The 288,358-nt window shown below is 35.5% G+C and overlaps 2 protein-coding genes and 1 long non-coding RNA gene across 42 annotated transcripts in view; 2 read left to right on the top strand and 1 right to left on the bottom strand.

Moving 5' to 3' along the window:
- The first annotated feature begins 22,861 nt into the window (after positions 1 to 22,861).
- Positions 22,862 to 225,990, top strand: LOC120417323 (voltage-dependent calcium channel type A subunit alpha-1). 28 transcript variants are annotated; one of them, XM_052710701.1, is made up of 35 exons: positions 22,867 to 23,078; positions 86,143 to 86,316; positions 96,249 to 96,521; positions 97,319 to 97,419; positions 106,457 to 106,612; positions 106,693 to 106,913; positions 112,620 to 112,723; positions 113,322 to 113,437; positions 113,849 to 113,908; positions 120,654 to 120,758; positions 125,731 to 126,143; positions 126,210 to 126,865; positions 126,929 to 127,231; positions 127,301 to 127,561; positions 127,621 to 127,764; positions 136,085 to 136,286; positions 136,352 to 136,516; positions 141,976 to 142,086; positions 151,275 to 151,358; positions 155,331 to 155,513; positions 158,562 to 158,653; positions 164,989 to 165,139; positions 166,912 to 167,039; positions 167,099 to 167,301; positions 167,365 to 167,573; positions 168,466 to 168,507; positions 176,302 to 176,397; positions 176,473 to 176,537; positions 186,793 to 186,811; positions 190,509 to 190,621; positions 197,604 to 197,767; positions 213,800 to 214,030; positions 214,565 to 214,719; positions 214,781 to 215,154; positions 218,785 to 225,990. In XM_052710701.1, exons 1-35 carry the CDS (start codon positions 22,867 to 22,869, stop codon positions 218,969 to 218,971), a joined length of 6,273 nt encoding a protein of 2,090 aa, XP_052566661.1. In that variant the 3' UTR covers positions 218,972 to 225,990. The 28 variants fall into 28 exon arrangements, 24 of the variants coding, with proteins under 24 accessions (XP_052566657.1, XP_052566658.1, XP_052566659.1 ...); XM_052710684.1 differs by lacking the exons at positions 97,319 to 97,419; positions 113,322 to 113,437; positions 176,302 to 176,397; positions 176,473 to 176,537; positions 186,793 to 186,811 and adding exons at positions 106,045 to 106,145; positions 112,829 to 112,944; positions 120,980 to 121,003; positions 150,302 to 150,412 and having other exon boundaries at positions 22,866 to 23,078; XM_052710683.1 differs by lacking the exons at positions 176,302 to 176,397; positions 176,473 to 176,537; positions 186,793 to 186,811 and adding exons at positions 120,980 to 121,003; positions 150,302 to 150,412.
- Positions 42,651 to 44,060, bottom strand: LOC120417326 (uncharacterized). The gene is made up of 4 exons (XR_005605448.2): positions 43,808 to 44,060; positions 43,597 to 43,738; positions 42,965 to 43,519; positions 42,651 to 42,855 (listed from the first exon to the last, which is right to left on the bottom strand). It is a non-coding gene; the product is annotated as an uncharacterized LOC120417326 (long non-coding RNA).
- Positions 225,991 to 234,382: 8,392 nt separating the features above from the next.
- Positions 234,383 to 288,358, top strand: part of LOC120417333 (voltage-dependent calcium channel type A subunit alpha-1-like) — a 114,575-nt gene continuing 60,599 nt past the window's right edge. For 7 of the 13 annotated variants that reach the window (XM_039579331.2, XM_039579332.2, XM_039579320.2 and 4 more), the window contains exon 1: positions 257,772 to 257,984. In XM_039579331.2, the coding sequence (XP_039435265.1) occupies positions 257,908 to 257,984 (77 nt within the window). In that variant the 5' untranslated portion in view covers positions 257,772 to 257,907. Of the gene's footprint in view, positions 235,630 to 257,768; positions 257,985 to 288,358 lie in introns of those variants that run through there. The other 6 variants (XM_039579322.2, XM_039579327.2, XM_039579329.2 and 3 more) reach the window with 4 other exon arrangements.

Here is a 288,358-nt window from a genome sequence, read left to right on the forward strand (position 1 = left end):
TTGCATAAACTTCCACACCAGTTATCACAGGATGAATTTCCCGCATGACAAATTCCGTATGCAATCAACTCTTTAAAGTGCTTCAGGCGGTGCTGCAGCAGCTGCAATCTTGTGTTGTTCAACAATCTCAGGTAGAAAAGAGTGATGAATGCCAGGACTCACGGCAACTCCGACGGGATGATGGAGGAGCATTCAGCATAATCCGATAGTCTGCTTGGCAGTTTGTGGCATTTTCAAAGCAAAAAAATGCTCTGCCTAGTGGCAGATTGTGACACTTTTTTGGGGGTGGAAAAGTTTGCGCCGTGACAACGTGAGAATCTTCTTTTTTTACGTTTGCAGTTTTGCAGTTTTTTATGATTGCGATCTGTTCAGCGTGAACAAGTTTCAGCTAGTTGAGGAACAGGTGGTCTTCATAAAGTTTACAAGTTTTACGAAGTACTCGAAAGATAGTTTACTCTTTTATACTGAATTGTGAACTTATTTTATGGTTGAAATTTATTAGGTCCATGCACTATAAGTTTTTCAAAATTTTCACTATTGCGATGACAAAGCCCTTATGAAACAGATTGTCATTAATGGGAAAATAAAACCAGAAGATTATACGATGAAAACGTTGATATAACAAACTAAATATCAATCTCTTCTGCCTGCACACTTAAGTGGCTTCGACACTTATCAAATTACAGTTGGATTACATTTTCTCTGAGTTATTGCCCCTACAAGGTATGAGATGAAGAGCTTCATTAAGGTTAATTTAAAATGCAATTTTCTTCCCTTAACCACAGCCATCAGATCCACAGCAATCAAAAGCCAAATGGCTATGGGTTGGCAAAGAGGATAGCGAACATTATTAAATCCCACACCGACTATCTTGTTACCGTTTTGATGGAGTGTTCATGTTTTTTTCCGTATTTGTAATTGCTAGCAGTCAAAACCGTTCTTCCATTAGATGTTAAATTTTTGTGATCGTGCTATGCTGAGTGCTACAGTGAGTTAAAACGGAATGTTGTGCAGCTTTCAATACTTCACGTTTCGACCTTCAATGATCACACAAACATGGAGCAGTTCTCTCAGATTTCGGTCATTCGATTTTTTTTGTATTTTTTAATCCGACTTAAACTTTTTTGGTGCCTTCGGTATGCCTAAAGAAGCCATTTTGCATAATTAGATTCTCCATATAATTTTGCATACAAATTTGGCAGCTGTCCATACAAAAATGATGTATGAAAATTTAAAAATCTGTATCTTTTGAAGGAATTTTTTGATCGATTTGGTGTATTCGGCAAAGTTGTAGGTATGGATATGGACTACATTGAAAAAATATGATACACGGTAAAAAAAAAATTGGTGATTTTTCATTTAACTTTTTGTCACTAAAAACTTGATTTGCAAAAAAAAACACTATTTTTAATTTTTTTTTGATATTTTTTAGAGGACATCAAATGCCAACTTTTCAAAAATTTCCGGGTTGTGCAAAAAATCTTTGACCGAGTTATGATTTTTTTAATCAATACTGATTTTTTCAATAAATCGAAATATTGGTCGCAAAAATTTTTCAAATTCATTTTTCGGTGTAAAATCGAATTTGCAATCAAAAAGTACTTTAGTGAAATTTTGATAATGTGCACCGTTTTCAAGTTAAATCCATTTTTAGGTGACTTTTTTGAAAATAGTCGCAGTTTTTCAATTTTTAAAATTAGTGCACATGATTGCCCACCTTAAAAAAAAAAATATTTTTGAAAAGCTGAGAAAATTCTCTATATTTTGCTCTTTTGAACTTTGTTGATACTATCCTTAGTTGCTGAGATATTGCCATGCAAGTGTTTAAAAACAGGAAAATTGATGTTTTCTTAGTCTCACCCAAACAACCCACCATTTTCTATTGTCGATATCTCAGCAACTGATGGTCCGATTTACAATGTTAAAATATGAAACATTCGTAAAATTTTTCGATCCTCTCGAAAAAAATATTTTCAAAAATTTTAAATGCAGGCAAACATTTCAAAAGGGCCAAACATTGAATATTACGCCATTTTGAAATGTTTTTCTTGGTTTTAAAAATTTTGAAAATATATTTTTCGAAAAGATCGGAAAATTTCACGAATGTTTCACATTTTAACATTGTAAATCGGACCATTAGTTGCTGAGATATCGACATTAGAAAATGGTGGGTTGTTTGGGTGATACTTAGAAAACATCAATTTTCCTGTTTTCTTCTTTGGGCATACCATCCTGTTTTCCTTCTTTGGGCATACCGAAGGCACCAAAAAAGTTTCAGTCGGATTAAAAAATACAAAAATTAAAATTCTATAAAAAAGACCGATTTCGTAGAGAATTGCTCCTTAACATCTATCCTGAGATATTCAACAAATTCCGTAAAAACTCCAGGTAACGCTTTCACTACAATAACTTTTTAATCAGATCGTGCTTATGTACAGCACCGCAAACACTTTCTTTTCTCGACAAAAACTTCAAAAAATATGTGCAACGGCCTAACATAAATGTTGCATTTTGAGATTTGGTCACATTTTTTCAGATTTTCCTAAACGTACTTTTTCATTATTTTTAAAACATTCTTTGTCATTGGTTATGTCTGTAACATAACATCCTTCTCATTTTTTGAATAAATTTAAGCATAAATTGTTCACAAAATATGTTTCAAAAGGATTTCATGCACAATTGCAAAATAAAGATATTTTCCTAATAGTTTTGGCTGAAAGAGGTGCATGTAATTATGTTACAGACATGACCACTCTGACAAAGCAAATGCATTTTTCTCCGTTCTTGAAAGGAGTATCGAACCACATTACAATGAAGATTGAGGAAACCGAATCTAAAAGGAAATTTATCAGATCAGCAGATATCTAGAATATTTTTTTGAATACGTCCTATAAACATAAGAAAGACAATAGCTTATTGGACCTTTTCAAACAAACAACCCCTAGATATGATGGTCCGAGCTAGGGGCTCATTCATAAACCACGTGGTCTTATTAAGGTCTGTCGAAAAAGCACGCTCCATACAAAAAGCAGAGATATTGTATGGAGAAAAAGGCACGGAGGGGGGTCGGGAGGGCTGGGGGTGGAAAATTTCTAATGTGAAGGCCACGTGATTTATGCATGAGCCCTACAGATTGAATTCCCAATCGTATGCATGCTACCGAAGTAACATTTTAGGCTTTATCTAAGCTGTCACAACAGCTATAAAACCTATCTGCCAAAACCAACATTAAAACCACTAAGTTGAAACAGCCTCCCCAGAACCCCGATAAACCTCTGTTAAAACCCAAAAGGACCTCCGCAAAAGGTTGTCACGGCCTATTTATAAAACCTACATAGGAGTTCAAGGCTTTACAACTGAATCCTAACAACATCCTCAAAGCCTTGATAAAACCTTTGTTAAAACCTAGTCAGGAGTTAAGGAAAAATGACATTTCATACGTCTTCAAACGTCTTATGCCAAATAGGTTTTATTTTGAGAAAAAATAAGTCTTTGTCTTGCCTAATGATAAAATCGAGATGGTTTGCAAAAATGGCGATGATAAATTATAAATATTGGAGGTAATCAAAGAAATATGAAAGCTTATTTCTCGCAATTGGTGGCCCAAATTCAGCTGCGGTTGAAATTTTATTGATAAATGTAGGGGAGATAGAGCCAAAAAAATCAACTCGCTTCATAAAAAATCATTATTTGTAATCAATGTTTTAAAATGTTAAAAAGTTTTTTATTGCAATTCATTGAAAAAAAATTCAAATTATTTATAAACATCTATCGCTATATTAATTATATCAGAAATTCAGCATAAATGAATGTTTTCGTCAAATTTAAACAAAATGTCTCAGTTCTCTATTATTCCAACCAAGAGGGCGGTCAACCGTTCAATCAGAACACGCGTTTAGCGCCATATTTATGCACTGCTAATTGGCCGCGTTAAAAGCTTTTTCAGGAGCTTGCATGCCTAATGAAACTTGACAGCTAAAACACCCTCGGTTTTAAAGAAGCATGCGATAAAACCGTTTGGCATGACATTGCCATTGGGTTTTCAAGACTCTCTTAAAACTTTCATAAAACCTTATCGAAAGCCATTTAGCTTTTATTGTCACAAGGTTTTATGTCCGAGGCATAAAACCCTGTTAGAACCTTAATTAACTCTTGCTTATTGGTTGCGGTGAATGCCCAAATAAAACTATTAAGCAATCAAGATGCTACCATAAAACCTTAATAAAACTTGGTGGTGGCTAGTTGGTTTAAAAATTTCACTTGGGTAATCGGAACATGGTCCTTAAAAAAAAAAAAAAATATGGCAAAGATTTTTGTATAATCGAATAGATTGCTTTTACTTCAGATTTGGATCGAATAGTTTAGCAAATTCCATAGAAGATTGACTCCTTGAGCTATGTTTTGACTTCCTTACTGAGGAAAGGCTGTAAAATCATAAATTTAGCTAAAGTCATATGAAAGACTTGAAAAAGTGTAAGCGAATTATAAAAATATATTATAAAATCAGATTTTGGCTGAAATCCTAACCTGTTCGTCCATACAAGTTTCCATACAAATTTGAGCTTTAATCTGTATCGAGAGAACGAAATTTATTATCTATGTCTGATTTGATCTGATGTCGATACGGGTTAGGACGAATTGGGAAAATTTGAACTTTTTTCATATAAAAATATAAAACAAATAATCGATTTGCACAAATTTACTATTTTTGAAAATTACAAATTTGGACATAGCATAGAGCATAATTGTTTTTAGTTACAACTGATCCAACAAGGAAATCAAATATTTGGCAGATATTTTGCTTAAGTGTACCGTTTCCATAATAAATCCTCTTTTTGTTTAATTTTTGTAAAAATGTTGCTATTTTAGCTATTTTTTTCAATAAGGCCTTTTAAAAATATGCTTTTAAAATTGGTCCAAGAAATCAAATTTTATTTTTTTTAAATACTTTAAAAATTTAATGCAAATAGAAGTCTAATCAAGTCATAACATTATTTGGAATTTTTAATAAACAACTGCACAGCATTTAAAAATACTTTTTTAATCAAATAAATGTTGAAACCATGGTTCGTTAATTAATTTTTTTATGCCTTTTTGCCTTCCTCACCTTACTGAGGAAAGGCTATAAAATCACTCGAAAAATGAACTTCTTAATTCGACCTCGTAGACCCACCTTCACGTATACCTATCGACTCAGAATCAAATTCTGAACAAATGTTTGTGCGTGTGTCTGGATGTGAGTCCGTGAACCGAAAATTATGCACTCGATTATCTCTGGACTGGCTGAACCGATTTAGACCGTTTTGGCCTCTTTCGATCCGTCTTGGGGTCCCATAAGACCCTAGTTAATGTTTTGAAGTTTAGAAAAGTACTTCAAAAGTTGCTTAAAAAAAATGATTTCAGCAAAAGTCCGGAAGATTTTAAAAAGGGTGGATTTTGTAAAAAAATCGTCATATTGGGTCATTCCATCTGAAGCGGAACAGCATTTGAAAATTACCCACTCCGATCCTGCTCAAATTTGGCAGGGCTGTTGATACTATCAAAACATGCAAGAATCCCGAATTTCATCCAAATCGGACTACCCCCTCCATTTTTGTACCTCCCCAAAAATTCGACTTTTTGGCGATTTTTGACCAAACCTCCTAGTTTCAAACGGCGATAGCTCAGTAACCACAAATCTTAGAAGGTCGGTCGTAGACTCAATTTTGAAGGAAATTGGACGTAGAATCCATTTCCGTGATCAAAATGTTGATTAATTTATTTTTTCTACCTGTATTGCGCAATTGAAAACTTTAAACGGTCGTATCTCAAAACACCCCAACTTATTTTTTTTATTTGACCTCACCATTGTGTTCCCTGGCCAATTTTACATAAGAATCACCTATCGACAGAAATGAATATGTTTCGTTCTGAGATATCGAATTTTAAAGTTTTGTGTTTTCGAGATTACCTACATCAGCTTCATTCGCCGCATCTGCTAGAAGCACACAGACAGGCTTATCAATAATTGCTACCTGGCATTTTATTGAAATAATATTTCATCATAAATAATCTTTATCAAATTGGGCAAAAATTAACTGTATAACACTGTAGGAAATTGGAGTTTAACTGCGAATATTTATCTGCTCAAAAAAATGAATGAAGTGAATTTCTGTGTTAACCCACAGGACAGAGCAATTACGACACACAGTAAAGGGCAGAATTGGATTCCGACGGAGCGAGAGGAAAATGCAATTAATCTTGTTAGTAACACTGAACAATAAGTGCACGATACATTATTGAGTAAAATATGAATTAAAATTAATAAAATTTGTTGATACTGCAGCGACCTCAAATTTAAATCATTAAATTTGTCCATTTATCGATCCTCACCACAGTTCTGACCATGCGCGCTTACGCAAGCATAAATAATTTTACCCGTCGACTCGCGTTGCGCGACAAATAATTAAGCTTATGTACAGGTATGGATCATGAGTCATCCTCACCTGAAAAGCCCTTTATTAAATTTCGCCAATTGTTAGGCAATCAAAAAAATGGTTAAGCTTTCAATTATGAATGTGCGATGTTATTACACAGGGGAAATTGAGGGTGTGGCTTAACCAAATTCATTGGCATGTTTGTTCAATGGAGAATTCGACCTTCTCATTATTGACCAACATTTTTGAGAATGTTTTAGGAACATAATTTTGATATTCCAATAACATAATTTAAAGTTTCACGACAATGGTTCGAACCCATGATTCCGATTTTGAGGTGTACTCACTACACCATACGGAAAGTCATGAAGAATTGCAGAGGTCTGCATAATTTAATTCATGAGGTTCATCGATGCTTCTCATCGAAACGGACCACTTTTAGTAGAACAAAATTTAGTAGAGTTTTCGGGGACTGACTATAAAAACCCCAAAATTCTTGAGGAGGGCAGTTAGTTCCAGTTAGTTCCAGTTAGTTCCAGTCAGTTCCAGCCAGCTCAACTCCGTTCCAGTTCCAGAAGACGCCCCTGACCAGCCAGACCCGCCAGCAGCCACCAGTAGCAGAGGCCCCAGTCCAGCCGGACTTAGCGGTGGAAGCCGCAGTCCGCCGGGACTTAGCCGCTGTGAAGAGTCCGCCGGGACTTAGCCGCTGTGAAGAGTCCGCCGGGACTTAGCCGCTGTGAAGAGTCCGCCGGGACTTAGCCGCTGTGAAAAGTCCGCCGGGACTTAGCCGCTGTGAAGAGTCCGCCGGGACTTAGCCGCTGTGAAAAGTCCGCCGGGACTTAGCTGCCGGTTCGGGGTCTGGCATGGCTCGGCGTAGAGGTCTGGAGGACAAGTCTGGCTTCAACGTAGAAAACTGGCTCGACGAAGATCTTAATGCAAAGTGATGTGATCGTGCGCGTAAAAGTTAAGAGCGTTATCGCAAAAATGTAATCTTTAAAAAGTGTAATAGACAAATAAGTGATGTTTACTGATCTGTTTTGACTCTACAAGCAAATATCACAAAAATCCTGAAAGCCTAAACCGCTCGGGCCGTTCAGGTGGTGACTAGCGGAAAGCAACGCTGTGTGTGTTTGGACACGCCATTTTGATTGGACAAAACCGAGAGTTGAAAATGTGACTATGTGTGAAAATTAATGAACAAAATGATTTCGCGAAGTAACAAACAGTTAAAATAGTGTAAAAAAAAAAACGTTAAATTGAAGAAAATGTTATATGAGGAGTTCTAAGATGGAAGCAAATATGCAGCAGTACGAGATGGAACCAAAACGGGCTCGACCAATGGCAGAAGCATCGAAAATTTCAAAACCGGCCAACGATGGACAACACTAGGGATTCAACAATGACGAGATCATCTGGACCAACTGGAGACGAAAATCAGCCACATCGGACACCCAAGAAGACGACCATGGAAATCTGGCAGTTTAGGGTGAGTAAACAAAAGTTATACCGAAATTTGATGTAAATAGTTAAAAACACGCTTAAAAGGGTGCACAGCAACCAAGGAAGTTGTTGTCTTCTTATGCCAAAATTGACAAACTTACGGACCCAATCCTGCACAAATCTGATTGTAAAAACAGGCAAATTTTGTTGTAAATCACTTAGTAGACAGTACTTTAGGGGATGAATAAAACATTATATCGATAGTTACCGTAGTTTCGAAAATACTAAAATATCTGTAACAAAAATCTTGGTGCAAAAGCTCTTGTTGATGTGCACCGTTAATGATGGCGAATTTGGAGATGACGGATTTAATCCAGCTTATTCCAGAATTTGATGGGTCATTAGACTCACTGGAGCAATTTTTAATATTAATAGATTATTATGCTGATCAAATTCCTGAAGGCGAAGATCAGAGTAAATTTTTAAATATTGTTTTTATGAAACTAAAATTTAAAGCAGCAGCACGTATTAACCGAATTTATGCAAGCACTTGGGAAGAAACCAAGGCAAATTTAATTAGAGAGTTTGGTATCAAAACTACTTTTGGTAGCATAATTGAACAAATTGAAACTCTGAAACAAGGACGGGATGAATCATTTAAATCATATGCAGGAAGAGTTCTTGACATAAAATACGAAATCATAAAAATTGATCAAAGTTACAACGAAAATTCATTTACAGCTTATAGCTTAAAAAGCCACTTTATAGTTGGAATTATAAATAATGATATCAAAGAAATTGCCACGAATAACCGTCATAGGAAGTTAGAAAATTTGCTAGAATTTTTAGAAAATGAACGAATTGACAGAGAGTCTTTAAGAACTCTCGAACAAAGGTTACTTGCTAGTACTGAAAATTCAAACCTTAATTTTGACAGAAAATTCAGAAATTTCAGGAACAATAAAAATAAAAAATTTTATCAAAGAAATAATTATCAAGCTAACAAATTTTATGAATGTTATAAAACGAATACTGCAAAGAGCACTTTAAAACGAACTTATACAAATAGTCAACGCAATAAAAATCAAATTCCAAATAATTTTAAACTGCAATTTAACGAATATATTCCACCACATGAAACATTAAAAATCAATTTCAATAATGATTCAATATTTTATGCAAATATTGCTACCTTGGCAAATCCAACAAAATTTCACAAATTTATAATTGACTCCGCATCATGTAACAATTTTGTAAGATGGGATGTGGTTAGTAATATGCGTTTAACTAACATTGATTTCAACGATAGAATTTCCATTAGAGGGGTTCATGGAATAGCAGAAGATACAGTAGGATCTGTAAATATGATTTTATTGATAGGAAATTCAAAATACGAGGAAAAGTTTTACATTTTGAAGCATTTTGCTGATGTTGCAATTCTTGGAGCACATTTTCTAAAGAAATACACCTTATATATTAGTCAAAGTTTCGACAACATAGTTTTACGAACGCCTGACACAAATAATATGCAATATAATAATCATGAAATGACCAATTTATTTAGAATCAATGACATTGAAAATATAAACAAAGTAAATATGGCAGGTATTGAAGCAAATAGTTATGACAATTTTAATACAAATTATGATGAAAATAATGGAAATAATTATGATAATGACAATGGCTGCAATGGCAGAATCCAACCGTGCATTGAAGAGTATTATGGTGATCAAATTGAAATTGATGATGATAACCAAGATTACCCAAAAGAGATGAATTTAGAAAATGATCGGGATTATGATGTGATTGAAAACATGAAGCATGAGAAACTTACAGGCAATGAAAGAATGAGAAAAATTTATGAATTGGTTAAAACAGACCACTTGAAAGGCGATATCAATCAAGAAATTAATAATATTTTGAATGATTTTAATGAAATATTTTATTTAGAGGGTGACGAGTTGACTTATACCAATTTAACCATGCACGATATAGAGACAACAACTGAAATTCCAATTAATAAAAGACAATATAGATTTCCTGAAGCTACCAAGAAACACGTAGAAGAACAATTGGAAGAAATGCTAAAATTAGGGATAATACGCCCAAGTAAAAGTCCGTGGAATGCACCGGTATTATGCATCCCAAAGAAAGACTTAGACGCCGAAGGCAATAAACGCTACAGAATTGTAGTGGATTTTCGAGACCTAAATACAATTACTAAACCATTTGTGTACCCTATACCGCTTATTAGCGAAATTTTGGACAGTATTGGAGAAGCTCGATATTTCTCAACCATTGACTTGAAATCAGGATTTTATCAAATCCCAATTAACCCAAAGGATGCTGCGAAAACCGCTTTTTCAACGTTTTTAGGACATTATGAATTTTTAAGAATGCCAATGGGACTGAAAAATAGTCCATCAACATTTCAAAAATTTACATTCACACTTATTTATGAAATACAACCAGTTAATGCGTTTGTATACTTGGATGATATTATTGTTTTCGGTAGAACTATCGAAGAACACAATGAAAATTTGTATAAAGTTTTGAATGCATTACATGAACATAATTTAAAAGTTGAACCATCAAAATGTAAAATTTTACACAAAGAAGTCAGATATTTAGGTCATATTATTAGTGAAGAAGGGATTCGACCAACAAGTGAAAATATTGATACAATCAAAAACATGAAAAGGCCGCAGACGATAAAACATGTGAGATCATTTTTGGGAACTGTTAATTTTTATGGAAAATTTATTCCAAACATTGCAGATAAACGTAAGCCACTTAATGCATTATTAAAGAAAAATGTGAAATTTATTTGGACAGAAGAGTGTGAAAATGCTTTTGAAGAATTAAAAAACTATTTAATTTCAGAACCAGTTTTAGTTAGACCAAACTACAATGACAAATTTGTTTTGACAACTGATGCTAGCGATTATGCTATCGGAGCAGTTCTTACTAATGAGAAATCAAATGATCACCCCATCGCTTACGCAAGTCGTGCGCTTATCGGGGCTGAAAGAAATTATTTCACCATTGAGAAGGAACTACTAGCTATTGTTTGGGCAGTAGACCACTTCAAACATTTTATTTATAACCAAGATTTTATCGTTTACACAGATCATAGACCGTTGGTAGCTCTATGGCATTTGAAGGAAACTTCACCAACGTTGACAAAGCTTCGTTTGAAAATCCAAGGCATTGGATGTGAAATTCGCTACAAGCAAGGAAAGGAAAATGTGGTTGCAGATTTTCTCTCACGTTTAAATAATGATGAAGATCAGGCAGATGATAAACAAGCATCAAAATTAGTAGCAATTACAACTCGTCAACAAGCAAAACAAAATAGACAAAATATTTCAGATAATCAAAACACAACAAATACTTCAAACAGAAAGAATTTATCTAGAAACAACACTAATTGGAATAATAATATGAATGGACTTCAACATATTGACATAAATTTAGATAATGACGATGATAGCAACGATAAAACATTTACCTACAAGGATTTCCAAGATACAGATATCGATTTTAACGTTTTAAAATTCTCTAAAAATATTATACCATTTGAACAAGCCGAAGCAACATTTATGATATTAAACAGTGTTACGGTACACAAAGAATTGAGTAAATACATTGACCTTCCACATGGTTTTAAGGATTACACCAATGAAAATATATTTGTATTCCCGCAAAAGAAAATTTGGGGTTTAATTTTGAATGGAACATATCGTTCAGCAGTTAAAAAAAATGAAGAATTTTTCGATGGTTTATTTAAAAGCTTTGAAGATTATCCTGATTTTGCTAAAGATGCATCAGTTATACAAATTATTTCTCATAGAATATTTAAAACAGAGTTGGAACTAAACTTATTACGATTTTTTGCAATGAAACTTTCAAAGTCATTTACACTATATGCAACAGAAAATGAACGAATTTATGTAAAGCCAGAAGACAGAGATCAAGTGCTTAAAGATTTTCACGACGCACCGTTGGGTGGTCATGTCGGAGGTAAACGAATGATTAAAAGAATGAGTCCTTTATTTACATGGGAAAATATGCGAAGAGATGTTTTGAATTATGTAAAGCAATGTGATTCTTGTCAAAAGAATAAAATATGGCCAGCAAATAAGATGCCAATGAAAATTACGACAAAATCGTATGAACCCTTTGATATAATTTATATGGATGTGGTTATGTTACCAATTTCTAATAATGGAAACAATTGTGGTCTTGTGATACAAGATGATTTGACAAGATTTTTGATTGTAGCTCCCATGGAAAACCAAGAAAGTACTACTGTTGCTAGAACTTTTGTTGAAAACTTTGTTTGTAAATTTGGTGCTCCTAAAGAAGTTGTAACCGATCGAGGTACAAACTTTGTAAGCAAATTATTGCAACATACATGCAAAATATTACACATTAAAAAGATCGTTACAAGTGCATATCATCCTCAAGCTAATTTAGTAGAGAGATCAAATAGAGAGTTGAAAGTTTATTTACGAAATTTTATTGGCAAAGATCCACAATGTTGGGATGAATTAATACCATATTTTATGTTTGAATACAACACTACAGAAAATTCATCAACTGGATATTCTCCCTATGAACTTTTGTATGGAAGAAAAGCTACAATACCAAGCACAATTTATAAAATCAATGATTCAGATTTAAATTATGACGACTATATTTGTTCAATGAAAGATATATTCAAGGATGCTCATGAAACGGCTAGAAACAACTTAATATTGTCAAAAGAAAAGAGAAAGGAAATTTATGACAAAAAGACAAATGATTGGGTGCCAATGTGGGGAGATAGAGTTTTGGTACAAATGGTACAGACAGGAATTGGTCAAAAGTTACAAAATAAGTGGCGAGGCCCTTACGATATCGTTAAATTTAACAGCGATCAAACGACCACTATTAAAAATGGCAACAAATTTGAAGATGTACATAATAATAGACTAAGAAAATATAATGATTAAAATAACACTAAATGATAGTTCACAATGTACCCGTATTAAAATACATTTAATTTTTTTTTAACAATATACATTTAACATAATTTAAATTTAAAATTAAATGCTCCAATACAAGAAAAATATTTTGAAATGACAATTACAGTACAATTAAAATAAAGAAAAAAATAAGCGATTTATGCAATGAATGACTTAGTATCATAAACGATTAATATCAAAAGACTACAATGAATGAAAATATTTATTTTAAACACGGGATTATTCATGTATATTGAACAAAAAAAAAATTATAATAGAAAACTTATTGAATTGATATAATTGATGAATGAGTTAAAAAAAAACGATTTGTATCAAGGGAATTAAATGAATCAAAAAAATGTGTTATTTTGTGATTTTTTATATAGAAAAATAAACATGAAAAAAGAATATATGATTGATTTGATATGATTAAAAGATTGATGAATTAATATTGAGTTAACAAAATATGAATGATTATTATAAAAAAAAAATGCGCAAACAAGAATTTTATGGATTTGGATGAAAGATGTTTTACAAATGATTGAGTTGATGGGGTTTAAACAAGAAACAGATTAAGAAGATACCAGTACTGAGCTTATATTTTTTATCAAATCAAGCGATCATGATCAAATATAAACATAACAATGAAGCAGTGATAAAACACGTTAAAACAATTAAGAAGCTGTTGGGTTGCAATATTTGGGAATATACTAAATTGAGCTGAAATGGGATAACAGGGTTGAAGAAGAACAATGACGCATTTTTTACTAAAAAAAAATATACCATGACTAAGCAATAATTAAATTTCATCGACAAGCAAATGAAGATAGTATGATTATTAAATGTTCCAAAACAACATGTATGCAAGTAAGAATGTGTGTGAGAATAATTGGACAAGGGAAGGCCACCCAGAATGATTGTTGAATGTAAACATGTGTTTTATAATTTACTTAACAAAGTATTAAGAATTTATTTTCAGACTTTTTATACGCTAATACGAAGGATTTACAGGAAACCATTGGAAGACGATCAAGAAGAACAAATTGTAAACCGCACGATCACTACACCCGAAAATATTCTTTCCATAGATGATCAATTCTTTCAGACGATCATCTAGCTGATAAGTGTGGGGGAGATTAACCGAACCAATTTTTTAAATAAATTTTTATAGCCAGCCATTTAAATATTTTTATGATTTTTTGCAAAGTAATTTTCACAATTTAAATTATTAACTTTGGGAATATTCTTCCAACCTACAAATAACTTTCGATAGATGTTCTTAATGCTTTTCAAGAATACAAACATCTAGCTGGTAAGTGTGGGGGAATGCAGCGACCTCAAATTTAAATCATTAAATTTGTCCATTTATCGATCCTCACCACAGTTCTGACCATGCGCGCTTACGCAAGCATAAATAATTTTACCCGTCGACTCGCGTTGCGCGACAAATAATTAAGCTTATGTACAGGTATGGATCATGAGTCATCCTCACCTGAAAAGCCCTTTATTAAATTTCGCCAATTGTTAGGCAATCAAAAAAATGGTTAAGCTTTCAATTATGAATGTGCGATGTTATTACACAGGGGAAATTGAGGGTGTGGCTTAACCAAATTCATTGGCATGTTTGTTCAATGGAGAATTCGACCTTCTCATTATTGACCAACATTTTTGAGAATGTTTTAGGAACATAATTTTGATATTCCAATAACATAATTTAAAGTTTCACGACAATGGTTCGAACCCATGATTCCGATTTTGAGGTGTACTCACTACACCATACGGAAAGTCATGAAGAATTGCAGAGGTCTGCATAATTTAATTCATGAGGTTCATCGATGCTTCTCATCGAAACGGACCACTTTTAGTAGAACAAAATTTAGTAGAGTTTTCGGGGACTGACTATAAAAACCCCAAAATTCTTGAGGAGGGCAGTTAGTTCCAGTTAGTTCCAGTTAGTTCCAGTCAGTTCCAGCCAGCTCAACTCCGTTCCAGTTCCAGAAGACGCCCCTGACCAGCCAGACCCGCCAGCAGCCACCAGTAGCAGAGGCCCCAGTCCAGCCGGACTTAGCGGTGGAAGCCGCAGTCCGCCGGGACTTAGCCGCTGTGAAGAGTCCGCCGGGACTTAGCCGCTGTGAAGAGTCCGCCGGGACTTAGCCGCTGTGAAGAGTCCGCCGGGACTTAGCCGCTGTGAAAAGTCCGCCGGGACTTAGCCGCTGTGAAGAGTCCGCCGGGACTTAGCCGCTGTGAAAAGTCCGCCGGGACTTAGCTGCCGGTTCGGGGTCTGGCATGGCTCGGCGTAGAGGTCTGGAGGACAAGTCTGGCTTCAACGTAGAAAACTGGCTCGACGAAGATCTTAATGCAAAGTGATGTGATCGTGCGCGTAAAAGTTAAGAGCGTTATCGCAAAAATGTAATCTTTAAAAAGTGTAATAGACAAATAAGTGATGTTTACTGATCTGTTTTGACTCTACAAGCAAATATCACAAAAATCCTGAAAGCCTAAACCGCTCGGGCCGTTCAATACGTTGTACTCAAGTGAAGGACGATCACAAGGAGTAGGAAAAGGATTTCTGGAAAGTATAAAACTGAAAAATGTAAGAAAATCACGGCTAATTCCCCAAATTTAGTTGCGATAATTTCGACACCGTCCGAACAACAGTGTTTTTTTTTCCTTCTATCATTCTTGGATTCTTGGAACACAATACGGCTGCTGTCCTCACGTATAAGGATTTTTTTAATTAAATGTACCTTGACCAAAATCATCTTTTAATCAAATGGAGCTGGCTCACAATATAAAAATTGATTTAATATGATCAATCTTTTAAACCATAAATCAGATTTGCCAAATTATGGTAAAGTGTCAATAATAAACTATAATAAAAATAATAATAGAGCAGGTTTTGGGGTTTTTGCTGAATGGCACTATTTTGCTACCGCCCATGATAAAGGCCCTAGTCATGGCCTCGGAGGTACTCTAAAACGGTTAGCAACACGTAAAAAAATGGTGCATAAAAAATATCCCAATAAATATTTCTTGCACAAAAATAGATTGATCTAGGTAGGGGAACAGCATCTAATTCCAGCGTTCCTCTAATGTTGCCATATCAGTGCTTTGGCATTCAATTACAGCTGATTAAAAGCGTTTTCAACTGAAATCGAGTGATAAATAACTCAATAAGAAGTGAACAAGCAAGTTTCTATCAAAAGTTTTGCAAAATGTGTTGTTTAAATAGTGAATATGAGCAAATTGGACGAAACTAGGAGCGAGGACTTAACCTGCCAAACATACGAGAATTTTCCCTATTAGCCATTTGAACAAATGTTTGCGTAAAATTATAAAAATAAAAATTATAAAAAAGCCACTTGAATAAAAATTTGCAAAAAAAAGTAAAAATATAAATTAAATTAATCATCTCCCAGAACACCAGGTAGCAGTTATTGATAAGCCCGCCTGTGTGCTTCTAGCAGATGCGGCGAATGAAGCTGATGTAGGTAATCTCGAAAACACAAAACTTTAAAATTCGATATCACTGGAACGAAACATATTCATTTCTGTCGATAGGCGATTCTTATGTAAAATTGGCCAGGGAACACAATGGTGAGGTCAAATAAAAAAAATAAGTTGGGGTGTTTTGAGATACGGCCGTTTAAAGTTTTCAATTGCGCAATACAGGTAGAAAAAATAAATTAATCAACATTTTGATCACGGAAATGGATTCTACGTCCAATTTCCTTCAAAATTGAGTCTACGACCGACCTTCTAAGATTTGTGGTTCCTGAACTATCGCCGTTTGAAACTAGGAGGTTTGGTCAAAAATCGCCAAAAAGTCGAATTTTTGGGGAGGTACAAAAATGGAGGGGGTGGTCCGATTTGGACGAAATTCGGGATTCTTGCATGTTTTGATAGTATCAACAGCCCTGCCAAATTTGAGCAGGATCGGAGAAGGTAATTTTCAAATTTGCACTTGAGCAATTCTCTACAAAATCGGCCGATTTCGACCATTTTTATTTTTTGTATTTTTTTATTTGGCTCAAACTTTGTGGGGGCCTTCCCCATGACCAAAGAAGCCATTTTGCATCATTAGTTTGTCCATATAAATTTCAATACAAATTTGGCAGCTGTTCATACAAAAATGGTACGTAAATATTCGAAAATCCTTAACTTTTGAAGGAATTTTTTGATCAATTTGGTGTCTTCGGCAAAGTTGTAGGTATTGTTAAGGACTATTTAGAAAAAAATAGGTACACGGAAAAAAAAATTTCCCGATTTTTTTATTAACTTTTTTTTCACAAAAACTCAAATTCCCAAAATACGTATTTTTTGATTTTCGAGATTTTTTGATATGTTTTAGGGGACAAAAATCCGCAACTTTTGAGCTATAGAGAAACATGGTCAAAAAATCTGCCGCCTAGTTATGATTTTTTGAAAAACTGGTGATTTTTGGAAAAATATAAATTTCATACATAAAATTTTTTTGACCTCATTTTTTAATGCAAAATTGAATTTGCAATCGAAAATTACTTTACAGATTTTTTGATAAAGGGCCCCGTTTTCAAGTTATAGCCACCGAAAGTTTGATTTCAGCGAAATATTTGCAGTTTTTCGATTTTTAAAAATAGTGACCATGAGTGACCATTTCTGAAAATATTTTTTTTGAAAAGTTCAGAAAATTTGCTATAAAATTGTCTAAGAGACATTGAAGATTGGACCTCTGGTTGTTGAGATACAGCGGCTTAAAGAAAAAGAAACACGAAAATTGAAGTTTTCTAAGTCTCACCCAAACAGCCCACCATTTTCTAATGACGATATCTCAGCAATTAATGGTTCAATTTTCAATGTTAATACATGAAACATTCGTGAAATTTTCCGATCTTTTCGAAAAAAATATTTTGAAAAAAATTAAATCAAGACTAACATTTTAAAAGGGCCAAACATTGAATATTATGCCCATTTAAAATGCTAGACTTGATTTATTTTTTTTCAAAATATTTTTTTCGAAAAGATCGGAAAATTTCACGAATGTTTCATGTATTAACATTGAAAATTGAACCATTAATTGCTGAGATATCGTCATTAGAAAATGGTGGGCTGTTTGGGTGAGACTTAGAAAACTTCAATTTTCGTGTTTCTTTTTCTTTAAGCCGCTGTATATCAACAACCAGAGGTCCAATCTTCAATGTCTCTTAGACAATTTTATAGCAAATTTTCTGAACTTTTCAAAAAAAATATTTTTAGAAATGGTCACTCATGGTCACTATTTTTAAAAATCGCAAAACTGCAAATATTTCGCTGAAATCAAACTTTCGGTGGCTATATCTTGAAAACGGGGCCCTTTATCAAAAAATCTGTAAAGTAATTTTCGATTGCAAATTCAATTTTGCATAAAAAAATGAGGTCAAAAAAATTGTATGTATGAAATTTCGATTTTTTCCAAAAATCACCAGTTTTTCAAAAAATCATAACTCGGCGGCAGATTTTTTGACCATGTTTCTCTATAGCTCAAAAGTTGCGGATTTTTGTCCCCTAAAACATATCAAAAAATCTCGAAAATCAAAAAATACGTATTTTGGGAATTTGAGTTTTTGTGAAAAAAAAGTTAATAAAAAAATCGGGAAATTTTTTTTTCCGTGTACCTATTTTTTTCTAAATAGTCCTTAACAATACCTACAACTTTGCCGAAGACACCAAATTGATCAAAAAATTCCTTCAAAAGTTACAGATTTTCGAATATTTACGTACCATTTTTGTATGAACAACTGCCAAATTTGTATGGAAATTTATATGGACAAACTAATGATGCAAAATGGCTTCTTTGGTCATGGGGAAGGCCCCCACAAAGTTTGAGCCAAATCAAAAAATACAAATAAAATCCATTTCCGGTTTTGGTAGAGAATTGCTCACTTTTTCGTGCACAGTTGAGATGGAATGACCCTTATACATTTTTATCAAAAGTTATTAGCACTTAAGTGTTATTTAAACACTTTCGATATTTCGACTAAAATGATGTCCTCTTCAGACGAACGTACCATAAGAAACATTGAAGATTTGGCCTCTGACTGCTGAAATTAAGCAACAAAAAGAAACAGATAGTTTAAAAAAAAGATGATCCGATTTTCGAAGTCAAGGAATGAAAATTTCGTGGAATTTTGTGATCTTTCTGATGATCAAAATTTAAGACACAAACCATCAAACTAATTTCCTTTCTTTGCCAACAAAACAAACTTTTTAACTCCGACCCTCTTGAAACCGACACTCTAACAAGAACTTTCCCCTCTTAAAACCACCATCCGGAAGAAGGTTTCGTTACGCGGGAAATGCCTTCTGACAGCTATCGGTGCTAGTTTTCGCACTCATTTGCGCGCTTACCCTTAATAGGGTCCTTCCGGCTGACACTTTGGCCGTGGTGGCTCATTGGTGGCTCTGTGCAGAGCAACAAGTGTACGAAAATGCCACAGAAACTCCATTAGCCCGAGAGGGAGAGAGTGCGGAGCTCTTCCTGAAGGTTTGGCAAAGCCAGCTTTCCAGGGAACCCTTCGGGTTGTTTCGTCCCCAAACTGTGTGGCGAGGGGTCACGGACGGTACGTCACACTTTACTCGGAAGTTGGATGGGCAATTTCTGGCCTCATAGTTGAGCCAACATTTGTGTGTCAGCTCAACCTCTGACAGCCATCAGTCTGGGTTGATTGTCATGTTTGATGATCAAACAAGCATTTTTTTTTAATTTTCTTGCTAAATTTGCAATACGGCTAAAATAACTTCATTAAAAAAAAAAACAAAAAAAAAAACACTTTTTCGAACCACCCTACCCTATTTATGGTGTTTGCAGTCTCCGCCACCACCAACACAACGCGTTTGCAGTGCGGTTTGGTCTCGTGTTTGGGCGTCCCCTCTCTGTTTGGCTGTGGTTTGTGCTGGCAGGTCGCAAACTTTGTGCTAAGTAGATTTGTAAACTTTTGGCTGCAAAATTAATTTTGCGGATGTGCGCTTAGTTATTCAGACGGGAAGGGACCTGTATTTTTTTTTCTCAGCAAACAGCTTGAGGACGGGGACCGGCAGCGATTGGAAAAATTTGTTATTGAATTATGGATTAATTAGGATTTTCCTTTTGTGAAATGAATCTTCGGAGAGGGGAACGACCCCTCGTTGGACGGATGTTTGCCAGAAATGGTGGCCACGAGATTTGGCAAAAATCAAATTATTTTTATTTTTTTTTATCTTTTGATATGTTTAAGAGGACATAAAATGCCAACTTTTCAGAAATTTCCAGGTTGTGCAAAAAATCATTGACCGAGTTATGAATTTATGAATCAATACTGATTTTTTCAAAATATCGAAATATTGGTCGCAAAAAATTTTCAACTTCATTTTTCGATGTAAAGTCAAATTTGAAATCAAAAAGTACTTTAGTGAAATTTTGTTAAATTGTACCGTTTTCAAGTTAAATGCATATTTGGGTGACTTTTTTGAAAAAAGTCGCAGTTTTTATTTTTTTAAATTAGTGCACATGTTTGCACACTTTTAGAAAAAATATTTTTGAAGAGCTGAGAAAATTCTCTATATTTTGCTTCTTCGGACTTTGTTGAAACGACCTTCAGTTGCTAAGTCGACCTTCAGTTGCAATGTCGATATCTCAGCAACTAATGGTCCGATTTTAAATGTTAAAATATGAAACATTTGTGAAATTTTCCGATCTTTTCGAAAACAATATTTTCAAAATTCAGACTAACATTTTAAAAGAGCGTAATATTGAATGTTTGGCGTAATATTGAATGTTTGGCCCTTTTGAAATGTTAGTCTTGATTTGAAAATTTTGAAAATATTGTTTTCGAAAAGATCGGAAAATTTCACAAATATTTCAAATTTTAACATTTAAAATCAGACCATTAGTTGCTGAGATATCGACATTGAAAAATGGTAGGTTGTTTGGGTGAGACTTAGAAAACATCAATTTTCCTGTTTTTAAACCTTTGCATTGCAATATCTCAGCAACTAAAGGTTGTATCAATAAAGTCCGAAGAAGCGAAATATAGAGAATTTTCTCAGCTTTTCAAAAATATTTTTTCTTAAAGTGTGCAAACATGTGCACTAATTTTAAAAAATGAAAAACTGCGGCTATTTTCAAAAAAGTCTTCTAAATATGGATTTAATTTGAAACGGTGCACTTTATCAAAATTTCACTAAAGTACTTTTTGATTGCAAATTTGATTTTACATCGAAAAATGAAGTTGAAAATTTTTTGCGATCAATATTTCGATTTTTTGAAAAAATCAGTATTGATTAAAAAATTTATAACTCGGTCACTGATTTTTTGCACAACCTGGAAATTTCTGAAAAGTTGGCATTTGATGTCCTCTAAAACATATCAAAAAATTAAAAAAATTTAAAATAATGTTGTTTTGCAAATCAAGTTTTAGTGATAAAAAGTTAAATAAAAAATCACCAAATTTTTTTTTACCGTGTATCATTTTTTTCCAGTGTAGTCCGTATACATACCTACAACTTTGCCGAAGACACCAAATCGATCAAAAAAATCCTTCAAAAGATACAGATTTTTGAATTTTAATACATCATTTTTGTATGGCCAGCTGCCAAATTTGTATGGAAAATTATATGGATAAACGAATGATGAAAAATGGCTTTTTTGGGCAAACGGAAGGCACCAAAAAAGTTTCAGTTAAAATTGAAGAAAAAAGATCGATTTCGTAGAGAATTACTCTTATATACTAAGAAATTTGAAAATTCGTCACTTTTTGTTCACAAAAATGCAAATATCTCAACTTTGCGTGGACATAAATTGAATGTTAAAAAAAGCAAAACGATCGCCGTGAAATTTCCTATAAGCTGAAAGCATAAGTTTTGACTGCACAATTTATTGGTTCGTTTTGGAAAGAACCCTTTGAAAATTTTTAGCTAAAAAAAAACAAATTTTCTCCCTAAAACGCCCTGCCATGCCAAAACACAAGCTTTTATGGACTATGTCTGTACAAGAACTAGTTCAGGGGACATTAAACAATAACTTGAAGCCTAAGGCGACCAAATTTGAATGACTTTAGTATGATTGTTACGTGCATTTCTGAAAAATACTAGAAAAATGCACTTTTTTCATTCAAGCTCCGCGCGCGAGTTGTTAACCATTTTTGGGATATTTTTGTTGTATGGAAACATTGTTCCTGACATCCTAATCTATCATTCTAGGGGTGAGCACCAAAGATTTGACAACTTTTCATTTTTTTGGGACGCCCTACTGTATACTGTTTGAATTCTTTTTCGGTAACACTGAGCTAATTTTATCAGTTCATAGTGAAAAATTGCCCACAGATTCCGATGGTGCGGGTTGTTTTTTTTAAGAATGTCAGGAAATAAAAAAAATCAAGAATGATAGAAAATAAATCAAAATTTCGTTTAAAAACAATTTAGATTGGATTTCTGTTTGCTGAAATAGAGAGAATAAAGAAAAAAAAAAAGATTTAAAAGTCTTCAAAGTTCAAGTTTCTTAATTCAATATAACAGCTAGTAACGGTCCAATTTTCAATGTTAAAAAATGAAACATTTTCGACATTTTATCTATAAGAAAAAATATTTTCAATGTTTTAAAACCAAGAGTAACATTTCAAAATTAAATTATTTTGAATATTTGACCCTTAACATATAAGAAAATTTCAAAAAAATAAAAATTCTGAATCTGGGACATCGTTTTTTACATTTAAAACAAACAATGTAATTTTGATTTTCAAATTTTTACGTTCTATTTTTGTATGGACAGCTGTCAAAATTGTTTGGAGACTCATATGGGCAAAACCAACTGCACAAAATGGCTTTTCAGTCGATTTTGTAGAGAATTAATAAGTTGAAGAAACCAAAGCTGAAATATATATTATAGGCTGAGAAAAGCCAGAATGAAAAGAATATTTATTTTAAATAACAAAAATCTTACTATTTTTATGCATAGTTTAACCATTGCTTTAAACTAAATCGCAACATTTTTCCGCATTTTATTCCAGATGATCGGTAGCGTTGGTGGCCGGCACATGTCGACCCGGCGGCGTGGTTCCTCGCCGATGGTCCGCTACGGGAACACGCTGACCATGCAGCTGGAACCTCCGGAAGGCCTAATCACCCCGCGCGTCTCGCCCCGCAGACGGCGGGCTGTGACTACGAGTGACCATAAAAGCTGTGCTTTAATACAAACAAGACTGAAACTCGGAGACATCATGTGAGTACCACCAGCGTTGAGCTTTCCTTGGGAGAGTGGAGAGAGCGAATGAAAGCTCGGGTCGCTTTTCCCGTTTTATCCGCGATGGGGTTTATGGCAAGGGAAAATGTTATAGCAGAAAAGAAAGTTGAGCTTTGGAGAGTAAAATTTTATGCTGAGAGGGAAAGCTCTTCTCATTTTTACTGAGCATTTATCCGGGAAACTTTGCTACAATTTTGGTAAGAGCTTTCAGAAAAATTTCCCAATAGATATTTGTTAGGATAACTTTTTTAGTGCTTTTTTTAACTGCATACATGACAAATTATTTAAAAATTCGTTACTAAATCAAATGGTGCGCTTCTATAAACAAAATTATAGACATACATTTTGGCATGTCTTAATCGGAACTACGAAAAAATCTGTACTATAGAAATAATCCATAGTATGTAAGAAAAATTGTTAGCAGTCTACATAAGCTTGACGAATAAACAATAAACATTTTTCATTCATATTCATGAGCTTCCTCGATTCGAAAGTAGAGAAATCTACTAGAGAAAAACTAAAATTTTATGATTTTGTAGTATGGGTATGACATGATCGGGAATTTCTGGTGGTTGAAGCTTTCCTCACATTGATAAAGTTATATTTGATAAGGTTGTTAGATCGTCAATCTTTCGGGCGTGTTGGAAAGGACTTCTGATCACCCACCAACGATGGGCCTCACGATAGAACCGGACAACATTTTGATCAAAATATCTGAGATCTAGCCTCTGACATATGTTAAATTAACACTTAAGTGCTCGTAACTTTTGATAGGGTTGTCAGATTTTGACTGCGTTGGATTTTTGATTGCGTTGGAAGGGTCTTTTGATTACCTATCTAACAATCGGTTGCATGATAGATCCGGACAACGTTTTCATCAAAATGTTTGAGATCCGGCCTGTAAAAAGTTTATAAAAAAACACTTAAGTGCTTATAACTTTTGATAGGAATGTCAGATCTACAATGTTTTGGACTCGTTAGAAAGGTCTTTTAAATAGCCCTCTAAAAATGTATAACATGACGGGTTTTCTTACAAAAACCACTTATTTTACAATCTTCCAGACTTTTATAAAAATCATATGTTTAGCAGAACTTTTGAAGTACTTTACAACACTTTATAATATTACCTAGGGTCTTGAGAGACCCCAAGACGGATCGAATGAGACCAGAACGGTCCAAATCGGTTCAGCCAGTCCGGAGATAATCGTTTGCAGATTTTTCGGTGCACGGACTTACAGACAACCACACGCTCAGACATTTGTTCAGAATTTGATTCTGAGTCGATAGGTATACGAGAAGGTGGGTCTACGAGGTCGAATTAAGAAGTTCATTTTTCGAGTGATTTTATAGCCTTTCCTCAGTGAGGTGAGGAAAGCAAAAACTAATATTCTTCGAAAAAATAATCAAGTTTTATGTTTTTGTAATATGGAAATCATGTGATCAGGAATTTCTCGTTGATTTCAAAATCCTCAAACGTTCATAAAACTACATTTTCCTAGCCAAATGGTGTGTTCGGAAGAGTTGTTGTACTTTATAGAGCTATCTTTTGAAGTTGTTGCAGACAGGGTGACGACCTTCCAGGGTGTCAACCTAAAACTAACTTTGTTGGATGACGTTGTAGGGCTTTGGTGTCTTCGGCAAAGTTGTAGTGGAGAAAATTTCATGAAAGATTGACCAAGGCGCCAAATTTGTAGCTCTTAATTTACTCAAGATATTCGCCATTTTTGCACAAATGGTCCAAATAAACATTTGTTTGGTGATAACTCAAAATGTTAGCATTTAAGCGGCCTACTATGTTCTGCAGAGTTGTTTACATTTCCTGAAAATATCTCCGTGTCTATCGGTGTCTATTTTCAGAAGCGGAATCTTATTGAAAACGTGGAAATAATCGGTAAATTGAAGGGTAAATGATCGATTTTTATGGAAAATTCATTGTTTATGCTTAAAATTATGACACACATTCTTAAATTATGAATAAAAACATGGACAGCCTAAAAATAATGTAAGTTAAAATTTTAAATAATTATTCATATTTAAAATTAAGTATTTCCTTTTATAATTGGTAACTTTAGAAAGGTTGTCGTAGTTTTTCCTGTACAAAGTTTTTTCCATAAAAATCGATCAATTTACCTTTTAATTTACCGATTTTCACCTCGTTTTCATTATAATTTCGAATAACATTTATAAATAAATTGATTAAAAACCGTCAAATTCAAATTGAGATATCTAAAAATAGACACCGATAGACACGGAGTTATTATCAGGAAATGTAGAGGAAAGTGTGTACTTTCAGGTGCATTGTTCGGTTTTGCGCCAAAATGCGCCATTTTGAAAACATAAAAACTTGAAAATAGGCTCAAAAACACTTAAAATTGGTTTAAACTCCTCAATAAAGGCTCAAAACATTTTGCTGTCTTTGGCAAAAATGCTAACATTTTGAGTGTTTTTTTGGATCATTTTTGCAAAAATGGCGTATATCTTGAGTAGATTAAGAGCTACAAATTTGGCGCCTTCGACAAACATTCATCAAATTTTCTCCTCTACAACTTTGCCGAAGACACCAAAGCCCTACAACAGGGGTTGACACCCTGGAAGGTCGTCACACTGTATGTCAATAACTTCAAAAGGTAGCCCTTATCATGTACAAAAACTCTTCCAAAGACACCATTTGGCTAGGACGTCAAATAAAGGAGTTATCAATTTGTTCCACTTACTTTTGCCATTCCGAACACTGTGCAGTGATAGCATAGTTTTGTTGCTGCGACATGGGTTTCGATCATTTGATACTGATTTTGCAAAACCCCAAAACTTAGTGCTTAAAGGTAAAATATTCAAATTTAATGTCTGTTTGAGAATTTTATATAGAGTTCAACAGATTTTATTCTTCCTTTTTCACTCTTTTTGAAAATTGCTCGCTATATTCAAGGGGAAAAAGGGCTTCAACAAAAGATGTCAAAACAATTCATGAAACATTTTAATTTTGTATGGGTAACCAATATTATTTTTAAAATAAATTATACTTACTTCAATTGTATTTGTTTTGAAACTTTCTAAAATATTTGTATAATGGTTTAAAATATTTATTTTAAACAAGCCTTACCCGACAAACTTCGTCTTGACGTATAGCTTGTTTGTTTATGCTTCTCAAATGTTTTATTTTTCAGCTTTATTTTTCAGTTTTATTTGAAAAGTGGACCATTAGTTGAGATATTGGCTATAGAAAATGTGGGAATGTTTGGATGAGACTTAAAAATACTTGAATTTTCTTGGTATTTTCTTTAACTCGCTGTTTTCTTTTTGTAGCTAGAGGTCCAATGTTCAATGTCTTTTGAGCTTTTTTTTGTGAATTTTCTGAACTTTTCGAAACAAATATTTTCGGGATTGGACAATCATGGACACTATTTCAAAAAATCGAAAAACGGGAACTTTTCAGTTTAAATTAAACTTTAAGTGGCTATATCTTGAAAACAATGCACTTTATCAGAAAATCTGTGAAGTATTTTTCGATTGCAAAATTGATTTTCAATTAAAAACCAAAAATAAAATTACTAAAAAAAAAACTGGTTGCGAGCTGCAATCGGCAAAGATTCGTTCGGCGAAGAGTGAGTGATTTCTGATCATTGAACCAAATCAAAAAATATAAATTAAATCCATTTTGGAGGAGAATTGCCATATGGAACATTTATGCATACAGGGGCAGTATACTGGTGTATAAAGCATTCTAAAACAGTAGTTTGATTCAAATGTTGAAACCATGGCTTGTAGGGAAACAGCATCTAACTCAAGTACAAAATATGTTGATTAAAAAGCAAAAATCAGCAAATTAGATGGAATTAGGTGCGAGGTGGTGGTGGTCACCTCGAATTTGGTCAGAGTCAATGGACATAAATATCAAAATATATCTGCAAAGGCCTTAATTAAACAATCAATCAATTCTTTTTCTATCTATTTTTCTACACGTTTTCCATTCAAGATTAAATTGAAATCGAGAGCACCGGTTTTTAAGAATCTGAAAAAATATTTAAAATAATGGTTCCAAAACAATGATTAAGTGAACCTATCAAAACACGTTTTTGGTGCTTTGTAAAGCTAGAAATTTAAGTTCAGCGTACAGTCAAACCTCGCATAAGAGCGCCTCGCATATGCAACTTTTCATATACGAGTCATTCCACCTGATTCGGTTTTGTCGCAAGAGTTGCATATGCGAGGTACAGGGCTTATGGGATTTTGGCTATATGGGAGACATGGCCAATATTGTTATAACAAATCATCTTAACTATGCAAATTTATAGTGTTTTGGAATCCTTTTGAAGTCAGCTATACAGCTACACCAAATTCACAAGGTTTACGATGTTCTAGGTCATCCAAAACTTCCTCAAGTTAAGGCCTATGTGTTCACCGCCGTACAAGTATGAGGTAGGCAATTGTGACTGTGGTTTTTGACCTCAGATCATATCCATGTAGCCTCAGGGAGGTTCAGGGACTAGTCTACCGATATGTGGTGATGTTTTAGGTCTTCTGTAGAGTCCCGGGAGTTACGACCGATGGGTCTACCGCCGTAACAAGATAGAGGTCGGAGGTTTTTGACCTCAGATCATATCCGGATAGCCTCAGGGAGGTTCAGGGACTAGTCTACCGATATGTGGTGATGTTCTAGGTCTTCTGTAGAGTCCCGGGAGTTATGACCGATGGGTCTACCGCCGTAACAAGATAGAGGTCGGAGGTTTTTGACCTCAGATTCTATTCGGATAGCTTCAAAGAGGTTCGGAGACTAGTAAACGTATATCTGAAGATATTCTAGGTCATCTGTAGAGTTCCTGGAGTTATGGACACTAAGGCCGTAACTCCAGAGAGTCTCCAAAATTCCCTGAAGGTTTCCGGATGAGCCTGTTATAAAACTAACGCCCTTTGTCTTGTTACGGCGGTAAACTAATGGACCGTAACTCCTGGAATTCTTTAGAAGACCCCGATCATCACCACATTCTGGAAGACTAGTCCCTGAACTACCCTGAGGCCATCCGGATATGTTGTGAAGTCAAAAATTACCGACCTCTGCCTTTTAACGACGGTAGATCATCCGGCCGTAACTTGCAGAACTCTACAGATGACTTAGAACCTCCAACCTCTATCTTGTTACGGCGGTAGACCCATCGGCCGTAACTCCCGGGACTCTACAGAATACGCAGAACATCACCACATCGGTAGACTAGTCCCCGGACCTCCCTGAGGCTATCCGGATATGATCTGAGGTCAAAAATCACCGACCTCTATCTTGTTACGGCGGTAGACCCATCGGCCGTAACTCCCGGGATCTTAAAGAAGACCCAGAACATCACCACATATCGGTAGACTAGACCCTGAACCTCCCTGAGGCTATCTATATATGATCTGAGGTCAAAAACCTCCGACCTCTATCTTGTTACGGCGGTAGACCCATCGGTCGTAACTTTCGGGACTCTACAGAAGACCCAGAACATCACCACATATCGGTAGACTAGTTCCTGAACCTCCCTGAGGTTATCTGGATATGATCTGAGGTCGAAAACCATTGACCTCTATCTTGTTACGGCGGTAGACCCATCGGTCGTAACTCCCGGGACTCTACAGAAGACCCAGAACATCACCACATATCGGTAGACTAGTCCCTGAACCTCCCTGAGGCTATCTGGATATGATCTGAGGTCAAAAACCATTGACCTCTATCTTGTTACGGCGGTAGACCCATCGGTCGTAACTCCCGGGACTCTACAGAAGACCCAGAACATCACCACACATCGGTATACTAGTCCCTGGACCTCCCTGAGGCTACATGGATATGATCTGAGGTCAAAAACCACAGTCACAATTGCCTACCTCATACTTGTACGGCGGTGAACACATAGGCCTTAACTTGAGGAAGTTTTGGATGACCTAGAACATCGTAAACCTTGTAAATTTGGTGTAGCTGTATAGCTGACTTCATAACGATTCTAAAACACTAACTATGCAATTAAGATGATTTTTTATAATAATATAGGCCATGTCTCCCATATAGCCAAAATCCCATAAGCCCTGTACCTCGCATATGCGTGCTTCGCATAAGAAACCCCCTTATGAGTTGCATATGCGAGGTTTAACTGTAATTCAATACCATATTTTCCACCATTCATTTTATGTATGTAGTGTTTGTTGCGTTCCATCAATTGACCACTTTGAACTTAATATGCTAAATTACTCAACATGAGCAAACAAACAAACTTCCGCGAAGTAACCCCCCTTCTAGACTTTCGCGTGCACGTCCTCAAGAGTTTATCAAGCATCCGCTGGCGCGAGCACCGTAATGATTTACGTGACACACTACAATCCCAAACCCAATCCCGTGCTTTCTCTCTTTTCCAAAAACATTTACCAATTGACACCTGTTTGCCGCCGCCGCCAGTCAGTGTGGACTGCAAGCTGTGTGTTACTATATAGCTCTTTCAAACCATATTGACACATTTACCTTCAACCAAGTAGGCAGGGTTTTGTAAAAGTATCTCCCACGTGAGCGCACTTTTCCCGAGGGGAGGAAGAAAAATAATGAAGGAGGGAAACATAACTCAACTACTTTGCATTTTAGGGTTAGGGGAGCGACATTTGGTCTTTTTGAAAATTTATTTTTAGATTTGAAGTTTCCAAATATATTTTCATCAATTTTCAATTTTGAAATACACCTAAAAAAGGTACACCATAGGTCCAAAATAGGTCCAACCACGTGCTCCCGCTCGTTTGCGCTGGGGGAAAAGCGCGTCATTTTCCTCCCGCGCCAAAGTTGTTTACATTCTGTCGCTTGCCGCGCGCGCGCTCACCAATACAGTCGCACCCCCTGATAACTGATAACGGCCGCACCAGCACAAGCACAGCGCCAAGCAAAACACTTCACCCACACAGCGCCGAGCGCTTCCCACGTGTTCATTTTCCCCACGTGCGTTCATTTTGGGGGAGGCGATGTTGAAAATGTTCGTCCTCGCGTCGACCGACCATTCACTGTCGAACTTTGGACTGGTCCGGACGTGTTTCGGGGCGCGCTCGCGGTCGTCACAGTTTTCAAGAAGGGTGTGAGAGAGTGAAAAGTGTGCGGAGCAAGAAGAAGAAAAAGTGTGAAAAATTGTGTCAGCAGGGAAGGAAAATTTTTTGGCCGTTTTCCAGGGTGTGCGGATCACGGAATTTCGGAAGTCGAAGACCGCGGAATCGAGGGAAATTGCGGTGAACAACGGTCCGGGAGTTCTGGGAGTTGGAATAGCTGGATCGGGTGTCGCGAGCCGTTTTTTTTTCTAATTTAATTAATCTGAGTTTGTCGTTTTCCACGGCTTTTCCGGGGGTGGAAAAGCTTCCAAATCGAGTTGGGCTGCCGCAAAAGGGTGGAAAAGTGTGAAAATTCGTGCTGAAAAGCCTTCCTCAGAAGCTGCGACGGAAAAGGAAGATCCAATTTTCAAGAAGGCGGAGAAAATCTTAAGTTTTCACAATTAATGGGAAAATAAGTGCAGGGAAAAAAGCTCTCCGCTTGTGTTGGTGTGGAAAAGCAGTCGCGCGCTCGTTAGTGTTGGTGTGTGCAGCGTGACGAGTTGTGTCTACTCCCCCCGAAAGCAGCAGCAGCAGCAGCAGTCTTCAACGGAGGACATCCGAAAAAAGGAAAAGCTCGTGGCACAGTGTTGGTGCGATAACAGCGTGGGGGTTTGTTTGTGGTCGTGAAAGGCGATCGGAGCGCCTCTGGTGGCCAAAAAGGGGGGTGACTCTTTTTTGAGTCTTTTGTGAAGGAAAATTACGCACAGTTGCAGCGAAGGAAAGCTTTAGGAATTGCAACAGCGCCATCGGAGAAAGGAGGAAGGAGTTGGTGGTGGTGGTGGTATTTTTCTACTTCAGGACCTTCAGCCAGTGTAAGAGCCTGTGAGGAGCAGCAGCCGCACAGATGAGTGCTTTCCTGCGTTGGGCGGTCTAACCAATATGGCCGAGTGGTCGCCGAGCAATAGGACACATCTGGATCAACTGACGGTGGGTGGAACCGGTGGAAGCTTGCTTCTTTGTTTTGGGGCACTGGACACTTATGATATCGACTGCATCTCTTGATTCTGTAGATTTTTTGCATCTGGAGTTTTAAAGTCTCCAACAATAACTCTCATGCATAGTTTTGCCTTTCTCACTGAGGTAAGGCTATAATCCTGCTCGAAAAATGAACTTTTGAAAAACAGCTCGTAGACCTATATTCATGTAAACCTATCGGATCAGAATCAAAAACTGAACAAATGTCTGTGTGTGTATGTGTGTGTGTATGTATGTATGTTCCCAAATTTCTTGCCAGGTTTTCTCAGCACTGGCTGGACCGATTTTGATCAAACCGGTTGCATTCAACTTGGATTAGGGTCCCATACATCGCTATTGAATTGTTTGAAGTTTCGATAAGTAGTTCAAAAATTATATATAAAAATGTGTTTTCACATATATTTTGATCTAACTTATATGCATGAAAACTATGTCCGGATCCATCATCCAACCCATCGTTGGTTAGGTATTCGAGAGACCTTTCCAATGAGACCAAAACATTGAAGATCTGGCAACCCTGTCTCGAGATATGGTCACTTAAGTGATATTTATGTACATTTTTATTCCAGATCTAAAACAAATATGAAATTTGTGTCCAACGGCTGGACTCCAACCTCATCATATCACCCATTGTTGGTAATGAGTGAGGAAGGCTCCAACCACATAGGTGGATTAAGTTTTAAAAAATAAGTCTTATAAGTATACTCCGACTCCGACTCCCGAGGGTTGAATAATTTGGCTCCAGAAGATCTCCAAACTCTGACGCCTTAGTTGCGTACTTATTTAAGTAACTTATCTATTTTACTTTACTTATCTATTCGAAGCTTAGTGATTGTAGATAGGCCATAAGCTCTGAAAATTATATGTATCACACACAAACATACGTGAATCTTTTTCAAAATCCTTCAATTAAAATTTGAAAGCTGCAACAATCAAAGCAAACTGCAAAGTTAAAAACGTTAGGAATTCGCATAGGTCCTATTTTTCAAACCTCGATTTACGTGAACATTGTTCTACGGAGTAATGTTGATCCCTTATCAAGTCGTTACCTGTATTTTTGGGTTGTCAACCTCGTTTTTGAGTTATTTCACCAAAACTAATGTGGTAAATTCAAACTGATAAAAATTTCACCAGTTGTTGATGTAAAACTAAACTTTCCTGTACAAAATCTGTCCCATTTTTCAGATAAAATACAGTCATGCCTCGCTTTTAGCATCGCATATGGGAGATACAAAACCGTGGCGTGCATAACTGAAGCACAGAGCTTATGGGATTTTGGCTATATGGGAGACAGGCTATAATCGATTGAAAATCAAGCAAACATCAGCAAATTATAGTGTTTTGGAATCTAGATGATGGCAGCTCAAAAATCAAAAAAAAAATCAAACCATCCACATTAACGACCCCCGGGTCTTTTGTGGTCTCTATTGCAAGTTTCTGCTCGAACCTAGGAGTCCAAAGGCTTGAATGGGGAGAGCACCCAAAACTCTTTCTACTCCAAGGAACCTTCCACCCCAGTGTTTGAACTGACGACCTTTGGATTGTGAGTCCAACCGCCGCCAGCGATTCCACCGGAGTAGGCTTGGTTTGGTGTGTTGTTTGTACTTATGGCATGGAGACGACTCCTACAACTGGAATGACTTAACGGCCTGGACCGACATTTTACTTCCTCATCCGATGGAAGGTAGATGATGGCAGCTATCCATTGTAAATATAGTTACATGAAATTTTTTACAAAGATACGTATTTTTCCTGATTTTTTAAAATGCATTTTTTTTACTCAAAAAAATCTCAAAATATTTGTTGTGTAATATGGGTATCAAATGATCGTGTTTTTTCATTGAAAGTATTAGAAATTTTCACAAAACTACGTATTTTCGTAAAAATACTCAATATTTCAGTTTTTTGCAATATTGGTATCAAATGATTGAATTTTTGTCAAACATTTTAAATGTAATAACAACACTTTTTGAAAATACTCAACATTTGCACAAAACTACGTATTTTCGAAAAAACTCTCAAAATTTCAGTTTTTCACAATATGGGTAATTTTGTCATACATTTCGTATGTAATAACAACATTTTTTCAAAATACTTAAAATTTTTAGAAAACTAAAAATTTCATTTTTTTTGCAATGTGGGCATCAAATGATACATTTGGAATGTAATAAATTTTTTTTAAAAACCTAAAATGTTAAATACCTGGAATGAAATAACATTTTTTAAATACCTAAAATTTTTACAGAGCTACCTTTTTTCGAAAAAAATCAAAATTACAGCTGGGTTGTTATCGATTTTTTTCGAAACATTTCGTTTATTATTTTTTTTTTAAACTTTGCAATTTGAGTATTTTTTTGGAAAATGTTATAGCTTTCAGAATTTATTAAAATATCTCGATCATTTTATACCCATATTATAAAAAACTGAATTTTAGAGTGTTTTTCGAAAAAATGTTGTTTTGTGAAAAATTTGAGTTTTTATTTTCTTTAAAAAAAATTACAATATATTAGAAATGTATGAAAAAAGTCCCAAGCATTTGATACCCACATTGAAAAAAAAACTGAACTTAGAGTATTTTTTCGAAAATAAGTAGTTTTGCAAATTGTTATACTATTTAAAAAAATGTTATTACATTCGAAATGTATATTCAAATTAAAATCATTTGATTTTTGATTGAAAAAAAAATTCAGTATTTTTTTCAAAAATCCGTAGTTTTGTGAAAACCGTTATGGCCTATCTACAATCACTTAGCTTAGAACATCTAAGTAAAGTAGTTACTTAGGAAAGTCTGCAACTTACGTTCGTCATCCACAATCAACTTAGAAAATTTGCTGGGCTGATATACGTTGCTATGCAGTTGTTTGTTTACCTTTGATATGGAAACGTCAACTTACCGTAGATTTTGAAATTTTCCAAACCATACGTCAAGTTTCTAATTTTATTCCTTTTCATTGTAGAAGATCAGATTCATTTCCATTGATTCAAACTCCTAAGCTAAGTGAAATTTTCTAAGTTAAGTGATTGTAGATAGGCCATTATGGTCACACGCGACGGACACGGACGACGAAACAAAGAGAAACGCAAAAAGTAACTTTTTCAAAACTTGTTTTTCGTCAAATCGCGATAACTCGTGATGTTCATAAGCAAACCCCATATGTTTATATATCAACTTTTTTGTAATTGTCTGTTCTACAACTTTGTAGATTATTGTTAAACTCTTAAAAAAAAGCCTGCATAGTTAGAAAAAACACGATATTTGAAAATGAAAAAAAAATGTTCTAAATGAAAAAAAAAAAAGTCTTCGGGGTCAATGTAGATTCGAAAAGAACATTAAATTTCCCATAAAATCACATGTTCCAATTTTTTTTACAATCAAGTAACGGGAAATGGTAGAGTTTTTGGAACTTTTTTTTTGTGTTTTCGATGAAAAATACGTTTTTTCGGAATTCGGAGTACGCCATTCAATCGAGCGTCTGATTTTACATAAAAGTCTCTTTGACACCAAATTTTTGGCTCATCACCGTTTCAGGCTCCAAATTATTGAAAAACACCTCTTTTTCGAAAAACGAACCTCGGATAAGTGATCAGGGACAAAAATTACCCCTTAGGAGAAAGTTTTACGCAAATCGAAGAGGGGTCGGGGCTTTTCCCCATTATTTATTTGAATATTTTGTTGAAAAATCTCTTATTTTTTGGAAAAGCAACAAAATTCAAAGTTTTTGCAAAATTGTTTGTTGTAGAGAATTGTCTGTTCTAGGGATAAGACAGAAAGAAAATCATATTCTTGCTGAAGATTTGAAATTTTACGCGGAAAATGTACAAATTCCTTCGTTATTCGTTGTTCACATTAAGGTGAATTTCTTTGTATCTTTATGTATTTTAACATTGTTGAAAACTCAATTTGAAGTTCAGACTTTTCATCAGATTGTAGGATTTGATTGACTGAGTATTTGCTTTTACTAAAATTTCCTATAATTTAAGCAAAATTAAGTTTTTAGTAATTTTTGTAATGTCCAAGACAATGAAAAACTAAAACTTGAATTATAGAGAATCACGAAAATACGGCAAAAATTTGTCAAAATCATAACTTTTTCGTAGAACTCTGATAAGCTTAAAATGATTTTTTTTTAATTTTCTGTGTTATTGCAGATTTGAAAAGAACATTGAATTTCAATCTAAGTGACATGTCTCTCGATTTTTTACAGTTGAATAACGGGTAATGGCAGCGATTTTAAATTTGCTTTTAAACGTTTTTGATGATAATTCTTATTTTCGGAATTTTGAGTATGCCATAAAATCGGGCATCCAATTTTATACAAAAGTGGCTTTGACATCAAATTTCTATCTCATTCCGGTTTCGAGCTACAAGGTAATTGAAAAGGGGTCGGGCTAACTCTTTCAGATTATGTTTGAGTTGACGAAGAGTGTAAATTATATTATTTTGAAAGTAATGATGATTTTTATATAAAAAAAATCAAAATAAATTGAATGAACCTTTTGGCCAAGAAATGCTTTCCAAAAATCAGTTCCAGTCCCAGTAAATTTTTCCTTTTCCATCAAATCAAGAGTCCAATCCCACACTTGAAAGGATCTCGCTTTTTTTTTCTCTCTCTCTACAATTTCCTCCACCTTGAAACGTGCCAGCTTTCCAAAGGCCACCAACACTCTCTGTGTGTGTGTGTGTTTTTCCGTCATCCGTCAGAGCCCGTGTGCTGAATCATGAAAAATTATCGGTCAAACTAGAGGAGACATTGAGCCATATTTCTGCGAGTGTGCTTTAAGGATGAAGGATGGAGGAGTTGGAGAGGAACACAGGATGTCCTCCTCTGCAGATTGGCCACAAACGCGGTTGGGTGGCGAACGCTGAGCCTTTCCTTTCTTTTTCCAATCTGGTGGCATTCATCTTGCCTCACCGGCGCTGCACTTAATTGACATTGGAGATTTTTGCTTTCTACTTTTCTTCACTATTGTGCCAATACCGAGCATCGCAATTTTTTAAACATATATTTTTGATTTGATATTGAAAGAATCGCTGATTGAATGCCGTTTTGGTTGAAAATAAGTTTAAAAATGTTTAAAAAAATTTTGACTTCAAAAATGTTCCAATTTTTGCTCCACTACATATTCCAGTTAGTAACTGCTACTCCAAAGTGGCACTTTTGAAACCGGTCTTGTATTTAGTCCCATGTCAGCAGTTCGGGATGCTTGACCTTCGCGGCGATCCCAGGTTGCAAAACTGTTGGTAAGAGAAGGACCAAAAGCAGCACCTGATCCACGTGCGCCGATAGTCGTTTCTAGTACATACTCTAAAACAACTAACCCACCGAGCCCATACACGCCACATGGTCGACGTCAAACCCAATCTATTGATTTTTAATTACCATATACCGATTCTGGCTTTTCCGCCCACAACTGTCAGCTGGCTGGTGGGTGTGAGTGAAGAAAACCAGCCGATATTGTATAACTTAGTTTGGCGGAGCCCCCGCCGTTTTGTAACGAAAAACACGTGCAAACTTGTCACTCGTGGGGGAAATTATGTAGTTTTTGCACGGTCACGTTTCGTTTTTCATTCACAACCATTTTTGTGTCCTTTAGTAGGATTAAGGCCGGGAGACAAAAAAAAAATCACATTACAAGTTTATTATGATTTCATTCACGAGGAAAATGAACCATGTGCAGCAATTGATTTCAATTCGACGTGATACAGTCTTGTCGCTTTTTGATGTTTCAAGAAAAAGAGCTTTAAGTGCTAATAAACTTTTCGGAGGCCGGATTTCGAATATTTTGATGAAAATTATGTCCGGTTCCATCATGTGACCCGTTGTGAGTTGGATAATTTATAGACCTTTCAATTTAGCCTAAAACATCGAAGATCTGACTACCCTATAAACAGTTATGAGCACTTAAGTGTTATTTTTACACCGCCCCCCCCCCCCCCTTAAAGTGTCCACGTGGTTTATGGATGGTTCCAATTTTGTTTCTTATAATTTTACTTTAGTACACAAAAAAAATCAAAATTGTCAATTAGTCAATCAATCATTTAACAGCATATTTTTAACCCTTCTGTCTAAAGGGCTTCAATCTTGAAATTCGCTTAAAATCAAGGGTCCTGATTGCTCCAAAAAGACCAGGGCTGCGGAGTCGGGTCATATTTCAAACGACTCCGACTCCGACCCCGACTCCGGGTTATCAGAAATCTTCGGCTCCGACTCTGACTCCGACTCCAGCTCATAAAATTTAGCCAACTCCGGCTCCGACTCCGACTCCAGCTGTTCGAGTTTTGATGACTCCGACTTCAGGTCCCCAAAAAGACCCGACTCCACCGACTCCGGCTCCGACTCCGACTCCGACTCCACAGCCCTGAAAAAGACTCAGTCACTCTCGAGCACAAATCTAGAGCAACGAAAAACTGCTCTCTCTCCTACCGTTTGTCACTTCTAAACCAATCGCTACCGATCACTCTCTCTTTGCTCTCCCTCTCATTCAAATCGGGTAGTACAGCGAATAGTTCGGAGGGACCGATTTCGTTAAGTCGCTCAAAGCTGACTGAGAATACTTTGCGATCGGCTTAGCTTTGATCATATAAGAAATTGTTTAAAATCAATGATATCAATAATATTTTGCATGTTTGTAGTTTACACAACATCAAAGACACATTTGGCAACAATTTCCACCATACCAAATTCTAATTGACGCAAACTGTGGTAGTGCAGGCCAAATGAGCACCGCGCTAGTATTTTCTGGGCTCTCTCCTCTTTGAGCACATTCGTGGATGACTCGGGTTGACGGACGGAGTAGAAAAAGAAAATTCACGAAGTAGGGGAAATATACCCATTTTAATCACTCTAAGCCGTTCGACCAATTCTCATCACTTTTGTCGTTTACCGCTGTTAAATCAACATTTTCAGATGTATCAACAATGGGAAGTTGCTTGCTCACTTTTATTTGAGCTGTTTATTACAATGGAACAGTCAACAACACTTTTTGAAAGCTGTAATTCATGGTCAAAGTGCTGATAGGCCGATAATAGAAATAGGCTGAGTAAAGTAATTCCATAGTAGACAACGTGATAACATTAGCATTAGCATTAGCAATAAAGGTCGCACAATTACGGATGGCTGCAAACGCTTGTCTTGTTTTTAACTGTAATTAAACGTATGATAGCACTAGACTTTCATCCGGTTACTATATTCCAACACGGGAGATAACATGTTTTCATCTTTAGATAAGGGGCTTACTGGCCTGATTGTTTTGCAATCATTGGTTTTCAAAAAATGTAAGATATGACGAAATTTTTTAGCGAAAACAAAATTTTGCGCTGTTAAACATCGAACATTTAAAAAAAATCAAGAGGTTCTCAAATCAACCCAAACATGCTAAAAATGATTTTAAACGCAGGGGAATGCTTTTTAAATTGATTTCAGCTGATTGCATTTTTGCCCCCTAATTTTTCGGGTCAACTTTGAAGGGGGTGGAGACAAAAACTTTGGAGAAAAATTTTACCAGCCTAAACAACTAAAAACTAAAAAAAAGGACTGTTAAAATAGAAGAATTCAAAAAGGGCAAAGGTCTGTGATAGGAGTTGGTAGAATAAGCCAATAACTATTTATCAGAAATAAATATAAACTAAACAAGAAAAATGCAAAAAATAACCAAAAAAACTAGCAAAGAAAAGTTTTTCGTATAACAAAAAATGCTCAAAATGACTACTAAAACATGAAAAAAAATAAACGAAAAAATTGGGCGTAAGAAGGTAAAAGGACTAAATTTTAGCAATCATTAAAATTTTTGTTAGGCTGGTACAAATATTTTTAAAAGTTTTTGTCACCCCCCCCCCCCCCCCTCTTTAAAATTGACCCGAAAAATCAGGGGGCAAAAAAAATATTTTTACAATAAACTTCAAAATTTCAATGAAAATTCAAGTGCAACCAGCTGAAATCAAATTAAAATACATTCTTCTGCGTTTTAAATCATTTTTAGCATGTTTGGGTTTATTAAAAAATCTTAAGATTTTTTGAAAATTTTCGATGCAAAATCTTTTTTTTTCGATACAATTTTTGTTTTTGTCAGATCTTAGATTTTTTGAAAACTAATGATTGCAAAACAACTGAACAAGTGTAAAATGCATTTTAAAACACATTTTTCATTTAAATGTGTAGACTATGGCTTGTTATTTATACTTTTATATTTTTTTTTGCCCCCCCCCCCCCCTTGACCTCGGCCAGGGCCGAGGGACAAAAACTTTTTTAAATATTTGCATCGGCCTTATTGATCAGCATAAAACCCATACATTGTTTTCTTTTTATTTTGATCTTCAGCAAAGGTTTATTTCTACGTTCGTTTAATATTTTCTTAGACCTTTATTTTCTTAGGCTCAAAATTTTAGAATCATTGGATAAATATTTGATATTTAAAACATTTAATTGTTATCTATTTTATATTTCATGATATTTAATTAACATTGTCTTTTAATTAAAAAATTACTTTATAAAAAATGATTGCATCATGCGAGCGCAAAATTTTGCAGTTATCGGCAAATTAAAAGTGCAAAATGAAGTTAAAATTTACTGTGAAGTTTTCCATGATTGCTGAGAAATTTTCACTCGAGTAGATGTTTGAATTTAATTAAATGTGGACACATTCATTTTTTTGAGATTTTATTGACAATTCATAAATTAAATTTAATAAACAACCTAAGAACTTAGGCCATTGCAAATATTTTTCAAAGTTTAGGTGACGATTCTCGAGATTTTCAATTTCCCGGGAATCGAGAGTTGAATTTGGCCATTTCCCGGGAATTCCCGGGACCCGGGAGTTTTTTATGCCAACAGTGGCAATAATTTAAAAGACAATGTAATAATATTATTATTTTTTCCAATCAACTAAGTTACATTAAATTCATACTTAATCTAAGAAACGTTAACTTCAGTATCGTCTTTATCAGAGGAACTATATCTACCTTTTGATTTTTTCTGAATCTGCAAATACTAGATCGTTCTTGAGCTTTTTCTGACTCAAAATTTTAGTTTAAAATGTTAACGAATCTTTATTCGCACTGAGTGATTTTTTTAAAGTTTCACAAACTTGTTGCATGATTTTTGTGAAGTAAAAACAAATAGCTAACATATAATTTCCCACTATCGTGATATTTGCAATATGAAAAACTACGAATTAAAAACAACAATTTAAGCTTTTTTTTCCTCTTTAAGGCTAACTGTAAATATTAATTGAAGAAATATTTACAATGAAACGTGAAACGTTGTTCTCGACTGTAATCCCCTGAAGAAGACCGCATATTGCGTCGAAACGCCGGAATAAAAAAGAAAAAACTACAAGTTTTTGAATTGGTCTCTGACTGCTGAGCCGAAAAACAACCTAATATTTACAGTTATCAGGAAAACCCGAATGTTCACAATTGTTTTTTTCTAAAATATAATTGAATATTGAGGTTGACATGAAACACAAAATGACTTATTGACACCAAGAAAGGAAAATACCTTGATACAGCGAAATTACCCTAGAGAGGATTGCTTTGCTCGAGAGAGGATATGGAAATTGAACTCATTTTAAAACAGCCTTTCCCTCTAAGAATAAATTAATAAAAATAATTTAAAAAAACATTAGATTTTATTTCTGGGGTGTAACTGCTAAGTATGCCTTAAGATAAATTTTGGGGTCCATTTTTTTGGTTTCTTTCAATTATAGTTATTGGTATTTTTTACAAGTTAATATTTAAACTTTTGGAATAAGAAGATCAGAGAAGCATTGGTTTATTCGAACTTGGACGTCGAACATTGAACTTCCAATGTTCTATACAATTTAGAATTGTATAATTTTGCTTCGATATTTATAAGTATGAAATTTCCCCTGAGTCTCGACCGAATTTCCCGGAAATAGAGAGGTCCAAAAATGGTCGATTTCCTGGGAATTCCCGCTCGTCACCTCCTTTTCAAAATTGGTACGAAAAATCAGGGGGCTAAACATATTTTTTCAAAAAGCTTGAAAATTTCAATGAAAAAAGTAGTCTAATCAACTGCAACCAATCTAAAAGGCCCTATTCTGCATTGATAGTCATATTTAGCATGTTTGAGCTCGTTCAAAGATATTTCTAACTTCTATAGAAATCTGGAATATTGATAAAATTTAAAACAAAATCTGATATAAAGAGTATTAGCATGATTTTTTTTTAAAATTTAAAGTTTTGGCAGTTTCCAATCTGCTTTAATTTTAGCATTCAAACAACATGAGATATACTCGACCGTGGTGGAGGGGTAAGTGTGGTTGCCTCTCATCCAGTCGGCCTGGGTTCGATCCCAGACGATCCCGGTGGCATTTTTCGAGACGAGATTTGTCTGACCACGCCTTCCGTCGGATGGCGGAGTAAATGTTGGCCCCGGTCTAACCTAGAGGGTTAGGTCGTTAGCTCAATCCAGGTGTAGAAGTCGTCTCCCTGGGTCCTGCTTCGGTGGAGTCGTTGGTAGGCAGTTGGACTCACAATCCAAAGGTCGTCAGTTCGAATCCCGGGGTAGATGGGACCTAAGGTGTAAGAAGAGGTTTGCAATTGCCTCAACAATCAAGCCTTCGGACACTTAGTTTCGAGTAGGAATCTCGCAATCGAGAACGCCAAGGCAATGCTGTAGAGCGAATAATTTAGATTTTTTTTTGCATTTAATTTTGTTTTTGTATTTTTGTATTGCAAAGATTTTTAATTTAGAGCGAGTTCCAGTTATGAGGAAATCAATTTAGAGTTATTTTTGCACACTGGAAAAAAGGAAACACTTTCTGCTCCACTGAAAAAAAAAGTGCAAAACTTCTCCAGGAAGTAGAAAAAAATAACTTTCCCATCACAATCACCGTCTGCTCCAATACACACAGTCATATCACCACCACACAGTTCTTTATGCTGTGCTGTACCGCCTGTTTGACCTAGTTTCTACGGCTGTGTGAGTGCACTTCCGCCTCGCAAACACACCTGCCGGCTGCAGTCGCCGAGGTTGGTTGGCCCGATTGGAAGTGGTGGTGGTGGTGGTGGAGCAGCGGAAGAAAGAGGGGTACTATTGTTTCGTTGCGACTTTGGAGGCTTCCACCACTGACTTATGAGCTTACCGTTGTGTGCCACTGTGAAATATTAATTATGCTCCCGGGCAAACACACACAGCAAAAAATCCGATGGTAAAATCGCATGCAAAAGCATGCACATCACCTTGGTCAAAATAAACACTTAAAAGTACACACATGCATGTACAAAAAAAAACGTGTAATATTACACAAATCCCTATTTTGAAACCAGGGATAGGTATCGAATTGGTTATCATGTCAAAGACGTCAATGTAAATAAAAACAAGCAAAATAAAATGCTAAAAAACAGTTTTATTAACACAACAATAGAATGCATTTTGAAGAAATCTATTCCCACCGACATTAATCCGACTGAATGAACATTTTTCTTCTTAAGAGGTCGTTAAAAAGTTTCACTTTTTCAATCCTCCTGGATACCGATGTTGATCGAGCAGTCTCCGACGGGGAGGCGCGAAGTCCACATCCCGACGACGTTGCAGCTTGGCCGGAAGCCCACCGGGAGCTAACCTTCATTCGACACCATGCGGCGCCGATGAACTGCTTTGGGAAGATGTCCAGTTTCCGACTATTTCGCGCCTTGAAGTCCACGTGGCCAACTTGTTTCGATAGTGGTGCAATTCTGAGAAATAAAATGCAAATAAATAAGAAAGAATGATTAGAGATTGATGTAGAAGAATGAGAAGAGGCAAGGAAAAAGTCAATCTTCACTTTTTTGCTTGTGCACATACATGATTTGTTACGTTTCAACGCCGAGCGTGCAGCTTCCGGGGAAGTCCACGTCCCGACGACGTTGCAGCTTGCCCGGAAGCCCACCGGGAGCTAACCTTCATTCGACACCATGCGGCGCCGATGAACTGCTTCGGGGAGATGAGCGTGCGGCTTCCGGGGGAATTCCACATCCCGACGACGTTGCAGCTTGGCCGGAAGCCCACCGGGAACTCATCTTCGTTCGACACCATGCGGCGCCGATGGACTGCTTCGGGGAGATGAGCGTGCAGCTTCCGGGGGAAGTCCACATCCCGACGACGTTGCAGCTTAGCCGGAAGCCCACCGGGAGCTCATCTTCCTGGTCAAGTTTTGTCTAGCAGATTTGAACCGGGTATGATGCACAACCTGGAGGTTGGGGGAATTTACTTCTGCGGGTGTTTCGCTGTCACGCACCGAGTCCGCCGGTCTCAGGAGGACGCTCCGAAGCCCGGTCGTGTTTTGTCCGGCAGATTGGAATCGGGTATGATGCACAGCCTGGAGGTTAGGGGAACTTACTCCGTCTCGCGGTCGAATCTCTAAGAAAAAAAAAACAAAGAAAAAGGTCGTTTTGAAGTTTCCGCGAGGTGTTTTTGTTTTTATTGATCATATTCACCTTTGGCGTCCGTCTGCAGGTGTTTAGCTGTCACGTACCGAGTTCGCCGGTTTCAGGAGGACGCTCCTAAGCCCGTTCGTGTTGTGTCCGGAAGATTTGAACCGGGTATGATGCACGGCCTGGAGGTTGGGAGAATTCACTCCTGCGGGTGTTTAGTTGTCAGTTCTGAGCAAGGCCTCGCGAGGGTTTTGGTGTTGGTGATCATATTTACCTCTGGAAGAGTCGATGAATGGCTTCCGCGAGTTGACAATCTGGGCATTTCCACCGGCAACGACCGTCTGCGGGTGTTTAGATGTCACGTACCGAGTCCGCCAGTTCAGGTCGACGCTCCGAAGACCAGTCGTGTTTTGTCCGACAGATTAGAAACGGGTATCAGGCACACTCCTGCGGGTGTTTAGCTCTCACCGCTCTCACGCACCATTTCGGGCAACTCGAAATACGATCGCGATGCACCTGACAGAAGGGAACTGATGGCACTGGGATTTTATGAGATCTGTCAAAGTCGGCTAAATGAATTCGTCGATAATTTTACACGAAAATTGACAGTAAAAAATGTGTACAAGGTTGCGTTGAATATTGTATCGAATGTACAGCAAATATTACACGTTTAAGTAGTAATGGGTGTTAGTTTTTATTTTAAGGATTGGGGATCAAATAAGCATGTAATATTACACAAAATAAAATACATGCAGGTGTATTACATGCAGGTACATTACTAGTTTTTTTGCTGTGCAGTCCGTCCGACTGACGGCCAACGGTGATGGGTTTTAATACATCTTGCTGTGGAGTGTGTGTGTGTGTGTGTTTGTTGGTTTAAACTTTTTCTCTTTGAATTTGGGCGAAGGGACCTATTGTTGATTCAAACTGAAGTAAAAGGAATAAAAATAATTCACATCATGGGGTTTATAAAACTAAAATGTTGTGATGCCGCTAAGAAAAATAGATTCTTGAAGCATCGTTAATTAAAAATCTTTTTTACCTTTAACAAAGTGTCAACCCTCTCCGAGCCAAAATGGAACCAGCTGGAAGAACAAAACGAAAAAGTTTCTCTGGAAAATCCCTCGGGAACAGCAGTGTAACGATCCTCGAGCGAGTTGAGTTGTGAACTCTAATGTAATTAACATCGGCAGCTGGGCCGAGCATCCGCTTGTGCGTGTGCGATGAGGTGGTTTTTTTTGCTTGTTTCGTAGAACGGAACCAGATAAATGTGTGTTCGTGACTCGATGAAGCTCACATGAAAGGCTTATTCCCACGAGGAAGCTCGTTGGAGGCAACGATGAAAGGTGTGAGACCTTTCCAACTTATTCAGTATGAATGTTGGGCTTCAATTCTACGAAATTTAAGACACTGCTTGTTGAGAAGATAGTAAAATAGCTCTGCACGCCAGGGGTTTCAGATAATAAAAGTTTACTATTGGGTAATTCTCTACCAACTCACACGAAATCGGGAAAAGAACATACAGTATGTAAAAAAAGTATTTACACCCCTTGGGCACTATGCACATTTTGTGATGAAACATGTAAACAATTTAATGTTGACATAAACCTAGTACTACGTTTTGTTCAGAAACTCATGCCGAACATTTTGCTGCAAAAAGCTCATGAAAATATGTTTTCTATAAAAAGTTATATAACAAATACTATTACAAAAATAAAAAAGGTGCAAAAAAAGTTTGTACACCTTTCGAAAAATTAACATAAATAAAGTTATTTGTTGACAAATCACCATAAATCCAGTCTCCCAACTCCAAATAGGCATCCTTGACTGATTAAAAAAATAATTTGGATTGAATATAAAGTTTACTAATTACTTAGTATAAAAGTTTATATAACTCTGGAAATTCTATATAAAACTTATCTAAACTTAATTTTGCAAACTTTCAATTTAACTAAATGTCAATATATTACCATAGAATTGCTAAATAAACATTTTGGAGTGGGTATAACACCGTTTTGGGGGTATTTGTATCGCTAGAATAGATTTTTCGTTGGAATTTCGTACCAACCCTGAATTACGTCGTCGAAAAATCCGCCGGCATCCGAACCGGTCCACAATTCACAAGTTAACCTATGTGGCATCGGAAAGGGCATAAAATTTCCGATCTTTTGATACCCATACATCTAGGTTTTCTATAAAACCCACGTTTTTAAATACCTGGGCAAAAAGTAAGTTTGATCCACGAGAACAAAAATTACGAAATTCCATACATTTTTGGCAGATTGCTCTAACGAAACCATAACAACGTTTTTGCCTAGGTATTTAAAAACTTGGGTTTTATAGAAAACCTAGATGTCTGGGTATCAAAAGATCGGAAATTTTATGCCCTTTCCGATGCCACATAGGTTGACTTGTTAATTGTGGACCGGTTCGAATGCCGGCAGATTTTCCGACGACGTAATTCCGGGTTGGTACGAAATTCCAACGAAAAATCTATTCTAGCGATACAAAGACCCCCAAAACGGTGTTATACCCACTCCAGAATGTTTATTTAGCAATTCTATGGTAATATATTGACATTTAGTTAAATTGAAAGTTTGCAAAATTAAGTTTAGATAAGTTTTATTTAAAATTTCCAGAGTTATATAAACTTTTATACTAAGTAATTAGTAAACTTTATATTCAATCCAAATTATTTTTTTAATCAGTCAAGGATGCCTATTTGGAGTTGGGAGACTGGATTTATGGTGATTTGTCAACAAATAACTTTATTTATTTTAATTTTTCGAAAGGTGTACAAACTTTTTTTGCACCTTTTTTATTTTTGTAATAGTATTTGTTATATAACTTTTTATAGAAAACATATTTTCATGAGCTTTTTGCAGCAAAATGTTCGGCATGAGTTTCTGAACAAAACGTAGTACTAGGTTTATGTCAACATTAAATTGTTTACATGTTTCATCACAAAATGTGCATAGTGCCCAAGGGGTGTAAATACTTTTTTTACATACTGTATTTTTTTTTTAGATCCGGAATCACAAAGTACATATATATAAATATGTATCACTTTAGTGGTCAAAACTCGAGACAGGGATGCCAGATCTTCAATATTTTGGACTCGTTGGAAAGGTCTTTCGATTACCTAACCAACGATAGGTCGGATAATGTATTCGGACTTTGTTTACATACATTTTGAGTGAGTACCGGCTACAAAAAAGTACATAAATATCACTTAAGCGGTCATAACTCGAAGCAGGGTTGCCAGATCGTCAATGTTTTGGACTCGTTGGAAAGGTCTTTTGATTACTTAACCAACGATATGTAACATGATGATATTTGGTGCGATTTCCTGCCATTTATTCAACTTCCAAAAATATGCGAAAACATATTTTTATACATAACTTTTGAACTACTTATCGAAACTTCAAACCATTCAATAGCACCGTATGGGACCCTAAACCAAGTCAAATGCGACTGGTTTGGTCAAAATCGATTCAGCCAGAGCTGAGAAAACTGAGTGAGATTATTGGTCACATACCCACACACATACACACAGACATTTGTTCAGTTTTCGATTCTGAGTCGATATGTTTAAATGAAGGTGGGTTTTCGAGCTTTAAATAGAAAGTTCATTTTTAGAGCAGGATTATAGCCTAACCTCAGTGAGGAAGGCAAAAGTTATGAAAAAAATACTTTTTGCGTTTCTCTTTGTTTCGTCGTTCTTGTCTGTCGCGGGTGACCATGATCAAAAGCTTTGAAAAGTAATTTTACCAGCCTTATATCAATAAAAAAATTGCAATTTGTATGTTTGACAATGAAAAGTCTACATATTTTTTTATAATTCTTGAAAAACATCAAAATTTTAATGCAGATTTTTTTTGTAAAAATGGTTTATTTAGCACTTTATTATACATTTTCATATAGATTATTTAGCACGATAGGTAAGCATCTAATGTTAGTCACAATTTGAGTCTAGAATACAATTTACATAATTTATAAACAATATTAGCTCCAAATCATCGATCTCAGATTTTTAACTGAGTTGTTTTTAAAAGAGAAAGTTTATGCTTAAGTCTTTGATTTATTTGGGCGACCACGTGGCTTCTTCGGTTTTACTCCCTGAAACCCTGAACCATCAGAGGACGATTCGTCAGTCTCGGAGATACCACATTGCACATCGTTGGTGGGGAGGGGAAGAGCGGGTACTTTGAACATAATTTCGGGCTGTCCATCTTTCGGGGTCTGCTCGGTACATTGGTCCGTCACGATCGGGTCATCTTCGGCTTCCATCTGAACGTCTTCTTCCAGTATTGTTGAGGAGGATGCGATTTCTGCGTGTGTGTCAGGCTGCTCGACTCCAACTGTCGCGCTGCTCGAAACTGAGCAGAGCGGCGGCGTAGCAACAGGCGCACTTGGGTTTGGTACTGAAGCAGCATCGTTTGGCTTGTCGATTCCTTTGTCTGCCACAATTGCGTAGCTGGACGAGGTAGACTGTGCAGATTTGAGTCGATCGTCTAGAGCAACGATTCTCAACGGGGGTACCGGGCCTACTTGATTTACATGGCAGGGGGTACCAGCCTAGAAGAAGGTTGAGAATCGCTGGTCTAGAGCGTTCTTTTGTCCCTCGAGCTTCTTATTTTCTGTGCACGTCATTCCAGGGTGAGAAAGGCGGCCGCAATGGCGGCAAGTTTGGGGTTGACCTCGATATGTAATGAGAGTTTGCTCTTGTTGGACAGTCACGAAAGATTTGATGTCTTTCTTGAGAGTCATCTTTGCCACACGTATTCCAGAGGAGACACCCTTGAAGGCAAAGCTGTCCCCCCACACTAGTTCCTTGATGCAGTGTACCTCTCCGTACTGCCTCAGAAATGCAGTGATCTCCTCGTTGCGCACATTTTCCGACAGGACATGGACTTTCACCTCCACGGATGCATCATCCATCTGAAGTCGTACCTTGTACTTCACCTTGTTCATCTCGATCGTCATGTTCGTTGTGCTAGTCAACAGCATCCTGGGCAGTCTTGAGAGTGTCACATTTCACGTGGGCTGCGTTTTGCACGTGGTTCATCTGAAGGCGTTTCACTTGATCGATTTGTAGTCCCATGGTGTCGTGGACAAAAGAATGGATTTCCTCGAAACTTGGACGCTTAGGAAACACACTAAGATCCACCTTGAAGGTGTTTTCACGTGGTCGCAGAGTGGTCATTGTCGCAAGCAAATACTTTGCTGGCTGCGAGAATGAAAGAGAGAACAATTTTTAGTGTGCACAAGGGCACAAAAGCAAGGAAGAAAACACTTTTCACAGAGCTCGAATTGACTACGACTGGTCTGGGCAAGAGCTTGGGCTCAACTATCTAGATAAAAAAGCCATAAAAAAGAAGTCACTTTTCTTGACAAAATTCGAAATATTACGGTTTGATTTTTTAAATAATAATAAAGGGGTACATTGAAATAATTTGCATTTAAAAAAGTCAAACTAATTTTCCTTCTACCGCCCAAATTTATTTTCTCGAAAATTTACATTTTTGAGCAGAAATTATTTTATGAAAAACTTTACTTCTCTTGTTTTTGTTAGAATTTTAATTTCTTTCGTTAAGTTTATCTTTGTTTTTGATAGTATTTTGCCTATTCTACCTCCTCTTGTCATTATATTTTGCCTTGTAGAGGGTTAAATAAGATACAATTAATATAATCTCAGGATTTGTTTTATGAAGACAAAAAGTAACAAAAATCAGTGAATTCAGGGAAAATTCCTCAATTTTTCAGTTTATAAAATTGCTCGAGATATGAGTAGAGTTCATCTGCTATTAATCATTTGCAAAATATCTTTAAAATAATAAAAAATATATTTTTTTTAAAGCTTCAATTTCCAATAAGTGGATATTTTTTTAACAAAAAAGGATGAGCATGAGCATGAGGAGCATTAGGGTGGAATCGAAAACTGATTTTTTAAGCGACACATTTTTTGGGTCCCTTTTAGGGTCCCATACAACCTTCCAAAATTTGGGAGCGATTGGTCAAGCCCACGATTGGCGCAAAGCGAATGAAATTTGTATGGGAATTACCATGGGAAATTTTTTTCACATTTTTGAATTTACCAAATTAAAATTTTATTATTTTATGTAACTATGAAACAACTCTCCCAAAAACAGTATAGTGCTAAAATGCTTGTAACGAAAGTTACAGATCATTCAAGAGAGACATTTCGAAATACTCGGGTAAAATCATACTCTTTGCCAACACTGCCATGTCAAGCGGAAACTTTCGAATACTATAACATATAATAGGAATTGGGGTGCAACTTAACTAAATAATGTCTTCTGGACATTTCTTCATAACGATTTTACATAAGGTTCGTCAAAATAGAAGAAGAATCATGTTTGTTTAGTATTTCTTGGTTTCTTTGGCAATGTTGGCAGAAAGTATGAAGTGAAACTCATACACTACTTTTGCAATCTTTGTATCTTTTTTATGACGCATTTTTGCACCATACTTTCTTCGGGAGAGTTGTTCAGGACATACAGGGCTATACTTCTACGGTGTTAGTGTCATAAAATAATAGAACAAGAATTTTGTAAACTTAAAAATGTGAAAATGCAAGTTTTCCCATAGTAATTCTCATTCAAATTTTATCGTGGGCTTAGCCAATCGTTACCAAATTTTGGGAGATTGTTTAGGACCTTAAAAGAGACCCAAAAAATGTGTTGCTGTTTGGATTTTTATCTTTTTCATTTTTCCCACATAACTCAATTCCACCCTAATGAGCATGAAAGACCACCCACGGTTGTCCTTCTCCGTTGCTGAACTGGACCGCAATACCCTATCAACTCAACTGATCAGACGCATCAACAAACTAGAGCTGGAGAAAATAAGTAACAGTCGTTGGCCACCAACGGCGCTCGCCATGTCACTTTGTAGATCCCGAGGGGATGGGGCGGGAACGATCGTTAGCACAGTTCTCCGATCGGGCTCAATTTTTTTCTGGGGTTTCCTTGGCCGAAATAATTAAAACTGTATTTTTTTGTTTGGCCATTAGGGTGACCTACGCCGTGTTAGGGTGGTCCAAAAATTGTTAGTTTTCGTCGATTTTCGCAAAAACCACTTTTTTAAATCATATCTCCGCGTCATTTCATCAGATTTTAGCTGTGCTAGACGCAAAAGAAAGGTGATTAGTTTGGCTATTTGGGAAAAATAAAAAGAAGTTTCAAAAATCTAGCTTAACATTTCCCTTAGCTTAGTCATTTTCCACTTGTTGCGTGTGGCACGTCGAAAAACTCAGTTTTTATTTTCAAAAAATCGAACATAACTTCACCATTTTTTGATATATTATGTAAAATTTTCCCTCAAACTTTCAAAACAGCATTTTAAGTTTTCATACGACCTTTTCAAATGTTTAGCTAGATTTTTGAAACTTATTTTTATGTTTCCCAAATAGCCACTCTAATCATCTTTCTTTTGCGTCTAACACAGCTAAAGTTGGAGATATGATTATTTTTGAAAAAAGTGGTTTTTACGAAAATTTCGAAAATGGCAATTTGTCGGACCACCCTTACTCGGCATTGGTCACTCTAATAGCCAAACAATAAATATACGGGTCTAATTATTTTAGCCAAGAAACCCCCAGAAAAATTTGAAGCCCGATCGAGGAACTTTTTTTTCGAATCATGCTGTTTTCGTGGGGAATTGCTGATGTATCATATTGTATCGTCTTGATTTGGTAGCCGATACTGTAAAGGCGTTGCATATCTAGGTAAAGCTCTTGGGGTCGATTTTTGTTTGTCTTCACTTTTTTAATTCACAAAAAACCATTTAGTTATCCCGGTTAGGTTGTCACTTTTTCTTCATAAGACATTAAACTATTCACTGTCGTGCCACGAGCCAGCTGTCTAGCCCCGTGACAATCGCCGTCAGTGCGCAGCAGTGCAGTCAGACAGTGTATGTGTTGCATCCAACAATCTCGTCTTCCGCTGAGTGGAATAAGAGCGAAGACGCCAAGTCGGGGTTAAAAGGGCAACTTTGCAAGCAGCCCTGCCAGCATGCAAATGGGAGCTTTCGGGAGCTTCTAATGGGATGCTGCTGCCTCTTGTCAGCTGCGACGAGTGGCATCTCTCGAGAACACGCGACACACTTCAGCCTGGTGGCTGGATCTCCGAGCTTAATGGCAAGAGACCACATCGCTCGATGCCAGGCTCTGGCTTTCAAGAGAAGGAAATAATGCACTTTTTCCGTCTTTAAATAAGGGGGCTCTCTGTTATGTGTCACGAGAAGAAAAATCGATTTTCAGCTAATTAGTGCAATAGTAGTTTATGCAACAAGTTGCAAAAAGAGGATTTTTTCAGCACGAGTCGTACATTTATCCAACGAGGTTCACCGAGTTGGATAAATACGAAGAGTGCTGAAAAATCAAGTTTTGCAACGAGTTCCATATAACATTTTTTGCAATTCCAAAAAACACACACTGAGTGAAATTATAAGTCAAATTTTATGTATTTTGTCAATAAATCGTTTAAATCAAAAAAATGTTGAAAAGTGTTACTTTTCGAAACAAGTGCTAAAAAGTTCAACTTTTCAGCACCCATTTGAGTGCTGAAAAGTAGAACTTTTCAGCATTTATATTGAAAAGTGTTGCTATTCGATTCTGTTATTTTTGGTACAGAAAAGTAGGCTATTTCGTCGTTCAAGAATGACAGGAAAAGTGAGTAGTTTCATGACGGAATTGCAAAAAGTGCTTTTCGATGATACTGCTAATGAGACGCATTTCGGTTTTGGTTGTACTGGAAAGACTTCAATTAGGTTTTGCTAACTTTTTAAATAATGTTGGCAAAATGTTGGTTAAACATGGTGATATGCTGGATGATGCAAATTAGGAAAAATTCAAAATGTTTCATCCGACTAATCCAATCAAAACTCCTCCTCGCTGAATCTGTGTCAACCTAAAACAGAATAATGTCCACGCTGGCAGGAAGTTATAGCCAAAGGGACCATTATCGGGCAACTCTGTCGAGGAACCGAGATCTGCCAACCCGTATTGCCCCACATACACACACACACACTTCCTGCAAATGCAATCGCGCCAAAGTTGGCCGTTTGATGTCCCGGCTCATCGGTGTCATCGGTGTCATCCGTTCCGTCACGCGGCCAGGAAGTTAAATTACCACCACAGCAGCAGAAGGAAGTCGGTCGTACCGACCACACGAAGCTGGCTGGGTGAAGTCCACAAATCACGTCACGGTTGGTTTTGTTTGTTGCAAAATTTTAATTTGTAACTGCAAAAATCACTTGAAAAAAAAGATGAAGTAATGTTTCGCATTCTTTGGATGGCCCCTCCAGACTATATTTGTAGATGTGTGTGTGTGTGTACGACTAAGCAATTGCCGCTGGAAGTTTGCATCGATTTCCGCTTCACACTGATAAACCAACAAACACACGCGTACGCGTAACGGTGCCGAGGATCCTTCTTTTGCAGTGAGTACCGAAGGCAGACGAGAAACGCGTCACGGCCAGCATGGGGAAAGCTCTAGCAACTGCTTTCTCATCACATTTCCCTGCGCTTCTTCATCTATACATTTTCCGGCTCGCAGGCGGTTCGGATCAGCAGGGTGGAAATTTTCGTTGGCCTACAAGAGAGTGTATTACGCACGATGAAGGCAACCATTGACTTACTTCTTTGATATGAAGTTGAGAAAAACACAGATTGTTAAAGTGGTTGTGTATTAGTAAGAGTTTAAAGAAAATATCCTATTAATTTAACAGTCAACGATTGATTCCAAATAGCACAAGAGCAATTCTCTACGAAATCTGCCGATTTTGACCATTTATATTTTTGTATTTTTTGATTTGGTTTAAACTTTGAGAGGGCCTTCCCTATTACCAAAAAAGTAATTTTGCAAAAATGGTACGTAAATATTCGAAGATCTATAGCTTTTCAAGGATTTTTTTTTATTGATTTGGTGTCTTAAGTAAAATTGTAGGTATTGATGAGGATTATCAAAAATAGGCACTCGGAAAAATATTGGCGATTTGAGCATGAGCATGAGCATTGTTGACTGCCAATGAGCTGCTACTCCGTTATTGACGGATCAGCTGAAGTTAAACAATGAATCAAAAATGATCAGTGGGAGCCAACCATCCGTTCACTGTTTAACCTCTGAAGATCCCTACTTTATTAGTCAATACCGGCGCCCTCCCAAGAAGCCTGCAGTTCAACGAAAGGGAGGAATGTTAATCCGATAGTTGAAGTTGCAGACTCATCAAGCACAGAGTTTTTGCTATATACTTGTTGATACCGCTTGAGACCGTTGAAGCCACAGCATCTCCTTCAAGCATCACGTGATTAATATTTTTTTGGGTTAGTAGGATATGGTATTGGCTTTTCGATGCCTCCCGAGCTACGGCGCTATGGGGAGGACTTTCATAACAGACCCGTTGGCGAGCCTTCCGAGCAACGGTGCTATGGGAAGGTCTTTCTGGTTAACACACAAAATCATTCACACACAGTTATTTTGCTCCACTATTAACTCGACGATCCAAAATGACAGTGCATCTTTCGATCATTATATAGTAATGGCTTTTTCACCGTAAATAAATAAAACCTCGAAAAATATAAACACAATCCACCCGATGCCGTGCCTTCCGACCAACGATGATATAGGAAGGGCTTTGAAAATCACAAAACAATAAATTAAGACACACACAATTCACGACCAAAGGCACACACAAAAAAAATTACTTTTCACTCCGAATATTTTTTACACCACCTTTACAAATTACGCACTCACCCCATACGAATAGCGATAAAAAAGCACACCAAAAATTAACCTGAATAATCACGACTTCGCGTCGCCACTTCCAGCACACCAATGATGCTATTATTCGATTACCACAATCACTCCTCCGATACGAACAGCGACACAAAATCACAGAAAAAAAATTAACTTGAATAATCACGTCTTCGCGTCCCCACTTCCAGCGTACCAATGCACTCGGAAAAATATTGGCGATTTTTTAATTAACTTTTTTTTACAGAAATTCATCTGCCAAAAATCCGTATTTTTATATTTTTTGATATTTTTTTTATATGTTTTAGGGGACAAAATCCCGCACCTTTTAAACGATTCAGAAATATGGACCAAAATTTACCGACGAGTTAAGATTTTTTTTGTGATTTCTGTAAAAAACTTAAATTTTGTACTTAAAAATTGTTTACCTTTTTTTTTATTTTAAATCTAATTTGCAGTCGAGAAAAACTTTAATGTTTTGTATTTTGTGAACTGTTTTCCAAATTTAGCCATTCAATGATATTTTTTTCCGATAAATATCGGTTCATGACTTTTTTAAATAGTGTACATGATTGTCCACTCCCGAAAATATTGTTTTCAGAAAGTTCAGGAAATTTTCTACAATTTCGTCCAAGAAATATTGAAGATTGAACCATCGCACAGTGGGAAAAAAGGACCCACAAAATTACCGCAACATGATTTTGCGCAAACCATCGATTGCTATACACCAAAAGCTTTGTTTTTGCACCAGGAACAATAATCCGATGAAAAATCACACTGCACGGACCGGTGGCCGGAGTACAGCCCACCGGAAGAACCGGATTTTTGGAAAAAGTGTCAGATTATTCCAATTGTGAACTGAAAAGCTTTCTTCTACCATGAATAGTCACACAAAACAATCCTAGAATAATATTAAATACCATTGGACCCATCGGAACCGGTTCCACCGATCTCCCGTGGCCACATCCGGAATCGCATTAGGAAACAGTGTTTACCAGTCATGCGACGTATCAAACTTCTTGATTTTGGATGGTGACATGAGTTATACACTCCTCTCTTAAAACATGAAGTTTGATATGTCGCAAGAGTGGTTTTAGGAATTTTCCAATTATGATCTTCGGATGTGGCCACCGGAGAACCTGGGAAGCGGTCACCGGAGGTAAAAATACATTTTAAGGATACCCTCCATCCAAAATCAAGAAGTTTGATACGTCGCATGACTAGTTTACGCTGTTTACTAATGCGGTTCCGGATGTGGCCATCGGAGATCGGTGGAACCGGTTCCGATGGGTCCTATGGTATTTAATATTATTCTAGGATTGTTTTGCGTGACTATTCATGGTAGAAGAAAGCTTATCAGTTCACAATTGGAATAATCTGACACTTTTTCCAAAAATCCGGATGTTCCGGTGGGCTGTACTCCGGCCACCGGTCCGTGCAGTGCGATTTTTCATCGGATTATTGTTCCTGGTGCAAAAACGAAGCTTTTGGTGTATAGCAATCGATGGTTTGCGCAAAATCTTGTTGCGGTAATTTTGTGGGTCCTTTTTTCCCACTGTGCATCGATTGCTATACACCAAAAGCTTTGTTTTTGCACCAGGAACAATAATCCAACAATCGCACTGCAAGAAGTTTGATACGCCGAATGACTGGTAAACACTGTTTCCTAATGCGGTTCCGGATGTGGCCACCGGAGATTGGTGTAACCGGTTCCGATGGGTCCTATGGAATTTAATTTAATTCTAGGATTGTTTTGCATGACTATTCATGGTTGTTCCGGATCGAGCCCTTCAAAAATAGTGGACTGTATGGGGGTGTCTTCTGCTCGTCCAGAGCACACTTTCGGGAGGTCAATGACCTCAACTTCAAAACACGGTCGAAGTAAAAACACGGCTTGTAGCGCGCACAGAACTTTATTCGCGACGATCGGGCGGTACAAATACGCGGGGTTTCACGAACCGAGCCGGTTGGGTGTTGGCTGAATACTTAAAGTTTATTGCTAAACGTAAACAAATCAGACCCGTCGGGCACTCCCGTACTGTCTCTCTCACTCTCTCATCACTCATTCTCTCTCTCACAATTCATCCTGAAACTAATCTAATATATAGGGTAAAGGGCGCAATCTAAAACCTAACTCCATTTCCAAACAATGGTAGAAGAAAGCTGATCAGTTCACAATTGGATTAATCTGACACCCACAACTGGACATCCGCATACGAGAGGATAAAGAGCACTATTTGGTAGTAAAATGGTACTGTGTGCGGACTGAGAGGATAAATCCCAAAATTACCGAGAGTACTTTACTCATGTGTTCATCTTAAAAAAATGTTCATCTATCAAAAAAAAAAAGTTCCGGTACCGAGACTCGAACTCAAGACCTTCGGCATATTGAACCGTGCCTTTGCCGTATGGGCCACCATGGTTCGGTGACTAAGTGGCGGTCATTTGTCCATATAAGCCACTCAATAAGATGAACTGTTCCAATGAACAAATGAACACGGGAGAGGACTGTACCACAGAGTACTCTGTGACTGTACTCTCGCAAAATAGCACTTTCCTCACGTTTCTTTCCGTGAGGACTATCCCCTCGTTCTTCAACTTTGGGTGGACACTTTTTCCAAAAACCCGGATCTTCCGATGGTCTGCACTCCGGCCGCCGGTCCGTGCAGTGCGATTTTTTATCGGATTATTGTTCCTGGTGCAAAAACAAAGCTTTTTGTGTATAGCAAACGATAGCTTGCGCGAAATCATGTTGCAGTAATTTTTAGGCCCTTTTTTCCCACTGTGCACTGGTTGCTGTGATACAGCGAATGAACGAAAACGAAACAGGTTTTTTTTATGCCTCACCCAATTTTGACAACATCACAGGTCTGATTTTCAATGTTAAAGTAGGACTGACATTTCAAAAAGGCGTAATATTTAATGTTTGACCCTTTTGAAATGTTGAAATGGAAAAATCAAAATATTGTTTTCGAGAAGATCGCAAAATTTCACGTATGATCAAAAACCGGAATTTTTCGGACAAAATTTAACATTGAATGGCTGTATTTTGAAAACGTAAAAAACTATTGGCACTACGCCCCCCCGGGGCATGGCCTTCCTCTAACGTGGGATTTCTGCTCCAGCGCCTCTGACGAGACAGGAGAAACCGGGACCGACGTTTTACTTCACCATCCGATAGAAGCTCAGTGGATAAGGCGGGAATCGAACCCGCGTCTCATAGCATCATCGGGATCGGCAGCCGAAGCCGCTACCCCTGCGCCACGAGACCCGACATTTTGAAAACGTGCACCTAATAAAAAAAAAATTGAAGTATTTTTCGATTGCAAATTCGATTCTACATAAAAAATAAGAATAACTCATTTTAAATACTAGATTTCAATTTTTTTACAGCAATCACCATTTAAGAAAAAAATCATAATTCGTCGGCAAAATGTTGGTAAAGAATTGCTTTACAAGGACTATAGTTGCTCTACTAAAAAGTGGAGTTGGGTTGCTTTTTCAGCAACTTTGTCACTGACTCAAGCTGTAAAAAATTAGCGATTCCAACTCCAGCAAACATCGACTCCGACATCAGCTCTAAAAACACCCGAATTGGTTTTGGTTTTGGTTTTGGTGTTGGTGTTGGTTTTGGTTATGGTTTTGGTTTTGGTTTTGGTTTTGGTTTTGTTAGAAATTTACCATTCTTTTGAAAAATCAGGAATGGGCCATCTCAGCGAATATATTTTTGAGAAATGGAATTCAGGTAGATAGTCTATTCCATGTAATGGCATTTATGGAATGGAATTCTGGGGAATGGGATGAATGAAAATTACTGAGGTTAAAAGCCGTTTGAAAGCCGAAAAATCAGGTTAGACCAACTTTCTAGAAGATACCATATTTTAGGACTTTTCCTGGGAAGTTATTAGCCTCCGAAAGTGACCAATTTTTCGCAGACAGCATTAAGGGTTGACGTAGCATTAATTTTCTGCACGTAAACCAACTCAATTTACAACAAAATACTTGATTTTCATTTCACTGTGCCAAAAACCGAACTTTGCGTTCATTTTTGGACCCACCAACCAAAATGGAACTTTTATCAACCCGAAAGCGTGTGTCATGTTCACCAGATGATGTGCCAAACAGCTGCCATCGGTGGGGGTGTCCAAGGAGGGAAGGAAGAGTGGTACGACCACTTCCCGGATGTTTCACCATGACGACCGAACAGAACCTGCTGCCAAAAGCTGTTTCATCCCCCAATCTCCCTTTCATCCTTCGTCTCTCGTTTCGCCTGACTGACCAACTTCACGGTGTGTGAATATTATATTCATGTGTAGACAGATCAAAAGAAAAGTGGTCCCCCATCACTTTAGACAACTTGATTCTGGCATCAATCTTGATGGGATTCATCGACACAGCTTCACGAGGGGTGGCTTGCTTTCAAAAACATGGACGAGCTTTGATGGTAATAAAATTGAGACTTGGGAACAAATCACTCCAATGAAGTCTGAATTTCACAACGAGTAAGGCCAGCCAAAACTTAATATTCAACAAGTTTTCGACCTTCAACCATTTCTCGTCTCAGAGTGGTAGTAAACATTAACATTGACTTTGCTGACTGTATAAATTTACGTTGGCTCATTAAACTCCGTCGTCTGGTCTGACCTTTTCCCTGCAACCTGTCCTCCAGAGGGTGCCTAGCCCAGCACCACCCACCCGTTTTTACAATAAACACTTTATCGCGTGTCAACTTCGAGTTGGCGCGCTCGGCCATGCTAAAGTTGAACGTTCGCGCATATTAATTATAGCACCTCTCTACCTCCTCTAACGCCAAGTTCAAACAACTCACGCCTGTTGACAAATTTCTATTTTCGATTGCTGAACCATTTTTTGTGGTTGTTGTTGTTATTTAGTAACGGGTGGTGTTAACCTTAACCTAAATTGGCACTTGTTTATCGGTGAAGGTTGGGTACATAACTCTGAGCAAGAGGATTACCTTCTCAGGTTGTATGGTGTCATAAATATAACTCTATGCGGAAAGCTTCGAAACTTATCACCAAGTTTCAAGCCGTGCAAAACGGTATCAAGTGTTCCCGACCCAATTCCGACGAACCGTAGCCGCAGCTACACCCCGGAAATGGTGTCTCTCAAACAAAACCACGTGTGACAAACAAAAACAAAGAAAAAAATCAATGCAAGGCAACCATCAATCTAGTACCTTTCCTTGACATTTTACTGATTTTTTTTTTGTTTTGAAAGAGCTGTTGTTCGACCAGAGTCGTAGTCTCGTGACAGCAGTCCATCAAAGCTCTGGACAAAAGTTCTTTCAACTTGTTTTGTGGCAAGTGATTCTGATAGCAACTTCATAGACTCAAACATAAGACTAAACACAACTTTTTCATGTTTCACATTAAAATACATATTCCAATTAATCTAAACCAAATAAAACCACTAGAATCCTTCATCACTTAATCAATCATGTCTTTGTGAGAATGACCCACAAAAATATATAACTCACAAAAAAAAAACGCAAACTGCACGCCCTCGTGGGCAACACTTGCCGCAATTTGTCACCAAGAGAGTCACGCAAAGGGTCGTTCGTTCGAAGTCGTTCGAGTCGTGTCGTGTCGAAATCGTTTCAATTGAGTGGTGAGACCCACCGGGTGATGGTTTTCACTCGCTGCCAGTGACAGTTGGTGGTTAGCGCGCATTTTACTACTGTCATAAAGTATCACCTCTTTCTTGCGTGGTTAACGTTGATATTGGGAGTTATGATTCTTACGACAGTTATGATTCGTACGATTTGCATAATTGTTTCGATATTTTTGCTCTTCAAAAAATCATTATTTGCCTAGGAGTGATGTGCTTATCACTAAAGGTAGCATTTCTAGCAAACTGATCCTAACGAGCTTGTAAAACTGACAAAATGTTGAGATTTCCAAAAAAGTGTCCACGTGGTTTGTGGATGATCCCATAAGGACTTTTCAGAAACAAATAGGTACAGTCCAAACTCAGTTGTCCGAAGCTTTGTATAGGACTTTAACGTTTTTTTTCTGCTTTTTACATCAAATTCGAGTTCTGTAACCTTATTCCAAACAAAATGTAATAGAAAATTACAAAGTGTATTTTTGAATATTTCACCGCCATCTCGGATTTAAAAATTCTAAATCACTTTACAGCTCCTGATCGCACAAATGTTTCATATGCATTTTCCTCGCTTTTGAGGTAATGATACAGTTTGGTTTAAAATCGTGTGCCCTTTCAGAAAAGCCTCCAACATCTAGTACTTTAGCCTTATGTGTGGGACAAACTTTAAATGCGTTTTTCTCAACTTGCTGTTTTTGCGTATGGGACATTTATGGGAACATGAGCAGTTTAGGAAAGTAAAAAAAAAACATTTTTATTTATGATTCTATTATCCAAAGTGAAAGTTTTCCAATGCAATCGAGTTTGGACTGTACACTAGAGTGCCCAGAATATGGGACTTTTTCTCAAAACTTCGCTCCACAAGCTGAATATTGTGCCTCGGGCTATTTTAGGACTCTGTGCCAAATAGGAGCAAAATCGGCCAACATTAACCCATTGATACTCGAAGGTGAAGTTTGTACGGAAAAAATCGAAAAAATGTATGGAAAACCCAATTTTCTTACCGTTTTGTCTGCACGGTCACTTCCATCCAAATATTTCCAAAAGTGAGATTATTATTGGAAATTTAATGCTCTACAACTTTGCAGAACATACCAAAGCGGTAAAACTCGATCCTAAATAGTTATTAGTAATTTAAAAAAGTAATTATTGTATGGAAAACATTTTTTTCATAAACTTTAGGCTCGGATATAAATGGGTTAATCTCAACCAATTTCGCTCAAAATTTGCACAGATGCTTAAAATAATCTCAAAAACCGTTTCCCGCTTGTGGAGCAGGGGTTCATTTATTCTGGGCACTCTACTGTACACATAAAAGACAAAACCTCAACTTTTTATTGGAAATGTAGTTCACAAAGTTCGTATAATTTTTAATTTTCGATTTTTTTAAGGTTCAAAATTGAGGCCAATTTTTTTATTGAAAAAAAATGGTTTTGCAAAAAAAAACTCAGAAAAAGGAAAGTTTATTTAAGTATTGGTTCAAATTTTATTATGACAAAATGAAACTATTGTGAAAATTTGTTCTCATTTAATAAATATGATTAATAAATTTATAAATCACGAGTAACCTTACGAAAGAGTTCAAACACTTACTTTGGGCATTTTAAAGATTTATTTGAACTTTTCTTGTCAATGCTTGCAGTACATCCGAGAACACCAGAAAATGTATTGCAAAACATAAAACGGCCAGCCCTTCTACGTTGTGATTGTTGCATAGAGGATTCTGAGAATGGATCACATTTCACAGAATCTACAGGGAAGGAAGGATTCGTGGACATACTGTACCAAACTAGGGACCTACATAGGGAAATGAAATGTTCTGGGAGAAATTATAAACACCCAAAGTCATTCAAATTTAAGGTTGAAAAACTTGTAGTATTTTTTTGGTGCTGGCACGTTTCTTGTACCGAACTAGCACAAACTTAACAAAAACTATCATTTTAATAAAAACAACAGTTTTACAATGTTTGTAAATGTTATTAATCTCATTTTTCTGCCCAAAATTATTTTAAATTGATTCTGACCTTGTTCTTGCATGGTCTTGTTGCTCGATTGGAACCCCGATTTGACAGTTCGATTGGAACCCTGAGAGTAACATTTCGCCTCTCCATATAGGCTCTCTATACCAAACGCTCCAATCCGATAAAAAAAATTTCCTACATATGCTCCAGCTCACAGTCAAAACGCCATTTCAAGATTTCATAGGACTTTTTCAAATGTTAGGCTTGATTTTGCGGTAATTTACGAAAATGCCCATTTTTGAAACCACCGCACTATGGGGTTTCAGGCGGCCATAAATCGAAAAACCGACATACTCTGATTATTTTTTTGGTATTTTTTTCGAAAATAAACATTCTAACTAAGAAAAATCCGGAGTTTGAAAGTTGTAGGTTCAAAACTCACTGAATTGCAGACCTTCAAAGGCGAAAATGGTAAGAAAAAACATGTTTTTTACAAAAAAAAATGATTATTTTTCATAGTTGTACTGTGTAGCTGTTTATATATTTTTTCCTGCATCATTATATATATTCAGAAAGGTAATTGATTCAACTTTTCAATAACATTTTACAAAACACACTTTTACAGGCTAAAAAAAATAAAAATAAAAAATGATGGATTTTTATTCAAAATTTAATTTTTTTCAACTTAGTTAATGGAGTACTTTTTTGTGTGCATTTGTGCGATCTGAATTTTGCAGCTTAAAATTTGAACCATGTCCTAACTTGTCTCCAAATTTCAAAGTACACTTATGTGCACTTTCTGAGTTATGCCATTTTGAACATTTTGATTCATGCAAGAAAATTAATGATTTCGCGTTTACGCTTGGTTAAAATCACATTATTTACCTGCGGAGGCAGAAATGACGTACCTGCTATGTATGTTTTGAAATTGATTTGATATTCATGACTTTGTTGGTACTAAGATACGTTTAATAAAATTAGAAATTCCTATTCTAAGTATTTTACAGAAACGATTCGTCGAATATTCATATCAGTTAGTTGTTGTGTTCTTTTGAAAGTATTGATAATAATACCGTAGTGTCCCTGTACGATATAACGAAGCACTATTCTGAAAACGTGAGAACTGCTTTCGAGTATATTTGTAAGAATTACAACATTGCAGAACCATCACATGATCAACTCAGGGAAAAACCACAGAGGAAAAACTACGCACGTTGTTCTGTAGCTTCAAAACGAGGTATACAAAAGCCCATAGAAGAAGTTCATATTTTAAGTAATCTAACGACAATCGGTTACATAGTGATTTTGATTTAGAAGAATTTATCGTGGAAAACGTGAATTTTGCAAGTGGATCAATCAAAAACGTGGACGAGAATTAATGCAATGTTCCATAAAATAAACCGTCTAACATTCTAAAACACCGCAAAACACCAATTTTAATTGGTGGGGGAGCGTAAGGGGGGGGGGGGAGGCTTCAAAAAGAGGTGGATTTTAACTCAAGAAAAAGGGGAGGGAGATTGAGCGTAAATCAGAAACTTTAACATAGCATAAACCGCCATTCCGTGCATCAAATAGACAGAGCAAGAATATTAAAATTCACCACTTTAATGCATGTGGCCTCAAATATGAGCATGAGCATGAGCATGAGCATGAGAGATCACCCATGGTTGCCCCTCCGTTGCTGAACAGAACCGTAATATCCTTTCAGCACTAATGACCATAGGCTTCAACAATCTAATGGTGTTTCCCTTATCAACAGCATGTATGAATGCGCTGAAAAGATAAAACACCATGATTGCCAAAACTAGATCAGTTGCGAATAGGTAACAGTCATTGGCCACCAACGGCGCCCGCCATGTCAGTTTGTAGACCTCGAGTTTAAGGGACGGGAATGTTAGTTAGCGCAGGTTGCTACTAGGGCAGCTGATTTACTCTGTGCTTACACCCCACAAGCGCCAGAAACCTGAAAATTTGTTAGTAGGGTAGGGTATTTGGTCAGGATTCATCATAGAAGATGATGATGCGACCCAAAATCATAGTGTTTGTTGAAAGGTATTATATCTTATTCTCAAGGCAAACAATCGGATGCTGCGGATGAGACATTTCCCGTTTATTGGTTGTTAAATTTTAAATTAAATGGTTTAATCTTAGACAGCCGACTGTGGAAAGATAGAACCAAAATCATTTATAATTATAGAATTAAGGATTAAACAGTGTAACTTTTTAAATTGAGATTTTTTTACGAGTTTTAAATGATTGATGGTTAGCGAGGTACTGATTGACGAAGCGAACGACGAGTTACGATGTTTATCGAGCTGAAAAGGCATGATAAGTTTTTTTGTTGTTGCACACCGACGACGAACGCGAAAAATCCTGCGACCCGACGGAACGACATCGCAAATCGGATTCTGCTTCACTTTTCTAAGGGGATAAGGGAAAATCTCCACGGTGTCCTCAAGTTAGTTTCGCTTGGAGTTGGATGGTTTTTGGGAAGGTAAAAGGTTCTAGAATACACTCCAAGCAAGAAAAGCAACTAGCGACGCGACGCGTTGTTACTCCAATTCGATTTACCTAATAACATTAAAAAAATAACTATTTGCTTCCCTTATTAACTCCTCTTGGCCGTGCATGTTTGTAATGTAATTACTATATTATTAAAACACAAAAACCTCGACGAACTCAACCGGCGACGTGCTTTCCGATTCACGGTGATAAAGGAAAGACTGATTTCATCACTACTAGCAAAAAAAATGCTAAAATCGCCATTATTCCGTCAGAGCAATCGCGTGGCCCCGCTGACCACATTCGACTCGATTGTTATGTTTTACGCCATAATTTTTTTTTACACACACACATACACACACACACACACACACACACACACACACATTTTCATACATAAAACAACATAGAACGTGCTCACCGGAGTCCACCAAAAAATGCTCATTGTTGTCCGGTGTCGCCAAGCCCAGCATCACTCTCAGCATGCTACGCAGTTGCCCGCCTTGCTAGGTTAATGTTGTATCCTACTCTCCGGGCAACAGACGAGCGTTGAACGTTGTCCTCCTCTTATCACTTAACACTTTTAGCAATCACAGGGCTGCCACCGCTCCCGGTCTCGTTTCCGCACAAACAGATGCAGCCGCTAACATAAGAACCTAGAAGGAAGCTGCCTCTCTTCATGCGGCAGTTGGCCGCATCCCTCCACAGTACTTAAAACCAGCACAATCCCCCCTCACTGCACACCTATTTTAGCACTCACAACCAACACGATTGAGTTGACGTTTTGTGTCATCGTCAAACCACTTCAATCGAACGCAAAGCCACATAAAGCAAATCAATTTGAAACGTAAACCTAAAATTCTTAAAACACCACTCAATTGGCAGAGTTCGTCGTGCACCAATGAGTATTTTAATTGAAATTTTCGAAACTCGTTTTGTTTATGTTTACATCGCATCACCTCGGAAGACGTCAAAACAACGGCGTGTTTCGCTTCCCCCCTTTGCCGAGCGCGAAGTCAGCCTCCTTTTCACGATGACAGCCGTCACACGCAAACCAAACCGATTCTGAAACGAACAATACAAAGAAGAAGCAGGCACTCAAACCACATTTTTCCTTGAAAAAACCCGAAAATTTCGAAGAAAATCCGTAAATCTTCTTTTTCCTCGGCACACCAACAACCAACACTTTCAAAAAAACACCACCTAGACACACGAAATGCGCAACTACACTTAATAAACCTGAATTATCCACCAGCAAAACAGCATCCAAACCGTACTGTAACGGGCTAACGTTGCCTCTTTAATGCATGTGGCCTCAAATATATGAAAAAATCGAAAATAAAACATTTTTTTTTGAAAAATATCAAAAATCATTTGTTTTCATTATACTAAGTACAAACAACACAAAAAAGTCACAAAAAAGCAAAAAAAAATTTTTGGCCGCTCGCTTATATGGAAATACCCCATAGTGCACCGTAAGTCACTCTTGAGCAGTTCTCTCAGATTTCTGTCATTCGATTTGTTTTGTATTTTTTATACGACTGAAACTTATTTGGTGCCTTCGGTATGCCCAAAGAAGCCATTTTGCATCATTAGTTTGTCCATATAATTTTCCATACAAATTAGGCAGCTGTCCATACAAAAACGATGTATGAAAATTCAAAAATCTGTATCTTTTGAAGGAATTTTTTAATCGATTTGGTGTCTTCGGCAAAATTGTAGGTATGGATATGGACCATACTGAAAAAAAAGATACACAGAAAAAAAATGATTCTTGATTTAACTTTTTGTCACTAAAACTTGATTTGCAAAAAAACACTATTTTTATTTATTTTTTATTTTTTGATATGTTTTAGAGGACATCAAATGCCAACTTTTCAGACATTTTCAGGTTGAGCAAAAAATCTTTGACTGAGTTATGCATTTTTTAATCAATACCGACTGTTTTCAAAAAAGTTCAAAATAATGGCTTCAACTTGAAAACGGTTTTTGATTGCAAATTTGTTTTACATCGAAAAATTAAGTTGAAAAATTTTTGCGACCGATATTTCGATTTTTTGAAAAAATCATTATTGATTAAAATAATCATAACTCGATCAAAGATGTTTTGCACAACCTGGAAATTTCTGAAAAGTTGGCATTTTATGTCCACTAAAACAAATAAAAAAAAAATAGTGTTTTTTTGCAAATCAAGTTTTAGTGACAAAAAGTTGATGAAAAATCACCAAATTTGTTTTACCATGCATCATTTTTTTTTCACTGTAGTCCATATCCATACCTACAACTTTGGGAGCGTTCTTTTATTACGTAACGCAGTAGGGGGGGGGGGGGTCGGAGGCCGTGTTACGCTCCATACAAAATTTTTAAAATGTGTATGGAAATTTTGTTACGAGGGGGGGAGGGGGTCTAAAAGTCCGATTTTTCACGTTACGTAATAAAAGAACGCTCCCTTTGCCGAAGACACCAAATCGATAAAAAAATTCCTTCAAAAGATACATATTTTTGAATTTTCAAATATCGTTTTTGTTTGGACAGCTGCCTAATTTGTATGGAAAATTATATGCAAAATGGCTTCTTTGGGCATACCGAAGGCACCAAAAAAGTTTCAGCCGGATTAAAAAACAAAAAAAAATAAAATTCTAAAAAAGACCGATTTTGAAGAGAATTGCTCTCTTACGGCAAAACAAAAAATCAAGTTTTAGTATTTTTGCCAAAGAAACCCCTAGAATACAAAATTTGACCGATGCGAATTTTTTTTCTGTTAATGCTCTTCTCAAAAGGAATTGCTGTATTATGAAAACAATTGTTGGTTTGTTATGAAAAGGTATCAATCAACATTCCTTCATAAATAATCCACTATTCCAATCTGTTAGATACTTTTCCAGTGTTTTTTTTTTAATTCGTGATAAATATTATTTAACAATCAGAACCTTTTATTTCAGAAAAAAATGTAATTTTACCCCTGGAAATGTGTAATTTTAGTACTTTTCTGGAATAATGTCACTTTTTCAGAATAAATTGAGGAAAAATTACATTGTAAAAGAGGTGGGTAATTCTCTACCAACTCACACGAAATCGGGAAAAGTTGCCCCGACCCCTCTTCGATTTGCGTGAAACTTTGCCCTAAGGGGTAACTTTTGTCCCTGATCACGAAACCGAGGTCCGTTTTTTGATATCTCGTGACGGAGGGGCGGTACGACCCCTTCCATTTTTGAACATGCGAAAAAAGAGGTGTTTTTCAACAATTTGCAGCCTGAAACGGTGATGAGATAGAAGTTTGGTGTCAAAGGGACTTTTATGTAAAATTAGATGCCCGATTTGATGGCGTACTCAGAATTCCGAAAAAACGTATTTTTCATCGAAAAAAACACTTAAAAAGTTTTAAAAATTCTCCCATTTTCCGTTACTCGACTGTAAAAAATTTTGGAACATGTCATTTTATGGGAAATTTAATGTACTATTCGATTCTACATTGACCCAGGAGGGTCATTTTTTCATTTAGAACAAAATTTTTCATTTTAAAATTTCGTGTTTTTTCTAACTTTGCAGGGTTATTTTTTAGAGTGTAACAATGTTCTACAAAGTTGTAGAGCAGACAATTACAAAAATTTTGATGTATAGACATAAGGGGTTTGCTTATAAACATCACGAGTTATCGCGATTTTACGAAAAAAAGTTTTGAAAAAGTTGGTCGTCATCGATCATGGCCGTTCATGGTCACCCGCGACAGACACGGACGACGAAACAAAGAGAAACGCCAAAAGTAACTTTTTCAAAACTTTTTTTCGTAAAATCGCGATAACTCGTGATGTTTATAAGCAAACCCCTTATGTCTATACATCAAAATTTTTGTAATTGTCTGCTCTACAACTTTGTAGAACATTGTTACACTCTAAAAAATAACCCTGCAAAGTTAGAAAAAACACGAAATTTTAAAATGAAAAATTTTGTTCTAAATGAAAAAATGACCCTCCTGGGTCAATGTAGAATCGAATAGTACATTAAATTTCCCATAAAATGACATGTTCCAAAATTTTTTACAGTCGAGTAACGGAAAATGGGAGAATTTTTAAAACTTTTTTAGTGTTTTTTTCGATGAAAAATACGTTTTTTCGGAATTCTGAGTACGCCATCAAATCGGGCGTCTAATTTTACATAAAAGTCCCTTTGACACCAAATTTCTATCTCATCACCGTTTCAGGCTGCAAATTATTGAAAAACACCTCTTTTTTCGCATGTTCAAAAATGGAAGGGGTCGTACCGCCCCTCCGTCACGAGATATCAAAAAACAGACCTCGGATTCGTGATCAGGGACAAAAGTTACCCCTTAGGACAAAGTTTCACGCAAATCGAAGAGGGGTCGGGGCAACTGCTGTGTGAGTTGGCGGAGAATTACCCAGGTAATATTCAACCTTCCAAAATTACACAATTTTAATTTTTTTACCGTGTATATCTAATCTAATCTAATCAGACCCTAGCGCAGCCAATCTTTCGAAGGGATCCTGGAGAGTGCCTTAGGTTAGATGACGCCTAGCTCTCTTCTTGTCATTTATTAACATTTGTAATGCGCCATTGCATTAAAATGCATTGAAACATCACAAGCGTTAAAGCGGCCAGGCCTACTGCGCAAAGCCGTATCGCAGAGATGACTCGTAATAGGGTTGAGTTTGAGCACTGAGTGTTCGAACAACAACACAATTCTGAATCGACAGGGGAGGAAGAAGCGTGGGGACACACCACCATACGCTCCGAGATTTGGTTGTATTCGTTGGGAGCACCATTCTAAGAAGGTTTGGTACTCCGGGACCCTCTGGGATGGGACATTGTATTTCCACGAATGCCCTGGACACTATTTGCCGTGGTTATAGCGCCACAACTCGCTCTTTTTTTACCGTGTATATATGTAAGAAATAAAATAAGTTTTAGCAAAATGTTCCATTTAAAAAAATCCAAAATATTTTTTTTTTCAAAGATGACTCCTGCAAAAAAATGGTTGCCATCGCAGAAAAATAAACTTCAAAAATTTGTTCATGATTGCCTGCCTTATTACATTTTATTATACGTCATTCTTATTTGAGAAAAAGTTATATTATTCACCTTTATGAAAAAAAAAACAGTATTCATTAAAATATTATTTGTTTAAAATTAGTTTGAATTTGGCACTTGAGATTTCGATAGCAAATGATAGAAACCTTTTTTGTAGGCTTTAGATTGGCCTAACAAGTGTTCAAGTTCTTCTTGCAATGTTAAAATACGAAAAAAGAACGTAGACGATGCTTGGGTCCTCAACCCTTAAATGTCCTGATAAAAACTCCAATATCAAACTCTTTTAGCAATTTTTAAATAAAAATGTATCTTAAATAGACTAGCAGCATGATTTTCTTATCTGAGCCATTTAATAACCATTCCCGGCATAAAGCGTCCCAAAAATGAAGTCCGCTTCCGGAATAGATTTGCGCTCCGTTTTTTCTCGACCACCATCATCCCATTCCGGGGAGACCGTTTTCCAACCGTGCCATCGCGGGCCGTCGTAAATTTGGACGTAAAATCCTCGTGAAAGTCTTGCGTTATCAAATTTCAATTAGGCTGGTACAAATATTTTTAAAAGTTTTTGTCACCCCCCCCTTCAAAATTGGCCCGAAAAATCAGGGGGCAAAAAAAATATTTTTACAATAAACTTCAAAATTTTAATGAAAATTCAAATGCAACCAGCTGAAATCAAATTAAAATACATTCTCCTGCGTTTAAAATAATTTTTAGCATGTTTGGGTTTGTTAAAAAATCTTAAGATTTTTTGAAAATTTTCGATGCAAAATCTTTTTTTTCGATACAATTTTTGTTTTTGTCAGATCTTAGATTTTTTGAAAACTAATGATTGCAAAACAACTGAACTAGTGTAAAATGCATTTTAAAACACTTTTTTCATTTAAATGTGAAGACTATGGCTTGTTATTTAAATTTTTATATTTTTTTATTTTTTTGCCCCCCCCTTGACCTCGGCCAGGGCCGAGGGACAAAAACTTTTTTAAATATTTGCATCGGCCTTAGAGACTAGCAAATTTCAATCCCACCCCCTCTCCATTTTTGCTAGTCATCAAATACACACACACACACACACACACACTCCGAAATAGAAACCGCACATGAATAAAATCGATTATTTTTTGCTGCTTTAAAGACCCCCCTACCGCCCCTTGGATCCTTGGATCCCTTGGGCCTCGCGTGGAGCTTAGTCTCGTCGTCCTGCGGCCCGTCGATGGCCCACTGCAATCGACTCGCCAACTCTGGACGGAGACACAAATAATGGGATAATAATAGGACTCTCATGTGGCGGGCCGGCTGGGTGTGAGTGTGGCAAATTTGCACCAGAAGAAAAAAAAAAGTTTGTTTCAAAAAGGACAAAAATAATGAAAAATACATGAAAAATTAAGAAAAAACAAAATTTGAGTAGTTTTTTAACTGTGCACCATTTACATTTCTAATGATACCGAACTCTTGTCTCGTGACAGGCGATGACGATGACGTTGAAAGGAACTTTGGAAAGGAGCCAAGTTTTTTTTTGCTGCTGTAATACCCTAGCACGAGGATATTTGAGTGCCGTTGCGAATGGTCCGTGTGAAGAAATTATGCACGGTGAATTATGTTTGGTGAACTCGAAACGACTGAGTTAATCCAGGAAAGCAATTCATTGTATGCTTAATGTGATTAAATGAGAACCACTCATTTGGTTGCTCCTTGTGTACTTAAGTAGAAAACTGGCCTGTCATACTTTGTATTGTTATAACCCTTAAAAAGAGTCTAAATTATTCTACCTTTCACTTATATTTTTTATCAGAAATGAATTGAGTGGCGAAGTTTGTATCGACTTGTAATTTTTTTATTGAACTATGAATACAAAGAGACGAGTTGTTCCTTTTAATTCCGCTATATATTTTTAATATCTTGACAGATACGTATTTCGTCTACTACTTGCAGACTTCATCAGTGTTCTGTTCTCGACGTACGTATCTGTCAAGATATTAAAAATATATAGCGGAATTAAAAGGAACAACTCGTCTCTTTGTATTCATAGTAATGCATTCTGCTAAAACGCTCAACCAAACCAAAATTTTTATTGAAATTAACGCACATGTCTAATGTGAGCCTTTTTACATTGCTAATCGCTTTTTTAATTCCATGGTCACACTCAACTATATAAATGCATGACATTTTCAAGTATGGTCGCGCCCCTGATTGTACGCTATTTGTGTAGTTAAGCTGTATTTGCTTCTAGTGGATTAGGATAATTATAATTAACGGAGGGACTGTGTTGTACTACCCAACGACACGATATCATCAGTCATGCACAAGCAGGGCCATGTGTTTGATTTTTTCACGATCAATTTTTTTTTTCTCAGTTTTTAACGTTTTCTAAATAAAAAAAAGCAATATGAAAACTAGAATTTCGCAAAAAACAACCAGATTTTAAATTTTGTACTTTGATTATTCTCCGCCAGCTCACACAGCTGTTGCTCCGACCGCTCTTTGATTGGCTTGAAACTTAAATTTTTGAACATGCGATAAAATACAAGTTTTTTCAATAATTTGCACCCTGAAATGGGATGAGATGGAAATTTGGTGTCAAATGAACTTTTATTTGAAATAGGACCCCAAATTTGTTTACGTTCTCAAACATCCAGAAAACGTATTCTTCATCGAAACAAAAACACGAAAAAAGTTTTAAAAGTGCTGTAATTTTCCGTTAATCAACTGTAAAAAAATTGGAACATGTCTTTTTAAGGGAATTTTAATTAACTTAACATTAATCGAAAAGGATCTTTTTTTTTCTTTCTAAAATTTCGTGTTTTTTTCTAATTTTGCAGAGTTATTTTTTAGAGTGTAAAAATGTTCTTTATAGTTCTAGAACAGACAATTACAAAAAAAATTGATATAGAAACATAAGGGATATTTTTTCAAACCTTTTATTCCGTAAAATCGCGATTACTCGTGACGGTTACAAGCAAACCCCTTACATTGTTTTGTCTACAATATTGTTGAAAATTGTTACACTCTAAAAACTAACCATACTATGTTAGGAAAAAAACACGAAAAATGAGCATGTGGATATTGAATTATCTGTACTTTGTGAAGGGATTGCCTGATCGAATTGGTGTCTTAGACAAAGTTTTTAGATGTGATGAGGATTTTTTAGAAAAGTCCTAGGTACATAGAGGAAAAATATCAGATTTTTTTTAATTTTACATTTTATCACTTAGAGTTGAATTTCAATATTCAAAATTACACTAAATTTGCACAATATGTGTGCCATAAACCCGGATGTCATTGGCAGAATTTCAATGATTTTTGGAATATTGTTCAACTATTAAGGTTTGTCTCAAGATTATCAAATCATGTACTGGGGTTACCCATATTTTTTTATGGAAAAAATTGATAGAGATTTAATTTTTTTTTATGGAAAAAATTGATAGAGATTAAAAAAAAACTACCTAGTTGCGTTTGAATGTTTTTTTATTAAAAAAAAAAAATGATATTATTTGGTTAACTTTTAAGGCCTTCCATAGGCTTCATCCATATACTGCCCCTGATCGCATAAATGTCCCATATGCATTTTCATCGCTTTTGAGTTATTGGTGCAGTTTGGTTCAAAATCTGTGATCTTTCAGAAAAGCATCCAACATCCAGTACTTTGTTCTAGAAATCAGGAGGAAATCCAGTTTTTTTTCATGAAAACTACAAATGCGTTTTTTTCAGCTTGCTGTTTTTGCATACATTTATGCGAACAGCCAACAGCCACGCTAAAATCAGCCAAAATTGCAAAATGAGATTTTTTCAATGTACTTTGATCGAGTTTCAGTGTTGCGATGATTCTGAAAATCTTCATACCTACGACCTAAAATGGCTTTCATGGCCTACTTAAAACCTAAAAAAAATGGAACAATCATTCTGAAATCTTTAACCATTTCTAATTTTATTTCGCTTTGTAAAATTGATTGTAAAATATTTAAAATAAATTGTGTATCGTATATTTTTATCAAAACGAAACTTTTAGACTTTTTGCAAATATAGAATTTTTAGACCATAGATCGGAAAAATAAATGTAGTTTAAGGAATAAAAATATTTTCATAAATTTATTGATGTTTAGAAAATTTTTGGTTACAGGCATTTTTTTTGGCAAAAGTAATATGTAAAACACACTACCGCCTCGTATCACTTCCTTTTGCTGGGTATGGGACATTTCACCGAAGGTCATTTCGCCGAATGTCGTTTCGCCGAATTGACAAAAAAAATCGTAAAAAAAACTGTATAAAAAGAACACAAATTATATTAAGAGTATTTTGAAAAAATTATAATATTTATACCTTGTAGGGAGTTTTTGAATTCTTTTTTAAAAAATTTTAGCTTTTTGTATGTTATTATGTTATTTTTACATTACTACGTGTACAAACAATTGCGTACAAAATAATCGAGTTAAAAACAATTTTGTGAGTTTTGGCATTTTTTCAAACATAAGCAGTTATTTAATTTCAGCATACAATTTTATATCATTTCTGTGATTGATAATTTTGATTAATTTCTGATAGTTTTTCAGTTTTTTATTTTCTAAGCATTTAATTTGTATAATTTTTGGGAGTTTTTGCATTCTTTCTAACATGAGCAGTTCTTTTAATTTTCTGCTTATAATTTTGATTATTTCTGTTTGTTTTTGCATTCTTTGTTCTTAAAGCATATTATGTGCATAATTGTTGTGAGTTTTTGCATTCTTTCAATCATGAGCAGTTCTTTTGATTTTTAGCATAACATTTTGAAATAATTCTCTTAGTTTTTGCATTCTTTATTTTTTAATGAATATTTTTTGAATTACCGTAAACTGGGGTCAATCGGGACACATGGGACGAATTGGGACAGCAGTTTTAACCATGTTGGAGCACAATATTTTGATTTTCTGGTTGGGTTCGGTTAGAACAGACTCAGACCAACAAAAAGTGTACATCCGTTTTCAAATTTAAAAGCTTTAAGTGCTCTAAAAACTGATGTCCCTATTTAGACTACGGTATTTCTATATGTTTTTGCATTCTTTGAAACATGAGCAGTATTTTGTAGTTTCAGTATGTAGTTTAGAATAGTTTCTGTAAGTTTCTTGCATTCTTTATTAAGTAAATAATTTATTTTCTTTCTTTGAGTTTTAACTTCCAAACCTAAGCAATTCTTTTAATGTTGAACAAATCATTTGGATTAACTTAGTTTTTACATTCTTTATTTTTTAAGCATATTATTTGTATTATTTCTTTGAGTTTTTGCATCCTTTAAAACATGAGACGTTCTTTACCTTTTACAGTATTATACACCCAAAATTCCGAGTCGAGAGAATCGTTCCCTCAAAATTTATTGAGGGCTCAGAGCCAAAATCGAGAGAATGTGGTGGCCGAGGCAGTAAAGTCCTTGGGTTAGTATGTTAAAGGTCTACGATTCGATTCTCGTAGTCGACACTTTTGGTTTTTTGTTTTGACGGATGAACTTTTTTTTGCAAATGAACCTCGAGAGGATAATTCTTTCGCCCATCTCGAGCTGTGTTCTCTGTGTCCGTAAATGGTACCACTATTCTTTCGTCTCGAGGCCATTATTCTCTCGGACAACCGCTGCCCAGTTTTGGGTGTATTATTATCTTGCCACTCAGTCTCGACTTCGCATTAGTGAGTTACAAGATGGCACTGCAACGAAAAAATAGCATACATTATACCAAAAAGTTAATTTTTCAGGCAATTCGGCGAAACGTCCATTCGGCGAAATGACATTCGGCGAAATGTACCAGATCCCCTTTCGCCTTTTTGACTTTCTTGCTAATTCATATTTTTGCTGTCACTTTTTCAAGTTTTGTTTGTTCATCACATTTTATGCAATAATAATACCATAATCATTTAAACTGTAGAAAACTAGCAGTGCATAGTTAGTAAAAACACAGACAAAGTTAGTCCCTGGTAAAAAATACATTTTTAAAATAAAGCAAAGTTTCACAAAGCGACACAGATGTTGGTGATTTTCATTAGGGATTGTTGAAAGATTTTGCGTAAAATAATGTGTATTATTACGTAAGGAACTGGTGAATTATCATCAGTTTATGGTAAATTTGCATCAGGTTAACATTTTTGTATATTTTTTAAGGTAAAATTACTCAAAAAAAGGCAATATTCAACCAACCAAATTTTCAACCTTTCAAAATTAAAAATATTTTTGCTCTGAAGTTCCAATCCTAACATTTTGAGAAATTCTATAATTTCCTCTTTCCAGTGCTTATGAATGATCAAAAATGGATTGAAAAATGAAACATTAGCGAATTTAATTTATGCTGTTCCTTTCAGTCTTGACAGATTGATGATCCCTTAAACCTAAACTCTGCGCTTCGAAAAAACGCATTGCAGGCATCTCTCTTGGCGCATGGTAAAATTTATAATTTCTACCAATTCTAAGTTACATACAAACAAATTTCGCTCAAAACTGGCACAGATGCTTAACATAACACAAAAATTGTTTTTTGCTTGTGGAGTAGGGGGCCGTTTTATTTGGACACCCAACTGAACAGTCATTACTGATATATGACATTTTCGATCTGAGGGAATGAAATATGCAAATTTAGACTCAAGTTTTTTTTTGTGTACTTGTACGTTTCCCCATAGCAAATACCGCCCACGACTAACTAAATAGTTAACGCAATGAAAAGATGTGCGTGCTCATAATCTTAAACCCAGTCAACACTTACACCGTCACGTCTGTTTGTCTTTGTCTAATCCAGGACCTTCCAGGATATGGTCTCGTTTGCAGCCCGCCTCGGGCCGTGGCCGTGGAAGCAAACAGGAAATGCGCCATCATTGATGCATCTTGCATTTCATCCCTCGCCACAATATAGGGTACTCCGCACCATTCCGGGGGACCCCTTTTGGCTGCTGGGTTGAGAAACTCCCACAGGATAACAATTAGATGCACCACCCTAGTACCGCCTCCGCCCGGGTACGGGGAGACCATATTTCATTCCGGAAAACGTGTTGTTAGGGGGCGGAAATGGAACCGGAAATGGGCGGCCACTGGAATTGCTGAATTTAGGTCAATTATCTCGAATGGCGCAAGCGATGATGGCGACAACGACGACGACGACATTATCGTCCCGTTGTAGCGAGACCCTTGGAACCGTTTTTGTGGTGGATTTATTACAGAGTGAGGGCAACCCTTTAACACTCCTCCGTCCAAGGCATCCCGTACTTACACGAACGACCAAGGCGGAAAAAAAGTTGGAACGCTAACTTCAACTCGCTGGTTCTCAGCCAAAACTCAACCAATCTGGATGATTCCTTTTTCCAGAGATTTGTACGGATCTCCAGATGAGCCTAGAACTTTGCAGATCTCGATTTGATCAATCCTCTAATTACTACGACTAAATTAGTCGGAGCAACTTTTTTTCCGCGTGTATTTCCGAAAAGCGACTCAAGCGGGAACATTTTTGCTACGCTGAAAAATTCAATAACTTTGCTAAAATGTTAGCAAAACCCATAAAATTATATATCAAAATTTCCGTTATGATCTCAGGATTATGATGAGCTTCTCAAATTTCAATTATTTTCACACAAAAATCACAAAACTACGTAAAACTACAGAAAAAATAAAAATGCCTCATTTTATGACTAGAACTTTATGGTAAAATCATTGATTTCATTGATTTTTTTATGAAAATGTTTCAAATGATCTAAATTATATGTTTCAGAATCATTCTGAGTGTGTTTTTCCTGAATACTACAAAATTTTACCAAAACTACGTAAAATACAGAAAATTTGATACATTCCTTTAGAACTTTATTTGCTTCATGGTAAAATCATTGATTTATTTTATGAAAATGTTTCAAATAATCTAAATTACAAGTTTCCGAATTATTCTGAATATGATTCTTCCTGAGTACTACAAAATTTTACCAAAACCACGTAAATTACAGAAAATTTGATAGTTTCCTTTAGAACTTTATTTGCTTCATGATAAAATCATTGATTTATTTTATGAAAATGTTTCAAATGATCTAAATTACAAGTTTCCGAATTATTCTGAGTGTGATTCTTACTGAGTACTACAAAATTTTACCAAAACTACGTAAAATACAGAAAATTTGATACTTTCCTTTAAAACTTTATTTGCTTCATGATAAAATCATTGATTTATTTTATGAAAATGTTTCAAATGATCTAAATTACAAGATTCCGAATTATTCTGAGTGTGATTCTTACTGAGTACTACAATATTTTACAAAAACTACGTAAAATACAGAAAATTTGATACTTTCCTTTAGAACTTTATTTGCTTCATGATAAAATCATTGATTTATTTTATGAAAATGTTTCAAATGATCTAAATTACAAGTTTCCGAATTATTCTGAGTGTGATTCTTACTGAGTACTACAATATTTTACAAAAACTACGTAAAATACAGAAATTTTGATACTTTCCTTTAGAACTTTATTTGCTTCATGATAAAATCATTGATTTATTTTATGAAAATGTTTCAAATGATCTAAATTACAAGATTCCGAATTATTCTGAGTGTGATTCTTACTGAGTACTACAAAATTTTACCAAAACTACGTAAAATACAGAAAATTTGATACTTTCCTTTAGAACTTTATTTGCTTCATGATAAAATCATTGATTTATTTTATGAAAATGTTTCAAATGATCTAAATTACAAGTTTCCGAATTATTCTGAGTGTGATTCTTACTGAGTACTACAATATTTTACAAAAACTACGTAAAATACAGAAATTTTGATACTTTCCTTTAGAACTTTATTTGCTTCATGATAAAATCATTGATTTATTTTATGAAAATGTTTCAAATGATCTAAATTACAAGATTCCGAATTATTCTGAGTGTGATTCTTACTGAGTACTACAAAATTTTACCAAAACTACGTAAAATACAGAAAATTTGATACTTTCCTTTAGAACTTTATTTGCTTCATGATAAAATCATTGATTTATTTTATGAAAATGTTTCAAATGATCTAAATTACAAGTTTCCGAATTATTCTGAGTGTGATTCTTACTGAGTACTACAAAATTTTACCAAAACTACGTAAAATACAGAAAATTTGATACTTTCCTTTAGAACTTTATTTGCTACATGATAAAATCATTGATTTAGTTTATGAAAATGTTTAAAATGGTCTAAATCATAAGTTTCCGAATCATTCTGAGTGTGTTTTCATCCTGAATACTACAAAATTTTACCAAAACCACGTAAAATACAGAAAATTTGATACTTTCCTTTAAAACTTTATTTGCTTCATGATAAAATCTTTGATTTATTTTATCAAAATGTTTCAAATGATCTAAATTACAAGTTTCCGAATTATTCTGAGTGTGATTCTTACTGAGTACTACAAAATTTTACCAAAACTACGTAAAATACAGAAAATTTGATACTTTCCTTTAGAACTTTATTTGCTTCATGATAAAATCATTGATTTAGTTTATGAAAATGTTTCAAATGATTTAAATTATAAGTTTCCGAATTTTTCTGAGTGTGTTTCTTCCTGAATACTACAAAATTTCACCAAAACTACGTAAAATACAGAAAATTTCACAGTTCTGTAAAAAAATCATCTGTTGTAGGAAAATTTGATATTTTTTTTTATGAAAATCTTTCAAAACACCCATGAGCAAGTCACTGAGATTTCGGTCATTGTATTTTTTGTATTTTTTAATCCGGCTGAAACTATTTTGGTGCCTTCGGTATGCCCAAAGAAGCCATTTTGCATCATTAGTTCGTTCATATAATTTTTCATACAAATTTGTCAGCTGTCCATACAAAAATGATATTCGAAAATTCAAAAATCTGTTTCATTTGATGAAATTTTTTGATTGGTTTGGTGTCTTCGGCAAAGTTGTAGGTATGGAAATAGACTACACTGAAAAAAAGTAATACACGGTAAACAAAAATTTGGTGATTTTCAATTTCACTTTTTGTCACTAAAACTTGATTTGCAAAAGACACTGGGTAATTCTCCGCCAACTCACACAGCAGTTGCCCCGACCCCTCTTCGATTTGCGTGAAACTTTGTCCTAAGGGGTAACGTTTGTCCCTGATCACGAATCCGAGGTCCGTTTTTTGATATCTCGTGACGGAGGGGCGGTACGACCCCTTCCATTTTTGAGCATGTGAAAAAAGAGGTGTTTTTCAATAATTTGCAGCCTGAAACGGTGATGAGATAGAAATTTGGTGTCAAAGGGACTTTTATGTAAAATTAGACGCCCGATTTGATGGCATACTCAGAATTCCGAAAAAACGTATTTTTCATCGAAAAAAACACTAAAAAAGTTAGAAAAATTCTCCCATTTTCCGTTACTCGACTGTAAAAATTTTTGGAACATGTCATTTTATGGGAAATTTAATGTACTTTTTGAATCTACTTTGTCCCAGAAGGGTCATTTTTTCATTTAGAACAAAATTTTTCATTTTAAAATTTCGTGTTTTTTCTAACTTTGCAGGGTTATTTTTTAGAGTGTAACAATGTTCTACAAAGTTGTAAAGCAGACAATTACAAAAATTTTGATATATAGACATAAGGGGTTTGCTTATAAACATCACGAGTTATCGCGATTTTACGAAAAAATGTTTTGAAAAAGTTGGTCGTCATCGATCATGGCCGTTCATGGTCACCCGCGACAGACACGGACGACGAAACAAAGAGAAACGCAAAAAAAAACTTTTTCAAAACTTTTTTTCGTAAAATCGCGATAACTCGTGATGTTTATAAGCAAACCCCTTGTGTCTATATATCAAAATTTTTGTAATTGTCTGCTCTACAACTTTGTAGAACATTGTTACACTCTAAAAAATAACCCTGCAAAGTTAGAAAAAACACGAAATTTTAAAATGAAAAATTTTGTTCTAGATGAAAAAATGACCCTTCTGGGACAACGTAGATTCGAAAAGTACATTAAATTTCCCATAAATTGACATGTTCCAAAAATTTTTACAGTCGAGTAACGGAAAATGGGACAATTTTTAAAACTTTTTTAGTGTTTTTTTCGATGAAAAATACGTTTTTTCGGAATTCTGAGTACGCCATCAAATCGGGTGTCTAATTTTACATAAAAGTCCCTTTGACACCAAATTTCTATCTCATCACCGTTTCAGGCTGCAAATTATTGAAAAACACCTCTTTTTTCGCATGTTCAAAAATGGAAGGGTTCGTACCGCCCCTCCGTCACGAGATATCAAAAAACGGACCTCGGATTCGTGATCAGGGACAAAAGTTACCCCTTAGGACAAAGTTTCAAGCAAATCGAAGAGGGGTCGGGGCAACTTTTCCCGATTTCGTGTGAGTTGGTAGAGAATTACCCCACTATTTTTAATTTTTTTTATTTTCTGATATGTTATTTTCTGATTCTGATATGATATGAAGTCCTCTATCAAATGCCAACTTTTCAGGAATTTACAGAATGGGCAAAAAAATCTTTGACCGAGTTATAAATTTTGAATCAATATAGATTTAAAAAAAATCGAAACATTCGTCGCAAAAATGTTTCAACTTCATTTATCGATGTAAAATCGAATTTTCAATCTAAAAGTATGTTAGTGATTTTTTTATAAAGTGCACCGTTTTCAAGTTATAGTCATTCTTAGGTAAATTTTTTGAAAAGAAGTCGCAGTTGTTCATTTTTAAAATTAGTGCCCTTATTTTTGAAAAGCTAAGAAAATTTTCTATATTTTTGAACTTTGTTGATACGACCCTTAGTTGCTGAGATATTGCCATTCAAAGGTTAAAAAACAGGAAAATTCATGTTTTCTAAGTCTCACCCAAACAACCCACCATTTTCTAATGTCGATATCTCAGCAACTAGTGGTCCGATTTACAATGTTGGAATATGAAACATTTGTGAAATTTTTCGATCTTTTCGAAAAAAATATTTTCAAAAATTTAAAATCAAGACTAACATTTCAAAAGGGCATAATATTGAATGCTAGGCCCTTTTAAAAATATTTTCAGCTTTTCAAAAATATTTTTTTCAAAGGTGGGCAAACATGGGCACTTATTTAAAAAAATGAATAACTGCGACTTTTTTCAAAAAAGTTACCTAAAAATAGCTTGACTTGAAAACTTGCACTTTATAAAAAAAATCACTGAAGCTCTTTTCGATTGCAAATTCGATTTTACATCGAAAAATGAAGATGAAAGTTTTTTGCGAACAATAGTTCGATTTGTTGAAAAAATCTGTATTGATTCAAAAAATCATAGCTCGGTCAAAGATGTTTTGTCCATTCTGGAAATTTCTGAAAAGTTGGCATTTGATATCCTCTAAAACATATCAAAAAATAAAAAAAATAAAAAGAGTATTTTTTTTTGCAAATTAAGTTTTAGTGACAAAAAGTAAAATTAAAAATCACCAAATTTTTTTACCGTGTATCATTTTTTTTCAGTGTAGTCCATATCCATACCTACAACTTTGCCGAAGACACTAAATCGATCAAAAAATTCCTTCCATGGATACAGATTTTTTAATTTTCACATTTCACATATCATTTTTGTATGGACAGCTGCCAAATTTGTATGGAAAATTAAATGAACGAACCAATGATGCAAAATTGCTTATTTGGGCATACCGAAGACACCAAAATAGTTTCAGCCGGATTTAAAATACAAAAAATATAATTAAAGAAAAAAGACTGATTCTGTAGAGAACTGCTCCCATACAATAAGCTTCCAAAACAATGCTCTACATTCTAATCAGGGCTGTGGAGCCGGAGTCGGAGTCGGAGCCGGAGTCGGTGGAGTCGGGTCTTTTTGGGGATCTGGAGTCGGAGTCGGAGTCGGAGTCGTCAAAACTCTAACAGCTGGAGTCGGAGTCGGAGCCGGAGTCGGCTAAATTTTAAGAGCTGGAGTCGGAGTCGGAGTCGGAGCCGAGGATTTCTGATAACCCGGAGTCGGAGTCGGAGCCGGAGTTATCTTAAATTCAACAAAAAATATGTTTTTTTAATTGTTCAGTATTTCCTATAGAACAGCTTAATTTACAAAACATCTTATATTTTTAATTGATTTATCAGATGCCATTGTGTTTTTGAAGCTTTTTATTGTGATTGAAAAGCTCTAATTGTGTTATTACACTATAATCACTAAATGATAACCTCTTACCCAAGTGTGTAGTATCATAATTTAAAAAATAATAAAAAAAATATATATTGGTTATGTAGTCAGACATATCTAATTGATTTTTGAATGCTTCCTTTTGCCTATATTTATGTGCCCTTTCATTTCAAATTTGACCAAATTTCATCCAGTTATTTCTGAAAAAAAGTACACACACAGTCATCTTTTACCCCGATAGCATATGTGTTGGTACGAGATACATAAAAAGATTAAAAAATAGTAATCACTGTTTTTGCAAATCGAAAAAGAGTCACTGACAGTTTAACTTTTGTAACAAATAATCAACGATAATAACAATCTCTTACTTGAAACTCAACATGCGCATTTTGTTTATCACTAAGTACAAGAAAATCAATATGCTGCATTTAAAATAATTGAAACTAACAAAAAATATCAAAAGAAGTTGAAACTAATTTTGAATTAATCATTGATTGTTAATTTTGATGTTTATTTTAGTTAAACTATTTTGATATCGTTGCAAATTATCGTTGAACAAATCTCAAGAATTCAGTACAAAAATGAACTAATAAAAAAATTTATAGAACAAAATGCAGGATTTTAATTAATTTTTCAAATATTATACAAAAAACAAAATCAAAATATTATCAACTGGTACGAATTTTCTCATACTGTATGTCCCACGCCAATATGACGCAAGGTGATAATCATTGCATAACATTGTACCTTAAAAAATTAAATATTTGTCACCTAGAAAATATTTTACTTGTGGATATTTGTTTTTTATTATATTTTAAGTTTTTTCATATATTTTGATGGAGGCGCAAGATCATTCATAAAGCTTCGTTTTAGGTGAAGATTCACGAAGTATCGTGCGCCTCCTTTTTAAAGTACATAAAATTTTAAAATTAAAATAAATTAAAAATTTCCAGAGTAAAATATTTTCCTAGTCACAGATATTTGAAAAGGACATCTTAAGCGTCCTTTCCACGAAGAAATTGTTTAGATACATTGATTTGCAATAATAATCTCCTTCAGCCATGGCGTGATGTCCATGTACGTCTTAAAAAAAACAAAAAAAAAATGTTTCGTTTAAAATTGTCATTTTAAAAACAAGGTGCTTGTCACTGTGCTTCTTACAAATGTCAGCCTGAAAGTGAGCAAATTGAATTTTAATGTTCAATAGATAATTAGGGCCAGGTTTCTTTTAGTTATACTTTCAAAAATAACAATTTAATATTTAAATTTATTAGCTTTGAAAAAAATATTTTCAAATTTGAGGTTAAGCAAATAAATCCAAATTTACTTACAAAACTGTTCTTCTCAAAATGCCTCTAAAACTGAAGATATTTTTTGATTTCTGCTTCCATAACGTATAAAACTTGTAACCTAGAAACTTTTTTTCCGTTTATTTACTTTACTTTACTTTTACATGACTTATTTTTCTTGATAAAAACATGACGCTTAGAGAGTGTTCAACTAATCCTATTTATCAATGTTTTAAAAATAATTAACTAATAATAGTTAACTAACTTTTAAAACATTTAAAAATATGTGGAGTCGGAGTCGGAGCCAACAATTTGTTGAAAGCTGGAGTCGGAGTCGGAGTCGGAGTCGGCTAGAGTTGGTAGGCCGGAGTCGGAGTCGGAGTCGGAGCCAACCATTTGTTGGAAGCCGGAGCCGGAGTCGGAGTCGGAGTCGGCTAATCTGAGAAAGCCGGAGTCGGAGTCGGAGTCGGAGTCGTTTGAAATATGACCCGACTCCGCAGCCCTGATTCTAATACCAACATAAAATTATAAAACTTTCTGTATTTTACGAAGTTTTGGTAATTTATTTTTAGTATTCAGGAAGAAACGCACTGAGAATGATTCAGGAACTTATAATTTAGATCATTTGAAAAAGCATCATGAAATAAATCAATGATTTTACCATGAAGCAAATAAAGTTCTAAAGAAAAGTATAAAATTTTCTGTATTTTACGTAGTTTTGGGAGAATTTTTTAGTATTCAGGAAGAATCACACTCAGAAAAATTCGGAAACTTATAATTTAGATCATTTGAAACATTTTCATAAACTAAATCAATGATTTTATCATGAAGCAAATAAAGTTCTAAAGGAAAGTATCAAATTTTCTGTATTTTACGTAGTTTTGGTAAAATTTTGTAGTACTCAGTAAGAATCACACTCAGAATAATTCGGAAACTTGTAATTTATATCATTTGAAACATTTTCATAAAATAAATCAATGATTTTATCATGAAGCAAATAAAGTTCTAAAGGAAACTATCAAATTTTCTGTAATTTACGTGGTTTTGGTAAAATTTTGTAGTACTCAGTAAGAATCACACTCAGAATAATTCGGAAACTTGTAATTTAGATTATTTGAAACATTTTCATAAAATAAATCAATGATTTTATCATGAAGCAAATACAGTTCTAAAGGAATGTATCAAATTTTCTGTATTTTACGTAGTTTTGGTAAATTTTTTTAGTATTCAGGAAAAAACACACTCAGAATGATTCTGAAACATATAATTTAGATCATTTGAAACATTTTCATAAAAAAATCAATGAAATCAATGATTTTACCATAAAGTTCTAGTCATAAAATGAGGCATTTTTATTTCTTCTGTAGTTTTACGTAGTTTTGTGATTTTTTTGTGAAAATAATTGAAATTTGAGAAGCTCATCATAATCCTGAGATCATAACGGAAATTTTGATATATAATTTTATGGGTTTTGCTAACATTTTAGCAAAGTTATTGTATTTTTCAGCGTAGCAAAAATGTTCCCGCTTGAGTCGCTTTTCGGAAATACACGCGGAAAAAAAGTTGCTCCGACTAATTTAGTCGTAGTAATTAGAGGATTGATCAAATCGAGATCTGCAAAGTTCTAGGCTCATCTGGAGATCCGTACAAATCTCTGGAAGAAGGAATCATCCAGATTGGTTGAGTTTTGGCTGAGAACCAGCGAGTTGAAGTTAGCGTTCCAACTTTTTTTCCGCCTTGGACGGAGGAGTGTTAATCGTAGAGAGCCTATATGGAGAGGCGAAATGTCACTCTCAGGGTTCCAATCGAACTGTCAAATCGGGGTTCCAATCGAGCAACAAGACTATGCAAGAACTAGGTTGGAATCAATTTAAAATAATTTTGGGCAATAAACGAGAATTATAACAATCACAAACATTTTAAAACTGTTGTTTATAATAATCTGGTAGTTTTTGTAATGTTTGTGCTTGTTCGGTGCAAGAAACGCGCCAGAACCAAAGAAAAACCACAAGTTTTTCAACCTTAAATTTGCATGACTTTGGGTGTTTGAAATTTCTCCCAGAACATTTCATTTCCCTATATAGGTCCCTATTTAATCGGCTTGCTTGAAGGTTTGTTTGAAAGGTCTTCTAAAGCCATCAAAAGTTAAAGTTGCAGAGAAATATTTCGGAAGCGATACATCCTGTTCAAAATTAATACTCGGTATTTGCTCGAATTCTGTGGATTCGAAGGTCATTTGCCTACCAGAAAAGTACAACCAATTGTTTGTCCACGTTTAACGACTGTTTATATTTGCTAAACTAACTCCAATTTCTTCTTCTCTTCTTCCAGGTTGGCAGCGGCTCAAGAAGCGGCTCTCCAGGGCAACGGGGGCCAGTTTGGTCGCAAAGGAGGCCACTACTTAGCTGATAAGATGGGCGGCCCCAGTAGTCAGGGGGGCCAGCCTCCCGCGGGAGGTGGGCCCACGTCGCTCTTCATCCTCTCCGAGGATAACATCATTAGGAAGTGAGTATTGCGTTGCAGCGCAGCGCAGCGAGTTGTAACATCTGTCACGTTAATTTGAGACGTAAATTGGGAAAATTCGCTGAAAATCAACAGCCGAAATAGACGTTGGTGTCGAGCTTGGGCTAAAAAATGAAAACATGCCAATTCAAATATGTTGTATTTGCCTTAAAATGTAAAAGTTTGATGCAATAATTTTAAAATGTTTGTACCTGCTTTTAAAAAAGGTCTATGAGAGTATAAAAAAAACTCAGCATGAATTTTCTGATAGATTTGTCGTCTTCAAATTTCCCGGGAAATCTCGAGAAGTTTGATTTTTTTTTAAAGTTGTTCAAATCTTGATTCCAAGGAATACTTTCCCACATAATTGAATTGTATATTAAAAATTCAAAACAATTATTAACATCAATTAATGGCGTAAAAAAACAATTAAAAGTAGTTTATGCAACAAGTTGCAAAAAGAAATTTTTTTCAGCACGAGTAAATACGACGAATGCTGAACAAATCAAGTTTTGCAACGATTTCCATACAACATTTTTTGCAATTCCAAAAAACACCCTTTGAGTTGAATTTTAAATCAAATGCTCATTTATTTTGTCAATAATCGTATAAATAAAAAAAAAAAAGTTGAAAGTTACTCTTCAAAACAAGTGCAGCAAAATATAAATTTTCAGCATTTATTTAGAATTGTAATGCTATTCGATTAAGTAATTTTTGGTACAGAAAAGTAGGCTATTTCGTCGTTCAAATGACAGGAAAAGTAAGTAGTATCCCGAAGGAATTACAAAAAATATGTTCATCTATAAGCACCTTTTATATATATTATGAAGTATTTTTGATTGATTTTTAAATAGTTTCATTTGGAACAATCTTTAAACCACATGTATTAGGGTGGGTACGTTTTTCAAAAAGTTCTCGGATCAAGTTTTAGTATGGTTCCCCTTGTAGGGCATGCCCATAGGGACTTTCATGCCAAATATCAGCTCATTTGGTTGTAAACTGGCTGCGCGCATCGAGGTTAAAATTTACATGGGAATTACTATGGGAAATTGGAACTTTTTGTTCAAACGCTCCTACAGGCCTGGGAAAATTACGCGCCAACTTCTGGTATGGGCAGGCCTATGGGGAATGGTCTGAAGAACACTTTTCCCGAAGAGAGCATATGGATTCGTTGTCCCTAGACCTGGCGCATCGGCAAACAATCCGATGTCTCCGGAATCAACGGTTTTCCCTCAAAAAGCATCAAATTTTCCTTAGCATGCTATGAAAGCTTGATGAACATCACGACGCCATACGTCAGGCAGCTACCACGTGGTTGTAATATTTGCAAAAAAATACAAATTCGCTTTGCAAAGATTCTGAATTTGACTAAATAATATCAGGATTACTCGAAATGATAATTTTCTAGCTAAAAAAAGGTTTGCAATTAAATATTTCAGCCGTTTCTCACCCACGTGGTAGCTGCCTGACTTATGGCGTCGCGGTGTTCATCAAGCTTTCATAGCATGCTAAGGAAAATTTGATGCTTTTTGAGGGAAAACCGTTGATTCCGGAGATATCGGATTGTTTGCCGATGCGCCAGGTCTAGGGACAACGAATCCATATGCTCTCTTCGGGAAAAGTGTTCTCCAGACCATTCCCCATAGGCCTGCCCATACCAGAAGTTGGCGCCTGATTTTCCCAGACCTGTAGGAGCGTTTGAACAAAAAGTTCCAATTTCCCATAGTAATTCCCATGTAAACTTTAACCCTGATGCGCGCAGCCAGTTTACAACCAAATGAGCTGATATTTGGCATGAAAGTCCCTATGGGCATACCCTACAAGGGGAACCATACTAAAACTTGATCCGAGAACTTTTTGAAAAACGTACCCACCCTAACATGTATACTTTTTTGGAAATTTCCTTTTAAATGTCCACGTTATTTATAAATAGTCCCTTTATGGTTTTCTAATGTAACAATATTTTCATAATTTCTTTATTTTCACTCCACAATATTGTTATTAATGTTGCCTGTTGTTTCAGAAATAAAGATTATCTAAAATAAATTAAACCTTGATATAAAATAATCAGAAGTGTTGGTTAGTTAGAACCAGGGCTGTGGAGTCGGAGTCAGAGTCGGAGCCGGAGTCGGTGGAGTCGAGTCTTTTTGAGGACCTGGAGTCGAAGTCGGAGTCGGAGTCATCAAAACTCGAACAGCTGGAGTCGGAGTCGGAACCGGAGTCGGCTAAATTTTATGAGCTGGAGTCGGAGTCGGAGTCGGAGCCGAAAATTTCTGATAACCCGGAGTCGGAGTCGGAGTCGGAGTTATCTAAAATTCAACAATTATTTTTTTACCTGTTTAGTATTTGTTATAATGCAGGTTTCACAGAACTTCTTATATTTTTAAGTTTTTTATTCAGGAGATTTATTAGATGCCATTATGTTTTTTTTTGAGCATTTTTATTGTGGTTGGAATGCTCTTAATGTGTTATTTCACTTTGATCACTATATGATACCCTGTTAATCCTTACTTACTTTACTTTTACTGCTCTTACAACCTCCGGGTCATGAGCTGTCTCCAGATGCGCTGCCACTGGACTCGGTCCTGGGCTGCTACTCTCCAATTCCGCTGCGGAACTCCCACACTTTCCAGATCTTCCTCCACTTGGTTTAACCACCGTGCACGTTGCGCCCCCCTCCGCCGCGTTCCAAACGGCTCCGAATTGAACACCAACTTCACCGGATTGATAGTCTGGTTCGGTTGGCGCGCATCCAGCGCCTGTTAATCCTATCTAACCCAAATTTGCAGTATCATAAAAAAATAAATTAATTAAAAAATAATAGACAGTATTAGTTTTGTACTCAGAAATATTCAATTGAGTCTTGACTTCATCCTTTTGCCTGAACCCTTTCAATTCAAATTTGACCAAAGGTGAAGATTCAAGAAGTATCGCGCGCCTCCTTATACATAGAAAAATTTAAAATTAAAATAAATCAAAAATATCTGGGTTCAATATTTTCTAGGTCACAGATATTTTAAAAAAAGAAGCCCTTAAGCGCCCTTTCCACAAATTTTTTTTTTGCAATTCCGTCGTGAAACTATTTACTTTTCCTGTCATTCTTAAACGACGAAATAGCCTACTTTTCTGTACCAAAAATAACAGAATCGAGTAGCAACACTTTTCAAAATAAATGCTGAAAAGTTATACTTTTCAGCACTCAAAGGGGTGCTGAAAAGTAGAACTTTCCAGCACTTGTTTTGAAAAGTAACACTTTTCAACATTTTTTTGATTCAAACGATTTATTGACAAAATACATGAAAATTTGACAAAAAATTTCACTCAGTGGGTGTTTTTCGGAATTGCAAAAAATGTTGTATGGAACTCGTTGCAAAACATGATTTTATTTAAATTGATTTGCGATAATATTCTTCTCCAGCTATGGCGTGATGTCCATGTACGTCTTAAACAAAAATCAATGGAGCTTTAACAATAGTTTCGTTTTAAATTGTTATTTAAAAAACCAAGGTGACTTTGATTGTCACTGTGCTTCTTATAAATGTCAGCCTAAAAGTGAGCAAATTAAATATATATGATATTTAAATCGATCATTAAGGCTAGGTTACTGATTCATTACAAAAAATGACATATAAATATTTAATTTTTTTAGCTTTTAATAAAATAAGTGTAAATTTGTGGTTATGTTAATGAGTCCAAATTTACTTTCAAAATTGTTCATCTAAAAATGCCTTCAAAACTGGAAATATTTTTGATACTGTCCAGACTCGATTATTATAAGCCTCGATTATCCTAAGTTCGACTTGTATGGGCTTCGGATAATCGAATCACGTTTTTAAAAAATATGTTCGTTCCTCCATTCGAGTTCTGCGACCCCATTTTAGTCAAATTTGAATAGTAAATTGCCTATTAAATATCAAAATGCATTTTTTCAATATGTTATCACCGCCATTTTGGACGCCATCTTGAATTTAAAAATTCTAAATCACTTTAGCGTAGTTAAGTGTTCATACTTGAACCCGACAATTAAAATTAAGACCGAATAAGAATATCAGGAGTGAAATTTTTCTGAGGCCTTCGGATAATCGAGTCTGTATCTGGTTTAATAATGTATACAACTTGTAACCTACAATTTTTTCCGTTTTGTGATTCGAACTTATTTGTTTGGAGAAAAACTTGATACTTAGAGAGTATTCAAATAATTCTATTTATCAATGTTTTCAAAATAATAATTAACGATTTTTTTTTAATATTAAAAAATATGTGGAGTCGGAGTCGGAGTCGGAGCCAACAATTTGTTGAAAGCTGGAGTCGGAGTCGGCTAAAGTTTGTAGGCCGGAGTTGGAGTCGGAGTCGGAGTCGGTTGGAGCTGAAAGCCGGAGCCGGAGTCGGAGTCGGAGTCGGCTAAACTTAGAAAGCTGGAGTCGGAGTCGGAGTCGGAGTCGCTTGAGATATGACCCGACTCCGCAGCCCTGGTTAGAACAATACATTGAATTAATTTCTTTAATTTTTACAGAATATATTTTCAGAACTTTGAAACAAAAAAACAAAAAATTTAACAAATGTATACTACAACTTGAATTTCAAGAATTCCATAAACAATTTTTTTATGGGAAATCCCGGGAATTCCCGGAACGGAAAATCGGACATTGTATAGCAATACATTGTCATCCAGAAATTTGGTCAGAAAAATTTACAACGTTTTAGCTGTTTACATTCGGTTCAGATTTCAAAAATTGAAATTAATATAAAGTGCTTTAATATGCTAGTTCAACCATCATGAGGAATTCTATACGAAATCGGTATTTTTTGAATTTTGAATTTGTTTTTTTTTAATTTGGCTGATACTTTTTTGATGTCTTCGGTTTGCCCAAAGGCGCCATTTTGCATCATTAGTTTGTTCATTTAATTTTCCATACAAATTTGGCAGCTTTTTTTGTCGATTTGGTGTCTTCGTCAAAAAAGTAGGTATGGATAGGGACTACACTGAAACAATGTTACACGGTTTTCACTTTTTGGTACTAAAACTTGGTTTGTAAAAAAAACACTGTTTTTATTTTTATATACATACGTTTTAGGGGACATCATATACCAACTTTTCAGATACTTTCAGAATTTGCAAAAAATCTTTGACTCAGTAATGGACTTTTGAATCAATACTGATATTTTCAAAAAATCTACTCATGTATTTTTTTGTATTTTGTTGATACGACCCTTAGTCAGGGTAGGTAAACCATCACCATCGCACTATCATTGATGCATATTTCGGTGCGTTCCTCGTCTCTTAAAATTTCTCTTCTCTTTCGCAGCCGAGTGATGGTCGGCTTGCTATCGCGAATATCGAAAGCCCATCACATCGACGAGAAATACCCTCTCGCTGGCTCCGATGGAACTATCGTTCCAAGTTCCAACCGGAGAGGCACGCACACGAAATTGTTGTATACATACACAGGAGCTCACTCACACAAATGAACTCATTTCTACAGGGCTTACGGGCGAGAGAATTACACGATTGCTCTTTCTCTTGCTTTTTGAGCGAGGGGACTGGCTGTGTGAGAGATTTTTTTCCGTCTTACGCATCGGTTTGTTCGTTGCTCGCTATTTCATCGGCGTCGTTTTCGCTTCGCTCTCTTGATGCAGTTTTGGGAGAACGCCGAAAATTTGATGATTTGAGCGAGGGACGATATCTAAAAGCCCTCACCATCGGCGACGAAACGAGTAAATACCATCCCTGCCCTTAGTTGCTGAGATATTGCCATGCAAAGCCTTAAAAACAGGAAAATTGACGTTTTCTAAGTTCCACCCAAACAACCCACCATTTTCTTATGTCGATATCTCAGCAACTAATGGTCCGATTAACAATCTTAAAATTTGAATCGTTCTGGAAATTTTGCAATCTTCTAAAAAAATAATATTAAAAAAAAATAATTCAAGACTAACATTTCAAAAAGGCCAATCGGTCAATATTTCACCCTTTTGAAATGTTAGTCTTAATTTATAAAAATATTATCTTCAAAAAGATTGGAAAATTTCAAGAATGTTTCGTATTTCAACATTGAAAATCGGACCATTAGTTACAGAGATATCGACATTAGAAAATGGTAGGTTGTTTGCGTGTGACTTGAAAAAAATGATTTTCCTGTTTTTAAATCTTTTCATGTCAAAAATATTATTTTCAAGTGTGGGCGAACATGGACACTGATTTTAAAAACTGAATATTTGCGACTATTTTCAAAAAAAGTTAACTTTAAAAAGCTATTTACTGGAAACGATGCACTTTATTAAGACATCAAAGTATATTTTGATTGCAAATTAGATTTCGCATCGAAAAAAGAAATTGCGAAAAATATTTAGATTTTTTTTAAATCAGTATTGATTCAAAAATTCATAACTCGGTCAAAGATTTTTTGCACATTCTGAAAATTTCTGAAAAGTTGGCATATGATTTTCCCTAAAACATATCAAAAAATAAAAAAAAATAAAAATAGTGTTTTTTTTGCAAATCAAGTTTTAGTGACAAAAAGTGAAATTAAAAATCACCAAATTTTTTTTTACCGTGTATAATTTTTTTTACAACCTTCATCTAAAACTTTGCCCAAGACACCAAATCGATAAAAAAATTCTTTCAAAAGATACAGATTTTTAAATTTTAATATATCTGTTTTGTGTGGACAGCTGCCAAATTTTTATTTTTTTAAATTATATGAACAAACTAATGATGCAAAATGGCTTCTTTGGGCATACCACAGGCAACAAAAAAGTGTCTGCCAGATTAAAAAATACGAAAAAAATCGAATGATCGAATCTCAGGGAAAATCGGGAAAAGTTGCCCCGAACCCTTGTACTTGATCACAATTCCGAGGTCCGTTTTCTGATATCTCGTGATGGAGGTGCGGTACGACCCCTTCCATTTTTTAACAACCGATTTAATGGTGCACTTAGGATTCCGAAAAAACGAATTTTTCATTGAAAAAAAAAAACATTTAAAAAGTTTTAAAAACTCTGCCATTTTTTTGGTACTCAACTGTAAAAATGGTTGGAACATGTCGTTTTAAGGAAAATTTAATTAACTTTTCCAATCTTTTTTTTATTTAAAACAAAATCTTTCATTTTAAAATTTCGTGGTTTTTCTAATTTTGTAGGGTTATTTTATAGAGTAAAACAATGTTGAACGAAGTTGTTAAGCAAACAATTACAAAAATTTTGATCTATAAATATAAGGGGTTTGCTTGTAAGCATCACGAATTATAGCGATCTTACGAAAAAATTTTTTGGAAAAAATACTTTTTGTCGTGGGTGACCGTAAACGGCCATGATCAACGACGACCAACTTTTGCAAAACTTTTTTCCGAGAAATCGCGCATTGGTACACTCTCAAAAATTAGTTAGAAATAACACGAAATTTTGAAATGTAAAATTTAGTTCGAAATAAAAAAAATCCCTTCTGAGTTAATTTAGATTCGAAAAGTACATTAAATTTCCCTTAAATTTACATTTTCAAAAAAAAAATACAGTTGAGTAACTGTGTTTTTATGGACTCATCCAGATTCTTGCCTGTTTTGATGGTATCATCAGCCCCACTAAATTTGAGCATGATCACAAAATGAAGATTTCAATTTTGCACTTTATTGTGTGCACTATTGAGGTGGTGACCCATATGTTGTATTGAAACGAACCGATGATTAAGCTAGCTGTTTCGGCCATTTGATAGTCCCCCACAAAGTTTGAGCCAATCAATAAATAATATAATTCCGGAACCTGCCGGTTTCAGGAATTACTGCTCCGGGGTCACTTTTTTTTGCAAGGAATAAAATATTCACAATTTAAAAACATAATTTTCAAAATAAACTAAAATATTAGTAGCTAAACTTCATAGATTATAAGAAAGTCAGGGTAAGGATAACACTTCGGAAGTTGTGTACATTCGCGTTTCTTACAAGTGCCATTGTAGTGTACAAAGTACTCGTACTTATCTGCCAAAGTGTTAAGTAGTTGGCGACTTCCTCACATTTTCTAAAAATTTTGCTTCATAAATGAGCAATTCCATGCCAAATAGGGAATCGGTTGTACCCGACCCTCTCCGATTTCAATGAAACTTTGTAGACATGTTATCCTACGCTTATATAAGCCATTTTTATGTATATGGAGCCAGTTCCACACGATAATGACATTTGAGAAGGGCGTAAGTGTTTTAAATATTTTTGTAATTCGGAATATAAATATTTCTGTATCTCGAAGCCGTTGCATCGTATCAGAAAGTGGTCAAAGACAAACTTGTAGGAAATTTGACGGGCTATTCGATAAAAATACACTGAAAGAAAAAAACACTCAACTTTTATGAGATTTTTTTATTTTTAAGTTTAGAAGTCAAATTTGAGGGGGAGCCCACGATTTTTTTTCGTTCAAAATTTTATGTGAAGATAGCCTAAGATGTTACAAAAAGACTCACGAAAAATTCAGGATGGAGCAACTCACCTAAAAAAATACAAAAATCATTTACTGAAACTGTTTTTTTGAAAAGTGCTCTAAACGTCAAAATTTTCAAAATCCGAATACGGGAATCGATTTTCCAGACAATTTTACATAAAAGTCTTCATATTGACTACTGTCCTAAGTCCAATCCTTGTGAAGTTACAGCGGTTTTAAAAATAAAAATGTTGAAAAAAATGGTTTTTTGATGGTTTTTGGCAATTTCTATATGACCGACTTGATTTTTCAGTCTCGAAAATATTTTTACCGGAAAGCTCGTCCAATTTCCCATAAGTTTGTCTTTGACCACATTTCAATTGGATGCATGGGCTAACAGATATAAGCTAATTTACTATCCAGGTTACTATACTACACTGAACAAATATTATGTTTTCAGTTATGAGCAATGTAATTAGCTTATGTCTGTAAGCCCATACATCCAATTGAAATGTGGTCAAAGACAAACTTATGGGAAATTTGACGAGCTTTCCGGTAAAAATATTTTCGAGACTGAAAGATCAATTCGGTCATATAGAAATTGCCAAAAACCATCAATAAACCATTTTTTTAAACATTTTTATTTTTAAAACCGCTGTAACTTCACAAGGATTGGACTTAGGACAGTAGTCAATATGGAGACTATTATGTAAAATTGTCTGGAAAATCGATTCCCGTATTCGGATTTTGAAAATTTTGACGTTTAGAGCACTTTTCAAAAAAAACAGTTTCAGTAAATGATTTTTGTATTTTTTTAGGTGAGATGCTCCATCCTGCATTTTTCGTGAGTCTTTTTGTAACATCTTAGGCAATCTTCATATAAAATTTTGAACGAAAAAAAATCGTGGGCTCCCCCTCAAATTTGACTTTTAAACTTAAAAATCAAAAAATCTCATAAAAAGTTGAGTGTTTTTTTCTTTCAGTGTATTTTTATCGAATAGCCCGTCAAATTTCCTACAAGTTTGTCTTTGACCACTTTTTGATACGATGCAACGGCTTCGAGATACAGAAATATTTATATTCCGAATTACAAAAATATTTAAAACACTTACGCCCTTCTCAAATGTCATTATCGTGTGGAACTGGCTCCATTTACATAAAAATGGCTTATATAAGCGTAGGATAACATGTCTACAAAGTTTCATTGAAATCGGAGAGGGTCAAGAAAAAAGTACCTGAAAAATTCCTGTTTTGGGCTGGAATTGCTCAAATGCTGAATTTTCATGATTATTCATCTATCGACGGGCCACATCAAGGATCTGGAGCGAATTTCATCTAATTTTTCTTCCTCCGGCTTCCAAAAGTATATAAATAACACTACTACTCTTAATTTTTCGGAAGAGTTATTAAATTTTATGGCAAAAGTGACATTGCATTGATTCAAATTTGAAACTGCTAAAACATAATTTAAGTCAACTCTGTTTAGTAACGTTTGATCGCACCCGTTTTTCCCCCCCGCCAACCTCTCCCAGATACACCCGCTTCATCATCGAGTGGCCCCCGTTCGAGTACGCCGTGCTGCTGACAATCATCGCCAACTGTGTGGTGCTGGCCCTCGAGGAGCACCTGCCCCACGGCGACAAGACGCTGCTCGCCCAGAAGCTGGAAAAGACGGAGGCCTACTTCCTGGGCATCTTCTGCGTCGAGGCCTCGCTCAAGATCCTCGCCCTCGGGTTCGTCATGCACAAACACTCCTACCTCAGGAACATCTGGAACATAATGGATTTTTTCGTCGTAGTCACGGGGTAAGTTGGACCCTCGCGGTCGCGGAGCCCGCATTTTACCATTTTTTTTTATTACGGGCCGTGGTAATTACACGAGGCTCTACCCAGCCACTCGGTAACAATTAGCAGGTGAAGGCTGGGGTCTGGGGAGAAAGGGGACGATGGTAATGTGCGGATTATTTACGCGTTGGTCGGGAACCTTATGGTTGTGGTTGTGACAAATTACCGAAGCCTCCTCCCTCTGGCAGAGTGTCGAATCGAATTAGGGCAGCCTACGCACCTTGCTCCTACACACGTGGTCAGGGAAGTTGTGAGAGTTGTGTGTCTACGTGTATTTTTTTATTTAAATAAAAAAGCTCTAACAGTATTTAAATTAGCTTATCCCCTTTCCTGACTGAGTCACATTTAAAATTTTCTCACGACATTCCCATGGCCACGTGTTGAGCTTGCTTCCGGTGCGTGTATCGGCGTGCTTCCTTCAAACCGGGGGTACAACTTTCTCTCGGAAATGGGCAATTTCTTGGATCCGGTGTGGTGGCGGCCAATTCGTACACGACCATGAGTCCTTCCGTACCAGCAAAGGGCAAGGCGGCAGGTGTGCCAAAGCAAATGGAATTTAATCACTGCCTCGTAGGGTGGTTGTTGGGGCACGAGGGAGGAAATGAACCATAACCGCACGCGAACATGCCTCCACGTGGTGGTACTCAGTAATAAATCAGCGCCAACTCACGGCCGTTCTTTCCGTGAGCGTGTTCCACATGTAGGTACAGGGACTAATCGATTTCTTGTCGCCCCCTCATCCGCCCGTTTGCCATCAGCTCCATGACGATATTCGCCGAGGCCAACGTCGATGTCGATTTGCGTATGCTTCGATCGTTTCGCGTTCTGCGACCGCTTAAACTCGTTAGTAGGATTCCAAGTAAGCGCGAGCTCCAGGGTTCTCAGATTTATTCTTACTTTTTTCTCGAAGGGGTCGTTCGTATATTACGCAACTCTGAATTTAAACATTGAATAACTCAAATAAGACAAAACTCCGATTACAAAAAAAACAGTCTAGTCAAAGTTACGTAATTTCTGGACGAACCCCTCAATCTTTTCTTCTTCGAGTTTCCTTTTGTTTAAGTTCGCGTGATCCGGTTAGATCCGATAGGATAGACGATAGAGAGCTAGGCGCTACGCTACGCTAGGCAACGTGTGAAATTCCAGTTCCGTTTCCTGATTTTCCGCTCTGTAATTGTGGTACTGACTGTGTGGCTAGAATAGAAGGGGTTTTAGGCGGGAAGGGGTAGTGGTGGTCGTCGCCGTGTTAACCGGGTACGGTTGTAAGCTACTATTAGAGGTGGTCGGGTTGGAGTTTTTTATGTTTAAATTTCTAGTATGTTTGTATAGTCATTAGAGTAGTTCAAATTTGATTTTTCATAATCTATAACAGGGATAAATTGTATGAATGAACTTGATCCTGAATCTGAGCTTTATTGGACAAAATCTAGACAACCCCCTTGGAAAATGTATCATTTTCAGTCTTTTATCATTTTATAAAAATTTCAATGCAAATAATTGGGCCACAGTGACAAATTAGGTATGTAACGCAAAAGAATGATGGACAAAAATTTACAAAATTCTGCCTTATTCTCCCAGTCCTTCAGTTTTCATCAAATAAATGGTGATGTAGCCATAAATTTTGTTTTCTATGTGTAAATGTACAAGAATTCCAGTGAATGTCCTTTAGTTAACTTCAAATAAGGCCATTGCTGAACTTATGTCAAGTTTATGTCCCTTCTTCACAAAAATATTTTTACTAGAATTTAAATATCATCGAAAAAATCTTTTAATTCGATTTTAAACTATTCAGAATGCCTACAGTATGTAAAAAAGTATTTACACCCCTTGGGCACTATGCACATTAGGGTGGTCCAAATCCGGACTTTTTTGGGGCTACCCCCTGAAATCAAAGATTGACCCATCACTAGGCTAAATTCCAAATTTGAGCTCATTCTGACCACGGGAACCCCTCCCTCCAATCGCTTAAAGTTTGTATGGGAAAAATCGTCAAAATGTATGGAGAAAAGCAACTGTTTTACTTTTTTACCTGTGGAAGGCGCCATAATTATCCGATTCTTACCATTTCTCAAATGTAGAACCATCATTAAATTTAGAACAACTTTCCCAAAGACACCATATTTTTAGGATTTTTTCCCGCGAAGTTATTAGCGCCCAAAACTGACCCTTTTTGCGCGGCCAGCTGTAAGGGGTTACCTAACAACGATGTTTATTTCCAATTCGTACACGCACGTGCTCTCTCTCAGGTTCAAACTCTCTCACGAGCATGCTCGCCTGCCTGCCTGCCTGCTCGCCCTACCAACAAGCGCGCGCTGTTTCTCTGCTTGGACTTTTGTCGTCGTCGTCGTTTTCGTTTGCTATCCGCTCTGCTGCGTTCTTGACATGTTCATTATAATGTTGAACTAAAATACCAGGTTTGTTTTGATATATAAAATTTAATGTAATATGTGATCAACAAAATATATCATATTATAAGAGCGTGTGAGAGAGAATACAAATTTGATGAATTAGTTCATCCATGAATCGTCATCTGTTCTGATCCAAACCTAATTGGGTCCTAAAATGAAGCTTAGATTGCTGATATTATAGTTTACAGCGATTGAGCTTATTATTCTGAGTACAATGACCCTTTGTACGACCACAAAGAGTTTAAAATGGATTTTTAAATCAATTTTTAAAAATTAGCCTCGCGGTCCTTCTTGACAGAAAAGCTCCTACTTGACAGTTCGTTCCAAGGAGACCATAGTTGATCCATCGAAAAAATGTTGTCTTGCCAAAAAAAAATTTTGCATAAAATGAAAAAAAGTGATCAGAAATGGTTTTTAATCGTGTTTTTTACCGTTGTACATAAAAATTGACATAGGGCTTTAGTACCCAATTGCAAACGTTTTGGATTTTAATTTATCTGCTTTTGTTACAAGAAATACCATGCAGTTTTTTGACATAGGACTATGTCTCTACTTACTATATTGGGGGGCCAGTTCAGAAATTCGATCCAAAGCGTAAAAAAGGGGACATTTTGAACGCTTATATCTTTTTTCCCTGTGAATCAATCCAGATGGTTGGACCACCAATCGAAAGAGGAAGACTTCAGCTATTGTTTAACTACATAGATAGTCTGACTAAACATAGTTAAAGCACTTAAAACATGCAATCAAAATGAGTAATTTTTCAGTACAAATCGGACAGATGACCAATCAGAGCGAGCGTAGGCATTCGAGACCGCGCCCCTTATGTGCCGTTCTCCGGCTGTGCCGCTATTTAAGCAGAAAATTTCGCAAAATCAAGTCACATTGGAACGAGCACTCGAACTGTGCACGTCGGGTCGGCGCGGAGCAGCAGCAGCAGAAGGAGGAAATTCGAGCGAAGCGGACAGCGTGGAAGTCGCTATGATGCGGCGGTTCTCATGAAAAATGGCCAATTCGACAGTGGTGAAAAAAAAGCTGGAGTGGCCGGTGCCCTCGAAAAAGGTTCCCCCGGGGCCTGGGGGGACAATTACAGAAACATACGAGTTGGGGCAATATGGGTATCAAAATTCATGGTTTTTTATACTGAACATAATAATGGCAATTTTGGCAGTAGTGGCCACAACCTGGATTGGCCGGTGCCCTCAAAGGGGCCTGAGGGGACATTTTAAGAAACATACGAGTTGTGGCAATATGGGTATCAAAATTCATGGTTTTTGATTCTGAACATAATGGCCATTTCGACAGTAGTGGCCACAACCTGGAGTGGCCGGTGCCCTCAAAGCAGGTTCCCCCGGGGCCCGGAGGACTTTTTACAGAACCATACGAGTTGTGGCAATATTGGTATCAAAATTCATGGTTTTTGATACTGTACATGAAAATTGACATTCCGACAGTAGTGGCCACAACCTTGAGTGGCCGGTGATCTCAAAGCAGGTTCCTCGGGGCCTGGGAGGACATTTACAGAACCATACGAGTTGTTGCAATATGGGTATCAAAATTCATGGTTTTTGATACTGTACATGAAAATTGACATTCCGACAGTAGTGGCCAAAACCTTGAGTGACCGGTGATCTCAAAGCAGGTTTATTGATAAACAGTTGCAATATTTGTTGCAGGTGGTCTAGGAACACAGAAAGAAATTTCCAGAAAAAATAAAAATATAATTTTAGAGAGTATGAATGAAAATTTGCAGCAATAATTGTAAAATTGCCTTGATTTGTACTAAGTATATTTTTGTTAAAGCAAACTACCAAAAGGAACAACATTTATATTACCTAAAGTTTTTTTTTAAATAATTGAATTATTATCATGTTTCTTTAGCATATATGAAAATCTGCGTGTAATGCTTGGAAAAACAAACAAACCCTGTTCTAATGACATTTGCTGTAATTTTTTAATCGAGCCTAAGCTGTCTTTTCTTTAAACTATTTTTTTCAGTGCAGTTTTTTTTAATTTTTGTCATAATTTAAGAATTTATATGCTAAATATATCTCAAAACAATCCTGCTATTTTAGTTGAAAATTATAATAAACATGCCAGAAACGCAGCGCAGCGGATAGCAAACGAAAACGACGACGAGAAAAGTCCAAGCAGAGAAACAGCGCGCGCTTGTTGGTAAGCAGGCAGGCAGGCAAGCAAACTCGTGAGAGAGAGCACGTGCGTGTACGAATTGGAAATAAACATCGTTGTTAGGTAACCCCTTACAGCTGGCCGCGCAAAAAGGGTCAGTTTTGGGCGCTAATAACTTCGCGGGAAAAAATCCTAAAAATATGGTGTCCTCGGGAAAGTTGTTCTAAATTTAATGAAGGTTCTACATTTGAGAAATGGTAAGAATCGGATAATTATGGCGCCTTCCACAGGTAAAAAAGTAAAACAGTTGCTTTTCTCCATACATTTTGACGATTTTTCCCATACAAACTTTAAGCGATTGGAGGGAGGGGTTCCCGTGGTCAGAATGAGCTCAAATTTGGAATTTAGCCTAGTGATGGGTCAATCTTTGATTTCAGAAGGTAGCCCCAAAAAAGTCCGGATTTGGACCACACTAATGCACATATTGTGATGAAACATGTAACAACTTAAAGTTTGACAGAAACCTAGTACTAAGTTTTGTTCAGAAACTCATGCTGAACATTTTGCTATAAAAAAGCTCATGAAAAGATGATTTCCATAAAAATTTATATAACAAATACTATTACAGAAATCAAAAAATGTGAAAAAAAAGTTTGTACACCTTTTGAAAAATTAACACAAATAATGTTATTTGTTGACAAATCACCATAAATCCAGTCTCCCAACTCCAAATAGGCATCCTTTACTGATTAAAAAAATAATTTGGATTGAATATAAAGTTTACTAACTACTTAGTATGATAGTTTATATAACTCTAGAAATTCTATATAAAACTTATCTAAAATTAATTTTGCAAACTTTATATTACCACAGAATTGCTAAATAAACATTTTAGAGTGGGTATAACACCGTTTTGGGGGTCTTTGTATCGAACGAATAGATTTTTCGTTGGAGTTTCGTACCACCCCGGAATTACGTCGTCGGAAAATCCGCCGGCATCCGAACCGGTCCACGATTCACAAGTCAACCTATGTGGCATCAAAAAGTCCATAAAATTTCCGATCTTTTGATACCCATACATCTAGGTTTTCTATAAACCCACGTTTTTAAATACCTAGGCAAAAACGTTGTTATGGTTTCGTTTGAGCAATCTGCCAAAATATATGGACTTTCGTAATTTTTGTTCTCGTGGATCAAAATTACTTTTTGCCGAGGTATTTAAAAACGTGGATTTTATAGAAAACCTAGATGTATGGGTATCAAAAAATCGGAAATCGTAAAGAAATCGGCTTTCTCTACGAAATTGCTGAACAAGTGAATTTTTTATCCGAACAAAAAATATTTTTTAAATGACAAAATTATAATGGTATTTCATTAAAATTCGATTGCTCTCTTATTCTTATGTCTTAAAAAGTTAAATTATTTCCATATTTTTTTTATTTTTGTTATATTAAACGCAAAAGATCATGTCGAATAATTCCCAAAAGCAATCATAACTTTTAACCATTGTTTATGATTTTTTTTATTAGAATCTATGATGTTATAGAACAAATAACTAAAAATGTACTTGGAAAAACCATATTCTGATAATGATCCAATCAAAATTCATTAAAATTAAAATCGTGGAAAAGAGCTTTTCAAGCTTCAAAAAATGTTTTTGTTATTTCATTTATTGCTGGCAGCTTAAACCTTCTTGGTCATTCGCTGGCCTAGCCTATGTTACATTTGAAAATGAAATGATTAAGTTAAGTAATAAGTAATAAGTAATTCTATGAAATTTAACTTTCAAACAATTCAAGTTCTACATGTTTGAGCATTTTATATTTGTGTTTCACATAAAGCCCGTGATAATACGGCATAGGGTACAGGACCCAGTTTTCGCCCTGCTCTAGTTTCGCCCACCTACTGGATTTAATCTGTATTTAGCAAACTTATACCATTTTTTGGTTGAGTTTAATATGCAGGTTTACATATTCATTCATTTCTGGCTCTAATTAAAACATTCTTTACGAATTTCTGTTGTTTATTAAATTTTTATAAGCACTTGCAAAAAAATACCGTTATACATCCGCCATATTTTTCTCCATTTTGACTACAATGAATAATGAAGTAAAACGACTGATTTTGTCCGAAAATAATGTAAATGAATAATTTATTGCTTTACTGCGTGTCGGAATTTCATGTAAATCTAGTGATTTATAATAAATAAAATAAAGTGGGCGATTTTTGGGGTCACGAAAAAACATGAGATCATGAAGAAAATGAGCTTCGGGAACATTTTGTGTATCAATAGGAGACCATATTTGCTTAGATTTGTGCCATAATTTCATTTAATTTCTTGATTTTTGTCGTGGGCGAAAACTGGTTCCAAGGGCGGGCGAAAATTGGATTTAGGGGAGGGGGCGAACACAGGCACTTCAGAGCGCTTTATTAAAACGCAAAATTTCAACAAAAATGAACTTGTAAATGATTAAAACCTTATGGAAACTTAAAATCAAATCGTTTATCAACGTTCTACAACAAACAGAACCGCAAATCATAAATTGCCATTAAATTCTTGTCAATGTTCCTAGATCCACTATGCTGCCGCTCTAATGTAGTCCGTCCCATATTTAAAAACAGCAAGCCGAGAAAAACGCAATACAAATTTGTCCCGCCCATAAGGCTACGTGTTAGAATTTAATTAAAAAAAGTGAAATTTGCTGCGGTTTTCTGGAATAAACTACTAAATTTTATTAGTTTTCCTGACAGTTCACATGATTTTGAGCCAAACTGCATCATTAACTCAATATTGACGAAATTACATATGGGACGGTCTTGATTTGAGCGGCAGTATATGAAGTGGGCGATTTCTGGGTCCTCTACCCTATTGCCAAGATGGCCTGCTAGGTTCAGCTGGGTGAGGACCACTGTTTTAAACTCCGAATTAAAGTGAAAACAAACTTAATATTTACTCATTTCAAGTTTGTCAGACGTTTAAGTTAACTTTTAACATAACAAGTCGTTTACAATACCTTTGTTTTGGATTTTTAATTTAACTCTGGCACGGCATATCAACAAACCCATTTTTGCTGAATTATAAAAAATACCTTGTTGTTGTTACGTTTGTCCTTAGAATAATGAAAATAACTTTATTTTTTTCAGTTGAGACAGAATATTATTTTTAAATTATTGAAATAAATTACAAATTATTCTGAGAAACATTTTCCTACTGAAAAAGATAAACTGAAATATGTTTTCAACCAGTTATGATCTTGCATTTGAAATATTGTTTCAAATAACTTCAAAAAAAAACAGTAAAACTAGTTGCTTTTATCCTTGGACAAATTTTCCCGCTCAACACAAATCAGATTTTCTCGAAATTGTCACAATTATGAGCAACGGGCTATTGAAATTGTGATATTTGCAATGAAAACCACATGTGTTTGTAAGACTATTAACTTGAACATTTTCGAGCAAAACATGCAGGAAATTTTATCACAAAAATTTATCAAATTTAAATTTAAATTATGCAAGTTTAAATCAGAAAATGTTAGTTTTTAGATAATAAGTTTTTTCTCCTCGTGCACTTTATAAAAATGAACAAAATTTGATTAAATTTACAACAAATATTTTGCAGCTTGAAAAAAAAAACATTGATGTAAAAGGAAAATTTGTTACCATTTTGAGTATTTTTTCATTGGAAAATTGAGTTAGTGAAAAATTTCAAATTTAGTGTAAAACTAAATTTGGTGATGATCTAAAATTTGAAACTCGACCTCCTCTATTAGTAAGTTCGTGGGTAACTAACCATAGCAAATGTTTACATTCGTGCGTGTGCGGTTCTCTTCCTTAAGTTTACAGTGAATTCCACAAACCATTAGCATTTAGAAGTTCAGACTAGCTGAACCATAGCCTCGATCCGTTTCCCTGTGTTTTTGTGTTCCGCTAGATATATGAAGCCTTCTTTTGCTGTATGAATTCAACAATATATGGTGGAAGACATCCGGAACAACAAATAAACCAATCGACACGTGGGAAGACATGTTGATCGTTAAGGGACGATGGCGATTAAAAAGTCATTCCAGGAGGCTCTATAACGGAAAATTTTCCTCATAGTGTGGTGTGCGCTCTCTATATCATAACCATATTAGTGGACAGTATAGTTCCTTAGGGGTAGTTAAGAAAAACCATAAAGAAAAGTCTCAATTGGCCATTATTATAGGCTCCATCAGGGCAAAACATGGCCGTAAATGTGGGGTAGGGAACGTGATTTGAAAGACATGATTGGAAGCTGTAAATTTGGAATGGTTTATGGTTGTTCTTTTTTTTTAAAAAAGAAAGATCTGGGGTTGAATCAGTTGATTTTCGCTAGAGATAGTATTAATAGATCAAATTGTTGTTGCAATGCTCTCTCAATGCTTTATCATGATACCAAAAATCACTGATGATCAGTTTGACACAAAAGGGCCATTCTTGGAAGAAGATTTTAAATATCTCATGGAGGAAAGGTTTTCAAAGAAATTTTATTTTCCATGTTGTACAAGAATATTACAGGAAGATTCATTATTCCTTTGAAAAAATTCAGAAATATGTTTTTTAATAATCTTTTTTCGTTCCTGCACGGAGAAAATAAAGTTCCCAAAATCGTGAACAAGCGTTCATAACCACGAGCAAAGTGTTCAAATCTCATGGTACGTTTTTCAAAGGTTGCATTAAGAGAGCATAACATCGACTAAATAGAACTTTATGCTACCATAGTAAGGCTAATTCTTTACAAATCTTGTTTTATCATTAGACTACAAAATAGCAACTTCATACATAATGGCGTGGTTTTCCCACTTTTTTTTCTCTCATTTTTCCTTCTATCGCCTGGTTTCCGGTGTGCGTGTGTGCGTTTGCTAATTCCTGTGTTAAATTGAAAAAACAAATCTATGTAACTTCGAAAAAACAAACCAAACACATAGATTCATCACATTATTCCCGCAGAAGGGGCCCGAAGTAGATCTGCGAACGTTACGGGCTATCCGTGTGTTACGGCCCCTCAAATTAGTGTCTGGAATTCCTAGTGAGTAGCGATGCTAGATCAAACCTCGGTGTGTGTGTGTGTGTGATACTTAGATTTCCACCCTTTTCCACATCTGAAAGGAAAGAAAACACACTCAAGAATACCTTTTCTCTCTGTAGATATGTGTGTATGTAATACAAAAAAAAACCTCTTTCTTAGTGTGTAAACTTGTAGTTGTAGAGAAGCGCCCCTTTAGAGGGGGGGCGTTCGATGTTGTGTGACACCTGTTGTAGATGTTTATCGATTTGTGGTTACCGAGGAAGAACTAACAAACGCCGTTTCTTGTCCTTCCTTCACCTCTCACCCACCAGGTTTACAAGTAGTTTTAAAGTCTATCATCAAAGCCATGGCGCCGTTGCTGCAAATAGGATTGTTGGTCTTGTTTGCAATTGTTATCTTTGCAATCATAGGCTTAGAGTTTTACTCGGGTGCTCTGCATAGAAGTTGTTATAGTTTAGAAGATATCTGTGAGTATCGAAACCCTGAAGACATGGCTTATGAACGACCCCCTAATTGTCTCTTTTAATAATAAAAAAAAACCCCACAGCTCAAATAGTTAAGGAGGGCGAGTTTCCGACGCCCTGCAACGCCGACAATGACACGATCGCACCGACGGGGGCGTACGTGTGCAACAGCAGCGACAGCACCTGCGTCGAGCAGTGGGAGGGCCCCAACTTTGGCATCACCAGCTTCGACAACATCGGGTTCGCGATGCTGACCGTGTTCCAGTGCATCACGATGGAGGGCTGGACGGCGATCCTGTACTGGGTGAGTGAGGTTTTGTATTTCAGGACGCTAGATTTTTTTTTAAATTTAAATCTATTTTGTTTTGAAAAAAAAAACGAAAATAGCCCCCCTAAACTGACTTGTTTGGGCCTTATCAATGACTATCGTAAAAATATATATATTTAAGAAGCCTTTAACAGTTGAGGATAAGTCTTATGTGGTTTAAATTCGTTGTCATGAATAAGAATAAAAGAAAACTTTAAGACCTACACGGAGAAAAATGAGTTCCGAAAATCATGAACAAGCATTCATAAAAATGGGAACCACGAACAAAGTGTTCAAATTCCATGGTACGTTTTTGAAAAACGTACCATGCAATTTGAACACATTGTTCGTGGTTCCCATTTTCATGAACGCTTGTTAGAGATTTTCAGAACTCTTTTTTTTCTCCGTGTATTTCAGATCTTGTGCAACAGCCTGTCAAGGGTTGCCAATAAGTTCATTCTCCTTCAAGTCATAATAAAGTTGTCTCAATCTCTATTCGATTTTTATTTAACTTTGGGTTAAGCCAGATTCTCCACAATCTTCTAGCTCTTCGGCTAATCAAAAGGGGTGGGTAACTCTCTGATCAAAAACCTGGGGTACATTTTTCGATATCTCATGACGGAATACAGATATGACAAATTGAATGCTTTTTTTGGATTGAGTATTTTGATGACTCAAAAGAAAGATAACTATTCAGTTTTATTTCTTGAATGCTTTTTTTGGATTGAGTATTTTTATGACTCAAAAGAAAGATAACTATTCAGTTTTATTTCTGGATTTTCGAAAAATGCGCGCATTCTAGCTTTTCAAAGCAACATTCAACATTCAAACAGTAATCAACATGAGTAATTAAATGAAAATTTTGTGATCAAATTTTTGAAACAAGACCGAAAGACGTAACGTCGAAAGGAAAAAAGATCCCAAAACGTAGAATGTACAAAACCGTTGAATATACAAAAGGTCAAAAGTTTCTTATTTATTTATTTTTTTTAAAACTCAGGACCAAAAATGACCAAAAAGGATATATTTTAAAAAAGGATTGAAAAATATTCCCACCATCATCAATGATTATTGATAAATAGTTTGTTTTGAAAAAATGAAAAGTCTGTCAAAATATTTTTAGAAGTCAGACTTTTTCTTTACTAAAGAACTCTAGAATTTTATTTATAGGTCCTATAAACATATGAAAGACAATATCTTATAGGACCCTTAAAAAAAAAACTTTGGAACTGCACATGTTTGACATAGTGAAAAAACTCCCAAAACATTTTTTGGCCTGCTCATGTTAAAAGTTTGAATAGCTGCTCATGTATGAAAAAATGGAAAAACTTATAAAAATAACTTAACCTGGGGGATGAAAAGAGGGAATGCGTAACGTGATTTTTAATGATCCCACTTTGTTTACATCAAAAAAGTAGAAGGTGATTCAAGCACAAGCGTGACTTTTTCCTTGCACTTGAATAATTTGTTTTGAAATCTGCTGTGCGCATTCCCAACGAAAACAGTATGATTCGAAAAAAAATCTCCAATTTGGTTCATCATTTTTCTGTTTGTTCCTTGGCTGAAATAATTAGACCCGTATTTCGTCGCCATCGTGCTAACTTGTCGTACGTGCATTTTGGGCCAAATTGAGTTAAGAACGCCATTTTGTGCAGCTCACAATGCCTCATCTTTTGACCTTCACAGATCCCCAACATTCGATTTCAATCCTGAGATATTCAATGAAAACCAAAAAAGCTCCGAAAATGTTTGTCACTCTACATATAAAAGAAGTTTCAATCCTGTCGTGCTATCTTGTCACACCCTGAAAATTGATGTAAGTGCGACAAAGGGCAAAGGGATTTCAGGTCAGGATGCGTTTGTCGCACGTACAAGCTAGACTAGCGTAAACATTTGTAATTATAACTCGGGACTCCAGCAACCAACTTCAACCAAACTTCGGGACAATGCACAGAATGGTCAGCCAAACAAAACGTGTTTGTTATTGTTTACATTGCGTGCTTTCCTTTTTGTTTATTCAAGGTCAAACATTAAAACGTGTTTTTCTCGGAACGTCAAAATGGCGGGTGCGACATTATAGCACGACGACGTCGATTTGATGTTTTTCCATAAGGGTGGCCCAAAAAAAACTGCCTTTTTAATCTTTTTTTTTTTGCAAAAACCGAATTAAAAAAATCCTTATCCGCGCAATTTTTAACGATTTTAGCCGTCTTGAACGCAATGAAAGATTTTATTCGATAGGCTTATAAGTAAAAATAATTTAAAGTTTGAAAAATCTAGCCTGACATTTGAAAAGGTCGCATAATAAATTAAAATGCTGTTTTGAAGATCTCGGATCCAATGCTCGAAAAGGGATCTATCACCGATTGCTCAATATTGGACAGAAGTTTTTGTCAGTGATCATTTCCCAAACGAAATTTGATCGCTGAAACACAGCGCCTATCATGACCGTCATTGCTCGGCGATGGACGGTAAACGAAACACGAAAACGAAACGAACGAAAAATGAGCACCACTCAAGCAGTGCTCTTTCTCCCATTTTTGTCCCTCTCTCTTCCATGTGTTTGCTGCGTGGTGACAGAAGTCATGTGATTGCGATCACGGAAGAGATGATCAGAATCTCGGTAGAATATCAAACGACCGTTCTCTGAGCGATTGCATTTCTAGGGGGAAGTCAATGACTGTGTGAGTGACTTTGCGTAGCACTCATTCGTTTGTGTGTGAAACGATCGAAAGTAGAATATCATAATCAGGTTGTCGTGGTGAAGACGATTGGAGTGTTCTGTCTTCTATCACAAACAAAGTCGAAATTTCGTATGAACTGCTCGGGACCAAAAAGTCTATGTCTAAAAATATTTTTATCGGATTGGTCGGGAAATTTTTCTTAAAATATTAAAAAAAGTTAAGTTGTTATTACAACTGCCATAACTTTGAAATTTGAGCGATGACCTTTACTTTTTTGTCTTCTAAAATTTTCGTAATTGAAAGATGCCTCCCTAAGGGACAAAAACATTAAATAAAATTTGTACTAGTTTTACAGCAAATATGCTCTTTCTGTTTTGTTCCGGTTAGGCCCAGTTTTACCTTTTACATCTACAAATTCATGGTTTTGTATTTTATTAATTTAATTGTTTATTTAATTTCTACAAACATACATTCTAAACCTGATTTTCAATTTAACCATCCTTTCCATTGCTTTTGCCTGAGTTATGGGACATGAATACGGGTCATTCTCCGTCAACTCACACAATGTCGAGAAAAAAAAGCCCAGACCCTTTTTAAGATATTTGTGATACTTTGCTCTTAAAAGTTACCCGGTTCCCGAGTAGACGGAAATAACTTGGGAAGGTCAATTTTTGATATTGTGAGAAGATCAAAATATGTTATTGGGATGATCAGATTAGTTGTTAAAATAACAAAAATAAATAACAAAGATTTGTTCGAAGAATAACTTAAACTGTTATTATGTTGTTATTGCAATAACAAACCAATAACACAGAAGGAATCATGAAGGAATCACATGATTTGTTATTTTGTGCGGAGAGGTGGAGCAGCATAATAACAAAAAATGTTATTGAACTGGTATGTCTCCATAACAAAAAAAAGTTATTGCAGTTGCCATAACTCCTCTGTACTAGTCAGGGCTACAGAGTCGGGTACCTCCAAGCGACTTTGAATCCATACTTTGAAGACAACTCCGACTCTGGATGCAGGATATGACGTCAACGACGACTTCAGCTCTCCAAAAATACCCGACTTCACAGATTCCGACTCCAAGTAAAAGTTGCTGAAAATTTGCTGAATCCGATGCAGTCTCCGAGGTCTCACTCCAGCTCGAACTTCAACGTCAGTTCCGACTTCCTGGCTCTGTAAAAATAATAACAGTTTTTGTTATTCACACTTCAAAAATTCGCAATAAATAAATTAATTCCGTTAGGGAATATAACAAAATATAAAAAAAATGAACTGTCAAAAGTTAATTTTATCGGATTAATTTTAGCTTGAAACCCCATTTCATGGTGAAATAAATGACCCCGATGAAATTGGTCAAAATTATGCCATAGTTCTAGCCAATTTTAGTAAAATCCCTTAGGGGGTATATCAAACAATTAAAAAATATCAACTTTCAAAATTTCAACTTTTCAGAATAATTTTAGCTTAAGGACCCCATTTCATGGCCAAAATAATGACCCTGACGAAATTGGTCAAAATTATCCCATAGTTCTAATCATTTTAAACAAAGTCCTTTAGGGGGTATATCAAATAATTTAAAAAAAAAATCAACTTTCAAAATTTCAACTTTTTAGAATAATTTTAGCTTAAGGACCCCATTTCATGGCCAAATAATGACCCCGACGAAATTAGACAAAATTATCCCAAAGATCTAAACATATTTAACAAAAAAAAAAAAATAAAATAACAGATTGTGTTATGGACACTTAGAAACTTTTCCATATGTGCGATTTATGATATTTTTTTTCTAAGTCAGTATACCGAACGAATAACAAATTTTGCTATTAGGAGAGTTTTTGAAATGTATAACATTTCCTCTTATTAGCGTGTTATTAAACATTTTCAATATAATATCACTTCTATACCAAATTTTGTTATTTTATCAGAAACTGTTATTATTTTTTCTTCTTGATGTTGAACTTCAGGATAAAATAATAACAATTTTTGTTATTTTAACAGGATTTGTTATTGAAATATTATTAATTTTGTTATTACAGTCTGCCCGGGTTATTTAAACTTTTTAAAATTACCCTGCAAAATTGCATGAACATTTTTTGTTCTCTTCTATTCAGTGGACCCAGATGGATTTTATTATAAATACTTTGTTGAATTCAATCTACACCCAAATCTCAGAGTCGACATTTATTGAGGGCTCAGTGCCAAAATCGAAAGAATAATGCTACCAACTCACAGCATCATATCAAACGGGTTCATTCGTTATTTGAAATAGTTAATCTCCAACAAGTGTCATACATTGACATCTGACCACTCATTATAGTAACCAACCTGTGGTGGTCCAGGCAGTTAAGTCATTGGGTTAGACTGCAAAAGGTCTCTGGTTTGATTCCCGTAGTCGACACTTTTCGTTTTTTTGTTGGACGGATTATTTTTTTTTTTTTTTTTTGCAAATGAACCGCGAGAGAATAATTCTCTCGCCCATCTCGAGCCGTGTTCTTTGTGTCCGTGAATGGTACCACTATTCTCTCGACTCGAGGCCATTGTTCTCTCGGACGTTGCTGCCCAGTTTTGGATGTAATTTTTGCAATCGGCTCGCAATACTCTAATGAACTTTTGTTCTTTCTAAGGGTAGGGAGAAAATGCGATTCGATGCGATCTTGAAGATAAAAAATACTCTTTTGGGTTTTTGCTGATTCGTATGTTTATTAAATTTCCCTTAAAATCAAATGTTTTTTTTTGATTTTGACAATTGAGCTACGGGAAATGACAAGAAAAAAACCATTCAAGATCAGCACCCAAAATTATCCTTCAAAGCAAAGTTTCACGAAAATCGAAGAGTACGAGGCAACCTTTTTCGATATCCTATGGATTGCTAAAAAATGAATCATATTTAATTTTGATTTTTATTAAGATATCAGGAAGTTTTCTGTTTTATTCATTCTTTTTTTTTAACTTTTTGCTTTAACAAAGCTGTAAATATTTAAATTGAGTGTCTTTCCCTCCCTCTTCTCAGACCAACGACGCCCTCGGGTCAACGTTCAACTGGATCTACTTCGTGCCGCTGATAGTGCTGGGGTCGTTCTTCATGCTGAACCTAGTTCTCGGTGTCCTCAGCGGGTAAGTTGGGCACGGCTTCAACCATGTCACAGCAGTCTAGTGTATATCGGTGTAAATACTTCAAAATAATGCGTTCAATTTCAACAACTAATTCACACATAAAAGTGAATTTTCCAACGAGAGAGGCCGCGTCGAACGGCGTGCCCAGTTCCAAAAGTGCCGCACGAGGCAAATGTTCGTCGAAGCCATGACGGCCTACCTGGACTGGATTACGCAAGCAGGTTCCGTTTCCGAGTTGTGGCCCGTTTTTTGAGCACCTGTATATTGCGTAACGCCGCCCGTTAAGCCGCGTGTGTGTGTGTTCCGTAAGCTAATCAAACTCGTGGATGAATCCGTAAATAATGGCTATGATACACAATAAAGCTCGTGCGCGCGTAACGGTTTGGATTCCTGCGAAAGGCTTCGTAGTTAGTTTGTGAAATGATGCTAAGTTATTGAAAGGGGAGGTAGGAGGATTCCATAGGACGATATGATTGTTGTTCCCGTTTAATCAACACGTAAAATGCTAACATAACACTTTGCACCAAATATGCTTCTCTTTTGTTGTATTTCTTTGATCTCTTTCCAACTCCCACATTTCCCGCCCATATTTCCACAGAGAGTTTGCCAAAGAGCGAGAAAAGGTAGAAAATAGGCAGGAGTTCCTAAAGCTTCGTAGACAGCAGCAGCTAGAGAAGGAGCTTAACGGATACGTCGAGTGGATCTGTAAAGCTGGTACAGTATTGCTTGCTTGAGTAGTTGTACTTTAAGGTTACGCTTAATTCCCTTTCCCAACATTGTTCCTTAAACTGTCCGCACCTCTTCCCTTCATCCAATTATCTGGTAGAAGCAAGTACCTGCACAAGTACCTCCACACCTGATCCCGCAAAAAAAAAACCAGCTTCAGCTAGTTTGTTATTGTTGCTCAATTAGGACACGTGTAATTGGCCCCCGCCACTAATTGCTGCCTCGTTGCAATTTTCTCTTCTCTTCTCTCTGTCTTGTTTCCTCTTTTGGTTGATTTTTTCTTTTGAAATTTCCCCGCTGGCGCTGACTGGCGGAAATAATGGAAATTGTGGACTGCACCCACCCGCACCCATCCGCTCTCACTTGGATGATATTAATCAACGGCCACTCCTCACACAGAGGAAGTGATCCTGGCGGAGGAGCGAACCACCGAGGAGGAGCGGATGCACATCATGGACGGTACGTGAGATCGATGAACATTGTTTAAATAACAGGCTGTTTTTTTTAGAAAATTATGGCATTTCGAACCAATTTACCTTGAAGGAAGTTAACTGCAAAACTATTTAGGTTGATTTTAAAACTCCTTAAACCAAAACCCCCGTTACTTATTAAACCTCAAGAAAAGTTAAAAAAATGAAACCACAGATTAAAAAAAAAACTGTTACTTTAAATATTATAAGCTCGATTTGATAAAACAAAAACTTGAGCATCCCAATCCCGATAAATTTTCCGTACGACTTTGTAAGAAGAAAAACACTTTTAAGTTGTTGCAAATATTTTTCATTGTGCAGGCCCCCCTTAACCTCCTCCCTTCACTAAATCAGCCCAAAATATCAGACGGCAAAAAAAATTTTTTTTTCATTGAAATAGAAAACTGATCAACTGAATAAAATTTTAAATGCATTGATTCTACAAAATTATAAAATTTTGTTTTAATTAAACATCATAACATTTTCAGGACCGTCAATATAAAATCTTGCTATTAGTAATCATTTGGAAATACTCAAAACTTAAAAAAGCACAAATATTCGAAACATACTCAAGTTTAGATTATTTAATATGGGTATCAAATAATTAGGAGTTTCCAGGTCAATTTCATGGGATTTTTGTGAGTTCCCGATTCCCGGGATTTTTTTATTTTGTACTGGAAATTCCCGATTTGGTTGTGGACGTAGACGAACAATTAAATAGTTAATAATCAATCAGAAATTTATAGCATGCAAATGATAAATAAGCACACATCAGCATTCATTAAGCTTAAAAGGGAAAATTGTTAAAAAAAATTGTTCAAAGATTCGCAAAATGCCTAGCGTTTTAAATAAGCTCTATTTAATTTTATAAATTTTTGAAAAGGCTGTATGTACTTAAGGTTCATAGTTTTAAATTAAAGAAAACTATATCATATTTAATTATTTTTTATCATACACCAGTATCTGTGGCAAATTAGGACAAATGTATCGAACTTACACAGCAGCTTAAGACAAAATTTCTGCATATTTTTTAGGCTTTTTAAGCTAAATGTATTGCCCTCAAATCTCCTGTACCTATTCAGACTGTACAGAGTGGATTCGTTAATTCGAATTTCGCTAACTCGAATGTCCGCTTATTCGAAGAAAAAAAAACTCAACCGTCAAAACTAGTTGTCTAATGTTGAGGTTTCAAGCCTTTGACAGCTGTCAGTCGTTCCAATTATCGAATACGGATTCGTTCATTCGAATTATCGGATCCACTCTGTAGTCCTAATGTTCCCCAGTTGGCGGTTGTGACTTGAAGATAATTTGTTAAATTTTATTTATATGATGAATACAAGTCGAAACATATCCGAAATTTTACAAAACTGGAATATATATTTTTGTGTTTAAGACATCTTAAACGAAATCTACGCTGTTTTAGTCATGTAGAAACAAATAAAAAACGTTACTTAATCCACCTTCAGGTGGTTGGTGCCTTCCTCACATTCATATACACTCAACCCCCGGTGGTTGGTCACTTTTTCGTTTGACACTTTTTTTTAATAATTATTTGTACCCCGTTGATTGGTCAAAGTCAAACTAAAAAGTGAAGAACTGTCACTTTTTACGCTGCGCTCACGCACACTATCAAAACAAACGTTTATTAGTGTCAAACCATCGGGGTTTAAGTGTAGTACATGCGCGTCAAAAATCAAAAAAATTGCGTTACGTAATAAAAGCACGCTCCCATTAATATCATGTGCGATGATTTAGTATTAAATAAAAATTAACCAAATTTTAAGCGAATTTGATGCCTTTCACTTGACAGTGCAGCGAAGACGTCATTGAAAAACATCGAAAAAAAATTGTCTGCGGAGTTGTTTCGAGCGATTTTTTCATAATTCGGCACAAATTCAGCGAAAAAATGCATAAATCGATGGAAAAGGTTTGTAAAATGTTGTTTTTATTACAATTCACGAACTAACGAGTACCTTTCAATTTCCATTTCTTAATTTAGGCGAGAAACCCATTCTTCCAAATGGTCAAAGAAATCTGCAGCTTCTCAAGAGTTTATCGTTTCTGGATCCGGCTCGGAGAACCGTATTTTGCCTCACCAGCTGGACCAAAATGACATGGCCGAGTGGACGACTTGGGGCAATGAATTCTGCTGCAGGGAATATATTAACGGAAAAATGTGAAAGAGTGTTGGTTCTTATGACGATGCTGAACTGCGCCTAACACGGACCGTTTCCCGCTGTAACCGAGTTCCGGTTCTACTCCGGGTGAAGAATGTTCAGCCCGGATTGTTACGATTGAGCTGATTCTTCGAGAGGGTCAGCTTCAAGCTGCTAAATGAGCGTGGCAAGGATATCGGTTGTATTGAAGATTCGTGATGGTTCCGAGGTGAAATTTGAAGTCGGAGCAATAAAATAAAGTCGGTGAATGAAAAAGGCATTTCGAGAAGAAATGAAGTCTGAAAGAAATTGTTTTATTTTGTAAACAATAAAGTTTTAAAATAATTTTAACATTCTATTATTATGAGTAAATCTGAATTCGGTCGAAAGAAACCAAGCAACAAATACGTCAATATTTCGTTACATTCCTTTATAATCCAACTGACATGTCGCATGATGGACCCAGACATCGTTTTCTTCGAAATATCTGAGATCCGGCCTTCAAAAAGTGTATGAATAACACTTAAGTGCTAATATCTTTTGATAGGGTTGTCAGATCTCCGCTGTTTTATGCTTGTTGGAAAGGTCTTTCAATTATCTAACTAACGACGGGTCGCATGATGGGCCCGGATAATCTTTTCATCGAAATAACTGAGATCCGGCCTCTAAAATGTGTATAAATAACACTAAAGTGCTCATAACATTTGATAGGGTTATCAGATCTTCATTGTTTTGGGCTCATTAGAAAGATCTTTCAATTGTCCAACTAACGACGGGTCGCATAATGGTCCCGGCCATTATTTTCATCGAAATAACTGAGATCCGGCCTCTAAAATGTGTACAAATGACACTTAAGTGCTCATAACTTTTGATAGGGTTATCAGATCATCAATGTTTTGGACTCATTAGAAAGGTCTTTGAATTATTCAACTAACTACGGCTTACATTATGAACCCGGCCAACATTTTCATCGAAATATTTGAAATCCGGCCTCTAAAATGTGTACAAATGACACTTAAGTGCTCATAACTTTTGATAGGTTTATCAGATCTTCAATGTTGTGGGCTTGTTGGAAAGGTCTTTTGATTACCTATCCAACGATGGGTCGCATGATAGATCCGGACAACTTTTACATTAAAATATTTGAGATCCGGCCCCTGAAATGTGTACAAATGACACTTAAGTGCTTATAACTTTTGATAGGGTTATCGGATCTTCAATGTATTAGGCTTATTAGAAAGGTCTTTCAAATACCTTTCTAAAAATGTATGATCAGACGGGTTTTCTTACAAAAACCACCCTTTTTACAATCTTTCAAACTTTAGCCAGAATCGTTTTTTTAGCATAACTTTTGATATACTTAACAAAACTTTATAAAATTAACTAGGGTCTTGTGGGACCCCAAGACGGACCGAATGAGACCAGAACGGTCCAAATCGGTTCAGCCAATCCGGAGATAATCGAGTGCATATTTTTCGGTGCACGGACTCACATCCAGACACACGCACAGACATTTGTTCAGAATTTGATTCTGAGTCGATAGGTATACATGAAGGTGGGTCTACGAGGTCGAATTAAGAAGTTCATTTTCCGAGTGATTTTAAAGCCTTTCCTCAGTAAGGTGAGGAAGGCAAATATTATTTAAAAGAGACTTATATAACTTGAATCACATTGGATTGATTTTTTTAATTACTTGACATTTTCACAGATTCACACTTTTTCGTAAAATACTCAAATTTGTTGGTATTGTAGTATGGGATCGCGTATTTTAAAAGAACTCTACTCGTGTTCATTTGACACTGATATTTGAAATATTTGAAGAAAAATCCCCGAATTCAATGTTTTTGTAATATTTTTTTCAAGTTTTTTCGTTTTTTTTTGTCGTTGAGCAATTCTTAATCATTCAACTCCTTTGTAAAAACAATATAAATTTTTTTATGTTTTGTTTATTTTTTTTAATACGTAGTTTTTTATATTAGAGTATTTAAAAGAATTCTTTCCACACCTTAAAAAACATGATATTTTTCAGTGGTATTCAGTAAGTATTTTTCACGAAAATCCGTAGTTTTGGGTTGATTCGAATATTTATAATACTTCGTATTTTCTAAATGAAACTCAAGTTTAATGTTTTTGTAATAAAGGTTTCAAATGATCAGTAGTTATATTTTCATTTGATCTTTATATTTATCATTTTTAGGCTGATGCAAATATTTAAAAAAGTTTTTGTCCCTCGGCCCTGGCCGAGGTCAAGGGGGGGGGGGCAAAAAAATAAAAAAATATAAAAATTTAAATAACAAGCCATAGTCTTCACATTTAAATGAAAAAAGTGTTTTAAAAGGCATTTTACACTAGTTCAGTTGTTTTGCAATCATTAGTTTTCAAAAAATCTAAGATCTGACAAAAACAAAAATTGTATCGAAAAAAAAAGATTTTGCATCGAAAATTTTCAAAAAATCTTAAGATTTTTTAATAAGCCCAAACATTCTAAAAATGATTTTAAACGCAGAAGAATGTATTTTAATTTGATTTCAGCTGGTTGCACTTGAATTTTCATAGAAATTTTGAAGTTTATTGTAAAAATATTTTTTTTGCCCCCTGATTTTTCGGGCCAATTTTGAAGGGGGGGGGGGGTGACAAAAACTTTTAAAAATATTTGTACCAGCCTTATACACGAAAAATAAGTTTTTTTTTGTGAAAATTGTGTTTGTCTTCTGATTTGAAAAAATATTCACGATATGTGTAATGCTTCTGCAAAATACCCGTAGAAAATCAATATTCTTTAAAAAACAAACATGGTCGCCAAATGACCAACCGGGAATAAAACCTTTCAGAGACTTAAGCACGTCCGGTTATTCATCCCCCAAATGAGCAATTCTCTACCAAAACCGGAAAGAATTTTGTTTGTATATTTTTATTTAGCTTAAACTTTGATGGAGCCTTCTCTATTACCAAAGAAGCTATTTTGTGTCATTGGCTCACCCATACAAGTCTCTATTCAATTTTGGCAGCTGTCCTTACAAAAATGTTACGTAAACATTCAAACAGTTTTGAGTGAATTTTACAAAAAGGTACACGGAAAACAAAATTTGTCGAATTTTAAATAAACTTTGATTTACAAAAACTCAACTTCCCAAAAAAATATCACGAATGTTTCATATTTTAACATTGAAAATCAAACCATTAGTTGCTGAGTTATCGACATTAGAAAATGGAGGGTTGTTCAGGTGATACGTAGAAAACTTCAATTATCCTGTTTTTCTTAAAGCCTTTGGATCTCAGCAATCAGAGTCAAATCTTCAATGTCTCTTAGACAATTTTATCAAAAAAAATCATATCCTTTAAAAAATATGTTTTAAAAATGGTCACTCATGGTCACTATATTTAAAACGAGGCCCTATGTAAAAGAATCTGTAAAGTACGTTTCGATTGCAAAATACATTTTTATTTATTTTTAATATGGCCAAAAAAAGTTTGTTGCATGAAATTTCGATTATTTTTTTCCAAAAACGCCTTTTTGCTTTAATTCATCACTAAAATTAATATAAAAATAGTTAAATAAAAAACTGGCATTTTTTCCTTGTACCTTTTTTAACAGAATAGTCCTCAACAATACCTACAATTTTGCCGAAGACACCAAATTGATCAGAAAATTCAATCAAAATGTACAGATTTTCGAATATTTACGTACTATTTTTGTATGGACAATTGCAAAAATTGTATGTAGATTTGTATGGGTGAACCAATAACACAAAATAGCATTTTTTGGTCATAGAGAAGGCCCAAATAAAAATTACAAAAAATAAAAATGCTCGAAATCGGTCGATTTCGTAGAGAATTGCTCATATGTAGTGCTATACTGGGGTATGACTGTCTTATTTGGTGGAATATGGTGACTTTAAAAAAGATGTTGGGAGTATGGATAATCAAGTTGAATTGTCTCAACACCAAGTCGATGCCTCTGTGCTCCCTTGTGCTTAACTAGGTAGGAATCCCAGCAAGATTAGTACAAACGGGTACAGGGGCATCGAAGTGTGAATCGGGTTTGCAATCGCTGATAAATTCCATCAGATCATAAGAAAGCATCACAATCTCGCTTTTCACTGGTGCAAACCCCACCAATTTTGACGTTTTTCGTTACGCTGTCTCGCGAAATCACCACCAACACCAGCATCGAAAGTTCGCTCCGGTGGCATCAATACATTTCCGGCACCATCCCGAATGTCAAACGTGACGGAGACGGCGGCAGAGTGTGCGCGTCTGTCGTCCACAAACAATGAACCCCGATGTGTGTGCGTGTTCATGCCGCCGAACGGATGAACTCAGCATTTCCCCTCCATTTTCCCGAACGTCATTTTCCCTCCACCCCTAGGAAGCACAGGAAATCCCTGACAACAATTTTCCAGCTGCGAATGGTTTACCCTTATCGCCACGTTTTGTTTTGCTTCCCCCGCTGGGCTGTGTATTGGTGCTGCCAGCGGCTTGGTCGGAGTTTACAAATACATACGGGTAAAGCGCAAACATCAATGAAAACAAACTGAAAAGCTTTTTTCCTTCCCTCTTTTTTTTTTTTGGAAACAGCCCGAAGGAGAGCGGCGGCCAAGCGGAAAAAGCTGAAAAATCTAGGCAAATCCAAGTCTACCGACACCGAGGAGGACGACGCCGACGAGGACTGCGGTGACGATGGTGAGTAATATCGGGGTCTACGAGCTTCGGACACAACACTAACTACCACACGCACAGATGGAGTACTGTCACTCTTTGTTGTAATGTCTGTCAGACTTTAGGTTCTAACTCTACTTCTTTTCGTTTTTTTATTTCTGGACTAACGAAATAACAACACTTTCTTTTTGTTTGACTACACACTAACGAAAAAACGTCGGATTACGTGACTTTTTGCCACTCAGTTAGCGTTACGAAGCGAAAGAAAGGTAAAAACTAAGTTGGAGCGAAACCAAAAGCTGCCCACGTGCAGAAAGTTGAGGCTCTACGCAGTACAATACGCTTCCAGTAGATTACTTACCTAAGCTTGACAACCTGAAAGGGAGTTTCTTGTTCGCTCAAAATTGTAATTTGTTTTTTTTTTCAAGTAGAATCAAAATTGTACTTTCGAACGAGAACAAGTCTCCGTTGCTTAACCCTTGAAAACCTCAATCGAGTAAACGTTAGTCGCTTTACGTAAACTATCCAATTCGTAGGGATATTTGGCTAGCTTACTCTAGACAGTACTGGGTAATTCTCAGCCAACTCACACAACAGTTGCATCGATCCCTCTTCGATTTGCGTGAAACTTTGTCCTAAGGGGTAACTTTTGTCCCTGATCATGAATCCGTTTTTTGATACGGAGGGGCGGTACGACTCCTTCCATTTTTGAACATGCGAAAAAGAAATGTCTTCAATACAGTCCAGACTGAACCCTTAGTCATTTGGAATTTTTAAATCCAATGAAAAAAAATCGCAGAACTCGAGTTTGATGTTTGAAGTAAAAAAATAGAAAAAAATACGAAGAAAATTCTTTTTTTTATGATTCGATTATCCGAAGTGCCATACAAACCTTCAAATAATCAAACTCCGCATAATCGAAACTTCGCATAATCGAGTCTGGACTGTAATTTGCCGCCTGAAAAGGTGATGAGATGGAAATTTTGTGTCAAAGGGATTTTTATGTAAAATAGGACGGCCGATTTGTTGGCGTATTCAAAATTCCGAAAAAAAAAACGTATTTTTCACCGCAAAAATACAAACAAAGTTTTATAAACTCTGCCAATTTTCATTACACAATTGTAAAAAAAATGAAACTTGTTATTTGAAGGGAAATATAATGTTCTATTTGAATCTGTAATAGCCCATAAGGCTTATTTTTTATTAAGAATAAAGGACAAAATTTCACATAAACCGACAAGTCAGAGCAATTTAACTAAGAGTTACCCGTATTTGTATCATAAAAACAAAAAGCTTTAAAAATCACTGATAATGGATGTACCTAATAAAATAATTTTTTTACTGATTCAGGCCGTTGCATTTTTTTTTCAAATTTTATGGAAGGGCCTTCCCCCCTCCCCTTCAAAATCGGCTCGAAAAATCAAAGGGCAAAAAAATTTCTATGTAATGTGGAGGTGGGCAAAACCGCTCCTTTTTAAGGGGCCGCTCATTTTCGTTCGCTCATTAATAAGAGTGGCTCTTTTGAACAGCTCTTTCGCCCTTTTTCAAAATTTTGGAAAAAATGCTATTTTTAAGGATGGTGTGATTGTTTATGTTTTTGTTGTTGGACTTTTATAAATTATTTGTAAAAAAACAAAAACTAGAAGATGCGCTTGAAACCCAAAAGTCTTGGCTGTCTCTTAATCAACAATTTTACTGGAACCCAAAACAAACTCTTTTTTGCCCACCGCTAACGTAATGTATGTAATGTATGATCAACTGAAAACAATTTGAAAAGTTATTGAAGTGATTTGATAATCATATTTACCATGTTTGGGATCGTTGAAAAATATTTGGAATTTTCTTGAAATTCCGATGTAAAGCAACGCTTAACTTTTATTTTTTGGAGAAAAAACATTTTCGTCAATACTTGGGTATTTTGAAAATCAATGTTTGCAAACATCCATCCATAAATCAATGACAAGTAATAGATTGTAACAATTATATATATATATATATATATATACTGCCCACCATTGAAAAAACGGCTAATATCCACTTTTGGCAAAAACGAGATATTAGCACCAGGTGATAGAGGACGTTCCAACGCATCTTCTGGAACTTGAATTTTACTGAAATAGTGTCTAGACTTGGCTGCCGATGCGAAAAACCAAACGGCTAATATGCCACTCTTATGGGAAATTACCTTGACGGAGATTTTGTGTCAAACACTAAAACGCGTTTTTCTCGGAATACTTGATTTGGCATAATAGCCGAATTTTCAATTATGGGCAGTATATATATATATATATTAGGGTGGGTACGTTTTTCAAAAAGTTCTCGGATCAAGTTTTAGTATGGTTCCCCTTGTAGGGCATGCCCATAGGGACTTTCATGCCAAATATCAGCTCATTTGGTTGTAAACTGGCTGCGCGCATCAGGGTTAAAGTTTACATGGGAATTACTATGGGAAATTGGAACTTTTTGTTCAAACGCTCCTACAGGTCTGGGAAAATCACGCGCCAACTTCTGGTATGGTCAGGCCTACGGGGAATAGTCTGGAGAACACTTTTCCCGAAGAGAGCATATGGATTCGTTGTCCCTAGACCTGGCGCATCGGCAAACAATCCGATGTCTCCGGAATCAACTGTTTTCCCTGAAAAAGCATCAAATTTTCCTTAGCATGCTATGAAACCATGATGCACACCGCGACGCCATATGTCAGACAGCTACCACGTGGTTGAAATATTTGCAAAAAAATACAAATTTGCTATGCAAAGATTTTGAATTCGACTAAATAATATCAGGATTACTCGAAATGATCATTTTCTACTTAAAAGAAGGTTTGCAATTAAATATTCCAGCCGTTTCTCACCCACGTGGTAGCTGCCTGACGTATGGCGTCGCGGTGTTCATCAAGCTTTCATAGCATGCTAAGGAAAATTTGATGCTTTTTTAGGGAAAACCGTTGATTCCGGAGACATCGGATTGTTTGCCGATGCGCCAGCTCTAGGGACAACGAATCCATATGCTCTCTTCGGGAAAAGTGTTCTCCAGACCATTCCCCATAGTCCTGACCATACCAGAAGTTGGCGCGTGATTTTCCCAGACCTGTAGGAGCGTTTGAACAAAAAGTTCCAATTTCCCATAGTAATTCCCATGTAAACTTTAACCCTGATGCGCGCAGCCAGTTTACAACCAAATGAGCTGATATTTGGCATGAAAGTCCCTATGGGCATGCCCTACAAGGGGAACCATACTAAAACTTGATCCGAGAACTTTTTGAAAAACGTACCCACCCTAATATATATATATATATATATATATATATATATATATATATATATATATATATATATATATATATATATATATATATATATATATATATATATATATATATATATATATATATATATATATATATATATATATATATATATATATATATATATATATATATATATAAATTAAATAGTTAAACATTTATAATTTGCGTAGTGGGTAACGATATTTAAGAAAATAATTTTTTTCAAAAATGCAGTTTTTTGTCAAAATTCTAATGTAGTGAAATTATGTAAACAGATTTGTGACATTTGAAACCCATATAGCATAATACTAAAGTTTGGTGTGTTCAAAAAAGTACGGTTTCTGTCCCAATTTCAGTATTTTACCCAGAAGTATTCAATTTAGCTAAAAACTTTGAAAGTCGGAGATAATTCTGATTAAAAAAGCTACAAAACATGAAAATGTAATGCTACACTTTGATAAAAGCTGAAAATTATTAAAAGAAATAATGAAAACGTGAAGATAGCCAATCCACCATATCTTCGCTAATATGACTTTATTTCAAATGGGATGTGTATAAAGAATGCTTGTTTTTATTTTAAATATGGTGTTTAAAGGCAAGATGACTAGATATCAAAATATTCATCACATCCTCAGATAGTTTTTTTTTTCAGTTAAAATTTATCATAACAGAGGGATCCTCTAGAACCTCGCTTTTCTTAGGGATATTAATTTTGTTTTTTTATTTGAATGAAACTTTATTAAAAGTACCGGAATTTAAAAAAATGGGTACACGAAAAAATTAATTCCCATTTTGTTTATTTTATGTTTAATTAACAAAATATGATTTTTTTTTATTATGTTTCAGTGGACTGAAAAAGGCATTTTCATCTGGTTCAGGAAATAAATGTTGTGGAAAGAAACACGATAAAAAATATTGTCAAACAAATTTTCAAAAATCGTGTTTATCTATAAAATCGTATTTGCTATTTAAACCGTTTAAAACTATAAGCAAGGTGATTTAAAAAATATGTTTAGTTATCTGCTATTTAGAAATACTTTGTGAAGGAAAAGCTGAGAAAATTTACTGCAATTTGACTTTCTTGATCGGACTGCTGAGATACAGCCTTTTGAAGTTTAAATCTTTGAGGTATTTTTTGGGTATTCCATTTTGAACTGCCAAGTTAATGCCTAAAAACCTAAAAAAGAATCCTCCAAAATTCTTAGCGTCCCGGCAGAATGTGTTATATAAATCAAACAAAAAATTGATCATTTCAAATCTGCACTAGGGGCAAAACTTCATGCAGTAAAGATAACAAATCTGTACAATTTGTATAGAGTTTTTAATAACGAATATTTGGAATTTCACTAATAAATACATTTTCAAGATTTTTTGAGAAACACGCATTATAACAATACGATCTATCGACAGTGAAAAAGGTCTTGTAATAAGTTCCTCAAAATAACGAAGGGATCAGGTTGTATATTTTTGTATAAGTAGAAGCTAAGTAGAAGCGCAATTTACCTCGACCGAGATCGTGGCAACGTATAAAAGCAGCTTTATTTTTTAAACTCTTTATCAACACTTAGATTTCTATTCCAACACAATTAACCGCTAACTTCCAGAATGCTTCCTCTTTATAACCCCTTATCGCTTGGCTTCGAAACTTAAAATTTGCGTTTATCAAAATTTCTAATGCCACTTCTGTCCCCTTCCACACGCCTCCAGGTTACCTCAAGTCCAAGGTGAAAACCCAGGGCAAGTGCAAGGGCTTCTGGCGGGCGGAGAAGCGCTTCCGGTTCTGGATCCGGCACACGGTCAAGACGCAGTGGTTCTACTGGTTCGTGATCGTGCTCGTCTTCTTCAACACGGTGTGCGTCGCCGTCGAGCACTACGGCCAGCCGAGCTGGCTGACGCAGTTCCTGTACTACGCCGAGTACGTGTTCCTCGGGCTGTTCATGATGGAGATGTGGATCAAGATGTACGCGCTGGGGCCGCGCATCTACTTCGAGTCGTCCTTTAACCGGTTCGACTGCGTCGTCATCAGCGGGTCCATCTTCGAGGTGGTGTGGTCCGAGGTCAAGGGCGGCTCCTTTGGGCTGTCCGTGCTGAGAGCTTTAAGATTGCTTAGGATATTTAAGGTGAGTTTGGGGGTTTGTGGTTTGAAGGTCTAAGGTCTAATTATTCTCTTTTTTTTTCTTTTGTAGGTTACAAAATACTGGTCGTCCTTGCGGAATCTGGTGATATCGTTACTCAACTCGATGCGGTCTATCATTTCTCTGCTGTTCCTGCTCTTTCTGTTCATCCTGATCTTCGCACTGCTCGGAATGCAGCTGTTTGGGGGACAGTTCAACCTGCCGGACGGAACGCCACCGACCAACTTCAACACGTTCCCGATCGCACTGCTCACCGTGTTTCAGATCCTAACCGGTGAGGATTGGAACGAGGTCATGTACCAGGGCATCGAGTCACAGGGTGGCCACAAAAAGGGCATGATCTACTCGCTGTACTTTATCATTCTGGTCCTGTTTGGCAACTACACACTGCTGAACGTGTTCTTGGCTATCGCCGTGGACAATTTGGCCAACGCACAAGAGCTGACTGCCGCCGAGGAGGAGCAGCTCGAGGAGAACAAGGAAAAGCAGCAGATGGAGCTGGACAAGGAAATGGAGGCGTTGCATCTCCAGACGGATGGGTCGCCGCCCCGGGTTGAGGTCGAGTCGCCTTCGCCAACCCGGGGGAACGGAAGCAAGGCGAAAAAGAAACCCGGCGAGGACAAGGAGGACGACGAGGACGACATTCCAGACGGGCCGAAGCCCATGCTGCCGTACTCGTCGATGTTCGTGCTGTCGCCGACGAATCCGTAAGTTCCATACAAACAAACTGTCTCGCGAATTAACTCTCTACCATCTCTCCCTACTTCCAGAATCCGTTGCGGCGCCCATTGGGTGGTGAACCTGCGGTACTTTGACTTCTTCATCATGGTCGTCATCTCGCTGTCGTCGATCGCACTCGCCGCCGAGGATCCGGTCGAGGAGGACTCGCCGCGGAACAAGATCCTCAACTTTTTCGATTACGCCTTCACGGGCGTGTTCACCATCGAGATGCTGCTCAAGATCGTCGATTTGGGCGTGATTCTGCACCCGGGCAGCTACCTGCGCGAGTTCTGGAACATCATGGACGCCGTCGTGGTCATCTGCGCGGCCGTCAGCTTCGGGTTCGATATGACGTAAGTGGGGCCTCGAATCCGCGTCCGGTGATCAACATCAATAACACTTTTTTCGTTCTCTCAATACAGTGGCAGCAGTGCTGGCCAGAACCTGTCCACGATCAAGTCGCTGCGGGTGCTGCGCGTGCTGCGACCGCTGAAAACCATCAAGCGAGTGCCGAAGCTGAAGGCGGTCTTCGACTGCGTCGTCAACTCGCTCAAGAACGTCATCAACATCCTGATCGTGTACATTCTGTTTCAGTTCATCTTCGCGGTCATCGCGGTGCAGCTGTTCAACGGCAAGTTCTTCTACTGCACCGACGACAGCAAGCACACGAGCGAGGAGTGCAAGTAAGAACTTCGACATCGACACTTAAGTAAAACACTTTCTAACTCTAAATACTTTTTAGGGGTTCGTTCTTTGTGTACGACGGGCCCGACCAGCTGCCCCGGCGCGAGACACGAGAGTGGAAAACGCAAAGCTTCCACTACGACAACGTGGCCACGGCCATGTTGACACTGTTCGCCGTGCAAACCGGCGAAGGGTGGCCTCAGTAAGTATCGTTCATTTCGCTGAGGGGAGTTTCTAATCTTGAAGTAAACTTTTTACAAAAAGCTCGTAGATCATCCTTTATCAATACAGTCCAGACTCGATTATATGAAGGCCTCGGGGAAATTTCACTTTGAATAATCGAATCTTCAGATAATCGAATCACGGAAAAAAATATTTTTTTCGATGTTTTATTTGTGATGGGTGAGCTCAAGTATGATGGCGGCCAAAATGGCGGTGAAACGTCTTAAAAAACGTTACTTAATCCATCTTTAGGTGGTTGGTGCCTTTTTGACATTCATAAAGTGAAAACAATGGGTCGCATGATACATCCAGACAACCTTTCATCAACATATCTGAGATTCAGCCTCAACAATCTTTAAAACACTTAACTGCCGTTCTACGCATAATTATCCCATGTTCAAAAAAGGGCAACTGATAAAAACGCGATTGAAATTTTTCGATCGATTTCTGTGTTTCTACGCATAATTGTCCCGTGGGTCTCTATTCGCCATATATGTCCCTACTCACCCCGGTTAACATTATATTACCCTTATTTGTAATCCTCTTGCAGGTAAACTGGTGAACAAGATAAAATGCTACGTAAAACTCATGATTTCGTGACAGAAAATACTTGGCGGGAAAATTATGCGTAGAAGTTCAACGATGGGACAAACAGACTTGGTGTTGTTTTCAATGATTTTCTGAACAAAGCACTAGATTTTATGTGTTTTGCTTAAAGTATACGTAAAACTGAGCTCAAAAATGATAAAAAGTCAAAATCGTCAAAAAATGACATGGGACAATTATGCGTAGAACGGCAGTTAAGTGCTTTAAACTTTTGATAGAATTGTCAGATCTTCAACGTTTTGGACTAGTTGGAAAGGTTTTTCGAATACCTAGGAGGTCAAATTTCGAAGTTCATTTTTCGAGTGATTTTATAGCCTTTCCTCATTAGGGTGCGGAAGGCAAAAGTTCATCTTTCAATTTTAAAGGAAATCAAAAATTTAAATTTGACAAAATTTGGGTGGCAGAACTCGAATTTAATGTTTAAAATAAAATAAATTAAACGGAAAAAAACAATTTTATTTTTGTCATGATTCGATTATCCGATTCGATTCGGAACCTTTGGATAATCGAACTTCGGATAATCGAAACATCGGATAATCGAGGCTTCGGATAATCGAGTCTAATATCAGTTTCTTTGTATGCTTTCAACTCAATAAACGTTACTTAATCCACCCTTAGGTGGTTGGCGCCTTCCTCACATTTAAAGGGTGCTATCCAAAATGCAACAAGTGCGTAAACACTTAATAAGTGCTTATAACTTTTGATAGGGTTGTCAGATCTTCAATGTTATGGACGCATTGGAAAGCTCTTTTGAATACCGTAAAACGGGGTGACTTTGATAGCTGGGGTGACTTTGATAGGTTTGCGATTTTTCTGCAAAATGAAGAGTACAATTAAAATACGTACGGAATGGTTCAGAATCATACTGACCGTGGTAGAGAAGTGTTCAAAGTACCTCAAGAAGAACTTTGCATAACATTTTGAAATGTTTAAAAAGTTAGTTAACTATAATTAAGAAAATGTTAATGAAAGTCATTATTTAAAACTTCTCAAAGTGTAATGATTTTCTCAATGAACATGATTTTGAATCGGAAAACGGAATGCATTTTCGGGTTCTTTGGACAATTTTCCACTAGGAAAATGTTAAATAAGTTTGTCAATAATAAAAATTATGTGTCCTTGAAAGACAATTAAAAAAAATCTCCAAATTAATAGGCAATTTCAGTTGAACCAATTTCATGTAAAATGTGAAAACTTGTGATTCGTGCTTTGTAATCAGTTTAAAATGCAATATAAATCGATAATTTTATAAACAAAACTAGTTTTAACAAATTTCAGGCAAAATTCCTACTTTTCAACAATTTTATGTAAAATTTATTAGTATTTTGATAAAAAGCTTATAAACTTAGTTAACTAAATATTAACATTGATTTTTTATCTTGAAAACTATATCAGCTACTTTAGTGATGGTACGAAAACGAAACTATTGGCACTACGCCCCCCGGGGCATGGCCTTCCTCTAACGTGGGATTTCTGCTCCAGCGCCTCTGACGAGACAGGAGAAACCGGGACCGACGTTTTACTTCACCATCCGATAGAAGCTCAGTGGATAAGGCGGGAATCGAACCCGCGTCTCATAGCATCATCGGGATCGGCAGCCGAAGCCGCTACCCCTGCGCCACGAGACCCATTAGTGATGGTACATTTTACGTATAAATAAAGTTTGAACATCTTAAATATGATTTTAACAAGAAAAACTATGACTATCAAAGTCACCCCGGAATTTAAACTAAGAATTTTTTACGTAACTATTTTTCTGAACACTATTGAAAAAACTTTTTTTTCCAAAATAGTGCATAGACTTTGTGTGGCCTACCCCAGTACATGTTTTAAAAATAATAATCTTGAGAAAACCCTTACCTGTTGGAAAATATTCCAAAAACAAATTGAAATCCTATCAAAGTCACCCCGGTTTACGGTACCTATCCAACGATAGGTCACATGAGAGATCCGGACAACGTTTTCATCAACATATCTGAGATCCGGCCTCCAAAAAGCATATAAATAACACTTATGTGCTTATAACTTTTGATAGGATAGTCAGATCTTCAATGTCTTGGACGCGTTTGAAAGGTCATTCAAATATCTTTCTGAAAATGTATAGCATGACGGGTTTTCTTACAAAAAACACCCTTTTTACAATCTTCCGGACTTTTGCTAAAATCGTTTTTTAGCATAACTTTTTAAGTACTTAACTGAACTGCATAATTTTTAATAGCGACTTATGGGACCTTTAGACGGATCGAATGACGTCAAAGCAGACAAAATCGGTTTAGCCAATGTCGAGATAATCGAGTGACAATTTTTTGATCAACATCCCACCACACACACAGACATTTGCTCAGAATTTGATTTGAAGTCGATAGGTATACATGAAGGTGGGTCTAGGAGGTCTAATTGAGAAGTTCATTTTTCGAGTGATTTTATAGCCTTTCCTCGGTAACGTGAGGAAGGCAAAACGCTAACTGGCAGTGAAATTATGGGAAAGTATCATTTGTATCATACACGTAAACCGGGGTGACATTATTAGGGTATAAATTATTTTTTCAGATTTTAATTTTGTTAAAATTCATTTCTTTACTATCCTGTTATAAGGGTTGTCATTGGGTCCGGAGTATGAGTTTGAGTTGCAGAAATGTATGAATCAATCTCAATTTAATTGAAGGAGTTTATGTGTTCTTAAAAATCTTATATTTTTATCTATTTCTTGGATGCCTTGAATTGCTTGAATTTATTAAATTCCTAGATTTTTTTAACATCCTAAAATTTTGTAAATTTTTAGATTTTTTCAAATATCAAGTAAAAAAAATCATTAATTTGCTGGATATTTGCATTTCTTGAATTTTGTGAACTCCTGAATTTTTTTAAAGGGTTACATACATGTTTGAACACTAGCGTGGTTCACCGATGGTTCAAGATGATGATTTTTTTAGAATCGTTTTAACGATCTTTCGTGCGCGAGAGAGGAGAGCCATGATCACTTCGGATTTTTTCTCTTGATAACGTCCAAAGATTTTTTTTATGATGATTATTCCATCGCTGAATGTTTTTCTTGTAAAACACCGCCGGTAATTTATTTTTGTATTTTTCAATAAAAAAAACTATTTTTTTTAATCGAGCTTCGTCATGCACACGGGTTATGTTACCCTAATTTCAGCCAATTTTGTCCATCGAATTTCGGGATACCGTGGCACCCGTAAATCAACTCGTTGCTCTACTTTGCGCATGGCAAAATTTAAAGTATAAATCGTCAGTTACTCACTTTTATCATGAAATATCTTTAAGAAACTTTTTGTAGTGTTTGGAATTCATGTTTTGAGTGGATTTAATAAATTTTCTATAATGGGTAATTCTCTACCAACTCACACGAAATCGGGAAAAGTTGCCCCGACCCCTCTTCGATTTGCGTGAAACTTTGTCCTAAGGGGTAACTTTTGTCCCTGATCACAAATCCGAGGTCCATTTTTTGATATCTCGTGACGGAGGGCCGGTACGACCCCTTCTATTTTTGAACATGCGAAAAAAGAGGTGTTTTTCAACAATTTGCAGCCTGAAACGGTGATGAGATAGAAATTTGGTGTCAAAGGGACTTTTATGTAAAATTAGACGCCCGATTTGATGGCGTACTCAGAATTCCGAATAAACGTATTTTTCATCGAAAAAAACACTAAAAAAGTTTTATAAATTCTCCAATTTTCCGATACTCGACTGTAAAAATTTTTGGAACGTGTCATTTTATGGGAAATTTAATGTACTTTTCGAATCTACATTGTCCCAGAAGGGTCATTTTTTCATTAAGAACAAAATTTTTCATTTTAAAATTTCGTGTTTTTTCTAACTTTGCAGGGTTATTTTTTAGAGTGTAACAATGTTCTACAAAGTTGTAGAGCAGACAATTACAAAAATTTTGATATAAAGACATAAGGAGTTTGCTTATAAACATCACGAGTTATCGCGATTTTACGAAAAAAAGTTTTGAAAAAGTTACTTTTTGCGTTTCTCTTTGTTTCGTCGTCCATGTCTGTCGCGGGTGACCATGAATGGCCATGATCGATGACGACCAACTTTTTCAAAACTTTTTTTCGTAAAATCGCGATAACTCGTGATGTTTATAAGCAAACTCCTTATGTCTATATATCAAAATTTTTGTAATTGTCTGCTCTACAACTTTGTACAGCATTGTTACACTCTAAAAAATAACCCTGCAAAGTTAGAAAAAACACGAAATTTTAAAATGAAAAATGTTGTTCTTAATGAAAAAATGACCCTTCTGGGACAATGTAGATTCGAAAAGTACAATAAATTTCCCATCAAATGACATGTTCCAAAATTTTTTACAGTCGAGTAACGAAAAATGGGAGAATTTTAAAAACTTTTTTAGTGTTTTTATCGATGAAAAATACGTTTATTCGGAATTCTGAGTACGCCATCAAATCGGGCGTCTGATTTTACACAAAAGTCCCTTTGACACCAAATTTCTATCTCATCACCGTTTCAGGCTGCAAATTGTTGAAAAACACCTCTTTTTCACATGTTCAAAAATGGAAGGGGTCGTACCGCCCCTCCGTCACGAGATATCAAAAAACGGACCTCGGATTCGTGATCAGGGACAAAAGTTACCCCTTAGGACAAAATTTCACGCAAATCGAAGAGGGGTCGGGGCAACTGCTGTGTGAGTTGGCGGAGAATTACCCTAATATGAAATTTTGAAATTTTCTACATGTATGCAATAGGGTGGGTACGTTTTTCAAAAAGTTCTCGGATCAAGTTTTAGTATGGTTCCCCTTGTTGGGCATGCCCATAGGGACTTTCATGCCAAATATCAGCTCATTTGGTTGTAAACTGGCTGCGCGCATCAGGGTTAAAGTTTACATGGGAATTACTATGGGAAATTGGAACTTTCTGTTCAAACGCTCCTACAGGTCTGGGAAAATCACGTGCCAACTTCTGGTATGGTCAGGCCTATGGGGAATGGTCTGGAGAACACTTTTCCCGAAGAGAGCATATGGATTCGTTGTCCCTAGACCTGGCGCATCGGCAAACAATCCGATGTCTCCGGAATCAACGGTTTTCCCTCAAAAAGCATCAAATTTTCCTTGGCATGCTATGAAAACTTGATGAACACTGCGACGCCATATGTCAGACAGCTACCACGTGGGCGAGAAACGGCTGGAATATTTAATTGCAAACCTTCTTTTAACTAGAAAATTATCATTTCGAGTAATCCTGATATTATTTAGTCGAATTCAAAATCTTTGCCTAACAAATTTGTATTTTTTGCAAATATTTCAACCACGTGGTAGCTGTCTGATGTATGGCGTCGCGGTGTTCATCAAGCTTTCATAGCATGCTAAGGAAAATTTGATGCTTTTTGAGGGAAAACCGTTGATTCCGGAGACATCGGATTGTTTGCCGATGCGCCAGGTCTAGGGACAACGAATCCATATGCTCTCTTCGGGAAAAGTGTTCTCCAGACCATTCCCCATAGGCCTGACCATACCAGAAGTTGGCACGTGATTTTCCCAGACCTGTAGGAGCGTTTGAACAGAAAGTTCCAATTTCCCATAGTAATTCCCATGTAAACTTTAACCCTGATGCGCGCAGCCAGTTTACAACCAAATGAGCTGATATTTGGCATGAAAGTCCCTATGGGCATGCCCAACAAGGGGAACCATACTAAAACTTGATCCGAGAACTTTTTGAAAAACGTACCCACCCTAGTATGCAACCCTATAGTTTCATATATTTTTTAAATTTCTTTATATCATTTTTTTGTCTATTTCTTGATTATTTTTATTTTTTTCACTATTGAATTTGTTGAATTTATGAGTTTCTTGAAAGTAATGTCGTGATAATTTTTAGTTTGATGGAAATTGGGATTTATTTGATTTTTTTGATTTCTTGAATTATTTTTTGTATATCTTGTTTGCATTTTTTATAATCTATTAATTTCCTTAATTTTTCGTCTTACATATATAATTTTTAAAATTTCTTGATTTTGATGCGAGATTATTTTCGGACCGTAACGCATTATGTCTCATTCCAATATTGGCTCCTCCAGCCACGATGGCCTACTGGTTAACTGTTTTGCCTCCAGAGGACGGGGGGTCGAACCTCTACTCAAGTGACCTTTATTTTTCGATCATATTCCGAGTTTAAAAGAATTGTTATTTCCTTGCCTTTTTTTGTTTGGAGCAGACGGATATCGAACCCAGGACTATTCGCTTCCAATGCGATCACACCGTAACCATCCCATCCCAAAAAGGTTCTCTAACAATCTAATCATTTAAAAAGTAAAAGCGAATATTCAATTAGAAAAAAAAAACATTTTGTTTGTCCTTTTGATTGTTTCAATAGCTTAGCTTTTATAGAATATGAAGAAATTAATATTCTTACACGATTTTTCCCAAAATATTTCTTCTTTTTATTCAAAAATGAGTGCAATTAAATTGATAGAAGGGAACTAAAAACTATATTTAGGATTTTCAAAGCAAAAATTTTACACATATTTTCGAAGATTAATTCTTTTTTAAACATATTTCTGTATCGAGAAAGAGAGTTTTCAACTAATTGCTTCTTTTTCGGGCAATCTCAATTGTTTTTATTTCAGTTTTTCAATCGAATTTTGTTCACTTTACGAATTACATATTATCTTCAAAAATTTTTTGATCATCGGCACGTCCTTTGAATTCTCTTTACTGAAAATAATACAAAATTTCATTGTTCAGAGAGAAAAAAAAAGATCTTTGCGATCGTGTTGACTCTAACGACATTTTCGCTTCGCTTCGCTTCGCTTCGCTTCGCTAGGAAACGGTGATTTTAGCGGATTGCAGACTGGATTTTCGCCATGTGATGTGATGATTGTCTAAGCCCAAGTTGCCTAGGAATCGATAATTGGGAATAGAACCAATTCCACCTGAACCAGATTCTCACCACCATGGCAGCCGTCCATTGCCGGCCGCTCCCATCTCCACCGCGCACCAGGGACAAGGAAAGGGATTTGGAAGACGGGAAGTGTTGATGCTCCACTTTTTTCAGAGTATTAAGGGAAAATCTCCACGGTATCCTCAAGTAAGTTTCGCTTGGAGTTGGACGGTTTTTTGGAAAGGTGAATGGTCTGAGGAGCCACCCTAGGCGAGTGGTAACGACCGTTTGCATTGTTGTTCGAATTCTTCGTGTGTTCTCATTTCTAATGGGAAATTTCAATTCTTCTCATCTCTTATTGGATGAATTCTATCAGTCGCCCAGGCTATTTATAGCGAGGTATTTTTTTAAATTCAATTTCAAGTGCGCTTGCAATCTTGCATGCAATCTTGTTTGAGTTCTGATGTTCAGCTTGCATTCAATTCTTTGTCCGATTCTTGGATTCAACTATACCAGTCTAATTTCTCCTCAAGCTACCAATGCTCCACGGTTATGTGGAAAGCAATTTTGCTTGACAATCCTAAGGACAGGGGATCAAACCCCGCCGTGAGCTTAATGTTTTTTCATTAATTCCAAATTCAATGAGTCCAGAACTTTCTCGTTGGGAGCAGATGGGTATCGAACCCAGAACCATTCGCTTATAAAGCGAACATCGTAACCATTCAGCCACGACCGCTCCCGTGTTGACTCTAACGACATTTTGTTTACTAACTAGAGATATTTGCATTTATTTCTTCTCTTTAATTTATCCTCTATTTTTCATCTTTCAGAGTTCTACAAAACTCGATGGCCGCCACCTACGAAGACAAGGGTCCAATCCAAAATTTTCGAATAGAAATGTCCATATTCTACATAGTATACTTCATAGTGTTTCCATTCTTCTTCGTTAACATATTCGTGGCCTTGATTATCATTACATTTCAAGAGCAAGGTGAAGCTGAGCTGCAGGACGGAGAGATAGATAAAAATCAGGTTTGGGAAATGTGAAACCGTTTGAGGATTCGTTCAATGTAACCACATTTTGTCCCTCTTTCTAGAAATCGTGCATAGATTTTACGATAGGTGCTAGACCGTTAGAACGTTATATGCCAAACAAGCGGAATAGTTTTAAATACAAAGTCTGGCGCATCGTCGTCTCCACGCCGTTCGAGTATTTTATAATGATGTTGATCGTGTTCAATACGTTACTGCTGATGATGAAGGTACGTACTGTGGACTCCAAGCCCCATCCCCAGTTTCCATAACGCAATCTTTCACTCTTAAAAAACAAACTTCCCCATACTCTCCTGCCCCACTTCAGATAGGCCGTAGATATTGAAGGATGTTGCATCGGAATTCAAACAACGTTGAGCTCCGATGCAAATTCAAATCGAATCGAAAAATTTAAGCCCTGTCTAGCTAGGATTCCCCAACAACAACAAAAAAAAAAAGAAACTCACATCGACAATTCGAAGTTGTACCCCTTGACCTCCCTACCCCCCTTCAAAAAACCAACAACCAAAGACACTGTCCATCGAAAAAATATGCGCTGTAAATATCGCAACAGCTACCAGACATCGAAGCAGATTCGGCAGAATATCGTATTCTGTGAACGAGATTTTTATTGTTTATTTTGTTTTGAGTTGTTTTACAACTTTGGTTGTGCAAGATTACACGAATGTTTCGTCTTTTCCGTTTGTGATTGTCGGAATGAATGTTCTCTTTTGTTTTGTTTCGCATGAAAGATTGATATTTTGGAATGTTTGAACTTTTTTGTTTTATCTTTATTTTTTACATTATTCGTCCAATGACGTGTCATTTATGGTTTTTGAAAAGCATGACATTTTATTTCTGTACATTTTTTTTAATTATTTGTTGCTTCCAGCATGCATACTAGTTTGTTTTGTGGCTTTCGATGTATGTAATTGTTAACCCGTTTGTAAGGAAAGGACTAGGCAGAAAATCAACCATGCATATTATTCACATCAATAAGGTCTATCTCCAGATAACGTAATCAAGTAATTTGAACTTGGTCTACGAATGTTTGTTGATTGTTTAGGGAAACTTTCTTCTAAACTCATTTGTTTAAATTTTGTATGAGTTTCAGCAAAAGTGAACAAACAAAAAGCCTTTTTGGTAAAAGGAATGGTCTATAAAAATATTTGTGTAGATAATTTTGGATTGCTGGAAGAAATGTTCATATTCATAAAAATGAAATATGTAAGTCGCCAAATTATCCTGAAAAACCTTTACCATTTTTTTTTATTTGAGGTCACCCTTTTCCCAAAATTTCTCTTTTAAAGATGGTTGATAAATATTTGAGATGGTGGTTGAAAAATTGATTTTTTTATTAAGAAACTTTAAAATATAATGTAAATCTCAATTTGAGATTTTTTTTAATAAAGTCTTTTCAGAAATTATAAAAATTATGATATATTTGTATGTTTTGTTGTGTAATGGTGTGGATTTTTGGTTTTGTCACATCAACTTTAAATTAAAAAAAAAAATCAGAAACTTAAATAAATTTAAACTAAATTTAAATAGAAATATACTTGCAATGAATTGAAATCAATCGAAATGCATTTTCCTGCGTTAATATTTATTTTTAAGCACGATTTTTTATATTTTTAATTCTTCTGAAATTTTTATACAGCGCCGCCAAAAATGAAGTTTTTTTTAGAATATTCTTATTAGTGAGAGAACAGTCAGCAATTGAAATTGTAATGTTCATGCTTGCTTGCATTCTTCGCGATTTATCAGATTTTTACAAAAAAGTTTATGAAAACAGTGATTTATGATGGTCGCGCGTCTGATTTTTATGCTTCAACAGACAAAATAGTAGTTTGTGCAAAAAGTTGCAAAAAATGATTTTTTCAAAATCAAGTTTTGCAACAATTTCCATACAATTTTTTTTTTCGATTCCGAAAACACCTTATGAATTTAATTTTAATGCAATTGTCTATTTGTTGAAAAAACCAAAACAAGAATGAAAAGTTCAACTTTTCAGCACCCATTTTAGCATTGAAAAGTATAAATTTTCAGCACTTTTATCGAAAAGTAAGTATGTAAATGTATGTAATTATGTAGCACAGTTTTTATTTTTTGATAGATTTGGTGTCTTTGGCATAGTTATAGATCAAGATTAGGAATTTTCAAGGGAAATAGTTACATGAAAAAGATTTAATATTTTTTAAAAATATATTCGGGTACACGAAATCGGGAAAAGTTGTCCCGACCCCTCTTCGATTTGCATGAAACTATGTCCTGAGGGGTAATTTTTGTCCCTGATAACGAATCTGAGGTCCGTTTTTTGATGACTCGTGACGGTGGGGCGGTACGACCCCTTTCATTTATGAACATGCGAAAAAAGAGGTGTTTTTCAATAATTTGCAGCCTGAAACGGTGAGGAGATACAAATTTGGTGTCAAAGGAACTTTTATGTGTAATTGGACACCCGATTTGAAGGCGTACTCAGAATTCTAAAAAAAAAACGTATTTTTCATAAAAAATTTTTACTCTACAAAAACCTCAAAATATTTTTTATTGCAATATGGGGTTTGAATGTTCGTGTTTTGGTCATACATTTCGAATGTCATTATTTTTTTTTCAAATACTGAAAATTTTGACAAAACTACGTTTTTTCGAAAAAATACTCAAAATTTCAGTTTTTTTTTTTGCAATATTGGTATCAAAGGATTAGGATTTTTTTCATGCATTTTGAATGTAATAACAACATATTGTGAAATTACTCAACATTTTCACAAAACTTTGTATATTCGAAAAAACACTCAAAATTTTATTTTTGTTTTGCAATATGGGTATCAAATGATCGGAACTTTTTCATACATTTGTAATGTAATAACAACATTTTTTAATAATACTCAAAAAATTCAACGAAACTATGTATTTTCGAAAATAAATACTCAACATTTCAAATTTTCACAACATGCGTATGAAAGATCGAAATTTTTCAAACATTTCAAATCTAATAACAACATTTTTTGAAAATACCCTAAATGTTCACAAAACTACGTATTTTCGAAAAAAAATTCAAAATTTCAGTTGGGTAACATATGATCTGAAATTTTCAAACATTTCGAATTTAATAAACTTTGAAATTTTGAGTTTTTAGTAGTTTTGTAAAATTTGAGTAATTTAAAAAAAAAAGCTATAGCTTTCGATTTTTTTTTAAATATCTCGATAATTTGATACCCATCTTGTGAAAAACTGAAATTTTGACCATGTTTTCGAAAATACGATGTTTTGTGAAAAAATTAAGTATTTTCAAAAAAATGTGTTATACCTTCGAAATGTTTGAAAAAAACCCGATCGTTTGATATCCATATTGCAACAAAAACCTGAAATGGTATGTGTTTATTTTCGAAAATATGTAGTTTCGTGAAAATCTTGAGTATTTTCAAAAAAAAATGATAATGTATTCGAAATGTTTAAAAAAATCCCAATCATGTGATACCCATACTGAAAAAACTGAAATTTTGAGGTTTTTTTTATTCGAAAATACGTAGTTTTGTGATTTATTTTAGTAGTTTCAAAAGATGTTGTTAATACATTCGAAATATATGTAAAAAAATACGTACATTTAATATCCATATCGTAAAAAAAAATCTGATTTTTTCCAAAAATCTGTAGTTTTGTAAAAAATTTGAGTATTTTCGAAAATTGATACCCATATCGTTTTTTATACCCATTTTTTTCTGTCTGAGTAATCCATCACTTAAACCTTGTAGATCTATTTGTAGATCTCCCATGAAATAATCTGGCATCGTTGCTTTGAAAGTTGGACTTGAGATACAGACTCACAAAGAATTCGAATCGAGGAAAACAAGCTTTTCTTAGTCTTACTTAATCAATGTTAAATAAATAAATAAATTGAAATATTTGTAAATTTTCTGATCTTTTCGATATAAATAATTTGAATTTTTTCTGAAATATTAAATCATCCTGCGTTGACGTTGCAAATTGTCATAAAAACCAAGAAAATTAGGAGAAGCGCCATCTGTTGATGATATTTTGAATTTCTTCGATATTTCTCCTGCAAAAAAAAACTTGCATGGTCCGATATTCTGCCTTGATCCTTTGGTCTTTGAATAGTAGTGATTTGAAGAAAAAATTAAATAATTGTACATCCCAAGAATTGATTGACAGTTGGAAATTAATACAATAGTTCAATATCGAGGGTTTTGCAATTATAATGTTTCCGAAGAATGTTTGTGTTTGTACGTAACTTTTAAGCATAATTTTATGTTGATTCACTTTTATGCATGTATCATATCTCAGAAAAAGTTTCACTTTGATCTAAATTTGCTAATTCGGCTTGTAATAATTCAGCTAGGTTTGCATTTGCACTGATGTCTTTTAAATTTTCAGCAAACAAAATGAAAAAAAAAAATGTTTTTCAAAACTGTGGATCAAAGTGGATACTTTCCGAATGCTCCCTTCCCTCATTCCCTTCAAATAAGAGTCACATTGAATGTAATATGTTCAACAGTCCCCCCTCCATTCAGTGTGATTCCGCAAGCTGTCTTTCCTTATTGGCATGATACTACTACGCCGAGCTGTGTATTGTCCAGTTGTTTTGATATCGCAAAGAAAGCCGCAGATTCGTATGAAAACGCATGACACTGCACCCAATTATTGGTTTCAAATCTTATTCGGCATGCCCACAATTGGTTCTTTTCTGTTTCTTTTTTTGTCTGAAGGCATGGGAAAAACTTGAGTTGTTCAATTTTTTTTCTGTGTTTGCACCACTCAAAACTATCAGTTTGATTTGCATGTCCAGGATTGCCCAAAAACTGTCAAGTGCCAAACACTTTGCAACCCCCGTAATATTCGTAACTTCATGCATCATTTTGTGTTACGTGCCTCATCTCACCAAGTTTCATAGCGTTTGCGTTCAGTTTTGGTCCCGGAAGGTTTTGAGTTTTGTATCACCTGCGTGAGAGTCTGTTCGACAACGAGTGAAGAAAGTTTGGTTTGACTCACCGAAAAAAAAACGTTTCATAGTGGAAATCTGCTTGATTGATTGAAGAATGAAGTCATGGATCTGAAGCATCCCAACACCACAAACAAATACACATACAGACACACACACACTCACACCACTACACGATTTGACTCTCGTTAGACGCGTGAAACACACTTACACTCACACACACACACTTGTGCCCATCGGATATGCCATGGAAAGCTCCGCTCGATCTCCCTTGACTCCAACCCTTTCTTTAGACGAGACACCCACCCGCCCGTTAAATTCTTCATAACTTCTTCTGAAACTCAAACCCGCCCTCCCCTCGTGTGTTTAGCCTCTCTTCATATGAACTAATGTTTGACTTTGAATTGTTTTATTTGCTGCTTTTTGTCATTCTCACCACGTTCTTCGCCGAAAAAACAAAACAAAACCCAACTTTTCAAACGTAAACAAAACACACATAAATCATCAACATCATCATTGATCCCCGGTGCTCAACGACTTTTCATGGATTGGTTTCAAAATTTGATTATTTTTTCATACAAATTATTCCAACTTTTTTGAACCCCACTATTTTTTTCAATTTTTGTTCCCTGATAATGCTCTTTCATCGGTCACCAATCAAACCTAAATCAAACGAACGCACCATCAAACACGACCTCCCCCCTCACCCACTTTTTTCGGCGACCACAGTATCACAATCAAGGAAAAGAGTTTGAGAAATCGTTGAAATATCTCAACATGGGATTTACCGGGATGTTTAGTGTTGAAACGATACTCAAAATAATAGGATTTGGCGTCAAGGTGGGTATAACAAACTGCGAAAGAAAGAAAAACTAAAAGCAAATGATTCGGCGTGATGAAAACACACCGTGCACAAGTACGTTTTTGGTTTGCTAGTGTGTAAGCATTAGTTTTAATTGAGGATTGATTCCAGTATTTTTTGTGTTGACTTTTTTCCTGTTTGTTTTTTTGATATTTTTTTTAGTTGATTTTTTTCTCAGTAAATATAACAAAAAAATTAAATAGAAATACCAGTAAAATAAAAAAAAGCATGCTCTTTGACCAAAATAAAATTACTAAACATCAACGAAGAAAATATCTGAACATTCATCGATTGACTGAGGCGTGATAAAACTAAATTATTTTAGTTTCATTTATATTTTTAATATTTTTGAAAATTGTTGGAATTTCAGTTTGTTGAATAATTTTCTAGTTGATTACTTATTCTTTACTGACAATGAACGACGACAATCGAACAGTATTGTAGATATCACAGATAAAGTAGATTTAAATTCTTGCCCCTTTCATCACCATACATTCACAACTGTAGTAGTCAGTGATACTTCTGGATAATTTCTAGCAGAAATTGCACAAGATCAACTTTGAAAATTTAAAAAAAAAACAGATTGAAAGATTTAAAGATTTAAAGATTTAAAGATTTAAAGATTTAAAGATTTAAAGATTTAAAGATTTAAAGATTTAAAGATTTAAAGATTTAAAGATTTAAAGATTTAAAGATTTAAAGATTTAAAGATTTAAAGATTTAAAGATTTAAAGATTTAAAGATTTAAAGATTTAAAGATTTAAAGATTTAAAGATTTAAAGATTTAAAGATTTAAAGATTTAAAGATTTAAAGATTTAAAGATTTAAAGATTTAAAGATTTAAAGATTTAAAGATTTAAAGATTTAAAGATTTAAAGATTTAAAGATTTAAAGATTTAAAGATTTAAAGATTTAAAGATTTAAAGATTTAAAGATTTAAAGATTTAAAGATTTAAAGATTTAAAGATTTAAAGATTTAAAGATTTAAAGATTTAAAGATTTAAAGATTTAAAGATTTAAAGATTTAAAGATTTAAAGATTTAAAGATTTAAAGATTTAAAGATTTAAAGATTTAAAGATTTAAAGATTTAAAGATTTAAAGATTTAAAGATTTAAAGATTTAAAGATTTAAAGATTTAAAGATTTAAAGATTTAAAGATTTAAAGATTTAAAGATTTAAAGATTTAAAGATTTAAAGATTTAAAGATTTAAAGATTTAAAGATTTAAAGATTTAAAGATTTAAAGATTTAAAGATTTAAAGATTTAAAGATTTAAAGATTTAAAGATTTAAAGATTTAAAGATTTAAAGATTTAAAGATTTAAAGATTTAAAGATTTAAAGATTTAAAGATTTAAAGATTTAAAGATTTAAAGATTTAAAGATTTAAAGATTTAAAGATTTAAAGATTTAAAGATTTAAAGATTTAAAGATTTAAAGATTTAAAGATTTAAAGATTTAAAGATTTAAAGATTTAAAGATTTAAAGATTTAAAGATTTAAAGATTTAAAGATTTAAAGATTTAAAGATTTAAAGATTTAAAGATTTAAAGATTTAAAGATTTAAAGATTTAAAGATTTAAAGATTTAAAGATTTAAAGATTTAAAGATTTAAAGATTTAAAGATTTAAAGATTTAAAGATTTAAAGATTTAAAGATTTAAAGATTTAAAGATTTAAAGATTTAAAGATTTAAAGATTTAAAGATTTAAAGATTTAAAGATTTAAAGATTTAAAGATTTAAAGATTTAAAGATTTAAAGATTTAAAGATTTAAAGATTTAAAGATTTAAAGATTTAAAGATTTAAAGATTTAAAGATTTAAAGATTTAAAGATTTAAAGATTTAAAGATTTAAAGATTTAAAGATTTAAAGATTTAAAAATTTAAAGATTTAAAGAATTAAAGATTTAAAGATTTAAAGATTTAAAGATTTAAAGATTTAAAGATTTAAAGATTTAAAGATTTAAAGATTTAAAGATTTAAAGATTTAAAGATTTAAAGATTTAAAGATTTAAAGATTTAAAGATTTAAAGATTTAAAGATTTAAAGATTTAAAGATTTAAAGATTTAAAGATTTAAAGATTTAAAGATTTAAAGATTTAAAGATTTAAAGATTTAAAGATTTAAAGATTTAAAGATTAAACTTTAACATTCTTAATAAAAAAGATCGCAATTATCCAAAGTATCGACTGAATTAAATCTTCTCCCTTTTCATGGTAGAACTAGTTGTAAGTTGTAGTTAGTTATATAAGTTAGTCTAATTGTATTTATACATTTTAACACACATTTAATATCATCACATTTGCATGGAAAATGTAAAATTTTGTCAATATATAATACAGAGGGAACTCGATCATTTGCTTTTAACGTATCCAAATTCTTCATATAAATAAATAAAGAAAATCATAGTTGACGTTAAGTTTTCTTCAGGATATTGTACATCAAGCATTTGAATTAACGAATTCTCTCTGTACAAATACGCAAACAATATTTTGAGCTTCTTGATGCAATCATAATTTGAATGTTATCCACATGAGTAATCACGTTTTCATTTATTGATAATAATTTATATAATAAAAATCATCTTGACAAAAGAACACAAAAAGGTTTCGATCAAATTGTGCATGATCGTTTTTTTTTTCTTTTGAAGATCACAAGATATTTTGCAAATAGTTTGTTTTAACTATCGATTCCAAATTTGATAACTTTGAAATATACTCACTAAAGTTTTTCAACCGTATCCGGATAAGTTTACCGAATTTTCAACTGCTAAACAGTTCGGTAAACTGAAAATTACTGAATTCGATAATCACTTCATCGTACAACCGAAATTCGTTAAAATTTTGTTCATTTTGACAGATGGTTTACCGATCTAAACTTTACCGATTTTTCAACTAACCGAATTCGATTTTAAAAATCTAAGTGTGTATCTCGCAAAAATTAAAAATTTTGTGTTCTTCAAACAGAAAAAAACAAACCTATCGCATGTACTAACCAACAAATAACGAACATGTTGCACATCACGCTTCAGCACCACTTCTACAACAAGTGTCAATGTGTTTGTTGTGCATCGTCTCTGCGCGATTGTGTACATTATTTTGTGTCTATGTGTGTATGTCTACACCGTGTGAGTTTGCTGCGTGTCGTTTTTGTTTGCATCTTTTATGCTCTCTTCCTTACTCTCTCTATCGCCACCTCACTCTACTGGAAGCAGAGATGTACGCTCTAGATATGTGTGTGTGTCTCTTTCTCGCGCAATTCGCAACACGCACCATCACACCGTGGGAATGTCTGTGTTTTGACTTTGCTCTGTCGCTCTCTCTATTGTTTCTCTGTGCGCACGCACACACACACTCACAGCGTTGGAGCGCACAGGTTTAAAGTGCACGCTCGCCTCTGCCACACACCGCAGCCACTGTTGCCGTATAAAGTGAAGCGATCGCTTGGGTTATTGCTGTGTGTTTTATTTTTCAAAATTATTTTTTTTTTTAATTTTTTATTGACGCTATCGAAGAGTTGAAGGAATTAAAATGCATGCCAACATTTTATGTTTTGATTTTTTTTTTATTGTTTTCGATGTTATTGACAGACAGAGAAAACGCAGCACGTGAAGATGGAGTGTGCTTTTTTCTTTGGGATTTTGCAAATAAATTTTAATAACAAATCAAACATGTGCCATAAGCACAAATCTAAGACTTTAGTAGGTTATTGTGAGCGTACTCTTTTGTGGAACGATCCTCAATCCTGAGATAACCGTCGTGATTGTGATGTCTTGTCGCACATAAATTTTAGGCCAAATTGAAATAAGGACGCCATTTGGTTTAGCTCTCAATGTCTTACCTTGTGACCTTCACAGATCCCCAAAATTCGATTTCAATCCTGAGATATTGAACAAAAATAGATATTGTCCCCGAAAATAAAAAAATAGTGATATTTTTTGCAAATCAATTTTATGTAACAAAAAGTGAAACAAAAAATCACTAAATTTTTTTTCGCCGTGTATCATTTTTTTTAGTATAGTCCTTATCCATACCTACAACTTTGCCGAAGACATCAAATAATTCCTTCAAAAGGTACAGATTTTTGAATTTTCATTTATCATTCTTGTATGGCCAGCTGCCAAATTTGCATAAAAAATTATATGGACAAACTATTGATGCAAAATGGCTTCTTTGAATATACCAAAGGCACCAAAAAAATTTCTGCCACGTATAAAAAGGTATTTTTCTTGATGTTTAAAATGTACACATTAGTGGCAAAAGTGAAACAGAAGTCCACATTTTTGAATAAATGAAAAATTCTCAAGTTTAAATTCAAAAACGCTGCGCCAGCGTATGGTCATATTTGGAAATATGAGTAACTATTTCAGTTTTATCTGCTTTTGTTACACCCTAATAAATATATTTTACTAAATATTGCAGATTGCAACGATTTTTGAACAATCGAGCAAGCTATGGAAAGCTCTTCACAAAGGTGCACACCCCAAACTACTACAGTGAGCAATTCTCTGAGATTTCGGTCATTCGATTTTTTTTGTATTTTTTAATCCGGCTGAAACTTTTTTGGTGCCTTCGGTATGCCAAAAGAAGCCATTTTGCATCATTAGTTTGTCCATATAATTTTCCATACAAATTTGGCAACTGTCCATACAAAAATGATATGTGAAAATTCAAAAATCTGTATCTTTCGAAGGAATTTTTTGATCGATTTAGTATCTTCGGCAAAGTTGTAGGTATGGATATGGAATACGCTGAAAAAAAATGATACGCGGTAAAAAAAAATTGGTGATTTTTAATTTAACTTTTTGTCAATAAAACTTGATTTGCAAAAAAAAAAACACTATTTTTATTTTTTTTTTGGTATGTTTTAGAAGACATAAAGTGCCAACTTTTGAGAAATTTCCAGAATGGGCAAAAAATCTTTGACCGAGTAATGATTTTTTGGATCAAGACAAATTTAAAAAAAATCGAATATATGTCGCAAAAATTTTTCAACTTCATTTTTCGATGTAAAATCGAATTTGCAATCAAAAAGTACTACAGTGAAATTTTTATAAAGTGCACCGTTTTCAAGTTATAACCATTTTTAGGTATTTTTTTGAAAATAGTCGAAGTTTTTCATTTTTTTAAATTAGTGCCCATGTTCACCTTTGAAAAAAATAATTTTGAAAAGCTGTGAAAATTCTCTATATTTTGCTTTATTGAACTTTGTTGATACGACTCATAGTTTCTGAGATATTGCCATGCAAAGGTTAAAAAAACTGGAAAATTGATGTTTTCTAAGTCTCACCCAAACAACCCACCATTTTCTAATGTCGATATCTCAGCAATTATAGGTCCGATTTACAATGTTAAAACATGAAACATTCGTGAAATTTTCTGATATTATCGAAAAAAATATTTTAAAAGATTTAAAATCATGACTAACATTTCAAACGGGCCAAACATTCAATATTACGCCCATAATATAATATACATACTTAAAAAAATCAAAATCAAGCCTCATGTATTCAAAGGTCTAAACACAAATTTTTACCCATTAATTTTTTTCTAACATAAAAAATGTACTCATTCTCAACATAACCATGGAGCAATTCTCTTCAAAATCGACCAATTTCGATCATTTTTATTTTTTTTCTATTTTTTTATTTGGTTCATACATTGTGGGGGCCTTCCCTATCACCAAAGAAGCCATTTTGTGTCATTGATTCACCAATACAAGTCTCCATACAATTTTGGCGGCTGATCATACAAACATGGCACTAAATGTTTGAACATCTGTAACTTTTTTTTCACAAAAAAACAATTTCCCACAATCTCTAAAAAATCAAATCAAATTATTCGCTCTACAGCATTGCCTTGGCGTTCTCGATTTCGAGATTCCTACTCGAAACTACACCCAGAACTGGGCATCGGCATACGAGAGGATAAAGAGCACGATTCGGTAGTAAAATGGTACTGTGTGCGGATGGAGAGGATAAATCCCGAAATTACCGAGAGTACTTTACTCATGGTTCATTTTCCAAAAAAGTTCATCTATCAAAAAAAATATGTACCGGTACCGAGACTCGAACCCAAGACCTTTTGGCATATTGAACCGTGCCTTTGCCGTATGGGCCACCGTGGTTCGGTGACTAAGTGGCGGTCGTTTGTTCATATAAGCCACTCATAAGATGAACTGTTCCAATGAACGAATGAACACGCGAGAGAACTATACTCTCGCAATATAGCACTTTCCTCACGTTTCTTTTCGTGAGGACTATCCCCTCGTTCTTTAACTTTGGGTGTAGGTGTCCAAAAGCTTGATTGTTGAGGCAATTGCAAACCTCTTTTTACACCTAAGCTTCCATCCATCCCGGGATTCGAACTGACGACCTTTGGATTGTTAGTCCAACTGCCTACCAGCGACTCCACCGAGACAGAACCCAGGGAGACGACTCCTGCATCTGGACTGAGCTAACGACCTAACCTTTTTAGGTTAGTCCGGGGCCAACATTTACTTCCCGTCCGACGGAAGGCGTGATCATACAAATCTCGTCTCAAAATTTGCCACCGGGACCTTCTGGGATCGAACCCAGGCCGACTGGGTGAGAGGCTATCACGCTTACCCCTACACCACGGTCCCGGGTCATCCCGAGTTCCCACAATCTATAGTTTTAATTTTTAGATTTTTTTGTATATATTTTAGGAGACAAAAACCCGCATTTTTAAGGGGCAGAACGAGTTTTCAGATTTTTTAAAAGCAAAACATTCAAAAATAAAAAAAAAATGGGAATTGGTTGATTTTGTACAGAATTATTCATAAGGCTACACCCAAAACTGGGCATCGCTTGTCCGAGAGAATAATGGCCTCGAGTCGAGAGGATAGTGGTACCATTCACGGACACAGAGAACACAGCTCGAGATTGGCGAGAGAATTATTCTATCGAGGTTCATTTGCAAAAAAAGTTCATCCGTAAAAACAAAAAACCAAAAGTGTCGACTACGGGAATCCAAACAGAGACCTTTGACACACTAACTCAATGACTTAACTGCCTCGGCCACCACAGCTTGGTGAGCAAGGAGTGGTCAGATGTCAATGTATGGCACTTGTTGGAGATTTATTGTTTCAATTAACGAATGAACTCATTTGTTATGGTGGTGTGCGTTGGTAGCACTATTCTCTCGATTTTGGCGCTAAGCCCTCAATAAATTTTGAGGGAACGATTTTCTCGACTCGGAATTTTGGGTGTAAACATTTAAAATTATACATAAGATCTGCAATTCCATTTGGAAAGAACATAAACCAAAAAAAAAAAAGTTTGGGCTCAGTTTATTTCTGGGTTTTCCTAGGCCGAAATAATTAGTTCTTTTTTTATTGTTTGGCCGTTAAGGTGACCTGTTTTCGCAAAATCTGCTTAAAAAAATCATAGCTTTGCGCCGTTTCAACCGATTTTAGCTGTCTTAATAGTCTGATGTCCAAAACAATTAGCTCTAACAGCTGAAAAAGTTATCTGTAAACTTATAATGCGTTTTGACCGTGTCAGGACCAAAGAGCTTTTATCTGAAAATAAATAAATTTAGCTAAGGAAGGCAGAAAACCGAGAGATTCATGAAAAATCGTTTATTTTATTTTTTTATGGAATTTTGGAACAAATTCCCAGTCTAAACGAGCTCGTTGATGCCTGAAAGATGTCCCATTGACAAATTTTAGGTAGCCAAAAGTGTTTCATTTTTATAGGTGTCTAGAGGGTGCCTCGGAGATATCTCAATATAGTTTAAATGTTCAAATCCTTTTCAAATCCAGCTTAAAGTCAATCACCCCAACCCCAAATATTCAGAAAAATGTCACACTTCATCTTTACGTGTGTTTGATTATTAAGTTCTTGGACTCTTAACAACACAAAAATATAACCACTACGAAGCTCTGCACACCGACAACGACGAGGCCAGTACGCAGGTCATGGAGACTGCTCGAACGTGACAGAAAAGGACTGCGACATAGTCTCAACTCGTCTCGTCTCACATTTCTCAGCTCAACTCAGTCCGTCAGAAGCGAGCTGCCCGCCCCATGTTTGCCTACAGTGAATAAGCTCTCGTCTCACGTCAAGTCTCGTCCCGAAAGTCTGACACCATTTTACCCTTGTATTGTGTCTCTCCCCTTTTTTTCTTCTTCTTCTCCTGCGCTGTCATTACCTTGTTGTTCCCTTTTCTTCAGTTTCACGATGCGCCACCGACACTGATTGACATTCTGAGCTTCATGAATTTGGTATTCACATTCTTCTTTTTACTGGAGACTATTATGAAACTAATCGCATTCGGATGTAAGGTTGGTAGCACTGTCGCGATCTTTTGTGTTTTGTCTTTTGTTTTTATCGACTTTTAGTTTCTTTATGTTGTTGTCTTGTGTTTGATTTCTCCGTGGGGTGGGCAATCTAACCGCGAACCGGACCCGGTTCGCTAACCGGGAAAGAGACCCGATTCTGATAACACGTGTAACTTTTCATTTCGATAACACTTTCAGAAACTTTCACCAGCCAGTAGTTCATGCATCTTCATCACCATTCAGTTTTTTCATACTAATTCTTTTTTTTTCTCTAATGTATATGTAGCTAGTTAACACAATAACAACAACAACATCAATTCTTAGGGACAGTTTCTATGTTGTCTTAGTTCAAACAGTACCAAACTTTCAACTTTTACTATTCAACACTTGTTTAGAGAGCCGCCTATGTTTGTCCTTCCTAACTAGCGACTAAAAGTTCAGGAATTACGAACGTTTTACTCAGTTTTCACATCCTACTTTTTACATGCCGACCGTTATGCTTTGTTTTCACGTTTACATTGACTAGGTGTAACGTTTCGTTCCGACTGGTTTTCTTCTCTGTTCTCAATTACTTACTTTTGTACATTTTCTAGTTTATTAGCGAATAGTTGTAGTGACCATCTTTTGGAATACTTTTTCTTCTCATTCTTCTAAAACGAAAATAACATGACTCAACATAATTTCATCATCAACGAAAGAAGCGATTTTTTGTTTCAAGTTATTTAAACGAACATTATTTATATTTTTCAGTTATAATTTGTCAAATTGTAACTTTCTCTGGCGCTAATATTTTTTTCCGATTTCTTTTTCCACCTTCTCGAATCCGTTTTTCTCGTTCTCTTCCCTTTCTTCTCACATGGTGCAGAACTTTTTCAAAGATCCTTGGAATATATTCGATTTTATAACGGTTATTGGAAGTATTATCGACGCATTAGTTTTAGAATTAGGGGTAAGTATACACGATGTGTTAAACTTTTTAAAGTGTACTCAATCACAGCCTTCGGAAGTAAAGAAAATCGGATAAACAACTCAACTGAATTCATTCCTAGTTCAATTGAAAACAAGCTAATTCAGCTCAAAATCATCAGTTTGAATGGTACTTTCAAAATTGACTTTTCCGAACAATGTTAAAAACTTATTATACTCATCCATTTTATCCACATTCATTACTAACCTAACAAAACTATGTTAAAAAGGTAACACATCTTTCATCTAGCTAAATACTAAATATAAATCCAGAGAATTCGAAATCAACTATCATTAATCTTCATCAAATTTCATCTAAAGTCGCTTGGAAGGGATGCTTTTCTGTATCCAAAATCTTGTATTTTTTTTTTGTTTTTTATGGATGAAAAAAAAAATACCCAAAACTGAACTGAGTTAAATGATTACAAACACAAATGAAATAAACTGAATATGATAATTTATGATTCAAAACAACTACTGTTCATTTGATGCTGAAATTATCGCTTTTAGAATCATATAGTTTTTTTCTAATTCCATTGACTTACTTGTGATATTTGCTGTAAATTTAGACTTGTTGTGTTTTTTAAACCACTGCACACTGTGCGCAGTCGTCCAGATCGCAAAATTAAGTGGAAAATAGATTTTTCGAAAAATGGTGACGTTTTAGAACTTTTGTGTCTTCAGAATAGTTGCTGCAAATGGAAAAGGACAACTTTTGTTTTGGTTGAAAATTAGGGTGGTTCACGATTAAGGTGATTTTGAAAATCTGACTTTACAGTAATATTTTTGGGAATTATTTCGTCTTGTAAAAAGTTGTTGGATTTATCAATTCAAGCAACTTTGTCGAGAACTCCAACATTTTATCTCGTAATCTACGCCTTCTATGACCAAATTCATAGAAAGGATCTGAGCAAACCTTTAAAAATCAGTTTTTTGAACGTGGCAATTCAGGGTTAAGTTTAAGAGAAATGTTTAGAGCACTTGTAGCGCTCTAAAAAACGAACATTTTTATTTTTTGACATGTCAATTGGGACTTAAGGGTCAACAGTTACAGCCATCTTAAGGTAAAAAATATGCAAATTTAAAACTTAAATATCTGGAAATGGCACAAGCCAAATTTTAAGCACTAGGTTGCATTTGAAAGAGGAGATCTAGCAAAACTGGCCCGCTGAATCTGAATCTGCCTTCAGAATAGAGCCAAAGTATCGAAAAATCTATTTTTGGTCATAATTTGGGTTTAAATGATAGTTTTATACGATTTTTTTGACCAAAAATCGTTTTTTCGATACATTAGCTTAATTCTGGGGGCAGATTCAGAATCAGTGGGAAAAAATACAGGGAAAAACATATAATTGGACCATTTTAGAATTTCTTTAGGGTGGTCCCCAGGGTTGCCTGATAAATCTGGGAATGCCAGATTTTTCAAGTGTTAGCCAGAATAAAGATTCATCATTCTCAGTGCCAGATTTTGACAGATTTTGCCAGAATTTTTACTTCATGCCGATTTTGAACAACTTTTTGATTAAAATGAATGGATTTAATTAAAATGAAAACAAGAGAAGAGTTATAACCATTTTTATGTGATTTTGAGCCTATTTTCAAGTTGCTTTGTTTTCAAAATGGCGCATTTTGGCGCAAAACCGAACAATGCACCTGAAAGTACACACTTTCAACTACATTTCCTGAAAATATCCCCGTGTCCATCCGTGTCTATTTTTAGATATCTCGATTTGAATTTGAAGGTTTTTAATCAATTTATTTATATTTTAAAGCGGAATCTTATTGAAAACGTGATAATAATCGGTAAATTGACCGATTTTTATGGAAAAGACATTGTTTATTCTTAAAATTATGGCACACATTCTAAAATTATGATTAAAAACATGTTTAGCCCAAAAATAATGTAAATAAAATTTTTAAATAATTGTTCGTATTTAAAATTAAATTTTTCCCTTTATATTTAGTCAGTTAAGAAAAGTTGTCGTATTTTTTATAGACAAAGTATTTTCCATAAATTGATCAATTTACCCTTCAATTCACCGATTTTCAACTCGTATTCAATATGATTTCGATTAACATTTATAAATAGATTGATTAAAACCGTCAAATTCAAATCAAGATATATATATTTCTGAAATGAAAAAAAAACATTGAGCAAATGTTTGCTTCCACGCTTCAGAAACTTCTATAACATAGTTAAAAAATGGTTTGGAGAGAAAAATCTCCAATTTAGTTTAAATTGTTTAGTAGGTAATCAAAAATATTTTCGATGTAACGGAAGATTTTTTCCTCAGTACGTACGTACATATTTTATCATTTGATCATTTTGCGTAAAATCTAAAAACTATCAATGTCACCCCGTTTCACGGTACTCTATAACTGCCCATAATTGAAAATTCGGCTTTTATGCCAAATCAAGTATTCCGAGAAAAACGCGTTTTAGTGTTTGTCACAAAATCTCCGTCAAGGCTATTTCCCATAAGAGTGGCATATTAGCCGTTTGGTTTTTCGCATCGGCAGCCAAGTCTGAACACTATTTCAGTAAAATTCAAGTTCCAGAATATGCGTTGGAACATCCTCTACCACCTAGTGCTAATATTTCGTTTTTGTCAAAAGTGGATATTAGCCGTTTTTTCAATGGTGGGCAGATAAGGGGTCATTGCATTGTCGTTAGAAAGTACGCACTAAATTACATGTATATCGTAGGTAGATGATAAAAAAGTTCTTTAATACTTTTTAAAATGAAAATAATGACATAAAAAATCAATAAAATATGAGCAGTAAAAAGCAACCCAAAACTATACATTTATTTTCAAAAATGCATCTAAAATATGCAGCAATTTCCCACAAAACAGTATGATTCGAAAAAAAGTTGTTCGATCGGTCTCAAAATTGGACGAATTTCATTTACTCATATTTTTTCGGGTGACCAACGATGTGCTAGGGTGGTCCGCAAAATTGCCGTTTTCGTCAATTTTCACCAAAAACATAAAGCCAAAGAGCGTTTGTCTGAAAATATGTATATCGGATTCCTTGCACAAATTTACATAATATATCTCAAAATGGTGAAGTTTCATAAACAGGATTCCGACACTGTTTGATAATAAAAATTTCATTTTTCGACGCACCGCGCTCAAAAACAGGAAAATGACGAAAAAGTCGAAAAATATTTTTTTCATTATAACTGCGATATTTTTAATTTAACTTAGCCTTTTTTAGGTATTGAAAATTGCGCCTTTCAATAATTTTCGTTCGAATCATGCTGTTTTCGTGGAGAGTTGCTGAATGTTAAAATGTGTTGTAAGGAATTATTTTATTACAATTATTTCTGTTTACAAAATTTGTGTAAATTTCTCACTTTTGCAAAATTAAATATTTTGTGTCAATACATATGAAAGTACCATTCCAATTTCTGGTTTAAGTTGGAATTGTTGCATGCCATGGCTGTTGAAGATTATTATTGCAAATCAATGTATTGTCATCAGAGGTGACATTGGGACTGGGGGGTGAGATTGGGTCATACAAATTTCAGCATTTTTGTATGACACAATCTCACCCCCAGACCCAATGTCACCTCTGATGACGGTACCTAAAAAAAATCTTTATTGAAAGGGCGCTTTTTCAAAAATTCGTGACCTTGAAATTATTTACGTAGGGATTTTTGATTTATTCCAATGATAAAATATTCCAAATATTTTCAAGGAGGCGCGCGATTCTTCTTGAATCTTCACCTAAAGCGATGTTTTTTGAACGATCGTGCGCCTCCATCAAAATATATGAAAAAGAAAAATCATATATCCGTAAGTAAAATATTTTCCAGATCATGTATATTTGAAGAGGACCCTCTAAGCATGCTTCCGACGAAAAAAATTTTTAGGTACATCTGTGTGTTGTTCAGTCAATTCAAAAACAAAAGTTCTAAACACTAACATATTTTTCTAACCCTCTTTCACAGGAGAACTCCTTCAACGTTGGATTTTTAAGACTGTTTCGTGCTGCACGATTAATCAAACTACTCCGACAAGGTTATACAATACGAATATTACTCTGGACATTTGTTCAATCATTCAAAGCACTGCCATATGTCTGTTTGCTGATTGCCATGCTATTTTTTATCTACGCAATTATCGGCATGCAGGTATTTTTACTTTTTACTATTTCAATTCAATTCCACATTTTAGCAAATGATTTCCACGAACGAGCGCCACCGAGCTGTCCCCAGTTGATTGGGACGCGTGAAAATCCGAAAGAAATTTACACTTTGTTTTCCTTTTTGGTTTTAAATTTATTTTTTTTATTTTTTTTTATCCATGTTCAAATTTTAGAAAAGGGTCAGATAGAGTAGAACATTTCGATAATTCAGTAAAAGAGCGTCACATTTCATCATCAACTGTTTTTGCTTATCCAGTTGCGTTGTGCCACAAATCTAGAGCAGTCCAACATTTTGCGGTTTGAGGCATGGCTAAGTTACTTGGCAACGATTTTCTTGTTTTTTTTTCCTTTTAAAAATCTCTCGTTCCAATTTTCTTAAATTTTCTAAATAATTTTTTGCTCTCAGCGCTTAACAAGTTTTTGATGATATGTTCTAGCCGAAATGCGATTTTGATTCAGTTTCTCTCGACAGTTTTCCATAATTTTGATTTGTGGTTCGTGCCTATAGAATAGATAATTTTAACGTTTTCCACTTTCTTTTTGCAATCATTCATTACTACGAAAAAAAAAATCAAAATCTAATCCAGGTTTTTGGCAACATGAAGTTCGATCCGGACACCGCCTTAAATCGACACAATAATTTTCAGACCTTTTTCGGCGCCCTTCTGCTACTCTTTCGGTAAAGATCAAACGAGGTTTTTATATTCTATCAATTCTAGTAGCAATCTAGTTGCAAAACTATTCAAAAAATATTCAAGCAAAACCACTCCACAACAGAAAATAAAAAAAACCAGCCCACCTCTAAGCCTCCCCCCCCTAAATTAATGCTGAGTAATTAAGTTTGTGAAAACAAAAGATTCGTAAATGTTGTTTTTAGTAATAACTTGTACAGAAAAAAAAACTCACCCGCAACGCTCTTGGGTAATTCTCTACCAACTCACACGAAATCGGGAAAAGTTGCCCCGACCCCTCTTCGATTTGCGTGAAACTTTGTCCTAAGGGGTAACTTTTGTCCCTGATCACGAATCCGAGGTCCGTTTTTTGATATCTCGTGACGGAGGGGCGGTACGACCCCTTCCATTTTTGAACATGCGAAAAAAGAGGTGTTTTTCAATAATTTGCAGCCTGAAACGGTGATGAGATAGAAATTTGGCATCAAAGAGACTTTTATGTAAAATTAGACGCCCGATTTGATGACGTACTCAGAATTCCGAAAAAACGTATTTTTCATCAAAAAAAACAATAAAAAAGTTTTAAAAATTCTCCCATTTTCCGTTACTCGACTGTAAAAAAATTTGGAACATGTCATTTTATGGGAAATTTAATGTACTTTTCGAATCTACATTGTCCCAGAAGGGTCATTTTTTCATTTAGAACAAAATTTTTCATTTTAAAATTTCGTGTTTTTTCTAACTTTGCAGGGTTATTTTTTAGAGTGTAACAATGTTCTACAAAGTTGTAGAGCAGACAATTACAAAAATTTTGATATATAGACATTAGGGGTTTGCTTATAAACATCACAAGTTATCGCGATTTTACGAAAAAAAGTTTTGAAAAAGTTACTTTTTGCGTTTCTCTTTGTTTCGTCGTCCGTGTCTGTCGCGGGTGACCATGAACGGCCATGATCGATGACGACCAACTTTTTTAAAACTTTTTTTTCGTAAAATCGTGATAACTTGTGATGTTTATAAGCAAACCCCTTATGTATATATATCAAAATTTTTGTAATTGTCTGCTCTACAACTTTGTAGAACATTGTTACACTCTAAAAAATAACCCTGCAAAGTTAGAAAAAACACGAAATTTTAAAATGAAAAATTTTGTTCTAAATGAAAAAATGACCCTTCTGGGACAATGTAGATTCGAAAAGTACATTAAATTTCCCATAAAATGACATGTTCCAAAATTTTTTACAGTCGAGTAACGGAAAATGGGAGAATTTTTAAAACTTTTTTAGTGTTTTTTTCGATGAAAAATACGTTTTTTCGGAATTCTGATTACGCCATCAAATCGGGCGTCTAATTTTACATAAAAGTCCCTTTGACACCAAATTTCTATCTCATCACCGTTTCAGGCTGCAAATTATTGAAAAACACCTCTTTTTTCGCATGTGCAAAAATGGAAGGGGTCGTACCGCCCCTCCGTCACGAGATATCAAAAAACGGACCTCGGATTCGTGATCAGGGACAAAAGTTACCCCTTAGGACAAAGTTTCACGCAAATCGAAGAGGGGTCGGGGCAACTGCTGTGTGAGTTGGCGGAGAATTACCCTCTTACTATCACCCGAATGGTTATTGAATTACTTTACCCTGCTAAACAAAAAACTTTAACTTAGAAAATTGCTAAACTTACATAACTGTGTGTATCCGTTGAGTAACCCCTCCCCTGTTGAACCCCCCGTTTGATTGAACCAAGGTTTGTCTCCGTAGAAGGTAGCTCGAAAAGTTTCGTCTGTCAGTGTGGCACCGTTGCGTTACTGCCCAGTTGTACATGTGTATGTGTGTGTGTATTTAGACCCTTCAAAGGTAACTCAGACGAAGAAAACAACTTTCAGGTTATTTAGGTTCAAAAGTTATTGATAAGGAAAAATAGTGAACGAAAGTTTTATAAATTTGACCAGCAGCACAATTTGATTGATATTGTCATTAGCATGTTGTATATAAGTTTATTTTTAAACCAAAGTTTTCGCGAAGTTTAGATTCCGATTTAGAGACCCTTTAGATTAGATTTATTATGAACAAATATTCAAAATCACACACAAATAACAATTGATTATTTAAATTTTTGTTTTACTTTTATTTTGGTCAAAGTTTTCACAAAAAAATGTAATATTTAATCTTTAACGACGCCATTAAATTTTTCATTTATCAAAACAATGTCAAAAATCAAGAAAAGCTCGATTGAATAATAATTTAATAACAAAAAAACAAACATACACTAAACCCCCCGTTATTTCTACCACCACCACCACCCGTATCTTGTAAATGTCTCTCTGTGTGTGTATCGCGCAACACCTAAACACACACACACCTAGGTGTTTGGAAATATTGAACTAGAGCCTGAATCAGCTATCACTAGACACAACAACTTCCGTTCCTTTGTCCAAGGGCTGATGCTACTGTTCAGGTAGGTCCACACATGATTGCTAACAACAACAACAACAAAATTTAACAAACAATCACCTTCACTGAACTGAAATCTGGTTGGAGTGAATGTCAAATGAAACCACCCCGTTTTTAAACTCGTATTTGTCTGTCCATCTCTGCATATTTCTTGCCTACTCAAATGAAATTGATATAATTACGATAGAACAGAATTTCCACATACAAACAAACTTTTGAATTACTCCAGATATCCAAAATATTTCTTTGAATGCGAATAGTACATGTCAATTTTTCTTTGAAATAGTTTGAATGCAGAAAATCTTGAGAGAATATTAGTGAGAGCAGAATTAATCGATGTTGGATTACCCGTACATATTTTTTTCTATGAACAAGTTGACTCGTCTTGTTTAAAAAAAAACTCTAACACCCACATTTTCTTCACAGCTTGATTTCGACCTTTTCATCGGCTATTCTTTTGACTTTCGTCATTTTGGCTTTGACCTTTTGTAGAGATCTAGCAACTCTATCTGAAAAGATCAGCACTCTTTCCACCACTCAAATACAGTCAAGACTCGATTATCCGAGGGCCTCAGGAAAATTTTACTTCAGATTATCGAATCTTCGGATAAACGAATCACGAAAAACATATTTTTTTTGTCTTATTTTTTATTGTAGAGCTTCGGTATGACCCCTAGATTACTCTAAAGTGACTTAGATTTTTTTAAATCCAAGATGGTGGCCAACATGGCGATTATGAAATACTGAAATAGTAGTTTTTGCAATTCCATCGTGAAACTACTTACTTTTCCTGTCATTTTTGAACGACGAAATAGCTTACTTTTCTGTACCAATAATAACAGAATCGAATAGCAACACTTTTCAAAATAAATTCTGAAAAGTTCAACTTTTCAGCACTCAAATGGGTGCTGAAAAGTTGAACTTTAACGATTTATTGTCAAAATACATGAAAATTTGACATAAAATTTCACTCAGTGTGTGTTTTTTGGAATTGCAAAGAAAGTTGTATGGAACTCGTTGCAAAACTTGATTTTTTCAGCACTCTTCGTATTTATCCAACTCGGTGAACCTCGTTGGATAAATGTACGACTCGTGCTGAAAAAATCCTCTTTTTGCAACTTGTTGCATAAACTACTATTATGCAACAAGTTGCAAAAAGATGATTTTTTCAGCACAACATTTTTTGCAACTCCAAAAAAAACGCTTCTAGAATGGAATTTTATGTCATGTATTTAGTAAATTCACCGTCCAAAACAAAACAATATTGAAAAATGTTACTTTTTGATACCAGTGTTGAAAAGTTTAACTTTTCAGCATCCATTACACTGCTGAAAAGAAGAACTTTTCAACACTGGCATCGAAAGGTATTAATTTTTCATTCTGTTATTTTTGGTAGGAAAAAGTAGGCTGTTTCGTTTCTCCAGAAGGACAGGAAAAATGACAGTTTCACAGCGGAATTGCAAAAAAAAATAATTAATTAACATTATAAAAAAATCTTTATAATGGGTCGAAGAACCAGAATTAGATGATCAAAACAAGGGTCCTCATTTTTGGTACAAAGATCAGAAATCACTCACTCATCGCCGAGCGAATCTTTGCCGACTGGAGCTCGCAACCATTCGCAAGTGAACACTACGCTCAGGCTGCCTGCGATTTGCTCAATCGCTTCTCCCAGCGACACAAATACTTCGTGATTTTCTTTGCCCACCCCGTCCGTTGACCCGAGTCACACACGAATACATTCAGAGAGGAGAGAATCTAACAACACACCAGCTCGGCGCTCTTTTGGCCTGCACTCCTACAGTTTGCCGTAAATTTGTATTTGGCATGATGGAAATTGCTTGTAAATGTGTCTTTGATGTCGTGTTATCAAAAAAATTACAAAACACTTTTGATAACATAGATTTTAACCAGTTTTATAAATGAGTAAAACAAAGCCGATTGCAAAAGATTTCGACTCAGCGACTGAGCGACGTAACGCAATCGGTCTCTCTGAATCATACGCTGTACTACTTGATTGAAGTGAGAGCGAGAGCAAAAAGAGAGTATTCTGTAGTGATTGTTTCGGAAGCGACAAACAGTAGGAAAAGGTCAGAGCAGGCTTTTGTCGCTTTCGATTGGTGGTAGCGAGTGAATGAGTCGTTTTGGTGCAATCAGGACCGTTGGTTCAAAATGAGAAAATTCAAAAATGCGAAACAAAAATTTGCTTAGTTCGAATTTCGATTTTCCAAAGTGTCAAACTAACTTTCAGATAATCGAACCTCCGGATAATCAGTTTGACTGTATGCCTAAAATGGGCTCTCAGACCTTGAATTTAATGTTAAAAGTGTGAAAAATTTCGGAGAATCAAGGCCTCAGATTCACGAATCTAGACTGAGCACTAAAGACATTTAAGTTTTTTTTATTTTCGAGTTTATTCAAAATTTTTACAACGGCTTGATTATAAAAAAAAGAAAAACAAAATGTTTACAAACAGGCTTAAATTTGGTTTCTGTAACTGAAAACAGACTTAACAATTTCGGCATTTATTTTAATTTTGTGACTCGCAGAATTTTACCCACATTATGAATCATTTATATATGTCTTCTATTCTCTCGAAAAAAATACACACTCTAAACATTAACCCAAGCATTTGAAAAACACCGAGATTGAAAAATTCATGTTATCAAAATTAAACTGAAATTTCAACAAAACTTTCGATTGACTTTCAAATCAAACTATTTGGTTTATGTTGTCGTTTGATAATAAATTTGATCAAACTTCAAGGATTTCACAAAATTAAATATTTGTAACATTCAATATTTAAAAAAAAACAGTTTTTAAATTCTCAATTGTCAATGAAAGCATTTGAATTCGGCAAAATTGATCAAATTTCATCATCGCATAGTTTTAAAGGTATTTGATAACATCAATTATACCAACAAAAAAAATGGGGTTTATTGATTAAAAAAACATTCAACAGTTTGAAACCATTATATCAAAATATTAAAAATATGGTTTTCTAGGCTCATTGAAAAAAAGAATAATTAAACTCAAAAATGATGAACACAGTATTTTGATGCAAACAAAGGTTGAGCTCGAACTGTCGCTGTCCCTGCGAAACATGTTAGCTGTCATCGAGCGGTAGGCTTGAAAAACCAGCTATAAGTTATATGACAAAAACCTTTTGTGAGAAAACCGAAAGCAGATCTGATGCAAACAAACCTGAAGCTGCCATGTGAACATACTTTGAATGTGTTGGTGATTTTCTGTCTAGAAAGACTCATGTGGTATCCTGACATAGAAAATACTCAACAATTTCAAGTTTTTTCCTGAGGGTTAAATAAAATAACTTCAATAATTTAAAACACCAACCATCACATCATTCAGTGTAAATTTAACGACCTTTTAAAAATTGGTCAACACTTTCCCATAGTTCCAGAAGAAATTTATTTATTAAAACATAAATTTGGTATCCGGTCAACGACCAATTTGGCAACCTTGCAATATCAAAAAATACCTGAAAATGGTCTGATACCAAATTCTGCGCTTTGAATAATTCTTAAGCCAAATCTAAAAGGTTCAGGAATACATTTATTTGGTTTCGAAACCAGAAAAAAACATTATTACGCATTTCCCTTGTTATTTACCCTCGGGTAGATAGTTTAAAATTTTACCTTTCTCAATATAGGTGTGCATAATTGACAAAGGGAGCGCGTGGTCGTTAAAAATATTCGGAGTGAAAAGTGATTTTTTTTTGTGTGTGCTTTTTGTTTTGCATTTTTGTCGTGAATTGTGTGCTGCGAGGAGAAGATTGCCCTTTGAAAATGCAGCGTCATCATTGCATGATTGGCAAAGGGAGCGCGTGGTCGTAAAAAATATTCGGAGTGAAAAGTGATTTCTTTTGTGATTTTCAAAGTCCTTCCTATATCATCGTTGATCGGAAGGCACGGCGTCGGGTGGATTGTGTTTAAATTTTTCGAATAAGGTTTTATTGTTTTGCGGTGAAAAAGCCATTTCTATATAATGAACGAAAGACGCACTGAAAATTTGGATCGTTGAGTTAATAGTGGAGCAAAATAACTGTGTGTGAGTGATTTTGTGTGTTAACCAGAAAGACCTTCCCATAGCATTGTTGCTCGGAAGGCTCGCCGACGGGTCTGATATGAAAGTCCTCTCCACAGCGTCGTAGCTCGGGAGGCATCGAAAAGCCAATACCTTATCCTACTAACCCAACAAAAATTAATCACGTGATGCTTGAAGGAGATGCTGTGGATTCAACGGTCTCAAGCGGTATCAACAAGAATATAGCGAAAAACTCTGTGCTTGATGAGTCTGCAACTTCAACTATCGGATTAACATTCCTCCCTTTCGTTGAACTGCAGGCTTCTTGGGAGGGCGCCGGTATTGACTAATAAAGTAGGGATCTTCAGAGGTTAAACAGTGAACGGATGGTTGGCTCCCACTGATCATTTTTGATTCATTGTTTAACTTCAGCTGATCCGTCAATAACGAAGTAGCAGCTCATTGGCAGTCAACCATGCTCATGCTCATGCTCAATTTTACCTTTCTCAATACATTTTTCAAAAATTCCCTCTTAAAAGTAACCCCTAAATTTAACCTCAGCGACCTAAGTTTAGCTGATTTGGCTAAAAATTGGCACAGATGCCTAAATTTGGCCTAAAGAATCGTGCAACCCGAGCAGACGGAAATAACTTGGAATATCGTTTTTTTTTTTGATATTTGATAATACTAGGCCAATAACATTTTATGTTATTTATAACAGGATTTGTTATTCGTCGTTATGATTTCCTTTGTTATTCGATTGTTATTGTAATATCAGACTAATCACATTTTTAGTTTGAAGAATAAGAACAAATCTCTGTTTTTATTTTTTGTTATTTTAACAACTAATTCTATTATCCTAATAACATTTGGAGATATTCTTCCATAACATAAAATGTTATTTCCAAGTTGTTTTGGCTTTCAACCAATATCAGACCTAGAACAAATTTTATTTTGATAACTGATATTAATTTCTTATTGAAAACATTTTCTGTTATTTTTACAGTATTTGTCATTGATATGACATGAATTTTGTTATTACCGTCTGCCCGGGAAGGGTGTTTCACCTGGGTGTTTTTTTTTTTTCAAAATTTCGTTTATTTTCTACTGAAACAGTGTCAACCAATCCAACATCGATTTCTGCTAAAAAAAATAATTTCAACGAATTTTGTTCGACTCAGCATAGCAATTTCTAGCGATATAGTTCAACATTTTATAATTTTTTTTCTCGATTTTCATAGAACAGCAGTTATATTTTCACTAAACTTTTTTGAACATTTCAAATCACTTGATAGAATTCACAAAATGCATTAAAAACTAGTTCCCACACAAATAGCGACTAACAACAAAAACAAAATACAAACCCTAGCGAGATGATTTTATATCTTAGGATCACTCTTACCAACCCTAACAGGTACTAAGTAGCCCATCTATAGCTCAAAACTAGTCCGATAGACCGTTCTTCCCTTCCTTTGTTGCATACGAAGCAAATCACTACGCGTGGCAGTGAATCCTTCCGAGGAAGTTCGTACCGACCTTCCCCCCCACTAAGAGTAAATGATTTTTTCACATTTTTTTTTATTTTAATATTTTATTACATCATTTCGAAACCTAGAGCAGTTACGTTTCACTAGTTTAGTCACGTTGCTTGATTTTAGCGAAGTTCAGGAGGAGTTTCAACAAGTTTTGTTAAAACTTTTCATGAAATTTTAATCCAGCATTTGTTTGTAAAAAAATCGTACTTTGCATCTCATGTTACTAAACCCACCAGTTATTTGTTCGTCATAGTTACCAACACTTTTTGTTCCGGTTGATAGAATCCTTAGCAGTTTGATCGTCATTGAAAGTTACCACTTATTTGCTAGTTGATTGACGTAGTGATTTTTTAACAGTTAGCTCCAATTTTCGATCCTCAAATCCTTTGCATTCGATTCTTAGCTAATCCTTAAACATATAAGCAATGCTGCTTCAATTTTGAAATATTAAAAAAAAAACCTCCCGCCAAGAGTAAAGGTTGAATGCTTTTCACAAAGCTCCATAAAACAATGCCTCACACACACAAACAATGACACTAACACTTGCATATGAACACTCACCAACAGTCCAACAGTCCAACACACACAATACATGAAAAAATTTGCTATTAATTCATTCTTAACATAAACTAAAACAAAACAAAAAAATTTTCAAGCAACCATCTAACGAACGTTTCTCCCCACCCCGACCATCGTCAAACCCACCTCCACCCAATTTGGACCCGTCCCCCGCCCGGATTTTTGATACGCGGTGCTACAGATGTGCAACGGGCGAGTCGTGGCCGAACATTATGCTGGCATGTCTCAAAGGGAGACCGTGTGACCCGAGGGCAAACAAAACGAACGAAACCTGCGGATCGACGCTGGCCTATGCGTACTTCGTCTCGTTCATCTTCTTCTGCTCGTTTCTTGTAAGTATTAACGTCACTTCTTAGGACGTTCTTAAAGTACTAGTTGTTTGATGTGTATTTTACCAAAACAACCCTAAAATAAAAAAAACTGTCTGAAAATAAAAAATCAAAAAAAACAAAACAAAACCAAAAGACAAAACCAAAAAGACATAACCAAAATGACAAAACCAATAGACAAAACCATAAAGACAAAACCATAAAGACAAAACCATAAAGACAAAACCATAAAGACAAAACCAAAAAGACAACACCAAAAAGACATAACCAAAATGACAAAACCAATAGACAAAACCATAAAGACAAAACCAAAAAGACAACACCAAAAAGACAAAACCAAAAAGACAAAACCAAAAAGACAAAACCAACAAAGACAAAACCAACAAAGACAAAACCAACAAAGACAAAACCAACAAAGACAACACCAACAAAGACAAAACCAACAAAGATAAAACCAACAAAGCCAAAACCACAAAGACAAAACCAAAAAGACATAACCAACAAAGCCAAAACCAACAAAGATAAAACCAACAAAGCCAAAACCACAAAGACAAAACCAAAAAGACAAAACCAACAAAGATAAAAAACAAAGCCAAAATCAACAAAGACAAAACCAACAAAAACAAAACCAACAAAGACAAAACCAACAAAGACAACACCAACAAAGACAACATCAACAAAGCCAAAATCAACAAAGACAAAACCAACAAAGAAAAAAGCAACAAAGACGAAACCAAAAAGACAAACCCAAAAAGACAAAACCAACAAAGACAACACCAACAAAGACAAAACCAACAAAGACAAAACCAACAAAGACAAAGACAAAGACAAAACCAACAAAGACAAAACCAACAAAGACAAAACCAACAAAGACAAAACCAACAAAGACAAAACCAACAAAGACAAAACCAACAAAGACAAAACCAACAAAGACAAAACCAACAAAGACAAAACCAACAAAGACAAAACCAACAAAGACAAAACCAACAAAGACAAAACCAACAAAGACAAAACCAACAAAAACAAAACCAACAAAGACAAAACCAACAAAGACAAAACCAACAAAGACAAAGGACAAAGGACAAAGGACAAAGGACAAAGGACAAAGGACAAAGGACAAAGGACAAAGGACAAAGGACAAAGGACAAAGGACAAAGGACAAAGGACAAAGGACAAAGGACAAAGGACAAAGGACAAAGGACAAAGGACAAAGGACAAAGGACAAAGGACAAAGGACAAAGGACAAAGGACAAAGGACAAAGGACAAAGGACAAAGGACAAAGGACAAAGGACAAAGGACAAAGGACAAAGGACAAAGGACAAAGGACAAAGGACAAAGGACAAAGGACAAAGGACAAAGGACAAAGGACAAAGGACAAAGGACAAAGGACAAAGGACAAAGGACAAAGGACAAAGGACAAAGGACAAAGGACAAAGGACAAAGGACAAAGGACAAAGGACAAAGGACAAAGGACAAAGGACAAAGGACAAAGGACAAAGGACAAAGGACAAAGGACAAAGGACAAAGGACAAAGGACAAAGGACAAAGGACAAAGGACAAAGGACAAAGGACAAAGGACAAAGGACAAAGGACAAAGGACAAAGGACAAAGGACAAAGGACAAAGGACAAAGGACAAAGGACAAAGACAAAGACAAAGACAAATATTTTACTGTGGGTTTTACATAAAGAAATTGTCCATGGTTTATAATGAAACAATTTTATAGATCTTTTTTTCAATTTTCCAACATTCAACAACGTTCCTCCCCCTTTTAGATGTTGAACTTATTCGTTGCCGTCATCATGGACAACTTCGACTATCTGACACGTGATTCCAGTATTCTCGGTGCTCACCATCTGGACGAATTCGTACGGATATGGGCCGAGTACGATCCAAACGCTACGTGAGTTTTGGCTTCTTTTGAAAAGCTACTTTCACTAAATTGGATTGTCCACCTTCCAGGGGTAAAATACATTATACAGAGATGTATGATATGTTGAAAAACATGGATCCTCCTTTGGGATTTGGTAACAAGTGTCCCAACCGACTCGCCTACAAGAAGCTCATCCGCATGAACATGCCGCTGGACGCGGAGGGCAAGGTCGGCTTCACGACGACCCTGTTCGCGCTGATCCGGGAAAACCTCAACATCAAAATGAGAACTGGTGAGTCTGAAGACTTGAATTTGTAGAGCTGTGTAATCCACGTGTCCCCACCCCCTCTCTCAGCCGACGAAATGGACCAAGCGGACTACGAACTGCGACACACGATCAGCCACATCTGGCCGCTGCAGGCGAAGAAGCTGCTGGACCTGCTGGTGCCCCACAAGGACGAGCTGAACGCGGGCAAGCTGACGGTGGGCAAGATCTACGCCGGCCTGCTCATCCTCGAGTCCTGGCGGAACACCAAGTTCGGCCAGATCGAGTCGGACCTGCCGGTAAGTGGGCCGGGATGCGGTTTGGACGTGATAGTTTTTTGTTTTTTTCTTTTTGTTTCAGTTTTTTTGAATTTTATGTTTTTCATTTTCAACATTATGTCCAGCGAAGCTATTACACTTTAGGTTGAGAAACAGACCAGGGAACTATTTAACTATTGATTGCTCAAATTTGCAAACATGAGGTTACTGAACCTGGCGATGATCAATGATTTTTTAAATTCTTTATTGACAATTATGTAACTTTTATTTTAGTTAAAACATTTTTTTGAATTTTTCACTGTTGTTGCGTTGCACTTCAGCTAGTGAAGTGGCGTAGATCGTTTTTATCTTGAACTTGATCGATTTGAAGTAAACATTGTTCAGTTATGTTCCTTTTCCGTGTTCTTTTGTTTACTTTTCGTTTTCGTTACGTTGTTTATGGCAGACATTTACGATTAGTGTTTTACTGTACACGGTTTTTCGTCGTCTAGTCAAAAGAGCAAAAAAAAAAAAGTAAAAAAAAGTTTACTCAATACCGTATTTCCGTACACACTCTGTCTCTCTGTCTATACGAACTGTCTCTCTACCAACTTTATGTTTAGTTAATTTCTATGTTTAGAGTCATTGTTTTCCTCTGTTGGTCACCCTCCCTGTGTTGTGTCTTTTCGTTTGTTTTGTTCATGTATTTAGGTTATAATTACGTTTTTCGTTTAACCATTTTAAATCCCAAATTGCAGAATCCATAACCAAACATTTTCTGAGGAATTTGAGAAATCCCTAAATCAATCATTATTAAAGATAGGTAGCGTTATCCAACACCAATACTTTCCCATAGTGACTACTTTTAAATGATTCAACTCAACACTCAAATTCAATGCCAATTTCGTTACACCGCGGCCGTTCGTACTTTCAGGCACAAGATGCAAGCAAAAATAGTCCCACGGCCAGACTGCCGGTATTATTCACCACTTTTTTTAACCTTAAAAAATACTGCTCCTTTTTCGATATTCGCTGCTACAAACAGTCGAGCGTTGGTTTCGTTTGAATTTTTCTGTTCGACTTTAATTTCCAAAACTTCCTTCAAATTTTCGAACGCTTTCGTTTCTTCTTCGATTTCTTTCAACCTCCAGTTTCGCGTTGTGTGTTGTTTTCTCCTTTGAGTTTCGTCCAGTTGAGCTTTCCCTTGAGTTTACTACTTGTGCTGAAAATTTCTGATTCTAGAATAGATCCATAGCGAGAGTGCCACAGCCGTTGGAACGGCCAACTTGCTGCTTTGCAGCTAGGTTTTAGGTTTTCGAGGTTTTGCACACTTTTACGAAACTTTTATAATTATTTCTTTCGTTTATGAACTTACACCTTTCAGTACACTTTTACACTACAAATCCTTACACTTAAAAAAAAGTAAACACAATTTCTGTGTAGTTTATTAGAAGGATTTTGAACCTTTTCTTCAAAATAGACAAATCTTACCTTCACACATTACATGATTTAGACTTCACAGCACAACACATTAACACATAGCTCCCAATACAGATCTAGAGTGTGGTCTGTATCTCCTTCACTCGTTCATAATAAAAAAAAATACAAATTAGAAAAACCCCAAAATCGGAAGGACCAAAAACAACTCCGTTCCAAAACAAAAAGCAAATTCCAAGAGAAGACGTTGGAGAATTTTGTAGATTTTGACAAAAAAAAAAAACAAAACCAAGCTAGATTTGGCCGAGTGCGAGTAAACACCAAGTGCAAACTTTTGCGCACTTTTTTCGGACAGAAATCTCTGGCCAATACTGCTGCAAGTGGTAGTGTTGGTCTAGGAAACCCTCCCTTTAGTCATTATCTGTCGTTGTTAGTTTTTCCTAGATCGTAGTTTTGGTAGCATCAACTGTCACTATTAGTTTCTTGTTTGAGTGTTTCTAGGGTAAATCTGTAGAAGGTTAGAATAACTTGAGTAGATTTTAAGGAAAAAGTCGTCTAACTTTTTCATTAAAAAGGAAATGGTCGAGAGCATACTATTTAAACATATTTGTAAGTTTAACCGTTTATTTCCAGAAAAAAACTTTGCAAACAAATAAGTCGAAAATTCTTAAGAATAAAAAAGAAATAATTGACTTGGAGAATTGTAAATTCATGTTTATATTGCATTCGCTGCCAATTTCATAAAAGAGAGTACAGCTTGATTAAAATTAAATTTAAAAAATATGAACAGCTGATACGATGTTGCCTTGATATTTTCAACATTTAATACTTCAAACAACAGAGGCTATTTTTCAACCAATTTTTGATCTTTAAGAAGCATTGGAAAGAAGAACTCTTAAAATTTTAGAAAATTTTTGGGATGGAAGTTTTACTTGTTTTATGTGACTTTGCCAATGTTTTTAAAAATGTATTTTTTTAGGTGTCAACTTTGGCTGTGTTTTCTACTAACATTTCCTATATTTTAAGTAAAAAGAAGTATGCAGTAATTTTTCTAGTGACCCAGACTATGCCTCTACACATTTATTTACAATTTAAATGATAATGGTGCCATTTTTAGGCAGAAAATGTGAAAACAAGCAAAAAATTGAAAAAGTGGCTGTAAAAACATAAAAAAATAGATAGGCTAGATGTAATGATAAGAGGTGGTAGAATAGGCCAAATACTACCAAAAACAAACATAAACTAAACAAGATAAATGCAAATCAAAATACTAAAAATGAAACAAGAAAAACATAAAACAAGAGAAGTAAAGTTTTCGTAGAACAAAAGTTGCCCAAAATGACCTACTGAACAAGGGAAAAATAAAAAAATTCAAAAAAATAGATTGGGCAGTAGAGGGTTAATAATATAAATTCAAAAAGGCTTTTTAAAACTTATTAAAAAATTATTTAAAAATGCTCGGATATTTAAAATTTTATTCATGGAGTCAATTGAATTTGATTGAGTTGCCATAAAACAAATTGAGTATAAAAAATATATATTTTTTAAAGGAAATACAAGTTCAATCAACTAACAAGAATTTTAAAATGCATTTTTTGCGTTAATTATGATGTGCAGATAGTTTGGGTTTGCTTAAAAATCTTTAGATTTTTCTTAGAATTCCGATGTACAGTGCAGAAAAAAGTATTTTTATCGCAAAAATTTCGAAATTTCTACCAAACGTAAAACAGATTTTAAGTACAAATAACAATCCTTTTTTATTCAAAATATTAAAATAACGGCCAACTTTCAAATTTTGTAAATATCCCTTTCTCTTTTACGAGTCAAATTTAACAAAAAACGATAAGAAAGAATCAATTTTTTTTTTCGTTTGCAATCCTGTAGAAAATTTGGCCTGCAAGTTTGTTTTTGAATATTTTAAGATACAATACAATGGCTTCAACATTTAAAATAAATACTCTTTTTTCGCTTTTTATCCCTATAGGGGTAATTAAGTACCGTAAATCAGGGTGACATTAATAGGATTTCAATTTTTTTCGGAATATTTTCCAACTGTTAAGGTTTTTCTCGATTCATATTGCATTTTACAATGAATTCAAAGCACGAATCAAAAGTTTTCACATTTCATATGAAATTTGTTCTATTGAAAATGCCTATACATTTGAAGATATTTTAAAATGATATTTCAAAACACATTATATTTATTATTTACAGACTTTTTTTCTCCTTCTCCTTCTACTAATGGAAAGTTATCCAAAGAATTCGAAAATGCATTCCGTTTTTCGATTCTAAATCATGCTCATTGAAAAAATTATGACACTTATTGATCCTTGCACTGTAACTTGGATTTGGCCCGCACTTTTGACAACAAAATTTCCAAAAACTAGGCAACCAGCAGTTGTTTATTTACATTTCCAGTCGCAGTTTCCACCAGACTGGACATTCGCACTTTAAAATTGCGATTGACAGGTGAGCAACATCTGCTCGCTTTGATCATTTTTTGAGAACATTAAAATTTCCCAAGCCAGTTTGACAAGTCACAATAGTGCGATCGATAGCAATAATTTAATGCGAAGTCCAAGTTAGTGAGAATTGCGCAATATTAAATATTAAAATAACGCTATTCATCATTTTTTTCTTAATTATAATTAACTTACTATTTAAACTATTTCAAATTTCATGAAAATTTCTTCTTATTCAATTTGTACTCTTCATTTTGCGGAAAAATCTCAAATTTATCAATATCACCACCTTTTACGGTAAATATCAGAAAAACTCGACATTTTGTCCCATTTTTTTTAGATTTTAAACAATTGAAACTATTCCATTGGATAAAAAAGTAAAAATATACTTAATTAAATGTATCGTAAAACGGGGTGACTTTGATAACCGGGGTGACTTTGATAGGTTTACAATTTTTCCGAAAAATGAAGAGTACAATTAAAATACGTGCGGAATGGTTTAAAATCATACTGACCGTGGTAGAGAAGTATTCAAAGTACCTGAAGAAGAACTTTTCATAAAATTTTGAAAAGTTTAAAAAGTTAGTTAACTATAGTTAAGAAAATGTTGATGAAAGTCATTATTTAAACTTCTCAAATTGTCATGATTTTCTCAAAAAACATGATTTTTAATCGGAAAATGGAATGCATTTCACAATTTTCCACAAGGAGTAGGTTAAATAAGTTTGCAAATAATAAATAATATGTGTTTTTAAAACACAATTAAAAAAAAATCTCCAAATTTATAGGCAATTTCAGTATAACAAATTTCATGTAAAATATGAAAACTTGTGATTCGCGCTTCGAATTCAGTATAAAATGCAATATAAATCGAAAATTTTACAAACAAATCTAGTTTTAACAAATTTCAGACAAAATTCCGACTTTTTGACAATTTTACCTGAAATTTATATGTGTTTTGTTAAAAAGCATATAAACTTTGTTAACTAACTATATCAGATACTTTGGTGATGATACATTTGACGTACAAATAAAGTTTGAACATTTTAAATATGATTTTAACAAGAAAAACTATGACTATCAAAGTCACCCCGGAATTTAAACTAAGATTTTTGGACGTAAATATTTTTCTAAACACTATTGAAAAAACTTTTTTTTCAAAACAGTGCATGGTTTTTGTGTGGCCTACATAGTTGTTTTTTTTTCAATAAAAAATGCAATTCTGGATCCCAATTTAAAAAAAAAAATATAGCGTCATGCTTCGAATCCCCGGACGCTTCTCAATCAGGTCACCTTATCTTGTTTCATAGTAATAGTAATTTTATTTGGCTACGATATCCTGATAGTTAGACTGTTTACCAAGGCAAGGATGGGAACTGTTTAGAGTGTTAAGCTGGGAGAAGATCAGCTTATCATTTTTTTTCGGAGGCGTTAGTCAATGCCAAAAATAACATAAAATAAAAATATGAGTGCCTAAAACGTGAAACATTTCACTGAAACTTTTCACAGGCGTCCTAAGAAACGGGAAACAAAAAAGTATGATTCTGAATTGCTTGAAACAAACAAAAATGTTTTGCAATATGTCGATTGTTAACACCTTTTTTTCGCTCACTAACATTTTGGACATTTCATTGATTTGCATAAATTCATCCTCTAAATGTATTGAAGTTAATATTATCTTGATTGATATTCATAAAAAAATAATATTGCTGTAATTTTTTTTAAAGTTTTTTATGGAAAACTGCATTTTTGCTTAAATAAATCTCTTTCAATAAAACATCAAAAAAAACTTATTTAAAACATTAAAATTGTTTTTTTTTTGTGGATCGTATTGAAACGTTTTTCATTTGCACACAATTAGGAAAATTAGTCTAATAATTGAATAAAAGAGAAAACTAAAAATCTCATAAAAGAATGAGACAAAATATCGTGTTGACCTCATAACATCTATATTTTTGGGTTTTGGTGGTAAAAACAATCGTGTTATTTGCGACTTGAAACAACATGAATGCCAGTAATTTTCTATATAAAAAAAAATCATCAAAAATCGACCTCATCATCCTACTCGACTCCCTCTCTCTCTCTGCCTCATCATCGCTGTAAAAAGTTTGTTTTCTCGCATCCATCCTAAAAACAGCCTTCTGTGTACAAATCTTTTCCAGACCACCTTTTCAATCCGTTTTGTAACTGTCAAACCGTGTTGCCCTGACCAAAGATACTGAGAAATCACACGCAAAATCAAACGGGGTTGATCAATTTTCCTGCCAAAAATAAATGACAAAAAAAAACAAACAAGCGCGAAACTGCAACTGCAACAACAAAAAAACAAACTCAACTGAAAACAACAAACAAAAAAGTGAACATACGATGCCGGACACGTGGCGACACCCCCCAAGGTCCCAACAATTTCCAAGTGGGAGGGGGAGACATTCGCTCAGCGAAACTGCACCGGAAAGAGAGCGAAAAAACCAAAGAGAGAGAGAGAGAACTGTTGCGCGCTGCGTGTGTGTCGTTGCTCTCCCGTTCTATCTGTCACTCTGTCGTGCTCCATTTCTCTTCCCACCCTCTCTCTATCTCTGCGAGTTTTTACTGCTATCACTACTACTACTACTACTGCTATTGCTACCTGCTACCACCACTACAACTATCCCGTTGAGCGGAGCGGAGGGAGCGAAAGAGAGCAGTGGAAAGAGCAGCAGCCTCTGCAAGAGCGTCTCTCGTTCGCGCGCTGTGTCTCCTGTACAATCGTAGAACTTCTTTGTTGGCTAGATCGCTGTTAATCGAGTTGAGTTTTTAACTAGGTAAACTATTACAAAAATTTAAACTACTTTTCGATCTCTCCTAGTTCTTAGCTAGTGTCTCCATCTCAAGTAGTTAGCGAGCGCCATCTTTCCTCCACTCACTGAAAATAGTCAAACAATCGTTTTTTACTCTCTAAAATTTCCTAGTCTGCTAGCGCTCGAAACCCAGCTCATGTAAAATAGCTAGTGTTGATTTCAACTCGCTCAAACTCACACGCCAAATGTGCAAAAAGCAACTTTTAAATACTATAACAAATTGTAAATTGTTCAAATTCAAAAATAAGAACCAAGTTAACACCTACAAGTGTCTGTAAATTGGCTTTCACACTAAACAAAAACCGTACAACTTTGTCAACATTCGACAACAGCAATCAACAAACCAAGTTGCAAACAAGCTTTGTTGTCGGAAGCTCTCTTTTTTGCGCACCAAATCTACAAAACTCTCCAACTTTGACTTTTCTTGTCATTCTCACCGCATAAAATATCTCACGATGCTCACTAGAAAGTAAGAACACGTTGTATGAAACGAAAAAGAACAAGCGCTGTTTTTTTTATCAGCGATGACAACTTCACTATGGATAAACGATTGAGGGAAGAAGTTAAAAAGATAAAAAAGTAAGAATTTTTGCATTTCTTGGATTCGATGAGACACGCAGTTTGACGTAACGTTACAAGTGGACGAGAATTGGGACGAGCTGTTCTCTCCCGCTCTCAAGATAACACTCTCTTTCGCTCTTGTCGCGATTTCACGAGGTCGATCAGCATGAGCGAGAGAAAACGAGATTCATTTGGCTCTCATTGTTGATGTTTTCTGCAGAATCCAGTGTTGCCACTTGTACAGATATTCAAATAAAAACCAGAATTCAATTAATTAATTTAAATTCAAAAAATTGGCAGAAGTAATTTGTTAATAAAATGCCAGTCCAGTAAATAATGCTGCAAAAGGCTAACCTGAAACTGACAAAAAACCTTTTAATTGGAACCGACTTGTCCTATATTTAATCTGCAATAGCAATTCATCCGGTAGTGTGTCCACCACCCATTGCTTTCTAGGTTTTAGAAAATGTAGCAAACAGGTTGTAGTCAAAATCTGCTTTTTTTAGTATTCTTTTCAGTTTTGTGCCGTCCAGCTATTTTTAGTTAAATTTAATTTCACAGCTTCTATAGTTTCACTCTACTAGCCAACTTAGGCAAATTTTCCTCTTGCTTCATCGTCGCCGTCGTAGCAGTATAGGACAGAGAACATACACAAATGAATTCACACAAATAAAAAAAAACTACACAAATTTCAATACACTTGATCGATCAATCACAACCTTTGTAAATACAGATATTTTTGTCTTAACTCTCTTTTTCATGAGCAAATATTTATATACAGTCACTGGAATGCATGCCGATTGGTCTGGATTAGAAACTTTTAATAGATTTTTTCAAAATAATAAATTTTCACTCAAATTGCATGTTTTTTCATGAATCCAGTTTTGATCTACACACGGTTTTGACTTTTTTATAAATACATTTTATTTTGTTTTAACCAATTCACTAAACTGTAAATAAGCTAAATTTACACATATTTATAAATTCAAATCAGATGCTAGTTAAAAAACATCGCATAACCTTGCAGACTGATTTGAATTTATCTAGTGGTAACGAAATGAGAATTTGGTTGTCATTTCCTGATTAATCAGTTTGACATTGCATCAACTTCCGTATTCGTTACCGGTTTGTACAATGAACTTTCCAACTTTTTTAATGCATATGCCTTAAACTTTTTTATAAACTATTTCATATATTTTGTTTGTTTGTTTTATGCTTCGATTTTGACTCGCTTCCGCTAAATTTAACTCAAAAAAATACTAAACTACTGTAAACCAAACAAAATCGCATCTAAATCCACCACACTTGCAACCACGTGCGCGCGTGTGTGTATGAAATCATCTGGACCACGCCCACCAACAATACAACCATCACCACAACCCAAAAAAAATGCACAAACCCAACAAAAAAAAATCAAAAACGTCCCTCCAAACGCTCGAAAAAAAAAAAAACAAACATCAAACGGCCCCGCAGAAGCCATCGCTCTTCAACGCGATCCTGGACATGGCCGCCCTGGATAAGACGAGCGGTTCCCGGACCGGCTCGGTGAGCATCGATAACGGCGAGGGCGTCAACTCGCAGACGCACCTGCTGTACGTGCAGCAGCCGAACGGGAACCACGCCGGCAACGGACCGGCCACCGAGGACCACGAGGGCGGCACCCTGGCGAACCTGGCCCGCCGGAGCACGATGCGCAAGCGGTCCTTCAGGTAGGTTTTGTGGCGTGGTGCCACTTGAGGTGTTCTTTTTATCTGAATCTAGTTGTTAAAGCGTTGAGTTTATTGCAGGCAGTGAATTCTTTGGCAGGATTACCATGATAACCATGGATATGACCAAAATTTCCAAAACTCGTCTAACATTTTAAAAAGACAAAACAGACCACTTTTACATCAAGATGTCCAAAAATCAAAACCAATGAAATTTTCGATACCCATCAAGTTTGTGCAGAAAACGTGCTTCGTTGGTCAAATTTGTGGAGTCTTTGGTGACACCAACTCAACACATTTTAACACATTGTTTTGACAAAGAACTTTTTCCTAAGGGCACTGTCTACGGGTGTCAATCCAAAATTTCGCGATGCGAAAGTGTAACGATTTGTGTCGTCTTTCAAATGCTTATATCTTCCCCCCCATTCAAACAATCTTTATGTTTTACCCACCAAACGAAAGAGGAAGTCTTAAAGTACAAGTAGACTACCTCGTAAAGTTGATAAAACTTTGTTAAAGTACTTAAAAGTTAAGACGAAAATAAAAAATCAGACCGGAGTAATCCCGGTCGCTGATTGGTTGAGCGCAACCTTTCCCGAACACATTAATCAGATTCAAGTATCTAGCACTTAGCAAATTTTGCTCTCTGCCACTGCTTCGAAAGCGTCGAGCCGTCACAGCCAAGCGAGGTTATAAAAGAGCGCCGCGCCACCGGTCGAAGCTCAAACAAGTCCGAAACTTTGCACGAGGAGGATCGAGAAGCAGCAGCAGCACAGCAGAGCCGCCGAGAGGAAGGAGAGAATTGTTCTGGAAAGAGAGGCAGAGCAGGCGCGGGAGGGAAAATTGCCATCAACTTGGAGTGTCATCATCGCATGGTTTTATCAACGTCATAGGACGTAAAAATGGCCCTTTTCAGAGCCAATTCACACGAAAGAGTATTCTTCAAAAATCTGGTTGAGTACGGTAGTGAGTGTTTGTGTGTGCGGAAGGGAAATCGAGAGGCATGTTTGGTGCTTGAAAGAGCACCGAATTACGCATACACACAAACGCGGGTTGGATAGCTTCATTTGTGTGCATCTGGTTTCTGCAGTGCAGCTACCTGTCGCCCTACACGAGTTTGCTTACACCTAGTGGCCACAATTCGGAGGGGCCCGAGTCCCCGGGGGGTGTTCCGATGAGGGAAAATTTTCCGAACGTTAAGAGTTGGGGCAATATGGGTATAAAACTTTATGGTTTTTGATACTGGACATGAAATTTGACATTTCGGCAGCAGTGGCCACAATCCGGAGTGGCCGCAGGCCCCGGGGATGTTCCGATAAGGGGACATTTGCGGAACCATAAGAGTTCGGGCAATATGGGTATCAGGGCTGTGGAGTCGGAGTCGGAGTCGGAGCCGGAGTCGGTGGAGTCGGGTCTTTTTGGGGACCTGGAGTCGGAGTCGGAGTCGGAGTCGTCAAAACTCGAATAGCTGGAGTCGGAGTCGGAGTCGGAGTCGGCTAAATTTTATGAGCTGGAGTCGGAGTCGGAGCCGGAGTCGTAAATTTCTGATAGACCCGGAGTCGGAGCTGGAGTCGGAGTTATCAATATATTTTATATAATTTATGAACTTAATTATTGTTCAATATTTGTCATATTTCAGGCTAATTTCCAATTTTTAAAATTTATTTATTGAATCGCGTGCACTGCGTTGACAATTTTTTTCATTTTTCATTCCGCTTATGAGGCGGGAGCCGTAGCCATTAAGCCACGGGCCGGTCATTCTCTTTATTTTTTATCAAGATATTTATCAGATGTCATATTGTTTTTGAAGCATTTTTATTGTGATTGAAAAGCTCTTATTGTGTTATTTCACTAAGAATATAAAAAAAGTATTTACACCCCTTGGGCCCTATGCGCATTTTGTGATGAAACATGTAAACAATTCAAAGTTTGACAAAAACCTTGTACTACGTTTTATTCAGAAACTCATGCCGAACATTTTGCTACAAAAAGCTCATGAAAAGATGACTTCTATAAAAAGTTCTATAACAAATACTATTACAAAAATCAAAAAAGGTGCTAAAAAAGTTTGTACACCTTTCGAAAATTAACATAAACAAAGTTATTTGTTGACAAATCACCATAAATCCAGCCCCCAACTCCAAATTGGCATCTTTGACCGATATAAAATAATTTGGATTGAATATAAAGTTTACTAACTACATAGTATAAAAGTTTATATAACTCTGGAAATTCTATATAAAACTTATCAAATCTTAATTTTGCAAACTTTTAATTCAACTAAATGTCAATATATTACCATATAATTGCTAAGATTTTAAGTAGATCCTTTTTTTTTAATAGGAAAATAAAGGTTCACTATCGGTACTAACGAAAAAAATATGTTTAAAAAACATTTGTAAAATTGATATTATAACTCTACTAATAAATTATCAACTATTAAAATGCCCCTGAACGCATAAATGTCCCATATGCATTTTCATCGTTTTTGAGATATTGATGCAGTTTGGTTTAAAATCGTGAGCTCTTTCAAAAGAGCCTATAACATCCAGTACTTTGTTCTAGAAATCAGAAACGCGTTTTTCTCAGCTTGCTGTTTTTACATATGGGACATTTATGTGAACATGGGCAGTATATCAATCTTTTTCTTGGAACGCAACATGCTCATTTTGTATGTAAATAAAAATAAATCAAAGTGTCGTGCTGAAAACATTTAAAACAAACACAAAATATCGAAAATAAGTTGCAACTAATTTTGAAATAATCATTGAATTTATAAGATAAATCGATTACCTCAATGTTTACAATTTCTCTTAAAGTGTTGATCCTTAAGGATCCACTACACGCCAACATTTTTTGCTTCGACTTTTTTACGGAAATTGTCATAACTTTTAAAAGAAAACAGTTAGAGTCCCACTTTTTGCATTAGGTCTTGTAGAAATGTTATGCAAAGTAAACAAGATTTTTGCAAGTATTTTTTGGGGCTTTTTGAAGAAACTATTGAAACAATCAGATCAGTTTAGGTCTTGTTAACTTTGCATAACTTTTGTGCAGGACTTAATACAAAAAAGTGGGACTCTAACTGTTTTCTATTCAGAATTATGACAATTTCCGTAAAAAAGTCGAAGCAAAAAATGTTTGCGTGTAGTGGATCCTTAAAAATATCGTTGAACAAGTCTAATTTTTTCAAATACCTTAAATAGGGGTGATAGAATTGATATAATTTTAATTTATTTTTAAAATTTTAGAATTTTCTCATGAATTATATGTTTAAAGTGTGTACTGGGCTGGATCACACAATTTCCATGTACGTCTTCTGAAATAAATTCAAAAGAGCTTTAAAAAATAGTGATTTTGAAAATTGTCTATTTCAAAACCAGGGTATCTTTGATAGTTACTGTGTTTCTTTAAAATTTCAGCCTAAAATTATGCAAATTAATTTTATATGTCAATTCGATCATGTAGGCTAACTTTCTTTTAATATTTCATAAAAAAGTATAATTAAAAATTAGTATACCTAGCATATAAACTTAAAAAAAGGAATGTAAATTTAAAGTAGTTGAATAAAAAGTTCCAATTTTTCAAACAACAAAATTTAAATTTATTTAGAAAATTGTTATGCTGAAAATGGGATTGAATCTGAAGATATTTATGATTTTTGTTTCAATAACGCTGAAAACATGTAACATAGAACAACGAGCACTTATCTACCAAGCTTAGTATGGTTCCATACCATTCTGTTTGTATAAATAATTCGTTTTTATAATTTTGAGAAACCCCCCGAACATAAATGTCACCCCGGTTTACAGTATTCGCGCAAGTGTGAACTGAAATGTGAGTGATGTGATTAATTAAAATTTTTAAAATATTTTAAATACAGATTAGGTGTCGGAGTCGGAATCGGAGCCGGAGTCAACAATTTGTGGAAAGCTGGAGTCGGAGTCGGAGTCGGAGTCGGATAGAGTTGGAAGGCCGGAGTCGGAGTCGGAGCCGGAGTCATCAATTTGTGGAAAGCCGGAGCCGGAGTCGGAGTCGGAGTCGGCTTAACCCAGAAAGCCGGAGTCGGAGTCGGAGTCGCTTGAATTATGACCCGACTCCGCAGCCCTGATGGGTATCAAACTTTAGAGATTTAGATACTGGACATGAAATTTGACATTTCGGCAGTAGTGGCCACAATCTGGAGTGGCCGCAGGCCCCGGGGATGTTCCGATAAGGGGACATTTGCGGAACCATAAGAGTTCGGGCAATATGGGTATCAAACTTTAGGGATTTTGATACTGGACATGAAATTTGACATTTTGGCAGTAGTGGCCACAATCCGGAGTGGCCGCAGGCCCCGGGGATGTTCCGATAAGGGGACATTTGCGGAACCATAAGAGTTCGGGCAATATGGGTATCAAACTTTAGAGATTTAGATACTGGTGTGGAGGCTAGGACCGGCCGGCATGGCCAGTCCTTTACGGCTGTGATATTTAGACGATGTGTACTCTTTGGATTCTGACTATAGACTGTCGTTTATTTCTTTGTAACTTACGTTTCTAGAGTCGGTTCTCTACCTGCTACCCGAGAACCGACTTCTAACCCTAAATGTCGGCGGGAGTCCTAATCCCACGCCGACGCTAGACGAACCGTAATAAAACTTTATTACGGTTACATCCTGCATTTCCAAGCCACATGCTCATGCGCATCGTCTACACGCATTAAGTGCGTGTAGCGAAGGACGATACAAAACAGAGACCCAACGGTCGTTCTGTTTAGCATGTAACTTGGGAATGTAGTGGTGGTGATTACCACATCACTCACCCCTATAAACAAAAAAAGTCTTTTACTTTTTTTTCTACTTTGATACCAAATGTTGTTAAACGAATCTGTTCTGATTGTCTTCAAAAAGAAGAAGAAAGAAAGAAAAGACTCAGAGCAAGCCTTGAACGTAACTTGGCTCTGAAGTCCCCTCTCCCCCATGATTTAGGTATAAAAAAAAAACTACAAATAATTGAGATCCGAAATCATTTTCTTTATCTATACTGAGCCATTTGTTTATGAAAGTTTTGCCTCAACAAAATATCATTTAACATTTTAGGTCAGTTTTTTCTTGACTAGGACACCATCGTGCGAAAGCTCAGGGACCTTTTATTATAAGGTGTGTCTGCATTTTTGCCAGGATTTTACCTGATCGCACAACCCGCCTGTCGAATACTACTATCGTACATTGACGATTAGTTAAACAAAATAAGGACATTGGTCTTACGCATATTCAGGCGAGATTTACTCGTCCATGATTTGATGCCATGCCGAATTATTAATGAAAAATTGATTTCGGGAAACAAACAAAAAAATAGTAAAACATAAAATTGCTTTTTAAGTACAACCAGAACGATTACATTTGTAACAAGAATTTACTTGTGCTACTTGCTTCTAAATTTCATATTTAATTGAAGACCAATGCAAGAATTGCTTTTTCTAACAATAACTTTTAACATCTAAATGCATTATTTTTTTGTTTTATACTGAACTATTCAAACATTGATGTGAACATAAAATACCTAAAATGCATAGAATTTCTTTTGCTTTTTTTTTTAGTTTCGTAGTTTGTTTTAGAACTGCTACAAAAAATAACGCGGTTTTCATTTTGCCACAATTTTTGTTTCTTTTTTAAACTGCATTTTTCTTCGCTTAGGCGTTTCGAACCATTTATTTGTTTGTTAAGAATTTGGATTCAATAATTGATTTGATAATAAACAATGATTGCATTCGTATTGACGCTATTACGGTTGTCAAATTAACCAATGTTTAAATTTTTCGAAGCACTTTTTTTTACAATTGTAGCTAATACCTTCTCATTTTTTAACACTTTATTTGATCATCCTATCTTTTTCTTGATAACAACTTTTTGACAAAAAAAAAACGCATGTACTTAGAAAGTATAATTAGAACTGTTACAAATAATATGAAACTAAACGTTCTAGTTATAATTTTTAACGTATCTATTACGCACTGATTCTGAAGTTGTCCGTACTGACCAGTTTTTGATCGATGATTTGACGCCAGACGATGTTGTGATCTTTCTGCGATGATTAATTAGAGTTGCTGGTACTTAACTAGATGGTTGACCTGCTGCACGATCCTCTGACATTGTGCTTGGTCCAAAACTGCCTCTTGATTTTATACATCATTCACTTGGTACGATCGCCGACGGTTGTAGCAACACGAACATCTCCTTGCTGGACTGCGGCTTGTTTTTGCACGTAACGATCTTCTCTAAGCATCATTTTGGTTAATGCATTACATCACCAACTTTTTTTTTTTCACGAAACACGATTCCCAATTCAGATTTTCATTTCCGCCGAACAATGATGAAGAAAGCATACACTGTTTCTTTTGAATGCACTAATTGTTTAAATGTTTTCTAAATTGTTCATTTGTTTAACACATCTTCACTCAACAACAATGATTGTTGCCTGAACAGCCGTTGCCTCAGTTTTTTTAGATTTTTCTCTGCGACTTTTAAAATCGCTTTTCACGATTACCGCTGCCACCAATGTGGAGGCTAGGACCGGCCGGCATGGCCAGTCCTTTACGGCTGTGATATTTAGACGATGTGTACTCTTTGGATTCTGACTATAGACTGTCGTTTATTTCCTTGTAACTTACGTTTCTAGAGTCGGTTCTCTACCTGCTACCCGAGAACCGACTTCTAACCCTAAATGTTGGCGGGAGTCCTAATCCCACGCCGACGCTAGACGAACCGTAATAAAACTTTATTACGGTTACATCCTGCATTTCCAGGCCACATGCTCATGCGCATCGTCTACACGCATTAAGTGCGTGTAGCGAAGGACGATACAAAACAGAGACCCAACGGTCGTTCTGTTTAGCATGTAACTTGGGAATGTAGTGGTGGTGATTACCACACTGGACATGAAATTTGACATTTCGGCAGTAGTGGCCACCAGCTGGAGTGGCCGCAGGCCCCGGGGATGTTCCGATAAGGGGACATTTGCGGAACCATAAGAGTTGGGGCAATATGGGTATCAAACTTTATGGTTTACGATACTGGACATGAAATTTGACATTTCGGCAGTAGTGGCCACTATCCGGAGTGGCCGGAGTTGGGGCAATATGGGTATCAAACTTTATGGTTTTTGATAATGGTCATGAAATTTGACATTTCAGCAGTAGTGGCCACAATCCAGAATGGCCGGAGGCTCCGCGGATGTTCTGATGGGGGGGGGGACATTTGCCGAACCATAAGAGTTGGGGCAATATGGGTATCAAACTTTATGGTTTCCGATACTGGACATGAAAAGTTGCATTTGGCCATTATCTAAAGCTAAGCAGTAAAAATAAATTGAAGTAATAAATAGATTGCTGCGATGCATTGTTTTTGTACCGCTGTTTCTGTTTCTGGAAATTTAAAATAACTATTTTGTAATCAATTAGAACCCTGAAAAGGGCAGTTTTAATGATGCTGTTAAAATTTACTTTCCTGCCGCCGATTACTTGCAACAGCCTTGCAAAAACATTTCAGCATCTTGGTAACTTTCGAGTGGTGAGTGAAAGTCGATTGATTTCACCATGAATTCTATTTCAGCTCCACTTGCAATTTCCGTCCCCTTAGTTTGATAGGACGTAATTATATGGGAATCATGGGGAAATTTGGACCAGACATTCTAATCGAAAATTTCAACAATCATCTTGCAAAGTTCTTTGTCATACTGGTCATGTGTAACATAACCACCTGCACCTTTTTTTAATTTTGCTTAGAGGAACAATTGTAATATACATCTGTTATATACTTGTTTCAATTTGATCGAGTTAGTTTTAATGAAAAATGTGCTCCAAATTGGCTGTAGTAGTGATAGAGAAAAGTCAATCTTTATTCCGACTGAAACTGGACAAATCTTTCTATCTAGATTTATCTGGTGAACTGGCAACACTTTTCGTCTTGCTCACTCTTATGATTCCTTATATCCCAAGCAGGGGAAAATAACATGGTAATATTAAATTTTGGTATTACTTGGCCCAATAAAAGCGGCCATAATCTTATTTGTGGAAAACCATGCGAATACCAAAACATGTTATACCAAGGGTAAAATAATACCACAAATTAAAACCATGTCATTTTCAAGTTGAAATATTCTGGATTTTGGAACATTGCTTGAATACCAAAACTTTCAGGATTTCAAATATTGGAATTTCTGTGGTTTTCCATAGACAAAGTTTGGTTTGATTTCATGGTATTTTACTTTCTATTACTGGGCAACCAAGGGCACAGTTTGGTCGCTGTTATTTGACACAATAATACCAAAAGTTGGTGTTTCATTCCACTTATCTTTGTCCAGCAGTTTATTTCGAAGCCAGTGAAAAAAACCAGAAATGATATCGAAATGCTCGATATGCAACAAAAAAATCAACTCACCTGATGATTCTATGTTGTTCTCAGTGATATTCTTCGCCACATCGAATACATCTGTCAGTGTTGAAAAGCATACGTTTGAAGTTCTTTCTTGGCTTAGCATCTGGAAATTACCAAGCGATTAAAAAATAAATGTTATTAAAATAAACATGATACAAGTTCACCAAAAGTTTCAAGAAAATTATTAAATGACTCATAGATCATTAGAAAAAAATATGTGTTTTTTTTGTTAAGAAATTTGAAAAAAAATACCGCAAAAATACATACCAATATTTCGTATTCCGACGTAGAGAAATTTAATTAATTTTATAAACTTCCTTGAGGGGAATATCAATCATTAAAAATATCAGCTTTGAAAATTTTGGTTTTTAATTAAGGCATTTGCTTTGAGACATCATTTCACCGCAAAACTAATGACCTTGTTAAAATTACTCAAAATTTTCATATATTTTTAGTGGAATTTGATAATACAATGTATTGCCTAAAAAATACCTCTATTTTGCCATATCGTAATAATACCATAAATTGGTTTGATACAAAAATTTGCTCTTGCATCATCCTTCAGACAAGTTGCGAAGAGTTCAGGAATTTTAAAATGTGTTATTAATTCCAGAGAAAGGTATCATTACGCATTTCCCTTGTTATTTACCCCTGCTCGGGGCCGGTATGTGCAAGGGCACAACAATACCAAACCATGTTATTCCAAGGGTAAAATAATACCACAAAATAAAACCATTTCGATACCAAGTTGAGGTCTTCTGGATTATTGAACATTGATTGAATACCAAAACTTGGGATTGCCATGGTTTTATTTTTAGGTATTCCCGCGCCCTTGGAAAATCAGATTTTGGTATTCCTGTGGTCTTCCACATACATGATTTTGGTATGATTTCATGGTATTTTACCATCTATTACTGGGCAACCACATTTTGGTCGCTGGTTTTTGCACAAGTAATACCAAAATTTGATATTTTCATGCCATTTTTTAGTGCAGCAGTTGCAGTTTGTGAAAAAAAACGAAAATGATCCATATGCAGCAGCAGAATCTACTCACCTGATGATTTCATGTTGTTCTTAGTGATATTCTTCACCACATCGAATACATTTGCCATTGATGAACGGCTTGAGCTTGAAGTTCTTGAAGCTTCTGAAAAATAACAAGGTTGAAAAATAAAAGCTATTAAAATGAAACTGGATTGAAATTCGCCAAAATTCAATAATCTGACGGTTGACTCGTTTTCCAAAGTATTTGGTTACAAATTTTCTTAGCGGGTGTATCCATAAAATTGAACATCAGCTTGAACATTTTTGGGTTTCAAGTCATTTTAGCGCAAAATTAATTATCTTGTCAAAATGGTCAAAATTTTCCCATGGTTTCAGAGGAATTTGATAAAACACTTTAATACCAAAAAAATACCAAAATGTGGTATCCTGACTTTATTTTTTTTCCACAATTTCAAGTAATTTTTTTAGGGGGTATCTCAAAAAAAAAATAAAATCAAGTTTAAAATTTGCAGTTTTTAATGAAAGCATTCGTTTTGATACATCTTTTTAGCGCAAAATTAATTATTTTGTCAAAATTAGTCAAAATTTTCCCATAGTTATATACTGTAATACCAAAAGAATACCAAAATGTGGTGTCCGACCATTGACAAATTCTGCAATTTTGCAATATCAAAACAATACCATAAATTGGTATGATACCAAATTTTGCTTTTAAAGGGTCCAGAATACCAAAATTTGGTATTGATACCAGTGAAAGATATTATTACGCATTTTCCTTGTTATTTACCCATGCTCGGGTTGATACAAACAACTTCGCACTAAAGAATTCACTGCAAGCAATAACAAATTGATGCCCGTGTGCTTTCTTGTTCTAACATATCTAGATAGGAATTCCAGCAAGCTTAGTACAAGAAAGCACATCGGCATCGAAATACGTTTGATCTTCGAAACTATTTCAATTATATGTGTCGTGTATTTGTGTTTTATACCGAAAAACTTTACGTTATCTTCATTCTTCCTTTCTTTTCATTGTTTCCCCCCCCTCGACACTTGGCGTGTGTCCCGCCGCCCGTCTCTTTTAGGAGCAGAAAGGTGATGTCTCGTTCAAAACTGGTAACCAAACAACAAACAATCAAAAAACCAACACCATACGCGTTTGTTGTACTCCCCCCGCTCCCCACCTGTGTTTCGTTAAAATTTGAGAGATTTCGATGGGAAGATGTTGCCTCCCACACGTTTTCAGTTCGATTAACAGCTGTTGAACGGTTAACCCCCCTAATGTATTTGGTTTTACTCGTTTTATCGATGTGTTGTTGTTATTTAACTGTGAATCTATTTTTTAAAGAAAAAAAAAACAAAAGAATGCAATCAACTGTTAAAGTTGATTTGTGGTTCAAATGATTCCGATGAGTATGTCGTATTTTTTTTTTTTTAGTTTGTTAAATCTGTTGTTATTTAAAAATTCTAGCTTATTGAACGATAGGTTCATTTGTGACGCTCGATAAGAGCTTTGGTCATTACACATAATCAACATAAAGAGCAACGTTATCGGGCATTTATTGCTGTACTATGGAGTACGCTAAACTTTTAGTTAGTTGTTTTCGTAGTGTATTAGCTGTTTTATTGTGAAGTTGTGTTTACATAAATGGGGTTAACGATGGATTAAATTACAACCATACCGGCTCTTCTCGAAGACTTAAAAACAAGAAGCTGGATAGAAATAGTTTGATATACTTCAAATCAATTTTTCGGAATATTTTAACATTAAATTTGAATGTTGCAAAATAAAGTTTTTTTTTGCTTTTTTGAAACTCAGCATCATGTAGTAAAATAAATTTTAAATATAAATACAACAAACAAGAGTCCCTAATAACATCCTATCCCTCACTTCTTACTCACCATCTTATATTGTTAAAAAAAGATTAATTTTTATCTTCGATAATAATCTGTTTTTTTTTTAAGTTTTGTAAAAATATAAACACCGGTAAAGTAACAAACTGATATTTTCCAACTGAGATTATAAAAAATACTTTTGAGTATATCAACAATCACAAAATAACATTAATATTTTATGTTTTCAATAAACGCCCCTTCAAAATTGGTCCGAAAAATCAGGGGGCCAAAAAATATTCTTTTTCAAAAAACTTGAAAATTTCAATGGAAATCAGGGATAGAATGATCGCAAAAAAATCAACTTCGCTTGCGAACTTTCTTCACCCGCTAAAGAAAGAGAGGAGGCAAATCACGCAAAAGAAAATCGCTCCCGAAATTCTCCAAGAAAATCAATCTGCTGATGATTTTTTGTGAATTTCCTTGTTAGCAACACTCAAAAATATTTATTTCACTTTGTTTACAAACATTGCCCATCTACACAATATGACAGGTCATTTTTCGACGTGTGACGTTACACTTGCAAGTGTAGTACACTAAAACCCCCGATTACGCTCAGGCGTTACGCTTTTTGTTAGGTTGATTTCTCGAAAACAGTGTAATGTTTCTACATTCTTTTGAAATCAATTTGTAGATCTTTACAAGACGTATAACTTGCTTTAAAAAGATTGCAAAAATGTTGCGTCGTTTCAGAGAAATCGACGAAATACAAAGCGTAACGCCTGAGCGTAATCGGGGGTTTTAGTGTAGTGCAAAAGATGTTCCGCCGAATAGTCAAGATGACGATTTTTTTAGATTCCTTTTACCGATCTTTCTTGCGCGAGAGAGGAAAGCCATGCTCCCTTCGGATTTTTTCTCTTGATGAATGTCCAATGATTTTTTTTTTGATGATCATTCCATCACTGGTGAAAAAAGAAGTCTAATCAACTGAAAACAGTCTAAAATGACATATTCTGCATTGATATTAAGCATATTTGGGCTCGTTTAAAAATATTTTGAACTTTTATGGAATTCCAATGTACATCACCGCAAAAACTATTTTCTCTTGCAAAAATAAAATTTTCGTCAACACTTAGAAATTTTGGAGACTTATGATTGCAAAACAACTGGACATGCATTTTAAAACACTTTTTTGAATCAAATGTTGAAACCATGGCCAGTAATTTTTATTTTTTTAACTTTTTGAATTTGTCCCCCCCCCCTCTCGACTTTGATAAGAGTCAAGGGACATAAACCTAAAAAAATATTTGCAACGACCTTAGGAGTTTCATAACATTTTAAGTGTTGTTGATACGTTTGAGATATAATAACCTCAATTTTTATTATTGAAACCAATGATATGATATTTTTTTTTTTGAGAATTTGTTCCTAATATAAAAAGTGTCATATTTAAAAAATTCAATATTTGGTCTGAATTAAAAAAAATCATGACCAATATACAGTGACTGTATTTTCAAATTTTCACCAGTTGATTAATTGACTAAACTTAATAGCGGTTCAGACTACAAAATACTTTAAATTATTGATATTAAACTTTTTGAAGAGATCAGTAGATTTTTGAGGATTAACTTGGCTCGCTCTGTTAAAATAAAAAAAATAATTCAAACATACCATTTGGTTAAGCGTTTAGCTTGAGCTTACACTTAGTTTTCAAAAATAGGACAACCCTAAGCGAGACGCCAGCAAAGTTATTTACTTCAAATTTCTCGTGATTAACAGGGTAGATTAGAAAGGTTTAGTTCCCGATACCTACCTTTTTCCCAAAAGAAATAGAATAGACATTTAGCTTGATATATCGAGTAGTGGTAAGTAATAAACAACGAAATCTAACCTCAAAAACGGCTTCATCCGCTCAGCTGTATAGTTATTTTTGATCTTCTCAAAATTAGATGTGTAGCTTTTTTGACTATTTTCATAATTTTGCATGATTCTCAAGTTTAATGGTTTTATTATTCCTCTTTTTTGTTTAAATTAGTCAGATTTACTGCAAAATATTGCTTGGTTTTTTTTTACTTCTCACTAATGCGTGCTATAGAACATTTTAATGTAGAAATAACCTCCTAGCAATTTTGCATGCCCGATTCGATTGCATCTCTGAATGAATGTTCAAACTTTGTTCCTACCTAGCCGTACACAGTTTACTGCACTTATACACCTGAGAACTACACTAACACTATCGAAACTACACTCTCACGCTATCATACGTAACTACTTCATGGCAGTTCAGTTTAGTCTGCAAACATTTCACTCTTGAACTAAATATAGGACAATCCAACCAAACACACCAAATTGATCAAAGTTGAACGGTAACAGTTGACCGTACAATTGAAATAACAATGTTTCATGTAGTTCAACTCAGTATGCAGCATAGAAACCAGAAGGTTTCTTCCACGAAGAACCGAACCAAGCCGGGAGAGTTGGAAAAAACAAAAAAAGATTCTAGATTCCTAGCGATGATTTATCTGTAGTGAAAGTAGTCCTTGTTCCTTAGGTTAAATTGTTAACCCGAGAAAATAAAAGTCCCAAACGACCCACGAATTTGTGAAAAAAAATAACAATCCAAAATTCATCTCAGCTCGTGTAGCACTTTTTTAACGTTTAAAAATCCTTGTCTTCCCGTTTTTCGTTTTGTATTTTCCCCTTCCTTTTGAAAACCACAACAGGAGTTGCAGGACGTTTCCCGGCAGCCGTCGCTGGAATCGCTAACCGGTGCGGACGGTCATCTTCATCCGGGGCACGCGTACCACAACGGTCACCGGCGGTCGCCGAGTTTGAGGTAAGTTTCGGGAACAGTACAAATTTTGCACATAATACAAATTATCGTCAACCGAGGCGGAACGGGACACATGGGGTTTTTGGAAATTTATTATGAAAATCAAGTGCTCTAAAAACTGCTGTCCCTATTCAGGCTGTTGTCCCGATTCGCCTCAGTTAACGGTATGTGAAAATCTGTTTTCCCATGATGTTTCCAGTATTTTATAACAAAACACTGTGAAATAAACTTCAATTATTGCAAATTTTGCAGTTTTTTTAATTTTCAAAAGACCTTTTTGAAAATTCAACGAAAGTGTTCAGATTTTCTAATATAGTAATCGAATTATCCTGATTTTTTAGCAGAATTATGTATCAACGAACAAAATTATCAGTAAACCTACTTAAAATTCATTAGTATCAAATGAGTTAGCTTCAGGAGAAGCCAGTTGAACTTTTCAGCACTCAAATGATCGCTTTGTTGAATATTTCATCACTGTTTTTCTTGGTGATAAGTAAACACTTTTCAGCACTTATTTCGAAAAGTAATACTTTTCAATGTAGTGTTGATTTGAACAATGGATTGACTCAACATTTGACTTAAAATACCATTCCATACATGTACGACTCGTGCTGAAAAAATCTTCTTTTTGCAATTTGTTTCATAATCTACTATTTTGAAACATGAACTGAGATAGGCCATACAATTTTCATGTACTTTTTCCAAAGGAAAGTTCGAAAAAAACCTTGCGCATTAAAAACCCATAGGTTTTGCGGTCACTTTTGCATGATCAGCTCACTCAAAAATCTATCCAATTGTGCCTTTAAAATAAGCTGCTATAAAAAGTTATCATTTCAATTCCTGGGTAACTTTTATATTCTAAGTTTTTATGGAAAATTTTATTTATAATGTGTGCAAACTGAATTATTTTTGTAATATGGATTATCACCTGAATTACTATGATTTTTGCGATATCGATTTTTTTCAAATTAATTGTTCAGCAAGTTTTATTAACATTTTATTTATTTTATGTAAATTTTAGGTAAAGTCGCTCTAAAAAATAATTTTACATTAAATTATTGAATTTCGTACATACAAATATATTTTTTATTGCTATCTAAGCAGTCCCTGATCGCATAAATGTCTCATATGCATTTTTAATCGATTTCGAGTTATTGATGCAGTTTTGTTCAAAATTGTGTGCTCTTTCAAAGAGCCCAAAACATCCAGTACTTTGTTCTAGAAATCAGGAGGAAATCCAGTTTTTCGCGAAAACTTAACACGTAGCCTTATGTATGGGACAAACTTCAAATGCGTTTTTCTCAGCTTGCTGTTTTTGCATATGGGACATTTATGCGAACATGGGCAGTAAACCGATTTAAAAATAAGTTTAAAACAATTCATGTTAACATAAACTTTAGTTCTGCTGGTTAAAAAAAAACCCCGATTTAATCCCTCCTGGGGTGAGATAGAGCCTTTCTTACTAAAGAATATAACAATGGTGGAACTTCTTTCAATTCATAACATCGACATTGTCTATAATAACGTCAGCACTAAAGAAAGTCTTATGATGAAAGCAAAGTATTATAATTATGATATGTTTTCCAAAAGAAATTAAAAACGCAATTTTCAACTAAAGAATATTTTCAATCGTACATATTCTTAATCAAACAAGCGTTTATGACAAACGCGAGCATAGCAAGCTTCCCATGTGCCAGTGACAACGCACACCACGGTTTTGGTTTTCTAGCTTAGGTACGAGCCCATTTGTGTGTTGGTATTTTGGTTTATCGTACCGGCGCACCAAGACACGCGTCGGCTCGTCAGTTCGGTGATAGCTATTTTTACAACCGCACCACTTCACACTCAATTATGACGCAAGGGTCCTGATTTTCGGTTCAATGAACAGAAACCACTCACTCATCGCCTATCCATTCGTCGCCTATTCCAACCCGCTAGCATTCATGAGCGAATGATACTCGCAAGCAGCCAGCGAGTGGCCCGAATTGTTAACTCAGCGAACAAATACATCGTGAAAATATTTGCCTACTCCGTCGCTCGACGACACTCACACACTACCATTCTCAGCGAAGAGCCATTCTCACAAAATGCCAGCGCGGCAATCCTTTTGTCTCCATGCCCTCAGTTTGCCATCAATTTATTTTTTTCTTGGTGGAAATTTCTTTGAATGGTGTTTATAATGTTATGAAATCAAAATAAATGCAAAATTTAATTGATTACATTGATTTTAAGCAACCCAAATCAATGAGTATAACGCATTGCATCAGAGAAAAAATGTTTTCAGTTAAGAGTGATCGGAGACGACCGGGCTGCCGGAGCCGTTCGGAGACTGAGCCGATCTGAGAGAGAAGGAGAGTAGAAGAGAGAGTGTTCGAGAGCGAATGGTGTGAATGTGACAAACGGTAGGAATTCATCAGGGCAGTATCGCGTCGCCTGCTATTTGTGCTCGCGAATGGAGTGGTTGATTTTGAGCAATCAGGACCCTTGATTACGAGTACCTTAGGTAGAAAGCCATTGGCGTCGCCAGCATTGAAAACTTTGAAAACGATATTAACGATGAAAAGCTTAGAAAGCTCCAATTGGAATCCAATGAACTCTGTTAAATAAACTTACAAAATCACGAAAAAATGAAGCCTACTTTTAGCGATTTTAGGAGCACACGGAAAACAAATTGATTGTAGCCGGATGAATGTCCTATGTCACAAAAGTTTTTGCATAAACATTGGACAGTTATGCAAAAACGGACAGGGCAAAAAAAACCCGAAAAGCTACGATATCTTAAATGTTGAAGGACACGTCGGTAGACAAGCTACTACAAAACGAGACGAAGCGTCGAAAATCGATGCAGTGTGATTTTTTGACGATTTTTCCGATTAAAATTCATGCTGAATCGACATATTTACGAAGATGGAAATGACGTCCTGGCTTAAAGTAAAACCTATACCTTTCTTTAGTAAGAAAGGCAAAAAGTAAATCGTTCTAAAAATTGATCGGGATTGCCGATCGATGTCGAATTTGTTTCAGAGGCTCACTCATGGTCTGTACTATGAATGTAGAAAGAAATTTCGGATAAAATTAGAAACGAAAAATGTTGGCGAAGGTCACCAGGTGGGCTTTTACCTTTTTTTAGGGTTTTTTTTTTCTTATGGTAGGTTAATCAAACGGCTCTAACTCCAGAACCCAATTATGAATCTCGATGAAAATTGACCATATTTTTATTTGGAGAATGTGTTATTCGTTGGAAAGTCTTATCACATCCAAAACCAGATTGATATTTCGAAATTTTAGTGGCAACTCGCCCAGGTTCAGCGCACTAGCTTTCATCTGCATTCAGAAGAATCAAAATCGGATATAGGGGAGCTGAGAACAACGCGACACTAAATTGGGTAAAATTTTACCACACGAACATCACTCGACCTCCACGGAATTTATTTTCTCAAAATTCGAGGGTTGGAGATTGACGAGTTCTGTCAAGATGAATCGATAGAGCGTCGAAAATCGATGCAGAGTGATTTTTTGATGATTTTTCCGATGGAAAGTCATGCTAAATCGTAATATTTACGAAGATGGAAATGACGTCCAGCCATATACCTTTCTTTAGTAAGAAAGGCAAAAATACTAAAAAATTTGAATTAAGAAACTGAATATAGCTAGAATATCCAGTTGAAGATTGATTAAAAATTCGAAAATACCGTTCACTTTCTTTTAAACAAGTGTTGTCCAACCTTTGAGCAATGTGGGCAAAATTTGATTTTTCTAGAGTGTGCCGAATTTAGTTTTTTATTAATATTGGAAAAAATTAACTAAACAGTTCATAAATTAGCTTCTGGGTTGTTTTTTTTTTGCAATTTGTCCACTGCTTTCGTATATGTTGGTTTCTAACAATTTAAATTGTAATGAAAACTTTTGAACAAAATTTGAAAACAGGATTTTAAAAAAATATGCAAAAACATTTTTTTTTTATTATTTTTCAAATAGTGGATCGGTTACCAAAATTTGCAATGTTGGATATCAGATCAAATTTTGATTGCTGTCATTTAATTGTTTGTGTATCTATAAAAAGGTAAACTTAGCTTTTTAAATTTTTTTTGCACGATTTTTTTTGATCGATCTATAAGCAAATTTTGTTCTCAACTTTAAATTTATGGTGGTCTATATCTCAGCTAATGATCGTAACTGTATAGAAATAATGTTAAGACCACGAAATAAATAAGTAAAGAGGGGGTAATATGCACCATCTACAAGAAAACTGTTATTCTTTAACCAAAACAGCATTTCTACGTAAGAGCAATTCCAGCTCTAATCAGGATTTTTTCTGGTACTTTTGTACCCGACCCCCTCCGATTTAAATGAAACTTTTTAGACATGTTATCATAGGCCTATATAAGCTATTTTTGTGTATATAAAGCCAATTGAACTCGAAAATGACATTTGAGAAAGGCGTAAGTAATTTAAATATTTTTGTATTTTGTAATTTTAAAATTACTGTAACTCAAAGCCGTTGCATCGTATCAAAAAGTGGTCAAAGACAAACTTGTAGGAAATTGCACGGGCTTTCTGAAAAAAAATACACTGAAAGAAAAATACACACCACTTCCATGAGATTTTTAAATTTTTAAGTTTAAAAGTTAAATTTGAAGGTGATGTCATGATTTTTTTTTCGTTCAAAATTTTTGAGGAAATAGCCTAACATGTTACAAAAAGACTCACGAAAAATGCAGGATGGTGTGTCTCTCCTAAAAAAAATACAAAAATCATTTACTAAAACTTAAATTTTCAAAAACCGATAGTGGGATTCGATTCCCCAGACAATTTAACATAAAGTCTCCATATTAATCAGTGTCCTATGTCCAATCCTTGTGAAGATACAGCGGTTTTAAAAATAAAAATGTTGAAAAAATTGTTTTTTTGATGGGTTTTTTGCAATTTCTGAATGACAGACTTAACTTTTCAGTCTCGAAAATATTTTTACCGAAAAGCTCGTCCAATTTTCTATAAGTTTGTCTTTGAAAGCATTTGAATTGGATGGGCTTACAGATTTGACCTTAATTACATTGCTCATAAGGCGTCATCCATAAAGTACGTACGCTCTTAGGGGGGGAGGGGGGGATACCGTAGCTGTGACAAGATGTGACGAAGGGGGGAGGAGGGGTTAGCGAGACTGTGACGTCACGCTATGTTTTTTATGATTGTATAATATTAATTCGAAATGTACACAATTAAATTAAATCCTCTTTTCTAAAATTGTTTGCTTACTATTATGTAGAAGTACCGTCATCAGGGGTGACATTGGGTCATAAAAATTTCTCCATTTTTGTATGACCCAAACTCTCCCCCCAGACCCAATGTCACCCCTGATGACGGTATCACATTATAATTTATTATATAGTCACTTTTTTTCAGCTTAACTTCAAAATTTTGCAAATTAATAAGAAAACTGCTAAAAATGGTTTGAACCAGTGTTGGAATTCGAGCGAGAAGAAGGAAAGCATTTCTCACTCGCGAGCGAGGAAGAGAACTTGTATTACTTTTCTCTTCTCGCTCGCGCTCGCATTTTCGTTCGCGTTCTCGCTCTCGCCGCGAGCGCTCGCGAGCGCCTCGTGCTAGCCGTTCGTCCAAAGCTAGCAATTTGTTTATTTGGCTTCTGAATACGAACCAGGCGATGGTATAGAGGTGTAACTTCAATCGTTGTGTTGTTTTTTTTTTCGTTTCTGACACGTTCAACTTCTCGCGAACGGGCAATTCTGGCTCGCGAGAAAGCCCGTTCGCGAACGGAGGAGAGCACGGGAAATCGGTGAGTTTCTCTCGGCAGCTCGAGACTCGCGGCGAGAACTCGAGAGAGAGAAATTTTTCTCGCGAGAGCGCGATAAATACCCACACTGGTTTTAGTTAATGATATTAGTAGTTTTTTTTTAAGAGACACACACAATCCTGCATTTTTCGTGAATCTTTTTGTAACATTTTAGGCTATTTCCTCATAAATTTTGAACGAAAAAAAAATCGTGACATCACCTTAAAATTTAACATTTAAACTTAAAAATTGAAAAATCTCATGGAAGTGGCGTGTATTTTTCTTTCAGTGTATTTTTTTCAGAAAGCCCGTCCAATTTCCTACAAGTTCTAGTTCAATTGGCTCCATATACACAAAAATGGCTTTTATAGGCCTAGGATAACATTTCTAAAAAGTTTCATTTAAATCGAAGGAGGTCGGGTACAAAAGTTCCAGAAAAATTCTTGATTTGAGCTCGAATTGCTCGTAAGCATTTTGTAAGATGTCCTTAAAAAACTATTTTTCTACGTCATCTATGTGGAAAAATATATTGAAAAAACCACATAATTGTTCCAGAACAACAAATTAAAAAAAATCATTCCATGCGGGACAGTATTCACCACAACATTGTATCACAGTGGTGCAATTTGCCCTGACCACGCTTTTACAGAAAATTTAAAACAGTTCAGTAAAAACTAGATGAAAATACAACATTTTTTATTTTGCAAATAACTTAAGCTTTTTGTAAAACTACGATGTTCTCACTTTACATTGTTTTGCAATGTTAAGCTTCCAATTTATATGATTTTTTCCCCAAAATTTTTAGCCAATAATGAGAAAAGCAGGGGGTGTATTTTGTTTCGTGTGCGTATTACACCCTCTTCCTAAATGAAATGAAATTTTGAAATCAATCACTACTAGAACATTTCAGTTGAAACATAGAAATATTCGCCTAACCGTTAATAACCTTGGATATAAATGATTGAAAGGACTGTTATTTTTTCTAACAATATCTCTGATATAAAAAAAACAATGATCAGAATGTGAATATTGCAATTTTGCAATATAATAAAGGGTTTTGCTGGGGGTTTCTTCCGCGTGGCACACTGAGCCTAATCGGTCTTTATTTCTTTGAATAAGCTAATATCCACATATATATTTACATTATTCATAAATATGACTCTATTTTTATCTCCACTCCCATTCCAACCACAGAAGGGAGTCCCCGCTGGTGAGAACGCCAAGCCCGCGCCGCCGGCAGCACGCCCCGCACCACGATATCGGCTTTTCGGACACGGTTTCGAACGTGGTCGAAATCCAGAAGGAAGACCAGAGACGGGGTAGGCATCACTACGGCTACGCCCACAGGCATAATCGAGGTATTTCATGGAAAATTCATACTCTGTCCAAGTCCAACGACCACAGTTTGGCTAAGCTCCAAGCAGAACGTGGTTTTCGATGTTGGTGTTGATGTTGTGCAATATATTTTAATCGAATATCCTGATGGTGAAAACTTTTAGAAATTGGTGTTATCTGATTATGATTTGTGTTTGCTTCGAATTCGGTCCAAAGCCGTCGATTTTAGTTTTGCTGCCATTATTAGAAATATCAACAAAGCCATTGAGTTTATCTTGAAATTATTGGATATCTTTCCTCTGTGAAACGTGCTTTAGTAGTTCTTATTTTTTGTAGTAGATTGCTTTTTTCGAAACAAAAATTAAATTCCAAATCATCGAATTAATCCAACGGAAAAATTTCACGATACAACAACACCACAGCGACGAAGCCAGAACCAGTGCAAGGGATATGAATTTTTACTTGAATGTATAAAACCTCAATAATTCCTTTTTCTACTAATTATAAAACACATCGAACATTTTTTAAATACTATACTAGAATAGCTAGGTTTATACACATTACTGTCCTCATAGCAGTCCACCTAGGCTAGTTGACCACAAAAACGTATAGAAGACACTTTTATTTTTACTACTAGCTAGTGCAAACCACAAACACACACTTACACCGATATCACTTAGAAATTTCACTTCACACTTGGTTGACCAGTCATTTTGAAGGATTAAAACAATTAGTTCTCAAAAAATTAAAACTTTAGCAATGTTAACGTTTCATGACCTTACCAAATTATTCAAAAAATATGTATTTTGTTTTGTGATAAAACAGTTAGTAAATTAAAAAGAAATTTATAAGAGATTTTTTTTCTTCATAACTGATTTTATATGAATATTTGAAACTTTTTTTCAAATAACTTAAAACAGATTTACGTTTTTATCAATATTATTTGCAGTATAGAATGATGAAATAATAGTCTCTTCTCCGTGTGAATACTTACACCTATCCTGCAAAATGTTAACACCTAATTTAAAACCACACACTAGTGAATGCCACTGTAGCACCACACTTTTAGCACCGTAAGCTTGACCTGAGCAGCAGCCAAGCACCACCACTGTAGCGTAGCTTTTACACTGTAGAGCGGTTGGAGTTTCAACCACAGTCTGTGTTTCAACCTCACGTAGTTTTCCACCCACTTTTTCCTGTTAGTTTTAGCTCCTCCTAGAGTTGCTTACGGTTGGTTTTCCCCCCCGGTAGTCCTACCCATTTCGATTCCTGACTGCGCTGATTAGTCCTTTTAGGAGTCCTCCTAGGGCAGTGTTGACCTTTGTGCTGAACCCGTTGATAAACTAAAACTAAGAAAGTGTGTGTGCGTTTTTTTAATTCAACCCAACCAAAATGGTTTCTTTAGTTTAGTTCCTTTTCAGGTTTACTGTAGTTTTATTGGTTTGGAAAATAAGAATCTCTAGCGGTTATGGAATACTTACCAATTTCTGGAAAATATTAGAACAATTCGTGAAATATTTTAGAACTGCAAACACAAAACAATTTTAATCATTCTCAAAATTCAGACTAGCGGTGTGTGAAGCGAAAAAGCGTATACTTGCATTGACATCATTACTTTCTCAATCTCATACTGTTTGACTTTCTGATGAGGCGTATGTGACCTGTAAGCAATAAAATCAAAATGAACGTATTTTGAATCCAAAGAATATCGTACTATTGTTCAAAACCATGCTCCACAAGCTGGATACTGAACTTGGTCAACACAAAAAAAAATAAACAAGCTAAAAAACAAGTATTCGACAAAAAGCTCAGTTAGCAAACTTGTTAGGACTTCAAAAATATTTATTTCACTTATTTTGTTCTCTTTTGTTTTGTTTTGTGGAATTGACTAAAACCCAATTTACAAAACGAATAAAAAATCATTTCGTTTATTTCTTTATTAGCAATCTTGAAGAGAAAGATTTTTTTCAAGTTGCAACAGTTAGATTACTCAATTAAGTACAATCATTGCTCATATTGCTACAATTGCAAACAATAACTTTTATTAAAAACCAAAAAAAAAGGATTTTTGAAATTGGTTTTGATTTGTCTATAACAAAAATAAATGAATTTATAAATAATATTATTTTTAATTGTTTTGTAGACTTGTAGACTTCAAACCTCTTCTTACTTGATGCTAATTTTTATTTTTTTGCAATTTTACAGTCACTGAATCCAGCCTGAATTGTTATTGTTGATTGTAGTTTTTTATATAAGAAGTAAATGAATCACTTTTATTTAATATCTGTAAATAAAGAAACGGTTTTTGACGGCATGTTTAATTTCCGTCAAAATTTTAACAAATTCAGTTATGTATTTTCTTTCATATAAACGGTGAAACTTGTGGAACGGTAATAATTTGGAAATTTGTTATTAAAGTGAATTTTACAATAAAATGCCCCCGCGCTTATCAAACAATCAGTTTTATCAACGTTTCGAAAACAATATGTTCTTTCATAAAAATTAAAATAAAATAAATTCCTTTTTTGCATTTCCAGTACATCAATATATTTTTTTATTGATTGTTATTCTATGTAGTGCGTCCATCCCGGGAATACCCGGGACAAAATTCCCGGAATTTTTCCTAAACCGGGAATTCCCGAATCCCGGGAATTTTTATATTTTGTCCCGGGATTTCCCGAAATTGAAAAAAGAAACATATTTTGGTCAGGAAATTCAAATTTGGTTGTGAAAATAGATAAAAAGTTCATACTTTGTAATCGATAAGAATTTTAAAACATTAAGATTTGTATTCGGCATATAACAGCATTAATTTAGCTTATTCGGAAAAATTGTTAAAATTTTAGTTTACAAATCCGCAAAATGCCTAGTGCTTCAAATATTTTCAATTAAATTTTCTATATTTTTAATAGACTAAGTATTATATTTAAAAAATCATATTAAATTATTTTCCATCTAACACCGGCATCTGGGACAAATCAAGACAAATGGAACGAGTTAAAACCACTATGGATGCATTTATTTTGCGTAATGTTTTGATTGACTTCGGTTAAAACAGGAACAGAACAAAACAATTAGTACACAGATTTCCAAATTGATTGCTCTGTAATCTCCAGTACCTATTCAGACTGTAGTGCGGATTTTTCCTAGTTGGCGGTAGTAACTTAAAAATAATTTGTAATATATGTTTATATAAAACATGAAATTTAAAATTTACTCAACATTGTGCTACTTTACTTGTATAATTTAATTTGTTGTTGCTTCTTTTTTTTACATTTTCAAAGAAATTTTTGAAGCTTTTATAGTCATGTTATGTACAAATAAAAATAAAAGTAATTTATTTATAGAAGTCTTATATAATCAAAATCACATTGTACTAAAAATTGCGGTAAATTTTAAATCCAAGCAGAACACGAAAAAAAACATTTTTAATTAATTATAAGCTATTTGTTTGAAAACTTCTGTTCTTCTTTAAATTGAAGTGTAGTTTATCACAAACTATTAGTATCGAGCTAAATGTATGATTTAATGCTTGAAAAAAAAAAAATATAATAAAAACATACATTTTAAGACTGATTATAAAATTTCCCGGGATCCCGGGAATTCCAATTGAAAATACAGCATTTTGAACATTTTTTCAAAGAAATTGTTAATAAATAGAAACCTTTTGGAAACATGCCTAATTTGTGTTTTAAATTAACTATAGAAAATTATTCACTTTCTTTTTATTAAAATTTACTCAAATATTCACAAAGCCGTGATGGTGTTGTTCAAAAGCCAAGGAAGTTGTCTTATTCCAAAATTTACAAACTTACGGCCCGATCCTGCAACAATCTGGTTGTAAAAATAGTAGGGCGTCCAAATTTCCCGGGTTTTGAATTTCCCGGGAAACGGGAAAAATATTTTTGGAATCCCGGGAATTCCCGGGATCCCGGAAATTTCTGAAACTGTAATAAAATCAATGTTTTCATTATATTTTTAATGTTTTTCAAGCTTAAAATCATAGAATTAGCTCGATAATATTTATTGGTGATAATCTACACTTCAATCTAAACAAGGACGACAGTTTTTAAATAGCTTAAATGAAATTAAAATAAGTTTTTTTGTTCATTGTTGTGCTTTGGATTTTAAATGAACTACAATGTGATTCAAATTAAATAAGTCTTATATTTTTCTTTTTTATATGACTTGACCACAAAAGCTTGAAAAATTTCCTTAAAAATAAAAGGCGACAACAAATAAAATGAAACCAGTCAATGTACAATTTTTGATAAGTTTTTAATTTCATGTTTTATACAATAAAAGTTTATGCAAAAAGTGGCAAAAAGGAGATTTTTTCAGCACGAGTCTTACATTTATCGAATAAAACTCGATTACTTTTTCAAAATGTCATATGCACATAGGAAACTCTTGGCGCATTGATTCTTTTGAAAAGGTAATCTAGAAATACGACAAGTGCTGAAAAAACAAGTTTTACAACAAGTTGCTAATAACATTTTTTGCAATCCCGAATAAACATCCATGTGTTAAATAAATTCACCGCTAAAAAAAAAACAAAAAAAATACTTATTGATACTTATACTAAAAGTTCAACTTTCACAAAAAAAAAACTTGCGCAAAAACATATTTTACAAATTATTTATAAGTACTACCGCCAACTAGAAAAAAACCAGTAATACAGTCCGAATAGGTAAAAAGGTTTTAAAGCAATAAATGTGTTCTGTGAAATTGTTTTGTTCTGTTCCTGTTTTAACCATAGTCATTCAAAACATCATGCAAAAAAGGATAAATACCTGTCTTAATTCATTTCATTTGTCCTGATTTGCCCCACATGCCGGTGTTTGATGAAAAATATTTTGATTTGATTTTTTTTCCAAATTTTTAATCATAAATATACGTAGCTATCTCAATATTTTAAAAGTATATAAAATCAATTAAGAAATATTTAAAGATCGGTAAACTAAAATTTTAACAGTTTTCCCTAATAAACCAAATTAATGCTGATATATGCCAAATACAAATTATATTGCTTTAAAATTGTTATCGATTATGAGGTATTCAACTGTTCATATATTTCCACAACCGAATCTGAATTTCCAGACCAAAATTTGTTTTTTTTTTTAATTTCGGGAATTCCCGGGACAAATTATAAAAAAAATCCCGGGATTCGGGAATTCCCGGTTTTGGGAAAATCCCGGGAATTTTATCCCGGGAATTCCCGGGATGGACGCACTAAAAAATAGTAAGTAAATACGGTGCATTTTTGTCGCTCTTCATATGAAAGTAGTTTCATTCTTGTCGTCAGGGGTGTGTTTGATGGGCTTGAGCTAGGTAGATGCGCATTTGGCTGAGGGCGCCTACAGTGCATACATGATTTTTAGGGCGCTGACAGTCACTAACTGATATGTGAGGCGCTTATAGTGGAAACGTATTTTTAAACTTAAAAATAAAACAAAATCCTAAAGTACCTAAACATACACATGGTTCTTGATGGTTAAACAAAGCGTAGATTAAATTAAAAATTTAAAAAAAATATGGTAAATTTACCTATTTTAACAAAGTAGTACTTATATAACTTAAGATTAATTTTTGGGATTAAAGATTACTACTTTTGCATAAATTTTATTTTTTGGTACGATTTCTGCTGATATTTTTTTTCTGTGATTTTGAATCAATATTATTAGAAATTAAAAAAAGTTTTGTCGCAAAAAGAACGATACACGCCTGTGAATCCGTTGCCGAAACCGCAAGGTTTAAGAGGGCTAGATTATAAGGTGTTACGTCGATTCCGCATTATCAGAAATAAAAGTTATTTTATTTTTTTGATAATAAAAACTGACTCTCGCGTATTCAATCCAGAAGTCAGAATTATATATTAACAGGGTATCCAGATCCACGGTAAATTTCGGAGAACAAATCTAAGATAAAAGTGAATATTTTTTATCGATTTTAACGTATATTTCTATGGAAAAATCACATGAAATTGATAGAAACACGTACATTCATATTTATCAAATTTGTCATGAACATGCCTTGAATGACTTGAACGGGACCATCCATAAACCACGTGGTCACTTTAGGAGGGTATGGTGATTGTCCACGATCCATACAAAAAAGTTTTTTTTTGTATGGACAATTGTCCACAAGGGGGGGGGGGGAGGGGATGCGATTTAGTATTACCTAAAGCGTCCAATTTCCCAGGGTTACAAAATTCCCGGGAAACGGTAAATTTTAAATTTATCCAAAATTGTTCTTATATTGGTTCTGGTTAATATTCTTCAACAAAATTGTATAAAATAGCAACTTAAATAATCAAATTAAGTGCGAGGGTCAATTGATGCCTTAACTGCTTGCAAAAACATTTTCAAGAAAATATATTGATATTCTAAATTTATAGACTATTTCTAAATTTACTAGTATTTTTTTTACAGTGATATTTTTCCAATCCAGTCTTTTGAAGGCTTCATGCTTCAAAACCATAACATTGCTATTGAATATGGCTCTGTGAACAGTTTGAGAGAATATGATAAAGAATAATATTGAGACGACGTTAAAATGAAATACAAAATAATGAAGAAAATATGGATTTGTTGGCAAATCTTTTTTCTTGAACAAATCTTACTTCTTTGAGCTCATGAATAAATAGATAAGCATTGAATTCACTTTAAAAATCAGCTTGTTCACTTGAAATATCATTTTCATAAAATCACCTTCTACATAATACGAAGTAGATTTTTTAATGATTCAGCTTAATAAATGATTTCGTCTAAAAGAATTTTCATAGCAATAAAAGTAGTTCAGTTCATATTAAACCTCTTACGCCCTTGTTAGCTCAAGTTTTTTTTCTTGATATTAAACTGTTAACACTTTTTAACAAATTTACCAATTTTTTTTTTTGAATAACCCTCTCTGAGACATCAATTGATATTTTTTTCAATTTTCATCCAATTTGGCCATGGTAAACAAAACCGTAAAAAAACATAATTTGATCTTGGCAGAACAGGATACCTAAGTTTCAAATGATATAACAACAATTTTTGTTTAAAAAATTAACCAGAATTATAATAGTTAATTTTCATTTCATAATATCGTAATTATTGTTGCTCAACGAATAAACAAGATCCCAGTTGTGAAAGCTTCAGAAACTAATATTTTTTGAAATATTTATACTTTGATATGAAATTTTCAGGCGAACTGAATGGTTATAAGAACAATAAATTGAAATAAATAAAATAAAATTGAGTTTTTCATTACTATTTTTTTGAATATTTAAAAAAATGTGCCAAAAAGTTAAGAAAATTATGAAACTATATTATGCGCAATTATCGTTACTTTTAACGGCATTGCTTTATTGAGACAAGAAATTGATATCAATTTTTTTTAATTTCTTTAAAAAAATAAATATGAGCATTCAAAATGTCTCAGTTAACGCTTCCTATTGTGTAACTAAGCGAAATTCGCATATTTCAGCTAGTAACGAACAAATACTGATATTTTATTATGAGAACTTGTTCCGAAAATTGTTCTTAGAGATCTAATTGATAAAGTCTAGATTATACAAAGTGGAATCAAATTAGATAATTTATAAGAATATGTGCAATTTGCATAGATTATGTATATGTATTAGTATGTAACAAAAAGTACATTTTGGCGGGCATTCAGAGGTTTGTTCCGGTGGTCATACTGAGCTCAAATCCCAAATATGAGCTTGATTGGATGTAACAGGAGCTGGCGCTTTGCATTTGAATTTTAAATGGGATTTAACCCGTAAAAAGATTTTTTTTTTCAAAAATGCGCTTATTTTCAACATCACTGGCGTGTAGGCCCGATTCTTGCACATCTTTTGGTATATATAACATTGATATTTGGAGCACTCGGAGCTCGGTACAGACCTTCAAAGTTTGGCATTTTTTCGAAAAATCGATCCCAGCATAATCAAATGGTGTCTCGGACGCCGCGAGATGCGACGTATATCTTTTTTACGATTCAGTAGCCAAAGTGCTTAAAAAACATAATAAGCATATTGTTTCAATCAATTTTCAGTGACTTTCCAAAGAAAAATCTGATAAGATCGTTATAAAATTCTTAGATTCTTAGAAGAAGTTGCACTTGGGGCTAAATATTATATTTCAATTTACCCCTCAAAATTTCGGGAAATAGACTTTCTTACAAGGTGCAAAATATCAGACCTACCTTATTTATCTAGGAGAACTCTAAATAATCACACCGTGTACATAGTACACTGTATGACTTAATTAAAATCAAACTATGTTTCATTTCCCATATCAGTTCTCGATCTATAAAGTATACGAAATCACTTAGTAAAGTCCTCTACTAGAATAAAGTTGCCACATAGAGCGATTTGTTTTGAGTCCCTATCACTTCGAAAAAAACCTTAACCAGAAGCGAAGATCTCTTTCATCATAAAATAAAACAGCAATTAAAAAATAATATTAATGGTATTGCTTTCAAAAGTGTTCTTTTTATCAAAGCTTCGGGGTAAATGTTCCGAAAAACTCTACCCGTCAAAAATCATCCTCTGTTAGAGGATAAAAAGAGTAAGTCAGCCTACACAAGTCATCTGTTGGAAACATGTTAACAAAGCGATGCATAAGGTTTGCATGCCCTGTGAGGCTGTTGCTGCGAAGTGGTTGTTCAAGAATGCTACACCGTTAAATACAGTAAGCACAGAGTTAAAGGATGAATAGCACGTATTTACAATATGAAAGATGATAATGTTCTCATAAACATTGATGATCGTGCCGAAAAAAAAAACGCATTACGCAAATGAATGACGAATTAAATTTTGCGCACTTCCAAACAAATAAAAAATAAATCAATGCGATTGTGCTTTTAGAACGAGCTCCAACATTTTTACCAATTCGGAGTATCGATTCACCTGAAGGGTAGGCTTACTCCTTCAATATGAGAAAGTCATTTGAAATCATTGGTCCAAATTTGATACATTTTGGTGAGCGAGTTGGCTTCTCTCGCTCTTGGGGAAACATATAGTTGCGTGCGCACAACAACCAAAAATCATTTAGTGAAATAAAAAAAAACTTATGCATCGCAAGAGTGACAAAGCTAAATTTAAATAAAACAAAAAACAAACCATCGCGCAGCGATCGCGCATCGACTAAGCGACTTTGCGACTGACTGCGACAGCACTACCTTGGAACACTGAAATGTTTGGTTGACTTTCCAGAAAGAGTGCATATGACTTGAAAAAAAGAAAAGGGCGCTTAAAAATTGAGCCAAGAAATTGGTGAAACTTGGTGCAATTAAAAAATAAATAAATTTAAGCAAACAGCTAAGTAGATGTCATCTACTCAAATCTACCCATAAGCACACCCCTGTCAATTTTTTTTCAGCCATAAGGGCGCCTCCAGTCAAATTTTCATATTCAGAATTTCAATACATTTTTTTAAGTCGTAGGGGCGCCTCCAGTCAAATTTTCATATTCAGAATTTCAATACATTTTTTTAAGTCGTAGGGGCGCCTCCAGTCAAATTTTCATATTGAGAATTTCAATACATTTTTTTAAGTCGTGGGGGCGCCTCCAGTCAAATTTTCATATTGGGAATTTCTATACATTTTTTTAAGTCGTGAGGGCGCCTCCAGTAAAATTTTCATATTGAGAATTTCTATACATTTTTTTAAGTCGTAGGGGCGCCTCCAGTCAAATTTTCATATTGAGAATTTTAATACAATTTTTTAAATCCTAGGGGCGCCTTCAGACAAACTTAATTTTAAAATATCGCTCCTCGACTTGGCGACTTTGCGACTGACTGCGACAGCACTACCTTGGAACACTGAAATGTTTGGTTGACTTTCCAGAAAGAGTGCATATGACTTGAAAAAAAGAAAAGGGCGCTTAAAAATTGAGCCAAGAAATTGGTGAAACTTGGTGCAATTAAAAAATAAATAAATTTAAGCAAACAGCTAAGTAGATGTCATCTACTCAAATCTACCCATAAGCACACCCCTGTTCAATTTTTTTTCAGCCATAAGGGCGCCTCCAGTCAAATTTTCATATTCAGAATTTCAATACATTTTTTTAAGTCGTAGGGGCGCCTCCAGTCAAATTTTCATATTCAGAATTTCAATACATTTTTTTAAGTCGTAGGGGCGCCTCCAGTCAAATTTTCATATTGAGAATTTCAATACATTTTTTTAAGTCGTGGGGGCGCCTCCAGTCAAATTTTCATATTGGGAATTTCTATACATTTTTTTAAGTCGTGAGGGCGCCTCCAGTAAAATTTTCATATTGAGAATTTCTATACATTTTTTTAAGTCGTAGGGGCGCCTCCAGTCAAATTTTCATATTGAGAATTTTAATACAATTTTTTAAATCCTAGGGGCGCCTTCAGACAAACTTAATTTTAAAATATCGCTCCTCGACTTGGCGACTTTGCGACTGACTGCGACAGCACTACCTTGGAACACTGAAATGTTTGGTTGACTTTCCAGAAAGAGTGCATATGACTTGAAAAAAAGAAAAGGGCGCTTAAAAATTGAGCCAAGAAATTGGTGAAACTTGGTGCAATTAAAAAATAAATAAATTTAAGCAAACAGCTAAGTAGATGTCATCTACTCAAATCTACCCATAAGCACACCCCTGTTCAATTTTTTTTCAGCCATAAGGGCGCCTCCAGTCAAATTTTCATATTCAGAATTTCAATACATTTTTTTAAGTCGTAGGGGCGCCTCCAGTCAAATTTTCATATTCAGAATTTCAATACATTTTTTTAAGTCGTAGGGGCGCCTCCAGTCAAATTTTCATATTGAGAATTTCAATACATTTTTTTAAGTCGTGGGGGCGCCTCCAGTCAAATTTTCATATTGGGAATTTCTATACATTTTTTTAAGTCGTGAGGGCGCCTCCAGTAAAATTTTCATATTGAGAATTTCTATACATTTTTTTAAGTCGTAGGGGCGCCTCCAGTCAAATTTTCATATTGAGAATTTTAATACAATTTTTTTAAATCCTAGGGGCGCCTTCAGACAAACTTAATTTAAAAATATCGCTCCTCGACTTGGCGACTTTGCGACTGACTGCGACAGCACTACCTTGGAACACTGAAATGTTTGGTTGACTTTCCAGAAAGAGTGCATATGACTTGAAAAAAAGAAAAGGGCGCTTCAAAATTGAGCCAAGAAATTGGTGAAACTTGGTGCAATTAAAAAATAAATAAATTTAAGCAAACAGCTAAGTAGATGTCATCTACTCAAATCTACCCATAAGCACACCCCTGTTCAATTTTTTTTCAGCCATAAGGGCGCCTCCAGTCAAATTTTCATATTCAGAATTTCAATACATTTTTTTAAGTCGTAGGGGCGCCTCCAGTCAAATTTTCATATTCAGAATTTCAATACATTTTTTTAAGTCGTAGGGGCGCCTCCAGTCAAATTTTCATATTGAGAATTTCAATACATTTTTTTAAGTCGTGGGGGCGCCTCCAGTCAAATTTTCATATTGGGAATTTCTATACATTTTTTTAAGTCGTGAGGGCGCCTCCAGTAAAATTTTCATATTGAGAATTTCTATACATTTTTTTAAGTCGTAGGGGCGCCTCCAGTCAAATTTTCATATTGAGAATTTTAATACAATTTTTTAAATCCTAGGGGCGCCTTCAGACAAACTTAATTTTAAAATATCGCTCCTCGACTTGGCGACTTTGCGACTGACTGCGACAGCACTACCTTGGAACACTGAAATGTTTGGTTGACTTTCCAGAAAGAGTGCATATGACTTGAAAAAAAGAAAAGGGCGCTTAAAAATTGAGCCAAGAAATTGGTGAAACTTGGTGCAATTAAAAAATAAATAAATTTAAGCAAACAGCTAAGTAGATGTCATCTACTCAAATCTACCCATAAGCACACCCCTGTTCAATTTTTTTTCAGCCATAAGGGCGCCTCCAGTCAAATTTTCATATTCAGAATTTCAATACATTTTTTTAAGTCGTAGGGGCGCCTCCAGTCAAATTTTCATATTCAGAATTTCAATACATTTTTTTAAGTCGTAGGGGCGCCTCCAGTCAAATTTTCATATTGAGAATTTCAATACATTTTTTTAAGTCGTGGGGGCGCCTCCAGTCAAATTTTCATATTGGGAATTTCTATACATTTTTTTAAGTCGTGAGGGCGCCTCCAGTAAAATTTTCATATTGAGAATTTCTATACATTTTTTTAAGTCGTAGGGGCGCCTCCAGTCAAATTTTCATATTGAGAATTTTAATACAATTTTTTAAATCCTAGGGGCGCCTTCAGACAAACTTAATTTAAAAATATCGCTCCTCGACTTGGCGACTTTGCGACTGACTGCGACAGCACTACCTTGGAACACTGAAATGTTTGGTTGACTTTCCAGAAAGAGTGCATATGACTTGAAAAAAAGAAAAGGGCGCTTCAAAATTGAGCCAAGAAATTGGTGAAACTTGGTGCAATTAAAAAATAAATAAATTTAAGCAAACAGCTAAGTAGATGTCATCTACTCAAATCTACCCATAAGCACACCCCTGTTCAATTTTTTTTCAGCCATAAGGGCGCCTCCAGTCAAATTTTCATATTCAGAATTTCAATACATTTTTTTAAGTCGTAGGGGCGCCTCCAGTCAAATTTTCATATTGAGAATTTCAATACATTTTTTTAAGTCGTGGGGGCGCCTCCAGTCAAATTTTCATATTGGGAATTTCTATACATTTTTTTAAGTCGTGAGGGCGCCTCCAGTAAAATTTTCATATTGAGAATTTCTATACATTTTTTTAAGTCGTAGGGGCGCCTCCAGTCAAATTTTCATATTGAGAATTTCTATACATTTTTTTAAGTCGTAGGGGCGCCTCCAGTCAAATTTTCATATTGAGAATTTCAATACATTTTTTTAAGTCGTGGGGGCGCCTCCAGTCAAATTTTCATATTGGGAATTTCTATACATTTTTTTAAGTCGTGAGGGCGCCTCCAGTCAAATTTTCATATTCAGAATTTCTATACATTTTTTTAAGTCGTAGGGGCGCCTCCAGTCAAATTTTCATATTGAGAATTTCTATACATTTTTTTAAGTCGTGGGGGCGCCTCCAGTCAAATTTTCATATTGGGAATTTCTATACATTTTTTTAAGTCGTAGGGGCGCCTCCAGTCAAATTTTCATATTCAGAATTTCTATACATTTTTTTAAGTCGTAGGGGCGCCTCCAGTCAAATTTTCATATTGAGAATTTCTATACATTTTTTTAAGTCGTGGGGGCGCCTCCAGTCAAATTTTCATATTGGGAATTTCTATACATTTTTTTAAGTCGTGAGGGCGCCTCCAGTAAAATTTTCATATTGAGAATTTCTATACATTTTTTTAAGTCGTAGGGGCGCCTCCAGTCAAATTTTCATATTGAGAATTTTAATACAATTTTTTAAATCCTAGGGGCGCCTTCAGGCAAACTTAATTTTAAAATATCGCTCCTCGACTTGGCGACTTTGCGACTGACTGCGACAGCACTACCTTGGAACACTGAAATGTTTGGTTGACTTTCCAGAAAGAGTGCATATGACTTGAAAAAAAGAAAAGGGCGCTTAAAAATTGAGCCAAGAAATTGGTGAAACTTGGTGCAATTAAAAAATAAATAAATTTAAGCAAACAGCTAAGTAGATGTCATCTACTCAAATCTACCCATAAGCACACCCCTGTTCAATTTTTTTTCAGCCATAAGGGCGCCTCCAGTCAAATTTTCATATTCAGAATTTCAATACATTTTTTTAAGTCGTAGGGGCGCCTCCAGTCAAATTTTCATATTCAGAATTTCAATACATTTTTTTAAGTCGTGAGGGCGCCTCCAGTCAAATTTTCATATTGGGAATTTCAATACATTTTTTTAAGTCGTGAGGGCGCCTCCAGTAAAATTTTCATATTGAGAATTTCTATACATTTTTTTAAGTCGTAGGGGCGCCTCCAGTCAAATTTTCATATTGAGAATTTCTATACATTTTTTTAAGTCGTAGGGGCGCCTCCAGTCAAATTTTCATATTGGGAATTTCAATACATTTTTTTAAGTCGTGAGGGCGCCTCCAGTAAAATTTTCATATTGAGAATTTCTATACATTTTTTTAAGTCGTAGGGGCGCCTCCAGTCAAATTTTCATATTGAGAATTTCTATACATTTTTTTAAGTCGTGGGGGCGCCTCCAGTCAAATTTTCATATTGGGAATTTCTATACATTTTTTTAAGTCGTGAGGGCGCCTCCAGTAAAATTTTCATATTGAGAATTTCTATACATTTTTTTAAGTCGTAGGGGCGCCTCCAGTCAAATTTTCATATTGAGAATTTTAATACAATTTTTTAAATCCTAGGGGCGCCTTCAGACAAACTTAATTTTAAAATATCGCTCCTCGACTTGGCGACTTTGCGACTGACTGCGACAGCACTACCTTGGAACACTGAAATGTTTGGTTGACTTTCCAGAAAGAGTGCATATGACTTGAAAAAAAGAAAAGGGCGCTTCAAAATTGAGCCAAGAAATTGGTGAAACTTGGTGCAATTAAAAAATAAATAAATTTAAGCAAACAGCTAAGTAGATGTCATCTACTCAAATCTACCCATAAGCACACCCCTGCTTGTCGTGCTATCTTGTCACTTCCTGAAAATTGATGTAAGTGCGACAACTAGCCAAAGGGATTTCAGGTCAGAACGCGTTTGACGCACGTACAAGTTAGACTACCGTAAACATTTGTAATTATAACTCGAGACTACAGCAACCAACTTCAACCAAACTTCGGGACAATGCACATAATGGTCAACCAATCCAAACGTGTTTGTTATTGTTTACATTGCGTGCTTTCGTTTTTGTTTATCAAGGTCAAACATTAAAACGCATTTTTCTCGAAACGCCGAAATGGCGGGTGCGACAAGGTAGCACGACGATGTCGATATACTCTTATCTGGTTGAATGAGGTCAATATTAGAATTTAAAAAAATATTTTATTGTTGGTCCACGAACAAAAAAAAAGATGTTCAATTCAAATTCTGAATATTTAGTTATTACAAGCCTAACCCGACAAACTTCGTCTTGTCTTTTATTTTCTTGACGTTTTTTAGCTTGTTTGCTTATTCAGCCTCCTCTGATCAAAATTTGATTTTACGTAAATTTTCCCATACAATCTGGAGATGCTCCGAAATCGGTCCCAGAGTGGCCAAAGTGGCATTTTTTTAGCATATAAACCTTCCTTGGGCTTACACGAACCCAACGCAACAAAGAGCACCTCAATCCGACGCTCCGTATTAAACAGATTCGCGTTCGAACAAAACCGTCGTAATTTTTTATATTTATATATAAGATAAGATATATTTTTTTTTTCGCTTCACATAGGGGAATTATACCTTTTCTCAGCCTATTTCTATTATCGGCCTATCAGCACTTTGATCTTGAATTACAGCTTTAATAAAGTGTGTTTGATTGTTCTTAAGTAATAAATAGCTCAAATAAAAGTGAGCAAGCAACTCTCCATTGTTGGTGTGCCTGAAAATGTTGATTAAATAGCGGAAAACTGCAAAAGTGATGAGAATTGGTCGAACGGCTTAGACTGATTAAAATGGGTATATTTCCCCTACAAGAAAAAAATCGTTAGTTTGAGAAAAAAAATGTTCTTTAAGAAGCTATGTAGTACGAATCCCATGTCTTACTCTGTTGACTCTCTGACTTTCCCCTTAGCATACATATCTATTTGCAGACTAGGCTACCAGTCAGCTAACGCGTTGCCTTTTCTCTACTAGCTAGTGACCAGTTTTGCTTTGACAATGCGTGTTCACGTGTGCGTTTCTAGGTTAGGAAAACTAGGTCCAGAAACAAAAAAAAAATGTTCGACTTGAATGCGCGTGCGGCTGCAGTCCCCGATGTTTGCTATTGCCCGCTCTCTGTACCTGTCCGTGTCCCCCGCCCTCTGTGACTTTCTCTGTGTCTGTCCGTCTTTCCTGAGGCCGCGCGCGCCTGCTGCAGTTCCCTGAACCCACCTCCCCCTATGTTGTTGTTGTTGTTCTCTCTATTATTCGTGTTCTACTCTCCAAATCTCTAGGTTCCTGGTCAGCGTCAACTAGCCCTGCCCGTTCGCCATCACCCAGTCGTTTCGGTGTACATAGTAGTGCCCAACATCGTAGTAAAAAAGAACGTCCCAAAAACCACCCGGCCCACCAACCGTACGACACGACGATCCTCTGCGAGCGGTCCCGATCGCCGAGTCCTGCCAGCCTGCTCCAAGAGCTGCGGGACCGGGATCACACGCGGCGGAAGTATAGGAATGGAATGGGTACTGGACATCTTACTTTCTGTACACTACTTGCCTACTTCTTCAAGTGCCTCTGTCTACCTCTCTAGCAAAAACACTCTTACACCCCCTTCTATAGCTGACACTTGACATGAACCCTTTTTCTATGTTTTGTGTATCAACTTCCGACTCATTTCCTCTCAACTCATCAATGTTCATCTCGATGTTTACCTTTCGTTTCCCACTCTATCCTATGGTTGCCCTATGGTTATCGTCTCGTTTCGTGTATTCTTCGGTTCCTCGCGATCATCTCGTTCTGCCGTACATCGCATGACTTCCCCAAAAAGTGTAACACATAATCACACTACTCTGTACTGTTGTGTACAAACCCACCATCAGAAACATTGTAACTGTCTGATTCTACACGGACTCTGTGTCTGAACCAGCTATACCGTTCACTGTTTGTGTGTTCGTTTTAAGCCGCGTGATCCAAGGTCGACTCACAACCACACAATCTCATTCACTTTGTTTCCATTCCATTGTATGCGCTTTATCGTCGGCACACCTGACGTCTAGGTCCACCAGGTCACGTCCAGCACAGCTACCCGGTGTTGGTAACCCGTCGCCAAGGCCAGGGTCGCCGTTTGCCACCGACCCCGTGCAAACCGTCGACGCTCCAGCTGCAGCAGACCAACATCAACTTCCCCAAGCTGAACGCCAGCCCCACCCACGTAAGTATCCCCCAGCCTCCTAACCCCTCAATCCCCCAATACTAACAATCCCACCCTTCAGACGCTTCACTCGGCCCACACGACGCCGCACAGTGTTCACTCGTTGCCACCGTCGCGGGAGTTCCTACGCGAGCACCACCAGCATCACCACCTGCACGGCGGCGGAGGTCCTCGGGAGCATCATCACCATCACCAGCACCAGCACCGGGATCTGTACTACCGGGAGAGGGACCGCGAGCGGGACCGGGAACGCTACCGCAGCAGTCGCAGCGAACGCATTACGGATGCGTACGGCGGTGGGGGTAGTGTCGTTGGGGCGCCCCATGCGACGCCGACGCCGCCGCCGTCGCTGCACTACGAGTTTCGCGACCGGGAGCGCGAGCTGTACGAGCGCGAGCGGGAGATTGAGCGCGAGTTCGAGCGGGAGTATGAGCGGTGAGTAAGAGAAAACATGTTTTGTCTTCTTCACTGAGGAAAGCTATAAAATCAATTGGGGAATGAACTTTTTAATTCATATCGACCCAGAATCAAATTTTAACCAAACTTTATGTTATCGCGAAATCGCGATAGCTCGTAATGGTTACAAACAAACCACTTATGATTAAATTTTTTGTTGTAATTCTGCAACTTTGTAGAACATTGTTACACTCTTAAAAAAAAACAGTCAGCGAACGTAAACACAAAGCCGAAACGAACGAAAAATGAGAACCACTCAAGCAGCCGACCGAACGAGACAGCGTGCTCTTTCTCTTTCTCTCGTTTTCGTCTCTCTCTTCCTTGTGTTTGCTGCGTGGTGGCAGAAGTCATTTGAATGCGATCATGAGCGAGATGGTCGGAATCGCGGTAGAATGTCAAATGACCGTTCTCTGAGCGAATGTTTTTTTTTTCTAGAGGGAGGTCAATGACTGTTTGAGTGACTTTGCGTTTGTGTGTTAAACGACCGAAAGTAGAATGTCAAAATAAGGTGGCCGTGGTGAAGACGATTGATGTATTCTGTCACCTATCATAAACAAAGTCAATGATTCGCAAGCTAATTTAATTTTTAAAATACCTTAGCCTGTATAAATTTTGAAAAAGCTCATTGTTTTCAAATGTTTACAACGAATTTCAGATAAAAAAAATCGAAAGGATGACAAAATTCTACGTATGTCGGTTCATATGTTTCTGAGACATCGGTATTTAAAACTAAGGTGTTGTTCGGTTTACACTAAAAGATTTCATATAAACGAAATAATAAATCTTAGACAAATTTATAGAACAGTTTCTCAGCTGAAATACAAAAACGGGTGATCATTGCACTATTTTAAATAGTCGAAATTTTTTTTAGGTCAAGTGAATTTCCTGTTTGTGCCTGACATAACAGGATATCGCAGCCAAATAAAATTACAAATACAACAAGGGTGGTGTTAAATCCCGAGCTTAAAATTTTGAAAAAAAAATTATTTTAAATATTGATTTGCAGTTTATCCCTCTACATCCCAATGAAAAAAATTACAATTATAAAGTTATTTTTATGATTTTCTAATACGCGGTGTATTTTGGGAGAACATTAAAAGAAAAAAATCAGCAAGTCTGAGATTTGGCAACATGAAAGAAGGGTATACCGAAATATTTCGTAGGGGATTAAAAGATTATTTTTGGGGAATTTCAAAATTATTTTTCGATTTTATGGGACATTTCTTCAGAAAAGTCGCTCATGTTTAAATCCATCAAATGTCTTATGAATATGCCGCCCTCAAAAAAGTTGGAACTATAAATTCCATTCTCGGGAATAACTCAAGCAATCGAGACCATTATGTTTTCTAGTGATTTGTAAGGATGTCTAGATGATCCTAGAACCAGTGTTGGAATTCGAACGAGAAGAAGTAAAGCATTGCTCGCTCGCAGGCGAGGGAGAGAACTTGTAGTACTTTTCTCTTCTCGCTCGCGCTCGCATTTTCGTTCGCATTCTCGTTCCGGCCGCGAGCGCTCGCGAGCGCCTCATACTACCCGTTCGTCTCAAACAATGCCAACTCAAACTCTTAAAAAAAAAATCAAAATTTGGTAAGAGTTACTAATGTTTTCTTATTTTGATAGTTGTTAATCTGTTGCTATGAATAAGATTTTGTTTCTGGGAAATCTAAATAGGATTTGCTACTGTATTAAAATGTGTTTTTGACAGTTAAAAAAAATCTTTTTCAAAAATACATTGCAATGCCACAAAAACTCGTCTTTCAAACACTTTTGATCATAAGTTTGCATTTCAAGTCCAGTACTACAACACATTTAAAAAAATTAAGTTTATAGAAATCACAAAGTCTTTGCAATGAAAATGAAAAAAATGGGTAAAAAACCTTTAAATTTATTGGCATTTCCATTCGAATTTCTAATGAAATGAAATCTTTAAAGTTGGTTTTCTAGTGAATTAAAACTGAAAATAGACTTAGCGGCTCAACTTTTTTTTATTAAATAAATTCTATCAATGTCAACCCGTTTTACGTAGCAGATCATTGAAACAAATTTAAACTGTTCAAATTTTTAAATTTCTTATTTTAAATATTCTGAAATTTAGAATGTTAAAAAATTTATTGACAAAAAATTTCATTATAAATACTAAGGGGTACCAGCAGGTTGATCTCAACGAATAGGTACCTGTCCAAAAGAAGGTTGAGAACTGCTGAAGTAGGCTATGGCCCGTTCCACCCTTAATTCAACAAATTGTTAAAAAGTAATTTCGCAAAAGCTATGAAAAAAGGCGAAAAGAATGCAACTGAGAGAGTTGAAATTGATGAAGTATTACGGAAATACAAGCTATTTAATCATTTTTTATGGTATTTGGGCAGTAATGTGTGTTTGTCATTGCCATGTTTTAAACATTTTAGTGTCATTATTTTAGAAAAAACAAATCTTTTTTTTTGCAAATCAAAAGAAAAAAATTTAGGGCTTGATTCTAAAATATTTATAGGATGCATATTTGGAAAACAATTTAAAACAATGAAATACTTATTATCAAATAATATTTATAAAAGTGTGCATAAAAACGGATTTTTTTCCTCAAAATAACTTCCAACTTTGCCAAAGATGCCAAATCGATCAGAAATAACCATCTTAAGATACAGATTTTCGAATTTTCCAATGGCCATTCTGTATCACTAGCCCGCAAAATCGCTAAAAAAAAATAAATGCAAAATGGCATTTTTGACGAAGTTAGTGCATGCACAGTAAATTGTTTTGTAAATGTGGAAGGTGTAATTTTGGAAGGTTGAATATAACCTCTTTCATGATGTAATTTTACCTCAATTTAGACTGAAAACGCGACATTACAACAGAAAACTGGTTAAATTACACAGAAAAAAAAAGTTGAATTTTGGAATGTTGAAAATTTGGTAGGTTGAATATTACCTCTTTATTTGTGTAATATTACATAAAAAATGTGTAAAAATGTGAACCTGATGAATATTCATCAAAAACTGATGAAAATTCATCATTTTCTGTGTTAAAATTTATCATTTATTTTGCCACAAAATCTGTCACCATTTCCTGATGAATATTACCATCATTTTTTTTCTGTGTATACATTTTCAGAGGTAAAATTACACATTTTTTGTGACATAAAAGATGTACCCCTTCCCAGATTTAATATTACCATGATTTTTTTTTTCTTTGTGGATAAACTTTTATCCAAATAAAAAAAATACCAAAATGGTGGTTTGAAAAAACTTTGAAAATCACTCACATTTTCAACATTTTGAAATGAATTATTTGTTAATTATTTTTATTGAATCATAAAAAAATTAGGCATGTTGGCTTTAGAAAGTTGTTGTGTTGGGAGAATTTTGATGTGAAAACGTATGTAAAAAAACCACTTTCTATTGTATTAATTTTGTAGTATAAAGATTCAAATAAAAATCAAGCTTCCTTAAATTGTTTTAGATACAATTTATAAATATTCAAAATCATGTTGATCCAAAGTCACTCAAGGTGAACGATGTTTTGTATAATACCTTTTTCCTCAAATTTATTTTTTGATTAATTCAGGTGTACACACTTTCTAATCTATTTTCCTTTCTTCCTTCTCCCCCACAGCATGGAACACCACGTGCCCCTGTCCTACGAGCAAGCGCTTGCCATGGGCCGTTCCGGGGGTCGCGTACTCCCGTCGCCCATCCTGAACGGGTACAAACCCAAAGGGGGCGGCGGTGGCGGTGGCGGCAGCGCCATCGGGCTCCACTCGTCCCGGCACTCGGACTCGGACGACGAAGACTGGTGCTAGCACAGGGTGAGACGTCGCCAATGCGAACAGCGAAAGCACCACCGCGAGCAAATCTGGGTTTAATCTGCCATGGTTTGAACCCGAGATTAACTAGAACAAAAAAAAAGTATAAGATTTCCTGCATTTTCTCGTGCGTAAAGCCTTAGTTAGGAGCGAATAGCGAGTTGCCAGATTAAACTAATTTCCTTCCGAGGACATGTAAACAAAAAAGCCAGATTACTAGAACAGAAAATCGTTGCCGAGAAAATGAACAAACAGAACCTGCCTTTAAAGCCACACAAAAAATGAGAACAAATAAGAAAACATAACTAGACACTCGAACACAAAACAAAAAACAATTCTACTGAAATCGACGGTAAACCTAAACTAACGCGCGAACGTTGAATAGCAAAATAGAGGAGATCCTTTGTATAGTTACTAACTTTCCAAGTATTTACCACAATGACTAGTCAAACGGGCGCAATTGTAAATAGTAAACATAAAGTTTTTCAAGGAAAAAAAAATACTCAAATCAACTTGCATCACACAATCTTACCGAATATTTTCTCACACTCTGTAAGTCCAATCTTTCAAACTGTTCAGCAGGGTTGCTTTTTCACCGCACTTAATCCGCTCATCAGCACACTTAAACTGGAAACTTATCAAACGAACAAAAATATAGATAAAACAAGACTGAATTTCAACAAAAAAAAATAATAACAAAAAAAAATAATGGGCAACTACTGAAAGAAACAGCGAGCGTTTGTAGATACACCAGAAATGAAGGGGAAAACTAAAAACAGGTAGAAACTTTTTTTGAGGAATTCTAGAACGAACTTTGAACACCGCCGATGCATATTTGAGGAAGCAGGGACGATTTACATTGCCTAGGTTCATAGTTAGATTGTTATAATTTTCAACTTTCTCGTTGCAATACGAGAAAGGTTGCCAAAAAGATGTAGTGTTGATTTTATTCTGGTGATTTTTATTCACAGAAAAGTAAACTAGACTAGCTAGAGTGGAAACTGAACAGTTTGAATGAACACGAAACCGAGTAGACTTTTTATACATGAAAGAAGAAAAAAACGTATTTATATGGGCGACTTAGGATTTTTGCTCGAATTAGTTATTGAACAGACTTAGGAAATTTAAGAGGAAGATTTAACAGGGGGAGAAACCACCAGTACCAACTTGCAATACGAGTAGCGACCATACAATGCACAATACACAAACACACACACACAGGCACGCAATCAAATTTTGGACGACACTTTGCTTGTAGATCTTGTTGCAGCTGCAGAATATCAATGACACAAACAAAAAGCACCCTGCTGAGCGGTTTATTGAATTATATTAAATTTATGAAAAATGTGACACGTTTACTGAATTAAAAAAAACAATTATTACAAAAAAAATTAGAACACAGTAATTTCAGTAATATTCACAGCATTAAAAAAGAAATCTGAAATAATAAAAAACTTCATAAGAGAATGTGGATTCCTTTTTTGTTGCTTGTTCTAAAGACTTTTTAAAATATGAACTTACATGAATTTTACCATATTAAATCAATTTTTTTTAACATTTCCAAATTCTCTGATGTTATATTTTCAAATTTAAGATCGGAAACAGACATAGCAAACAATCTTATACCTTTTTATGTTCTTAGATATTTTGCTAACTTTTCGCAGAAGCATAATTGGAATTATATTTTTTTAAGCACATACTTAAAAATACTTAAAAATTGTAATTTCCTACGGGTATCAACAAACAAGATATTTTGTATGGATTTTAACTTCATTTGAGTTTATAAATAGTTGAATTTAACGATTAAATTAGGCCTATGCAAATATTTTTCAAAGTTTATGTCGCCGACACCCCATAAAAACTTCAAAATTTTTAATGGAAATAGAAATCTTAACAACTGAAATCGTTTCGAAATGTGTTTCTCTGCGTTGAGAAACATAATAATCATGTTTGAGTATTTTTAAAAATATTTAGAATTTACGTAAACTTCCACTTACAGTACTTTTTAAATGTTTTTTTTTTTTTTGGCGAAAAACAAAATGTTTTTCAATACATAGAAATTTGGAAAACTTATGATTGCAAAACAACTGGACTGGTGTAAAATGCACTTTAAAACACTTTTTCATTCAAATGTTTAAATCATGTCTTGTAATTTCAATATGTTTTATGATCACTATCCAAAGTACATTCAAAACTCTAATGTCGCGAAATCGATACAAATATTTAGCGTCGTGATTTGAAAAAATCCGCCATATTGTAAAAAATTGGGTATTTTTTATTTAAAATTCTTATGTTGTTAGAACTAGAGGGTCCAGTTTCCTGTCCCGGGATTTCCCAAAAAAATATATCTTGATTCCCGGGAAATTTGTAAATTCCCGGGAATTCCCGAAATTCAAGCGAAAGTACACCCAAACTTACGATTCGAGAGAATCGTTCCCTCAACATTTATTGAGAGCTCAGCGCCAAAATCGAGAGAATAATGCTACCAACGCACACCACCATAACAAATGAGTTCATTCGTTAATTGAAACAATAAATCTCCAACAAGTGTCATACATTGACATCTGACCACTCCTTGTTCACCAAGCTGTGGTGGCCGAGGCAGTTAAGTCATTGGTCTAGTCTGTCAAAGGTCTCTGGTTCGATTCCCGTAGTCGATACTTTTGGTTTTTGTTTTGACGGATGAACTTTTTTTTGCAAATGAACCTCAAGAGAATATTTTTTTCGCCCATCTCGAGCTGTGTTCTCTGTGTCCGTAAATGTTACCACTCTTCTCTCGTCTCGAGGCTATTATTCTCTCGGATTAGCGCTGCCCAGTTTTGGGTGTATACGTTTTCAATTTATAAAAACTAGGGGAACAGCATTTAATTCCAGCGTTCCCTTAATGTTGGCAGGTCAGAACTTTGTCATTCAATTAAAGCTAATTAAAAGCGTTTTCAACTGAAATTGAGTGATAAATAGCTCAATAAGAAGTGAGTATTCAGCAAATTGGATGGAGTTAGGAGCGAGTGCTTAACCTGCCAAACAGACGAGAATTTCCCCTATATAAAAACTCTTATTGAACTTATAAGGTCGTGCGAAAATTTCATGACAAGGTTTTATTTAGATAATATTAATTTCTAAACATTTGCAACTAGGAATAGATCTTTTTTATTTGATAGGCAACAAATATTACGATATTATGGAATGAAAATAAACTATTATAATTTAAACGAAAATTGTTGTTATATCATTTCAAATTAAGATACTCCGTTATTGCCAAGATCAAAATTTATTTTTTTTACGTTTTTGTTTACCATGACCAAATTGGATAAAAATAGCCTTACATGAAAATTCTTCTAGCCAAAGTCATTAATTAAGCTAAAACATTAAAAAATATTCTTCGTAGCATAAAGAAGGTGCCCAAAAAATGCTAACATATTTCATAACTCGCTCCAAATATTTGAAAACTTTGAGTTGTGATTCCATAAAAATGGTATATCAAATAAAAAGCAGACTTTCATGGTAAATTCAATGCTTATCTATTTAAGGGGTTACATACATGTAGAAAATCTCAAAATTTCATATTACGGCAAAATTGTTAATTCACTAAAAAGATGATTTCCAATCACTCTTGATAGTTTCATAAAGATATTTCATGATTCAAGTGAGTAACAAACGATTTAAGTTTGAAATTTTGCTATGCGCAAAGCTAACTGTCAAACTTTGTGAGCGTTTTTCTCTAAACACAGAGTTGATTTATGGGTGCCACGATATCTCGAGATGGTATGGACCAAATTGGCTGAAATTTGAGATGAAGACTTGCAAGACATATCCCGTGTGCATGACGAAGCCCGATTTTTAAATTTTGCTTTTTAAAAAAATACAAAAATCAAAAACTGACGATTATTGATATGAAAAACTTAAAAATATTTTTAACTTTTTTTCAAATAAACTTTTTGAAAATCGGCCTTCGTCATGCACACGGAACGGGTTGACGAGTCTTCACCAAAATTTTGAGCCGATTTGGTCAAAGCAGTGTTGAGATATCGTGGCACCCGTTTTTTGAAACTGCTAACTTAAAATATCTATATCTTGGCAACGATATAACCAAGTGTCTTCAAATTTGTTTTGTTAATAGATTAAAATGTATATGTTAATGCCCTGAAAACACATATTTGAAAAAGTTTAAGTGTGTGCAGTGTGTGTGCAACCAACCAAACGGGACCACGCGGCCACTTCTTACAAATTGAGTTGTTTCCATGTATTTTTAGATCAACATCCTATACATGCAAATAACTCGCATAGGCATTTGGAAGGTGTTAGCTCTGCTGAGCTTCGGTGACCCATTTCTACGCTGGCTAGCCGAGCGCGAGGTACTTCAGCTTTATCGACAAGCCCCGCCCTGAAGAACGTTTGCACCAATCGGGCTCAAACGTTATTTAGAACTTCCGAACCCTTGTCAAATAGGGACGTGGCGTTACATCGTGCTGCCATCTGGTTTTTTTAAGTGCAAGAGTGGAAAAGTGCTGAGTCATCGTCTAAAAATAGACGGCGTCCTATCTCGCCCAGCAAAATGAAGTCGATAAAGTAGTCGGTTTCGATGAGAAAAAGTGGAAAACGTGTTCTAAAAATAGCGACGCCATCCCCCTATGGACAAGGACCCAGCGCGTATATAGTTTTGATAGTTACAGTATTCCTAATTCCAGTCATAGATCACCAAGCCGTGATGGCCTAGTGGTTAGCATTTTTGCTTAACAATCCAAAGGACGGGGGATCGAACCCCGACTCGGGCGACTTTGATTTTTCGTTCATGTTCAAAGTTTCAAGATTAATATTTCCTATACTTTCTCGTTGTGAGCAGATGGGAATCGAACCCAGGACCATTCGTTTAGAAAGCGAACACCGTAACCAGTCAGCCACGGCTGCTCCATATTTGAAAAAGTTTAAGTGTTTGCTCAAACCAAACTTTTAAATTTTTGCCGATTTACATGTATGAAACCCCTTAATAATGAGTTCAAAACAGGTAGATTTGTTCTGGCAAAAAGAATTATGTTGCAAAATAATAATCTGAACCTGGATCAGAACAATTTTCAATTAATTTTAAATTTCCCGCGAATTCCCAGGATTTCTGGGAAATTTGTTAAAAAAAATTTCAGTTTCCCGGGAATTCTGTAACGCCGGGAAATTGGACGCCTTATTAGTACCCATGCAAAATGATAGCTTTAGAATTGTAAAAAAAACGTTGTGTGGAAAATTTGTTACTTTATAAGTAAAAGCTTACGCAAATGATAGAGGTTTATTTTAGAAACTTACTTGTAATGGGTTACTGTCGGATATCGCCGATAAAATAACCATTATCCTTATCGATTTACGATGAGGTTAGCGTCAATGCATCTTAAGTGGAAATTGAAAGAACAGCAAATCAAACAAAGGAGTTATTTTATGCCTAAAGTGATTCTTTTTAAAATAAGTATCGTAAATTGGATTGACCACAAACGATATGCTGTAATGTATTTTTAAAACAAAAGCAAGATCCAGTTTTCCACAAAACACAAATGTTCGACCTTAAGAGTGTGAGGAATTTCGATAACAAATCATTACGTACTTTGCATCACTTTCATCATTTTCAATCCTTTTTGCTACTCTGCCCAAATTCGAAAAAGAAAAAAAAAACGATATATTTCCCTCACCCATCGCAAACGTTTCCGAAGAAACAACGTTCAAAACTCGTATTTTTATGCACAGAATCGGAACCAACTATAACCATTGAAACATGCTTGAATTGCCAAACTGCCAAAAGAAAATCACACTAGCAAAACCGAACAAAACAAGAAACGATAGCAAATTAACCAAAAATACTTTATTTCAACGCAAAAAAAAACCCCGAAATATCTGATCAAACTTGAATATATTCTAAGTCGCTGAACCGAAGTTGTTCAACCAAACCGCGCGAAAGTAATCCATTTCTCACAATGTGAGACTGATGAGTTTGTATAAGAGAAAAAGAAAGAAAAAAAAAACATCGCAAACATTATGTGTGCATTAGCTAACCAACATATTTGCGGAACAAAAAAAAAGAGACCACATAGAATCATCATCGTTCATCAATCTTAGCTAGTTGTTAGTAGACGTGTTAGATGGAAAACGGACCGAAACGAGGTGTAGCATTTAGTGTTCAACTTAAGAGGAAATAAAAAAGCTGATTAATCATGTAAAATTCGTATGAAAAGATTAAACAAGAAAAACTAAACCCGATTTATATAATAGCAAAACCAAAAAGTAAAACCGAAAAAGAGAAATATTTCTATTACCGTAGAGTAAGAAGTACTTTTTAATCTCTAGCGAAACCTGTACATACATTTTTCTGTGATACATAAATTGTAAAAAAAAATAAAACAAAAAAGTAAGCAAAACTAATTGAGGTAAGCCGAGGACTAAACCTTTTTTGCAAACCAACTTTAAGCCACGTGAGCCCGCGATGGATGAAGAGTGCGTCGTCGTTAATCAGAATTGCTTGGTGCGTGATTATGTTGAGCTTTTCGGTTTTAGCCTAAATTTTTTCAGTTTCGACTCCACATATTGCTGTGATTGTAGCTAAATTTCGTTATGTTCGCGCAAAAAAAAAAATAATAATAAAAAAAAACGATGGTTTCGCGTCGCGCGTTCAATGTTACTTCAAATGAAGCATGAAAAGTATCATGTTGAAACGGTTCATATTTGTCAAGCAGCGAATAATTTACCCTCAATCAGATTTTGTCAAACAGTTCCCCCCAACACCCCGATTAAGCCAGAGTTTATTACAAAAAGGAAAAAAAAAATGATAATACGGTTCGCCAAAAAAACAGTAGTTGGTTATGATCTGATACGGATTGTAGTGGAAATACAGCATACATATAAAGTGGATACCAGTTTAAGCAGATTGTAATACGGAATAAAAGAAACCCTTAGGCATCTATTACGCAAGCATTTTTAAATATTTTGTTCAACAAAGTTTAACGAGAAATAAACCAAAGCAGAAAGCTTTAAACATACAACCACTCAGTTGTCGTTTCTACTGATGACAGTCCTGCAGTAAAATCACTCTTATTATCTACTGCACTGAAATAGCTGACAACCCTACACACAACTACAATGAGTTCGCGTAAAAGTTAACAAAGTTCTTCGTTTTTGAGCAGTTCTCTACGGAATCGGTCTTTTTTCTTTAATTTTAATTTTTGTATTTTTTAATCCGGCTGAAACTTTTTTGGTGCCTTCGGTTTGCCCAAAGAAGCCATTTCGCATCATTAGTTTGTCCATATAATTTTCCATACAAATTTGGCAGCTGTCCATACAAAAATGACATGTAAAAATTCAAAAATCTGTATCTTTTGAAGGAATTTTTTGATCGATTTGGTGTCTTCGACAAAGTTGTAGGTATGGATATGGACTACACTGAAAAAAAATGATACACGGTAAAAAAAAATTTGGTGATTTTTAATTTCACTTTTGATTTGCAAAAAAACGCTATTTTTTATTTTTTTATTTTTTGATATGTTTTAGAAGACATCAAATGCCAACTTTTCAGAAATTTCCAGAATGGGAAAAAAAATCTTTGACCGAGTTATGATTTTTTGAATCAATACAATTTTTTTCAAAAAATCGTAATATTGTTCGCCAAAATTTTTCAATTTCATTTTTTGATGTGAAATTGAATTTGCAATCAAAAAGTACTTATGTGAAATTTTGATAAAGTGCACCGTCTTCAAGTTATAGCCATTTTTATGTAACTTTTTTCAAAATAGTCGCAGTTATTGATTTTTTAAAAATAGTGCCCATGTTTGCCCACCTTTGAAATAAATATTTTTGAAAAGCTGAGAAAATTCTCTATATTTTGCTTTTTTGGACTTTGTTGATACGACCCTTAGTTGCTGAGATATTGCCATGCAAAGGTTTAAAAACAAGAAAATTGATGTTTTCTAAGTCTCACCCAAACAACCCACCATTTTCTAATGTCGATATCTCAGCAACTAATGGTCCGATTTACAATATTTCGTGAAATTTTCCGATCTTTTCGAAAAAAATATTTTCAAAAATTAAAAATCAAGACTAACATTTCAAAATGACCAAACATTCAATAATACGCCCTTTCGATATGTTAGTCTTGATTTAAAATTTTTGAAAATATTTTTTTCGAAAAGATCGGAAAATTTCACGAATATTTCATATTTTAACATTGTAAATCGGACCATTAGTTGCTGAGATACACATATCATTTTTGTATGGACAGCTGCCAAATTTGTATGGAAAATTATATGGAAAAACTAATGATGCAAAATAGCTTCTTTGAGCATACCGAAGGCACCAAAAAAGTTTCAGTCGGATTCATAAATACAGAAAAAATCGAATGACCGAAATCTCAGAGAATTGCTCTTTTGTCAAAACAGACTTTTCTTACGTTCAAGTTGCGTGCGGCAAATTCCTTAAAAGTGTGGTCATTTTAAGCAAAAAAAAATTGTTGGGCATAACTCTCAAATAGAGTTTGGAAACTTTGATTTACGGATAGGGACCATCCATAAACCACGTGGACACTTCAGGGGGGCGATTGTCCAAGATCCATACAAACAAGTTTTTTTTGTATGGACAATTGTCCACGAGGGGAGGGGGGGGGGGGGTTGTGGTTGAGATTCACAAAAAAAGTGTCCACGTGTTTTATGGATGGTCCCATATAAATATAAATATATATATATATATTTTTTTTTTCATTTTGAGAACAATCGATGTTCTATTGGCTAGCAGACAAAACTGTGTCTCCCAGTCGACTCAATTTGTGTTCTGAAATGCATCAACCGATTCTGTGTAAGTACCGTTTTAGAATTTGAATTGAGTTGGCTGAGTTAAGGCAAAAACATTTTTGCTAACGGCACAAACTAAACTTAATGGAACGTGACCTTAATAATAAATCCATTGAATCATCGGTTCAAATTTCCCTCGAATAACCCTCCCATTTGTTCAAGCAACATGAAGAGCACACAATTTTGGTGAACCATTTCCATTTCAATCTGAAAAAGCGCTCTAGAATCATGAAACAGACAATACGAAAGCTTTTGATTATTTTGCTCACGCGTGGCACCTTCTCTCACTTCCTGTCCTTCTCAGCAAGTAGAAACTCTCTCACGCTCAGTGAACGTGACCCAGGCGAGCTTTTTTTCGCGTTGTTGCGTTCGATTGTTGTGCTTTTCTTTCTCACCTTTTGGCTGGTCACCTGAACAGTTGCATGAAAGTTGGAGGGCAGTGAAGCCAGAATAGAGTTAATTTGGAAATAATTGATATCATTTGATATAATTAATACTAAATTAAAATTTTATTTTTAAACTTTCACAACAAGTTTGATAGATTAAACTTGGTCATTTAATAAAATAAGCGGATGCAATTATTTTTCAAGGTTAGAAAAATGCAATTTCAACAAAAACATTGAAAAACATTTGAAACGGTTAGTTAGTCAAAATCTACCCAGCATCTTTGAAATACTGAAATATTAATGTTGTTCAAAGCAAATTGAGCGATTTAAATAAAATAAGTAAATAGATATATTGCTTCATAGTATTATTCGTATTAAATTTGATGAAACATTGTCCATCGATTGCATATGTTCTTATAAGTTATTGTTTTTAGCTTTGCTTTCTAAATGCAAGTCTCCCAACAAATTAAGGAGCTGTGCTTACAAAAATGCCATGTACCTCGAGTGTCAATGATCTGATAGAATTATTGTCTGTTGCAAAGTGGTAGGTTATGATAAGACTATTCAGGCAAAAATAAACCCAATAATTTAAATATAAAGGATTGATCACAAAAACTATTTGGAAAAAAACTTATTCCTTTCGATGTTTTATTTCTTTTTATTTGTTATTCAGTGGACAAAAATGAAAATTGTTTATGGAGACAAACCATGCTTTTTTTAATAATAAGTGATTTTTGAAAAGTAGCACAAAATACCCGGTGTTATAAAAAAAATCTAGACTTTTTTTATTGGGTCCTATCAACAAATCTGGAGCATCATTTGAAAAGGGCGCAAAATCATTTTAACAGCTGGGACTATTTTGCAAACTCCGAGACAACAGGTCAATATTTAACAAAACCCGCAGTGTTGGAAGGTAGCTGGAGAGGCCAGCTATTGATTAACACTTTTAGTTTTATGGAAAAGTTAAAATTAGCCTGAGAACTAACAAAACAGTTAAAACATTAAAAATGATTAACAACAACAACAACAACAACATTAAAAATGATTATCCGCCCTTTTCTCGTGTCGCTCCATTTAGTACTTTTCGAGAACATCGATTTTTAAAGTTTGATGGTAAATAATTTCAAAATTATGAATGATGAAGTCAAACTTTTAGAATCAAACGGTTAGTATACTATCGCTAAACAAACGCTCCAAATTTCAACTGATTTGGTTATACCAGGTAAAAAATACAGTAAATTATGCAAACAAACATCTGAAAAGCACGTGTCACAAGTGTGTTTTGGAAATAAAATTGTACTACGTGTCACAAGTGTGCACAGAATTCCCATACAAACTAAAATAAGCTCAACTCAGTGTTTTAATCGACTTAATCAGTTTATTTCAAAAACAAAATATGAAGAATAGCTTTTAAAAAAGTATCAACACAAATTTGTGAAAAATAAGAAAATTTGTCCACATTTTCCAACAACATGTATGACGTGTCACAAGTGTGCACGATCATTTTGATGATAAAATGGTCTATGACGCCCGATTTGATGGCTTATTCAGAATAGCGGAAAAACGTTTTTTGTCATCGAAAAAAAACACTAAAAAAGTTTCAAAAACTCTGCCATTTTCTGTTACTCAATTGTAGAATTTTTTGGAACATGTCATTTTATGGGAAATTTGATGTACTTTTCGAATCTACATTGGCCCAGAAGGGTCATTTTTTCATTTAGAACAAAATTTTTCATTTAAAATTTTCATGTTTTTTTTCTAACTTTGCAGGGTTATTTTTTAGAGTGTAACAATGATCTACAAAGTTGTAAGGCAGACAATCAGAAAAAAATGATTTATAAACATTAGGGGTTTCCTTACAAATGTCACGAGTTATCGCGATTTTGCGAAAAAAAAGTTTTGAGAATGTTGGTCGTCTTGATCATGGCCGTTCATGGTCACTCGCGACAGACACGGACGACGAAACAAAGAGAAACGCAAAATGTAACTTTTTCTAAACTTTTTTTCGTAGAATCGCTATAACTTGTGATGGTTACAAGCAAACCCTATATGCTTGCATATCAAAATATTTGTAATTGTCTGCTTTACAAATTTGTAGAACATTGTTACACTCTAAAAGATAACTCTGCAAAGATAGAAAAAACACGAAATTTTAAAATGATAAATTTTGTTCTAAATGAAAAAATACCCTTCTGGGTCAATGTAGATTCGAAAAGTAATTCAAATTTCCCATAAAATGACATGTTCCAAAAAAAATTACAGTTTAGTAACGAAAGATGGCTGAGTTTTTAAAACTTTTTTTTTTTTTTCGATGAAAAATACGTTTTTTCGGAGTTCTGAGTACGCCATCAAATCGGGCGTCTAATTTTTCATAAAAGTCCCTTTGACACCAAATTTCTATCTCATCACCATTTCAGGCTGCAAATTATTGAAAAACACTTCTTTTTTCGCATGTTCAAAAATGGAAGGAGTCGTACCGTCTCTCCGTCACGAGATATCAAAAAATGCGATATCCGGGAAACGGAAGCGGGTTCCCAAAATTGGGTGAAAGCATCTTGTAGTGTTTGTTAAGTATAGCAAAACGTCATCATTAACTCATTTTCGACCAAAATGGTCGTTGTCACAAGATCCCGCTTACTCCAATGGACATTGACTTAAGGTGTGAGAGGGATATTGAGTGTGTTTACATTTGTTTACAATAATGGGGCTGTGGTGCCCCATTGTAATGTGTATCTTTGCAAAAACAATTTACCAGTTTCGGTCTTGCCAGACGCATTTGACGGGAAATCAAACCTCCAGGATAATATCAGTTTTGAAAAATAAAATGGTTCCTGACCACTGAAGATATTTCGGGTTTCCGGAAGTTGTTTAGAGGTGATTTCCAGCTGACTGAGGTGCTTGAATACATGATATTTTGGGAATTTTATGTTACGACTCATTTTAGGAGAGGACTCTTGCGTAAAATGGTCAGTTTATGAATCTTGTAAAAGTTGGGTTAGAAGCCTTAAACTATGTAGAACCCAATCACAACATTCATTTAGCCGATAAATTAAGTTTAAAAAATATCAAACTGGTATACCAGCCCAGAGAATGTGTCATTTTCAGAATTGAAAAAATGTTGTACAAATCTCTTATGGGAAATAATATTTAGTTTTTGCAACTGGTTTCAAAATTGGGGTTTTCAGTACTCGTCGTATCTATCCAACGAGACTCTGCCGATGAACAAATCGTGCTAGAGAGGTAATCATTTTGCAACTTGTAGCATAAACTTAATAATACCTCCGATTGTTTTTCAGGACATTTATCTCTAATCGAAATCAAAACAAAATACCCATTTAAAACTCAAATTTCAATAGAAAGTACTTCACGATTGAAAGTTCAATTCTTCATATAAATGTGATTTCTAATAAAATTTAAAAAAAAATCAAAACAATATGTATGGCCACCTCCGTGAGTGCAAGCAGCAGTCAAGTGCTCAGTGCTCCATCGTTTTTTCGAAATTTTTCGCCGTAATTTACCGTGATTCGCCGCGAGTTTGCTCCAACAGCATGCCAAGGGCCGGCCGTGGCCGTGGCAGTTCGAGTGCGGCCTCGAAAAACCCGCGAAGTTCGTCTACCGGCCGTGTGCAAAAAGGTAAACAAACCAACGCCGCGTCGTCCGCCATCGCGCCTGGGAGTGTGTGCGCCAAAGGATTTGACCCCAAGTTATTACACCCTAATTACCGTGTCCAGGGCCGCAGCCCTATAAGGCTCCGTTCAGCTACTTCCGGCAATCCGTCGACCGATGGCGCTTCAACATCCGCCAACATTCCCACCAGTAACAAGTTCGCGAGACTGAGTGACGAGGAAAGCAGCTACAACAACACCGACGGTAGCACTACCGACGACGACGACGACCATGGTCGTGCACGGAAGAAAGTGATTTCGCCAAAAAAAGTAATTACTCCAAAGGAACGACGACCACCACCAATTTTCGTTTTGGACACGTTGGCGGACGATGTTGACGAGCAGCTGGAAGGCCTCGTGTACTGCCTCAAAATAGGTAAATCGTCAGTGCAAGTGTTCACATTTGACCAAAAGAACTTCGACCTGGTTGTGGAGAAATTGAAGCGTAAAAGCTTCAAGTTCTACACATTCGACCCCGTGCAGAAGACAGCTGTTAAGGTCGTCTTGCAGGGGTATCAAGACCGCCCGATCTCCGTCCTCAAGGAGCACCTCTCGGGTGTCGGAATAACGCCGCGAGACATAAAAGTCCTCTCGCGGAAGACAACCGTCACAGGTACACACACACTGTACCTGTTGTACTTCGACCGCGGTACCGTCAAAATTCAAGACCTGCGGCGGACTAAGGCGTTGGACGGTTTTTGGGTAAACTGGCGGTTTTACTCCAAAAATCCGACGGACGCAGCGCAATGTCACCGTTGCCAGAAATTCGGCCACGGCTCGCGGAACTGCAACCTCCATCCCCGCTGCGTGAAGTGCGGTGAGTCACACCTCTCGGAGGTGTGCGCACTGCCACGAAAGGCGGACTTGGGGGAAAACGCAGAACAAACAAAGCCGCGCGTAAAGTGCGCGAACTGCGGCGGTAACCATACCGGTAATTACCGCGGATGCGTCGCGCGCAAGTCCTACCTCGAGGAGCAGGAAAAGAGGAAGAAGAAAGCAGCAGCGTCCCACCCTCCTCAGCGAAGTACGAGTGCAGCCGTTCCTGCAGCTGGCCAGCGAACGGTTCCAGCGGACAACTCAGCGTTCCCTCCTGGCTGGGGGCGATCGTTTGCCAGCGTGGTCGCTGCCGGCAGCGGCAATGCGGCCCAGCAAGAAGTGACCGGGGAAGATCTCTTTACCCTGCCGGAGTTCTTTGCTCTCGCGGGGGAGATGATGACGCGGTTTCGGAGCTGCCGTAACAAGGCGGAGCAATTTTTAGCCCTCGGGGAATTAATGATTAAGCACATCTATAAAGGATAAAAAACTGTGATCTAGTTTTAAGCTTTCTCTATTTCTATCCCCTTTTCCTAGCAAGTTTAGTAAGTTTTTTTTCTTAATTTTTCTTACTCTTGGCAACACCTTTATTTACAAGCAATAACTGTTCCAAAATGGATTATGATGTAACACACAGCTGAAAGGAACTCCAAAACTCTGTTTTGTACCTCAAAAGAACTTATTGTATCTGATTATTCACCAATAAAACCGAATATGTATGGTGTTAATTGGTATGGTATGCTTTTTATTATTTATTTTTTTTGGTATTTTTTGTATTTCTGAAAAGTCACTTAAATTAAATAAAAATATATGTAAATTATAAAATGGTGAAACTTGTATCAGTTTCTGCTGAATTTAACTTTTTGAATACAATATTTTAGGTAAAGTTACTCAAAAAAAGAGTTAACGTTCAACTCATCAAATTTTCAATTATTGTGTAACTTTTTCATAAAACACTTTTTTATTTTCAAAATTTCAAGGCTGTGGAGTCCGAATCGGAGCTGGTGTTGTTAGATATCTTTGAAGACCCGGAGTTGGAGTCGCCAATGCATCAGAAGCCGAATTCAGAGTTGGCTTATTTTCATCAGCATTGTGTAGGAGTTGGAGTTAAAGTCGGTGACATCGGGTCGATCATGTCCTTTTTTAGTTGATTTTGCAAGTTATCAAACGACTACACCGATTTTTTTGTTTATAAACATCAACCCCTGAAGTCTTTAAAAGAAATCATAACATTGTTTGATTAATTTACAATTATTTTTTTCTATGATTGGGTTCATGAATGTGTCATTCTTTGAAGAAGATGACAACATCTTCTCTGGTTAATGTCTACGAAATAATTTGTTTATCATATATCTGGCACCCCTTCCACGATGTAACCGCTTCGCGCCTTTACAGGACCTGTTCCAAAAACACAAATGAGAGAGTAACCTCCTGCATCGTTACCTGCCTGCCCCATGTTGTGTCCACTTTGTTCTCCCCAATTACCCCCGGTCTAGCCCGCACTAATCGTAAGAATACCACCCACACCCCCCACGTGAGAGAGTTCCTTGCTGCCAGGTCTGGCAACCACTCAGTGTCGGCGTGGAACTCCCACTCACGCCTCCAACACACTCACAGTGAAACCACCCACCGCGCGCCGTGTACAACACTCGTCGTCGTCGTCGTCGTGTCGGGGGTGGTTGGAAAATTGGTCCGTTTTTCCTGCAGCGGGCCCCAGTCTGTCCACGGCGAGCGAACTGCACAGAAGGAGAGGACCTGCACGGAGACTACCTTTTTCATCGGAAGGGGGTCACAGGACTAAGCAAAAAGGAAGATTTTTTCTGCGTGCGAAAAAAGCAGGGTTTAAGCTTGACGAGGGGATAGCTTAAGCTAAAGGTTAAGCTCGCGATGAAAAATTAAAAGCGTTGAGAGTTTTTTTTCTTCTGCCTGCGGGGAAAAAACGGTGCAGGAAAAGTGTCTACGCGCGTGTGTGTGTGCGTTTGTGTGAAAATTTTCCTGCAGAACGGTCACGGTCGCAGTCAGAACGTCGCCCGATCTTGGGTCGCGGAGATCGTGCGCGCTGGAGAGGTCGAGGTGGCTTGATCGCTGGAGCAGTGCTGGCGGGTGCGGCTGTACGGGCAGCTATACGCTGGAATCGACGCTGGATTAGTCACCCGAGAAGATCACCGATTAGTGTGGGGTGGAAGGGGGCCTAGCTAGAATCCTTCCTCATTTTTTCACACCGTGAATTCGTGGAAAAGTTGAAGAATCTTCCAAGCGGGAAGGTCAAGCAGAGCGGCTGAAGTCGTCGAAGGTTGTGCGTCGTCAAGAAGTGTTCAAGCTGGAAGCAAGCAGTTCATGAAGAAAGAAAAAGTTCAACCCCACAATCAGAATCCAGGGAAAATTATCCAATTTTCGAAGAATTTTCCCTTGGCAGCGCAGGTCAGTGTGTGTGTGTGTGCGCCCCGCGAGCCCCGTGTGTCGCAGAGCCTTTCACAGTGTGAGTGAATGTGGTGGCCCACAAAAGAAGGGCAGCTGAGTATCGTGAGCCCACAGCAGAGTGTGTGAGTGTGAAGAAGTGAGAGCAAAGCGCGCTCGCCGCCGCCATCAGGAGGGAAAGGTTATGTGCTAATAAAAGTCGGGCAACCGTTGCCGACCGTTTCCTGCTTCCTTTTCCCTCGGCGTTTCAAGGAAGAATCAAGCAGAAACGCTAGCAAGAAGAGTTCCCGCACACCGCACACACGACATAAAGGATTAAAAATTAATTTCCGTTGGCGAGCGGCCAGCGGATTCATCATATCGGAATATTAGGAAGAAAAAAAAAAGCAAGATCTGGCAACCACCCTCCTCAACTAGAAGTTCAACTAGTTCCCGAACGTCCGAAAATCTGCGGATCAACAGAAGCAGAACGGTACCAACAGCTCCAGAAACGCCTGACCGTCGCGGACAACTGCATCAATCTTCGTTCGGCCACCAGATGAATGTTGTACTGGTCTAAGGTAAGAATCTGCTGGCCAAAGAGGTGTAGCAAAAGATATAGCAATGATTGATGAAGACGGTGTGAAGGGTGCACCCAAACCGGAGAGATCTGACAACTAATGTCAGAATACTTTGTCGGTTCTTTTGTTGTGATCTGGTTATCGATTTGAATTTCAAGTTGTCACCTTACATCAGTGAAAAGTGAATTTTGTAAAGTTTTCCCTTCTTGAACTTCTTGTTTTTATTTTCTAAAATTTGATAGCTGAACTGTTTAATTTTTTCCAACTTACTGGAAATATCCCGATGAATCCGATTAAAATATTATCAGATTTTTGCTCCCTCCGTAAAAACGGCAATTTCAAAAGTTTAGAAGATCTATTTGAGCGTAAGGCAGGATTTTTTTTTCTAAACAGCCTAACTCATTTCTTCTATTTATTGTGACCCATAGAGCTAAGAGATTAAACAGAATTTATCGTCGGAAATGCATTTTTTTAACCATTAGTCAAACAAAATATACATGTTAATTTTTCAATACTCATACCTTTAGCGTCGTGACGGTTACACTAGGGCGTCTGAGCGGTGTGTCATTTCACCTGTTATGAATTTCCGTTGCTTTAGGAGGATGGGAACTTTCTTTTTATTCAAAACACTGGTATTTTTAACAACAATGTTCCTTTAAATAAAAACTTATGTACGTGAGTGTAAAGCTTACTGAACATAAGGTATAGAACTGTTTGATCAAGCTGTACCTGTGTAGCTATCAGCTTGTATGAAGATTATTCATTCATTCATTCATAGTCAAACAAAAATACATGTCTGATTTATAAAAAAAAAAATATCAGATAGACGAATTAAAACACGAAAGTTTCCAGTTTATCAAAGATTTTATTGAGCAACAATACCATGCAAGAATAGAGTCGTATTCTTTTTAAACATATTTATGATCAATAATCGAGATTTATGATATTCATTATTCATAACAATCCGATTTGATTTATTGTATGGAGTTACTAATTTTTATACGATTTGGTTATAAATGATTTTGCGAATCATGTTTGCATGAAAATATTTTTTTTAACTTGCTCAGCTTGCTTTTTAAACTCAGCTCAAAGACAGATGCTCAAAATAATTACCAAAAAGCAGTTTTCCAATGAGGAGTAGAGGGTTATTTTTTCTGGATAGCCCCATGAGGTGACATTTCATTCGACCTTACCATTTTGGGGACTTTTTTGGTCATTCTGTTGCTGTTTTATTAGCAAAAGTTGTAAAATTTTACTTTACAAAGTGCACCAAAACACTGTCCGAAAAAAAAGAATATTCCATAATTGTGGGATGTTATTATTGTACCTTCCAAAATGAAGCGCTTTGCTATTGATCTCTAAGATAAACAACTTTAAAAATTTCCTGCACGACATTTAAATTTTCAGTCGATCGGTACATCAACGGAAAGATCACGAGAGCAGCTTTCATATAAAAATAGTTAAGCCAATAATTACATTCGATTATAATTTTTTCGCCCTTTTTTTAAGCATGGACTGACCTCTAATCCAGTGTTTCCCAGCCCTAGGGGTAGGGGGAGAATTTGGCCATTTACAGGAAGGAATTGGGTTGCAAAAGAAATAGGTTAAATGTCTTTATTCTCGCAAACAAACAAAAAATACACCGAACTTTTTTCGAAAAAAATGTGTTTAAGGTGATTTTGAGTGAATATTTTGCAATTTCTTGTTTTATACTCTTAAAAGGAAGGCCGTGACTGATTGGTAGAGTGAGTGAATTTTCACGATTTCGCGGACTGCGTGAAATTCGTGAAATTTTAAGATTTTCGTGAAATCCCGTGAAATTTATCAATTTTCTCAAATCAATTCTTTGAAAAAACAATATAATAAATATTTCATCCATAAAGACTTTTTAAGTCTAACAAAGTTTTCAATTGAAAAGCGTGATATGAACCATTTCAAGAATTGTTAGCAAACGAACATTAACATAAAATTGTTACAAGATTTACTGAGAAGTGATTGCTGCGAATACTTAAATGATGTTAACAAAAATCAGACAGAGCAAAAACATATTCTCATAATCATCAAGTTATCCCAAGGATGATATCATCAATAATTAGTATTTGTTTTTCGTTTTTAAACCAAACTTTGTTACAATTGACTAAACAATGATATTGTGATAAGTTTTTGAAGAAGGCACAGATCATTTTTATTGATTTGATTTATGTCTAGAAATCAATTATAAGCAAACATTCATGTAAAAGTAACAGTCCGTAAAAACAGTCGTCTTTCCCTTAGTCAATATATCATTGACCAGAGGAGCAAGCAATAAGAAGAAGAACGAAAAATTTAAATCCATTAGAGTAGAGCAAAAAAATAAGAAAAATATTGCTATTTAGATCAGTTTATCAGTTTTCCTTAGGAAACTAGGTAATAAATTTAGCAATATTTTCATTCGCTGTAATAACAATTTGACTACTTTTTTAATTGAAAGGTATAATCTTAAAATTAAAAAAAATAAAGCTTGGTTTATTAAGATTAAATGAATACTATTTTTGATCTTAAAAAATCAGTTTTTTCTGAGTCCTGATCAATTTTCACGATATGCGATTATTTTGAAGGTTAATTCCCTTGGAAGTTAAAAAAACTATTTTTTTCTGATTTTTTAAAAAATAGAGGATTTTGTTGCAAATAAAACTATGTGTGCCTATTGATTTTTAATTTAGTTTTTGTAAGTGAGATGAAATCTTTAAACAATATTTTCATTAGGCAAAATGTCGCAGAAAATTCAAGTCACTATTTTAAATATTTTGGCTGGACAAGATTGTAAAATCTTGCTTTGACATTAAATTTTTTTGGCTATTGAAAAATAAAATACAATGAAGCAAAAAAAGTAGTTCCTGTATTTTTAGCATAAGATTTTATCCTTAAATTAACAATTCCGTGAAATTTCCGTGAAATTTTGTGTTTTGAAATTAAGGTCCCCGTGAAATTTGCGATTTTTGAGCGTGAAAAATCTCTAAGCCTACTGATTGGTTACGTTGTTCGCTTTGTGAGCGAATGGTCCAAGGTTCGATTCCCATGTGCTCTCAACGAGAAAGTTCAGGACTCATTGAATTCTGAATTTATTTGAATACATAAGCTTACGGCGGGGTTCGATCCCCCATCTTTTAGATTTATAAGCAAAATGCTTACCAAAAGACCATTGAAGGACTCAGACTGATATAGTTGAATCCATGAATCGGACAAGAATTCAAAGTTAAATACAAGTTGAAAATTCCAAACGACACAAGATTTGCATAACTGGTTACCTTAATTTAAATTTAACCCTCTACTGCCCAAATTTCTTTTTCGATTTTTTTTTATTTTTCCCGTGTTGAGCAACTTTTGTTCTACGAAAAACTTTACTTGTTTTATGTTTTTCTTGTTTATTTTTTAGTACTTTAATTTGCATTTATCTTGTTTAGTTTATGTTTGTTTTTTTTTTTGAAGTATTTGGCCTATTCTACATTTTTCATTTCATTTTGCCTATCTAATTTGTTCATGTTTTTACAGTAACTTTTTCAATTGTTTGCTTGTTTTTCACGTTTTCTGCTATAAAATGGCACCGTTATCATTTAAAATGCAAAAAAATGCGAAGAGGCATAGTCTGGGACTCTAAAAAAAATACTGCCTACTTCTTTTTACTTAAAATATAGGAAATGTTAGTGAAAAACACAGCCAAAGTTGACCCCTAAAAAAATAACACTTTTTAAAAACATTGGCAAAGTCACATAAAACAAGTAAAACTTCCAACCCATAAATATTTTAAAATTTTAAGAGTTCTTCATTCCAATGCTATTTTAAAGATCAAAAATTTGTTGAAAAATTGATTTTTGGTGATTTTTTTAATCGAAGCCCGTCTAAAGGCGGTGTTGGGTTGGAGAGGGTTAATTTACATTACCTCGCTAAAATTAACCTAGGGTGGCTCCTAAGACCATTAACCTTGTGTTAAAATTAATGCTGTTGAAATAGTAAAACATTGTTTTGAAATTATAAATCTCAATTCCTGCAATCAAATAAGATTTAAGATTATGAATACATAAGTTTAGTAGTAGTTTAGTAGCATCCGTGAGATTTTTTTTGCGAACGTATAAAATTTAACTGTACTCCATTTTCATGGTTTTGAGGGTCAATTACCAGTAAATTTTCTGAAAAAAATTATATTCATATGACAAAATTCAACTTCCCTTCTTTGGGTGTCAATACAAATCAAAAAGAGAGAGAGCATCAATAAGGAAGCTGCTGCTGCGGCATTCGAGTCAGGTCAGGTCAGCGTGATTAGTGTGAGAGAGAAAGAGAGAGAGAGAGAGAGAAAGAGAGAGAGAGAGAGAGAGAGATTTTCGCCCCCTGTTGAATGTGTGTGACATGGAAGGGTTGTTAGTGTATGTGTGGTGTTGAGAGTGTGTGGAATAGAACCAGTCGAAAGTGGTGAATCTTTTTATAGGAAGGGAGGAGGGAGAGAAAGGGGTTTGGGGATTGGATTGAGGTTAGGAAATGGATTACCGCAATCTAGTGCGATTTCCCAAATTTACCTGGGTAGCGGCGGATGGCAAAGAGTTGAAATCGTGCCAATGCTTGGTGGGGTGGGCGTTTGAACTTTTTGATTTCAGAAAGCTTAGAGGATTAACGAATTTTCAATCAAGAAGAGAGCTTTAATAATTAAACCTTAAAGTATAATTTTGGATAGGCTTGGCAATTTTTATGCCTCCACTTTTTCCATTGAATGTTGTCGATCTCGTATACTGATGGAGATGAATTGCTGAACACGTTTGATGATTTCACTAATTCTGAACTATCATCATTTCAAACTATATTTTTTTTTGGGAACAACAGACATAAAGAGTCCAACCAACAAACCAAAACTATTGATTTATCATTTATCTCATCAAACGAGCACAAACACACAAAATGAAATGTATTTCTTGAACTGTTGCCAGCACAAGATTGGGCACCGATTGAAATTATAATTCGACCACCAATGATTGTCAAATCAATGTCTCATTACCAGCCAATACTCATTATCACATCTGGTGAATCAATCGATCATCGTTTTGCGCTAAATTTTGGAACGAAAACGCCCAATTGTGTTGGAAATTGCGTTTAGGTAGCATGAAATCTGAAATAAAAAAAATAAAAACATTTACTATGATTCTAGGCAAAACAATCACAATCAACATTCCAACAGCAAAACCCTCTTTCCACCTGGCGAAGCACATCTGATGGATGCGAACTTGAATGCGCGAGCTTTCACATCAGCAGCTTGCAAATCAAACGGAAAATTGCCTGCTGCTAGCCTTTTCCCGTTCTTTCCACGCGGTTCATCGAGGGCTTCCAGAATGTGCAACTCTTTTCTGGAGAGAGAAAAAAAAGAAGAGGAGAATGATTATGGTTGCACAACAAAGTAAATGTTTACCTGTTCCTCGCGCTTTCCCGTCTTTGCATCGTTATCGAAAGAATAGATGAACTGGAGTGGAAAAAGCTCGTCAAGTGCTTTGTGCTTTTCGTTACATTCACTGGTTTTTTGTAAATTTGCTTTAAAAAGTAAATAATAAACATTTTCAATTCTCAGCAAAACTGTATTCATAGCGCAACAATTTCACCATAAAATTACGATGACGTTCAGGAAAAGCTTCTAACGTCACATGAGTAATTGCTGCATCATGCCGTAACGTCATCCCATACATCTATGAATGAAGCTCAACATGTGTAGCAAACTTACACCGTCATACCTGGATCCGCAACCCGGGCAGACGGTAATAACAAAATTCATGCCATTTCAATAACAAATACTGTAAAAATAACAAAGAGTGTTATGGAATCTTCTTGAAAAATTCATTTTTGCAAAAGGGTTTAATAACAGTTAATGTTATCATAACAAAATTTGTTATTGGTCTGATATTGATTGAAAACCAAAACAACTTATTATTCCCATTTTTTGTTATGGAAGAATACCTCCAACTGTTATTGGGATGATCGGATTAGTTGTTAAAATAACAAAAAATAATTACAAAGATTTGTTTGAAGAATATCTAAAAATGTTATTAGTCTGTTGTTACAAAAACAATCCTATACAAAAAAATCATTACGACGAATAACAAATCTTGTAATAAATAACATAAAAAGTTATTGGCCTAGTTATTTCCAAGTTATTTCCGTCTGCCTAAGCCAATAACATATTTTGTCATTTAAAACAAGATTTGTTATTCGACGTTATGATATTTTTGTTATTGGAATGTTATTGCAATAACAGACTAATAACATTTTAAGTTATTCTTCGAACAAATCTTTGTTATTATTTTTTGTTATTTTAAAAAGTAATCCGATCATCCCAATAACAATTGGAGTTTTCTTCTATAACAAAAAAAGTTATTCCCAAGTTGTTTTGGCTTTCAATCAATATCAGACCAATAACAAATTTTATTATAAACTGTTATGTAAAAATGGATTTTGCAAGAAAATTCCAGAACACTTTTTGTTATTTTAACAGCATTTGTTATTGAAATGGCATGAATTTTGTTATTACCGTCTGCCTTCTACTCTACTAACCCCGAATGAATGAGAAGCACAATTAAAAGTTACTGAAACTTGTAAGATTTAAAAATGTTGAATTTGGATTAACTTAATTTTTTAAAACTTATTCTTTCAATTTCATATTTTTTGCAATCTCTTCTAAAAAAATTTACAAGTTTTCCAAAATGTAATGCTTTGGGAAATTATTTTTTAAGTTTTCCATATTCAAAACTAAGTTAAACTTTCTTTTCAGCCTAAACATTCTGCTACTCTTTTGAATGTTTTTTGTAACTTGAATGAAATTTTAAACGAGCATTTTTACAATATGAACTTTTTCAACAATTTTTTTATTGCTTTAAAAAAATAATAAGATTATGTTATTTTAAGAGCGAGTCCACAAACAGGGCACACCCCTTTGTATGGGACGTCGTTTGGACCTCACCAATCCGCCTGAAATTTTCAGGGATTGTTTGTACTTATACAAACTAGCATCTGGCCAAAAAATAAGCACGCTATGTAAACGTGAAATGGGGCAAATCGGGACACAAAGATTTATGGATCAAAAACGTCAAAAATCTTAATGCTTAATGCTGTAACTTAGACTAAATTCAATTTAATTTCAATATTCAAAATGCATCTGAAAGAACCTAAAAAATTCAGCAAAATGCAGGGTAGAGCATCCAAATTGGTTAAATCTAAAAGGAGTTATTGGCATTTCAGTAAAAAAATTGCACATTTTTCGAACTCAAATAAAAAAGTGTTCCATCCAGATATCAACTCGATTCGACCTGCAGCTTGTAAGAGACATCTGGGACTAACATCTGAGACTGAGAATGCTTTGGGTAAGGCAGTTTAACATATTTTTACTTTTAGTGATTTTTTTTTGTAATTTATTGCTCGGGAGACCCCTTAGATCAAATTTTCCGGTGATAATTTTATCATATTCGTATTCCTGAGACAATATCACAATAGAAACATGCATAAAAATATGTATTCTCATCCATTTAAGCCCTTTAAAAAAATAAAATTAGAAAAAATAGAAGCTGCCTTTTTGTGGTGACATCTAGGATCCTTGGAAACGAACTTGATTTTCAATAAATGTGAATCGAAGATTTTTTTAACTTTCATTCTTTAAAGAGTTTAAATGGATGAAAATAAACATTTTTATGCATGATTCTAGGTTTTATCCCTTTTTCCCGAATCCAGCTTTCCCGAATCCCATATCCCCGAAAATTATTTCCCCGAAAATTCCACATTCCCGAAAATCATTTCCCCGAAAGTGCCACTTCCCCGAAAATCAGTTTCCCGGAAATTCCATATCCTCGAATGTCATTTACCTGAATGGCCATTTTACCGAACTGTCGTTTTCCCGAATTTACATATACCCGAATGTTTACTTCCCCGAAAGTTCCATTTTCAATATAAACTAAAAACAAAGAACCGTAGAAGGCCATTCATAAACCACGCGGAAACTTCAAGAGAGTGAAGTATTGAGATCATCCACGTTCCATAAAAAAAGATTTTCTTTTGTATGGGCAATTTTCATCAAAGCACAATTTTCCAAAACGGTATCCACATGGTAAGGATTGCACAGCAACGATATCTTTATGCGACGACTCGAAGCGCAGGAATCAGTTTGTCCTAGATTTTGTTTAACTGAACTGATTTGTCATTATCAATTGTGGCTGGTTTTATGAAGGCTTTGAACAAAATTTGTTTTTCTTATTTTTTACCTCAAATTCGAGTTCTGCGACCAACCCTTATAGTTAAATCTATATAGAGACCATCCATAAACCACGTGGACCCTTTAGGGAGGGGGGGGTATGGCGATTGTCCACGCTCCATACAAAAAAAGGTTTTTTGTATGGACAAATGGCCACGAAGGGGGGGGGGGTTGATTATTGAAAGTTGATTATTGAATTACAAAATTTATTTTTTTAAATATTTCATCACCGCCATTTTGGGTTTAAAATTTACTAAATCACTTTAAAGTAGTTCAGGGGTTATTACTCGAAGTGAACTTTTGACAAGGCCTTTGGATAATCGAGTCTGGACTGTATTTTGATTTTCAACTAAATGCAAAAAAAAAAAAAAAATGCAAAATGATTGATGAATCAAATCGACGCTGACGTGCTGTCTTGTCGTTTGTCGCTTTTTGACGTTCCGAGAAAAATGCGTTTTAGTGTTTGACCTTGAAAAAACGAAAAATAGAGCACGCAATGTAAACATCAACAAAACACGTTTTATTTGGTTGACCATTCTGTGCATTGTCCTGAAATTTGTTTGAATTTGGTTGCTGAGGTCCCGAGTTATAATTACAAACGTTCACGGTAGACGGGCATGTACGTGTGTCAAACGCATTCTGATCTGAAACCCCTTTGGCCAGTTGTCACACTAATCGCAATTTTTCAGGGTGTGCAAGTTAGCACGAGACGACATTTTTCGGCTTTAATTGAATATCTCAGAATTGAAATCGAATTTTGGGTATCTGTGTAGGTCAAAAGATGAGACATTTAATGCAATTTTTCCCAAAATCTACGTACGACAAGTTAGCTCGACTGCGACGAAATGTGAAAAATAGGCAAATGTATTAAGCGGCACGCTGCTATTTAGATTTGTTCATTAGTAATATGTACTCTGCTCAAGATGTTCTCCTTCTCTACATCATTTTTCATAGTCGGAGCTTTTGTTGGATTCGGCGGAGTCAGTTCTTTTTGAAATACAGTTGGAGTAACCAAATCTCAGAATCCGGAATTCGAATCCGCGCGCGGTTCTGGGCAACGGGCATACCCGCCTGACCGGGTTCGGGGAAGTGGTGTTCGGGGAAATGGCCGTTCGGGGATATGGTCATTCGGGAAAATGATTTTCAGGGATGTGGAAAATTAGGGGAAGTGGCCATTCGAGAAAATGGTTTTTAGGGGAAGTCGCCATTCGGGGACGTGGCCATTCGGGGAAATGTCTTTTCGGGAATATGGGTTTCGGGGAAATTTCATAGATTCCAGAAGCCAAACTTCGAGCAGTAACAATTTCTATACAACAATAGGAAAGTTCTCCTTGAGAACGTGAACTTTTTACGAATTACACAAGCGCGTCTCTGGAATGAGAACCATGAGTAACACACCCCGAGGGGCTTCAAGTTTGAAAGTGGCTGCCAAGTATCAAACACAACAATTTGTCCTCACCGCCATCGTGGCTCGATTCGCGAGTTGGTACATTCAACCTCCCGATTTAACCGGGAAATGAAACTTGAAGAATGGTTCAAGGAGTGAAACAGTGCAAAAAGAAAAAAAACGAACCGCTAAGAATAGACCAACTCTCAAAAGTTGGTTGACAAAAGCACAAAAGTTTTCCACGCGAGATGACAAGTTGAAGGCTTTTCTTGGTTTGCTTTCAATGCTGAGAAATACCTTGTGGCGCTTCCGCTTCTTCGCGAAAGGAAAAAGAAACGTGGGAATGTTCGATTTCCTGTCGATTTGGTGATATTCGATTACCCTTTCCAACGCTTTTTCAAGTACTCGCTTTTTCTTGACAATTCTGTGAACCAACTTTTTCTGCAAGCAGGAGAGATTTTTTCGAGCATACCACATATTTGAAGAGATTGTTTTATTCGTTTTGTTCCGTTTTATCTTTGATTTTTGATCTTTTTAGAAAATATGAACAAACCAAATGCAATATTTTGTCAGTTCAATAACATCAGTCAGAATTAAAAAAAATTCCAAGCTCCATTCTACTTTCAAAGCAGATGCAATAACACTACCTGCTAGTGACCAACCATGCGTCTCCATTGTATTAAAAAAGCACCCTGTAAGCTTCATGAAGATGCACGGTGCATCTTCACCGAGATCTACCTTCAACGTTGCTCTTGGTTCGACATTTCCCGGGACTCAACTCCAAGTTAATGATGCTCATAATTCTACCGTAAAGCAACCTCGACATCAGCTGCTCCTTCTGCAGCAGGTACTACCCCTACAACAGCGAGAATCCTAAAGATGGATAGTCAACTCTCGCTGCTGCTGCTGCTGCTGCTGGAGGGTCGTAAATAATAGGTAAACGTCACGTGCGTGTAATCCCCCTGCCGGTAATAACCGAGAAACTGCTGATGCAGAAGGCAGGCCCGCACGTGTCTCTTTCCCTTATGGGAAGGAGAGGGTCAATCTGCTAGTTTGCTACAAAGCTCACGGACGGTTCTTCCTGAGCGAGCGCTTCAAGCTGAGTGGGGTTCTGACGGCACAATCACGAACCTGTCGGTGTTTGTCTTGAGGGAGGTTGAAGATTACGGTTCGTGGAAGTAACCTCCTGTATGCTGAGGTTGTAACAACAAACCATAGTCAGGACTAAGAAAACACCGGCAAACTAGGTGAATAGATCCGCAAGAGAAGGTGTGTCTGGTATCATCGGCCGTAGAATGTCAGGAGACAGGATGATGGATACCGCGCCAAGGGAGATGGCCAAAATTGACCTTTTTGTGGTCGGTTGCAGAGTTCTACTCGACTGTATCGCAGCTAATCACGGTGTTGACCTTTGACAGCCCAATGCGAAGCACGCAAGAAAGTCAAACGATACACAGTCCACTTTATCACTCCCAGATTGATTCGATTAATTGGATGAGCTTCTGTACCAGGTCCACGAACACCGTGTCCTCAAACGGCTCCAGCCCGCTATCGCACCACGAGTATGATCTTGAAAAGTGTCCTTCCTTGAAAACGCTAAGCAATTCTCTCCACGTCGCTTGCTGCTGGAAATTATTGATCAAACGCACAGACATGTATACCAGCAGCAGCCGCTTTCGTGGAAGTCGGCGCGGAGACTTGGGGAGACTTTTCCTTGGCTCGCGCGACCCAGAAACGGCACACGTGCCTCGGGGGACACATTTTGGACGGGGATTGGCTTTCGCGATTAGTGGAGCGGTTGAAGCTTAACAAAAGTGAATGCTTGAAAACTAAATTTGTTAAATTAAAACATTTAAGGAAGACTCAAAAAACAATGGTGAATCCCAGCAATATTTAATTTTAAATTCAGGATATTTTGAATCGAAGTTTGAATGTCAACCATGGAAAATGTCTTAAAATTATCAAAAATATCTGAAAATATGTTCATCTTGTTAAAGGCCTTCACTTAAACGTTATTTAACTATCATTCTTTTGACGAGTAATTCAATACGTCTTTTGAAGACGCCTGCAGCTGGACAGTGTACGGTTCCAGCGGACAACTCAGCGTTCCCTCCTGGATGGGGGCGATCGTTCGCCAGCGTGGTCGCTGCCGGTAGCGGCGATGCGGCCCAGCAAGAAGTAACCGGGGAAGATCTCTTCACCTTGCCGGAGTTTTTTGCTCTAGCGGGTGAGATGATGACGCGGTTCCGGACCTGCCGTAACAAGGCGGAGCAATTCCTGGCCCTCGGGGAGCTAATGATAAAGCACATCTACAATAGATAAAAAAAAACTGTGATCTGGTTTAAGCTTTTTCTATTTCTATCCCGTTTCCTTTGCAATTTTAAGTTTTTTTTCTAAATTTTTTCTTACTTTTGGTAATCTCTTAGTCATTAGCAATAATCGTTCCAAAATGGATTGAGATTTAACACACAGCTGAAAGGAACTCCAAAACTCTGTTATTTACTGCGAATGAACTAATTGTAACATGATTATTCACTAATAAAACCGAATTGAATTGAATTGAATTGATTTTTTATCACTGAAAGTTGATTTTTCAAAAAGCGTAGGGGAAGAAGAGATTCTATGCAGCCCCTTAGAGAAGACTAAATCTACTATTATTCTACGTTATCCATGTGATAAAAGTCTTGAAAAACCTCAAAATTGTTGAAAAATAACAAATTTCTAGCAATATTTCAAATTCATTTCAAAAACCATCATGCGGGGCAACAGGCACCACAATCTTGGGCCAAAATACACCGGGTTAAACCAGTTTTCACTGTACACCACTAGATGACAACGCTGTTCTTACAAAGCAGTATCATAGCGGAGCCTTTTACCCCGACCAAGCTTATTACTAAAAAATAAATTAAACATACATTTTTTAGCGTTTGTGGATTCATCATGCGAAATCTGGTATCGGAGTTAAACATTTTTAAAAAAATGTGTCTTTTGAAATTTAAAAAAATATTTTCAAAAAAAATCAAAGGTAAAACCGGAAATGGATGATAATTATAATTCGTGGTTTTTTATCTATTAAAGGTATTTTTTTCTGAATCGGTTTGGTGTCTTGGGCAAAGTTTTAAGTATTGATGTGGATTTTTCAGAATAACATTCAACGCAGAAAAAAAATTCCGCAGAACTTTGATTTTTTGAAAATATAGGTTTTTTTTCAAAAAAAAAAAAACAATTTTTACTCGAAAACTTTTAAATGCCAATATCGCAGCAACTAATGGTTCGGTATTCAACGTTGATTTTTTTTTTCGAATAGATCATAAAATTTCATAAATATTTCATTTGTTGCTAATAGATTGAAATTAAAATATGGGGGGATATTTGAGTCTTAAAAACGCTGTCTTTTAGCAATCAGAGGTCAAATCTACAAAGTCTCTAAGGAAATTTTGTTAAATGCTTTCTTAACTTTTTGAAACAAATATTTTTGGAATTGACAAGCATAGACAAGATTATACTGGCTATATCTTTGCAACGGTGCACTTCATCAAAAAATCTGTACACTACTTTTCGCTAGCAAATCTGACTTTACATTTAAAACTAAAGTCAAACAAAATTTCAAGTAATATTTTTAGTTTTTTTCGATATACATATATTTTTTAAATATAATAAAAAGCTGCGATTTTTTGTCCCATAAAACATATTTAAAAAAAAACAAAAAATTATAAAAAGCAGATTTTGGGAAATTGAAATTTTGTCTGATCTAATCTAATCTAATCTAACACAAACTCAGCCAGTCCGATGAAAGCATGCTGGAAAGTCAATATCACTAATTGCAGTACATCCAAGAACACCCGAAAATGTATCACAAAAATTAAAGCGGCCAGCCCTGCTGCGTTGTGTTTACCGTTGAGAGGATTCTGAGATCGGATCACATTTCACAGAATTTACAGGGAAGGAAGGATGCGTGGAAATACCGTACCAAACGCTCCAATTTGTGATTGCGTTGGTGTTGTGTAGAGGGTGTCAGGTGTTATAATATATCATTATACTTTTTTACAATTTATAATGTGTTGTATAATAAATTACATTTATACCATGCTGAAAACAATATTTGATTATAAATAAAGATGGTTATAGCACGTTACAGTACAGTAGCAGGATGATAAAGATTATTAAAGTAAAAGATTCAATAGAAGATTGGACTTTAAAGTTGGATAAACTGTGTAGAAGAATTAAATAAGGTTTTCACAAATAGATTTTAAATAAAGATTACAAAGGAGAGTTAACAAAAATCAAACGTACCGTCAGTGGGGGTGACATTGGGTCTGGGGGGTAAGATTGGGTCAAAGTGATTTTATACGGATTTTACTATTTCTCAGGTTCTTCTCAATGAAAATAAATTCTGTAAAAAGGTTGTGCAGGGGACATCTTAAGATGATCTTAAGATCGTTTTTTCATCTGCCTAAAGTTGAGGTACGCTAACAAAAAAAAAATACTCAAATGTTTGAAAATCTCTACTTCAAACATTGTAGCATGTCAATACGATTCCCTCTAACAAGAAACACTGTTGGATGACTTGTTTTTACCATATCGTTGTATTTGAGCATCATTTTAGTTTCATTCGACCCAATGTCACCCCTCTAAGGGGTGAGATTGGGTCAATTTCCAAACTATTGGCATTTAAGGTAGTGTTCATCAAAATCCACCATATTTTGGGAAAATGTTAGTAAACTATCTAAGAACAAATCTATGTTGAAAGATTTTCGATGTTATTCAAATTGTTTTTGTTATTAAGAAATGACGAGAGGTGTATCGTTTTTTTTGACCCATAGTCACCCCCACTGACGGTATTAGAAAAATGAAAACAATATTTTAAAATAAAATATTTTGGGAAATTGATTTTTTTGTAAAAAAAAGTTTGTTTAAAAAAACACCATTGTTTACCAATTTATTTATGAATAGTTCTCATCAATACCTACGACTTTACCCAAGACACCAAACCGATCAGAAAATTCCTTTAAAAGAAACAGATTTTCGAATATTTACGTACCTCTTTGTGTGGACAGCTGCCAAAATTGTATGGAGCCTTGTATGGGTGAACCAATGACACCAAATGGCTTCTTTGATCATAGAGAAGGCCCTTAAATGGTTTGAGCCAATTCATAAATCTAAACAAATCCATTTGCCGGGTTTGGTGGAGAATTGCTCATTTGTGAAAGTATTATCTGCAGGGTTCGTCGTTATATCCCAAGTCCATCTAACTTTGACTCCTTTTTGCTTGCTTCTCTTTCTCAATTTTTCAAAAAGGAAACCCAGAAGTTCCTCAATTCCTGGTGACCCATTGTTCACCTGCCAACTCTGCCAGTTCACACCACAACACTCTCCGAATACAATGCACCGAATCCAAGTGTGTTTGTGTGTGTAAACCATTGTGTTTAGTCCACGTTTTGTTCCGCTTTCGCTGTGTGAATGCACCTCGTCCCACGTCCATTGTTGGCCAATAGTCAAAGCACAATTCCGCGGCAAAAGAATGCAAAAAGTGCTTCCAGTCGCGTCGTGGTGCTACAACACAGCATCACCAGGTTGATGACGTTTGAAAGGCATTGTTTGTTTGCGATAAAAAGGAATAGAGTGGAACGGTGGGTCAAAAACCTGATTTTTTTTTTGTTTGAATCACATGAAAAACAAATGAAACCATTTTGAATTGAATTGAAGATATTTTCTTTAAATCTCAGGATGAGTGATACTCTACGATAACACATAAGATTTCTTTCATTATCATGATGTGGTAGTCACATAAACTGCCAGCAAGTTTTTATTTGGGTGTAGTATCTGTAATTGCCTCGAGGTAGTTTAGTACTTGGCTCAGTAGACAGCACAGGATGTCGATCCTGCTGGAGCCGCTGCATACAATAAGGCACGTCCAGGTTGTCAAACTCTTCACTCTCCACTTAGGGTAGAAACGGAGAGAGCCTCTGGCCATTATTGTTATTTGCCGTGGCGGAATGATGATAGCTTTTCCTGACGAACGGAGTGCTTTGTGAGGTTTATTGCCTCTTGTTCAAAGCCATTCTTTATTTGCTATTGCGTTGGAATGAATACAACTTTGACGAATAACTATTCATTTTGAGCAGTTCGATTGTTGACAGCCAGCCCGCTAAACGGTGCTGCAGTTAAACAAAGAGACAACGAATAACGAGGTACTGTCACTGGGTCAGCTGTAAATAACGGTGAATATAGTTTGCTTTGTAGTTTTTTTACATTATATCTGGTTGATCTTCTTCGCCAGTTCCAGGATTCGCTAGTGTTGGGTGTCCCTTACCTATACCAACATCTTTGGTCCTTAGAACTTTGTATTACTTATGTATGTGTCTCATTTTCCAACCCAACACCACACATGCACAGAGGCACCACCTCTCCAGCATGTTTTATGTATAAAAACCGTTCCGAAAATAGTTCGTCCCGATATGTTCCGTTCGTCGTCGCGGTCTTGGCCCGTTTTACAGCCATCCAGTCAGCCACTATCTCTATTTCTGTGCTTGCCCCATAAAACGTTTTATTCATGTGATGATGCGATGCAGCTATCGACTTTTCGACGCTCCAAATGCAAGGCTCCTCTTGGAGCAGCAGCAGCAGCAACAGAAGCAGGAGATTGCAATTTTCTGATGTGCCGTTGTTGTCTGTTGTTGTCCTGTGCCAGCCTGGCACTGCCAGGGTTGGTTACTGGTTAAGCTTGGTTCTCGCAATGGATGGAAATGAGGTGAACCACGAATCGTTGGAACGGACTGCTGCTGATAACCAGTTGTGCTTTTCAAGTGAAGTTTCGTACAGTTGGTCATTTCTCTGGTCTGATTGTGGCAATGGATCTGAATGGAAAATAAATTTCAAAAAGTAATAATGCAAATGGCTCCAAATTACCGGCTAATATTATTAGTTTGTCCATCAAAGTTAAGTGAGTATATTTGCTAGCCATTTTAATGCGCAGGGTGCTTGTATGTACCGGTGCTCAAAGTCGAACTATGTAAAAAGTACAGGGGGAATAGCTATCTCAAACTTTATTAATGACCAATGCTAAACTCGAGAAATGCCACCAAATCAACTAGCTTTAACAAATGTGTTCATTCGTAAATTGAATCAATAAATATCCAATCATTTTAAATAACCTACTTGTGACCACATTTTAGTCACAAGTTCTGGTGGCTGAGGCAGTTTGGTTCGAGTCCTGTAGTCGACACTTTTTGTTTTTTTTTTAGTCTGGGGAACCTTTTTGGATTTTAGCTAAGGACATTTTTTTTCCTGGGGCGTAAAAGTTATCACTAAAATAAACTTAAAAATCATAAATGTCAAAATCGTCACAGATGGGACAATTATGCGAAAACGACAGAAAAAGATTGTGCAAAATCTGATACAAGAGTCATGATTTTTCGAAAAAAAAAGAATGAACTTCGGAACATATTGAACATATGATTTTTAATTGTTTGAAGGTACTCCATTTTCATGTTATATGCAATGTTTTTTGTTAGATGAAAAATTGTTTTATTTTAATTAAAAGGAGATGGAAAATTCAACAGCCTCATAAAGTGAATGTGAAAAGTTGTTTTTGTCAGTGTCACCCTATTAGCCCTATTTGTGGGGGCCGGGCATTTAGCGTGATATTGTTTCGCCGAAGATCGTTTCGCGGGATGAAAAAAAAACAATCATAAAACAAATTGTAAAAAATCAATCAGCAGTTAAAAAAAAATATTTGCGTGAGTTTTTACATGGCCAATTCTATGAACTATGTTGAAGATGATTTATTCAATATTCTTTGAAAATGAATTCTTTGGAGTATTTTGAAGATCATTTTATTCATTTCTGGGAGTCCTTGCATTGTTTTTAAAATGACATGTTCTTCGAAAACAAATTGGTATCTCAGTAGAACAAAATCAGAAGTTTTTGCATTCTTTCAAAAAATACCAGTTCTTTGGACTATTTAAAAGATAATTTTATAGTTTTTATAGTTTTATATTCTTTCAAATATCAGACAGGTTCTTTGAAAATGAATGGGATTCCCAATAAAACAGTTTTTTTGTTGAAGTTTTATATACCGTCCTCATGGGTGACATTGGGTCTAGGGGGAGACATTGGGTCGTACAAATTTCTGCATTATTGTATGACAAGGGCTAGTGATTTTACACGGCGAAAAAATCAAAATTACGCGGCATGCCAATTACAAAACATTGAAATTTCACGGCAATTTCACGGTGCTCTAAAAACTGCTCAAAATAAACGTCAAACTGTTTTCTTTTAGCAAAATTATTAACAGAAAACTGTCTTAAAAGTAAGCAGTAGTTTTAGATACAAAATAAAACGCGTTTAAAACCCCCTGACACAAGTGATTTATTTGAAAAAAGGAGTATTGAATTAATCTTGGGAAATTTTGAAGAATTTCCGTCAGTTGAATTCTAGATTTAGGTCTTACAAACAAATGTAAACATTGAGTGTATCCCGGTTACTCCAATGAACATTGACATTAGGTGTGAAAGGGATACACTCAATGTTAACATTTGTTTATAGGACCTAATAAAAAAAAGTCAAGAATTTATGATTCAGCTGTTTTAATTTTATTGAGATTTTATAAAATTAATTTTCTTAAATACCTCCAAAACGAAGCAAGTCTTGAACCTCTAATTCATCAAAACTAGAAGCATTTAAATAAGTGCAATACATTTTTTTTTAATTTCGGCAATAGTGATATTTTAGTTTTTTTTTAAATAAAGTTCAGGCAAAACTTTATTAAAAGCAGTTTTTACATTTATTGATGATTAAAGAAAAATATAATACGTTGCAAAATGGTTAACAAACATGATTTCAATATGTATTATTTTACTTATCAATTGAATCAAAACATATAATTTATATTCAAAATATATTTATAATGCAATTTGTTCCTTGTTGTTTAATGTAGTTGATTAATTAAAATAAATTTTAAGCAAATTTTAAAATAAAAAAGGTATTTTTTGCGTATTCTTTTAAAGAAGTGTTTATTAATGTTCTTTTAAAATCTTTTTGGAATTCTGTGGAATAAAGAAACTATCTGCATTTTGTTGAATATTCTAATGAACAATATCTTCAAAAAATAATTGTAGATCTGATATGAAATACTTCTTTATTTGTAAACTGCATTCAAAATGATTGTAAAAATCTTTTTAAATGTTTGAATTAAACAAATAAGGCTTAAATGCATTGAGTAGCGATTTATCACTTGAATATTTCAAATTTCGCGGCATTTCACGGTATTTCCCAAATTTCACGTCCAAGGGTGAATTTCACGGATTACGCGGTTTCCGTGAAATCGCGAAAAATCACTAGCCCTATGTATGACCCAAACTCACCTCCCAGACCCAATGTCACCCCTGATGACGGGCATTCCGAATTTGAGTCTGGTTTAGCAAATCAACTTTAAAAAACAATCTAATTCATCGCATTTTCTAACATTCGCATTGCTTTGAAAATAAAAACTAATTTCTGTACGTTTGTACGTTGATAATTTGAGGAGGTGGTTTGCTTTTCAATGTTTTTGCCTTTTTTGGCGTTAGTAGCTCTATCAAAAAGTAGCTGAAGAACTTTCTTGATTATTTTTTTTTAACTTTTTGCATTCGCAAGAGCAGTTCTTAAAAAAATTTAGTACCATGATTTATTAATCAATTTTGTTTCAATAATTTGAAAAATGTAGTTCCTACATTGACACCATTCATAAATTAAGTAATATTTTCATTTCTTTCTGCGAGATTTTGAATACAAAAAGACGAGATGCAGTTCACATATTTTGCAAGATAAAAATAGTTTTGATGATATGTTCAGCCGAAAAAATTTCAATGCCTTTCCTTTGATTTTTGAAGCAAAAAAAAAGGGTCTGGTGAAACGTCTAATTCGGCGATATGTGCCAGATTCCTAATTTTTCAACTGACAATATCTCGTACCCGAACTCGTACCACACAGTTTTAAATTAAATATTTGTTGGTTTTGTCATTCATCATTTTTTTGTGGTTAAATTTTGGAATTGGGTTTTTTCCTTTTTACCATAAACAAATGCAATTAAGTTCATTTTTCTTCAATCTTAAGCTGTTTATTTTGAATCATAATGTTTCCAAATTAAAGAGCGAGTCCACGAGCAGTTGTTTCGAGGATGTGGACATATATAGCTAGCAACTGAGCCAAAAATTTACACTTTAGGTCAACGGGATGTAGACAAATCAAAGCACAACCTTGATTTTTTTTTAAATGCAACAACATGAAAGGTGAAACTCTTCAGTTGGTTAAATCTTAAGGAAGCTATGGGCATTTTTGTGAAAAAATAGAACAATTTTAACACTATGACAAAGGGGTATGCCTTGTTCGTGGACTCGGTATTAAGCGAAATTTCACGATATCGCATTGAAGCTTTAATAAATTTAAATGTATGATTTTCCCTTCATAACACGATAATTAACACTTTCCACGAAAACCCTACACAACATCACCAACTCAGTTCCTGCTCCAAAGCATGCTTTCTCACGTACCCTCGTGCGTGACCTTCCTCATTATAACAACTGAGGATGCTGAGCTGTGCTTCCAGTATGGGTAGAGCCAGATACCGATGGGACTCTCCTTCAAAACCCAGGATCGGCATGACGCTCGAGATTTCCTAAGCCAAGAAAACACTGTGTTGCCTAAGGGAAACTACAGTTTATTTCCGGTTTCAGTCGACAGGTTTATTCAGGGATCCCTTCCTCTCCTCTAGCACTCGTTTCCCGTCCCACGTCCTTACATACTATCTCCTACCTCACTCGTCCTTCTTCTTTCTTCCTTTACACTTCCGGTGCACCGTTGACTCGCTCGGGGCCCCGTATCGCCGCTCTGCCGTCGTCGCTGCTCCTTCCTGCTGACGTAGACGCTCCTCCTGCAGTTCGCCAATGGGGGTGGCCTCTTTGTCAGTCGGATGGACCCTCCGACGCTTCGGCTGCAGCCTTCGAGGACCCTCGCCTGCCGTCCGCGCCCTTCCTGTGCTTGGTAACGGGCAACAGGCTTCGACGGCGTCCAAGGACTCCGTCGGTACAGTCCGGGTTTCGGGTCGCGGAGTTGACGGTCACGGCCAGGCGCACGAACAGTGTCGGTTCGTAGGGTGGTTCACCGGTCCGGAAATAGCACGGCCAGGGTGAAAACCACAAGTGTTCACAAAGTGAACCGTGAAACACAAAGGGGTCCTACGCGGGACAAAATGGCGGTTAGATTGCTAATGCTGGGGATCGGGGCTCGTATTGGGATGCTTCTGGGATGGCACATTCCTACCTGGATGTCCAAAACACACGAGTAGCTCCTGCTCTCGTCTCTCCTCGGAACGTAGCGAGTTCCGGGCGCTATCCTGATGGTATCAGGTTCCACTGGTCCGTCCAACGGACACTCTACCAACGCTGGTATTGCGGGTTGGTACTCACTTGGTTGCCTCTACGGACAACCGTTCGCAACTTGATCACCGGACTTTCTGATCCAGCAATCGCGATGGTGGTTCCCAGAAGCCCCCTTTAACCTTCACGTGCCAACTCATATCACCCGTCATTGCATCCTTCGAACATTCACCACCCCCAATGGCCGCCCATGCGATGTTCTTTAGCGGCGACATCTGGTGGTGACTAGCGGCATCAACGCACGGTGTGGGACGTGCAGCTACGGGTTGCTGCCTTGTTGGGAGACTTCCTCGTTCCCCGTCGACAAACACAACGTCTTCTTGGCAATATTTACACAAAAAACTATACAAAACGCGACGATTCACACCGATATTTAACACTACAAACACACTGGTTACATCATCACGCTCCGTGAACTGCAGTTTCTCCGTGTACCCTCTTTCCACGTAAAAAAAAACCCAGAACCCGATAATTTCCAACCAAAAAACCGCACGAACTAACGGGGAAAACCATTAACGACCACGTCGGTCACTCAAAGTGTGTGTGTGTAAAGTTTTGCGCGTGAGACCTGCATTTATAATGCTTTCACACGCACGCACGCTCTCACGCACGCACGCAGTGTTGCCAGACCTGCCCAGCGGTGGCCGGACCGTGATGGCAGAAATTCCCGGCACGTTGCTGGTCCTGTCGTGACACGCACACCAATTCACCACTTCACAGGGTAACCAACACACTCTTGGTCACAGTCGTGTGCTCTTTGAAGCATTGCGGTGGTCGTGAAAGTTTGGCGCGTAACTTTCGAAAAGGGCTTACCAATAAATATTCTAATTTTATTTTGTTTTTTTTTTCTCAAGTTTTGGTAATTATTTTAGTTTTTCAAAGTTATTTTATTTTTTTAAACTTTTTTCGACTATAACCATACTTCTTGTCATTCTGTGCAGCTCGTTCGTCGTATTCGTGACAAATTATCATAATGTTGCCAGCAGGATTCCGTCGTCATCGTCGTCCCCGGGTCCGCGTCAGTCAGTCAGTCAGTCAGTCAGTAAACCAGCCACTAGGTCGGTCGGATCGGGTGGCAGTCAGTGGCCACGTGTATATGTGTGTGGATGTGAACCTCGCGGGAAGAATTTCAAACTAGTGGCGTCCTTTTTCGTGTCCTTTTTCTTCGAGTTCTTCTCTCGTTTTTCCTATGATTTGGTGTTCCGTGCCGAAAGTGTTGTCTAATGCTGGGCAGTGTTCGTGACTGGTTCCTGAGGGATTTGGGCTTGGATCAGCATTATGCGGACTACCAGAGCAGGAAGTAATTTGCTGATATTTGGCTTTAGTTTTATTTTTTTGCTTCTTTTGGTTGAAAAGTAGCGACTCGAGCGAGAATTACGTGATTGGAATTGTCACTGAGGATGACGTGTTTTTTGGATACCAAGCAGAACAATTTAAACCATCTGCAAATTTGTGTAGAAAAAATTAACTCGAAAAGTGTGTAAATCACATCATTTGAGTGAAATTGCACGTAAACACAAATTGAGGCAAAATAATATAAAGCTGTCAAATTTATATTTCTGTTACTGTGTAGCAAACAATGGTGTTCCATGGTATATTAAAAACAAGCGCTGTTACAGTAAACTATCATGCGTCTCCATAAGAATGAGTTCTGTCTGGTAATGTATAATGATTTACTTTGGACGATTACTTTATTCGTTATTCTTAGGAAGTTAATTGAAATCAAAACGCAGAACCTATAGCAACACGAGAAAAGGGCGTATAAGCATTTTGACAGTCAGGGATATTTTGCAAATTCAGAAACAATTGATAACTTTTTCACAAAACTCTACTTGTAAAACTATAGCTTGCCTCTACGACTATCTTTTGACACTGTGTGTTTTGTTGAATTAGAAGCGTGAGCCATTTTTCGCCCAAGCCTCCTGATAAAGTTGGAACGGTAACTGCAACTCGCTGGTTCTTGGGCATAACTCAACCAATCAGGACGATTCTTGTTTCGAGTTATTTGTAAGAATGTCTGAATGATCCTAAAATTTTGCAGAACTCGATTTGATCAAATCTGTTATTTCTGCGACCGAAAACATCGTTCCACCTTTTTTTTTTATAGACTGCCTCCGCGGAATTTTGGCGTTTTTTTTACAAGCGAAAAAAAAATTGCAACGATCAAATTGAGTTCTGCAAAGTTATAGAATCATCTAGACATCCTTACAAATCATTGGCAACAAGAATCGTCATAATTGGTTGAGTTATGCCCGAGAACAAGCGAGTTGCAGTTACCATTCTACTTTTTTGAAGGGTTACACCCAGAACTGGGCATCGGCATACGAGAGGATAAAGAGCACGATTCGGTAGTAAAATGGTACTGTGTGCGGACTGAGAGGATAAATCTCGAAATTAGCGAGAGTACTTTACTCATGGGTTCATCTTCAAAAAAAGTTCATCTATCAAAAAAATTGTACCGGTATCGAGACTCGAACCCAAGACCTTCGGCATACTGAACCGTGCCTTTGCCGTATGGGCCACCATGGTACGGTGACTAATTGGCGGTCATTTGTCCATATAAGCCACTCAATAGGATGAACTGTTCCAATGAACGAATGAACACGCGAGAGAACTATACTCTCGCAAAATAGCACTTTCCTCACGTTTCTTTTCGTGAGGACTATCCCCTCGTTCTTTAACTTTGGGTGTAGGATTTGGAATGTTATGATAAAACCAGGGCTGCGGAGTCGGGACATGTTTCAAACAACTCCGACTCCAACTCCGACTCCGACTTTCTGAGATTAGCCGGCTCCGACTCCGACTCTGGCTCCGGCTTTCAGCTCGAACTGACTCCGACTCCGACTCCAACTCCGGCCTACAAACTCTAGCCGACTCCGACTCCGACTCCGACTCCAGCTTTCAACAAATGGTTAGCTCCGACTCCGACTCCGATTCCACGTATTTTTAAATGTTTCAAAAGTTAGTTAACTATTTTTTTGAAAACATTGATACATAGGATTATTTAAATACTTTCTAAATGTCATGATTTTCTCAAGGAAAATAAGTTCAAATCATAAAACTGAAAAAAAGTTTCCAGGTAAAAAGTTTTAAACGTTTAAAAAAACGTTATAAAGAAAATATCTCCAGTTTTGAAGGCATTTTCAAAAGAACAACTCAGAAATATGGACCAAAATTTTGCCAACGATTTATAATTTAAAAAAAAGTGATTTTTGTAAAAGAATTAAATCATGTACTTCAAATTTTTTAAGCTCACATTTATGTAAATCGTATGCACATTTTTTTTATTAATTGCACCGTTTTAAAAATAAAGCCATTCAAAGTTAAATTTTGTCCGAAAAATTCCGGTTTTTTTTATTTATTTTTTTAAATAGTGTCCATGATTGTCCATTCCTGAAAATATTATTTTCGAAAAATTCAGAAAATTTCCCACTATTGCGTCTAAGAAGATTGGACCACTGGTTGAGCATGAGCATGAGCATGAGAGACCACCCATGGTTGTCCTTCTCCGTTGCTGAACAGGACCGTAATATCCTATCAATACAACCGACCATACGCTTGAACGATCTAATGGTGTTTCCCTTATCAACAGCATGTATGAATGCGCTGAAAAGATAAAACATCAAGATCATTAAAACTAGATCTGGAGCAAATAGGTAACAGTCGTTGGCCACCAACGGCGCCCGCCATGTCAGTTTGTAGATCTCGGGGGATTGGGACGGGAATGTTAGTTAGCACAGGTTGCTACAAAGGGTGGGTTCTATACGATATCCACACCCCCACGTGTGCCGGAAAACTACTTCTACTTGGGATTTTGTTAGTGGGTAAGGGTAATGGCCAGGATTCAACATAGAGGATGATGATGCGACCCAATAATCAATAAATTTTGTTTAATGGTGTGATGTATTATGCATTCTCAAGGCAAACAGTCGGAGTATGCGGATGAGACTATTCCCGGTTATTTGGTGTTGAGTTTAGCATAAATGATTCAATCTTAGACAGCCGGCTGTGGAAAGATAAAACCAACTAAAATGCGAAAACGCGAAACCGCCCGGACCGAAATACACACACAATCGGGGGGGAAACAAAGACGGAAACGGCAACGAAAATCCGGCGTGTTATCCGCGACGAGCACCGTTCAAATTCTCCAAAGCAACTGTCAACATCGCGGAATCGTCCGGGTCGAAATACACACACAGTCGGGGGGGAAACAAAGACGGAAACGGCAACGAAAATCCGGCGTGTTGACCGCGACGCGCAACGTTCAAATTCTCCAAAGCAACTGTCAACATCGCGGAATCGTCCGGGTCGAAATACACACACAGTCGGGGGGAAAACAAAGACGGAAACGGCAACGAAAATACGGCGTGTTATCCGCGACGAGCACCGTTCAAATTCTCCAAAGCAACTGTCAACATCGCGGAATCGTCCGGGTCGAAATACACACACAATCGGGGGAAAAACAAAGACGGAAACGGCAACGAAAATACGGCGTGTTATCCGCGACGCGCAACGTTCAAATTCTCCAAAGCAACTCTCTAAGAAGATTGGACCACTGGTTGCTGAGATACAACGGATAAAGGAAAAAGAAACAGGAAAAATTGTTTTTTTTTTAGTCTAACCTAAACAACCTTCTATTTTCTAATGTCGATATATCAAAATGAATGGTCCGATTTTTAATATTCAAGAATGAAACATTCTTGAAATTTCCCGATCTTTTCGGAAAAAATATTTCATTTTTTTGAATGAATACTAACATTTCAAAAGGGCCAAAAATTCAATATTTTTAGAAATGGACAATCATGGACACTATTTTGAAAAGTAAAAAAAACCGGGATTTTTCGGACAAAATTTAACTTTGAATGGATATATGTTAAAAAGTACTTTTCGATTGCAAATTCAATTTTACAAAAAAAAAATTAGGTCAGAAAATGTTAATTACAAGATTTAAATTTTTACATAAATCACTGTTTGAAAAAAATATAACTCATCGGCAAAATTTTGGTCCATACTTCAGAATGGCTTAAAAGATGCGGGGTTTTGTCCTCTAAAACATTAAAAAACAACTCAAATATTTTAAAATATCAATTTGGGGAAATTGATTTTCTGTAATTAAAAGTTAATTAAAAAATCACTAATTTTTTTTCCGTGTACATATTTTTTTAATAGTTCTCATCAATACCTACAACTTTGCCCAAGACACCATTTCAATAAAAAAATCCTTGAAGAGTTACAGATTTTCGAATATTTACGTTCATCCGTCAAAACAAAAAAAAAGTGTCGACTACGGGAATCGAACCAGAGACCTTTTTGCACAGACTAATTCAATAACTGCCTCGGCCACCACAGCTTGGTGACTAAGGATGTCGACGTATGACACTTGGAGATTTATTGTTTCAATAAACTTGTTATGATGGTGTGAGTTGGTAGCATTATTCTTTCGATTTTGGCTTTGAGCCCAAAATAAATTTTGAGGGAACGAATCTCTCGACTCTGATTTTGGGTGTAGGTTCGAGCAGAAACTTGTAATAGAGACCACAAAAGACCTGGGGGTCGTTAAAGCGGATGGCTTGATTTTTGAAATTAAATATATTCAACAATCTTATCATTAAATTTCATTTTTAATTTTCCTCACCAATCTCAAACTTAGTTGGTTTTTGTCATTCCATTTTATGGCAATGACCTTTATTTAAGAAAAAACAAAAAAATATCTTATCAATATTAATGATTGCATTACATCCGAGTAACCCCGAAAATTTACAGCAAAAATTAAGTGGCCAGGCCTACTGCGTTGCAATAACCGCAGAGACAGATTTTGTGAACGGACCACATTTCACAGAATCAACAGGATGCGTGGTCTACTGCGATCTTACAGCATTTGTGGATTGCATCTCTTGATATTTTATTATTAAAAATAAATTAAAATAAAATGTTTTTGTTGATAAGAAAAAGCTCAAAGAAAAAAAAATCATTCAGGCACCATCAGAATAGGCTTAATCGACCAATAAACCGGAAATGTCCCTCAAACCCGGCACGAACTCGCTTCCAAGTAGTTTCATGTTTGACCCGTGTGCGTGTTCATCTCATGCTGTGGTGACACACACACTTGCACGCATAAACGCCACATGCTTTCTTTTCGAAAAACGATAAGAAAAGGACCCATACGTGAAACCCCAAGCAAAAATCGTCAACTCATATGAGCGGTGTTATCGATTTTCTTCCCTCTTTGGGACGCCGCCGCAGTTGTTGTGTGCCAGTTGTAAGCAAGCGTCTTTTTAAAGGCACACATGAAAGCTTACCCAAATAATGAACGTGAGGGGAAAAAATGCCGACCAAAACAAAAGGCTTTTGAACACTCTTACAAGAACGGTAAAGTTCGCGGTGTGTTTGATTTGTAAGCTCATTTTTTTTCAAATTCAAATTTAAATATTAATTTATATTTTTTCTTCAAAAAGTAAAATTAAAATTATTAACTAAAATAAAAAAAGTCATCGAGCACACCGTTTTCGACGGCGGAAGGAAGCAAAAGCGAATGACTTTGCAGTATTTCCAAACAAAAATGAGAAAAGCACAAAAGAAGAAGGAAAAAAAAGACACAAGGATTAAAGAAAAGATAGGCTGCATGCATTATGGTGGTTCCCACCAACACCACCAAGCGAGGCCAAGCTTCTTTGAACTGGCTGTTTTTTGCTTTTCTTTAGCTGTGAATGTCAACTTTTGCGATTAAACGAAAACCCCCTCAATGGAATTCCGGGAGGGAGTAAAACACAGGCTAGTAGGGTGGTAAGATGGGGTGGGTTTAGTTTGAAAGAAAGCGAAAGGTGCCTGTCAAAAGCGAAAGCATATCTATGGAGTGTAGCGAAAGAGTGGAAGGTGGATGGAAGGTTTGTCCTTTGCTTATTCGTCGTGTAACCGGTCTACACACATTACAACGAAGAAGGTCAACTGTACAGGAGAAATCGGGTACAATTGTTTGGTGGAGACGCATGGTAGTGCACTTGTAGGAATGTTAGGATTTGAAGTACTGAGGGACTCCACTGAAATTGCCGTGCACAGTGGCCGCATGGATATGGTTTTTGCCTTGAAAGCAGAAAATTTTGGGCTCAGGTACCATAATGTGTATCTCCATCATGCACCTAATGTTGATTCGCCAGCACTTGATTTAACAGATAATTCTTTTTTCCTTTTTTTCATTCAGAAAAACACACAAGCGGTTGATTTACTTCATTATTTAAGAACTCTAAAAAAATGCAAAAAAATAAAAAAGTTTAAAAATTGAATTTACGAAAAAAAAAATGTTTAAAAATGCATTATACACCTGTCCAGTTGTTTTGCAATTAGGGGAAATCTACCCATTTTAATCCTAATAAGCGGTCGTGTTTGAATGATGCTGGATAATCTAGAGTCTCCCTTGAATTTTACTAAAACCAAGTACACCAACGAGTAGAGCAATTTTTTGTGAACATTTCTGTTTATTTTCACTTTCACTAAAAGTTATTCTATTTCTTTACCAAGCATTTAACAAAAAAAAATTCCCAAGGGTATTCTAATCGAGGCGAATGCATTGGGCCACGCCCATTTTTCTAATATCGGCTTAGTTCTTTTTTCTTCCAACACTCTGTCGAGTGTTGCCATTTGCGCTGACAGTTCAAACGAACACTCACGAAAAGTGGCATTTATAGGGAAAGTTTCCTGGCATCGCTGGCTGTGCTGCTGGTGGTGTTGACGGCCAGCCTTTGTTCTTTTTTGCCTTCGTCTCTCGCTCGGTTTTCTTCAGCCTTCGAGTGGAATGCAAAGTGAAAATTGAAACGTCAAACGACTTGGCGCGTTTGTTTTTTTGATGGCGCTTGCTAATTTATTACATTTTTCGGGATTATTCTTCAAGTGAGTGCCTTACTAATGATCAAAAGAACATGTTCCGGTAGTTGGAAGCAATTTCATATCTTAAGCGCCGTGAAAAAGTAAGCGAAAGTGAAAAGTTAATTTTGGCGATATTCATTAAGCGTTTGAGGGATTCTCGTGTGTGTCACTGTGTGTGCCAACAAAATGATGAGAAGTGGTCTCGCAAAATACAAATTATGATCAAAAGTGCATTAAATGTGATCTTTTTGGCCAGTAAGTGGCATACATTTGCGTGCTTACTCGAGGCGGTGCTGTTGCTGGTAAGTTTATAGCCCAAATAGTATTTTTGGAGCTTTAATCGAGCATCAAACTCTCCATATGACGAAGATAGGTGTTTGATTGGAAAGGGTGGATTTCCCCTATTAGTTGCCAAAATACGTAAGTATTGACGAAAAAATATTTTTTTTGCAAAAAAAAGTTTTTGCTGTGCTGTACATTGAAATTTCATAGAAATTCAAAATATTTTTAATCCACCCCAAACATGCTAAATATGATTATCAAAGCAGAAAAATACATTTTAGATTGTTTGCAGTTGATTTGAAATTTAATTTCATTACAATTTAGTTTTTTTTTAAATATATTTTTTTACCCCTGATTTTTCGGAAGAATTTTGAAGGGGGGGGGGGGAATATTTGCAACGGCCTAATTATTCATATACCTAAATCTATTAAAAATCTTATCCTGCTCTAATTTTCGAAACTTTTTCAACTAAACTGATCATTTGGGAGACCTGAAATATGTTCCAAAAAATTACAAGTTGATCTTGACAATTTGTTTTAACATAGTTAATGTACAATTGATTTGGAAAAACGACAGCGAATTAAAATATTTATAAAGAAAAACTTATTTAATATGAGGACCATTCTACACCCAAAACTGGGCAGCGCTCGTCCGAGGGAATAACGGCCTCGAGTTGAGAGAATAGTGGTACCATTTACGGACACAGAGAACACAGCTCGAAATGGGCGAGTAATTATTCCATCGAGATACATTTGCAAAAAAGCATTATTCTTTCGATTTTGGCACTGAGCCCTCAATGAACTTTGAGGGAACAATTCTCTCGACTCCGAGCTTTGGGTGTATTTCCCTCTTCGATTTGCGTGAATCTTTGTCCTAAAGGGTAATTTTGGTCCCTGATCACTATCGTGACGGAGGGGCGGTACGACCTCTTCAATTGTGGAACATTCAATAAAAGACGTGTTTTTTGATTAGTTGCAGCCTGAAATTGTGATTATTTTGGAAATTAATTTTAAGTCTAGACTCGATTATCCGAAGGCCTCGGAAAAAATTCACTTCGGATAATCGAATTGTGATTTTTTTTGCTGTTGTATTATTTTTTATTGTTGAGCTTCAGTATGAACAATTAACAACTCTAAAGTGATTTAGAATTTTTGAATCCAAGATGGCGGCCAAAATGGCTTTGATGAAACATTGAAAAATGCATTTGAGCAATTCCCAAATAGGGAATCGGTTGTACCGGACCCTCTCCGATTTCAATGAAACTTTGTAGACATGTTTTCCTACGCTTATGTAAGCCATTTTTGTGTATATGGAGCCAATTTCACTCGATAATGAAATTTGAGAAGGGCGTAAGCGTTTTGAATATTTTTGTAATTCGTTATTTAAATATTTCTGTATCTCGAAGCCGTTGCATCGTATCAAAAAGTGGTCAAAGACAAACTTGTAGGAAATTCGACGGGCTTTCCGAAAAAAATGCACTGAAAGAAAAAAAACACGCCACTTCTATGAGATTTTTCGATTTTTAAGTTTAAAAGTCAAATTTAAGGGTGAGCTCACGATTTTTTATCGTTCAATTTTTGTGTGAAAATAGCCTAAGATGTTACAAAAAGTCCCGCCCGTGTGGATCAATCGGACCGCGCACTGGACCCACAATCCAGAGGTCGAAGGTTCGAATCTCGCGGCGGGCGCTCTAAAATTCTTTGTGTAAATATGGGTATTCGGCGCCGTCGCTCCGTGCCATACTTTCATACACTTAGGAGCCCAGGGCGGCGAAATCCTTGTAGATAAAAAGGAAGACACTAGTGGTTGGTACTAGCAATGGTGGCCGACAGCTATAAAGTCAGCTTCGTTTTTTCGTTACAAAAAGACTCACGAAAAATGCAGGATGTTGCAACTAACCTAAAAAAATACAAAAATCATTTACTGTCACTGTTTTTTTGAAAAGTGTTCTAAACGTCAAAATTTTCAAAAATACGGGAATCGATTCTCCACACAATTTTACATCAAAGTCTCCATATTGACCACTGTCCTAAGTCCAATCCTTGTGAAGTTACAGCGGTTTTAAAAATAAAAATGTTGAAATTTTTTGTGGTTCTTGACAATTTTTATATGACAGACTTGAAATTTCAGTCTCGTAAATATTTTTACCGGAAAGCTCGACCAATTTCCCATAAGATTGTCTTCACAACCACTTTTTGAAATAACTCATTTTTTTGATGATTTAAGCTGACGATATTAATCCATGTTACTAGCATCCACTGAACTACACTGAAAAAAATATTCAGTTTTCAGTTATGAGTAATGCAATTAGCCTATATCTGTGAGCCCATACTTCCAATTGAAATGTGGTCAAAAACACCGTTCTTTATGGAAACATTTAAAACTAATGCTAAGATAATTTCATGTTATAATCAGTTTAAAAAAAAGTGTACTGTAAATATGAGGAGCATGTTCCGCACCCAAATGGCGATAGAAGAAAAAAAAACTGATTTCCAAGGTAAAACAAAATAAACTTAGGTTTTTCATAAATAAATATTGGGCAATGCACAGAGTACACTAACCCGATTATGTTTTACAAAAATTTCAAACTTCCTGTCCTGACAAACATTGAAAAATAACTCTTTTATGCTTTTCTGCTTCTAGACAAGCAAAACTCAGTTTAAAACCGTATATTGTGTTGAACCTCATGAGCAGATGGATTTAGAAGAAGAGGATTTATAACAAAGTAATAAATTTTTTACAAATGATATTTTTCACGATTTGATCCAAAACTGCAAAAAAAAATGTTGAAAGAAGACAAAAACTTCCACGGTTGGTGTAATATCTGGACCAACACGAGAAACGGGCGGATAAACATTTTGACAATTTGAGCTATTGTGCAAACTCTCAGGTGTGACTCAGGGTGACTTTTTCACAAATCTCGAAATTTTGATCTATATCAACTTTTGAACAATGCGGGTTTTGTTAACCCTTTAGACGGGCTTCGATTTAAAAAATCGCCAAAAATCCATTTTTTAACCAATTTTAGATCTTTAAAAAGCATTGGGAAGAAGAACTCTTAAATTTTTTTGAAAATTTCTGGGTTGGAAGTTTTATTTGTTTTATGTAACTTTGCCAATGTTTTTAAAAATGCAATTTTTTTAGGGGTCAACTTTGGCTGTGTTTTTTACTACCATGTTCTATATTTTTAGTAAAAAGAAGTATGCAGTAATTTTTCTAGTGTCCCAGACTATGCCTCTACGCATTTTTTTACAATTTAAATGATAATGGTGCCATTCTATTGCACAAAATAAGAAAAACACGCAAAAAATTTAAAAAGTTACTGTAAAAACATGAAAGAATAAGATAGGCAAAATCTAATGATAGGAGGTGGTAGAATAGCCAAAAACTACCAAAACAAACATAAACTAAACAAGATAAATGCAAATTAAAATACAAAAATGAAACAAAAAAAAAACATTAACATGAGAAGTAAAGTTTTTCGTAGAACAAAAGTTGGTCAAAATAACCTTCTGTACAAGAGAAAAATAAAATTACTCGAAAAAAAAATTTGGGCAGTAGAGGGTTAAACAGTTATAAGCAAGTTTTCTTGAAAATTGCAATAAAGTTCCAGCTGTCAACATGGTTATGCGTCTGTTTCAAATGGTGCTCCAGATATAGTGTATCAAACTTAACATAGTTTTAACAAATCCAACTCCATGCTTGGATGTTAAACCCCCTCCTAAGTGTAGTCACGCCGAGAGTACATGCTAGCAAGGTTTCCACCCCTGCCAACATACGACATCAGCATCAGCCGACGACGGCACAGACGGGGCGTCTACAAGTCTCAATCCCGCACCATGCCGTGTACCACGCCAGAAACCGCAAGACCTCCTGTAACGCCACCGTCGTCGTCGTCGTCTATCCTGGTGTCTATTTATGGTGCAACATAAGAAGCAAAGGCGTCCTCCTGGGGCCAAATCAGCTGCAAACTGAAACCTCGTCGTCCCTTTGGATGTAACCAAGGAGGACCAACGCGTTTCGAAGCCCTTGTTTGGTCGTGGTGCATTCCTCTCTGACGTCATCGAGAGTGACCTTGCCAGTGTTGATGACACACAAACTCTGGTCTTGTGGACTAACTAAACTATGTTTTGGTTGGAGGAAGATAGCCTTCGTGAGATTGGATAGAGGGAAGATGATTTAGTAGGTTGCAGTTATCTGCAAGCCTTACATACACGGAGAGACCGGCCGGGGCAAATCTAAGAAAATCTTGGTTAATTTAACTAAAAGTATGGGTTAATTTTTTACACAGCTTTTTTTCAACAATCGATTGTTGATTTTGTTAACCCGAAATTGCTGACCACCGGTAATTAAAATTAACTAAAAAAATACTTGGAATTGCCATTTTTGTTGGTTAAATGGCCGAAAAAAATTCTAGCAGTCGACTGCTAGAATATTTTTTTCAGAAAATTAACTAAAAATTTCTTGTTTTCAGCTGAAATATTGTGATATATTCTGTTAAAAACTGGCTGGGAAATGTTTTTCAACTATTTTTCAACAATTTTTTTTCGTTGTATCAACCGAAATATTTTTGCATGCAGCAAATTATTAGTATTTTACAACAAAACATTTCTTTATTAGACATAATTTATGTAAGTGTTGATATATATATTTTCTTTAATTATCTAACGATATAGGCTGGGCCGAATTTCTAGCTATATTTTAACTATTGTCTTACTTGAATACAGAAAAATATTCGTACATGTAGTCAATTATTAGCTGTTGTTAGCAATATTTTTTATGGAATTTGCCGTAAATTTTGTAATAATGCCTCACAAATTAATGCTGAGTGTTTTTATTTTCGCATTTATTCTGCCTAAAAATTTAACGTTATGTACTAATTTGTTTTTTTTTTTTGCATGAAGTTGTTAAGTTACTGTTAAAAAGCATTAAAACAAAACTTTTTTTTAACTGTTGTTATAAAACATGTAAAGTTTGATTAATGTTTTAAAAAATTACGTTTCATTAAACTAAAAATAATGAAAAAGCATATTACAAATTTTGTTAAACATATTTAAAAAAGATGTTTAATTTTACATGAATTCCTGAAAAATAGAAATCGAGCAAAATTTTCACCAAGTTTTAAGCTTATATTTTTATAATGTTGTATAAAATTAAGTGTTGTATCCACTTACCATCACTGTGAAATCATACGATAAGTCATCATCATCTACAATGGTCTCAGGTTTAGTTATTTTTCTTGTGGTTGGACACAGAATTTTCACTAAAGTGAACCTTTTGCTGCAAATAGACACCGTAAACCGGGGTGACTTTGATAGGTTTGCGATTTTTCCGCAAAATGAAGAGTACAGTTAAAATACGTAAGGAATGGTTTAGAAACATACTGACCGTGGTAGAGAAGTGTTCAAAGTACCTCAAGAAGAACTTTTCATAAAATTTTGAAAAGTTCAAAAAGTTAGTTAACTATAGTTAAGAAAATGTTGATGAAAGTCATTATTTTAAACTTCTCAAAGTGTCATGATTTTCTAAATGAACATGATTTTTAATCGAAAAACGGAATGCATTTTCGGATTCTTTGGACAATTTTCCACTAGGAAAAGGTTAAAAAAGTTTGTAAATAATAAATAATATGTGTTTTTGAAACACAATTAAAAAAAATCTCCAAATTTATAGGCAATTCCAGTTGAACAAATTTCATGTAAAATGTGAAAACTTGTGATTCGTGCTTCGAATTCAGTATAAAATGCAACATAAATCGATAATTTTACAAACAAAACTAGTTTTAACAAATTTCAGGCAAAATTACGACTTTTTAACAATTTTACCTAAAATTTATATGTATTTTGCTAAAAAGCTTATACACTTAGTTAACTAAATATAAACATTGATTTTTTTTTCTTAAAAACTATATCAGCTACTTTAGTGATGGTACATTTAGCGTATAAATAAAATTTGAATATCTTAAATATGATTTTAACAAGAAAAACTATGACTATCAAAGTCACCCCGGAATTAAATCTAAGAATTTTTAACGTAACTATTTTTCTAAACATTATTGAAAAAACTTTTTTTCCGAAATTGTGCAAAGACTTTGTGTGCTCTACCCCAGTACATGTTTTAAAAATAATAATCTTGATAAAAACCTTACCTGTTGAAAAATATTCTGAAAACAAATTGAAATCCTATCAAAGTCACCCCGGTTTACGGCATGTGAAATGTATTAGTAATTTAATACAAAATTCTTAATTTCGGCTATAAACTGAAAAAAGGAACGTAAATAAATGAAATTATATTGAGGAAAGAAGAAATGTCAATAATGCTACTTACCAAGGTCGCATTAATTTAACAATTACTTTTGGCAACAAACTTTCATTGCATTTGATTCAATTTATTCAACGTACTCCGATTTCTGAAAAAAATATTTTGAGTTTTACTTACCAGTTTATTGAGCAGTCGTATTGCAACAAAACTTTCAAGTAAATAATTATCTTCTTTTATATATTTTATAAATATATTTTTTTTAATATTTTACTTCATCTTGATGATTCTGAAAAAAATGGTTCATTAAGATTTTATCCGTCGTAAGCACGAAGCTTTTTAATGATTCAGTTTTCTAATAAGAATCACATTAGATAAATTATTGTGCAAAAATAAACCCATACTTACTTGGATTAACCAACATTTTGTTAAATTTGCCCGGGCTGCTCTATCCTTGAAGAGTCGGCCCGCTTTTCCCTTCTATTGCCCTCTCGTTCCATCAAACATTCTTATAACGTGTTCAACTCACTCGCATTAGAGGCCTCATGGCGAAGGTCGTCCTCTTGCTCTTCATAGTTTGTCACCTGCAAATAAATCATCAACAAACCTACTCACCAATTCCACCTCCCCAGTTGCAACACTTTGATTTTCCCCTTCAACATTAGCTAAATAGTGTAATTTTCACCTTTCACATCCTCTCACTTCATAATTAACAACACAAACTCAACAAATCGACCGCTCTCGTTCGAATCCTGACTTCAAATGACAGATGTAAACAAACCCAAGTTCATCTTTTAAATATTCAACCAAATGTAAATTATATTCAACCAACAAAATTTTTGATTTTCCTAAAACCAAAGCTAACAGTCGAGCACGTTCATTCGAGTTCGGGAAATCTGTTAGCTTTTTGCCTCTAGCATATTCAACAAACAGGTTATTAAATTAATACTAGATTTTAGTTATTTTAACGGAATATTGGCAGTAACAAGTACGTTTTTGTTAAAATTTACGAAAGTAAAATCAACAATTTTAATTGTTAAAATTTCTGGGCACGGTCTCTCCGTGTATAATTTATATTTATGCTTAAAAAAATAAAATTATGTATGATTTATGAAATCTTATGATGTGTGTAGCTGTTAAAAAAAGAGCTTAAAACCTCAAATAATTCACACATTAAAAGCCTTAAAGCCTAAAAAGCCTCAATCATTTATTACCACTCATTTCTTTTCCACCCCAAACCTGGCTGACCGGTAAGGCTAATAACACACGTGAGCGAAAAACTACAAACCTCGCCAGAAAACGTGAATGACGTCAGACTGTGGTTTGATTGCTCCTTCAAACCTTTGTTCCCGCGAGGAGCAGACTTCACCCAACGCCCCTCTCCTCTCGGCGACCTTCACGTGGTTCACTATCATCCAAGAGGCCCTCTCCCCACCCAACCCCACCAGACCTTAGAGTGGGTTCCTATTAGTTCGAGTTGTCATCATCACCGGCCAAAAGTGGGGTCCAGTCCCACCTAACTTATTGCTCTGCCCGGAAAAAAATAAATAAGGGGGAATCCCAAAATGACAGTTCGTTCACCACCCCGTCCCCTTCCCCCACCACCTCACAGGATGCTAAATTTAGGCCAAAGAGCCACCAAAATTTAGAACTTTTGGCTTCAAGACGGAAACAAACTTGGCAGCTCGCACTCACACGCACACGTTGCAGGTTGGCAAGGTGTTGGTGAGTGGGTATCCCACACGCACACAAGCTAAAGTGCCTAATAGAAAGTGGGGACACGAGAAACTGAGAACCCAGCGATTTTCTGTCAAAAAATTGAGCACCTCCAAGATCTTACAGATAAGGTGCTTACAATCTCTACTTCTTCCATAGGTTTTGTCAAAAAATAAACACCTTCCATTTAAACGCTTGGTAAATTTTGAGTGACCAACTGTGAGTGGCATTGCATTTTGAGTGCCTTGTCCTCACTTTCTATTAGGCACTTTAACACAAGCGCTTGTTTGTGAGAGAGAGAGAGTTGTGCTTTCTCACGCGGTGAGCGCTGCTCGAATGAGCAACTTCGTGGAACTCATTTTCCCCTTTTGCTGAGTGATGAGTGCCTCCCGCGAGAGAATGAGAGAACGCTTACAAGAATCGTTTATTTATGTTTACTTCGGTTCGATGGAACCACGTGCGATTTGTGGCATCAAAGGGAAAATTCAATGTTGATGTATTTTTGTTGTTGTGTGGGTGAGTGTATTGGTGGGGACGTTTGTACATTTTCCGATGTGCTATTTGTCTATATTTTGATATGCGACGAACAAATAGGCAGTCGGATAACGAGATCTTGATTACCCATTTAATAAGTAAATAGAGGAAGGAAGGTGATCATGTTTAATTGGTTTGTTGGACGTGATCAATCATTAGAAGTTGTTGGATGTCGAGGAAACTAATGTAAAAAGTTCATGCCAGCAATATATGTTGTTGTTGTTAATTCTTTGTTTCTGCCAGCCTTAACCTTAGCGGTCATTCGCTTCTCCAGCAGTATCAATATATTGTAAATTATTAATTAGGAGGGATGGAAAGCAATGCTGGAAAAAATCATATAGTTTTGGATAGCTAAACAGTAAAAAAAATATGGTATTATTACATCAGGCAATGAATATTTTAAGTCAAAAAATTTTAAGTCAAAAAATTTTGCATCTATAAATTTGTACATTAACCACTTTCTCGTTGTAATACCTATATTCGGTCTTAAATTAGGTGTTTACTATTTGTGATGTAATAAAAGAGATAAGATTAAACCTTCATACAGTCCAGACTCGAGTTTCCGAAGCCTGGATTAACCGAAGTTTCGATTATCCGAAGGTTTGTATGAACCAATTTTTTCCGTTTTTTTTTCATTTTCTTGTTTTTAACATAAAATTGGAGTTCTACGATCCCATTTTAGTCAAATTTTAGTTGGTGATTGCCTATTAAAAATAAAATGCTCATTTTTCCAATATTGCATCACCGCCATTTGGCCGCCATCTTGGACTTAAAAATTATAAATCATTTTAGCGTAGTTTAGGGATCATACCTAAGCTCGACAATAAAAAGACATCGAAAAAATTAATCCTGTTTCGATTATCCGAAGTGAAATTTTTCCGAGGCCTTCGAATAATCGAGTCTGGACTGTAATTACACCTCACAAGGTTAGAAAAAAGGCTGAATTTGGGCTGAATCATATTATTCGCTATTTCATCAAATTTATCAATTCCTTATGTCCAATTGGGTCCTAAAATTTAGCTTTAATTTGTGATATTATTGTTCACAGCGATAAAGCTTATTTTACTGAGTACAATGACCCTTTGAACGACCGCAAAGGATTTTAAAAGGATTTTTAATTCAATTTAAAAAAATTAACTTCGTGGTCCTTCTTGACAGAAAAGGTCCTACTTGACAGCTCGTTCCAAGGGGACCATAATTGATCCATCAAAAAATGTTGTCTTGTCACTATTTTTTTTTGCATTATAATGACTAAAATGATCAGAAATGGTTTTTGAGCGTGTATTTTTACCGTTGTACATAAAAATTTACATAGGGCTTTAGTACCCAATTAAGCCTTTTTGCAACATTGGCTACTCAAACAAGTCTCCATACAAACTTGGAAGCTGTTCATGCAAAAGTGCTATGAAAATGTTCCAAATCCCGTAAGGCCGTTGCAAATATTTTTTGAAGTTTATGTCCCTCGACTCTGAGCAATGTCGAGGGGAGGTGGGGGCAAAAAATAAAAAAAAGTACAAAAATTTAAATAACGAACCATGGTTTCAACATTTTAATGAAAAAAGTGTTTTAAGATGCATTATAAATTTTATAAAAATATCGAAGCAAAATTATATAAACTAATCAGAAACACATTTTAAAAATTCGAAATTGTTTAGACATTGGATGTTCAATGTAAGATGTTCAAGTACGAATGAACCAATGCTCTTTTATCTTCTTACTCAAAAGTGTAAATTTTAACATTCCGATAACTAAAATTGAGAGAACCCAAAACAATGTGGACCCCATAATTTACCTTAAAGCATACTTAGCAGTTTGACTCCAGAAAGGAAATCTTATGTTTTATAAATATTTTTTGCAATTCCGTCGTGAAACTGTTTACTTTTCCTGTCATTCTTGAACGACGAAATAGCCTACTTTTCTGTACCAAAAATAACAGAATCGAATAGCAACACTTTTCAAAATAAATGCTGAAAAGTTCTACTTTTCAGCACTGAAATGAGTGCTGAAAAGTTGAACTTTTCAGCACTTGTTTCGAAAAGTAACACTTTTCAACATTTTTTTGATTTAAACGATTTATTGACAAAATACATGAAAATTCGACTTAAAATTGCACTCAATGGGTGTTTTTCGAAATTGCAAAAAATGTTGTATGGAACTCGTTGCAAAACTTGATTTTTTCAGCACTCGTCGTATTTATCCAACTCGGTGAACCTCGTTGGATAAATGTACGACTCGTGCTGAAAAAATCCTCTTTTTGCAACTTGTTGCATAAACTACTATTTCATAATTAATTATTTCTAAGATGGAAAAAAGCCTTTTTAAGATAAGTATAATTTCCACATCCTCTTTCAAGCATAGCAATCCTAGTTTTTTTTTTAATTCTTAGTAAGTTAAGTTCGCTGTATGAAGTTTATTTCCTTTTTTGATGTCAATAAGTCATTTTGTGTTTCGCTTCAACCTCAATATTCAGATATATTTAAGAAGAAAAAAACTCTGGTAATCTTTGTAATTTTAAGGTCCGCCAAATGTAAACATTTCCTGAATACTATTTCTTCAATGAATATTTACAGTTGATTTACCGTGGGCTTTGTCATAATGAGTGTCATATGTTTGATGCTTGTTTGGCAAAGAGTATGATTTGATTCGATGTGGAATTAAAATCGAAGTGTTCAGTATATTGCTGAAGCTTCCATTTTTACACATGGACACCACTTCATGCTGCGAGAACCCACTTTGGCGCAGTCTCAGGGCTTAATCGATGGCCGGTAAGCTGTCATCGAGACAAGGAGGTTCTCCGATAGTGGAAATATCACATTTGTACAATGAACCGCTACATATGTGATTTTTCCCTATCTTAATGTGGGTGTCAGATTAGGATGCGGGTTTTTAAAAATTTTGTTTTTGTAGAATTTAGGATTTTAACTATAAATATCAACTTTTAATACTTTGCCTTTAGGTATTTAGGGACAAAATTAGTAACAGTGAATTTAGTAATTCTATCAGAATCGGTGATTTTCATTCAAGTAGCATAAAAACCATTATGATTTTTCAAAATTTCCGTAGAGTCTCGATCAATCAATAGTGAAATGATATCGGACTAAGTTCGTTGATCTGTTGAACTAACGGTTGTCGGATTATGATTGTATCGACCATTGTTGTGAATCGAGGATCTACTGGAATTCTGACGATCAAATGGTCGTCTCTATTTCAATTCACGACTTGTAAAATATGAACTGTTATTCATTTTTTTTTTGTTTTTTTAAAAGAAGCCAGACAGGTTTTACAAGAAACGTTTTTTGGCTATTAATTAAAATGTCGGGGATTTGAGATAAGAGTAGCTTTCGGATAGCTTGCTTTAAATCTTGTATTCAATTCAAGTTAGGTAGTTAACCGCAAATTTAAATTTGGACTTATATGAATAATTGAACATTTTGGAATTATGAATAACACACAACTGTGCATTTATTCTAGAGTCAGATCTACACAGCGTCAGTGTTTATTTGGTCGAAGTGTACTAATTCATTGGCAGATCTGATTCTAGTTGTAATGTACGACAAGACTACTGACGGACGTGACAGGACGAGGGCCCAGTTTAGAGGTTTCGACATCAACGATGTGCGGCTGGATCACCCTCCCAAAAAAAAAAATGATTATTTACAGTTGATTTAAAAAGGGAAAAACTACTTTTAATCGTTGTTTTAAGTCGTTATTTATCATATTGTGAAAATCCCGATACTGGGAAATTATATATTAGCTATTTTTTTTCTTCACAAAAATCTAATAACAAGTTTGTGCAACTTTTGAAAAATTACTCAGTGCGAATTAAGATTCGTAAAGATTTTAAACTACAATTTTGAATCCCAAAAAGCTCAAGAAACGATCTTGTATTGCAGATTCAGACAAAAAAATCTAAAGGTAAATCATAGTTCCCAAAAACAATGAGGCTACTAATCATTGTTACATTAAATATGTATGAATAAATTGTAACTGAATTCATTGAAAAGAAACATATTTATAACTTTCCGTTATACATTATTGGCACTTTTGGCATGGTTAAAAAAAAACTCCCGGGTCCCGGGAATTCCCGGGGAATTGCCAAATTCATCTCTCGATTCCTGGGAAATTAAAAATCTCGAGAATACAGGGTGACGATTAAACGTCAAGAAATAATGTTTTTTGAATCGTTTAAAAAAATGGTTGAATTTGCTTTACAAAAATAATTTATGCATGTAAACATGCATCGCGATCGAAAAATTCTTCTATTCAATTTTGCTTTAGCACATAATTTTCATGTTATCCAAATTTACCACTTTTAAATTTGGGTCCATCAAAAATCTCTGCACTTTTTTTTTATTGATATTGCTATGACCATTGTTTGCTGATATATGATATTCTGGAGCAACGCGAGAAAAGGGTGGATAAGCATTTCAACATTTTTAGCTATTTCGCTTATTTTATGGCTAACTTTAATTTTTTTTTAAAACCTAAATATTTTTTTTTTTGTTATTTTCTCAAACACCAACAGGAACCAACACAGTTATTTTTTTGTAGATTTGGAAGGTGTAAATTTTGGAAGGTTGAATAATACCTCTTTTATTATGTAATTTAACCTTTATTAAGGAGCAGTTCTCTGAGATTTCGGCCACTCAATTATTTTTTTGTATTTTTAAATCTGGCTTAAACTTTTTTGATACCTTCGGTATGCCCAAAGAAGCCATTTTGCATCATTAGTTTGTCCGTATAATTTTCCATCCAAATTTGGCAGCTGTCCATACAAAAACGATATATGAAAATTCAACAATCTGTATATTTTGAGAGAATTTTTTGATCTTTTTGGTGTCTTCGGCAAAGTTGTAGGTATGGATACGGACTACACTGAAAAAAAAATTATACACGGTAACAAAATTTGTGGTGATTTTTTATTTAACTTTTTGTCACTAAAACATGATTTGCAAAAAAAACATTATTTTTAATTTTTATCATTTTTTGATATGTTTTAGAGGACATCAATGCCAACTTTTCAGAAATTTCCAGGTTGTGCAAAAAATCTTTGACCGAGTTATGATTGTTTTAATTAATACTGATTTTTTCAAAAAATCGAAATATTGGTCGCAACAATTTTTCAACTTCATTTTTCGATGTAAAATCAAATTTGCAATCAAAAAGTACTTTAGTTAAATTTTGATAAAGTGCACCGTTTTCAAGTTAAGGCCATTTTTAGGTAATTTTTATTGAAAATAGTCGCAGTTTTTCATTTCTTTAAATTAGTGCACATGTTTGCCCACTCTCTATATTTTGCTTTTTTGAACTTTGTTTATACGACCCTCAGTTGCTGAGATATTGAAATGCAAAGGTTTAAAAACATGAAAATTGATGTTTTCTAAGTCTCACCCAAACAACCCACCGTTTCTAATGTTGATATCTCAGCAACTAATGGTCTGATTTACAATGTTAAAATATGAAACATTCGTGAAATTTTCCGATCTTTCCGAAAAAAATATTTTCAAAATTTTTAAACCAAGACTAACATTTTAAAAGGGCGTAATATTGAATATTTGGCCCTTTTGAAATTTAGTCTTGATTTAAAACTTTTTATATTTTTATATAAAGTTAGGAGCAACTGAAACAGTAAAAAAATCCAAATTCACATCGCGAAATGTGTTTTTATTGGGCGCTTTTCACCCTCAGTGTAGTCCGTATCCATACCTACAGTTTTGCCGAAGACACCAAATCGATCAAAAAATTCCTTCAAAAGATACGATATACTTAGTCACACTAAATCTGTGTTAAATTTATTGAATATTGTTTTTTTTATAAATTTCTAATTAAACATTTCAGAAGAAAAAAAACTCATTACAAACGACTAAAATCCATGTACAAGACAGGCTTCATACAGTTGTTTACAGTCTTTATTTAGTTTCCAGTCCATTACTCATGTTTTCATTCACCGTTCCATCTACTGCTTCCTGAGCAGGTCTCGTCGGCAAGACCAAAGCCAGACAGGGCACATGCAAATCGATTTATTTCTGTAGCCGATTTTAATTTCATCCTTCATTTGACCAGCATCAGCTCGACGTCGCCAGCCGCACTTCTCCGTGACAGACCGGACCACATCATTTCGATGCCATCAGTGATGTTTTTCTTGGCACTTTTTGTTTGAAAAATGTGTTACGTAGTATTTGAACGGTCCCAAAGATGTACTTTATCGACGAGCTCTGAGTGAAGAGGGAAAAAGTGAACGTATTTCTTTTACTCGACAACATCGACAAATAACTATGAAAAAACAATGACAGAAGGAAAGCCACTCCAGCTTCGAGCATCACTCTGACGACCCACGATGGACAGATGAACGGGAAAACTATTGGAAATGCTGTGGGACCAATTAGCGAAGGGTGCCTTCAGATGATTCCTGAAGGGATTGCCGTTTAACGAGTGAGGAGATTTCAGGAAAACTGTTTAGAGACTGAGTCAATATTTGGGGGAAATACAAACAGGAAATCAGGGTTCCATTTGTTTGTTTTAGATGTCATTTTTATTTTAAAATAAATGTGGCTATACTATTTGTTCAATTGGGTCCTAAAATGAAGCTTAGATTGCTGATATTATTGTTTACAGCGATAAAGCTTATTTTTCTGAGTACAATGACCCTTTGAATGACCACAAAGAGTTTAAAATGGATTTTTAAATCAATTTTGAAAAATTACACTTGCGGTCCTTCTTGACAGAAAAGCTCCTACTTGACAGCTTGTTCCAAGGGGACCATAGTTGATCCATCGAAAAAATGTTGTCTTGCCAATTTTTTTTTAGCGTTAAAATGAAAAATAGTGATCAGAAATGGTTTTTAATCGTGTTTTTTACCGTTGTACATAAAATTTGACATAGGGCTTTAGTACCCAATTTTACATTTCTTGGATTCTACAATTTTTCACTTCTTCAATTTTTTCATTTTCAATTCTTGAATTCAACCCTGAACATTCGTCACCAAAACGATTTGTAATGCCTTTGAGAGGTCGCCCACCACGGTCTGGCTGTAGCTGTCATCCTGTCGTCAGTCAGACGTCCCGAACCTGATGCCCAACCGAGGCTGGCTGGCCGGAGACTAGTCAAACAGACTCTTGAAAAATGACGATGACGCTGTGGTCTCGGCGATGAGTCAGAGACTTAATCTGGGCGATGATGGGGGAAGAAGGAAAAAAAATGGCAAGTTTCACCCCCACTTCGCCCGCGCAGATCGTTTCCTCCCACGCAATCGGGGATGAAAACAATCTTATTTAGATTGCAATGAAGACTATCATCATCAGCGTCGTCGTCGTCGTTGCCACCAAAGAGGTGGAGTAGCGTGGTTCACGTTTCTATGAAAAAGACAAAAGTTGTTATTTTGTCTTGCATCAACCGGAATTTCGTTCTTTTATGTCCCCAGAAGCACTCCTGAAAATTTGAGCCCATTTGGTAAGGTTTAGGAGCTCCAGTTTTAATTTGAAATTTATATGGGATTTTGATTTATTTTCCATGGGAAACTATCTTTTTTTACATTGTATTAGGATTTTTTTTTATAAATCGATTAAATGACTTGATTCTTATAGTAGGAGATAGGTTTTGAACTGGGGAACAACTTTGTAGAACATACCAACATGCTAGGAAGTGACCCTTTAAAGATACAGATACTTTTAGATGGTGGCTTTTGAAGGGGCCAGCCACTTTCTAAAAGTATCTGTATCTTTAAAGGGTCACTTCCTAGCATGTTGGTATGTTCTACAAAGTTGTTCCCCAGTTCAAAACCTATCTCCTACTATAAGAATCAAGTCATTTCATCGATTTATAAAAAAAAATCCTAATACAATGTAAAAAAGATAGTTTCCCATGGAAAATAAATCAAAATCCCATATAAATTTCAAATTAAAACTGGAGCTCCTAGACCTAACCAAATGGGCTCAAATTTTCAGGAGTGCTTCTGGGGACATAAAAGAACGAAATTCCGGTTGATGCAAGACAAAATAACAACTTTTGTCTTTTTCATAGAAACGTGAACCACGCTAAGGTGGAGGCTCGGTGGATGAAGAGGAAAATGTGATTTGCTGTTTGGTGGTTAACGATCTGTGGAGAAAGAGTCCCAACAAAAGGCTAGTTTTAGATTTGATTGAAGGATTTTTTAAATCCTTTTTTGAGTCTTGATTAAACTGTCCATAAATAAATTCAAAATCAATTTTTTAAGGTCCTTTCTATAATCGACTTACAAATTATAGAGCTACTTAACATTTCCATACAGATTCGAATTCAAGCAAAATTGATCCCATAAAGTTGGATATCTGCGCATAGATATCGTAAAGTTGGAAGCAACTGAAACAGTAAAAAATCCTAAATTAACATTGCGAAATGTGTTTTTATTGGGCGCTTTTCACCCTCCACGAGTAGTTCTAAGAACGGCTAAGTAAGGGGGGGGGAAACGCTAAATGGGAACGATGTGGTGAATGAAAAAAAAAAGCTTGCATGCTGAATCGGAAATCAGATGGACGGAGAGCGAGTAGCGATTTTTTCTGGAAAAATAATTATTTTTGAAAAAAAGAAAATTTTAGAGCGTTGAGTTGAGTTGAGTTGAGTTGAGTTGAGTTGAGTTGAGTTGAGTTGAGTTGAGTTGAGTTGAGTTGAGTTGAGTTGAGTTGAGTTGAGTTGAGTTGAGTTGAGTTGAGTTGAGATGTTCTTGTAAGATTATTCAAGAAACTTCCTCAAATCATCTCACCGTCTTTGTTCTACATTCCCATCCCCCCTCAAACATCATCGCCAAAATCTGCACTCGCATGAGTTAACGCACCAACAACCGTTTCAAGCGTGGCGTTGCTCAGCTGCTTACAGGGAATGATCCCAGCGCCAGAATCGAACCCAGAGACTGCGTGCTTCCTGGCACGCGCTCGTCGCCGTCGTCGTCGTCCTCATAATATCCTAATGACATCAGCATCAGCAACTCTGGCGGAGTTAACGCCAAAGCCAGAGTCACTTCTCGGAGATTTAGGACGACGATGGCCGCCCAGTATCGGTTGGTGCGTCTCCGGAAGAGCAAGGCGTTTCTCGGTCGCGGCGTGATTTCGTTTGTTTTATGTCGTATAGTTTTGTGGTTTCGGCCAAGATGCTTCCGTCGGTTGATGGTGCAATTGGAGCTGACTTGAAGTTGGACGTTGTAATGTGATGAGCGAGTTAACACCTCTCAAGTTTGACGCTGTGATTTTGTGAGGAATTGCTGGATACGATACTCTTCTAGGATAATTCGAATCGTCGAAAAGGATAAACTTGAAACCATGGATTTGCACCAAGTAATCATGCAAGTAACGTTCCCATAGAAAAAGAACAAGACCTTTAGGAGGGGCAAAAATGTCAACAAAGTTAACAAGGATTGCACAGTTGAACACTGAGTAGAATTTTTTTTTTAATAAATTGCAAGGACATTCCCGGCAACAACAAACACAGGATTAGGCTTGCCAACTAGCCAAAGGAAAAGCTGATTTCTATTTTTGAAATCATGCCAAAATTAATCGTGCCATAGCAAAAATTGTAATTTTCAAAGCTGGAACATATTTTTCTAAGCACTTTGGTCGAAATTACTAAATCCATAAAAAAGGGAATAATCTCAGCGATCGTCCCAACGATTCGTCAAGCTCATAAAAAATCTCGATAACATACTGTTCCTCCCCTCGAATAGCTCTCGTGATAAGCATTAACGGCCCCATTTTTCTTATGTCTGTTTCCTTGTGCAAAATGTCAGTAATGTGGCCATTTTCGCGAGGATAAAAATTTTCCGCCGCGGCTGTTCGTTCTAAAACCATGCGTCATCTTTATTACGCTGCCGGAGATGTCGTTGGTTAATGATGAAATATGGGTGATTTCTTCACTGATGTCTGCAAGGAAACGAGAGGATAATGATTTTATGTAATCAATAGTAGTTATGATTTTTAAAGCTAAAATGTGTTATCAAACATTTATGTTTTGTTATAAAAGGGAAATAAACTAATAATCTCAAAACGAGTAATTTGGGAATAATTTAGAACAGGAATGTGACTCTCTGTTTACAGAGATTTAGAAAATTTAATTTGCAAAATTCTCATTAAAATAATGCACTCAAAAATTGTACTGAAGGTAGAATAAATAAAATTAGAGAAATAAAATTATGTTTGCTACCATGGATTTTACCATTGAAGTATTTAAAAATAAATCCAAGATAAAATTGCTCAATCTGCTTTGTAATTAATTCTCTACGAACTCGAACGATTTAATTAATTTAATTTAATTTTACCATTAATTTTTTTTGGTTTTTTTTGCTCAAACTTGTCGCAGGTTTTCCTATGACCAAAGAAACCATTTTGTGTCATTGGTTCACCCATACAAGTCTCCATTCAATTTTGGCAGCTGTCCATACAAAAATGGTACGTAAACATTCGAAAATCTGTAATTTTTGAGGGAATTTTCTGATCAATTTGGGCAAAGTTGTAGGTATTAATGAGGACTATTCAGAAAAAATAGGCACACGGAAAAAAAAATCTTTCCGATTTTTGAATTAACTTTGTTTTTTTACAAAAACTCAATTTCTCAAAATCCGTATTTTTTTATTTTCGAGATTTTTTTTATATGTTTTAGGGTACCGTAAAACGGGGTGACTTTGATAGCCGGGGTGACTTTGATAGGTTTGCAATTTTTCCGCAAAATAAAGAGTACAATTAAAATTCGTACGGAATGGTTTAGAATCATACTGACCGTGGTAGAGAAGTGTTCAAAGTACATAAAAAAGAACTTTTCATAAAATTTTGAAAAGTTTAAAAAGTTAGTTTACCATAGTTAAGAAAATGTTGATGAAAGTCATTATTTTAAGCTTCTCAAAGTGTCATAATTTTCTCAATGAACATGATTTTGAATCGGAAAGCGGAATGGATTTTTGGATTCCTTGGAAAATTTTCCAATTTTTTTTTTTCTTAAAAACTATATCAGCTACTTTAGTGATGGTACATTTAACGTACAAATAATGTTTGAACATCTTAAATTTATATGATTTCAACAAGAAAAACTATGACTATCAAAGTCACCCCCGGAATTTAAACTGAGAATTTTTAACGTAACTCTTTTTCTAAACACTATTGAAACAACTTTTTTTTCCAAAACAGTGCATGGACTTTGTGTGGCCTACCCCAGAACATGTTTTAAAAATAATAATCTTGAGAAAAACCTTACCTGTTGGAAAATATTCCAAAAACAAATTGAAATCATATCAAAGTCACCCCGGTTTACGGTACCAAAACTCGCAACTTTTGAGCCATAAAGAACACACTACGAAAAAATCGTGTAATTTTCCGTTAAATTAGATGCACATAACTGGAGCATCAAATGAGACGTAAAATTACGTCAAATTTTAAATTACACGATCCAACCCACCAATCGAGGTCGTGTAAAATTACATCTCACGCAATTTTGGTGGGACGATAATCTTATTGGAAATTACAGTTTCTTATAAGACGAATAAACACATGTTTAGCTTGACCAAAACCGATGTTTTATTTGACCTCATTATAATTAAATACGCATTTTGTTAATTCACAACCACAACAATTCTTTCCGGCTTTTTTTTCCTTATTTGTTTGAAATCACTTTGTATTTTATTGCGTCCATTCACCAGATATTGTTGGTCACCCTCTGAAAGGAATCCGCTGTTCATGGGAATCTGCTTCTACCTAGCAGCTTCACCATATCGTCACTTTTTACTGAATCTTTCACTTTGCGATACATTAAATTCTTCGACCGGATAGTCCGCTTTAAAAACTGCAGATCCACGGCGTCCAGAACTTGGTTCCCGGTCAACCGGCTTTCTGGAAGATGTCTGAAAGAAAGTAAACAAAGCACCACCTGTAATGAGAACCCGAGTTAATTGAGGTTTAATTGATCCGATTTATACAGAAATATAGTATATTTACCTTTGCTGACTGCTTGTAAATGCCTCCGTTGGTCGTTTGATGCAAGTTCCGTCACAATACCGGCAAATATTGAGGGGAAAATCTCCAGTCACAGCTACTTCCACGATTTTCAATATGGCTGTCACTTTTTTGCACAACACATTCGGCACACGTGGAATGAAAAAAGTGCGTGATATTCTGTTTTATCTGATGTAAGAACACGCTCCAATTATGTGCATCAAATTTAATGTAATATTAGGTTAAACTTAATGCTTTATTAGATTTCGCATAATGTAATGTTTGGCAAAGGCATGACAGTGTAAATTTGGGCTGATTACGTCAAAACAAACCTAATTTCACATCAAATTTTCATTTACATGAACAAATATTACGTCAAATGAGCGGTTCCATTAAATGTAATATTCCAAATTTTTTAGTGTGAAGTGTGGTCAAATATTTTACCGCGGAGTTATGACTTTTGAAAAAAGGAAAAAGTGATCATTGGAAAAAAGTATACATATAAGTTATAACCTTATTTTTTTAGGTTAAATTTGAATTCACAAATGAAAAAGTACTTGACAGATTTTTTGATGAAGTGCCTCGTTCTCAAGATACTGCCACCGAAAGTTTGATTTCAGTGCAATATTTTCAGTTGTTTCGATTTTTAAAATAGTGATCATGAGTGCCCATTTCCAAAAATATGTTTTTGAAAAGTTCAGAAAATTTGGTATAGAATTCTCTAAGAGACATTTAAGATTTTTAAAGCATGATTTTTTTCTAAAATTGCTATTTTATCAAAAATTCTTAACTGAGCGGCAATTTTTTTCAAAAATTAAAAATAATCGGATTTTAGGAAACTAAGTTTCTGTAAATAAAAAAGTTGATTTAAAAATCGTCAAGATTTTTTTTCTGTTTACCTTTTTTCTGAATAGTTCTCATCAAAACCTACAATTTTGCCAAAATCAGAATCAGAAAATTCTTTCCACAAAGTTTGAGCCAAAAAAATACAAATAAAATCCATTTCTAGTTTTGGTAGATAATTGCACCTGTGTTATTATAATTTTTTGCATGTTTGAACCAAAGCTTATTTTGCTGGAAATTTCAATCAATAATTTGCATTTCTTAATGCATTGTAATAAACAAGAAAAAATCAACGTTTTGATACAACGTGAAGCAATTTGGCAATAAATAATTTCAGATTTCTTGGCATTTCGCGATATAAACGAAACTCCACGGCCAATGGAAAATTTCACGGATTACGCAGCTTCCGTGAAATCGCGCCAAATCACTAGCAATTCGAGAGAATTCGAAATCAAGATCATCTGTAAAAACAAAAAAAAAAACAAAACTTGTTGTTTACGACTTTTGTTAGACCTACTCAATGACTTAACTGCCTCTGCCACCACAGCTTACTGAATAAAGAGTGGTCAGAAGTCGAATACGTCAAAATTTTCAAAAAATGATAGTGGAAATCCATTCTCCAGACAATTTTACATATTGACCATTGTTTTTAGCCCAATCTTTATGAGGATACCGCGATTTTAAAAATATAAATGTTGAAAAAACTGGAGTTTTGTTATTTGTTTAGCCATTTCTATCTGATTGACTTGATTTTTCAGTCTCGTGAATATTTTTTATGAAAGCTTTGTCCGATTTCCCATAAGTTTGTCTTTGACAGCATTTCAATTGGATGTATGGGCTCACAGATAAAAGCTTAATTACTAGAGTGTAACAAAAATGACTTTTTGGCGGGCATTCAAGGGTTTGTTCCGGTGGGCATACTAAGCCCAAATCCAAAATATGAGCTTGATTGGACGTAACAGGAGCTGGCGCTCCGCCCTTCAATTTTAAATGGGATTTAACCCGTAAAAAAAGATTTTTTTCAAAAATGTCACTTTTTGAGGCATTTGGAGCTCGGTACAGGCCTTCAAATGGCGTCTAGGGCGTTGCGAGGCGCGACGCATATCTTTTTTGCCGGGACCGATTTTTCAAAAAAATGCCAAACTTTGAAGGCCTGTACCGAGCTCCAGGGTGCTCCAAATGTCAATGTTATGTATACCAAAAGATGCGCAAGGATCTGGCCTACACGCCAATGATGTTTTTGGTAAACGCATTGGTGACCAAAATGCCTCAAAAAGTGACATTTTTGAAAAAATCTTTTTTTACGGGTTAAATCCCATTTAAAATTGAAGGGCGGAGCGCCAGCTCCTGTTACGTCCAATCAAGCTCATATTTTGGATTTGGGCTTAGTATGCCCACCGGAACAAACCCTTGAATGCCCGCAAAAAAGTCATTTTTGTTACATCCTATTAATTACATTGCTCATAACTGAATAAATGATATTTTATCAGTGTAGTATATTGGATGGTATCCGCCTGGATTTAAGCGTTCAATTTCCCGGGGTTACAAAATTCCCGGGAAAGGGGAAATATTCAATAAATTTTCCCGGGAAATTTGAAATTTATCGAAAATTTAGTATAATGGCTTGTCTACTTGTAAAAATCATACAACTTAAAGATAAATTTTTGGTGTTCTAATTTTATATGCTGTAGGTACTTTAAATTGTACCAAATAAAAAAATGATCAAATAAAAAAAAAGGTTGAGAAGTTTTTTATTTAAATCAAACTGTTTCAAAAGTGATAATCCATGCTGCACAACCATACAATTCCAGTCTCAGTGACAAGTTTGAGAGAATCTGTTTAAGAATAACATTGACACATTAAGTATAAAAGAAAGAAAAAAAAGCAGAATTTATGTTTTTCATGGCGAAAAACTTATTATAGAACAAGTCTTATTGGTTTCAGCTTGTGAATAAATAGATAATCATTGCCTTAAAAATCAATTCAAATAACACTTTTTTTTAATTTTGAATCCTCTTATTCCTGTGATAGCTTCTGTGCTTAGTAATTTTATATCTTCAAACTGTAATTTCTCGAATAATATTAAACCAACAATCCTCTTTGAAAAAAAATTATATCAATTCAATTTGCATCCAATTTGGTCACAAAAAACAAACATGTTAGACAAATGTCAATTTTGATCTTTTCCCGTTTATCTTACTTTCAAATAATGTAACAACAATTTTCGTTTAACCCA

This window comes from Culex pipiens, chromosome 3, assembly GCF_016801865.2.
Source record: "Culex pipiens pallens isolate TS chromosome 3, TS_CPP_V2, whole genome shotgun sequence".
In the NCBI taxonomy this organism is placed as follows: Eukaryota; Metazoa; Arthropoda; class Insecta; order Diptera; family Culicidae; genus Culex; species Culex pipiens.

Bases quoted from the DNA above. Each gene is read 5' to 3' on its own strand.
- LOC120417323 (XM_052710701.1), top strand. From the start codon at position 22,867: ATGATCGGTAGCGTTGGTGGCCGGCACATGTCGACCCGGCGGCGTGGT. The intron at 112,724-113,321 runs GTAAGTTGGGCA...ATATTTCCACAG, and splicing joins GTTCTCGGTGTCCTCAGCGG to AGAGTTTGCCAAAGAGCGAG. The intron at 167,574-168,465 runs GTAAGTGGGCCG...TCGTACTTTCAG, and splicing joins AGATCGAGTCGGACCTGCCG to GCACAAGATGCAAGCAAAAA.